The sequence below is a fragment of the Aquarana catesbeiana genome, linkage group LG02 (genome assembly GCF_042186555.1).
Source record: "Aquarana catesbeiana isolate 2022-GZ linkage group LG02, ASM4218655v1, whole genome shotgun sequence".
Taxonomy (NCBI): domain Eukaryota; kingdom Metazoa; phylum Chordata; class Amphibia; order Anura; family Ranidae; genus Aquarana; species Aquarana catesbeiana.
In genome coordinates, this window is record NC_133325.1 from 811,308,619 (window position 1) to 811,596,976 (window position 288,358).

The 288,358-nt window shown below is 46.1% G+C and overlaps 2 protein-coding genes across 2 annotated transcripts; one reads left to right on the forward strand and one right to left on the reverse strand.

Moving 5' to 3' along the window:
- Positions 1–118,502: 118,502 nt before the first annotated feature.
- LOC141130166 (uncharacterized) lies at positions 118,503–227,323 on the forward strand. The gene is made up of 5 exons (XM_073618112.1): positions 118,503–118,587; positions 220,145–220,483; positions 221,764–222,015; positions 225,214–225,441; positions 227,074–227,323. The coding sequence occupies exons 1-5, from the start codon at positions 118,515–118,517 to the stop codon at positions 227,076–227,078; spliced, it is 897 nt and encodes a 298-aa protein (XP_073474213.1). The 5' UTR covers positions 118,503–118,514; the 3' UTR covers positions 227,079–227,323.
- LOC141129515 (ATPase MORC2-like) lies at positions 201,726–210,135 on the reverse strand. The gene is given in 4 exon segments (XM_073617596.1): positions 201,726–202,438; positions 202,441–203,769; positions 209,542–209,802; positions 209,805–210,135. Coding segments are annotated over 4 exon segments (2,115 nt in total). The 5' UTR covers positions 209,980–210,135; the 3' UTR covers positions 201,726–202,088.
- Positions 227,324–288,358: the final 61,035 nt, after the last annotated feature.

Sequence of the window (288,358 nt, forward strand, 5' to 3'; positions counted from 1 at the left end):
TAACACAGGTGAGCAGATGAAGGAATCTCAGGGCTGGTAACACAGGTGAGCAGATGAAGGAATCCCAGGGCTAATAACAGGTGAGCAGATGAAGGGATCTCAGGACTGGTAACACAGGTGAGCAGATGAAGGAATCCCAGGGCTAATAACAGGTGAGCAGATGAAGGGATCTCAGGACTGGTAACACAGGTGAGCAGATGAAGGAATCTCAGGGCTGGTAACACAGGTGAGCAGATGAAGGAATCTCCGGACTGGTAACACAGGTGAGCAGATGAAGGAATCTCTGGACTGGTAACACAGGTGAGCAGATGAAGGAATCTCAGGACTGGTAACACAGGTGAGCAGATGAAGGAATCTCAGGACTGGTAACACAGGTGAGCAGATGAAGGAATCTCAGGGCTGGTCACACAGGTGAGCAGATGAAGGAATCTCAGGGCTGGTCACACAGGTGAGCAGATGAAGGAATCTCAGGGCTGGTCACACAGGTGAGCAGATGAAGGAATCTCAGGGCTGGTCACACAGGTGAGTGGCTGGCATGGAGGGATACTCCACTTGAAGTGTGCTTCTCTGATAGCAATTGGGGAGATACACCCCACACTGGCTGGGTCTTCCATAAAAAGTTGCATGCTATTGGATTCCTGCCCAGCTGCTCCTACAATGGCACTAACAGTGTTGAAGTGTACATCTGGAAGCAGATCACATGCTCAGCCACCTTTGTCTCATCTGGTGGGGTCTCTCTGAGCCCCTGAGGGTGGGAAACAAGAACATCTATCCCCCTCAGATGTGTCCATGGGTCCAGGGGATTGTGGGAACCATTGGGATTGTGAGGAGCCTGCACCTGCCTCTGACCATGGCCAGTCTCTAGAGGGTCAACCCAACTAAATATCCAGTTATTGGAGGAGTCTTCTGGCACAACGGACAGAGATCTCACCAATAGGGTCACTAGGAGATTGGGGGGCTGTCAGAGGGGTTTAATGCGTTAGCATCCAGCAGGCCCCCAATTGTCAGTTATGGGTGGTGTTCCCCATTAACTGCCATCTTTTATGTTATGTGAGTTCACCTCCCCCACCTCCTTCTCCAGGGAATAAAATAAAGCAGATAGTGGGGCTCCCCTTGCACCCCCTTTTTCAGCCCCTTCCCCCCTTTCTCTCTGGCTGATGTTTCAATAAGAGAACAGAGAATCTGTGATCTCCCCTCCTCCATGATCTGTACAGATCCCCCTCCCCCTCCCCAGGACCCCCAACCCGCCGCTGACAATGAAATATTTAAATATGAAAACACGAGCCGATTTCCTGATGTTATGAAGCTCTAAATGTATGAATAATGGAGTGTGCCGAGGGTAACATGTATGTAGACAACATGAATCTCCAGGGAGCGCACATACACACCATAACATGCTCCGGTACAAATGTACACACCATAACACGCTCCGGTACAAATGTACACACCATAACACGCTCCGGTACAAATGTACATACCATAGCACGCTCCGGTACACATGTACACACCATAACACACTGCAGTACACATGTACACACCATAGCACGCTCCGGTACAAATGTACACACCATAACACACTACGGTACAAATGTACACACCATAGCACGCTCCGGTACACATGTACACACCATAACACGCTCCGGTACAAATGTACACACCATAGCACGCTCCGGTACACATGTACACACCATAACACGCTCCGGTACAAATGTACATACCATAGCACGCTCCGGTACACATGTACACACCATAACACGCTCCGGTACAAATGTACACACCATAGCACGCTCCGGTACAAATGTACACACCATAACACACTACGGTACACATGTACACACCATAACACACTGCAGTACACATGTACACACCATAACACACTGCGGTACACATCTACACACCACAACACGGTACACATGTACACACCATAACACGCTACAGTACACATGTACACACCATAACGCGCTACGGTACACACCATAACATGCTCCGGTACAAATGTACACACCATAACACACTGCGGTACACATCTACACACCACAACACGGTACACATGTACACACCATAACACGCTACAGTACACATGTACACACCATAACGCGCTACGGTACACACCATAACATGCTCCGGTACAAATGTACACACCATAACACGCTCCGGTACAAATTTACACACCATAACACGCTCCGGTACACATGTGCACACCATAACACACTGCGGTACACATGTACACACCATAACACACTGCGGTACACATCTACACACCACAAGACACTGCGGTACACATCTACACACCACAACACACTGCGGTACACATCTACACACCACACACATGTACACAGGATCACACTCCAGTACACACATGATGTGAAAATGATGGTGACATCTTTGGCAGCCGGAACACATATTGCAATGTACATAAGCCGGAATCTCTGTCTGTGATCTCTGCAGGATGCGTGTTGTGATGTGTTCTGACGTGTTGTGACGTGTTGTGATGTGTTCTGACGTGTTGTGACGTGCTGAGACGTGTTGTGATGTGTTCTGACGTGTTGTGACGTGCTGAGACGTGTTGTGACGTGCTGAGACGTGTTGTGACGTGCTGTGACGTGTTGTGACGTGTTGTGACGTGTTGAGACGTGTTGTGACGTGTTGAGACGTGTTGTGACGTGTTGAGACGTGTTGAGACGTGTTGAGACGTGTTGAGACGTGTTGTGACGTGTTGAGACGTGTTGTGACGTGTTGAGACGTGTTGTGACGTGCTGAGACGTGTTGTGACGTGCTGTGACGTGTTGTGACGTGTTGTGACGTGTTGAGACGTGTTGTGACGTGTTGAGACGTGTTGTGACGTGTTGAGACGTGTTGAGACGTGTTGTGACGTGTTGAGACGTGTTGTGACGTGTTGAGACGTGTTGAGACGTGTTGAGACGTGTTGAGACGTGTTGTGACGTGTTGAGACGTGTTGTGACGTGTTGAGACGTGTTGTGACGTGTTGAGACGTGTTGAGACGTGTTGTGACGTGTTGAGACGTGTTGTGACGTGTTGTGACGTGTTGTGATGTGTTGAGATGTTTGGAGGGTTACCTGAGAATTGTGTCTCTGAATAGGATAACACAGCAGTACACAGGGAAGTTTCCTGCACACATGTGATCATGTTTGTTTGTGTTTCCGGACACAGTGTCATGTTTGTCCTCCTCAGTTCTGTGACTATGGGGGTACAATACCGTATGATGGGGTATAACCTAATATTATGAAGTGTGATGAGATACGACGTTGTATAGTGCCTGGAAAAAGTATTCATACCCCTTGAAATTTTCCACATTTCTCATATTACAACCAAAAACATAAATGTATTTTATTGGGATTTTATGTGATAGACCAACACAAAGTGTCTCATAATTGTGAAGTGGAAGGAAAATGATAAATGATACAAATAAATATGTGAAAAGTGTGGGGGAGGGGCATTTGTATGGCGCCCCCCGGAGTCAATACTTTGTAGAACCCCCTTTCTCTACAAGTCTTTTTGGGGATGTCTCTACCAGCTTTGCACATCTAGAGAGGACATTTCTGCCCATTCTTCTTTGTAAAATATCTCAAGCTCTGTCAGATTGGATGGAGAGCGTCTGTGAACAGCAATTTTCAAGTCTTGTCACAGATTCTCAATGTGATTTAGGTCTGGACTGTGACTGGGCCATTCTAACACATGAATACGCTTTGATCTAAACCATTCCATTGTAGCTCTGGCTGGATGTTTCGGGTCGTTGTCCTGCTGGAAGGTGAACCTCCGCCCCAGTCTCAAGTCTTTTGTAGACTCTAACAGGTTTTCTTCTAAGATTGTCCTGTATTTGTCTCCATCCATCTTCCCATCAACTCTGACCAGCTTCCCTGTCCCTGCTGAAGAAAACCATCCCCACCACATGATGCTGCCACCACCATGTTTCACGGTGGGGATGGTGTGTTCAGGGTGATGTGCAGTGTTAGTTTTCCCCACACATAGCGTTTTACTTTTAGGCCATAAAGTTGAATTTTGGTCTCCTCTGACCAGATCACCTTCTTCCACATGTTTGCTGTGTCCTCCACATGGCTTCTCACAAACTACAAACAGGACTTCTTATGACTTTCTTTCACCAATGTCTTTCTTCTTGTCACTCTTCCATAAAGGGCAGATTTGTGGAGAACACGACTAATAGTTGTCCTGTGGACAGATTCTCCCACCTGAGCTGTGGATCTCTGCAGCTCCTCCAGAGTTACCATGGACCTCTTGGCTCTTCTCTGATGAATGCTCTCCTTGCCCGGCCGGTCAGTTTAGGTGGACGGCCATGTCTTGGTAGGTTTGCAGTTGTGCCATACTCTTTCCATTTTCCGATGATGGATTGAACAGAGCTCCGTGAGATGTTCAAAGCTTGGGAGATTTTTTTTATAACCTAACCCTGCTTTATACTTCTCCACAACTTTATCCCTGACCTGTCTGGTGTGTTCCTTGGCCTTCATGATGCTGTTTGTTCACTAAGGTTCTCTAACAAACCTCTGAGGGCTTCACAGAACAGCTGTATTTATACCGAGATTAAATGACACACAGGTGGACTCTATTTAATAATTAGGTGACTTCTGAAGGCAATTGGTTCCTCTAGATTTTAGTTAGGGGTATCAGAGTAAAGGAGGCTGAATACAAATCCCCCCCCCACACTTTTCACATATTTATTTGTATCATTTATCATTTTCCTTCCACTTCACAATTATGTGACACTTTGTGTTGGTCTATCACATAAAATTCCAATAAAATACATTTACGTTTTTGGCTGTGGAAAATTTTAAGGGTACGAATACTTTTTCAAGGCACTGTATTATGACGTACGATGTGATAAGATGAGGTATAATAAAAGGTACAATGGTGTATGATGAGGAACAATGACATGAGTTGCGATGAGGTCCAGTGGTGTTCGATGTGATATTATGAGGTATGATATTGTATGATGGTATACGATGGTGTACGATGAGGTATGATGAGGTATGATGGTGTATGATGAGGTACGATGGTGTACGATGAGGTATGATGAGGTACGATGAGGTATGATGAGGTACGATGGTGTATGATGAGGTACGATGGTGTATGGTGAGGTACAATGGTGTATGATGAGGTATGATTGTGTACGATGGTGTATGATGAGGTACGATGAGGTACGATGGTGTATGATGAGGTATGATGGTGTATGATGAGGTACGATGAGGTACGATGGTGTATGATGAGGTACGATGGTGTATGATGAGGTATGATGGTGTATGGTGAGGTACGATGGTGTAGGACAGGATGAGTACAGGTCGGGACGATGTCAGTGTTCTGAGCTCAGCAGTTCAGATCCAGACACGTCTGTGTCGTCAGATGTTGATTGGAGTTCAGCGTCTCCTTCAGGTGACTCACATTGTATGAGGGATGGCTGAGCTCACAGGTGAGGATGAAGTGTTTATATCCAGCTAGAGTCACACGACATCATTGTCTGATCCCAGGGGGTAACACTCTACGCTGTCTGAGGGGATATAACCGGCAATCCCATCCAGGGGCTCAGTCAGAGAGCTCCTCACTCTGCACACAGTACGGCTTCGGGTCAGAGGAGGTCCTCACTGCACACAGTAAGGCCTCAGGTCAGAGAGGTCCTCACTCTGCACACAGTACGGCTTCGGGTCAGAGAGGTCCTCACTCTGAACACAGTATGGCCTCGGGTCAGAGGAGGTCCTCACTCCGCACACAGTACGGCCTCGGGTCAGAGAAGCTTCTCACTCTGCACACAGTACGGCCTCGGGTCAGAGAGGTCCTCACTCTGCACACAGTACAGCCTCGGGTCAGAGAACTCCTCACTCTGCACACAGTACGGCCTCGGGTCAGAGAGGTCCTCGCTCTGCACACAGTATGGCCTCGGGTCAGAGAGGTCCTCACTGCACACAGTACGGCCTCGGGTCAGAGAGGTCCTCGCTCTGCACACAGTACGGCCTCGGGTCAGAGAGGTCCTCGCTCTGCACACAGTACGGCCTTGGGTCAGAGAGGTCCTCGCTCTGCACACAGTACGGCCTCAGGTCAGAGAGGTCCTCGCTCTGCACACAGTACGGCTTCGGGTCAGAGAGCTCCTCGCTCTGCACACACTACGGTCAGAGAACTCCTCGCTCTGCACACAGCACGGCCTCGGGTCAGAGAACTCCTCACTCTGAACACAGTACGGCCTCGGGTCAGAGAACTCCTCACTCTGAACACAGTACGGCCTCAGGTCAGAGAGGTCCACACTCTGCACACAGTACGGCCTCAGGTCAGAGAGGTCCACACTCTGAACACAGTATGGCCTCAGGTCAGAGAACTCCTCACGCTGAACACAGTACGGCCTCGGGTCAGAGAGGTCCTCACTCTGAACACAGTACGGCCTCAGGTCAGAGAGGTCCTCACTCTGAACACAGTACGGCCTCAGGTCAGAGAGGTCCTCGCTCTGCACACAGTACGGCCTCAGGTCAGAGAGGTCCTCGCTCTGCACACAGTACGGCTTCGGGTCAGAGAGCTCCTCGCTCTGCACACACTACGGTCAGAGAACTCCTCGCTCTGCACACAGCACGGCCTCGGGTCAGAGAACTCCTCACTCTGAACACAGTACGGCCTCGGGTCAGAGAACTCCTCACTCTGAACACAGTACGGCCTCAGGTCAGAGAGGTCCACACTCTGCACACAGTACGGCCTCAGGTCAGAGAGGTCCACACTCTGAACACAGTATGGCCTCAGGTCAGAGAACTCCTCACGCTGAACACAGTACGGCCTCAGGTCAGAGAGGTCCTCACTCTGCACACAGTACGGCCTCAGGTCAGAGAACTCCTCACTCTGAACACAGTACGGCCTCGGGTCAGAGAGGTCCTCACTCTGAACACAGTACGGCCTCAGGTCAGAGAGGTCCTCACTCTGCACACAGTATAGCCTCAGGTCAGAGAACTTCTCACTCTGAACACAGTATGGCCTCAGGTCAGAGAGGTCCTCACTCTGCACACAGTACGGCCTCAGGTCAGAGAGGTCCTCACTCTGCACACAGTATAGCCTCAGGTCAGAGAACTTCTCACTCTGAACACAGTATGGCCTCAGGTCAGAGAGGTCCTCACTCTGCACACAGTACGGCCTCGGGTCAGAGAGGTCCTCACTCTGCACACAGTACGGCCTCAGGTCAGAGAACTTCTTGCTCACAATGACTCTGCACGTTGTACGTATTTCTGGTTTATAGATGACAATGCCAAGTCCATCCACTGACCCGCTGTCTGACCGGGGACTCCTCTGGGATCTTAGCTATTGTGTGTTAGTGTCAATAAATAATATATAATCCATTACTCAACCCCCCCACCCCCCACTAAGTGGCCTGCCAGTCCTCCATCTCTGGGGGCATCTAGTCTGGTGTCAGTCTGGATCTGGGCTCGCCAGGGACAGAACCTTCCGGAATATCCCAGCAGAAGGTTTTTGTCTGGTGATAGCAGTGAGAACGTTCTTCTGATTTCCTCATCTGGACGTCTCCCTGGAGGGCGCGGCATTTACACGCTATGTCTCCCCCGTCCCACCGCCGGCCTCCTCCTGTCATATTCCATCATTCAGACATTTTCCAGAACCTCCATAATCAGATCATTCACCATGAAATCTCAGTGCGCCCATTTACCCGCTGTGCATTAATCAGCTTCCAGCGCTGACGTCTCACACAGGTGCCGCCGGTCACACCTTACCGTCAATTCTCAGCCGGATGGTGATTAGGATTGTGTCTACCATTCAAAGTCTCTCATAATAATAGAGGATCGGGAACAATCGAATCACAGAGCACAGATCTTCTAATGGGACTTCTTCGGCCTCGTCTGGTCCATTCATTATTCAGTCTATCTGGAAATTCCAATAAAATCTTCCTGTACAGAATTATTATTCTGGACCCCAATCACACTGTCCATCTATGGTTGGAGATTTGGTCAGGACGAATGGTGTCCTCAATGCTGAGATATACAGACAGATACTTCATCATCCATACCATCAGGGAGGCCCCAAATGTATTCTACAGCAGGACACCCCCCCCCCAAACATCCAGCCAATGTCATGGAGAACTATCTTCAGTGTAAAGAAGGAGTCCTGGAAGTGATGATTTGGCCCCCGCAGAGCCCTGATCTCACCATCATGGAGTCTGTCTGGGATGACATGAAGAGACAGAAGGATTGGAGGCAGCCACAGAAGATCTGTGCATAGTTCTCCAAGATGTACATAGAACATCCTACCTGCCATAGAACAACCTACCTGCCATAGAACAACCTACCTGCCATAGAACATCCTACCTGCCATAGAACAACCTACCTGCCATAGAACATCCTACCTGCCATAGAACAACCTACCTGCCATAGAACATCCTACCTGCCATAGAACAACTTACCTGACATAGAACAACCTACCTGCCATAGAACAACCTACCTGCCATAAAACAACCTACCTGACATAGAACCACCTACCTACCATAGAACAACCTACCTGACATAGAACAACCTACCTGCTACAGAACCACCTACCTGCCACATAACCACCTACCTGCTACAGAAACACCTACCTGCCATAGAACAACCTACCTGCTACAGAACTACCTACCTGCCATAGAACAACCTACCTGCTACAGAACGACCTACCTGCCACAGAACAACCTACCTGCCGAGTTCCTTCACCAACTGTGTGCAAGTCTACCCAGAAGAAGGCAAAGGGGGGGAGGGGTTGGATTTCTCTTCATTTACTTTTCATTTTGTTAATTAATAAAAAATAAACTATTGACACTTCGATGTCTGAAAGACATTTTCATTTACAGCATCACCCCTGCCTAAGAGTTTTGCACAGTACTGTGTACACTATACACTCTATATATACTGTATACATATATACACACACACTATACACAGACCCTCTGTACACATTGGGGGTCGGAACACAGCGTCCTCTGTGATGTCATATGTTGGTGTCACTCCCTCTCTTTGTAGTGGAGATCAGAGGACGGAATGTGAACCGCTCTTTGAAGCTGTCCAGGTGCTGCACGGAGTGCGAATAATTCCAGGTGTGTCCACCCCCCCCCCCCCCCGAGTCACCGAGACCCCCCAACCACATCAAACACCACACCATCCCCCATACATCACACCCAGTGACACCGATACATTGTGTCATATATGATGACACTGCCAAATTCTATCCCACTGTGACATCATTACATCACACATTGTGACATATATATCATATATAGGGTGGTACCCCTACATCATATATAGTGACACCCCTACATTATATATAGTGACACCCCTACATTATATCATACATAGTGACACCCCTACATCATATATAGTGACACCCCTACATTATATATAGTGACACCTCTACATTATATCATACATAGTGACACCCCTACTTTATATATAGTGACACCCCTACATTATATATAGTGACACCCCTACATCATATATAGTGACACCCCTACATTATATATAGTGACACCTCTACATTATATCATACATAGTGACACCCCTACATTATATATAGTGACACCCCTACATTATATATAGTGACACCTCTACATTATATATAGTGACACCTCTACATTATATCATACATAGTGACACCCCTACATTATATATAGTGACACCTCTACATTATATCATACATAGTGACACCTCTACATTATATATAGTGACACCTCTACATTATATCATATATAGTGACACCTCTACATTATATCATACATAGTGACACCTCTACATTATATATAGTGACACCTCTACATTATATCATACATAGTGACACCTCTACATTATATCATACATAGTGACACCCCTACATTATATATAGTGACACCTCTACATTATATCATACATAGTGACACCTCTACATTATATATAGTGACACCTCTACATTATATCATACATAGTGACACCTCTACATTATATATAGTGACACCTCTACATTATATCATACATAGTGACACCTCTACATTATATATAGTGACACCTCTACATTATATCATATATAGTGACACCTCTACATTATATCATACATAGTGACACCTCTACATTATATATAGTGACACCTCTACATTATATCATACATAGTGACACCCCTACATTATATATAGTGACACCTCTACATTATATCATACATAGTGACACCTCTACATTATATATAGTGACACCTCTACATTATATCATATATAGTGACACCTCTACATTATATCATACATAGTGACACCTCTACATTATATATAGTGACACCTCTACATTATATCATACATAGTGACACCTCTACATTATATCATACATAGTGACACCCCTACATTATATATAGTGACACCTCTACATTATATCATACATAGTGACACCTCTACATTATATATAGTGACACCTCTACATTATATCATACATAGTGACACCTCTACATTATATATAGTGACACCTCTACATTATATCATACATAGTGACACCTCTACATTATATATAGTGACACCTCTACATTATATCATATATAGTGACACCTCTACATTATATCATACATAGTGACACCTCTACATTATATATAGTGACACCTCTACATTATATCATACATAGTGACACCCCTACATTATATATAGTGACACCTCTACATTATATCATACATAGTGACACCCCTACATCATATATAGTGACAACCCTACATTATATATATATAGTGACACCTCTACATTATATCATATATAGTGACACCTCTACATTATATCATACATAGTGACACCTCTACATTATATATAGTGACACCTCTACATTATATCATACATAGTGACACCTCTACATCATATATAGTGACACCTCTACATTATATCATATATAGTGACACCTCTACATTATATCATATATAGTGACACCTCTACATTATATCATACATAGTGACACCCCTACATTATATATAGTGACACCTCTACATTATATCATACATAGTGACACCCCTACATTATATATAGTGACACCTCTACATTATATCATACATAGTGACACCTCTACATTATATATAGTGACACCCCTACATTATATATATTGACACCCCTACATTATATATATTGACACCCCTACATTATATATATTGACACCCCTACATTATATCACACATAGTGACAGCCCTACATTATATATATTGACACCTCTACATTATAAGACTTAAGATAACCCCATACACGACATGATCTCTGCAGATTATTTACTCCTCTGCATTGCTGTGTTGGGTGGAAATACTTTGTACTGCTCTCCGGTATATGACTCTGTATAGCGGTGTGCGGCTCAGTGCTGCAGTTTTATCTGCGGATTGTTCTGTAATAACACAGTTATGATGTTTTCCATCATCTCTCCAGAACTAATTACTGCACTGGGGGGGAGGGGGGGTTATTTCCTTTCCTCATAAACACAGACAGAGATTTACAGTAACTTAGAGGTGACTCTGCCCTCTGCCCCATCACAGTGCTCTGCCTCCACCTGGTGGACATCTTCCATTATTACATCCTGCAACATGACACCATCACCAACCTCCTGCCTCTCTTCTCTCATCACAGTGCTCTGCCTCCACCTGGTGGACATCTTCCATTATTACATCCTGCAACATGACACCATCACCAACCTCCCGCCTCTCTTCTCAGTGCTCTGCTTCCACCTTGTGGACATTTTTAGGTATTGCACCCACAATTGATCATTTCCATTAAACATTTCAGTTCTCACACCTACACCGGTGTCGTGGAGTCTTATGGCCCGTACACATGATCCGAATATCGTACGACAGATCGTACGACTTTTTTCGCTTAATTGTCGCAAGTAGAAATTGAATAGGTCCAAGAGCAGCCAATAAACTCAACGGGCATGTGAAGTTTAAAATGTTTATCTACTATCTGGGCTAACAAACGTTTGATGTCAATGATGGAATACGAAATCTGCTGGAATGGCCTTCATAGCCACCTCTGTTGGGAAAAAAATAAAATGTTAGTTTGTTCATAGAATGTTAAATGTACTTTTTTTTGTTTTTGTTTTTATTTTGAAAAACAAAAGGCTACACCACTTGATAGGACCTTTTGGCTGAGGTTCGTTGTTTGGAAATCGGCACGTTACTTATTAGCTCCCAGTTTCGGAGAGGCTGCAGAGCAGAATACCTCTTGCTGCAAAACCGGGAGGTGCTTGGTGCTAAAACTGCACTCAAAGTATTAATTTTTTTTTTTTTTTTTAATGGCATAGATAGAATACATAGCAAAACTGGCTAATGCTGTTTATTCAGAAGAATGGATTAGCTGGATTCTGCACGCTGCTAAACCAAATCCAAATTTTGTGAGTAGTAAAACTGGGGGGGGATTCACTTCAAACTTTTTACTGTCTGGGTCCAAGAGTACTTGACACATCTTGTCCAAAATCCAGGAACTTCTGTTTCTTTCTAATATTTTTCACTGTTTACCTCAAACTCTTCTGTCCATGTCATCCATACCAGTTCTTTTCCTGGACCAAAATGTGATAACTTTTGGTGGCTCCCAGTTCTGTTGCATGGTTAATTGGGAAGCACAAAAAACATTGTTTAAACGTTGTAACTCCTAAAAAGGCCAAAGCCTAAAGTCGATTCATGTAATAAGAGTAATGTCATGGGGTTTTTTTTTTTTTGTCTACAGTTCTTAAATGTCATTCATCTTTGTGCATTTTTTTTTTTCTTGTCTGTTCGTGATGGTTGGTCTGAAACACACATTGTCACCGCCAGACCTGCATGTAACACATTACTCTCCAACTATGAGTCGTATGGAAAATATAATGCGAATTAAAATCTAGAAATAAATTGCGTTTTAAAAGCCAAAAAAAAGAAAAAAAAAAAAGAAATTGAATAGGTAACTAAAATCCCGAAAATTCTCGTAAGATGTCACGTGTTGTAATGTATTTGTATTGTATTTTTGGATGACAACTATACTGACTATACGAAAATCGCACGATCTGGTATCGTACAAGGAAAGTTTTCATGCTTTTCCGGTCGAATAATATCGGATGAACTGTCGTGATCGGCTCTCGAAAGTAGAGTACACACGATCCAAAAGTCATACGATTCTTCCTTGGACGACAGTTTTCGTACAATCTTCGGATCATGTGTACGGGCCATTACTCTGAGCACACACGGAACAGGCAGCTATGAAGGCAGTAGACTAGGCCACCAGAATTGTTGGGAAGTGGCCCAAACAAGTTGATTCTTCCCAGGGTGACCAGCTGCCTTAGGAGAATGGTAAGTCTGGAGCACGGCAGTACGGAGACACTTTGGGACAAAGCAGTGGTCACAAGGTTTATCAGGAGGAGAATGTATCTGAGCAGCAAGAATTTTGTCACCCAAAGGAGAAGTAAGACTGGTGTGAACCGTAGCCAGAATACGATCAGGAGGAATCACAGGAACCGGAACCGACTCCAACTTGGAAGTGAAGGAAAATTGTCCTGACAAGGCATCAGCCCTTACATTCTTAGTACCAGGTAAGAATGAGACAATGTAATTGAAACTTGACAAGAAAAAAGAGCCCATCACACCCTTCTGGGAGAGAGGCGCTTAGCCTCAGACAAGAATGTGAGATTCTTATGGTCAGTAGGAATGAGAACCGGCACAGTGGTACCTTCGAGGAGATGTCTCCATTCTTTCAGGGCTAAAATGATCACTAATAGGCTCTCTGTCACCAATCTCGTAATTGCACTCCGCAGGTGAGGAAATAACTTGGAATTTGATTATCTCATAGTGAAGAGCCCCTACAGCCATGGACAATAGAACCGTCTCATGAGTCACATGGGCAGGCTGTAGAGGTCACCCATCAAGAGCCCCAATGGCAAGTGGAGTGTCATGCAGCTGCAGTGGAATCGAGTGCTTCAATACAAAGGCAACATCAATGAACAGGCCTGCAGCCCCAGAGTTGGTTAGAGCCTGTAACTCGACGGATGACTTAGCCCAAGAAAGGGTGACCGAAACCAGGGGCTTATCCTTCTGGATAACTGGGGAAGAAACAACGCCACCTAAGGTCTGTCCATGACAAGACCTCAAGGTTCAGGTGTTCCCAAGATGGGTAGGACCAGACTTCAAAAAGTGACCAGCCTGGCCACAATAAAGGCACAATCTCAACCTCCTCCTAAGGGTTCTCTCCTCCGCAGAGAGACACGTGAAGCCCAAGTGCATGGGTTCATTTTCACTGACCGACTCGGTACCAGGAGGCATGGAAGGTGAGGGAGGCACAGGTGGGACGGCAAAGCTTGGAGACAAACATACAGGAGGCTCCCGCAAGCACTCCTTAAAAGAGAGTCTTTCTCTGAGTCTGGAGTCAATGAGGATGGCAAATGTGATCAAGCTCTTCAGCTCAGTGGGTATATCTCGGGCTGCTATCTCATCCTTGATGTTATCCGAGAGACCATGAGAGAAGGCCGCCACGAGGGCCTCATTGTTCCAAGCAACCTCTGCTGCCAGAGTACGGAATTCAATGGCGTAGTCGGCAACAGTTCTCGTACTCTGATGGACATGAGGCACTTGGCAGCAGAAGCGGAGCGTGCGGGAAGATCAAATACCCTTTTAAAAGAAGCCACAAACTCAGGGTAGCACAAGACAACAGGTTTTTGCGTCTCCCATAGAGGGTTTGCTTAAAAGAGGGTGAGGCTTAACCTCCTTCACTTTTCTGTATCTATCACCCATCTGATCAATGTTTATAAACAATGTTACTTTGTATCTCTTGTAACCTGAGGGACCATTACCTCTAGCGGTAGAGGTGTTTTAAGGCGATTCACAGTAGATAGGAAGTATATTTGAGGGCATGGCAGCCCATGTTTACTAGAAAAGGCAAAAAACAAAGTAAAAGTCCAACACATAATGTTTCCCACACAGGGGGTTCTCTTCCAACGATATGCACAACCGAAAATACTAGCCCACCTGGCTCTCTATTTAGCAGTACCTCTGTTCTTTATGCTGGTCCTCAGACCATAGGTTCTTCAAAGCCAACAGCTTCTCTCTGGCCTTAGTCCTCAGGCCATTACCTGTCTCTTGCAGACACACACATGTCCTCTCGCTGCCACCTGCAGCCTCTGACTCCTGGAGACCTCCTGTCTCCCTTGGATGGAGATGTCTCCAACTGGGAGCCCCGAGGTCTTCCTATACCTTCATTATAAGGGCTCACCTGAGCACACACCCTGCTGGTCCTCCACAAAACCTCGACACAGGGTTGGAGATTCCGTCCCACCCAAGACACCATGGAATCTCCAAACTACAGATCCCCATCCAGGAATACCAAAAACCCGGAGAAAGCTGAGAAAGCAGTCCAGTCCACATCTATGCTCTGCAGTCCTGAACCGAGCCGATGTGACCCCCCTGTGTCCCCCAAATGACCAACTTCACAGTGACAGCATCTCATACTGTCACATTCTCTATCTCCCATCTGATCAATTTTTATAAACTATGTTACTTTGTATCTCTCTATCTCCTGTCTGATCAATGTTTATAAACAATGTTACTTTGTATCTCTCTATCTCCCATCTGATCAATGTTTATAAACAATGTTACTTTGTATCTCTCTCTATCTCCCGTCTGATCAATGTTTATAAACAATGTTACTTTGTATCTCTGTATCTCCCGTCTGATCAATGTTTATAAACAATGTTACTTTGTATCTCTCTATATCTTGTCTGATCAATGTTTATAAACAATGTTACTTTGTATCTCTCTATCTCCCATCTGATCAATGTTTATAAACAATGTTACTTTGTATCTCTCTCTATCTCCCGTCTGATCAATGTTTATAAACAATGTTACTTTGTATCTCTCTATCTCCCGTCTGATCAATGTTTATAAACAATGCTACTTTGTATCTCTCTATCTCCTGTCTGATCAATGTTTATAAACAATGTCACTTGTATCTCTCTATCTCCCGTCTGATCAATGTTTATAAACAATGTCACTTGTATCTCTCTATCTCCCGTCTGATCAATGTTTATAAACAATGTCACTTGTATCTCTCTATCTCCTGTCTGATCAATGTTTATAAACAATGTTACTTTGTATCTCTGTATCTCCCGTCTGATCAATGTTTATAAACAATGTTACTTTGTATCTCTCTATATCTTGTCTGATCAATGTTTATAAACTATGTTACTTTGTATCTCTATCTCCTGTCTGATCAATGTTTATAAACAATGTTACTTTGTATCTCTCTATCTCCCGTCTGATCAATGTTTATAAACAATGTTACTTTGTATCTCTCTATCTCCCGTCTGATCAATGTTTATAAACAATGTCACTTGTATCTCTCTATCTCCCGTCTGATCAATGTTTATAAACAATGTTACTTTGTATCTCTCTATCTCCTGTCTGATCAATGTTTATAAACAATGTTACTTTGTATCTCTCTATCTCCCATCTGATCAATGTTGACAAAGAATGTTACTTTGTATCTCTCTATCTCCCGGCTGATCAATGTTTATAAACAATGTTACTTTGTATCTCTCTATCTCCTGTCTGATCAATGTTTATAAACTATGTTACTTTGTATCTCTCTATCTCCCATCTGATCAATGTTTAGAAACAATGTTACTTTGTATCTCTCTATCTCCCATCTGATCAATGTTTAGAAACAATGTTACTTTGTATCTCTCTATCTCCCATCTGATCAATGTTTATAAACAATGTTACTTTGTATCTCTCTATCTCCCATCTGATCAATGTTTATAAACAATGTTACTTTGTATCTCTCTATCTCCCTTCTGATCAATGTTTATAAACAATGTTACTTCGTATCTCTCTATCTCCTGTGTGATCAATGTTTATAAACAATGTTACTTCCAGCTATCATTTTGACATGTGGACAATGAAGTGTGTTCACACACACGGGTGTTCCTTGTTATAGTATGTAAACGCTGCACACCTCTGGGACATCTTTGTATACTGAAATGGTAAAACGATATAAACAAGGATCACATATATTTAGATACTTTCTGTTTCTGTAGTGATGATTATGAACGTACATTGAATCTCTCACCATATAAACGTCACCAGCCTCTCCTTCTATACCACTCATCTGTCTCCCCCATCTGGACACTGTCAGGTACTGCACCCAACCATTAGGACACTATAGAGGGAGTTGACTCCGGACATTCAATGATGGAGAAGATCTGAATGTTCCAGAAGATCTCAGGAATGTCTTATAACTTAATATCACAATCTAAGGTCATCAATGTCAAGCTGCAGCTTCTAGAGGGGGGCAGTGTGAGGTCCCCTGAAAACTCCATAGCAGACCCTTAATGTGTGCACACAGCCTGGCTGGCCAGTATGGGGGGGGGGACAAGTCTGCAGCCCCCTTCTAAACAATACCAGGCCACATTCTATCAACATGGGGGGGATGGGTCCCAGTGCACATCACCAAGCCTGATGGTGCTGCTCATCAAATGTGGTGTAGAAGGGAAGACACAGGGATAGTAGAGACATCATTGGCCAAATATGTTCAGTGGTCATAGCTGGGCACAGTGGGCAGTGCCTACTTTTCACATTTATGGCCATTTAAAGTGATTGTAAAAGGCAGAAGGTGCGTTCTATGCATTAAGATAAAAAGCCTTCTGTGTGCCCCTCCCCCCTCAGCCCCCCTAACACTTCGGCCATCCGGGACTCTCCCTCCACATTGGCTGAGACACAGCAGTGGCGCCATTGGCTCCTGCTGTTATCAATCAAACTCACTTAGCCAATGAGGAGAGAGGGGGGGTGGGGGCCGTGTCTGAGTGGCAAGCTGCTTCCTGTGGGGGGCACTCGGCAGGAGGGAGGGGCCAGGAGCACAGAAGAGGGACCCGAGAAGAGGAGGATCGGGACTGCTCTGTGCAAATCCAACTGTACAGAGGAGGTAAGTAGAACATGTTTGTTATTTTAATAGAAAAAAACTAAAGAAGACTTTACAATCACTTTAAGCACTGTGGTGGTGACTGCGGCGGCTGCTAGGGATGCAGTGGATGGCAGCACCCGCTGATCCCCTTTAGGAACCATTCTCAGCAGGAAGCCGTCCTGTATACAAGCAGTGGAAACACCATTCTATATGTGATGCTCAGCTTCCATTGTACAAGGGGCTGAACAGGCAAAGGTTCCGGTGTTCGTCTAATAGCCCTAAATGTCAGATCATCCCTATTAGTGACTATTTGCACAGCCAGTGATTACCTGCACTGGCAACTCTATGGGGGTGCAGTCCGCCCCTGGGTGACACCCGCCAGAGAGGTGACACCATCCCAAGGGTGGCAAAAGCCCTGGCTTCCTTTGGCGTTGCTTTTTTTCCAACCGGAACACCTCCGGCGCCGCGGCTGCGCTTGGCCTGTGTTTCCCTCCTCCTCTCTCACTACTCCACTGCTGTGCCTGTCACTATATCTGATCTCTGCCTGGGCAGCGTGGCTGCCGCTGCACACTGTGTGTCCTCTCCACAGGACTGTCTTTAAGGCAGGGCAAAAGGGGCAGCTGCCCTGGGCCCCATCATTGTTGTGGGGTCCAAAGCAGCTGCCTCATACTTGCAAACTATCCCAGTTTAAATTCACTTATCCCTTGAAGCTTTAGTCCCGTGCTGTGTCCTGATATCTCAGTGTAAAGTTCTGTTGCTGCTGCCCAGCTCTGCCCTATTGCCGTGTACAGATGACTTACCTGCAGACTCTGTGTTTGTATGTAAATAACCGGCATTGATAAGTAAATAGCGGCGGCATTCATATGTAAAAAGCCAGGGACCGCTGTATTGATATGTAAATAGAGGCGGCATTCATATGTATATCATGTCCCCCTGGGGTCATATCCACCATCACCTATACTGAATGCTGCCCACTGGGGAGGTAAAGGGACATGCTTGAAAGTCTTGCCTACAATTGTGGTCATTCAGCCTAACATCAGTCTGTTGTGCAAAGGTAAGCAAATTGTAGGTGGAACCCTTCTTCGAAAGAACATGGGGCCACAGCAACCTGAATTTTGGTGCATGTGAATACGCACATCACAGCCGATGCACGGGGCTGTCATTAACAATTAATGGTCCCCTCACCTCCCCAGTCCATGGTGTGCAGGCAGTGAGGAGATGATGTGCTGTAACCTTTAGCAACCAATCAGTGAGCAGTAATGCTGTGCACTAACCTCTTGCAACCAATCATTGAGCGGTAAGGATAGGGCAGTAACCTCTAGGAACCAATCAGTGAGCAGTAATAATGTGCAGTAACCTCTAGCAACCAATTAGTGAGCGGTATTGATGTACAGTATTCTCTAGCAACCAGTCAACAAGCAGAAGTCATGTGCTATAACCCAGTGGTCATCAACCCCTTCCTCAGGGCCCTCTAACAGGCCAGGTTTACAAGATGACTGAAATACATCACAGGTGATATCATTTGCTGCTCAGTGATTGCCGTATTCTAGTCTGCATCTCCCCCAAGGAAATACATAAAACCTGGCCTGTTAGTGGGTCCTGAGTAGGGATGAGCTTCAAGTTCGAGTCGAACTCATGTTCGACTCGAACATTGGCTGTTCGCAAGTTCGCCAAACAGCGAACAATTTGGGGTGTTCGCGGCAAATTCGAATGCTGCGGAACATCCTTTAAAAGTCTATGGGAGAAATCAAAAGTGCTAATTTTAAAGGCTAATATGCAAGTTATTGTCATAAAAAGTGTTTGGGGACCTGGGTCCTACCCCAGGGGACATGGATCAATGCAAAAAAAAGTTTTAAAAACGGCTGGTATGGATTTTTGGGGGGACCCCACGCCATTTTTTTTTTTTTTTGGCACGGGGTTCCCCTTAAAATCCATACCAGACCTGAAGGGTCTGGTATGGAATTTAGGGGGACCCCCACGTCATTTTTTTTTAAATTTTGGCCGGGGTTCCCCTTAATATCCATACCAGACCTGAAGGGCCTGGTATGGAATTTAGGGGGACCCACACGTCATTTTTTTTTTTAAATTTTGGTTTGGGGTTCCCCTGTGGGGAATTCCCATGCAGTTTTTATCAATGAACTTCTATATGTATTGTCGGCAATGCAATAGCCGCGGGTAGTTTTAAATGGGTTTTTTCCTTCGAAATGTCATTTTGCTGTCAGACTGTTCTAAACACGGGAAACATGCGCCCCTTTACAGGCATACTATAGACACCCCCCAGCTACGAAATTTAAAGGGATATTACACTTTTATTGTTTGACTTAAAGCATTATTAAAATCACTGCTCCTGAAAAAACAGCCGTTTTTAAAACTTTTTTTTGCATTGATCCATGTCCCCTGGGGCAGGACCCAGGTCCCCAAACACTTTTTATGACAATAACTTGCATATAAGCCTTTAAAATTAGCACTTTTGATTATTCATGTTCGTGTCCCATAGACTTTAACGCTGTTCGCGTGTTCGAACGAACTTTTTTCCTGTTCGCATGTTCTGGTGCGAACCGAACAGGGGCTTGTTCGGCTCATCCCTAGTCCTGAGGACAGGGTTGATGACCACTGCTGTAATCCTTTAGAAAATAAACAGTGAGCCATAATTTGTGCTGTAACTAATGATATACTGTAACCTCTAGCAACCAGTCAGTGAGCGGTAATGATACACTGTAACTTCTAGCAACCAGTCAGTGAGCGGTAATGATACACTGTAACCTCCGGAAACCAATCACAATCGCTGCCTGATCTGATTCAGTAAACTGATTTTAAGTCTGGCTGCTATTTATTGTACATCTCAGAGCAGGTGGAGAGTGAAATTGCATGGAAGAGGGGGCCCAAGAAAATGTTTGCCCGGGGTCCAATCAATATTAAAGACGGCCCTGCCTCTCCAGCTGCCACAGGGCCGGATTAAGAGCATCAGTGCTGAGGATTTCAGTGGGCCTTCTTATGGAAATAAATAAAATGAAAACGTGAACAATTTTTTTGTTAGAGCAAATTTAATATTTTAATTACCATCATAGCCTGCAGCATCAGTGCCAGTTTCTGCCATATTAACCCCCAGCATCAGTGCCAGTTTAAAAATAATTACCCTCAGCATAAATGGCAGTTTCCCTAATAAGTGGCAGCATAAGTGCCCATTTACACAATAATAACCCCCAGCATTAGTACCAGTTTCTGCAATCATATCCAACCAGCATCGGTGCCAGTTTAGGAAATAATAACCCCCATCATAAATGGCAGTTTTCATAATAATAACCAAAAACATCAGTGCCAGTTTACGCAATAACAACCCACATCATTGACGTCAGCAGCAGCAATAACAACCATCAACATTAGTGCCAATTTGCGCAATAACAACCCAAAGCATTGGTGTCAGTAGCAGCAATAATAACCCCCAGCATCAGTGCCAGTTTCTGCAAGTATATCCCCCCCAGCATCTGTGCCACTTTAAAAATAATAACACGCAGCATAAATGGCAGTTTTCCATAATAACCACCAGCAACAGTACCAATTTATGCAACCCCCCCCCCCCCCGAGCATCAATAATAACCCCCAGCATCAGTGCCAGTTTCTGCAACAATGATCACCAGCAATGGTGCCAGCTTACATAATAACCCCCAGCATTAATGGCATGTGAACTGGCTGTAATTGTTAACTCATTGGTGGCAGGGGGGTTGGTTAAAGGATAAGTTCATCTTTTGAAAATAAATAAATGCACATCTTTATGCAGTAAAAATGTATGATTTATGATTTATGATTTTTTTTACTAGTAGCCTGGAGAGCATTGCACCCATCATCAGCACATCACAGGTGCCATGCAGGACTCCTGCAGACTTGTCGGTGTATCTGTCTCCCTCATACAGGCGGGTAGATATTCTCCGACAGGAAAAGACAATGAACTGCCTAAAGTGCTCAACATTACCCTGATAGCTCATTGAGAACTACAAGCTGACAGCTGCAAAGACTGTCGGTACTTGTAGTTTCCCATTTACAGAATACTTTAAATGAAAGATGAGGCCGGGCGGGCGGAGCCATGTTTATTTAAAAAAATAGTTTGCTGTGTCGTCCTACTAAATTAAATTGCAAAAAAAAAGAATAAATATTTTCCCCCTACTGGGTATTGTGCCCAACAATGTGGTGCTGTATTGGGCACAATACCCAATAGGGGAAAATATTTTATTATTAGTTTTGTTTTTGTTTTGCACTTCATCAGTATGTCACTTCATTAGTTACCAGCGGTAGGACGACACCGTGAACTGATACAGGAGTGAGTGTTGCATTCACCTATTTAAAAGATATCATTTCCATGTGGGGACACATGTTTGACATGAGCAGCCCCCCCCCCCCCCGGCCCACCACCCATAAATTAACATTCCTTTATATCCAATTATTTCCTCTAACCTAAGTGGTGGTGCACAGGAACTACACTACATATTTCTTAAAATAGTGACAGCGAGTTCAGGGAGAAGATCCTCCGCTTGCTGTCACTAGATCCAGCGGAGAGGGGAGACGCTGCAGTGGGAAGTGGGAATATGTTACATGTTCCCAAAGGTGGACTTCTCCTTTAACCATTTGCCCACCGGGCACTGTCACCCCTCTACCTGCCCAGGCAGAATTTCAGCTTTCAGCGCTGTCACACTTTGAATGACAATTACGCGGTCATGTAACACTGTACACGTAGGACATTTTTATCATTGTTTTACATAAGTATGACCTTTATTTTGATGGTATTTAAACACGGCTGAGATTTTTTATTTCTTGCTAAACATAAAAAAAACTGACATTTTTGAAAAAATAAATGTTTTTCTTAGTTTGATATAACATTTTGCACATAAGTAATTTTCCCTCTTCATTGATGTGCACTGATGATGGTGCACTGATAGGCGGCACTGATAGGCACTAATGAGGCAGCACTGATGGGCACTGATATGCTGCACTGATAAGCTGCACTGATAGGCAGCACTTATGGGCACTGATAAGGTGGCACTGATGAGCTGCACTGATGAGCACTGATAGGGGGCACAGATGAGTTGCACTGATAGGCAGCACTGATGGGCACTGATATGTGGCACTGACACTGATAGGTAGCACTGATGACCTGCATTAATGTGCACTGATAGGCGGCACTTATGGGCACTGATAATGTGGCACTGATGGGCTCTGATAGGTAGCACTGATGGGCACTGATGAGCTGCACTGATGGGTATTGATATGCGGCACTTAAGGGCACTGATAAGGTGGCACTGATGAGGCAGCACTAATATGCGGCACTGATGGGCTGCACTAATAGGGGGCACTGATGGGCTTTACTGATGGGCGCTGATAGGCAGCACTGATGGGCACTGATAGGTGGCACTGGCACTGATAGGTAGCACTGATGACCTGCACTAATGTGCACTGATAGGCGGCACTTATGGGCACTGATAAGGTGGCACTGATGGGCTCTGATAGGCAGCACTGATGGGCTCTGATGAGCTGCACTGATGGGTATTGATATGCGGTACTTAAGGGCACTGATAAGGTGGCACTGATGAGGCAGCACTAATATGCAGCACTGATGGGCTGCACTAATAGGGGGCACTGATGGGCTTTACTGATGGGCGCTGATAGGCGGCACTGATGGGCAGCACTGAGAGGGAGCATTGACAGATGGCACTGATGGGCTGCACTGATAGGCAGCACTGATGGGGATCACCGATAGGGGGCACTGACAGATGGCACTGATGGGCCCTGATGAGGCTGCACTGATGGGTGGCACTGATGAGCTGCACTGATAGCCCCCCCGCCACCCTCCCCAAAATGTATCCCACTTCAGCCAGTACAGTACACAAAAGCATAGCAACTTATCATTTGCCCGACTTCCCTAGCCCCATGCAGAGCTTACTTGCAGTTGCAGTTGTACAGTCAGTGCTACTTCCTCCTCCTTGCTCGCACTCCTTTCCCATCGAGCCTCCCGGGTTGGCCTCTGGATGACGTTTCGCTGGCCGGGACATCAAGCTCCACGTGAAAGGGAAGTGTGTGTGTTGGACTCCAAGGGGAGGAGCTCACTGGTACCATGCCGGAAGAGGCTACGCAGCGCAACATTCTGCAACAAAGGCAATGTATGTAGCGACCGGCTCATTGTCTGTATTGGCACTATAATGCAGCTGTCTGGCATCTGCAAGGCAATGTAGCGGCTGGTAATTGTGTCTAGACTAGTTTATTGGGCCAATATTATGGTAGGGGCCTGGAGCTGCAGCTCCAATAGCCCCTACGTTAATCCAGCCCTGCCCAGGTGTACTGTGTATCTGTAATTAAAAAAGCACACTCCAATGTGTGCATGTGCTGAACATTTAAAAAACGGGGAACGCCGTATTTGCGCTCCACTTGCATTCCAAAAAAGCAGAAGTAATGTGTTACGCTTGATCCCACCCAATGTGTTTCGTCAGTGTGCGTCTGACATTATCAGGGGTCACATGCCTGAACATGTCGCCTCCTATATATATATATATATATATATATATATGTATATATATATATATATATATATATATATATATATATATATATATATATATACACACACACACACACACACACACACACAACTGCTAATCAAGATGATCCAATCCGATTCAATCCTCTCTTATTAATTAAAACGTCACACAGAAAATTACCTTATAATGTATATTGTTCTTAACAAGAAAAATGGGAAACTATATGAACAATTATATGTTTATATTATATATTTAATGCGGAGTCATTAATACCCACATGGGACCTCTAGTGGTCAATACTAAAACTACAGGTAATGTCCGAGGTCCTCTGTTGGGTTTGAGCAGTGATATCTGAATTACAGGTACAGCTACACACATTGTCTTTTAGATCCGGCGATTCCCTACACTATAAGAACAATCATAGCGGCTGTTAAGCTGCTTGATGGTACCTACAGGCAGCGGGAGGGGACGTCCCCCCTCCCGCCGCCCTCGGTGAGTCGGAGAAGGGAACCGCTGGCACCGGATGTTGACGATAGAGATTTCTAGCGGACCGTAAGTCTCTATGGTCGTTCGGAGGCCGGTCACGATGTTATGATGTCACACCTCTTGCATTTGAAAAAAATGCCGCCGCCTTGGCTGGGAAGCCGAGATCGTCTTTTTATTTTTTTTATTTCAAGCTTCCCAGCCTAGAGGTGAGATGTGAGAGCTTAAAGACCCCAGATTTGGATGGATATTAAACTATCTGTATTATAGCCCTTTTCTTTAAACCTACTGACTATTGTGTTCGACTGTTCCACATAGTCTTCTACATTTTGGCAATTGCGTCTGATGCGCATCAATTGCCCTTTAGGTACACCTCTCAACCATCTTGGGTGGTGGCAACTGGCTGTGGTCATGTAGCTATTCCTGTCAGTCTCTTTAATCACTTCCCACCCGCCCACGTCAAATGACGAAGGGACGGTGTGGCTCTCGTTCTGGGTGGGCGTCATATGATGGTGCACCCGAACGGCTGGGCTAGGACACATGGCCATCCCGATCTCTGTAAAGAGCCGCGGCCGCTACTTTTTAACCATGTGATTGGCTGTGTCTAATCACAGCTGGTCACATGTAAACATGGAAATGGCGGTAATCGGTGCTCCTGACCTCACACTGACAGAGCGTGTGGCGAGGAGAGTCGATCAGCGGCATCTCCTCACAGGGGACATCGAGACATGTAATCAGGGCACTGATTACAATAAAGCACCACCAGTGCCAACAATCAGTGCCCACCAGTGCCAGCAATCAGTGCCCACAAGTGCCAACAATCAGCGCCCACAAGTGCCAACAATCAGTGCCCACCAGTGCCAGCAATCAGTGCCCACCAGTGCCAACAATCAGTGCCCACCAGTGCCAACAATCAGTGCCAACAATCAGTGCTCACCAGTGCCAACAATCAGAGCCCACAAGTGCCAACAATCAGTGCCCACAAGTGCCAACAATCAGCGCCCACAAGTGCCAACAATCAGTGCCCACAAGTGCCAACAATCAGTGCCCACTAGTGTCAACAATCAGCGCCCACAAGTGCCAACAATCAGTGCCCACAAGTGCCAACAATCAGCGCCCACCAGTGCCAACAATCAGCGCCCACCAGTGCCAACAATCAGCGCCCACCAGTGCCAACAATCAGTGCCCACAAGTGGCCTACAAAGTAAAAAAAAACACCTATACCTTGTTTCCCACCACTGCGCCTCGGAGTCAACACCAACTTATTTAATGAAAAATATTGATGCAAGTGTCTAACTACAGCTGCCACATTGTAAAAAAATCTGTACCATATAATTTTTATCTATAACGTGTCTAATGTATGTGAATCACACCTGCAATAAAAATAGTGGCGCTTCCTAAAAAAGTAGAGTAAATCAGTCACTGTAAGGGTGTAATCTTTTTTAGGAAGCGCCACTATTTTTATTGCAGGTGTGATTCACATACATTAGACACGTTATAGATAAAAATTATATGGTACAGTGCCCACAAGTGCCAACAATCAGTGCCTATCAATGCCCATCAGTGCCACCCATCACTGCCACCTATCAGTGCCCATAAGTGCCACCTATCAATGCCCATCAGTGCTGCCTCATCAGTGCACATCAGTGAAGGAGAAAAATTACTTATTTACTAAATTTACTGACAAAAAACATTTTTTTCAAAATGTTTGGTATTTTATGCTTTTTTTTTTTTTTTTTTTAAGTAAAACATAAATAAACCCCCCAGAGGTGATTAAATACCAACAAAAACAAAGTTCTATTTGTGTAAAAAAATGATAAAAAAATGTCACATGGGTACAGTGTTTCACAACCGCGCAATTGTCATTCAAGTGTCTCGTACACACGATCGGACTTTCCGACAACAAAACTGGATTTTTGTATGAAGGTTGTTGGCTCCAACTTGTCTTGCATACACACGGTCACACAAATGTTGGCCAACAATTACGGATGCGAGAACGTACAAGACGTACAGCGATCCGATAAAAAGGAAGTTCAATAGTAATGCGTGATTCCGAGCGCGTGTGTTTGTACTTTGGACTTTTGTCCGACGGACTTGTGTACACACGATCAGAAAATCCGACAACAGACATTTGTTGGCGGAAAATTTGAGAACATGCTAGCAAATGTTCAATGGAGCGTACACACGGGTCGGACTTTCCGCCAACAGCCTGACATCGAACATTTGTGTACGGGGCAAAAGTGCGAGAGCGCTGAAAGCTGAAAAATGGCCTGGGCAGGAAGGGGGTGAAAGTGCCCGGTATTGAGGTAGTTAAAAAAGTCTTGGTACTAATGTTACTATATATATATATATATATTAGCTGGGCTGCCCACCCTGACCTGGTCTGAAGGCCAGGAAGGTGGGGGGTGACACCATGTTTTACCACACCCGGTGACACCAACCCTAGTGACACCACTGATTGACTTTCCACGTCTGTTCATTCCAGCTGAAGGAATCTGCATATTCCTGCAAATCACAGGGGTATAATCTACTATGGAACTATAATAGGTCATGTAAATTCACTTTTATTGTTGATGACTTTTCTATCCGTGGTGCGAGTTGTGACCCGCGTCTGTGTATGGTGTGCGGCCGAACAGTCAAGATGAGAGCGAGCGATAGAAACTGCAATCCATGCTGGCTGATTTTTTTTGCCTGAGAAGAGCGGCTTCCATTGAGGGTTCAGTCTCATCATCTTCATATAGTTTGTCTCAAATTGATGTGCAAAAAACTTCCAACCGACGTTATAATTTCAGATCACAAAGTATATTTTATTTATGTCCCAATCTGTATATATGAGCCGTGTGTCAGGGAGAGTGGAAGAGGAGCACCGAGGACATCTAGTGTTTGAAAGGTGGAACTGCAGATACAATAACCTGTTTAGGACAATGCCCCAAAAAATTGATCAGATGGGAGATAGAGAGATACAAAGTAACATTGTTTATAAACATTGATCAGATGGGAGGTAGAGAGATACAAAGTACCATTGTTTATAAACATTGATCAGACGAGAGATAGAAAGATATAAAGTAACATTGTTTATAAACATTGATCAGACAGGAGACAGAGAGATACAAAGTAACATTGTTTATAAACATTGATCATACAGGAGATAGGGAGATACAAAGTAACATTGTTTATAAACATTGATCAGATGGGAGATAGAAAGATATAAAGTAACATTGTTTATAAACATTGATCATACAGGAGAGAGGGAGATACAAAGTAACATTGTTTATAAACATTGATCATATGGGAGATAGAAAGATATAAAGTAACATTGTTTAAAAAAATATTGATCAGATAGCATAGATAGATAGATACAAAGTAACATTGTTTACAAGCATTGATCAGACATGATATGGAGAGATACAAAGTAACATTGTTTATAAACATTGATCAGACAGGAGATAGAGAGATACAAAGTAACATTGTTTATAAACATTGATCAGACAGGAAAGCATATCAGAGAAGAATTTTGAGATTTTAAAGGTGCACAAATACAACAAGAAAATAGAAAAATATACACTTATTTGAAAAGCATTAAAAGCAATATGAGGACATGAAAATGTCAAAAATGATCATACAATACATAAACAGGTGCAAACTGATTGAATCTCTACATGTTTCGCCATACCAATGGCTTCTTCAGGAGAATTAATATCAGGCACTGTACAAATTATCACTCAAAATTGATTTTTTAGAGAAAGACAAAAAATATAACAAATACAAAATATACAACTATACATGATTGAATTTCATATCCTGGGTTGGCAAGAATTGAGCGACAACAAAACTTAGGTCAAATATATTACCTGTGTATTCAAAGAGTAAATTGTAAAAGATTTTGAAGGCTCCAGAGTCATAGGGATGAATCAATTGATGTAACCATAGAGAGAGATATATATGTATAAACAGATTCCCACTAATGGTCCATCTATGGCAGTGGTTCTCAACCTTCCCAGTGCCGTGACCCCTTGATAAAATTCCCCAAGTTGTGGGGACCCCCTAACAGTAAAATTATTTTCATAGCATGGGTTGTCAGCACCCAAAGCAAGACAAGTAATTTGCGCCCCTAACCCACAGATATTTAGCGCTCCCCAAGTCCCTTCCACTCGTACAGTAATAAAACCCCTTTATGGTACATTTTAGGATGTACAACTCTCTTTGTTCTCCTTTCTTCCCCTTTTATCTCTCACTGTCCAAATTTCTTGTTTTTTGTCCCCCATCCCCCTCTCTAGCCATGTTTCTTGTTCTTTCTCTTATTCTTTCTCTCCCTTTTTTCTTTGTTCCTCCCCTTCTTTTCCTCTCCCTTCCATGTATTCTCTATTTTTATTCCTTCTCTTACTCCTTGGTGGGGGGGTGGGGGGAATGGGATGAGTGGCGGTGCTGGTGGGGGGTGGGATCAGTGGCAGTGCTGGTGGGGGAGTTGGGATGAGTGGCAGTGCTGGTGGGGAGTTGGGATGAGTGGCAGTGCTGGTGGGGGGTGGGATAAGTGGCAGTGCTGGTGGGGGGGTGGGATCAGTGGCAGTGCTGGTGGGGGAGTTGGGATGAGTGGCAGTGCTGGTGGGGAGTTGGGATGAGTGGCAGTGCTGGTGGGGAGTTGGGATGAGTGGCAGTGCTGGTGGGGGGTGGGATAAGTGGCAGTGCTGGTGGGGGGGTGGGATCAGTGGCAGTGCTGGTGGGGGGGTGGGATCAGTGGCAGTGCTGGGGGGAGTTCTGATCAGCCAACTTAGGTGCTCTTGATCAAGGTCATCTGCTGATCTGAGAACTGTAGTGGGGACTTGTAATGGCAACTATAATCACAGGTAGTGTTACTCACTGTGTCTCCGGCTTCATGGTGTGTCCGACTTTATGGTGTTTCACAGCAGTGACACCTATGCCGAAATCAAGAGATAGGGTCTCCTCCAGCCCCTCCCACTTCACATTCCTCACCAGTCAGCTGACCTCTAGTCTCTGCCCCCCAGCCATGCCGTGAACTGAATTGGTGGCTGTGAAGAGGCTGAGTGGGCGGCCATGGGCTCCAGGAACAGCCCAGCTGGGCGGCTGCGAAAAGGCTGGGAGAGCGATGTAGGCTTCAGGAACAGCCCAGGATTTGGTGACCCCTGGCAAATCATCATTTGACCCCTGAGGGGGTCCCGACCCCCAGGTTGAGAACCACTGATCTATGGGGAAAGACAAGGGGTAATCAATATCAAGGATAAAGATCCACTAATCCAAAAATAGGGCAAAAAAAAGAGATTTGAGCTACTTATTGGAAATGGTTCAGCAGACAATCCAATTTAAACCCAGCAGAAAGCATTAACTTCCCTCAAAAAAAGGATCAATTAATTGTAAAACCCTCTGATAAAGGGGGAAATATTGTGGTTATGAATATAGAAATATATAAAGCAATGGTTATGGATCTTCTGCTGAACTGCCAATGATACAGACCTATACACTTGGCTCAGGTAAATTGTGCCCAAACTAAATATCAAATCTTGATTTCTCGAGCATTCATCGAGGGTCTGATTGATAAAAAACTTGTGAATTTTTAACAGTAAAAACCCCTAGATTGCCTACATTATCTGCTTTGCCAAAGATACATAAAAATGTGGAATCTCCGCATGGCAGCCCAATTGTATCTGGAAATGGCTACTTAACAGAGCCAGCCAGTAAACTAATAGATAACTACCTACGTCTCCATGTTAAACCCCTGAGTTCATATATTCATGACACAGCGGACCTCTTGAGATCCTTGAATGGTGTCTGTGTTCCCCAGGAAGCATGGTTGGTGGCTATTGATGTAGGGACCCTCTACAACTCGATTCCCCATGATTTGGGGGTTCAAGTTGTGGAGGGATTCATCTCTGAGCGAGGCCCTCGTGCCAGTTCATATAATATGTTTGTTTTGGAGTTGTTACGCTTTGTTTTGACCAATAACATCTTTATTTTTGATTGTTCCCACTACCTCCAGGTAAAGGGTGTGGTGATGGGGACCAAATGTGCCCCATCGTACGCCAATCTGTACCTGGGGGGGTGGGAGCATGAGATTTTTTCCTATGACAAATTTCAAGATTTTTTTGAGAAGGTGCTTATTTGGCGCCGATTTATAGATTATATTTTTATCGTCTGGACAGGAACCAGGCATGAACTCTTTTCTTTTTTGATTAAATTAAAGATAAATCATTATAATTTAAAGTTTACCATGACCTTTGAACAGAATATTATACTTTTTTTTGGATATCACGGTCTATGTTAACCCTCATGGCACAATTGGTTCTTCTTTGTATAGAAAACCATTGGCTGGTAATACAATCTTACATGCCGCAAGCTCCCATCCAAAACCCCTAGTCCAAAGCATATCGCACAGTCAATATCTCAGACTAAAAAGAAATTGTAGCTGTAGTGAGGATTTTGAATCTGAAGCAAGGGCTTTACAGTCTCGTCTTATTGACAGAGGCTATAGCCAATCTTGTTTGAAAAAAGCTTACCATAGAGCAAAATTAAAAGACAGAATCAATTTGATTCACTCTAAGAAATCCAAAAAAGAGGATCATAAGGTGCGGCTAATAACACAATAAGTTCGTCACATCATTCAAAAATATCGGCACCTTTTGGCCACTGATGAGGTGATATCTAAGTATGTGAATTCATATGCTCAGATTACTTACAGAAAGTCCAGATCTTTGAAGGACCAATTGGTCCATAGTCACCTGATGTCCAAAGCGGTAGGGCAATCTCGTAGGGGCATAGCTCCTTGCGGAAGATGCAACTTCTGCAGATTTCTGATGAACTCCGTGGAGCAAGCTCTCCAAAATGGCAATACTTATAAACCAAATTTCTATGCTAACTGCCAGTCGATAGGGGTGGACTACTACATGGAGTGTGAATTTTAAAGCATTCTATGTAGGAAAGACCAAAGGGCCCTTCTTTCACCGAAGGAGGGACCATGTCTCCCTTGTTACAAAGAAGAAAATGGAGACACCAATCAGTAGGCACATAGGACTATATCACTCCTTCCACGCATCAAAGATGAAATTCTTTGCTCTTGAGTATGTGCCTACTCATGAAAGAAGTGGAGATGTGAATAAAATTCTCCTTCAACGTGAGACCAAATGGATTCATTCCCTGGTGGCCACTGTCCATCCGGGTTTGAATGAATCCATCAGCTTTAAGCCTTTTCTATAGGTTAACTAGTTGCTGCCCGCCCACCATAAAATGACAGTGGGGAGGTGCGGCTCTTGTTCTGAGATGACGTCATATGAGGGCGTCCCAGAACGCCTGCTCGGGGGCATGCAGCATGGCGATCGCGGCCTCGCCGTGTTGCTAGGACATGGCGCAACCCGATCTCTGTAAAGAGCCACATCTGCGGCTCTTTAACCATGTGATCAGCTATGTCCAATCACAGCCGGTCACATGTAAACACGGAGATGCCGGTAATCGGCGCTCCTCAGCTCACACTGACAGAGGCATCTCCTCACAGGAGACATCTACACATGTAATCAGGGCACTGATCATCAGTGCCCTGATTACAATAGTGCCACCAGTGTCACAAATTAGTGCCAGCAATGAGTGCCCACCACTGCCAGCAATCAGTGCCCACCACTGCCCACAAGTGCCACCAATCAGTGCCCATTAGTGATGCCAGTCCGTGCTGGCTATCAGTCCCACTTATCAGTGCTGCCCATCACTGCTGTCCAATGCCCAACAGTGTCGCCCATCAGTGCCACCCATCAATGCCCATCAGTGCCCATCTGTACCACCTATCCATGCTGCCTATCAGTACCCACCAGTGCCGCCTATCAGTGCCCACCAGTGCCGCCATTAAGTGCCGCCTATTAGTGCCCATCAGTGCCACCTAACAGCGCCCATCAGTGCCGCCTATCAGTGCTCATCAGTGCCACCTATCAGTGCCACCTATCAGTGCCCATAAGTGTGGCATATTAGTGCCTCCTCATCAGTGCCACCTAATCAGTGCCCATAAGTGTCACCTCATCAATGCCCACTTGTTCAGCCTATCAGTGCCCATCAGTGCCGCCTCATCAGCGCACATCAGTGAAGGAGAAAAATTACTCAATTACAAAAGTTACTGACAGAAACTAAGTTTAAACTAATTATTTTTCACATTTTTTGGTCTTTTTTTTGTAAAAAATAAAAAACCCAGCAGTGATTAAATACCACCAAAAGAAATCTCTGTTTTTGTGAAGAAAATGATAAAAATGTCATATGTGTACAGTGTAGCATGACCGCGTAATTGTCATTCAAAGTGCGACAGCGTTGAAAGCTGAAAAATGGCCTGGGCAGGAAAGTGTAAGTGCCCGGTAGGCAAGTGGTTAAATTCAGCCATTATCTATGAGATTTATTTCTCGCCAATCATATTTGTATAGTAAAAACAATTTTTTTAATTCCAATTTTGTCTGTAACTAATCTGTAACCTGGATTGGCAAGTTTCTTTGATTGCGCCTCATACTTGTATAGGTCATTTACTTTCATTCAGGATCTGATCTAATTAAAGTCAATTTTGGGCCAATGAGTTGTTTTTGTCTATTAATAAATTATGATGTCTTTCTTATTTTGAGACATTTGAATATACAGTTATCTTTTTGTTAAATTGATATATTAGGGATTGGATCTGGATTGGATGACCATATGGACGCCCAGGGCATCATTTTTTATGGTGTCCTCTTCCTTGGACTCCACTAGATGGCGCCATTTGCCAGTTGCCCATTCCGTGATCTCCATCACTTCCTGTGGCTTTTATCATCTTGCGCATGGTTGTGTAGGGCGGCAGTTTAGGTTTCCCCTGATCAGGCCTCCCTTTGGACATTGGTGTCATCATGGCGCTGGCTGCACATTTTTATGTAGGACATCTGACGCGAATAGGACGCCAACTTTGGCATTGTTTACTTTTATTGTCCAATTTCCTTGATGCCCGGCGTTTATAACTTTTGCCATCATTTCCGGTGTGTGATGTCTGGTGTTTTGTTGACGCTCCAGTTTTTTGATTTTTTTCTACGTAATTTCTGGTGTATTCTTGACGCTCTGACATCATTTCCGGTGCATCCTTGATGTAATTTCCGGAGCGACCTTGGCATGTGCACTGGCGCAATAAGGCATCCTCATCCCCCCTTTTGGCGCCAATTTGTCTCCACAGGGGGTGGAGGGGGATATAAAAGATGCCAGTCACAGTCAGTTTTGATGGTACAGGGAGAGAAAATATCGTGGGGTTTCCCTATGGCACTTGCTGCCCGCCATATAGCAAAATGACAGCGGCAAAGTGGTTTCAAGACCCTGACCAGACGTCATATGACGTCTTCAGGATATTAAGTCGCTACCCGCCCCCGGGGGTGCGCATTGCATCGATCGTTGTTGTGGTGTGTCAGTCTGACTCCGATCTAGGTAAAGAGTCTCCGTCAGAGATGTCCAATCACGGCTGATCACGATGTAAACAGGAAGAGCCATTGATCGGCTTTTCCTCACTCGCGTCTGTCAGATGCGAGTAGAGGAGAGCCAATCGGCTGCTATTCTGATGGGGGGGTCTGTGCTGATTGATTATCAGTGCAGCCCCCCCGAGGATGCCCACACTGGACCACCAGGGATGCCACCAGACCACCAGGGATGCCCACCACCAGGTATGCCATCCTTGACCACCAGGGATGCCAATCAGTGCCCACAATGGATGCCAATAAGTTCCCACAATGGACATCACTGATTGGCAGGCATTCTTGTGTGGCACTGATTGGCATCCATCAGTACAATACATTACAGTACATCAGTGCCACCTATCAGTGCCCATCCATGCCCATCCGTGCCACCTATCAGTGCCCATCTGTGCCGCCTATCAGTGCCCATCTGTGCCACCTATCCGTGCCTATCCGTGCGGCCTATCAGTGCCCATCCGTGCGGCCTATCAGTGCCCATCTGTACCGCATATCAGTGCCACCTATCAGTGCCCCATCAGTGCCGCCTATCAGTGCCCATCAGTGCCACCTTATCAGTGCCCGTCAGTGCAGCCCCATCAGTGCCCATCAGTGAAGAAGAAAACTTACTTATTTACAAAGTTTTGTAACTGAAACAAGAAAAAACTTTTTTTTTTCAAAATTTTAGGTCTTTTTTTATTTGTTTAGTAGAAAATAAAAATCCCAGAGGTGATCAAATACCACCAAAATTTAGTTTTAGTACAGAGTTATATGACCGCGCAATTTTCATTCAAAGTGCGACAGTGCTGAAAGCTGAAAATTGGTCTGGGCAGGAGGGGGGTATAAGTGCCGGTATTGAAGTGGTTAAGCTACGTTGGAGGTAATGGTTATTGTCTCTTATCCTTGATTGATGGGAGATTTCTATGTGTTGTTTTAGTTATTTGTTCTTCATTTAAAAGGTGGCCTCTGAATGGTTGGAGCTCTAAGGAAAAAACCCTCTTCATTTATCCTCTCCATTCCCCGCCTGGTTCCTCCACCTATCCGAGAAGGGAATGATGGGAATTATCTAAATCTTTGGAATTTATCATCAAGACTTTTAGCCTCAGGTAGGCTTTTTTTGCCCTATTTTTGGATTAGTGGATCTTTATCCTTGATATTGATTACCCCTTGTTTTTCCCCATAGATGGATCATTAGTGGGCATCTGTTTATACATATATATCTCTCTCTATGGTTCTATGGTTACACCAATTGATCTAAATTGATTCATCCCCTTGACTCTGGAGCCTTCAAAATCTTTTAAAATTTACTCTTTGAATACACAGGTAATATATTTGAAGTATTGTTGTCGCTCAATTCTTACCAACCCAGGATATGAAATTCAATAACGTATAGTTGTATACTTTGTACTTGTTATATTTTTCGTCTTTCTGTAAAAAAATCTTTTTCTATTTTTGACTCTTTAATATCAGGCACTGTACAAATGATCACTAATTCTCCTGAAGAAGCCATTGGTATGGCAAAACATGTAGAGAGTCAGTTTGCACCTGTTTATGTATTGTATGATCATTTTTGACATTTTAATGTCCTCATATTGCTTTTAATATTTTTCAAATAAATGTATATTTTTCTATTTACTTGTTGTATTTGTGCACCTTTAAAATCTCAAAATTCTTCTCTGATATGCTTTGCTTATACAAGGGATGTGATGCTAAATGTTTCCCAGATGCTCAGCAAAAACTTCTCTCCATTGATCAGACAGGAGATAGAGAGATACAAAGTAACATTATTTATAAACATTGATCAGATGGGAGATAGAGAGATACAAAGTAACATTGTTTATAAATATTGATCAGACGGGAGATAGAGAGATACAAAGTAACATTGTTTATAAACATTGATCAGACAGGAGATAGAGAGATACAAAGTAACATTGTTTATAAACATTGATCAGACAGGAGATAGAGAGATACAAAGTAACATTGTTTATAAACATTGATCAGACAGGAGATAGAGAGATACAAAGTAACATTGTTTATAAACATTGATCAGATGGGAGATAGAGAGATACAAAGTAACATTGTTTATAAATATTGATCAGACGGGAGATAGAGAGATACAAAGTAACATTGTTTATAAACATTGATCAGATGGGAGATAGAGAGATACAAAGTAACATTGTTTATAAATATTGATCAGACGGGAGATAGAGAGATACAAAGTAACATTGTTTATAAATATTGATCAGATGGGAGATAGAGAGATACAAAGTAACATTGTTTCATTTAAGTGTAGATAAAATTCATTTGCTTCAATCTGCAGATGCTGTCAGTTAAAAAAAAATGTTTTAACCACTTGCTGACCGTGCTATAGCTGAATGATGGCTACAACGCAGCCAGCTAGTTCTGGGAGACCGTCGTGTGATGGCCTTCCATGATCACACCCACTTCGCACTTGGCATGGGGCACGGAAGGCGCGCTTTGTGTCCGGAGGACACTGCTTATCACAGATTGAGGTAGAGAGCCAATTAGCGGCTCTTTACTATGTGATCAGCTGTGTCCAATCACAGCTGATCACAGATGTAAACAGAAGCTGGTTTTCGGCACTCCTTTCCTCAAGCTGACAGCATGAGGAGAGGAGAGCTGATAACCAGCTTGTATACAATAGACATCTACACTGATAATCAGCACATTGATTAATAGTGTCCTGATTATCAGTGCAGTCCCAGCTATGCCCATTAATGCAGCCTCATCATCCATGCACATCAGTGCCCATTAATACAGCCCCATCATCAGTGTCCATTAATTGAGCCTCATCATCAGTGCCCATCAGTGCCCAATAATGCAGCCTCATCATCAGTGCTCATTAATGCAGTCTCATTATCAGTGTCAATCAGTGCCCATTAATGTAGCCTCATCATCAGTGCCCATCAGTGCCAATCAGTGCCCATTAATGCAGCCTCCTCATCAGTGCTCGTCAGTGCCCATTAATGCAGCCTCATTATCAGTGCCCATAAATGCACCCTCTTTATCAGTGCCTATCAATGCAGCCTCATCTTCAGTGCCCATCAGTGCCAATCGGTGCCCATTAATGCAGCCTCATCATCAGTGCCCATTAATTCAGCCTCATCATCAGTGCACATCAGTGCCCATTAATGCAGCCTTTTTTGTCAGTGCCTATCAATGCAGCCTCATCATCAGTGCCAATCAGTGCCCATTAATGCTGCTCCATCATCAGCACCCATTAATTGAGCCTCATCATCAGTGGCCATCAGTGTCCAATAATGCAGCCTCATCATCAGTGCTCATTAATGCAGTCTCATTATCAGTGCCCATCAGTGCCCAAAAATGCAGCCTCATCTTCAGTGGCCATCAGTGCCCATTAATGCAGCCTTCTCATCAGTGCCTATTAATTCAGCCTCATCATCAGTGCCCATCAGTGCCCATTAATGCAGCCTCATTATCAGTGCCCATGAATGTAGCCTCTTTATCAGTGACTATTAGACATGTGCATTTGTTTTCGTCCGAATTTCAGGTCCGAAAGTGCAGAATCCGAAAAACGAAAGATCCGACATAAACAAATGCTTTATTTTCGTTGTTACAACAGTTCGATATAGATAGGAGATTCGACATGATGATGACAATAACAATCTGTGTCCATTAAACCTGTGGTCGAATGTGCCTAACCTTAACTCTATTAGTCCAAGATTATTCTACATAGAGAGAAAAGATTCGACATAGAGAGAAAAGATTCGTTGTATGGGAGAAAAGATTTGACGTAGGGGAGAAAAGATAGATAAAAATAATGGTGATGATGAATGTTATTGGCTGATTGTAACAAAAGAGGAGGAGCAGTAAAATAACTAGAACTAAGTACACACGTACTTTGGCTTATGGTGTCTGTTGAAAGTTCTAAGAAGATTCGACGGAGCAGGTAAACCATAAGCCTTCAATGACAGATTCAACCTTAATTTGGATTTTCGGACGACTGCAATTTTTAACGAAAAACGAAATAAATAAAAACGAATTTCGGGAGTAACTAAATAAATTTATTTTTCGGACGAAAACGAAATTCCGAAACAAAATATTTCAGTGTGCACATGTCTAGTGCCTATCAATGCAGCCTCATCTTCAGTGCCCATTAGTGCCCATTAATGCAGCCTCATCATCAGTGCTCATTAATGCAGCCTCATCATCAGTGCCCATGAATGCAGCCTCATCATCAGTGCTCATGAATGCAGCCTCATCATCAGTGCCCATTAATGCAGACTCATCATCAGTGCCCATTAATGCAGACTCATCATCAGTGCCCCGCCCCATCCCATCAGCCTTGTCTGGCTCAGCTGGTTGTGCCCAGGCATCTAAAGAGGAGAGCCACCACAGCCAGTTTACACAGAGCAGGCACCGGCGCGGCTGAGTGACACACAAGGTCCCGCCTCCTGGACCAGGTCAGCTCTTATGATGGACGGCTCAGCCGGTCCAGGAGGCGGGACCTCGTGTGTCACTTGGCTGCGCCGGGTAAGCGGGACATGGAGATCCCCGCTCTGTACACTGGCAGTGCACCCCCCCCGACGCCACTGAGCAGCGAGCTGTCACTTGTAGCTCAGAACCTGGGCTTAAATAACAGTGACAGTGAGTCTGGCCAGCCAGGGCCTATTTTATGGTAGGGGCCTGGTGCTGCAGCTCCAATAGCCCCTATGTTATTCTGGCCCTGCACACGATGAACAACTGCCCAAACCAAGTATATACAGAAAGTGGGGAATGCAAACCATAGTCATAACAGAGCCAGGGTCATGCATAGGAGATCAAGCAGAGGGAGCTGGGAACAAGACATGACAGAGAGAGGGTGACAGGAGATGGAGAAAGCAGGTGGGAAGGGATCAGAGTCCAGGAACAGAACGCAGAATGCAGGAACACAGGACTGCAGGTCAGGGGCACATGTAGACAGAACACCAATCAGGAATGAAGAGCATGGGCAGGGCTTCAATACACATCCTGCAACCAGCATCAGGTGATGACTGATTACATGAGATCTTCTGGCTGCTGAGAGACACCCGCTGGTGGACACTGGAACTGCAGCCTAAAGATCTGGGAGCCACAGTGCCACCAGCAGGTAAACCCTTTCCTGACAGCCAGTGGCGTAGTGTGGGGGGTGCGGAAGGGGCCATGGCCCCGGGCGCAACATTTAGGGGGGTGAAATCCCGCGCCAGGCAGTGTGTGTCACTGCCGGCTCCGTTCCCCTAATGTTTACTTCCTGTGTCCCTGAGCTCATTTGCAGCTGGCGCCCTCTGATTAGGTGAATTAGGTCATGTGCGGCAGCGGGGCTGGCCAATCCCTGATAGCGGCGGGGCCGACCAATCCGTGATGGCGGCCGGGCCCGCCAATCCGTGATGGCGGCCGGGCCGGCCAATCCGTGATGGCGGCCGGGCCGGCCAATCCGTGATGGCGGCCGGGCCGGCCAATCCGTGATGGCGGCCGGGCCGGCCAATCCGTGATGGCAGCTGGGCCAGCCAATCCGTGATGGCAGCCGGGCCGGCCAATCCGTGATCACCTTTGCTCCTGACTGGAGTCCACCCCATTGTGAACACCGCTGCTGCCTTCACCTCCTCCAGGCTCCCTCCTCTCCTCCAGACTGATGGAAGCCACAAGCTGCAGGTGAGGGGGTGGATACGGTCTGGGGAGAGAGGGAGCAGCCAGTCAGAGAGATAAGACAAGCAGTTAGATTCAGTATAAATTTAAAAAAATTCTGGTGTCAGGTCAGTATAAGTGCAGTGTAGTGTAGTAATCAGTGTAGTGTAGTGGAAAGTGTAGTATAATGGTCAGTGTAGTGGAAAGTGTAGTATAATGGCTAATATAGTGGACAGTGTAGTAGTCAGTGCAGTGAAGTGGGCAGTGCAGTGCAGTGTAGTGTAGTGTACAGTGTAATGGTCAGTGTAGTGTAGTGGTCAGTGTAGTGGTCAGTGCAGTGGTCAGTGCAGTGGTCAGTGTAGTGGTCAGTGTAGTGTAGTGATCAGTGTAGTGTAGTGGTCTGTGCAGTATAGTGATCAGTGCAGTGGTCAGTGTAGTGAAGTGGACAGTGCAGTGGTCAGTGCAGTGTAGTGGTCAGTATAATGGTCAGTGCAGTGGTCAGTGTAGTGTAGTGGTCAGTGCAGTGGACAGTGTAGTGTAGTGGTCAGTGCAGTGGACAGTGTAGTGTAGTGGTCAGTGTAGTGTAGTGATCAGTGCAGTGGTCAGTGTAGTGTAGTGGTCAGTGTAGTGTAGTGGTCTGTGCAGTATAGTGATCAGTGCAGTGGTCATTGTAGTGAAGTGGACATTGCAGTGGTCAGTGCAGTGTAGTGGTCAGTGTAATGGTCAGTGTAGTGGACAGTGTAATGTAGTGGACAGCGTAGGTCAGTTTAGTGTAGTGGACAGTGTAGGAATCGTATAGTGTAGTGGTCAGGATAGTGGACAGGTAGGTCAGTGTAGTGGCCAGTATAGGAAGCAGGTAGGTTAGTGTAGTGGTCAGGTAGGTCAGTGCAGGAATCAGGTAGGTCAGTGTAGAAATCAGGTAGGTCAGTGCAGTGGTCAGGTAGGTCAGTGTAGAAATCAGGTAGGTAGGTTAGTGTAGTGGTCAGTGCAGTGGACAGTGTAGTGTAGTGGTCAGTGCAGTTTAGTGGCCTGTGCAGTGTAGTGGTCAGTGTAGTGTAGTGGACAGTGTAGAAATCGGGTAGTGTAGTGGTCAGGATAGTGGACAGGTAGGTCAGTGTAGTGGCCAGTATAGGAAGCAGGTAGGTTAGTGTAGTGGTCAGGTAGGTCAGTGCAGGAATCAGGTAGGTCAGTGTAGGAATCAGGTTAGTAGGTTAGTGTAGGTTAGTGTAGTGGTCAGTGTAGGAATCAGGCTGGTCAGTACTATTGTAGGAAGGGAAGGGACTCGGGGAGTGCTAAAAGTCCGCAGGTTAGGGGGTGCAAATTACTTGCCTTGCCCCGGGCACTGACAACCCACGCTACGCCACTGCTGACAGCGGCTGTTTTTTACATTGAGAAGACAATCCCAGAATTCTCTAAACGTAAGTACAAACATTTTGCCAGCATATAAAAAAAAGAACCCAGATGTACCAGTTGGCTGCCACATGGTCTTGGTGCATGCTGATTACAACCCCAGGGTCCTTTTTCTCATTTTAGATGTCATTCACCCTAGCCCCAGAGGTGGCGATCTTAACAAAAGCCTTCTACAAAGGAAATTAAGGTGGATATACCACCTAAATGCAACCGCACCTCCTGGCCTCGATGAGGCCTTCACTTTCCTGCCAGGATTTATTTATGGGGGTTATGAGTTATCCATGTGACTTCATCTGGGTGGCTACCTCCCTTTCCCCCTAATTCTTTGCACCATGCCCCCCCATGCATCCTTTTTATTCATACTCCCCATGGTCCCCTTTCCCCCTCCCCCAGTCTTTCTCCTTCCCATTCCCCCTTTTTGGTTTATCTATTTATGCCATTTTCATGTGTTGTATATTACCACTGTGGTTGCCTTCTATGTATTTTTCTCTATTGTATTGCATTTCTTTGTGACAGGTGGAGCTGCAGTGCACTTTCCCAACTACTGGAGGCTTTGCACAGTGCGTGTCCATGATGTGTTCAGCCCGACATGTAAGGGCTCCCTGTCCTGGGCAGCTCTTCATTTCAGGCAGCAGGGCATTATGCGCATGTGCTTCCATCCCCCTTATGCACCCATGGCTTTCCCTGGCCATGGGTGTTGCCTGGCAACATGTCGAGGGTGCAGTGACATGTGACATCATCCCGCCAATGGGTGGGGTGTCGCCGTGCATCATCGCGCTGAGGGGCCCACACAGGCCAGTGCCCACCCACTCCCCGGGGCTGTCAGGGGCGGGCGCTCTGTGGGTTCTTAGCCCCAATGAGCAGAAGGCAGGTCTCATCACCAGTGGCACCTCCAGCTTTCATATTTAGGGGGGGCACATGGGGGGACAGGGACAAAAATAGGGGGGCAATATAAAATGCAAATATATATATATATATATATATATATATATAGATATATCTATCTATCTATCTATCTATCTATCTATCTATATATATTTTATCTATCCTGGGGCCCTTTACCCCTTTACTACGATCCCACAACGGCCCTTTCACATGTTCTGCAGTGAGCTCCCTTCCTACTGTATTGGGGCCCCCCCAGGGTGACAGAGAACAAGAGATATATGTCACCAGCATACCAAGAAAATATAAGGGTCCAAAGCAGTGGGAGAACTATCAGGGTTGCAAAGGTTGTCTTGCCACCGGGCCCTGGTGTTGTGTCACTGTGGGGTTCCCCAGCTTTCTCTTGCTGTCCTGCCCCTGCTATTGACTGCTCTGGTCTGGCATCTCTTGGAATTTACAGGCTGGTTCTCCTGTCCTAAGGACGGCAGAAATCAGTCTGTTTTTTCAGTAACTGAGAGTCCTGGTGGAGTCCTTCCTGCAACTCGCTCTTCTCCCTGCCAATGAGGATGCAGGGGAAGGAGCAGATCGGGCGGCCGTGGTTGTGTGAGCGCTTGCATTATGCAGTGTCAGCGAGCAGAGGGAGGGGGGAGGAATCACCCGCAGGAGCTGACTGGGGACGTTCTCCCTCTCAATAGAGACTGTGTTACCCCAGCGGTGGCCCGAGTAAGATGCGGCACATCCGATATGAATACAAAACAAAAAGAAATTGCCTTTTTGTAAAAAAAAAAAAAAAAAAAAAAAAAAAATTTTTTTTGGGGGGGGCACATGGCGGGGCCCAGCATAATGTTGGGGGGGTCAGGGCCCCCTCTGGCCCCCCCCTAGGGTCGCCATTGCTCATCACCTGCACCTAATGAGAGCTGATTTTTGCACATTTATATAGATCCCAGCCCCATTCAGTGACTCTCCATTTGGGACTGGGTCTGGATTCATTAAGGATGCTTTTTCACCTCCAGCAGTGCACAGGTTGGCTCCTTCTACCCCATTTTACTTTTTGGAATAGACTATCTTGCTCTCTTCGAGAGTTTACTGACTTTCATTTTTCATTTCTTGTATTTTGGTTGCTAGATGTGCACCACTTGCTTACATTACAATCACTATTACAAGGTCACTTTTGATATATTTTTTTTGTTGTCTCCAGAGTCCCTCCAAATCCTTCACCTCTCCCTCCTGCTTATGTGGTTGCCTGTGGCAACCTGGCTTTTACCTCTCTGGTTGGGCCCCTGTGGATGCACATCTTTGGATCACACGCTTGTACCTCTCTGTGAGTTGGGATATGTTTTACTCCAGCTCCATCTGAAGCCTTGCATGCTACTCTTTACCATATGTAAATGTAGGTTCATTCGGCCTTTTGTACCACTTGCAGCAAATCAGTGGCAGCTGGTGGTAATTTTTTTTTGGGGGGGGACAGCACACAGTCACCCCCCCCCCCCCGATTTTCTCATTCTTTGTCCTTGCTGTTTGCAGCCCTGAACACCAAGTAGTCTAAACTCTTCTTCCTGGCCTATAGCCAGGACTCTGCCGTTACATCACTGACCATACGGCATTGGCCCTGTGCCTGGAAGACTCTTCTTCAGAACTGATTGCGTCCTCCTATGTCCTCATCCTCCAGCAAACTGTTAAAAATTTCTGCATTATTTAATGTTTTTTCCTTTGTAATATAATTATCACTCACAATGTTCTTCGGAGGAGATGAGGTGTTTTTATGTTGGACTTTATATTAGACTGAAGGGTCTGTTTTTTACCTGAATACCATACTACATTTTACTTAATAATAAATTGTGAAAACTTTCTAATAAAAAGACATTTAAATAAAGAACTTATAACCTTCAATTATATTAGAATTTTGAAAGGCATTGTACACTTTCAGATGTGTTTGTTGTATAACTCGATGTAGCAAGGTCTCTGGCTTTGTCCAGTCTAATAAGAACTTTCCAGGCCAAAGATAGCTGACATCCTTCAATATGTAGTGGGTTGTGAGGCATGGTGGGTGCAAGATGGACAAGTTATTGGGCGCCAGATACTTCTTGGATGTAAAAGAGGTTTTATTTCTCTTAACAGTCCTTTTTGTATTTTTGGGGGAAAGAGGGTTAGGGCCAGGACCCCCTTAGGAAGTTGCAAATTCAATTGGCAGACTCTGAGACTTCAATAAGAGAACAGTCGTGCAGGGAAAGGCCCCAGCAAGAAGCCACATTTGCACTTACAGGAATGCTGTATGGTAACAATCTTTAATAGTTCCTAACTCAAACGTATCAGTTCTTTCAGCTTCACTACAACTGCTTCTTGTAGTTCTTCAACACTGAGCTCCCGGTCTCTCACTAGACCCTCTGATTCATTGACTCTAAATCCCTTGAGCTCCTTTGAGGTTTGCGGTGGTATCCCCTCAAGCGTCACTCACGCTTCTCTGCTGGGTCCCTAGCTTGGCACTCCAAATACTTCTCAAGCTTCACCCCCTGCTAACCGGCTTGGTCCTTGACTTGACTCACAAGGCTGCTCTGCAAGCGTCTCCTCCGCTGGTTGGGTCCCTGACTTGATCACCGCTTGAAGTTTCCCGATTCTCCACCGTGCCCGTTCGGTGAGAATATGGTTCCAGTACTTGCTTCAGTTACTCACTGTGGTCCCTGGTAAAGGTGGTTGGTCCCTTAGTGGCGACAGCTTCCCTTCTACCTCTGACCACGACAGGTTCTCTCTGGCTGGCAGAACTGTCACTTTTGGTTGGACTGCAAGCCGCAATCCCAACCCTGTGCTGCCCTCTTACTTCTGGATAGGCCCTCACACAGCATGGCAGCCAGATGCCCCCGGGATAGGCCCAATCTCCAGCCTAGCAGCCCAGAACGTACGACACACGTCCACCCAGACAGCTGGCCAGGTGGCACAGAACCTAGATCACCTGACCTCACCTTAATATTTAGGTTCTCCCAGCAGGCCAAGGGATACAACAAAACCCCTGCCCATTGGCTGAGATACCCCATATACTCATAACCTGACCTTGAGTTGTCCTTCTCATATCTAGTACCACTAAGTACCCGGCCACCTAGTGGTAGAAGAGAAAAGTGCAACAAGGTCAGACTTAGGGAGAAATCAATAGATCTCTATCAATCGACCAAGATAACTACTCTTGGCAAGTAAATTTGTGAGGAGCTCCCTGACTAAATCCCAGGGTGCTACCTCAATATTAGTAAAGTTCTATTCCCTGTGCTGTTCTTGTCAGGAGTCAACAGCAGGAAAGGCCAAATTTGTGTAGCTACACTACAGGAAACTGTGACCAGAGCATTTAATTACAGTGAAATCAAAATCCATCCAAACACCAGCAAACGTAAAGATATAAGTGAACCAAAAACCCAGAGACAAAATACCAGACTAACAACCTAACATAGTAACAGAAAGCCTAACTAGCAACCTAACTATATACAATATATACAAAATGGGAAACACTAAAAAAAAAAGGTGCAGGGAACATATAGGAAGGGGAACCAAAACTGGGATCAGGACAGTAGGAACAAGGCAGCAGGGTTCAGGGTATAGGTACAAGACATTGACTGGCTGCTGAGAGATACCAGCTGGTGAACATCAGAACTACAACCATCCTCTCTGGGAAGCACAGGGCCACCACAGGTGATTCAGGTCCTGACAGTTCCCCACCCTTAAGGAGTGGCCTCTGGGCGCTCCATCGTGCCCCACTGCAGGGGTCTGGAAGCAGACTGGGTACCCCAAGCTGGCTGGGTTCCTTGCTGGTCAGGTCCCCGTGGAGGTGCAATACTAGGAGCTTACATCCCAGCACTGGGATTCTGAAGGTAACCTGAAGGCTTAACACCAGAGTCCTTGGTCCATACAGGTACCCTAATGCCAAGATGTCCCATCACAACCAGACCTTCCCCATCTAGATTGCTAGAAACTGCTCTGTATTTTAACTGCACTCAGGTCTAACCAAGGCATAGGTTACCCAAAGCAGTTCCCCTAATGTACCTGGGATTACACTGATACTGCCTAAGTCAGGACAAGGTTCAAATGGAACTCTGCCCTTCCATAGAAGACCACTACTATTGGGACTATTGTAGCGCCCTCTAGTGTGCTAGATAGGATTAGTTGTTCGTGTAGGCAAATGTTAACTTTGCTGAGAGCCAAGCCTGAGATGTGTAATTTTGGTCAGGGTTACTTTGGTTTAGTGACTCCCCCTGTTCTCTGGAACATCGGATAATGTTCTGGACATAGTGGGTGGAGACTAGGAGGAGCTGCTTGGCTTATTTATGAGCTCCCCAACCAATCACCAGAAAGACTGGAGAAGGGCAGGCCACCTCATAGGTAGACATGAGTCATGCCGGCAGAGAAGTAGGGTGGTAAATGGAGATGGAGTGCTGAGGGGGCTACCGGTGGCCCTTAAGGGTGCCCCCTGGTCTGGGGAGGAGGCCTCAGGCTTGGGAGGAGGAGCTTCTCCTCCTCAGGCTGGAGGAAGAGGAGGAGCTTTATATAGAGACTGTATATAGGAAAAGTTGTCCCTGAAGTTTGTTCTGAGGTCAAGTGGGCATCCCATGGCTTCCTATCCCCGCCAAAGTTTATTAACCTTCAATGAACCACAAAAACAAAGCTCTCACATTTATGTGGGTATCTGGACATCCCAGCCTTGGCACAACAGGAGTATATGGCTGCAAAAAGAATTTGAGACAGGCAACAATAGGGATCTTAAACCAAATAATAATCCAACAGTAATCCATGCAAGCCACATGACAACAATGGAAATTCGGATGCTTCAGACCCATCAGAAGATGGAAGCTTAACCTTGTTAACAGAGTGCAGCTGGACAGCAGGTAGGGAATCTACATTGTCCAGCTGGGCAGCAACCCAGAAATCAACAAAGTTTGGCTGAGCAGTGGCTAGAGAATCAGCAAAGACCAGCTGGGCAGCGGGCAGCAGATAATCACAGGCTGGTTAAGCAGCTGGCAACAGATCACATGCAAGCTTGGCAGAAGACAGCAGATCACCAGAGGAAGGCTTGCAGTGGATCACCAGAGACAGGCTTAGCAGCTGATCACCAGAGGCAGACTTGGCAGCAGATCACCAGAGGCAGGCTTAGCAGCCGATCACCAGAGCCAGGCTTAGCAGCAGATCACCAGAGGCAGGCTTGGCAGCTGATCACCAGAGGCAGGCTTAGCAGCTGATCACCAGAGGCAGGCTTAGCAGCTGATCACCAGAGGCAGGCTTAGCAGCTGATCACCAGAGGCAGGCTTAGCAGCTGATCACCAGAGGCAGGCTTAGCAGCTGATCACCAGAGGCAGGCTTAGCAGCTGATCACCAGAGGCAGGCTTAGCAGCAGATCACCAGAAGCAGTCTTGACAGCAGATCACCAGAGGCAGGCTTGACAGCGGATCACCAGAGGCAGGCTTGACAGCGGATCACCAGAGGCAGGCTTGGCAGCAGATCACCAGAGGCAGGCTTGACAGCAGATCACCAGAGGCAGGCTTAGCAGCTGATCACCAGAGGCAGGCTTGACAGCAGATCACCAGAAGCAGTCTTGATAGCAGATCACCAGAGACAGGCTTGGCAGCAGATCACCAGAGGCAGGCTTGGCAGCAGATCACAAGAGGCAGGCTTGGCAGCAGATCACCAGAGGCAGGCTTGGCAGCAGATCACAAGAGGCAGGCTTGGCAGCAGATCACAAGAGGCAGGCTTGGCAGCAGATCACCAGAGGCAGGCTTGGCAGCAGATCACCAGAAGCAGGCTTGGCAGTAGATCACCAGAGGCAGGCTTAGCAGCTGATCACCAGAGGCAGGCTTGACAGCAGATCACCAGAAGCAGGCTTGATAGCGGATCACCAGAGGCAGGCTTGACAGCGGATCACCAGAGGCAGGCTTGGCAGCAGATCACCAGAGGCAGGCTTGGCAGCAGATCACCAGAGGCAGGCTTGGCAGCAGATCACAAGAGGCAGGCTTGGCAGCAGATCACCAGAAGCAGGCTTGACAGCAGATCACCAGAGGCAGGCTTGACAGCAGATCACCAGAGGCAGGCTTGGCAGCAGATCACCAGAAGCAGGCTTGGCAGCAGATCACCAGAGGCAGGCTTGACAGCGGATCACCAGAGGCAGGCTTGACAGCAGATCACCAGAGGCAGGCTTGGCAGCAGATCACCAGAAGCAGGCTTGGCAGCAGATCACCAGAGGCAGGCTTGACAGCGGATCACCAGAGGCAGGCTTGACAGCAGATCACCAGAAGCAAGCTTGGCTATGGACAGTGGATCACCAGAGGTAGATCTGAATTGATATGAATGAACTGAAACTGGGGATAGTACCTCCGACCAAACTTGGAGAAGAGGCGGAACAAAGTTACAGTTCCCTTGTCTGACAAGGGAAAGCACATCAAAAATGGACAAGCTGAGTATTGTTCAAAGAAAGCAGCTGTATCATCTTCCAGCAACCACACCAAAGACTCAACCTGAGGCATATGAAAGGGAAACATCATGGCCATGAGAGGTAGCAGGCAAAGCTAATTCAGAAAAAAACCTGAACCAGAGGCTGTATTTCTTTAAAAGAAAATCTGTCCCGATGAACTAAGCTATACACTACCTGAATGTATTCCACCAGTCTCTCACTAGTTCAATCCTGCAAAATCTGGTGGCAAAAATCGTACACTGCTTTTTCTACATTTTGTTATGTTACGGCCTTATTCCAAATGGATTAAATTCATTATTTTCTTCAAAATTCTACAAACAATACCCCATAATAGAAAAACGTAAAATGATACTGCGTTACGGAATCCACAAACAGAAAGTGAAAAGGGGATATTAGAGATTGGCAAGTGTGTTTGAAAAAACAAATACAAAATTATAAGTGCCAAACATCTAAACAAATGCAACTACCTGATATATTAAACCTCTGGTTCAGCAAACCACTATTAGCGTTGCACCCCCTAGGGTCAAAAATCAAAAATAACCTATATGCATAAATGGTGTTACACCCTCTGTCGGTGTGTGTGTGTTTGAAGGTGCTGAACTTCAGATAGGGTGTCCAACTATGTGCTACACCCTCTGGAGTCCGCAGACTGAAATCTATGATCCACAATAGAGTGATCTAATCCCTAGTTGGCAAAGTGATAAATGTGGATATCTGCTGTGTCAGAAATCTGGTATGTGAATAAAAATCCAATGTGTCAACAAATAAGTAAACAAAGCCAAAACCTGAAAAATAGAATAAAAAGTATTTATAAATATAATGAAAAATAAAAAATGTGAATGCACAATTCAATATACGTCTCTGTGTTACACTACAGTAAGACCACATTCAAAACCAGAACAAATGATGAAATTGTTGCAAACACTAAGTCATTAGTAAATTAGTCCATACAATAAATAAAGTGACTTGTGCTCAAAAAACATTGTCCAGTGCTTCATCAAAATGTGGTGCTGATTATCCTTTCAAATGACAGTGGTGCCAGGTGATATTATCCGAGTTGATAATGTGATTGCACTCACCAGATGACATTACCCCCCCAGGGGTGTTATGCCTTCAGAGTGTGAGCCACTGTGCAGCTGTGTGGAGTTCTGCTGGGCAATCTGAGAAACATAGTTACATAGTTACATAGTAGGTGAGGTTGAAAAAAGACACAAGTCCATCAAGTCCAACCTATGTGTGTGGTTATGTGTCAGTATTACATTACATATCCCTGTATGTTGTGGTCATTCAGGTGATTATCTAATAGTTTCTTGAAGCTATCAATGCTCCCCACTGAGACCACCGCCTGTGGAAGGGAATTCCACATCCTTGCCGCTCTTACAGTAAAGAACCCTCTACGTAGTTTAAGGTTAAACCTCTTTTCTTCTAATTGTAATGAGTGGCCACGAGTCTTATTAAACTCTCTTCTGCGAAAAAGTTTTATCCCTATTGTGGGGTCACCAGTACAGTATTTGTAAATTGAAATCATATCCCCTCTCAAGCGTCTCTTCTCCAGAGAGAATAAGTTCAGTGCTCGCAACCTTTCCTCATAACTAAGATCCTCCAGACCCTTTATTAGCTTTGTTGCCCTTCTTTGTACTCGCTCCATTTCCAGTACATCCTTCCTGAGGACTGGTGCCTAGAACTGGACAGCATACTCCAGGTGCGGCCGGACCAGAGTCTTGTAGAGCGGGAGAATTATCGTTTTATCTCTGGAGTTGATCCCCTTTTTAATGCCAATATTCTGTTTGCATTATTAGCAGCAGCTTGGCATTGCATGCCATTGCTGAGCCTATCATCTACTAGGACCCCCAGGTCCTTTTCCATCCTAGATTCCCCCAGAGGTTCTCCCCCCAGTCTATAGATTGCATTCATATTTTTGCCACCCAAATGCATTATTTTACATTTTTCTACATTGAACCTCATTTGCCATGTAGTCGCCCACCCCATTAATTTGTTCAGATCTTTTTGCAAGATTTCCACATCCTGCGGAGAAGTTATTGCCCTGCTTAGCTTAGTATCGTCTGCAAATACAGAGATTGAACTGTTTATCCCATCCTCCAGGTCGTTTATGAACAAATTAAATAGGATTGGTCCCAGCACAGAACCCTGGGGAACCCCACTACCCACCCCTGACCATTCTGAGTACTCCCCATTTATCACCACCCTCTGAACACGCCCTTGTAGCCAGTTTTCAATCCATGTACTCACCCTATGGTCCATGCCAACGCACCTTATTTTGTACAGTAAACGTTTATGGGGAACTGTGTCAAATGCTTTTGCAAAATCCAGATACACCACGTCTACGGGCCTTCCTTTATCTAGATGGCAACTCACCTCCTCATAGAAGGTTAATAGATTGGTTTGGCAAGAACGATTCTTCATGAATCCATGCTGATTACTGCTAATGATATCGTTCTTATTACTAAAATCTTGTATATAGTCCCTTATCATCCCCTCCAAGAGTTTACATACTATTGATGTTAGGCTAACTGGTCTGTAATTCCCAGGGATGTATTTTTGGGCCCTTTTTAAATATTGGTGCTACATTGGCTTTTCTCCAATCAGCTGGTACCATTCCAGTCAATAGACTGTCTGTAAAAATTAGGAACAACGGTCTGGCAATCACCTGACTGAGTTCCCTAAGTACCCTCGGATGCAAGCCATCTGGTCCCGGTGATTTATTAATGTTAAGTTTCTCAAGTCTAATTTTAATTCCGTCCTCTGTTAACCATGTAGGTGCTACCTGTGTTGTGTCATGAGGATAAATACTGCAGTTTTGGTTACTGAAGTCCCCCCGATTCACTCGTGAAGACTGAGAAGAATAAATTCAATACCTTCGCCATCTCCCCATCCTTTGTAACCAGATGTCCTTCCTCATTCTTTATGGGGCCAATATGGTCTGTCCTCCCTTTTTTACTGTTTACATACTTAAAGAATTTCTTGGGATTTTTTTTGCTCTCCTCCGCTATGTGTCTTTCATGTTCTATCTTAGCCGTCCTAATTGCACCCTTACATTTCTTATTGCATTCTTTATAAAGTCTGAATGCTGAGGATGATCCCTTAACCTTGTATTTTTTTAAGGCCTTCTCCTTTGCTTTTATATGCATTTTTACATTGGAGTTAAGCCATCCAGGATGTTTGTTCGCTCTTTTAAATTTATTACCCAATGGGATACATTGGCTAATGCCCTTATTTAATATGCTCTTAAAGCAAACCCATCTCTCCTCCGTATTTTTTGTTCCTAATATTTTATCCAAATTTATGCCTTTTAGCAAGGTTTGTAGTTTAGGGAAGTTGGCTCTTTTGAAATTCAGTGTCTTTGTGTTCCCTTCATGTTTCCTATTTGTGTGATTTATACTGAAACGAATTGACCTGTGATCACTGTTACCTAAATTGCCCCGTATTTCCACATCTGTGATCAGGTCTGTATTGTTGGTAATCAGTAGATCTAGTAAGGTTTTATTTCTAGTTGGTGCGTCTACCATCTGACCCATCAAATTGTCCCGCAAGACATTAAGGAACTGGCGAGCCTTAAATGAATGCACGGTTCCCTCCGCCCAGTCTATGTCTGGATAATTAAAATCCCCCATTATGATAACACTTCCCATCCTTGCTGCTACTCCAATTTGTGATAAGAGATCCGTCTCCACTTCCTCCCTCAGGTTAGGGGGCCTATAGCATACTCCCAGTATTATTTTCCCCTTAGCTTCATCCCTTTGGAGCTCTACCCATAAAGATTCCACCTCCTCCCTAGCTCCCTCAGTGGTGTCATCTCTCACATTCACTTGTACATTATTCTTGATATATAGGCATACCCCTCCCCCTTTTTTACCCTCTCTATCCTTGCGGTATAGGGTATACCCTTGAATGTTTGCCAGCCAATCATGAGAGCTGTTGAACCAGGTCTCTGAAATTCCCACAAAATCCAAATCCTCCTCGTACAACAGTATCTCTAGTTCACCCATCTTGTCTGCCATGCTCCTGGCATTGGTGAACATGCCACATAGTTTAGACCGGTCGCATATTGTCCTCGTATTGGGTGTTTCAAGATTGCAACTAGGACTTGCTACTATACTCACCTTGTGTTTTTGTGCTTTGGTTAACCTACCACTAATGCCCCCAATACTACCCTCTGGAATATCTTCCGCGCTGGCTATCACTGTCTCTGGACCCTCCCCCCCATCGCCTAGTTTAAAAACCCCTCTAACTTTTTGGCCATCTTCATTCCCAGCAGATCTGCACCCTCCTCATTTAGGTGCAGTCCGTCCCTTCTATAGTACCGGTTACCGACTGAGAAGTCGGCCCAGTCCTCCAGGAACCCAAACCCCTCCTTACTACACCACCTCTTCAGCCACTTGTTTACTTCCCTAATCTCCCTCTGCCTTTCTGGTGTGGCTCGATGTACCGGTTTTGCTGGCTTTTCCACCGAGATGTCACATAAGGGAAAGAGTAATACCCATAGTGTGATATTGTTTAAAAAAGGCTTTATTTGATAAAAAGTTTAGGAAATATACTCACATTTACAATGTTTTTAACATGCAAGAAGATAAAACAAGAGCCGGCGCTGTGTAAACAACAATCGCCGCTCAGACCGGAAGTGACGCAATGACGCTCTATGCGTTTCATCATTCAAGATGTCATCTGTATTAGTTTTTTCAAACACACTTTGAGACCAACAGACAGAGGGTGTAACACAGTCTATTTAGCACACAAGGTGCAGTATATTCACATGGTGATCTCACACCACTACCTTCCACTTCGCAGTTTATATATTCCCCTCCATCTCTATGTTTCTATAGATTGGTAGAGACAGAGGGTGTAGTACACCCACCACTTTCTGTTTTTGACTACACCATTTATGGGAGGGTCTCCACATTAGGACCCAGCCAACTATCCCTAACATTTTATTTTTATACACATTTAAAGGGAAATAGCGCCACGTCTACATCCCCTTAATCCAATACCCCATAATGACAACGTGAACGAAGTTTGTTTGAAATCTTTGCAAATTTAGTAGAAATGTAAAAGAAAACAAATCCATTGTACATAAGTATTCACAGCCTTTGCCATGACACTCAGAATTGATCTCAGGTGCTTCCTGTTTCCATTGATCATCCCTGAGATGTTTCTACAACTTAATTGGAGTCCACCTGTGGTAAATTCAGTTGATTGAACATGATTTGGAAAGGCACACAACTGTCTATATAAGGTTAACAGTGCATGTCAGAGCCAAGCCATAAAGTCCAAGGATGAGCACAGTGGCCTCCATCATCCATACATGGAAGAACCACCAGGACTCTTCCTAGAGTGGGCTACCCGGCCAAACTGAGCGATCAGGGGAGAAGGGCCTTAGTCAGGGAGGTGTCCAAGAGCCCTATGGTCACTCTGACAGAGCTCCAGCATTTCTCTGTGGAGAGAGGAGAACCTTCCAGAAGAAGAACCATCTCTGCAGCACTCCCCCAATTAGGCCTGTATGGTAGAGTGCCCGTACGGAAGCCACTCCTCAGTAAAAGGCACAGGACAGCCCACCTGGAGTTTGCCAAAAGACACCCGAAGGACTCTCAGATCATGAGGAACACAATTCTCTGGTCTGATGAAACAAAGATTGAACTCTTTGGCCTGAATGGGAAGTGTTGTGTGGGAGGAAACCAGGCACTGCTCATCACCTGGCCAATACCATCCCTACTGTGAAGCATGGTGTTGGCAGCATCATGCTGCTGGGATATTTTTCAGTGGAAGGATCTAGTCAGGATTGAGGGAAAGATGAATGGAGTAATGTACAGAGATATCCTTGATGAAAACCTGCTCCAGAGCACTTTAGACCTCAAACTGGGGTGAAGGTTCATCTTCCAACAGTACAACAACCCAAAGCACACAGCCAAGATAACAAAGGAGTGGCTACAAGATAACTCTGAATGTCCTTGAGTGGCCCAGTCAGAGTCCAGACTTGAACCCGATTGAACATCTCTAGAGAGATCTGAAAATGGCTGTGCACCGACGCTCCCCATACAACTGTTGAGCTTGAGAGGTCCTGCAAAGAAGAATGGGAGAAACTGCCCAAAAATAGGAGTGCCAAGCTTGTAGCATCATAGTCAACAAGACTTGAGGCTGTAATTGGTGCCAAAGGAGCTTCACCAAAGTAATGAGATTTCATGTTGTTTTTGTCCATAAAATTCTGAGGAAATAAACGTCTTGTGGTGAAAAACCTTCTTCCGCTTTGAGTTCTTTATAACTTCCATTCTTCCCACAAAGACCAGACACCAGACCAGACTGCAGCAATGTGTCCCTTCCGTGTCCTTCTCCTTCTCCTGTGTCCCCTCCGTGTCCTTCTCCTGTGGGCTCTTCTCTATCCAGGCACAGGTATGTAAAAACATTATAAAGAGGTGCTAATACAGTATTATTATCAGATAGAATACATATCATAGATACCCCGACTACAGCAATGTGCCCCCTCCATGTCCTCCTCCTGTGGGCTCTTCTATATCCAGGCAGAGGGATAGATAAAACTCTGATTGATGAATGGAGGGGGATGGACGGTGACAATATTATACACAGATGGACAGTTGTATTGGCTCCTGCCAGGTGCTGCTCATCTCTTTAGTAGGAAAGCGTTTACATTTGGAGCTCTACCATCCCATATTCTGAAGTTAGGACTAACAATCCTTCCTTTACATGGCATCCCCTCCATGGGGCTTTTAGCTGGGACTTCAGTCCATGCAGATATATGAAGTCATTGCCATGTGCTCAGTCTTAGTACAGCCTACCTATCTCCGGGCTTGGCCTAGGGGTGGGAATGCTCAAGTGCGGGAAAGGTTTGACTAGGCCTCAAGCCTGGTTTCTATAATGTCATAAATAAATGTCTTCTTGTAAACAAAGTTGTTGCAATAAGAAGGTAACATTGACATAAAGTAAGAGATATGAAGTCATGTCTCCAATGTCATATTTAAAAAAAATAGTGAATAACGTTCACTACTTTTTTTTTTTTAACAAAAAGTACTGAATTTTTCAGGATATATTTGAATACAATGGGGGTCATTTACTATAACTCCAGGAAGTACGGGGAACAAACGTTTGTAAATTCTAAATTGCCGCTAATTAGCGTTTCCGCGTATATACAAATGCCAATTCTTATCAAGTTGTTATATAGCACTGTACTGTAGCCATGATCCATGTATGTGAAAGAAACATTTTTATCAGAGATGTGCTCTTGTTCCCGTGCATCTATTGATTTATATTGCAATTTAGTATTCCTAGTTTTTTTTTTCCTTCTTTTGCTAAGAAATGCAGTTCTGAATGATTATTACATAGTAATGTCTGCTATTATGTAAAGTTACATGTATTAATCATTTAGGTTACCTATTTGTTGTATGTTGTTTTTTTCATGTTTTTGATTTATTATTTATTAATTTAGTTGACTATAAAGCAGTAATTATTTATGTTCATTCTTTAATAATACTACACTATTATGCAGGTCTTGTACTTAGCACAATGGCTTAGTGGTCTGCTTGGATATCTTCACAGCACTCATGCTACGAGTTCAAACAACAGCCAACCTACCATCCACCAGCTGTGTTTATTTTTGCAGTGCACAAGTGAATTAAAATAAACAAAGAAATGTAAACTGCCCTTTAGCTAGTGTGTGGTGTTTGGAATGTCACATCATAATATAATTGAATACTTACATACCATTGCATGCATTTAAAGAGTTAATACAATAAAAACTTTCACATTAAAGTACATTGGCTACTACCTATTTTCAGTATATATATATATATATATATATATATATATATATATATATATATATACATATATTTGTGTTGCTTTGGCTAACTGGCATTCTCCTTTTCCCACCAATGCAATCTTTTAGGATTTTTACCCATGAGTCTTTCAATACCTGAATGTTTGAAGGTAGAGGTGCTAACTGCTAGCCTATTGGGCTGAGCACAATTATACATACAAAATACTTTTACTAGTGTTTGATGTGTTATATACTATACAATAAAGTTTATCAAATGTAAACTGCTTGTTAGCTAGTGTGTGGTGTTTGAAGATTCACACCATAATATTAGTGAATACTTACATACCATTGCAAGCATTTGAAGAGTTAATACAATAATATCAACCACATTAAAGTGTATTGGCTACTTGGCATTCACTGTATGCTGCTTTGGCTAATTGGCTAACAGTCATTCTCCTTTTCTCCACCAATAGTAATCTTTTAGGATTCTTCTGTGGGATTTGAACCCATGAGACTTTCAATACCTGAATTTTTGAAGGTAGAGGTGCTAATTGCTAGCCTATTGGGCTGAGCACAATTATATCTACAAAATACTTTTACTAGTGTTTGATGGTTTATATACCATACAATAAAGTTTATCAAAGGTAAACTGCTTGTTAGCTAGTGTATGGTGTTTTGGAGATTCACACCATAATATTAGTGAAGACTTATTTATTTTTATTTATGGTACTTCTATAGTAACGTCAATTTATGCAGTGCTTTACATATATATTATACACTCACATGGGCCCCTACCCTCAAGGAGCTTACAATCTAAGGTCCCTAACTCACATTCATATACTAGGGCCAATTTAGACAGAAGCCAATTAACCTACCAGCATGTCTTTGGAGTGTGGGAGGAAACCGGAGTACCCGGAGGAAACCCACACAGGCACAGGGAGAACATGCAAACTCCAGGCAGGTAGTGTTGTGGTGTGGTTGGGAATACGAACCAGCGACCCTTTTTACTGCTAGGTAGGGATGAGCTGACCCCCCCCGTTTGGTTCGCACCAGAACATGTGAACAGGAAAAAAGTTTGTTCGAGCACGCGAACACCTTTAAAATCTATGGGGGTCATTTACTATAGCGCCAGGAAGTACTGGGCACTATGGCAAATAATAGCTCCCATTTTAGCCAAATAAAATTTCAACAGGCGAATGTGTGAATGAAAAACTAGCGCTATTAGTGAGAAACACATGTTAGTAAATTCTAAGCCGGCGCTAATTAGCGCTTCCGCGTATATGCAAATGCCAATTCCAACCAAGTTGTTATATAGCACTGCACTGTAACCATGATCCATGTATGTGAAAGAAACATCTTTATGTGAGATGTGCTCTACCTCGTGTGCATCTATTGATGTATGTTGCAATTTGTATTCCTAGTTTTTTCCTTCTTTTGCTAACTAATGCAGTTATGAATGATTATTACATAGTAATGTCTGCTATTGTGTAAAGTTACATGTATTAAACATTTAGGTTACCTATTCGTTGTATGTTGTTTTTTATTTTTTAATTTAGGTGACTATAAAGCGGTAATTATTTATATTCATTCTTTAATCATACTACACTATTCTGCAGGTCTCATACTTAGCACAATGGCTTAGTGGTCTGCTCAGATGTCTCCACAGCACTCACAGTACAAGTTCAAATACCAGCCAACCTACCATCCCCCAGCTGTGTTTATTTTTTCGGTGCACAAGCGAATTAAAATGAACAAACAAAAAAATGTAATGTGCCCATTAGTTAGTGTGTGGTGTTTGGAATTTCACACCATAATAGTATTGAATACTTACATATCATTGCATGCATTTGAAGAGTTAATATAATAGAATCAGCCAAATTTAAAGTGCATTGGCTAATTGGCATTCACCTATTTTCAGCATATGCTGCTTTGGCTAATTGGCTAATAGTCATTTGCTTTTTTTTCACCAATTCAATCTTTTAGTATTTCTCTGTGAGGATTTGAACCCATGAGTTCTTCAAGGTAGAAGTGCTGACCGCTAGCCTATTGGGTGTAGCAAAGTCATACATAGAAAATACATTCACTAGTGTTTGATGTTTCTTCTCCCTGAGCTGTCTCTCCTGCTGCCACCATCTTCTCCCGCTGATGTGTTCTTCAGCGCAACCGATTACCCACTAATAAAAAAAAAAGCCGCTCTTCTTGTAGCGGTCTTCTGTGGCCATCCGATAATGTCACCCGGAGAGTCCGCTCCATGGCTATGTAAGAGACGCCACACAGCGGGTGACAACACAGCGGAGGAAGACCACCATGGAAGATAAGCAGCTTTTTTTATTAGAGGGTAACCAGCGGTGCGGAAGAACACAGCAGATGGAGAAGATGGTGGTGGAAGGAGAGACGGCTCTGGCAGAATACAGCTCAGGGAGAAGATGGAGGAGGGAGAGACAACATCTGGAGAAGACAGCTCGGAGCTATTTTACAATAAAGGACTTGTCAAAAACCGGCTATTGATTTTTTTACATTTCACTGCTTTTTTTTGGTGAATGGGTAGGGGTAAAATGTACCCCAAACCTATTCACATAGGGGGCAGGCTCTGGGAGCCCCCTTGTTAAAGGGGGCTTCCAGATTCTGATAAACCCCCTGCCTGCAGACCGACAACCACCGACCAGGGTTGTCGGGAAGAGGCCCTTGTCCCCATCAACATGGGGAAAAGGTGCTTTGGGGCATTTGGCCTGGTAAGGTTCAGAAGGGGAGGGTGCTCACCTGTCCCCCCCTATCCTGACCTCCAGGCTGCATGCTCAGATAAGGGTCTGGTATGGATTTTGGGGGGCCCCACATCAAATTTATTTTACATTTTGGTGTGGGGTTCCCCTTAAAGTCCATACCGATGGGCCTGGTATGTACTGGGGGGACCCTACGACATTTTTTTCCTTGAATTTTGGAATTCCATACCATAATATTATTGAATAAGTACATACCATTGCATGCATTTGAAGAGTTAAAATATGGAATAAAGCAAGCTGATGTGCATTGGCTAATTATGCTTCTGAGTACAATGCACACTTCCAGGAGGTGATGCTGTCAGTGGGATTTGAATTCATGGCTTGAACTTTTGGGGACAGCAGGGTATACCGCTATGCTACAGAGCTGAGCACATACCTACAGAGAAAATACATTTACTAATGTTTGATTCTATACAATAATGTTTTGCATTTCAGGCATTAATATTATAGTAACAACCATGCTCATGCCGATGTGGCATTGGCTAATAGGCATTTGCCTCTTTTCAGCATATGCTGCTGAGTACAATGCAAGCTTTCAGTAGGTGATACCATCTGTGTGATTTTCAGCCATTTGAGCACAGTGACTTAAGCACCTTTCACACTTGTGCGACCTGAAAGTTGCGAGATTTTAATGCGACTTTAAGCAATGCCTATGTAATCTTGAGGTCTATGGACGCAGGAGTCGCAGGGAAAGACACGCAACTTTCCCACGATTTTGCATCAGCAATTTTGCCGCAATTCCAGGGAATGCCTGTGTAAACTTGAGGTCTATGGACCTCAACTCGCATTAAAGTCAGACCAAAGTAGTACAGGGACTACATTGAAGTCATTGTTACTTGAAGTCGCACAGATATGAATGGTGCACATTGAAAATCATGGGGTATGACTTGTTATACGACTCTGATGTCCAAAGTTGCACAAGTGTGACTCAGCCCGACTTTGTCAGCGATTTCAGAGACATCAGTGCACTTTCCTGCACAGATGTCTAGTGAAATCACATAGGTCCCAACTGTTCTCCTTTAAGAAGGTGTCCTATGCCTACCTACTTTTGCTAATAGGTGTCCCTTATACCCATCTCAAAAAGTTATGAGGTAAGAAATCGCCCCCTGAAGTCGCCCAAAGTAGTGCAGGAACTACTTTTGGGAATCGTTGTGGCGTCGCACCAATTCGGACAGTTCCATTGCCATCAATAGGCGCCGATTTGGCCTACAATTTGACATGTCAATTCAGACCTATGTGAACATGGGTGAAGTTGCATAGATATTAGAGCTGCACGGTTCTGGCCAAAATGAGAATCACAATTTTTTTGCTTGGAATAAAAAGATCACGATTCTCGCGACGTAAAATCTTTCACATTATCCCACAAAAAATTGGGCTAACTTTTCTTTTTTTTTTTTAATTCATTAAAGTAATTTATTCCAAAAAAAATTGCATTTGAAAGGCGCAAATACAGTGTGACATAAAATATTGTAACAACCACCATTTTATTCTCTAGGGTCTCTACTAAAAAAAATATATAATGTTGGGGGTTCTAAGTAATTTTCTTGCAAAAAAAAAAATAATATGATTTTAACCTGAAACCAACAAATGTCAGAAAAATGTTTAGTGTTTAAGTGGTAAAACGTTCCTCACTTACACAGAAGTCTTTTTCATTGACAAATTGTTACAAGGTTTCTAGTTAAGTTCACTGATAAAGAATGTTATAATTCTTGGCAGACTTCCTGTTTTTTCGGCTGTGGCTTCAGAAGAGCAGAGAGAGTTCTTTGCATAGCAAGAATCGTGAAACGCTTTTTTCAAGATCATAAAGGGGAAAAAAATCACGATGACGGTTAATCGTGCAGCTCTAATAAATATGCATGGAAATCAAGGGGGACAACTTTTCATGTGACTCTGAGGTCCAAAGCTCCATGAAAAGTCATCCAAGCGTGAAAGTAACCTAATGCAATTAATTGATAACACCTTTGAATAAGGCCCCATTTGCACTTGTGCGACCTTAAAATTGCACAGCTTTGTCATGACTTGAAGCAATGTCTGTGTAATCTTGTGGTGTATGGACCTCAAATTGCATCAAAGTCAAACCAAGGTAGTGCAGGGACGAATTTGCTACACCTTCAGGATGCACAAGTGACAATAGGGCCAAATTCAAAGGTGTTATCCTTGAATCTCATTCACATGGCTGCGACCTGAAAGTCACACTATTTTGCTGCCACTTTGCTGCTGCAACTTGGCCCCAACTTCTGGGAATGCCTGTGTAATATTGTACCCGATATACCTCAAGTTACACCAAAGTAGTACAGGGACTACTTTGAAGTTGGTGCGACTTAAAGTAGCACAGATATGAATGGTTATCATTGAGAATCATGGGGTACAACTTGTCATGCAACTCAGGAGGTCCAAATTTGCTGGAAAATTCACCCAGCTGTGAAACAAGTCATATATATTTTAATAAAAGGAGCTCTCATTTATACTTGTATAGTCCTTACTGATTTACATCAGCAGAACCAATGCAGGAAGTGATGTGTGCACATGGGACGGAAGCAAATGTGTGGTGATGCCAAACAAATCAATGAACCCCACCCACACCAAATCCAACTACCACATCCACCCCCACATTGATTAAGTACAAGTACATATCCTACACTTACCCGGCCAATGAGCAGCACCTCCTCTCTGCTAAAGAGACCTCGCCATGTCCACCTAGATGGAGATCCTGACCAGCACAGGAACTTCTAGGTGCATACAAGGACTAATTTCCAGGTCAGAAGGTGAAACCACGCTTTTGATTGCAGCTGCGAATATTTGATCTCAACCATGATTAGTATTTTTTATTTTCAGATATGCAAATCTGTATTTCTACATATATTTGAAGGTAAACTTAAGGGAGTTTGATAAGAAATGGTGTCCCTGGGTTAGCAGCAGGTGAATTACAAAGACAAAAGGCCCAGTTTGAGCCCTTGTTCACACTGACAGCAGGAGGAAAGCGTCCAGCTGAACTCACACAATTTCATTCCTGTATGTCAGTCCCGACTGTGGGGGCAACATCAGAGACATCAGTGCAGGTTTCTGCACCAATATCAATACAAATCGCACCAATTAATGTTGTAAAGCGCTGCGTAAACTGTCGGCGCTATATAAATCCTGTATAATAATAATAATTAGATCAGTGCAATTGCCACAGATTTGACAGGTCAAATCACACCAATGTGAACCAGAGCTGACACATACAACACTGCCTATCCACCAGCTGAATTCATTACCTGCCATTCTCCACAGCTGTTAATGATAAAGGTGGAATCTTTATATATAACTTGCAGTTGTGCAGAAGCCTAGGCTTACATTGGAGCGATTGGTCATGCAATTTGAGAGATCAAATCGCATGACTATTGGCAATGGCATTGTTCCAATCGATGCAACTTTTTTTGTGGCACCGCATCAATTTGCTAAAGTAGTTCCTGCACTACTTTTGCCGATTTCAGGTGCGATTTCAATAGACATTTGTGTATGAAGCCACCTAAAATCACGCTGACCTTGCTACTTTGAAATCATGCTGCTTTAAATGAAGTAGCCAATTTCAAAGTAGCATGTGTACCAGGGCAAAGAGATTCATTTTTTGGTGCACAAATACATATTGAAATAAAATATAAGAGATATTGCACTTTCCCAAAACCACCACCCACAAAAACCAAACAGAAAGAAAAGTAGAAGAAAAAAAAAAAAGAAAAAAAACCCCCCACCACAACAAAAGCTCAATAATGTACTTTTATTTTACCAGCAGAAAAAAAAAAATGAAGTTACTTACCGATAACTGTTTTTCTAGGATATCTTCCAGGACGGCACACCTGAGAGATGAGAGGCTCCTCCCTACAGGAAACACAATCAATCGACAGCTGTTTTAAGTCCCCACCCTTCCCCTTGATCCTCAGTTTGTAGAGAAGTAACTCCTGAACCTGGTTCACAAGGGAAATCATTCCTCATAGGTACTCAACTTCTAGTGTTCTACCATTTTCCCTCCTCCAATGGGCGGGAAGTAGGCCTGCCGTCCTGGAAGATATCCTAGAAAAACAGTTATCGGTAAGTAACTGTCAATTTTCTCTAGTCATCTTCCAGGACGGCACACCTGAGAGGATAATCAAGTACCTCAGGCCTAACTTAGGGTGGGACCACTGCAAGACCCTCTTGGCAGACCTTGGTTCTGCAGTGAGTTTTACCTCCACTCCATATGCTTGATGAAGGTATTATAGCTGGATCATGCGGCTGGTCTGCAGGTCTACTCCACTGATGTCCCTGCCTTCTCTGCTTCGGATGCAGGACCTAGGTGGAGTGGGCTCTTAAAGATGGAATCAGAAAACATGTTAAACTTGTAGGTTATCAATGTTGCCTGTCTCACACATCTAACAACCATGGCCTATTGTGCCTGTAGGTGCTACTTAGAACCACTAAAGATTAATCAGAGACCTGTGTTGTAAGACAAGGACACTCATTGATCACTAAGAGGGCCTGTCTTAACACTACCCTGTTCAGGGAATTAAAACTGCAAAAAAAGGTGGGCCCCTAACAGACAACCTTTTTTTTTTTTTTTTTTTTTTTGTTCATTTTTATCTTTACATCAGCAAAGACTAAAGGGAAGCCTACTTAAGGGTAATAGATTAACCGAGGCTTGATCCCTGGGTTTAAGGCATGCCCACTCTGTGGCTTTACTTACGCCTGAGTGCCTACTTCAGGAGAATAAAGTTCATATCTGGAGTATAACACTTATACTGCTACATCTAGTTCTGCTAGAAGGGTGAGATGAAGGCCATGCACCGAGCCGTAACCTATTCGGTCGGGTGGACATCTTTATACTTCATCTTCAGGTCATAATACTCCTCTGAACAGAACTTCCCAAGTTCTTACTAAGTAGGGTGATTCTTTATCGCCTTCCTCCAGTGTCCTATAACCCTACTGGGCTTCAACCCTAGGAAATGGTTCCAGTATCCCTGAATGTAAGGGGCTGAGGCTTTCTGACATGTGACGTCTGCAGCCAGAACTCCAGGCCCCTCCACGGAAAAAAAGAGGGCTGAAATACAAAAGGTGATACATGCATTATTAATATGGTAAATCGCCTTTAGATCTGTCACTGAGTTGACTGTAGCCCAAACCAACAAAAAGGTTTTTCTTACCTCCTGCACTTTAATATAACCACAATGTAAAGGTGGAGTGGGAGGTTGGAGCTTATGACTTCAGATTCCTAGCAGCTGGGCTAATAGGGCCATATAACCTAGTGCACCTGCTGACCAGGAGAGCTTACTCCTGAATCCTTAACCATTGCACAATCCATAAATTGTTCAGTGGTATACCTGGCCTGTAAGGAACTCTTTGTATCTACCAGGTCCCCCCCCCCCTTCGCTCTATTCATCCCTACTAATGTCCCCCAACCGGACATGTAGGGAGAGTCTGGAAACCTACTGTTGTGATAACCACAGTGTCTCTGCTGTAAGAGGGAGCTGTGGCTGGTGGTTTTAGCAGTAGCTTCTGGGCTATTTTGTTATGCAGACCCCAGGTCCTGCACTGCACCACTTAGTAAATACAGGGGGAAGGGGAAGAAATGCCTTACCTACCTCTTTCCCATCTGAGGTGGTTTAGGCACACTCGCTCCTCTGCACCACTTGTCCACCATACAGCATCTCTGATGTAAGAGGGAGCTATAGCTGGTGTTTTTAGCAGAAGCTTCTGGGCTATTTGAATCTAGACCCCAGGGGAGATTATCTCAAATGCCCAGAAACCATCTGGCTGGGATTGGGGATTTTGCAGCTAAATTCCCAAGGTAAAGGAAAGTACTCACCGTTGTAGTCTTCCCCTTTTTCCACAGCCACCGGGCTTGCTTTTCCATCCTTATGGTCCACACGCAAGGAGGATAGCCGCCAAAGTGCCCCCCCAACTGCTGTCCCCATAGGGAGCTGCAAGGTTAGGCTGTGTCCTGCCAGTCAGTATATACCCTTGGGGGGGCAATGCCGTACATTCCTCATTCCATTCTGGAGGTGGTTTAGGCAGACATCCACCGTAGTGAACTGGTGCCTCCTCGAAAGGAGGATGTGGGCGCCTGCTCCTGCTGACTCTCAGCCTTCCCTCCTGGGTAAGAACGCGGGTCGTTCAGGCGGCGCCCTCCCCAGCAGCCCACACGAGCTACCAGGGGCCCAGGAGTCGGGGGGCCTGGAAAGAACTGACAGCCAGCACCCCTGTCTGAACGGACGCCCGGACAGGTAAGGGGGGGAGACAGGAAAAAGGCCCCTGAAGTTCTGGGGACACCACTGTACCCAGGGGCCTTTAGCTCTCAGGGGGGCTCTTCCAGTTTCTGCTGTCCCCCCTGAGGAAAGGATAGGGGAACCCCCCAGGAAGGATAAATATATCCGGCCAGACCCAGAGGCCCATCAGGTACTAACCAGGCCCGACCCTGCTTTGCCTCCGAGATCATACGAGATCGGGCAGGCGGCGCCCTCTTTCACTTTCAGGGTGATGTGGCCGTAGGCCTTCCCCAGGCATTTGGTCCAGCTCCCAGGGGGGACCACCAGCCCCAGGCTTCGGGTCATTTGGAAAAAAACAAATGGTTTCGCTGTGTAGGGAGAAACACAATCAAAAACTGAGGATCAAGGGGAAGGGTGGGGACTTAAAACAGCTGTCGATTGATTGTGTTTCCTGTAGGGAGGAGCCTCTCATCTCTCAGGTGTGCCGTCCTGGAAGATGACTAGAGAAAAAATAAAATTTACATTTACTAGCTTCAAAAAAATTGACAGGATATATGGTGCTACATTTAGCAATGGAATTTTAAGGGCCCTGCTCATAGGAGCTTACAATCTAAAATTAGACAAAACCTTAGAGTGGACACAGCTTTAATTTCAGTGTATAGCGGGCAACACATCACATTATCTGCAAGATTATAGAAACATACTTAACAGTCATTCTTACAAAGCATTCCCACATAATATTACAAAAGACTTATTCAAAACACCCACCACCAGCCCACAATCCACACATACATACATTGATGACCATGTTCTGCTGGAAGCTGCATTTCGGTGTACACGATTAAACGAGATCAAAAAGAGTAGGTCAGCAGATGCTTCCAAACGATGTTTGCACGATCAGACAGGAACAATACACGCACAACATTGACAGCATGGCCACATAAACCCACTTTTGATTGAAAAAATGCACAAGAATTTCATCAAATCCCCCAATGTCATTCCTTCTCCCCCACAAATCACAGCAAAAAACCTGACCTTCTCAGGCCAAACGAACCCCCCTACTGCAGGCCTTTATATAAGTTGGTTGTATTGTTAGCACACTGACACACCCAATAGAAGTACACGCCCGCCAGTATCTTTCAATCTGTCTCTTCATGTATGTCTAAAGTGATTGCACCTGATTAGGGATGAGCCGAACACCCCCCGGTTCGGTTCGCACCAGAACCCGCGAACGGACCGAAAGTTCGCACGAACGTTAGAACCCCATTGACGTCTATGGGACTCGAACGTTCGAAATCAAAAGTGCTCATTTTAAAGGCTAATTTGCATGGTAATGTCCTAAAAAGTGTTTGGGGACCCGGGTCCTGCCCCAGGGGACATGTATCAATGCAAAAAAAACTTTTAAAAACGGCCGTTTTTTCGGGAGCAGTGATTTTAATGATGCTTAAAGTAAAAAAAAAAAAAAAAAAAGTGAAATATTCCTTTAAATATCGTACCTGGGGGGTGTCTATAGTATGCCTGTAAAGTGACGCGTGTTTCCCGTGTTTAGAACAGTCCCTGCACCAAATGTCATTTTTAAAGGAAAAAATCTCATTTAAAACTGCTTGCGGGTTTAATGTAATGTCGGGTCCTGGCAATATGGATTAATATCAGTGAGACAAACGGCATGGGTACCCCCCAGTCCATTACCAGGCCCTTTGGGTCTTGTATGGATATTAAGGGGAACCCCGCACCCAAATTAAAATAAGGAAAGGTGTGGGGCCACCAGGCCCTATATACTCTGAACAGCAGTATACAGGTGGTGCAAACAAGACAGGGACTGTAGGTTTGTTGTTAAGTAGAATCTGTTTGTAATTTTGAACGGGTACATTTTTAATGTGTTTAGCTCCAGCCAAAAAATCTTTTCTAAGCTTTTTGGAAAACATAGGGAAGGGTTATCACCCCTGTGACATTTGTTTTGCTGTCTGTGCTCCTCTTCAGAAGATTTCACCTCACTTTTTGTCCCAATGAAAAATGTTTTTTGAAAATTTGGGTTTTTTGTGGAACAAGGATTGGAAAGCATCAGTGGAAAGGAGAAATGTTTTTCCCATATTAACTCTTACAGGAGAGAATTTCCCTTCCTAGGGGTAGATTTCATCTCACTTCCTGTTGTCTCCTTCCGTTTGCAAGTAGGAGTCGTTTGTAAGTTAGATGTTTGAAAGGACGGCTTGGTCATCCACTCGACCAAGTCTTCCGCATGTTGCAGCTCAACACAGCCAGCTGCCGAAAAAAAGGCCAAGCGTGTCCCATGGCCACGTGCTGATGAGGATGCACCGTCTCCACGACCAGCACTAGACACAGAGCCTGCTTGCCCTCTCTTATTGGCTTGTGACTGTCTGCCTCTCCTTCTTGGCCTTCCAGACATACTAATGGCCTGTAGCTGCACTAAGCTGGGATAGAACACCTGTAATTTTCTTCAGGTAGCTTTATATACTGTAACCAGACAAGCCTGCCTGTCAGTAGGAAGATAACAGGAACGGATCTAGCTGAACACTGTGAGCAGGACGCACTGTACTAAATGTAAATAGTCTAGAAGATAACAGGAACGGATCTAGCTGAACACTGTGAGCAGGACGCACTGCACTAAATGTAAATAGCAGGAACGGATCTAGCTGAACACTGTGAGCAGGACGCACTGCACTAAATGTAAATAGCAGGAACGGATCTAGCTGAACACTGTGAGCAGGACGCACTGCATTAAATGTAAATAGTCTAGATAGAAGATAACAGGAACGGATCTAGCTAAACTGAATACAGTGTATATATATATATGCAACACCTGGGATGCATATATATACACAATACACTGTAAGTGCAGCTAACTGACTGACTGTTCTGCCTAATCTATCTAACTCAAATGAAATGACACTGTCTCTCTCTCTCTCTATCTCTCAGCACACCGGAACACACACTACACAGGGCCGCCGTGCAGGCGGCCTTATATAGTGTGGGGTGTGTACTAAATCCCCTGAGCCATAATTGGCCAAAGCCACCCTGGCTTTGGCCAATTACAGCTCTCTCTACTGACGGCGCTGTGATTGGCCAAGCATGCGGGTCATAGTGCATGCTTGGCCAATCATCAGCCAGCAATGCACTGCGATGCCGCAGTGAATTATGGGCCGTGACGCGCCACACGAATTTAGCGCGAACGGCCCATATCGTTCGCAATTCGGCGAACGGGCGAACAGCCGATGTTCGAGTCGAACATGGGTTCGACTCGAACACGAAGCTCATCCCTACACCTGATGAGTAGGAATACATAATAGGATTTGCAACTCTGTTAGCCCTTGGATATGTGCATCAAATCTCCAACGACAGGACAAAGAACATAGTCCATTTGCATCCACATAAACAAAGCAACAGTTTTCTAAGCATATGTACCTGTGCAGTGTAAACCCTAAAATTTGAAATGTCCAAGTCCCTGGGCATGATTAGTGCTAATAAACATTAACATCAGTCCCTGGCTGCAATGAGCTTCCAATATAAAGTCCAAAATTAACTTTCCTACATTAGAACCTATTTCGACAGGAGACAAATAATATGCCAGCATGTCTTTAGATTGTGGTGAGAAACCCACACAGGGAGAACATATAAACTTCAACACAAGGATTAGCATGTTGGGGAATTGAACCAACATCCCAGGTGCTGTTAGACAGAACTGCTACCCACTTACCCACCAGGCAGCTCCACACATGTTCTCTGCACCTCTGTGGTGTGAACCAGCCCTAAGTCCATAGCCATGCTCAGTGTCACAAGCAATATACAATACATTGGCCTAAGTATTGGGACGCCTGCCTTTAAATGCACATGAACTATAATGGCATCCCAGTGTTAGTATTGGGTTCAAAACTCATTTGGCCCACCCTTTGCAGCTATAACAGCTTCAACTCTTCTTGTCCACAAGGTTTAGGAGGGTGTCTATGGGAATGTTTGACCATTCTTCCAAGTGCATTTGTGAGGTCAGGCACTGATGTTGGACGAGAAGGCCTGACCTACAGTCTCCTCTGTAATTCATCCCCAAGGTGTTCTGTTGTGTTGAAGTCAGGACTCTGTGCAGGCCAGTCAAGTTCCTCCACCCCAAAATCACTCATCCATGTCTTTATGGACCTTGCTTTGTGCACTGATCCAAATGATTTGGTGGAGGGGGGGATTATGGTGGTGGTGGTGGGGGGGATTATGGTGTGGGGTTGTTTTTCAGGGGTTGGGTTTGGCCTCTTAGTTCCAGATAAGGGAACTCTTAAGGCGTCAGCATACCAAGACATTTTGGACAATTTCATGCTCCCAACTTTGTGGGAACAGTTTGGGGAAAGCCCCTTCCTGTTCCAACATGACTGCACACTAGTACACAAAACAAGGTCCGTAAAGACATGGATGAGCAAATTTGGGGTGGAGAAACTTGACTGGCCTGCACAGAGTCCTGGCCTCAACCTGATAGAACACCCTTTGGCTGAATTAGAGTAGAGACTGCGAGTCAGGCCTTCTCATCCAACATCAGTGCCTAGCCTCACAAATGCACTTCTGGAAGAATGGTCAAACATTCCCATAGGCACACTAAACCTTGTGGACAGCCTTCCCAGAAGCTGTTCTAGCTGCAAAGGGTGGGCCAAATCAAATTTTAACCCTACAGACTAAGACTGGGCTGCCATTAAAGTTCATGTGTGTGTAAAGGCAGGCGTCCCAATACTTTTGGATATATAGTGTATCTGGAAAAGACTTACAATGGTGGTGGAACCCTCCTACACATAAATACTACATTTTGACATAGTTATAGGACCTGGGAGATGAGACAACTTCTCAACATGAAGTAACATGGTTGGGATTTGAACCCAGACCCTCAAGGATACTAAGCAGAAGTTCTAACCTCTAAGCCACGGAGCTGCCACATGTGAGACCCTCCTACACATAAATACACATAAATACACATAAATACTGCATTTCTATGGACATACAGGTGATGGAATTACATTACTCAAGAGTTATTCTTCTTGATTTATTCTGTGATATTTGGTGTTTTTTTGTGGGTGAGAGAAGAATATGACCCTCAAATTTTTGGGAATTACATTTTGCTTTCTAAAGTTGGTACATATCACATTTTTTGGGCTCAAATTATGAATATTTGGAAATAATAAAAAGCACAAAAAATTGTGATTCATTTTAAATTTGCATCAGCAATGGTATTGTTTGTGGATTGTAAAGACACCTGTGTGAGTTTGGGGTGAAGATTGTTGTGAGATGGAGAGTAACAAGTGAAAGTGACAGAAAAATCTATTTTACCAAAACATCAAAACATTCCACATTCTAGCATTATTAAAATCAAAATATTTTAAGTAGAAGCAACAATGTTGCAAAGGAAAGTCACAGAAAGAGCAGATTTTAACTCCCAAAAAATGCTCTCTAATTAGCTCTCATTTTGGTATTTACTATAGCTCCGGCTAAAAAAGACACTTGAGTTAAAATGAGAGTTATTTTCAGGTCTGAGCATGCTCAGTTGTGTTGGCACCTAGTTGTCCAAAACGGGGAATTTTTCACTTTTCAGACTTTTAAAGATATTTCAGTGTAGAAATCACTTTTTCACACAGTTTAAAAGCAGATAATCTTTAAATAATATACCACATATTTCAGGACCATTTAGGCAATTATATCATCCTCTAAACATTATTTCCATGTGCAATTCTCTAGGTTTTAGCAGAGTAAGGGTTTGGGCGCTATTTAGTTTCAGGGAGCTATAGTAAATTCGATTTTGGGAGTATTTTCTCACCAGCGCTATAGTGAATACCGTTTTAGTGCGAATTAGCGCTATTAGCGCTATAGTAAATGACCCCCAATATGTGGTTATTTGACTTTTTATATTAGCGCTACACTTTATTTGTAATCTGTTTATGCACATAATTGGCTGTGTTAGCTGCTTGCTTTCCTGGGTAGCGCAGAATTTTTTGTTATATCATGTACTCATATTGCATTTAATATTTTTCAAATAAATTTATATTTTTCTATTTTCTTGTTGTATTTGTGCACCTTTAAAATCTCAAAATTCTTCTCTGATATGCTTTGTTTATACAAGGGATGTGATGCGAAATGTTTCCCAGATGCTCAGCAAAAACTTCTCTTCATTGATCAGAGAGGAGATAGAGCGATACAAAGTAACATTGTTTATAAACATTGATCAGACAGGAGATAGAGCGATACAAAGTAACATTGTTTATAAACATTGATCAGACAGGAGATAGAGAGATACAAAGTAACATTGTTTATAAACATTGATCAGACAGGAGATAGAGCGATACAAAGTAACATTGTTTATAAACATTGATCAGACAGGAGATAGAGAGATACAAAGTAACATTGTTTATAAACATTGATCAGACAGGAGATAGAGAGATACAAAGTAACATTGTTTCATTTAAGTGTAGATAAAATTCATTTGCTTCAATCTGCAGATGCTGTCAGTTAAAAAATGTTTTAACCACTTGCTGACCGTGCTATAGCTGAATGATGGCTACAACGCAGCCAGCTAGTTCTGGGAGACCGTCGTGTCATGGCCTCCCATGATCACACATACTTCGCACTTGACAGAAGGCGCGCTTTGTGTCCGGGACACTGCTCATCACAGATGGAGGTAGAGAGCCAATTAGCAGCTCTTTACTAGTTTTCGGCACTCCTTTCCTCAAGCTGACAGCATGAGGAGAGGAGAGCTGATAACCAGCTTGTATATAATAGACATCTACACTGATAATCAGCACATTGATTAATAGTGTCCTGATTATCAGCGCAGTCCCAGCTATGCCCATTAATGCAGCCTCATCATCAGTACCCATTAATGCAGCCTCATCATCAGTACCCATTAATGCAGCCTTTTTATCAGTGCCTATCAATGCAGCCTCATCATCAGTGCCAATCAGTGCCCAATAATACAGCCCCATCATCAGTGCCCATTAATTGAGCCTCATCATCAGTGCCCATCAGTGCCCAATAATGCAGCCTCATCATCAGTGCTTATTAATGCAGTCTCATTATCAGTGTCAATCAGTGCCCAATAATGCAGCCTCATCATCAGTGCCCCTCAGTGCCAATCAGTGCCCATTAATGCAGCCTCCTCATCAGTGCCTATTAATTCAGCCTCATCATCAGTGCCCATCAGTGCCCATTAATGCAGCCTCATTATCAGTGCCCATAAATGCAGCCTCTTTATCAGTGCCTATCAATGCAGCCTCATCATCAGTGCCAATCAGTGCCCATTAATGCAGCCTCATCATCAATGCCCATTAATTCAGCCCCATCATCAGTGCACATCAGTGCCCATTAATGCAGCCTTTTTTGTCAGTGTCTATCAATGCAGCCTCATCATCAGTGCCCATGAATGCAGCTTCATCATCAGTGCCCATTAATGCAGCCTCATCATCAGTGCCCATCAGTGCTCCACCCCATCCCATCAGCCTTGTCTGGCTCAGCTGGTTGTGCCCAGGCATCTGAAGAGGAGAGCCACCACAGCCAGTTTACACAGAGCAGACACCGGCGCGGCTGAGTGACACACAAGGTCCCGTCTCCTGGACCAGGTCAGCTCCTATGATGGACGGCACAGCCGGTCCAGGAGGCGGGACCTCGTGTGTCACTTGGCTGCGCCGGGTAAGCAGGACATGGAGATCCCCGCTATGTAAACTGGCAGTGCACCCCCCCAACGCCACTGAGCTGCGAGCTATCACTTGTAGCTCAGAAGCTGGGCTTAACCACTTCAATACAGGGCACTTAGACACCTTCCTGCCCAGACCAATTTTCAGCTTTCAGCGCTGTCGCAGTTTGAATGACAATGACGCGGTTATGCTACACTGTGCCCAAACTAAATTTTTATCATTTTGTTCCCACAAATAGAGCTTTCTTTTGGTGGTATTTGATCACCTCTGCGGTTTTTATTTTTTGCTAAACAAATAAAAGAAGACTGAAAATTTTGAAAAAAATAAAAGTTTTGCTTTTGTTTCTGTTAAAATAAATTGTAAATAAGTAAGTTTTCTCTTTCACTGATGGGCACTGATAAGGCGGCACTGGCAGGCACTGATACGGTGGCACCGATGAGGTGGCACCAATGAGCGGGCACTGACGATGGGCACTGATATGCGGCACTGATGGGCACTGGTAGGCGGCACTGACGGGTGGCACTCATATGCAGCACTGATGAGCATTGATAGGCGGCACTGATGGGCACTGATGGGTGGTACTGGGTGGCACTGGTTGGCACTGATGGGCACTGATGGGCGACACTTATGGGCAATGAAAGGCGGCACTGCTGGGCACTGCTAGGCACTGATAGGCGGCACTGATAGGCGGCACTGATAGGCGGCACTGCTGGGCACTGCTGGGCACTGATAGGTGGCACTGCTGGGCACTGATGGGCACTGATACGTGGCACTGATGGGCACTGATACGCGGCACTAAAATGAGGCACTGATGGGCATCCCTGGTGGCACTGGCAGTGGTAGGCATTGCAGTGGGCACTGACTGGCAGCTGCCTGGGCACAGATTGGCAGCTGCCTGGGCACACAGTGTCATTTCCCTGGTGGTCTAGGGGCATACCTGGTGGTCCAGTGTGGATCGCTTCCCTGGTGGTCCTGGGCGGCTTCCCTGGTGGTCCTGGGTAGGATCCGAGGGGGGCTGTACTGAAAAACAATCAGCACAGACCCCCCCTGTCAGGAGAGCAGCCGATCAGCTCTCCTCTACTCGCGTCTGTCAGACGCGAGTGAGGAAAAGCCGATCACCGGTTCTTCCTATTTACATCGTGATCAGCCGTGATTGGACACGGTTGATCACGTGGTAAAGAGTCTCTGTCGGAGACTCTTTACCTAGATTGGTGTTGGAGGGTGTCAGACTGACACCCCGCAACAACGATCGCCGCAATGCGCACCCCCAGGGGCGCGCAGCGGCTCGATATTCCTGATCACGTCATATGACGTCCGATCAGGAATATCAAACCACTTTGCCGCCGTCGTTTTGTAATAGGGCGGGCAGCAAGTGGTTAAATAACAGTGACAGTGAGTCTGGCCAGCCAGGGCCTATTTTATGGTAGGGGCCTGGTGCTGCAGCTCCAATAGCCCCTATGTTATTCCGGCCCTGCACACGATGAACAACTGCACAAACCAAGTATATATAGCAAGCAGGGAACGCAAACCATAGTCATAACAGAGCCAGGGTCATACATAGGAGATCAAGCAGAGGGAGCTGGGAACCAGACAGGACAGAGAGAGGGTGACAGGAGATGGAGAAAGCAGGTGGGAAGGGATCAGGCTGCAGGGTCAGGATCAGGGTCCAGGAACAGAAAGCAGGATGCAGGAACACAGGACTGCAGGTCAGGGGCACATGGAGACAGAACACCAATCAGGAATGAAGAGCATGGGCAGGGCTTAAATACACATCCTGCAACCAGCATCAGGTGATGACTGATTACATGAGATCTTCTTGCTGCTGAGAGACACCCACTGGTGGACACTGGAACTGCAGCCTAAAGATCTGGGAGCCACAGTGCCACCAGCAGGTAAACCCTTTCCTGACAGCGGCTGTTTTTTACATTGAGAAGACAATCCAAGAATTCTCTAAACGTAAGTACAAACATTTTGCCAGCATATAGAAAAAGGACCCGGATGTACCAGTTGGCTGCCACATGGTCTTGGTGCATGCTGATTACAACCCCAGGGTCCTTTTTCTCATTTTGGATGTCATTCACCCTAGCCTCAGAGATGACGATCTTAACAAAAGCCTTCTACAAAGGAAATTAAGGTGGATATACCGCCTAAATGCTACCTCACCTCCTGGCCTCGATGATACCTTCACTTTCCTGCCAGGATTTATTCATGGGGGTTATGAGTTATGAGTTGTCCTGGGCAGCTCTTCTTTTCAGGAAGCAAGGGCTGATGCGCATGTGCTTCCATCCCCCTTATGCAACCACAGCTTTCCCTGGCCGTGGGTGTTGCCTGGCAACATATCGGGGGTGCAGTGACATGTGACGTCATCCTGCCAATGGGTAGGGGCCCACCCAGGCCAGTGCCCACCCACTCCCCAGGGCTGTCAGGGGCGGGCGCTCTGTGGGTTCTTAGCCTAAATGAGCAGAAGGCAGGTCTCATTACCTGCACCTAATGAGAGCTGATTTTTGCACATTTATATAGATCCCAGCCCCATTTAGTGACTCTCCTTTTGGGACTGGGTCCAGATTCATTGAGTTTGCTTTTACACCTCCAGCAGTGCACAGGTTGGCTCCTTCTACCCCATTTTACATTTTGAAATAGATTTTCTTGCTCTCTTTGATAGTTTTCTGACTTTACAATCGTTATTACGAGGTAATTTTTGATAAATTTTTGTTGTTGTCTCCAGATTCCCTCCAAATCCTTCACCTCTCCCTCCCGCTTATGTGGTTGCCTGTGGCAACCTGGCTTTTACCTCTCTGGTTGGGCCCCTGTGGATGCACATCTTTGGATCACACGCTTGTACCTCTCTGTGAGTTGGGATATGCTTTACTCCAGCTCCATCTGAAGCCTTGCATGCTACTCTTTACCATATGTAAATGTAGGTTCATTCGGCCTTTTGTACCACTTGCAGCAAATCAGTGGCAGCTGGTGGTAATTTTTTTTTTGGGGGACAGCACACAGTCACCACCCCCCCCCAATTTTCTCATTCTTTGTCCTTGCTGTTTGCAGCCCTGAACACCAAGTAGTCTAAGCTCTTCTTCCTGGCCTACAGCCAGGACATCACTGACCATACGGCATTGGCCCTGTGCCTGGAAGACTCTTCTTCAGAACTGATTGCGTCCTCCTATGTCCTCATCCTCCAGCAAACTGTTAAAAATTTCTGCATTACTTAATGTTTTTTCCTTTGCAATATAATTATCACTCACAATGTTCTTCGGAGGAGATGAGGTGTTTTTATGTTGGACTTTATATTAGACTGAAGGGTCTGTTTTTTACCTGAATACCATACTACATTTTACTTAATCATAAATTGTGAAAACTTTCTAATAAAAAGACATTTAAATAAAGAACTTATAACCTTCAATTATATTAGAATTTTGAAAGGCATTGTACACTTTCAGATGTGTTTGTTGTATAACTCGATGTAGCAAGGTCTTTGGCTTTGTCCAGTCTAATGAGAACTTTCCAGGCCAAAGAAAGCTGACATCCTTCAATATGTAGTGGGTTGTGAGGCATGGTGGGTGCAAGATGGACAAGTTATTGGGCGCCAGATACTTCTTGGATGTAAAAGAGGTTTTATTTCTCTTAACAGTCCTTTTTGTATTTTTGGGGGAAAGAGGGTTAGGGCCAGGACCCCCTTAGGAAGTTGCAAATTCAATTGGCAGACTCTGAGACTTCAATAAGAGAACAGTCGTGCAGGGAAAGGCCCCAGCAAGAAGCCACATTTGCACTTACAGGAATGCTGTATGGTAACAGTCTTTAATAGTTCCTAACTCAAACGTATCAGTTCTTTCAGCTTCACTACAACTGCTTCTTGTAGTTCTTCAACACTGAGCTCCCAGTCTCCCACTAGACCCTCTGATTTATTGACTCTTAATCCCTTGAGCTCCTTTGAGGTTTGCGGTGGTATCCCCTCAAGCGTCACTCACGCTTCTCTGCTGGGTTCCTAGCTTGGCACTCCAAATACTTCTCAAGCTTCACCCCCTGCTAACCGGCTTGGTCCTTGACTTGACTCACAAGGCTGCTCTGCAAGCGTCTCCTCCGCTGGTTGGGTCCCTGACTTGATCACCACTTGAAGTTTCCCGATTCTCCACCGTTCCCGTTCGGTGAGAATATGGTTCCAGTACTTGCTTCAGTTACTCACTGTGGTCCCTGGTAAAGGTGGGAGGTCCCTTAGTGGCGACAGCTTCCCTTCTACCTCTGACCACGACAGGTTCTCCGGCTGGCAGAACTGTCACTTTTGGTTGGACTGCAAGCCGCAATCCCAACCCTGTGCTGCCCTCTTACTTCTGGATAGGCCCTCACACAGCCTGGCAGCCAGATGCCCCTGGGATAGGCCCAATCTCCAGCCTAGCAGCCCGGAGCGTACGACACACGTCCACCCAGACAGCTGGCCAGGTGGCACAGAACCTAGATCACCTGACCTCACCTGAATATATAGGTTCTCCCAGCAGGCCAAGGGATTCAACAAAACCCCTGCCCATTGGCTGAGATAACCCATATACTCATAACCTGACCTTGAGTTGTCCTTCTAATATCTAGTACCACCAAGTACCCAGCCACCTAGTGGTAGAAGAGAAAAGTGCAACAAGGTCAGACTTAGGGAGAAATCAATAGATCTCTATCAATCGACCAAGATAACTACTCTTGGCAAGTAAATTTGTGAGGAGCTCCCTGACTAAATCCCAGGGTGCTACATCAATATTAGTAAAGTTTAGGGCTGAAACAACTAATCGATTAATCGACAACTAATCGATTATGAAATTAATCGATTACTATTTTCATAATCGATTAATCGGCCAGTAACATAATGGGGTTAAAGCTAAAATTAGCCCTATATAGTACAAAAAGAGCAAATAATCTCTATTTAAAACTTTAAATATTACTTTCACTGTTGCACAGTAAAAACACGATTTCGTTTTTTTTTTTAACGCCATTATGTTACTAAATGTCCTAGGCCTGGCTCCCACCCACATGTTTTTTGGTGCTTTTTGCAGAAATGCACTACAGTTCATTTAACGTTCACATCTATGCTTTTTTCAGCTGCTGTGTATTTGGAAAGGGTCAAGGACCTTTTTCAATGCAAAACGGTGCTTTTTTGGTTCAATATACTTCAATGGAGAAGCTGCAGAAAAGCATGTAATATTACAGTTCTGTTTGAAAATCTGCAAAACAGTCTAGAATTTTTTTTTCTTTAAATAAAAAAATTTGATCTGAGTCCAGATTCAACCACTAATAGTATATAGAGTATATCTCTTCTGTTATTCTCAGAGAGGATTAAAGATTTTACCCCCTAACCATATAGTTGGTTATTTATATTTACCCCTGCGTATTAAGATATTTAGGAATAAATTGCCTTTTTTTAAACTTTACATATTAACTAAATTATACACCACACTTTTTTTAAGGTTATTAACTGATTAATCGATTAATCTAAACAATAATCGGCCAACTAATCGATTTTGAAAATAATCGTTAGTTGCAGCCCTAGTAAAGTTCTATTCCCTGTGCTGTTCTTGTCAGGAGTCAACAGCAGGAAAGGCCAAATTTGTGTAGCTACACTACAGGAAACTGTGACCAGAGCATTTAATTACAGTGAAATCAAAATCCATCCAAACACCAGCAAACGTAAAAGATATAAGTGAACCAAAAACCCAGAGACAAAATACCAGACTAACAACCTAACATAGTAACAGAAAGCCTAACTAGCAACCTAACTATATACAATATATACAAAATGGGGAACACTAAAAAAAAAAGTAAAACCGAAGGTGCAGGGAACATATAGGAAGGGGGAACCAAAACTGGGATCAGGACAGCAGGGTTCAGGGTATAGGTGCAAGACATTGACTGGCTACTGAGAGATACCAGCTGGTGAACATCAGAACTACAACCATCCTCTCTAGGAAGCACAGGGCCACCACAGGTGATTCAGGTCCTGACAGTTCCCCACGCTTAAGGAGTGGCCTCTGGGCGCTCCATCGTGCCCCACTGCAGGGGTCTGGAAGCAGACTGGGTACCCCAAGCTGGCTGGGTTCCTTGCTGGTCAGGTCCCCGTGGAGGTGCAATACTAGGAGCTTACATCCCAGCACTGGGATTCTGAAGGTAACCTGAAGGCTTAACAGCAGAGTCCTTGGTCCATACAGGTACCCTAATGCCAAGATGTCCCATCACAACCGGACCTTCCCCATCTAGATTGCTAGAAACTGCTCTGTATTTTAACTGCACTCAGGTCTAACCAAGGCATAGGTTACCCAAAGCAGGTCCCCTAATGTACCTGGGATTACACTGATACTGCCTAGGTCAGGACAAGGTTCAAATGGAACTCTACCCTTCCATAGAAGACCACTACTATTGGGACTATTGTAGCGCCCTCTAGTGTGCTAGATAGGATTAGTTGTTCATGTAGGCAAATGTTAACTTTGCTGAGAGCCAAGCCTGAGATGTGTAATTTTGGTCAGGGTTACTTTGGTTTAGTGCCTCCCCCTGTTCTCTGGAACATCGGATAATATTCTGGAAATAGTGGGTGGAGACTAGGAGGAGCTGCTTGGCATATTTATGAGGTCCCCAACCAATCACCAGAAAGACTGGAGAAGGGCAGGCCACCTCATAGGTAGACATGAGTCATGCCGGCAGAGAAGTAGGGTCGAAGATGGAGATGGAGTGCTGAGGGGGCTACCGGTGGCCCTTAAGGGTGCCCCCTGGTCTGGGGAGGAGGCCTCAGGCTTGGGGCTTGGGTGCTGGAGGATTCCCCCTTAAACACATGGAGGAGTCCCTTCCTGGAGGCATGGGAGCAAGGAGAGGACAACAGCAACAGGTCAGCATGTCTGGGAGATCTCTAGAGTAAGGCTGGAGGGCTGGTGAGAGGGCAGCTGCAGCCAGGGGGGCTGACAGGGCCTGGAAATGGTGGTGCTGGGATCAGTGGCCACAGGTGGAGTAATGACAGCTGGACACCAAACTTTTTGCTACACAACCAAGGGTCCCTGCCTGTAGTGGGCAATTGCTTTATCTGAGTAACTGTTGAATAATTTATTGTGTTCCAGCTGGGTTCTGTAAGCGAGTGAGTGCTGGAGGAAGAGGAGGAGCTTTATATAGAGACTGTATATAGAAAAAGTTGTCCCTGAAGTTTGTTCTGAGGTCAAGTGGGCATCCCATGGCTTCCCATCCCCGTCAAAGTTTACTAAACTTCAATGAATGACAAAAACAAAGCTGCAGACTGTTCTCTGTCTCTAGAGTGCCTGTGAAAGTTTGGTGTGCCTGGCTGTGCAGGGTGGAAGATCCCAGTTATTTGTGGCCCTTAAGAGAGTGTGCTACACTATTAGGGATGAGCTGAACACCCCCCTGTTCGGTTCGCACCAGAACATGCAAACAGGCAAAAAATTTGTTTGAACACGCGAACACTGTTAAAGTCTATGGGACACGAACATGAATACTCAAAAGTGCTAATTTTAAAGGCTTATATGCAAGTTATTGTCATAAAAAGTGTTTGGGGACCTGGGTCCTGCCCCAGGGGACATGGATCAATGCAAAAAAAAGTTTTAAAAACGGCCGTTTTTTCAGGAGCAGTGATTTTAATAATGCTTAAAGTCAAACAATAAAAGTGTAATATCCCTTTAAATTTCGTACCTGGCTCCTCTTCATCTTTTCCATGTCCCCTGGGGCAGGACCCAGGTCCCCAAACACTTTTTATGACAATAACTTGCATATTAGCCTTTAAAATTAGCACTTTTGATTTCTCCCATAGACTTTTAAAGGGTGTTCCGCGGCATTCAAATTTGCCGCGAACACCCCAAATTGTTCGCTGTTCGGCGAACTGGTGAACAGCCGATGTTCGAGTCAAACATGAGTTCAACTCGAACTCGAAGCTCATCCCTATTGATCACCTCTGCGTTTTTTTATTTTTTGCACTATAAACAAAAAAAGAGCGACAATTTTGAAAAAAAAAAAAAAACGCATTATTTTTTACTTTTTGCTATATTAAATATCCCCCAAAAATATATATAAAAAAATAATTTCTTCCTCAGTTTAGGCCGATACATATTCTTCTAGATATTTTTGGTAAAAAAAAAATAGCAATAAGCGTTTATTGATTGGTTTTGCAAAAGTTATAGCGTCTACAAAATTGGGGATAGATTTATAGCATTTTTATTTTATTTTTTATTTTTTTACTGGTAATGGCGGAGATCTGTGATTTTTATCGTGACTGCGACATTATGGCGGACACATCGGACAATTTTGACACATTTGTGGAACCAGTGGCATTAATACAGCGATCAGTGCGATTAAAAATGCATTGGTTACTTTAAAAATGTCACTGGCAGTGAAGGGGTTAACACTAGGGGGCAATGAAGGGGTTAACTGTGTTCCCTGGGAGGTGATTCTAACTGAAGGGGGAGGGGCTAACTAGAGGAAGTGACGGATCGTGGTTCCTAGCTAATAGGGACACACGATCTGTCACTCCTGTCAGAACAGGGAAGTGCGTGTTTACACACACTCATCTCTGTTCTGTGCCTCCTGGTCACGATCGCTCGTGGCTGGCGGTCATTGCGACCGTCGGCACCCCAGCTGTGCAGCGGGCGTACGCTTGCGTCTGCTCTCTGGACCCCGCAAGCCAACGTACATGTACATGCTTCCGTATTATGGAGTGAGACTGTGAATGATGACTGAGGTTGTCCCCTCCCTGGGCGCAGAAGTGTTTGTGGAAAGTGGTGTCTTCCCTGCTCTGTCAGACATTAAGATCCTCTGTGGAACATTGTAGATTGGAATGCTGATGATGTTGAACTTGGGTCATCCAGAATGGGGGTTACAGGCAGTACAAGAGGAATCTGGCCCAGAAGATGATGGGTGTTAAGGAGACAATGAGGATGATGGGTATAACTGGAGGATGATGGGTATAACTGGAGAAGGACACTGATAGGCCACAAAGTATTGGCCTATTTCACAGCTCTTTAGCCAACTATTTCGTCACACGTCTTGTGACCTCATCATGTGTGCCTCCATCTTTGTGTCTCCCGAAGAACAGCAGTTGGATTTATCTCGATCTTCTGAAGTATTTGTCATAGTCTTATTTTTACAATGTTCATACTTTTTTTTAGTACTTTAATTCCCTCCATCCCCTTTTAGATATTTGGATCTGACCAAAAGGGTTCCTGTAAAAGTCATAAGATGTTTGTACAATCCTATGATAAACCTCTGCTTCATGTTGGGCATTCATGGAGTCCACCTCGTGATCAGAGGCCACCCCATATAATAAGAGTCAGATGTAACTGTTCCTTATTAGAGGGGTTTGAGAAAGTAGCAATGGAAATAAAAGACTGGATACAGAATAGAGGCTACAGGAGCTCTACAATAGAGCAGGTGTATCATTTTTGCCAAGAAAAAAAAAAACAACGGGATAATTTGTTAAAGGATAGAGCTAGAGACTATCACCTATTTAGCACAAAGAAAGAGGACGTACTTGGTCACACACTACAGGATGAAGGCATTCTAGCCACTCGAATTTGAGGGATAGAGAAAACAAAGAAAAAACTGCGCTATGCAGTGAAAAATTTTTTTTTGCACAACAAATCAATATATGCAGTAAACATAAATATATGTGTAGCAATAACTCACGGTGGAGCTGCTGGTTTAAGCGGGCTGTTACTGTCACTTTGTTACCTCTATTTCACCAGAACCGGGTCTAGGGTCCCGTTGAGTTTACCATAACCAATGTAGGCACCGGACACTTGAGTATCTTTTCCAATGCTTTAATAAACAAGCATTAGGGATTGAAAACGTGTAGCTGAATATACTCTCTCTGAGAATCTTTGCCCGCCTGGATAGGTTTCTCTCACCAACCTAGAAGCCAGTACGCAGCACGAACAAAAGTCTCTGCCACAGACTTGATTGGAACAAAACCCATACGATCCTCTGCCACAGAATGTAATGGTTTATGGTGAATAGCAAACACAGCACTAGGACCTTTAAGCCAACCTGACAGTACTATGCGGTAGGGTTACTTCAGGATACGTCCTCCAACTGAATCACCAGGCCCCTCTCCAGACCAGCACTCTGCATGATCCTTCCATGACGGGTCCTCCCCTGGGACCTTCTCAGTTGTCCAGCTTCTTCACATGGGATAGACAGCCCAGGACCATTCCTCTGCCGCTGTGGTAGGCCCCAGACAAGCCTCTGGGACCACCCACATGCTGCAGCGCTGTGGGCCTCCAGATCGGAGGACCACGAGGTAGTACTCTTAGCGCATACCTGTCGGCCAGGAGGGCCAGCAGGTGGACGGAAAACGACCCCTAAACATGGCGTCTGTCCCATAAATACTCTCCCCCAGAATGCAACTCGGAGGACCACCTCCACCGAGTTATCTCCGGGTATAGAGGAGCACTCATACGCTTCAATGTGTTGCCTTTCCAACACTGGTCCATGGTGACAACGACACCCACAGGCACGGTGTGAAATTACATACAACACAGCCGAGCTGGAACAGAGGCAAGTCTGATTATGTATGAACAGATAACTCACTAAATTTACCTATCAGCAGTAGATAAACAAATCTACCAGCGCTACATATGCAATAAACGTGAATTCTGCATCAAATGACATCAAATCATTAGTGTAGTAACAGAGTCCATAGATAATGGAGAAATCAAGAGTCTGGTGAAGAGGTAGAAGGTGTCCCCTGATAATTCTCCGTGAAGATCAAGTGAAAAAGTGAAAGCAAACACACCCCGCACAGTGATCCTCTACCTTTAAATATATGCGCTTACCAGATGGAAAGCACAACAGGCATATCCCAGGATAACATCCAGGTTCAGCAACTTGACAAAGAAACACTCCTCCGGATAACACAAAGGATGGTGTGCATCTCAGGTACATATAAACTGGGTTCCGGTATCCTCCCAGCGATAACCTTCCGCACAACGTAACTCCACCACACAACAGCCCGATATTTAAGGAATAGTAAAATAATCCACATGGGATAAGTCTGAGGAATAGAAGATGGTCATTCCAATCATGGACAGCAACTGAGATCCCCTCCAGAGCACAAGTTCAGAAAGACAGAAGGCAACCAATACTTCACTGCAAGGACTCAAGACTGGGGAGCAAAAGCTCCTGCTTGAACTGTTCCAGTGTAACTGAGAGATACTGGATGTATCAAGCTGTGCTGCTTTTCAACCATGAACTCCTTCAGCATCTTTAACCATGAACTCCTTCAGCATCTTCAACCATGAACTCCTTCAGCATCTTAAACCATGAACTCCTTCAGCATCTTCAACCATGAACTCCTTCAGCATCTTCAACCATGAACTCCTTCAGCATCTTCAACCATGAACTCCTTCAGCATCTTCTACCATGAACTCCTTCAGCATCTTAAACCATGAACTCCTTCAGCATCTTCAACCATGAACTCCTTCAGCATCTTCAACCATGAACTCCTTCAGCATCTTCAACCATGAACTCCTTCAGCATCTTCAACCATGAACTCCTTCAGCATCTTCAACCATGAACTCCTTCAGCATCTTCAACCATGAACTCCTTCAGCATCTTAAACCATGAACTCCTTCAGCATCTTCAACCATGAACTCCTTCAGCATCTTCAACCATGAACTCCTTCAGCATCTTCAACCATGAACTCCTTCAGCATCTTAAACCATGAACTCCTTCAGATGCGTTCCCTGTGCAAGCATCAAATGATCACATAAGCGAACGCAAGTTAATTCATAGGTTTAGCGACTGCAACCCTGTAAAAAATGTCATCATCGTGCTAATGTGTGCCTTTGTCAACCCGACTTAAAAGGGTTGTAAACCCTCGTTTAAAAAAAAATAAATAAAAAAAGTCATACTTACCTCCACTGTGCAGTTCGATTTGCACAGAGTGCCCCCTGATCCTCCTCTTAAAGGGGCCCCCGGCGGCGCTGTTGGCTCCTCCCCACATCAAGTGTCCACGTTGGAGAAGTGCTCTCCTTGGTGGACACACCTGTGCGGGTGTGCTCCCGAGTCCCAGATCACGTAGAATGCAGGACTCGGCCCGCCCCCCATCGTTGGATTTGATTGACAGCAGCGGGAGCCAATGGCTGCGCTGCTATCAATCTATCCAATCAGGACATGAGACACCAGGTAGAGCTGGTGGGGGGGGGCTCGGGGGAGGGGGCTGCAGCACTACAGAAGGTTTTTCACCTTAATGCATAGAATGCAAACCACGAGTGTTCACAACCCCTTTAAAGAAAATTGTATTCATCAGTTTAGGCCGATATATATTCTTATACATATTTTTGGTAAAAAAAGAATCACAACAAGCGTGTATTGATTGGTTTGCGCAAAAGTTATTGCATCTATAAACTATGGGATTTAGGGACTTTCATTTTTTTTTTTTTGGGACTTCGACATTGCGGTAGACAAATCTGACCCACAAATGACACTTTTTGGGGACAAGTGATTATTATATAATACTAAATAATACAAAAAAAAAAGCACTGATCAATGTATAAATGACACTGGCACACTAGGGGGCAATCAAGTAGGGGGGATGGGCTGCCTGGGACACCACAGAGATCACTGGTAAAAGCAGATCTGAGATGTCCCCCACCAGAACGGGGATTCGCCTTGTTTACATAGGCAGATCCCCTTTCTGCCTCTCTGTACCACAACCGCGAGCAGACATCGAGTCCGTCGGACACGGGGGCGGTCTCCCGACATACACCTACGGCGGATCACGCTATCCAGCCACCTTACCGCAGTATGATGACGGCGGGTGGTCGGGAAGAGGTTCATTTAATTAATATGGCTGCTGTGTTTGCATTGAAGCCGATGGGCCGTGATTTTGCGTTGGTCAGTGGAACACCGCATGCTGTTATCCTTCTTTTGTTATTTACTTTATGGACAAAACAGTGATAAACCTATTTTTGACGGCCGGTATATCAGCGCATCCCTGTATACATATGCCAAAAAGTATCATGTACGGGTTCAAGACCTCACCGAAATGAGAAAAACCCTCTGGGACAAAAAGGAGAAAAAAAAAAAAGGCCCCGGGTTTTTTTTATTTTTGTATAATTTTTGTACACTTTAGGAATGTTCACAGTTGCCTTATAAATGTATGAGCCGCTCCCTCCCCTTCTCCGCCCTCCACAACAAATGAAGCTCACTTTGTGTTGCTTGTCTGGAACAATAAAGTTTTACAAGCTATGAATTGTATAGTGTGCCGCCGGCTTCTTTTCATTGCACTTACTGTTAGTCCGGGAGAAGTTCTGTTTTGGTGACTGCTTTGCCACCCGGTCATCCGAAGGAGCGATGCACCACAAAGGCCTTGGAGCAGCAAAAAAGCTCTCCTTTCTTCTCATTATTTATTATATTGTAACATTTTGCTGTTTTTATATATCTTTTGTCATACAAAAGGGAATCATCTGGACCTTCATATTTGCTGCACCCAAAACCAAGGAATATTCATTGCTTTCCATATTGCTATCAGTGTGACAACGTTGTTATTCTAGAAGTCACCATTGTACATAGAGACATTTTACATTCTGCTTTTAAAATGAAATTTACACCAATTTTCTGATATTTGTAATGTTTTAGATGTACACATCTCCCATTGAACGTTTTTTTTTTTTTTTTTGTTCCACAATAAAGTTTATACTAAATATTTAATCGGAGATGTCTGTAAACTACCCAAATCCTCCCACAGACATCTAGGAAAAAATAAGAGGCGCTTTCAAGCAAAAATCAAGTGCGTTAAACACAGTGATGGTGTGACCCCCCTACACGTGTGTATATAAACACTAATTCAAAAGTGGGATCTTTAAACAAATCTAAACAAAATGTATATAAGTGTACATGTACCAGCCAGATAAGTGGTCAAGTGTCTATCAACTAGACATGTGCACTCGTTTTCGTCCGAATGCATTTTCGTCCGAATTTCAGGTATTTTCGTTATCGTTTTAAGAAACGATAACGAAAGTGCAGAGTCCGAAAAACGAAAGATCCGACATAAACAAATGCTTTATTTTCGTTTTCGTTGCTACAACAGTTCGATATAGATAGGAGATTCGACATGATGATGACAATAACAATCTGTGTCCATCAAACCTGTGGTTGAATGTGCCTAATCTTAGCTCTATTAGTCCAAGATTATTCTACATAGAGAGAAAAGATTCAACGTAGAGAGAAAAGATTTGACGTAGAGGAGGAAAGATTCGACGTAGAGAAGGAAAGATTCGACGTAGAGGAGGAAAGATTTGACGTAGAGGAGGAAAGATTCGACGTAGAGGAGGAAAGATTCGACGTAGAGGAGGAAAGATTCGACGTAGAGGAGGAAAGATTCGACGTAGAGGAGGAAAGATTTGACGTAGAGGAGGAAAGATTCGACGTAGAGGAGGAAAGATTCGACGTAGGGGAGGAAAGATTCGACGTAGGGGAGGAAAGATTCGACGTAGGGGAGGAAAGATTCGACGTAGGGGAGGAAAGATTCGACGTAGGGGAGGAAAGATTCGACGTAGGGGAGGAAAGATTCGACGTAGGGGAGGAAAGATTCGACGTAGGGGAGGAAAGATTCGACGTAGGGGAGGAAAGATTCGACGTAGGGGAGGAAAGATTCGACGTAGGGGAGGAAAGATTCGACGTAGGGGAGGAAAGATTCGACGTAGGGGAGGAAAGATTCGACGTAGGGGAGAAAAGATAAATAAAAATAATGATGATGATGAATGTTATTGGCTGATTGTAACCAAAGAGGTGGAGCAGTAAAATAGCTAGAACTAAGTACACACGTACTTTGGCTTATGGTGTCTGTTGAAAGTTCTAAGAAGATTCGACGGAGCAGGTAAAGTATACGGCGTCGTACAGTTTAGCTGCTCCGTCGAATCTTCTTTGAACATTCGACAGACACCATAAGCCTTCAATGACAGATTCGACCTTAATTTGGATTTTTGGACGAATGCAATTTTTAACGAAAAACGAAATAAATAAAAACGAATTTCGGGAGTAACTAAATAAATTTATTTTTCAGACAAAAACGAAATTCCGAAACGCAATATTTCAGTGTGCACATGTCTACTATCAACACAGTGATGGTGCGAACCTCTTAATGTGTATAAAACTTACATACAGTGTATTCTTAGGACATTCATATCTCAATATATATCCAGTGATATAATCTGTACTACCACTTCACACCATGCTGGACATGCAAACAAAACTTTCAAATAAAGTTCAAAAATTGAAAAATAAAAATGAAAATTGAAAAATAAAAAAATTGAAAAATTAAATCAGTCCACAACAAAACGTGACCACACACGTGAGAAAAATGTGTCCAAATAAAGTGATAATAAATCTTGATAAAGGCACAGGTGATGTTGTGTCTCCTCCACCTCTCCTCTCGTGAGCAGTGATTCCACTCCCTCAAGACCTCCACTCACCGACTTGATTTGCCAGCACTCTCATGCAAGGCAATAATCGCTTGTCTACCACACACCAAGGTAGTTGGATTAATCATTGTTCCACAGTGAATGTTTCAAACCCGGTCCACATGAAAAAAATAATATGTGCTCCAATAGTGTAAACCAGTATCACACATTTATTAAAACCACTGCAATCTTCAATCAGTACACTCACATGTAAAATGATAAAATACAGCCAAAGTAAAGTGCAAATCACATCAAACGCAATTCCAGTGAATCCAAATAAAACAAGTGGTCACGGCGGACCCGAGGTGTGCTGGTGCCGAGTTACCAATCTCACCCCTCCCTTGGATGTCCTCCGTCCCTCTGTGTAAACAATGCTCCTCTCCTTCAGTGTGGCTCACAGTCCTGAACGTTACGTCTCACAGCCACGCCCCCGACATGTTTCGTCATAGGTTGACTTATTCATGGGATAGGCTGTGCTCCCTGCCACTCATCCCTTATATGCCCTAGCTAGCTATCGCTCATTGGCCGGCTCGTCGCGCATGCGCACATCTCGGGTCCCCGTTATATGAATTACGCTGAGAGCTCCGGTACAGAGCATAATGGGAATCGGGCATTCTAGCAGTGTGAACTGATGTTTGCAAAGAATCTCTTGTTCCGTGAGGTGTCATGCAGGCACAGCTGACGCTCCAACTGATCGCTGCATGTCACATCACATAGTGAAAGCAGCATTAACACACAGCACAACACAATATTAACCCCTGCAGATGCCGCTCTCACATTACTCCCTGAATGTCTTGTGTTGTTCACACAAATACATGCATCCACATGGTGAGAATCTCCCTATCTAAATACACTGAAAATAATCTACCACTCCTAACCTCTAGGTATGAGCCATCAATATGACCAGATGTTCCCATCTATAGTGGGTATAGATTATATGTGTACACATCTACACTCAAATCTAAAATAAAATAGTTAATATGAAACAGCAAAAAATGTTTAAAATACCTTATCACTAATAAGCATGTTAAATGTATATGAAATGAGACCCCAATTAGTTTATATTCAGAATAAAAATGGGATAAAATCGATATTGATAATAATAAAGTTTATTGAAGAGAGTAACAGAAGTGTCCATACAGTATTTTGAACAAGAATACTGAAAGGAGCATCCATGACATTGTTACAGAAAAGTAATACAGAAACTGTTGTTGAAACAAACATCATGGAGGAAAGGATTGTTAGGTTTGAAAACATACAAACTGGTTATATCATAACAAGGATATTGTATGGAAGACCAACATTGAGGCTTTGTAAGAGAAGTCGTGCGTGTGGAGGAGTTATCATTGTAATTGATTATTGTCTACAGGCGTCAGTAACTGCCACTCTTTCCGAAATGTCAAGTAAAACCTTTTTCCTGTCGCATCATGGCAGCATACACTTTGGGTTGTGACTCCGCCCCTCACAACCTGATAGGACCACATAGCTATAAGTTGTAAAGATGGCCCCCGCCCCAGTATTCTCTTATTTTTCCCCACCTGAAGGACTGAAGATGTCAGAAGCACCCCCTTACCGAATTCGCCCCAGCCAGGTTCTAGCCTCTCCTGGGTGGAAGTCCTTACCTGTACAGCCTCTAAATGAGCTAGATGTAAGGAACCCCACTCTGGTGATCTCTGGGGTATGTTGCGGCTCCAGTATAAGCCTTAAATAGGCTTAGTTGTGTGCAGCGGTCTCCATTACACTTTTCATTCCTTCTGTGTGTGCGGTGCACACTCTCAGGGTGGCCTGGTCGGTTCGCCAGGTTCCAAGATGGTGCCGAGCAGGGCGCGCCGCTACTGAGCATGTGCGGGCGGGTCGTGACCTCGGCGGCCATGGTGGTTCTTTTAAAAGCCTCAATCTGTCATTATATGATGCCTCTGGTTCCTGAAGACACTCTGACTGCTTTATCAGCTTTGTTTTTCCTTCTGGCGTTCCCCCTTGGGGTAAGTGGTTTCTCCTTTCTTCTGGTACCTGTGTTTGGCTGACTGCATGTTTATACCTGCCTATATCTCTGCCAGGTCTATCTGGTACCTGTGTTTGGCTGACTGCATGTTTATACCTGCCTATATCTCTGCCAGGTCTATCACAGTTTCCTTTCCATGGAGACCGCTGCCCCAGCAGATTACCATCAGCCCAATAGGTAAGGGGGGGGGTTTCCATGGTAAGTAGTGAAGATTGAAAAAGAGAGCAGGATCGTACTAATGCTGCCTAATTGGTCAGCCCTACCAGGTCATCAAGGTCGTCAAAATCAAGACGAAGAGAGACCTCTCGCAGGAGAAGCCGCTCCAGCCATAGGCGAAGCCGCTCACGCGGCAGAAGTCGCTCAGCCCACAGAGGAAGCCGTAGGAGGAGTCGTTCCTACTCCAGGCATAGGCGTTCCTATCACAGGAGATCCCCTGCACGTAGACGTCAGTCTCCTGCACATCCCTCCCGGCCGGCAGGGAATGCTTGCTGGGTATGCGGGGCCACAGCCCTACCAGACAGATTAGCCTGCCGCAAATGCATGGACGAAGCCACCAGAGAGAAAGAACTGGTCACTGTAGAGCCTATCGGAGTCCCTGCTATGCATATCTCAACTCCAGACGTGGAGGTTACAGCCCTAAGCACCTCCCCATCCCATCCCAGTACATCTAGGGAACAAGAATTCCTGTCAGATGAGGAAGAACTGGAGGCGGCAGCAGGCTTTGATTTTTCGCTCATAGGCCCCTTTGTGAAATCGGTCAAGGAAGCGATTAACTGGGAAGAACCTGAAGAGGTACAACAGAAACAAAGGAAGTATTTTCCAAATCTCAAGAAAGTACCTGAAGCCTTTCCATTCATAGAGGAACTGGATGAGCTTATTAAAGATGAATGGCAGAATCCAGAGAAGAAAGTTAGTCTCTCTAACAGGCTTACCAAGTTGTATCCTCTAAAAGAACCCAGGGTATCTCCCCTGGTTTCCCCTCCAGTGGTGGATGCCTCTTTGATGCGCCTAGCCAGGCATGTGACGCTTCCCATTGAGGACGCAGTGACGTTCAGGGATGTCCTGGACAGAAAGGTGGATACGGACCTTAAAAGGGCTTACGTTTTCGCAGGGGGTGCCTGCAGACCAGCAGTGGCACTGGCCGCCGTCGGGAAAGCTATTTCCGGGTGGTCTGCAAACACCGCGAAACTCGTGGCTGAAGGCGCAGATCAAGACCAGATCGTTAAAGCCCTACAGGAACTCAGTCTCGCAGGAGACTTTGTGGCGGAAGCCTCGGTGGATACCATTAGGTCCGCTTCAAGATCTATGTTAGCCACGGTAATGGCCAGGAGGGCGTTGTGGCTTAAACCCTGGTCAGCCAACCTGGCCTCAAAGTCCAACTGGTGCAGGATTCCATATGATGGAATTAACCTCTTTGGCGCAAAGCTGGATACAGCAATATCCAAAGTGACAGGTGGGAAGTCTGGTCTTATCCCTTCAGACAGAAGACCAAAACAGCAAAGAGCGCCTCCCTTCAAGCGCAATCTCCCGGAAAGATACAGGGATGCAAAATCTTATAGACCTGGGAAGGAGTACAGGAGAACTTGGAAGAACCCTCAGACGTCCTTCCTCAAGTTCCAAAAAACCAAGACCCCGGCCTCCAATAAACAGAAACCGTTTTGAAGGTATGCCCGCCCAACCAGCGGTAGTGGGTGCCAGGCTCACAAGTTTCAAGTTGGTTTGGCGGGAATTGATAAAAGATCCATGAACAGTATCCACCATCCGGGTCGGGCACAGGTGGTCGTTCAAGAACCGCCCTCCAAGGGGTCATTTCTGCGCAACCAAACTTCCTCCTTCCAGAGAGAAAAGGCTGTCCTTGGTCCAGTATATCCAGGACCTGTTAAGGAAACAAGCAATAGTGGAGGTCGCACCATCTCAAAGAGGTCAAGGTTTCTATTCCCCACTCTTCCTGGTAAGGAAAAAGTCAGGGGACTTTCGTCCCGTCCTGGACCTAAAGAAACTCAACCGGTCAATTCGGGTAGAAACATTCAGGATGGAGAGCCTTCAATCAATTCTCCAGGCGATAAATCGGGGAGACTGGATGCTCTCAATCGATCTTCGAGACGCATACTTACATATCCCGATTCACGCAGAGATTCCTCCGATTTACGATAAACAGCTGGCACTTCCAATTCCGAAGTCTTCCATTTGGAATTTCCACCGCACCCAGGACGTTCACGAAAGTCCTATTGCCCGTGATAGCCCACTTGAGAGAGAGGGGATTAAGAGTCCACCATTACCTGGACGACATCCTGCTTCTCTCGGACAACAAGGAATCTCTCATCCAGCATCAGGGAATCCTGGTCTCCACCTTACAGTCTCTAGGGTGGCTGATAAACTGGGAGAAAAGCAGTATCCATCCCACTCAGAGAATGGTCTTTTTAGGGGCCGAGCTGGACACGAGAGAGAACACGGTGGAGCTTCCAGAGGAGAAGATTCCTCCCCTGATTCAGAAGGTGAAGAAGGCTATCTCGGCCAAGAGGCTACCAGCCAGAACATGCCTCAGTATCCTGGGCTCTTCGGCATCCACCATTCCGATGGTTCAGTGGGCGCAGTGGAACTCGAGGCCTTTCCAGATTTCCTTCCTGTGCCAGTGGAACGGGATTTCAATGTCCCAGTCGATTCACATCCCTCAGGAGGTGAAGCAATCATTGCTGTGGTGGACTCGGCCTCGCAACTTAAGAAGGTGCAAGAACATTATCACCCCTCACCAGGAGACGGTGACCTCAGATGCCAGTCTGCAGGGGTGGGGAGCTCACCATCAACACTTTGCGGCTCAAGGCCGCTGGCCATTCAGGGCACAGGACACAGTGTCAAATGTGTTAGAAATGAGAGCAGCACTCCAGGCGCTCCTGTCCTTCAGCTCCCTCTTGAGAGGAAGACATGTTCTTCTGAGAATGGACAACAAGGTTGCGGTTGCCTATGTCAACAGGCAGGGGGGCACCAGAAGCAGGTCCATGATGCAGGAGGTCCGTCCTGTCCTAGAGTGGGCACAAGTGAACCTGTTAAGCCTAAGGGCAATCTATGTTCCGGGAGTCCAGAATGTGCTGGCCGACTCGCTGAGCAGGAATTTCACCTCCAACCACGAGTGGTCTCTGAACCCACAGGCCTACGCCCTCATATCCCGGACTTGGGGTTTACCAGAGATAGACCTGGCGGCAACCCCAGAGAATGTGAAATGCCAGAGATTCCTATCAAGAATACCATTCCCTTCGGCGGAGGGGATGGATTGTCTCCTGCACCCCTGGAACTTCCATCTGGGATACATCTTCCCTCCAACTCCTCTCATAGCGAGGTATCTCCTGAGACTCAAGGAGTAATCGGAACTGGTGGTGGCAGTGATTCCCTTCTGGCCGAGGAGGCCATGGTTTACCACTCTGATGCAGCTGAATACGGCAGATCCCCTGCCCCTTCCGTTGTCGTCAGACCTACTCTCCCAAGGTCATCTTCTTCACCCGAACCCGGAGAAGCTACATTTGATGGCTTGGAGACTGAAAGGGCTAGTTACCTAGAGCAAGGCTGTTCCCAGAGGGTAGCGGATACCCTTCTCCAGGCCAGGAGGCCTACCACGAATAATACTTACAGGCGAGTCTGGGAGAAGTTTACCGCCTTCGCTCAACAGCAAGGTTGGAACCCATCCTCACCATCGGTGTCACAGGTCCTGGAGTTTCTTCAGTTAGGCCTAGAGAAGGGCCTTAGGTCAAGTACCTTAAAGGTCCAAGTCTCGGCCCTGTCCGCCTTGACAGGAGTCAGATGGGCACAAGATCCCCTTGTGGTTCAGTTCCAAAGGGCCTGTCTAAAGCTGAGGCGCCTAGGAAACCTTCCTTCCCAGTCTGGGACCTCTCAGTTGTACTGGAAGCTTTATCTAAAGAGCCGTTTTTTCCTAATGAGAACATATCCTTATGGGATCTGACGCTGAAAGTCTCATTCCTGATAGCCATAACATCGGCTAAGAGGGTGTCAGAGATGCAAACCTTAATGGCCAGTGATCCATATCTGATTGTATTGCCAGACAGGTTAGTCTTGAAACATTCGGACTGGTTCATCCCCAAGGTATCCTTGTCCTTTCACTTCAACCAGGAGATTAACCTTCCGGCCCTCAGTACTAAACAAGGCGACCCACACCCTCTGGATGTCAAGGGTAATGTCCTGCAGTATCTTTCAGCTACCAGATCCATCAGGAAGACCGAAAGTCTCCTAATCATTCCACATGGATTCAAGAGAGGTCAAGCGGCATCCTCACGCACAATTGCGTCATGGCTGGTGAAGACCATCAAAAAGGCCTACTCACTAAGCAATCATCAAGTACCTGAGGGCTTAAGGGCACACTCCACTAGGGCAGTGGCAACCTCCTTGGCCGGATATTGTCGAGTCAGTTTGCAGAGCGGCCACCTGGTCTTCCAGGAGCACCTTTATGTCCCATTACAAGGTGGATTCCGCCTGCTTATCCACGGTGGATTTCAGAAGATCCGTTATCCAGGCCAATTCTTCTGTTCTTTGTTACATAGTTACATAGTTACATAGTAGGTGAGGTTGAAAAAAGACACAAGTCCATCAAGTCCAACCTATGTGTGTGGTTATGTGTCAGTATTGCATTATATATCTCTGTATGTTGTGGTCATTCAGGTGCTTATCTAATAGTTTCCTGAAGCTATCAATGCTCCCCGCTGAGACCACCGCCTGTGGAAGGGAATTCCACATCCTTGCTGCTCTTACAGTAAAGAACCCTCTACATAGTTTAAGGTTAAACCTCTTTTCTTCTAATTTTAATGAGTGGCCACGAGTCTTGGTAAACTCTCTTCTGCGAAAAAGTTTTATCCCTATTGTGGGGTCACCAGTCCGGTATTTGTAAATTGAAATCATATCCCCTCTCAAGCGTCTCTTCTCCAGAGAGAATAAGTTCAGTGCTCGCAACCTTTCCTCATAACCAAGATCCTCCAGACCCTTTATTAGCTTTGTTGCCCTTCTTTGTACTCGCTCCATTTCCAGTACATCCTTCCTGAGGACTGGTGCCCAGAACTGGACAGCATACTCCAGGTGCGGCCGGACCAGAGTCTTGTAGAGCGGGAGAATTATCGTTTTATCTCTGGAGTTGATCCCCCTTTTAATGCATGCCAATATTCTGTTTGCTTTGTTAACAGCAGCTTGGCATTGCCTGCCATTGCTGAGCCTATCATCTACTAGGACCCCCAGGTCCTTTTCCATCCTAGATTCCCCCAGAGGTTCTCCCCCCAGTCTATAGATTACATTCAGATTTTTGCCACCCAAATGCATTATTTTACATTTTTCTACATTGAACCTCATTTGCCATGTAGTCGCCCACCCCATTAATTTGTTCAGGTCTTTTTGCAAGGTTTCCACTTCCTGCAGAGAAGTTATTGCCCTGCTTAGCTTAGTATCGTCTGCAAATACAGAGATTGAACTGTTTATCCCATCCTCCAGATCGTTTATGAACAAATTAAATAGGATTGGTCCCAGCACAGAACCCTGGGGAACCCCACTACCCACCCCTGACCATTCTGAGTACTCCCCATTTATCACCACCCTCTGAACTCGCCCTTGTAGCCAGTTTTCAATCCATGTACTCACCCTATGGTCCATGCCAACGCACCTTATTTTGTACAGTAAACGTTTATGGGGAACTGTGTCAAATGCTTTTGCAAAATCCAGATACACCACGTCTACGGGCCTTCCTTTATCTAGATGGCAACTCACCTCCTCATAGAAGGTTAATAGATTGGTTTGGCAAGAACGATTCTTCATGAATCCATGCTGATTACTGCTAATGATATCGTTCGTATTACTAAAATCCTGTATATAGTCCCTTATCACCCCCTCCAAGAGTTTACATACTATCGATGTTAGGCTAACTGGTCTGTAATTTCCAGGGATGTATTTTTGGGCCCTTTTTAAATATAGGTGCTACATTGGCTTTTCTCCAATCAGCTGGTACCATTCCAGTCAATAGACTGTCTGTAAAAATTAGGAACAACGGTCTGGCAATCACTTGACTGAGTTCCCTAAGTACCCTCGGATGCAAGCCATCTGGTCCCGGTGATTTATTAATGTTAAGTTTCTCAAGTCTAATTTTAATTCCGTCCTCTGTTAACCATGGAGGTGCTTCCTGTGTTGTGTCATGAGGATAAACACTGCAGTTTTGGTTACTGAAGCCCCCGATTCACTCGTGAAGACTGAGGAGAAGAATAAATTCAATACCTTCGCCATCTCCCCATCCTTTGTAACCAGATGTCCTTCCTCATTCTTTATGGGGCCAATATGGTCTGTCCTCCCTTTTTTACTGTTTACATACTTAAAGAATTTCTTGGGATTTTTTTTGCTCTCCTCCGCTATGTGTCTTCCATGTTCTATCTTAGCCGTCCTAATTGCACCCTTACATTTCTTATTGCATTCTTTATAAAGTCTGAATGCTGAGAATGATCCCTCAACCTTGTATTTTTTGAAGGCCTTCTCCTTTGCTTTTTATATGCATTTTTACATTGGAGTTAAGCCATCCAGGACTTTTGTTCGCTCTTTTAAATTTATTACCCAATGGGATACATTGGCTAATGCCCTTATTTAATATGCTCTTAAAGCAAACCCATCTCTCCTCCGTATTCTTTGTTCCTAATATTTTATCCCAGTTTATGCCTTTTAGCAAGGTTTGTAGTTTAGGGAAGTTGGCTCTTTTGAAATTCAGTGTCTTTGTATTCCCTTTATGTTTCCTATTTGTGTGATTTATACTGAAACTAATTGACCTGTGATCGCTGTTACCTAAATTGCCCCGTATTTCCACATCTGTTATCAGGTCTGTATTGTTGGTAATCAGTAGATCTAGTAATGTTTTATTTCTAGTTGGTGCGTCTACCATCTGACCCATAAAATTGTCCTGCAAGACATTAAGGAACTGGCGAGCCTTAAATGAATGCGCGGTTCCCTCCGCCCAGTCTATGTCTGGATAATTAAAATCCCCCATTATGATAACACTTCCCATCCTTGCTGCTACTCCAATTTGTGATAAGAGATCCGTCTCCACTTCCTCCCTCAGGTTAGGGGGCCTATAGCATACTCCCAGTATTATTTTCCCCTTAGCTTCATCCCTTTGGAGCTCTACCCATAAGGATTCCACCTCCTCTCTAGCTCCCTCAGTGATGTCATCTCTCACATTCACTTGTACATTATTCTTGATATATAGGCATACCCCTCCCCCTTTTTTACTCTTTCTATCCTTGCGGTATAGGGTATACCCTTGAATGTTTGCCAGCCAAGCATGAGAGCTGTTGAACCAGGTCTCTGAAATTCCCACAAAATCCAAATCCTCCAGTATCTCTAGTTCACTTATCTTGTCTGCCATGCTCCTGGCATTGGTGAACATGCCACATAGTTTAGACCGGTCGCATATTGTCCTCGTATTGGGTGTTTCAAGATTGCAACTAGGACTTGCTACTATACTCACCTTGTGTTTTTGTGCTTTGGTTAACCTACCACTAATGCCCCCAATACTACCCTCTGGAATATCTTCCGCGCTGGCTATCACTGTCTCTGGACCCTCCCCCCCATCGCCTAGTTTAAAAACCCCTCTAACTTTTTGGCCATCTTCATTCCCAGCAGATCTGCACCCTCCTCATTTAGGTGCAGTCCGTCCCTTCTATAGTACCGGTTACCAACTGAGAAGTCGGCCCAGTCCTCCAGGAACCCAAACCCCTCCTTACTACACCAGCACTTCAGCCACTTGTTTACTTCCCTAATCTCCCTCTGCCTTTCTGGTGTGGCTCGATGTACCGGTAGTATTCCTGAGAACACTACCTTGGAGGTCCTTTTCCTCAATTTAGCTCCTAAGTCCCTAAAATCGTTCTTTAGGACACTCCATCTGCCTCTGACTTTGTCATTGGTGCCAACGTGCACCATGACAGCCGGGTCTTCCCCAGCCCCTCCCAGTAATCTGTCCACAAGATCCGTGATGTGCCGAACCTGAGCGCTAGGTAGACAACATACTGTTCGGCGCTTCAGGTCTTGGTTACAGATTGCCCTCTCTGTCCTTCTAAGAATTGAGTCCCCTACCACCAGAATCTGTCTTCCCTTTCCCTTTGCTGCCCCCCCACTCTCACTGGAGGAGTTCTTCCCCCGGCAGCTAGGAGAGTCCCTCATCTCCATCAGTGCTGGTCCCTGACTGGTTTCACCAATGTCACTCAAAGTAGCGTACTTATTGGGATGCTCCAGTCCTGGATCGGCCTCTCTGGCACTTCCCCCTCTACCCCTCCTGACTGTCACCCATCTACTCTTTGCTAGTGCCAGCACCTCTTTGTCTCCACCCGCCTCTGTGCTGGCCCCTGCCGGCACCTCTTTGTCTCCACCCTCCTCTGTGCTGGCCCCTGCCAGCACCTGCCGTGTACGTTCCTGGCTCACCTTTAGTATGGAGGGACTTCTCAGTGCTGACAGTTGCTTCCCCAGATTCAGAACCTGGGCTTCCAGGGAAACAATGTGCTTACATTTTGCACAGCAGTATTCGCCCTCGATCGGATGATCAAGGAACGCATACATGCGGCAAGATGTACAAAGAGTCGCCTCTCCATACCCGCCGGGCATCGTACCTATTAAATTTAGTGAGGATTTGGGGTTTTACCCTGTCCAAATTACCTAACAGCTAGCTTCCTGGCACTAATACTCAAGACAATACACAGGTACACAACAAGACAATACACAGGTACACAGGTACACAAGACAATACACAGGTACTCACAGACCTACGTGCAATCGCAGAACAGTCTCAGACCTATGTACACTCGCAATACTCAAGTATACAATACACAATACACAAGTACTAACGATCCACACACACTACTCAGACAACACTCATGTACTCACACTGCACAGGTACTATGACCCCTGTTATAATCTCCTGTTTTAAACTCTGGATTTTAACTCACCACTTAAAAAAGTTCCACTTGGTTTAAGTTCCAGCAATCTCCCAATGAGCAGGCTCAGGATGAGTCCTACACACAGTTATATAGACTGCAGGCACCTGTGAGCAATTACCCCCTCCCCCTAATTTATAGCCTGAAGGAACCAAAGAAGAAAAAAAAAAAAGAAAAAAAAAAGCTATTTAAAAATTGACAGAAAAAGCTAATTGAAAAGCTAAAAGGAAAAGCCCCAAAAATGCTACCCAGTAAACAAAAAGTAAGACTTGTTCACTCTCCCTCTGGTTTTTAACTCACAAACTTAGAAAAGTTCCACTTGGTTTAAGTTCCAGCAATCTCCCAATGAGCAGCAGTTTGAATTCCCACCCAGTCTTTGCGAGTTACTCCCCAAAGTGTATGCTGCCATGATGCGACAGGAAAACGGAAAATTGTATACTCACCTTTCCGTAATTTTCCTTTCCTGTCGTATCTTCATGGCAGCATACAATCTCCCACCCGTCTGAGGTGATATATACGGAGAATACTGGGGCGGGGGCCATCTTTACAACTTATAGCTATGTGGTCCTATCAGGTTGTGAGGGGCGGAGTCACAACCCAAAGTGTATGCTGCCATGAAGATACGACAGGAAAGGAAAATTACGGAAAGGTGAGTATACAATTTTCTGTTTTCTTGAGTGTTGAAGAAAGTTTGGCAGTTGGCAGAAGAGTTATGCATACTCTGTTGGCCATTTTGATAAGGTAATGAGAAGATGAATTCGGTGGAATGGGGGGGGGGGTTGGGAGATATGAGAGGGAACAGTATGGGTAAGAGGGGGATTTAGGGAGGGGGGAGGGGGGAACAGATGGGAATAAGAGAGGAAAAATAGGGGAGGGTGAAGAGAAGTTAGAAGGGAAGGATGGTATGGGGAAGGGGGGGGGCGCTCCTCCTCTCTAAATTTGAGAATCTTAACAAGTTTAGGGGGGGTTAAGTCAATTGACGTTGGGTAATGGAGTATCATGAAGGGAAGTAGGATCAAAATTGTTCAGTAGTTTTAAAGTGTGTCCAGCATGCCCAGGTGGTATTGAATTTTTGAATGCGATCTTGTGATATGTAGATCAATTCTTCCATCTCCTCAAGCCTTGCAACTCTAGTTAACCATTTTCTAATGGTAGGTATATCAGTTGATCGCCAATGTACTGGAATGCAAAGTCTGGCTGCATTGACCATGTGCATGGCTAGAGACTTGTAGTAAGTTTGTTTAGGCAGGGTTAGAGGAAGTATTGGGCCGGGTTATAGTCTGGGGTGTAAGTGGTCACTTGGGTTATTATAGAGTGTATTTTTTCCCAAAAAGGTTGAAGTTCAGAGCACTCCCACCATATGTGAATCATAGAACCCACTTCCCACTTGCATCTCCAACATATATTTGAAATTGTGGGTGTGAATTTGTGCAGGTGGGAAGGGGTTCTGTACCATTTTGTGACTATCTTACAGCCATTTTCTTGAATCGCTACGTTAGGAGATCCCTTGTGTGCATATGTGTTAATGGTTTCCCACTACTCAGCGGTAAAAGTTTTTTGCATGTCCCTACCCCAAGATAGTCGAGTAGGTTCCTTCTGTGGGCGATGGGAATCATCTTGGAGAAAGGGGTATATAAGGGATATTAAATGTCTTTCTGGGGTGGTAAGGGAGTATAGAGCTTCAATGGGTGTGAGTTGTCTTGTCCATGTATCAGTGGGGTCTTTGGGAGTAAAGAAATGTCTCAGCTGTCTATATGACCAGAAGGGGAATGTTTTTGTGTGAGACATTGCCATCAAATGGTCGTAGGAATGGAATTGACCTTTATATAAGAAGTGGTGAGTTAGGACTTCATCGTGTGGCCATTCTTGTGATAGAAATGTATTGGACATACCTGGGGGGAACTCAGGATTTCCTCTCAGGGAAGTCAATGGTCCTGGTTGGGAGGATATGCTGTGGGATGAAATTGCTTTGCGAAAAGCTAACAGTGTGGAATATATATGAGAGGGTGTGTTTTGATAGTATGTGGTCAATGTTTTGGTGAGATCCAGGGGAGAATGTGTAGGGGGTTGCATAAGAAGGAGTCCTCCAACATAACCCAGATCTTCCGCAGTTTGTGCGTCTTCCAGTCGATTATTCTAGTCAAGTGGCAAGCTAGGTAGTATTTGTGGAGGTCCGGTAAGGCTATTCCCCCCTTGGTCTTAGTACTCGTCAACCTTGAGTATTTAATGCGTGGGGTGTTGTTATGCCAGATGAAAGCTGTACAGGCTTTTTTGTAAATTGAGAAAAAGGAGGGGGGCAAGTAGATATAGATCGTCTGCATAAGATAAAGAAGGCGGGGAATAATGATCATTTTTATTAAGGCCGAGCGGTCAAACCACGAAACATTGAGATTAGCCCAGTTCTTCATGTCTGTTTGTATCTTTGAAAGGGTGCGTGAAAAGTTGTGGTCATACAGGTTTGTCAGTCGTCTAGTAATATGGATGCCGAGGTATGTGATAGCTTCTTTTTTTCCATTGGAAGGGGAAGGAGTCTTGGCAATGTAGTGCGTCTTGTGGGGGTAAAGAGATGTTTAAGGCCTGGCACTTGGAATAATTAATTTTGAAATTCGATAGGGTACCGAAGTGTGTGATATCTTTTAGCAGGTTGGGCAAAGATGTTCGAGGTGCTTGCAGTGACAGTAAGATATCGTCCACAAACGCGGCTACTTTATATTCTTTGTTGTTGATAGAGATTCTTTGAATGTCTGAATTTGCTTGAATTTTATTAAGGAGGGGTTCTAATGTTAGGAGAAATATCAAGGGGGATAATGGGCATCCCTGGCGAGTGCCGTTGCTGATAGGGAAGGCGTTTGACAGGAGGCCATTTGCTTTAACCCTTGCCGAAGTGTTAGTATATAAAGCATTGATGTATGTGAACATGTGTAGTGGCAGGCCAATACCTTTTAGTACCTAGCATCTAGTGATAGGAGGAATCCTTTAGATTTCGATGTGGTGAGCCATTGTTGTATGTTCAAAGTGCGTATAGTGTTGTCCCTGGCCTCTCTCCCTGGGACGAAGCCTACTTGGTCATTTGAGATGAGGCCAGGGATAAGGGGTAGTAGCCTGTTTGCCAGCATTTTTGCATAGAGTTTGATATCTGCATTTAGCAACGATATGGGTCTATAATTAGGGGCTTCTAAGGGATCGTTTCCCTCTTTGGGTATGACAGCCACATGTGCTTCTAGCATGTTGCCAGGGGGAGTGAGTGGATTCGACAGGGAGTTGAATGCTGCTACCATCTTGTGTGAGAGAGCGTCTGAAAAGCTTTTGTAGTAGATTAGGGGAAGGCCATCTGGGCCTGGGCTTTTACCTACTTTCGTTTGTTTGATTGCTAGATGAAGTTCCTTGATAGTGAGTGGGAGATCTAAAGCTTCCGCTTGTTGCGTAGTGATAGGTTTGGGGCAATGTTCATTCAGGAAGTCTTTTATTTGGGAAGTTCAGTCGGTCATGTCAGTGGAATCGATAGAGGGTCGAGGAAGGTCGTAAAGTTTAGAGTAGAAGTTTTCGAAATATTTAGCGATGTCTTCATTCTTAGAGAGAAGGGTTCCATGTTTATCTCGGATCTGGTGAATGATCGAAGTAGTTTTAGCAGCTTGAATCGTGCGGGCTAAAAGTCTTCCGCTTTTGCTGCCATGCTCATAAAACACTCTGTCTAAGAATATATTGTCGCCTGGTACATTTTCCTAATTCGTTCATTAGAGAAGAGCGGGCGTATAAAAGGTCCTGTAATGTGTTCTGTGAGGTAGACTGTTTGTGTGCCGCCTCAAGTTTGTTGATCAGTTTGAGTGAAGAGATCTGTTCTTGGTGTGTTTTTTTTGCAATAGTTGCTAGTGCTATAAGTTTCCCCCTATAACACATTTGTGTGCTTCCCAAAGTGTGATGGGTGTAATATCTGGAGTAGAGTTTTCTTGAAATATAAATGAAGTCGGGTATTGATTTGTCTTTGTATTTCTGGGTCTTTTAGGAGGGACGGGTTCAACCTCTAGGTTTTGGACGTGTTTTTAACTTCTGGAAAAGTAAGGGTCATCGTAATGGGGTGATGGTCAGATAAGAACATTGGTTCTATTGTGGCTTGTGAAAGGACAGAGAGATCCGTCTGTGAGAGGAATAGGTAATCTAATCTAGAGTACTTCTGGTGAGGAGAAGAGAAAAAGGTATAGTCCTTATTGGTCAGGAACATGGCACGCCATGTGTCGTGAAGAGTCAAATTTTGTAGTTGAAGTTTAATCTGTCGAAGTGCCCGATATGGAAGCGTGGATGTTCCTGTAGATGAGTCCAGTGTCGGGTTTAGTGGAACATTAAAGTCTCCACCCAAAATTACTATACCTTCTTGGAAGGTGGAAAGGAGGTCACAGATTTCCCTGAAGAATATTACTTGATGTGTATTCGGACAATATATATTCGCAAGTGTGATTGGTTTGGATGCAAATGTGCCCTTAAGAAAAATGTATCTTCCATCATGTTCAATCAGTTAGTTTGAAATCAGCATGTTTTGAGATGAGTATGGAGGCTCCTTTAGTTTTGGAGATTGGATTTGTAGAGTGTAACACTCGTGTATACACATGGTTTGCTAATTTGGGAACAGCATCTGTGCGGAAGTGTGTTTCCTGTAGCATTAGGAAGTGTGCCCTATGTTTCGTTAAAGCAGAGAGGACCTGCGATCTCTTCTCCGGAAGGTTGAGACCTTTCACATTAAGTGAAAGGCATTTTAGTGATAGGTGTTGTGTGATTAATTGTCCTGGCTGCATGATGTATATCTATTTTAGGGGGAGATAGGAAAGGTCAGGTGAGTCAAGTTGGTAAAACTTAGTGGCTTTTATGTGATATGAGGAAAGCAATTCAGCGTTTCTATGGGGAGGGAGAGAGAAGAGCGGCCTCAGGTAATGAAAGGGGTTAAGCAAGTGTAAGGGGGGAATCAAAAGGGAGAGGGAGGAGAAAGAGGATTGGAAAAATATAGGGGGTATCCGAGCCCCGGAGGGAAAGGGGAAGGCAAAAATATGTATGTAGGATGTGGTGGATGTACCTCTGTATTTCCACCGGGGTATTAGTGTGGTCTATTACCAGAGGTGGTTGTAGGCCTGCTCAACCGCCTAGGGGAGGAGGTCTGGATTGCCAGCTCTGGTCCGTGTGGACAGCTGTGTGGGGACAGTAGACTAGGAGGGGATCAAGCCCTATAGCACTGGGGAGGACGAAGAGGATAGTTAGATATAAAAGAGGGGTTTTTGACAGTTATATGAATGAATGATTTTTAAAAAGGTTCGAGGTGAAGGTGTATGGAAATGATTTTAAAGCAATTCTTCAATAAGTGGTATCTTATAGGTTGTATCAAGTCATAGTTAGTACCACGTGTACAATGAACTCAGATGAAAAACATTACAGTAAGTTATTAATGGAGAAAAACAATAGACTTATAATAAGTAGCATTGAACAGTAAGTGATCATTTAAGTAATGATCCAACTTCGCTATGCAGGATCAGGGATGACTAAATCATCATAGACCTTCCCTGTGTCAGACTCTTGACTCTTACCTATCAGTGGGGTTTTGCTGGATTAGTAGCTAGGTAGGTTGGATCTGGATAATTCGGGGGATATTCCCTAAATACTGACGTATTGAAAGAAGCATCCAATGAATAGGTATGGTATCAGCTGGGTCGCGCGATAAACATTTTAGTGTGTTCCCCGTTCCCCAGCAGTAGTATGGAAGGGTACGGGTTCTACGTGGCCGTCATTGGATTGCTAGTTCAGGCCTATAGTGTTTCACACTCTTTAGGGCTCTATCTAGCTACAGAGAATCAGGTTTCGAGGGTCCTAGGTATTTAATCCCATCCCGGGTGAGGGGAGAGTAATTGGTATAATATGTCCCCTGTAGTTAAGGGTTACAGAGTCTGAGCTTGTTAAGGACACAAAGTACGTTTAGCTTCCACATTTCTTTTAAGTGTTACAAGGAAGAGCAAAAATAAAATTAGGTTCTGAAACACGGTACAAAGGGTAGGAAAGATAGTATCAGACTGAGTCATGACACAATTTCTCCTACGGAATAATGTTTGCTACTATAGCAGGTGTGAATGAGTGACAACAGTACCTTGCGAGAAAGTGGATGAACTCCAGATCCAAGTCAAATGTATTGTGACCGAGTAAGACCTGAGTTGCCAAGAGTCTCTGAGGATCCAGTGCTTGAACAAAAATAAAGAAAAAAGGAGAAAAAACAAGCATAACAAATAAACAGATCAAGTCAGAATACGGATCATAACAGTTCGGAGGTAGTCCAACTTACTAATGTAGATTTGAAAGTATAAGAAGGAAAAAATCAGGAGTAGATCATTCTTCCTGGTATCCTCTGCGTGGGGTGATGGCTCCTTCCGCGGAGTGTGAGGGTAGGTCCCTTCTTGATTGGCGGTTCCCAGGTGAGGTGTGATCCAGTCTGCGACGTCTGGAACGTGGGCGTTGGGCTTTGGGTGGTGAACTGTGGGAGACAGGTTTCCACGGATCGGAAGGGAAATAGAATGAATACCATTCCAGTAAGTCCACCAAAGGAATGTCCAATTGCTCGCAAAATATGGGTAGGTCTTCTGGGGTCCGGAGAAGAGCCGTGCATCCTCTGAGATTGGCAGATAAGCAGAAAGGGAATTTCCACTTATATTGGATGTTGCGGTTACGTAATACATCCAGCAGGGGGTGCAGGGAGCGCCTGTTTTGCAAGGTTATCTGGGAGAGGTCCTGGAAAAGTTTAATGTCTGCCCCATTAAATACGATGTGTCCCCGTTCTCTTGCCTTCCTCAATATTTCTTCCTTGAGGGGGAAATTCATTATACAGCAGATAATGTCTCTGGGAGGTTCAGAGTCACGGGGAGGGGGTCTGAGAGTGCGGTGTGCTCGTTCCATTTCAATGGGGGAATCAGCGGGGCGGTCTAGAAGGTTGTTAAATATGGAGCATACTGTCTGTGGGATGGCATTTGGCTCTATACCCTCCAGTACCCCTCGCAGTCTGATGTTATGTCTGCGTCCTCGGTTATCCAAATCTTCTACCTGTCTGTGCAATTCAAATATGTGGGGTAGGTGTAAATCATAGGATTTTTGCACTTGCCTGATGGGTGCAGCCTGTAGCTGGGAGGTTTCTTCCACTCCTATGAGGCGGTCATTCATCGCCTGGATATCAGTCTTTAGATCAGACATAGCTGTCGTCAGGGTGTGTTTAATGTCTAATGCGACATTTTGAAAGTCTCTCTGCAGGTCTAGAAGGTTTGGATAGAGAGTTGCGGGGTCCTCCGTTAGCGATCCCGCTGCTCCGTTAGGCGAGCTCGGGGATGAGGCCTGTGAGGCCTGTGTCTCAATGTGTTGGCCTGCCGGGCGCGTGCGAAACATCTCCGGGATGTTGTTGCTGAGTTGAGTCCCGGTTTCTTTAATGACACGGGGAGTTGAGGTACTCCTGTTGGTTCTGCCCATGATGGTATTGTGCCCGAAAGCCCCTAAAAATAAGCTTTTTCGTCCTCTTTGTGTGGGAGCTCTTGCTTCAGGCAGCCATCTCGGGTCCCGTCCAAGCCACGCTCCCCCATTGAACGTTTTATTCCTCACTTTGTGTCTCTTCTGCCTTAAAATGTATCTAAACTCCCAAAAAATAATATATTGTTGAATACCAATCCTCAGATGTGGTGGCTGCATTTGTTTTTTTTCCAGGCTTTTTTCACCCCTTTTGTTTTCCCTTTGTGATCCTGCCAGAGTAACACACTTCCTGTCCTAGGGTGACAACACTCGCACCTCCGCTGTATCTATGGAAGGTCTACAACCATGCCTGCCGCTGTTCACTTCCATAGTGAATGTGGGTATTAGTGGTTCACAGGGGGGAATATAAGATTGTATTTTAATTGTACAGCACAGGCTGGATATTCATAGATACTGGATTACAGTCTGCTACCTTTTGGGTAATCGGCCACTAGTAAAGCTTTTGGACACACCCCACCATGAGTGTACCCCTATAACCCTACCCCCACTCCATGAGATCTCAGGTTTTGGCTACAGTCCTGTGGTGATGGACCTCTTTCCCTCTATGGAGAAGTTTTTCTGCTTAACTAGCTCTTATTTTCTTTGAATTCTTTAACGCTTCACTGCCTTCTACTATAGTGATAGAAGAATTGCATCTAGATAAGTGCTACATCCATAAAACCAGACCTGGCCCCATGTGGTAGGGCCTAATGAGGCTTCAGACACTGAATACTGCTAGAGTGATCACCTCATCAATGTGTGCAATATGTGTAGTTAACAGCAGGGTGCTATACAGGTCCAAGGCAATGGTCCATCACTGTGGTTCCCAAACCCAGAAGATCCTTGTAGGGGGGGATATGCCTACTATGATGGGCAAAAGCCTAAAGTATACAAGCCAGCGGCTTGTAAAGAAGGTAGGATAGGTTTGTCCTATCATCAGACCATTACTGTAGCCTTACAAGCAAGTATTAGACATAAAGTGGATGAAAACCCTCAGATATACCCAGTAAAGTGAACAGCCCCAGATGATACACAGAGATGAAACAAATCTCCCTGCATAAGTTGTACCTGTTGATCTGCTCTCTATACCTTTCTACACTCTTTGCAAAGTGCAGATTGTGTTAAAAATCTTTCTTCCTCTTTCAGCAGCACATACGGGTGGGTGGCAACAAATGAGATCTGCAAAATACTTGCCATGCCTCTTAGCACATATCTTGGGGTGTTTGCTTTCCAAAAAGGGGTCATTTTTGGGGTGTTTTGTACTCTCTTAGCATTTCAAGGCCACTGAAACTGTGATAGGTAGAGGAAGCGACACAAGAAAAATTCCACTTTTTGAAAGCCTGAAGGTGGTCATTGGATTTTGGGTCCATGTACGTGGCCAAAAAGTCTCTCTCACATGGTATCCTCATACTTGGGAGAAGTAGCAGAATGTATTTTGGGGTGTAATTCCACATATACCCATGGCATGTGTGAGAAATATCTAATTAATTTTGAAAACTTTGTGTAAAAAAAAAAAAGGAAGAATCCAGCTTGTCATAAAGTGAAAGCTGCATAAATTCCAGTATATATCCCATAGCTTGTAGACACTATAACTTTCCCACAAACCAATTAACCGCTTGCCGACCCGCGCACGCTGATTTACGGTGGGAGAATGGCGCTGGTGGGCAAAAGGGCATACAGGCACGTCCCTTTTAAGAAGAGGTGCTGTGGTCTCCGTGACTGCAGTTCCCATGGACTCGATGTCCGCCGGGTGCCCGCGATCGTGTCACGGAGAGGTAGAATGGGGAGATGCTTTTGTAAACAAAGCATTTCCCTGTTCTGTCTAGTGACAGGACAGAGATCACTGCTCTCTGTCATCGAGAGCAGTTATCACTGTCATGTGAGGTGTAGCCCCTCCCCCCACAGTTAGAATCACTCCTTAGGACACACTTAACCCCTTCACCGCCCCCTAGTGGTTAACCCCTTCACTGCCAGTGTCATTTACACAGTAATCAATGCATTTTTATAGCACTGATTGCTGTATAAATGACAATAGTCCCAAAATAATGTCAGAAGTGTCTGTGTCCGCCATAATGTCACAGTGCCATTAAAATTCGCAGATTGCCACCATTACTAATAAAAATTAAAATGCCATAAAACGATTTCCTATTTTGTAGACGTTATAAATTTTGCGCAAACGAATTAATATACGCTTATTGCGATTTTTAATTTTTTTTTACCAAAAATATGTAGAAGAATACATATCGGCCTAAACTGAGGAAAAAAATTGTTTTTTTTATATATTTTGGGGGATATTTATTTAGCAAAAAGTAAAAAAAATTGCATTTTTTTCAAAATTGTCGCTCTTTTTTTGTTTATAGTGCAAAAAAATAAAAACCACAGAAGTGATCAAATACCACCAAAAGAAAGCTCTATTTGTGGGAAAAAAAGAACGTCAATTTTGTTTGGGTGCAACGTCGCACGACCGCGCAATTGTCAGTTAAAGCAACACAGTGCAGAATCGCAAAAAGTGCTCTGGTCAGGAAGGGGGTAAATTCTTCCGGGGCTGAAAGCAGTTAATATACACTTATTGGGATTTGTTTTTCCAAGTCATGTAGCATTTTGGCCTCAATGTATGACGAAATTTGAGTTCATTGGACTTTTTTTTTTATAACAGAAAGTAGAAAATATAATTTTTTTCAAAATCGGTGGTCTCTTTTTGTTTATATAATAAAAAATTGAAACCCAGTGGCGATAAAATACCACCAGAAGAAAGCTCTATTTGTGTAAATAAAATGATATGAATGTCATTTGGGTACAATGTTGCGTGACCGCGTTACCAGTTAAAGTAGCGCAGTGCTGAAAATCAAAAAATGCCCTGGTCATGAAGGGGTAACACCTTTGGACTTCAAGTGGTTAATAAGATATTTATAACACACAGTATGGGCCAACTTATAGATACACCCCAAAATACATTCTACTACTCCTCCCGAGTATGGGGATACCACATGTGTCTGACTATTTTTGCATCCTACCAGCATAATGGGGCCCAAAATTCAAGGAGCACCTTTCATCTTTTAGGGGGCATATATTAGGCATCTCATTTCCTGACTACCTATCATGTGACACTGCCACTGGGTGCCACCATCTTGGATTGGATTTGGCAGCCCCAGACAAAGAGTTGTAACTCAAGTGACCCTCTATAGTATTATTTAGCAGCTATTCAAGGATATGTAAGCAGGTGAGGGGAAGTGGCAGGGGAGCTGGGCCAGCACAGACAGTAATTAGGCACTCCTAGAAAAGGAGAGGGCTATGATGTACAAGGCTCTTCTAGACAATTGACTCTTCCTGCAGAAATCACATTTTCTAGTCGGCTCAGAACCACAATGCAAATTAATACAATTCATTTATGGAAAGGAAAAACACCATATTATAAAATACCCGACTTTTGCTTTGATCCGCAGTCCCTTAAGTTGGTGACAGGGTCTCTTTTTAAACATCTTGTAAGAAAAAGAAAATGTTTAAATGTAAGTTGAATTCCAAAACCATCTGAAGATTATAAAAGGTATAATAATGCTCTCCCCCACCATATAACTCATAAGAGGTGAGTCATGACAAGTCGAAGGTTTGGGGTGTGACCTCCACATAAAAATTAGACTTGGCGTATACTTTACTATAATCCCTTTACACATTTCCACCTGAAACTGGACATTTCATCCCAAATTTATTACAATGATTCCCCATCATTGGTATCAGTGGGAGGAATAGTGCCCCATCATTGGTGTCAGTGGGAGGAATAGTGCCCCATCATTGGTGTCAGTGGGAGGAATAGTGTCCCATCATTGGTGTCAGTGGTAGAAATAGTGCCCCATCATTGGTGTCAGTGGGAGGAATATTGCCCCATCATTGGTGTCAGTGGGAGGAATATTGCCCCATCATTGGTGTCAGTGGAAGGAATAGTGTCCCATCATTGGTATCAGTGGGAGAAATAGTGCCCCATCATTGGTGTCAGTGGGAGGAATATTGCCCCATCATTGGTGTCAGTGGAAGGAATTGTGCCCCATCATTGGTGTCAGTGGAAGGAATAGTGCCCCATCATTGGTATCAGTGGGAGGAATAGTGTCCCATCATTGGTGTCAGTGGAAGGAATAGTGCCCCATCATTGGTGTCAGTGGAAGGAATAGTGCCCCATCATTGGTGTCAGTGGGAGGAATAGTGCCCCATCATTGGTGTCAGTGGGAGGAATGGTGCCCCATCATTGGTGTCAGTGGGAGGAATAGTGCCCCATCATTGGTATCAGTGGGAGGAATAGTGCCCCATCATTGGTATCAGTGGGAGGAATAGTGCCCCATCATTGGTGTCAGTGGGAGGAATAGTGCCCCATCATTGGTGTCAGTGGGAGGAATAGTGCCCCATCATTGATGTCAGTGGGAGGAATAGTGCCCCATCATTGGTATCAGTGGGAGGAATAGTGTCCCATCATTGGTGTCAGTGGAAGGAATAGTGCTCCATCATTGGTGTCAGTGGGAGGAATAGTGCCCCATCATTGGTGTCAGTGGAAGGAATAGTGCCCCATCATTGGTGTCAGTGGGAGGAATAGTGCCCCATCATTGGTATCAGTGGGAGGAATAGTGTCCCATCATTGGTGTCAGTGGAAGGAATAGTGCCCCATCATTGGTGTCAGTGGGAGGAATAGTGCCCCATCATTGGTGTCAGTGGGAGGAATAGTGCCCCATCATTGGTATCAATGGAAGGAATAATGTCCCATCATTGGTGTCAGTGGAAGGAATAGTGCCCCATCATTGGTGTCAGTCAGAGGAATAGTGTCTCATCATTGGTGTCAGTGGGAGGAATAGTGCCCCATCACTGGTGTCAGTGGGATGAATAGTGTCCCATCATTGGTATCAGTGGGAGGAATAGTGCCCCATCACTGGTGTCAGTGGGAGGAATAGTGTCCCATCATTGGTGTCAGTGGGATGAATAGTGCCCCATCATTGGTGTCAGTGGGAGAAATAGTGCCCCATCATTGGTGTCAGTGGGAGGAATAGTGCCCAATCATTGGTGTCAGTGGGAGGAATAGTGCCCCACCCATCATTGGAGCACAGGTGTGTCAGGAGGAAGGTGTCTCTGGAGCTCCTCCAGGTGATCCGTGTGAGAGGGGAGTGGTGAGGAAATCTCTCCCAGCTCTCCTGGCCCCTTTCTGTGGAAGCCATGGAGGCCAGCAGGGCCTCTCCTGCTGGAAGCTCTCAGCCATCTCCTGGGCCATCAGGTGACATGCCTGCCCCTGTACAAACCATGGCTTGTGATCTCTCTGCCCCTGGTGAAGATGAAGGCTCAGAGGCCATCCGGGAGCGAGTGGTGGCCGGGATTAAGGTCCTGAATAGAGAAAGAAACAAGCTCTATAAACTGAGAGCGGAGCTGAAGCGCTTGAGAAGACAGCGTGAGGGCTTGCATAGCCAGAGACGTGGGTCCATGGATCCGGAGATCCAACTGGCCAAGGTCCGGGTGGAACACCAGGAGACCATTGTGGCCATGATGGAAGGCAGAGATGGGCCCTTTAAGGAAAAATTCTGCAATGACAGAAGGTTTGCCAGGATGACAAAAATGGGGGTGGAGGAGGAGACCCCCAGTTCAGACCCCCTGCCCCCTCAGGGAGAGGTAAGCAGCCCCATGCCTTCCCAGGACTCAGGAGGCATGCTCAGGGCCATCCAGGCAATGGAGTCTTCTATGCGGGGTGATCAGTTGGTGTTTCATGAAGAGGACATAACAGATAATGTGCCTGACAAGGTAAAGCCTGTCAAGCCTCATGTGGTGCATAAAACTGTTTTTGTGAACACTGTGACTGATACTGACAATGTGCCCAGTGACAATCAGGCTGCTAGTCCTATGTGTAGCAATGCTGTACCTGCTGATGCTGCAGTGCAGCAAAAAATGCATTTAAAAAATGACATTCCTGCAGAGGAACTACAAGATTCAGCAGAACCAATTAACCTCCCTTTAGCTGAGTCTAAAGTTGTTTGCCCCACAGCTGCTGAGGACTCTACAGCACAGCTTCAGGAGACAGCTGGTATTACATCAGAAACTGTGACTATTCCTGATGGGAATGTGAATGTTTGTGTGACTGATAAAAATCATCCCAGTACAAGTGTGATGGACAGTCCTAACAACTCCATTCCAGCAGATAATAATAATAATAATTGTAATGTACAGACTAATGTGACATCAGTGTGGGGCCTTGGCCCTGATAAACCTACATTTGCTCAGGTGGTACGCTCTGCTCCTGGTAGCTCCGCCCCCAAGAGGGTTTTCCCCCTGCGGCCTACCACTTTGAGCACCCCGGGATCTGGTCTTGGGTCTCTGGCTTCTGCTGGGGGTCCGAGACGAAATATAGTGATTCTTAAATGGGAAGGTGGTGCAATCCCTCCAGCACGGCGTGCAGTGGTGGACATGATTTTGGAGATGGGTTTTGGGGCAATCGATCTGTATGCCCTAATACATGTTGCTGGGAGCCGGGAATGTACTATTAGTTTCACCAGGCCAGAGGGTCTTGACTTGTTCTGGGAGTGATATGAGGCTCGGTGCAGGTCAAGACCCGAATGGGAAGGTCTGGCCCCAGTTGCGGTTTCACAAAGGTCTACAGTGAAAAAAATCACAATTCTTCTCACTAATGAGAGTATTCCTGCTCAAGATTTAGAGGTCTGGTTAAAGAATTATGGCCAAGGACTGCACCGAGATGATCAGGTGCAACCTGTGCCTGCGCCTTGGCCACCCCTATAGCAGATGTCCTGAAGCCTGGCACAATATGGCGAAGGGGTACTAGATGACTTGTCAAGGCTGGACAGGATGGAGGGTGATGCCCCTGGTGTACCGTCCTCCTCTGCAGTGACCGACTCCCTGGTCCTGTTCAGGATCCCTCTCCAGTTCCTGTGGCCACCCCTCCTGTGTCTGTAAGTATTCCTTCTGTATCTGTCTCTGTGTCCCCCCAGCCTACTGTATCCCCTCCTCTTGTGTCAGAACCTTCCAAGTCTGTGCCCCCCGAGTCAGTTCCCCCCCAGGAGTCTACCCCTCCTAAGTCTGACTCAAAGAGAGCACCCCCCCCACCAGGAGTGGTAACATGTACTAAAAAGATTGTTTCTTCCTCTGTAAAGAAGTCTTGTGGAAAGACTTCACAGAAAAAAGTAAGAGACGAGGGCATCTCTGAAGCTGACCTGCAGTACCTGGAGGAGAGAAGGAAGGTTGGGAAGCGGAAGAAGCAGGCGGTGAGGACAGAACGGGCTCCAGTGCCTGTCTCCAACCGTTATAGGTCCTCTAATTGGGATATTTCTTCATCTGGAGCTTCTTCGGAGCGAAGTTCTGATTCCGAAATGGAGTTTGAGGCGGCCTCAAGAAAGAGAGAGGCTTCTGGTGATGAGCAGCAGAGGGGATCTAAGAAGCAATCCACCTATAACCCAAATGGCGGTTCCCCCTCCGTTAAAAGTGTTGACAATAAATGTCGCCAGCATTAAGTCAGTAAGAGCTCGTTCTATGGCCTTATTTTGTTCAGCCAATTAGATGCTGAAATTTTATTTTTGCAAGAGACTAGGCTCACCTCCTTGGCAGATATTCATATGGCCAAGAGAGAGCGGAGGTATGGTCCATCTTTCTGGTCTCTTGCGGCCGAGCCTTACGGCGGTGTGGCGGTGTTGTTTAAAACCGGCATGGTAACTGTCCGGCGGGTTATTGAGGTGGAGATTGGGAGATGTATGGTCTTAGACGTCCTTGTGGGAGGGCAGGACCTGCTCCTAATTAATGTTTATGGGCCGCACACAAAGTGGGACAGGAAATGCCTTTTTACAAGGATCAAGCCATTTCTTTTTACATCCTGGCAAGTGGTCTTTGGAGATGACTTTAATACAGTAACTAGGCCCAAGGACAGGAAGGACTTCAAGGACAGGCTGGGATATGATAGCGTTTTTTTAAATAGTATGGTTAGGGATGCTGGTCTTGTGGATGTGCACATTAAGCACCTCCCGGATGACACTGGGTTCACCTTTCGTCAGAGAAGAATAGATTGTTTTTTTTTTTAAGGAGACCTCTGCTTTCTCACCCCCAGTGGTGCAGGCAGTAGAGTTCTCTGATCACTGTATGCTATCTGTGGTCCTGAATGCTTCAGATGCCACTCAGAGGGGCAAGGGCATCTGGAGATTGAATTCAACTCTACTCAAGGAAGAACATGTTAGACAATCCTTTGAGGAATTCTTTCAGGCACAGGTGACCATCCTGGACTTTTGTAGCAGCAAGGCTGAGTGGTGGGAGCTGACCAAAAAGAGGATCGCTGGATTCTTCAGGGGCCTAGCCAATAGAAAACAGTTTAATAAATACATGACCTACCAACGTTTACGGAGGAAGCTGGATATTCTTGTCTCGAGAGGAGGAGATCCTGGGGCAATCTCCGAAGTGAAACTCCTTCTCAGGAAGTGTCAATATGACCGGCATGCCTCTTTGGTTCTAGAGAGGGACTATGGGAAGTACCACTCGCCTGACCCTTACCAGAACTGCAAACAAGGTGTAGCTGTTAAAACGGTCGTTGGCCTTAAGGACAGTACAGGTTCCTTGACAAAGTCCAGGTCAGGGATTCTGGAGGTCGTGAGGTCCTTTTATGCTGACCTTCTTGGGAGGAAAGAGCTTGACCGTGACAAGATGGAAAGCTTTTTGGACTCTACTCCAGGTCTAAATGATGAAGATGTCCCATTGATGAATTTGACAGAGGAGATCACAGTTGAAGAGGTGATGAGGGCAATTGAACAGCTTGCCATCAAAAAGTCACCTGGACCGGATGGCTTGACGGCTGAGTTTTACAAAGCTTTTAAATCTATTCTGGCCCCATATTTGGTAGAGGTTTTTAACAGTTGCCTTGCTGAGGGGATACTTCCCCCTTCCATGAGGCACTCAGCTGTGATTCTTCTTTCAAAGGGTAAAGATCCTTCGATGATTGAGAATTGGCGCCCCATCAGCCTTCTTAATGTCGATAGAAAGATACTGGCAAAGATCATTTTCTGGCGCCTATCGTCAGTAGCAGAGTCTTTGCTTTCTCGCCATCAGCACTGTTCGGTCCGGGGTAGGTGCACCTTCACAGCAGTTTTAGCTGTCCGGGAGGCCTTGGAGTGGTGCAGGGCTGCAGGCTGGGGAAAGTATTTGCTGACATTGGATCAGGCAAAAGCTTTTGATCGTGTTAACCATGAGTACCTGTGGTTGCTCCTTAGTAAGTACGGTCTGCCGGGTGGTTTTATCGATTGGTTAAAAGTCTTGTATAAGGGGGCAGAAAGCTTTCCTCTTGTTAATGGTTGGTTTGGGCAGTCCTTTGAGGTTGGCTCTGGGCTGCGCCAGGGTTGTCCCCTGAGTCCCCTGCTCTATGTGTTTGCAATCGACCCCTTCATCAGGAGGCTAGAGAGCAGCATGTTGTGTGGGGTGCCAGTGGGGCTCCCGGGTGAGCCGCCTTTGAGGGTTGTTGCCTATGCGGACGATGTGTCGGTGATTGTCACTGGGGCGGATGAAGCAGAGGAGGTGGTCTCTCTGACATCACAGTATTCTGAAGCATCAGGCTCCAAGATCAATCAGGAAAAGACTGAAGTTTTCTGGATGGGAAAGGAAGGTGAGGGTTTTGATCTCCCGGACACCTTTCCAGTGCCCCAGGAAAGAATTAAGATTCTAGGCATTGAATTTGGACCCGGCGATTATGGCCTCAAAAACTGGGAAGGCAGACTGGAAATTGCCAATATTAAGGTGGTCAGCTGGAAGAGATGGAAGTTATCTATGAGGGAAAGGGTTGATCTGATAAAGACTTACCTGATTCCAATCTTCTTGTATGTCAGCTTTGTCTGCATCTTGCCAGTGTCTCTCTATGCTAGGGTCAGTAGTGTGTTCTTCCAGATGTTGTGGGGGAACAGACTGAACCCCATCAAGAGGAATGTCACCTATCTATCCAGGAGGGAGGGTGGCTTAGGTATGGTCAACCCAGTTCTTTTCTTTTCACTGCTTTTTCTCAAGTTTAATATTGGTAATATGCTTGCAGTGGAACCTTCTGGATGGGTAGGCATATTTAGATCTTGGTTTAGGCCTTTTCTACGACTTTGGGAAGAAGGTGGCCAAGTGAAGAATCTCAGGGGTCATCGTGGTCAACTACCAGCCTATGACGCTCCGTGCCTGAAGTTACTACGGCAGTGGCGATTGTCGGCTGAAGATCTCAGATCGGTTCCGAGGAAAGTCCTTATGAGTCGAGTCTTGAGTGAAGTCTTTCATGACCCACTGGCCTTAAGGGATTGCCCAGGCCCAGTTTTGAGGGCAGGGTTAAGACTTAATAATTTGGACAGAGTACCCCCTAAATTCAGGGATCTGGCCTGGTTGTGCTTCCATGGGAGGCTCTATGTTAGGGGCAATTTGAAATTCCGCAGTGGGATGGATCGTAGCTGTCCTCGGGATGAGTGTGCAGGTGAGGAGGAGACTATGGACCATTTTCTGCTTCATTGCCCTTTTAACATAGAGGTGTACAAACAGGTGGGGCGGGCCCTCTGTGTTCCTTTCCTCTCCAGGCTGGGTTATGCTGAGTGGGTGTACGGAGCATTCAATACTGGTGGGGTTTTTTGTTTGGATACACTTTTTTTAGTTAGCCTAGTAGTCCGTTATTTCACTTGGAACGCACAGTGTCAGGTCAGCATTCGGCATAAAATCCTTCCTGTTCAGGTGGTGGTGTATGACATTCTGCATGAGGTGGAGAAGATTCGGGTACTCGAGAGAGACAAGCGGAGTCAGGGGGCTTGGTTAAAGGCGTGAAGGGGTTTCAAGCCTCCCTGACTGCCAGGAGTCTCTTTCCCGGGTGTGGCTGTCTGTCTCTTATCACCCTAGATTATTATTATTTGGATTCATTTTTGATAAATGGCTGCATACATAGGTGATGGGTTGTGCCTCTTAGGTCCTCTCTGCTGCTTTATGTAAATAGTTTTCTAAAAATGTGTTCGTAGTGGATTATATATATATTGTAAACATTCTGAACATGGATGTGTATTCCTTGGATTTCTGTTGAAGTTTTGTTTTTTCTTTTGTATAAAATTGGTTGCTTGATTCTTTTCAATAAAAGATCAATAGTGCCCCATCATTGGTGTCAGTGGGAGGAATAGTGCCCCATCATTGGTGTCAGTGGGAGGAATAGTGTCCCATCATTGGTGTCAAAGGGAGGAATAGTGTCCCATCATTGGTGTCAAAGGGAGGAATAGAGCCCCATCATTGGTGTCAGTGGGAGAAATAGTCAAATTTCTATTGAATCGAGTGTTGTTAGAATTCATCTCAGGGAGAGAAGTGAAATCTTTTTGTAGCTGTTGTATGATGGTGTAAATGTCTTGTCTCTCTATAATTGGCATAGAAAGGGGTAGAGTGATATTCTGCCACCTCTAGGTGTGACTTGTGGTTGTCCTTTAGACTCGTCCCCCAGAAATGACCTAACCACATAGTTTCCTCTCTATACATTCTCTATATGTGTAATTTGCTGCATGAGAGCCCCATTCACCATGAGATCCCAGACTCATCTTCTCCTGCTCTGTGTCCTCCTCCAAGCCTCTTCTGGTGAGTATAGACATTCCGGGCTTTCCTAGGATTCTGAAGGGGTTGTCCAATCTTATATACAGTGGGGACGGAAAGTATTCAGACCCCCTTATATTTTTCACTCTTTGTTACATTGCAGCCATTTGCTAAAATCATTTAAGTTAATTTGTTTCCTCATTAATGTACACACAGCACCCCATATTGACAGAAAAACACAGAATTGTTGTCATTTTTGCAGATTTATTAAAAAAGAAAAACTGAAATATCACATGGTCCTAAGTATTCAGACCTTTTGCTGTGACACTCATATATTTAACTCAGGTGCTGTCCATTTCTTCTGATCATCCTTGAGATGGTTCTACATCTTCATTTGAGTCCAGCTGTGTTTGATTATACTGATTGGACTTGATTAGGAAAGCCACACACCTGTCTATATAAGACCTTACAGCTCACAGTGCATGTCAGAGCAAATGAGAATCATGAGGTCAAAGGAACTGCCTGAAGAGCTTAGAGACAGAATTGTGGCAAGGCACAGATCTGGCCAAGGTTACAAAAAAAATTCTGCTGCACTTAAGGTTCCTAAGAGCACAGTGGCCTCCACAATCCTTAAATGGAAGATGTTTGGGATGACAAGAACCCTTCCTAGAGCTGGCCATCTGGCCAAACTGAGCTATCAGGGGAGAAGAGCCTTGGTGAGAGAGGTAAAGAAGAACTCAAAGATCACTGTGGCTGAGCTCCGGAGATGCAGTCGGGAGATGGGAGAAAGTTGTAGAAAGTCAACCATCACTGCAGCCCTCCACCAGTCGGGGCTTTATGGCAGAGTGGCCCGACGGAAGCCTCTCCTCAGTGCAAGACACATGAAAGCCCGCATGGAGTTTGCTAAAAAACACCTGAAGGACTCCAAGATGGTGAGAAATAAGATTCTCTGGTCTGATGAGACCAAGATAGAACTTTTTGGCCTTAATTCTAATTAATCCCAATTGAGCATCTCTGGACATTAATGTGGAAAAAAATGAACTTAAATGATTTTAGCAAATGGCTGCAATATATCAAAGAGTGAAAAATTTAAGGGGGTCTGAATACTTTCCGTCCCCACTGTACATTGTATACTTTTATTGATCTGGGTTGTATATCACGGCTGTAACCATGGAGAATATTCTATATAACTGAACCAGCCTGGGGAAGTATTTTATAGCAAATAGAAAGTTTGGAGTTTAAATAAACCATCATCATTGGCCAGCGTGTGATGACATCACTCCAAAGGAAACTATCATCATTGGCCAGCACGTGATGACATCACTCCAAAGGCATTTTATTGCAGAGCAGACATTGCAGATTGCTAGCTGTTTGTAAAGCCCCATACACACGATAGGACTTTTTAAAACTTTCCCTTGGATTTTTGTACAAAGGGCGTTGGCCATAAGTTTGTATTGCATACAGACAGCAGGACTTTTTCAGCCAACTTTCACCAAATCACGTGGTTTTTCAGCTCTTTACCACCACCCTTTGGTCAACTTCTTTATTGTTGTCTGATATTGTGTTTATCTCGCCACTTTTATCGGCGAGATTGACACCTTGCGAGCCGGGTTCACACTGGTGTGGGGATCCGACTTGGATCCCCGCCAATGCCAGGCACTGTGTTTGGTATAAATCTTGAGGGGGAACTCCATGCCAAATTTTAAATAAAAAACCGGCATGGGTTCCCCTCCAGGGGCATACCAGGCCCTTAGATCTGGTATGGATTCAAAATCAATACCAGACCCTTATACGAGCACACAGCCCGGCCAGTCAGGAAAGGGGGTGGGGAAGAGCGAGCGCCCCCCCTTCTGAGCCATACCAGGCCGCATGCACTCAACATGGGGGGTGGGTGCTTTGGGGGAGGGGGGTACCCTGCGGGGGAATTCCCTCTCGCACCCCCCGCAGTAGGAAAATGTGTTTTTCCTATTGCAGCCAGCGCGAGAAACATTCTCCCGGCTGCGTACTGTAGTTTGTACAAAAGTCCAATGCTTTTGTGTACACACGATCGGACTTTGCTCCATCGGACTTTTGTTGCCGGAAGTTTGTGCTTTTGCACAGCCAACAAAAGTCCGATGGAAACAGAAAAAGTTTGTCCAATGGAGCGTACACACGATCGGATGTTGCTCCAAAACAGCTAATTTACATGTTTGTTGTCAAAAGTCCGATCGTGTGTACGGACTTTACAATGGAACTTCTGGTCCTCTTTAGAACCAGAGCATCAAACAAAATCTCTGTCCCTGTTCAGACCACAGTCTGGAGTTTGGGATTTGTTTATAGATTGTCATTCCACCAGCCTCTTTTTCTGTGATTTGAAGTTCCTCATCAGTGATATGATCCTGAGATCATTGTGTCCTCTGCTGCAGAAATGGGCCGCTACAGAAACATCCATTTTATTGTTGGTAGTTGTGCATCTATGAAGGTTCCTTCCCTGGAGAAGGGTTTGTCCGGTCTCCCCAATCTATGATGGACCTCTGACAACAAAACTCCTCTTATCCCAACCCTACAAAATGTGTGAAGGGCATTTGGGTGCCATTCATTCATAAAATCATCACCGGAATCATTAATAATTGATTACATTAACACTGAAAGAAAGCACAGAGCATTAGGAGGACAGAAGGAGTAGACATATTTATTGCACAGCTGGGTTGGGGGTCTGATCAGTGATGGGTTGGGTGTAGGATGGGTTGGGGGTCTGATCAGTGATGGGTTGGGTGTAGGATGGGTTGGGGGTCTGATCAGTGATGGGTTGGGTGTAGGATGGGTTGGGGGTCTGATCAGTGATGGGTTGGGTGTAGGATGGGTTGGGGGTCTGATCGGTGATGGGTTGGGTGTAGGATGGGTTGGGGGTCTGATCAGTGATGGGTTGGGTGTAGGATGGGTTGGGGGTCTGATCAGTGATGGGTTGGGGTTGGGTGTAGGATGGGGTGGGGGTCTGATCAGTGATGGGTTGGGTGTAGGATGGGTTGGGGGTCTGATCAGTGATGGGTTGGTTGTAGGATGCTTTGATCTGTTCATAAAAAATTACTAATATTGTTACAATGTATCAGGGCCATCTTAATGAGGGCACACCTGAGCACTGCCCAGGGGCCCCAGCTGCATGGGGGGCCCCTGCACTTTCCCCAAAGAAGCTGCTCCCTGAGCCCACGCTGCCCCATGATGGCACTGAGAGTGATGGATACACAGGGGAGGCAGGCTGGCAGCAGTGCAGAACGATACCTATTATTTCACAGCCAGCAAGGAGGGAAATGGCCGGAGTGCCAGTGATGCTCTGACCCCGGCCCATGCAGCTTGAATGCTCGGGACTCGAAGGCTGTGGGGTAGGCTGTGGATGGTGTCATGGTGAGCCCAGCTGTCCAGCACTGTTTATACCGAAGGGCTTGGAATGCCCGGAGGGATGCTCCCTCCTCCGCCCCTCCTTCTGCCTGCTTGATTGGTATAGATGAGTCCAGTGCTGGAGGTGGGCACATAGCCAAAAGTTTTCATGCACTGTATCTCCACTGGAAACGGGGGTACTACATGGATGGAATAATGGTGCTGGGGGATATCAAGGGTGTATGGGGGGAAAACAATACTGAGGGGGATCTGGGGTGTATAGGGAATAGCAATGCTTGGGGTATCTTGGGTGGCTATAGTGCTAGAGGTATCAGGGATGTAGAGAGGCCACAGTGTAGGGGGTATAAGGGATGTAGTGGGGTCACAATATAAGAGGTATCTTATGGTATATGGTAACAGTGCTGAGGGGAATATCTAGCATGTAGAGGGGTCAGAGTGCTGGAGGGATATCTGTGGTGTAGAGGGGTCAGAGTGCTGGGGGGATATCTGTGGTGTAGAGGGGTCAGAGTGCTGGAGGGATATCTGTGGTGTAGAGGGGTCAGAGTGCTGGGGGGATATCTGTGGTGTAGAGGGGTCAGAGTGCTGGGGGGATATCTGTGGTGTAGAGGGATCACAGTGCGGGGGGATATCTGGGGTGTAGAGGGATCAGAGTGCTGGGGGGATATCTGGGGTGTAGAGGGGTCTGAGTGCTGGGGGTTATTTTTTTGGGGGTTGAGAATCCAGGGGTGTGGAGGTAGTAACAGGATAACAACCAGTGGCGGCCCGTCCATAGGGGTGCCCGGGGGCGCCCCCCCTCCAGGCACTTAAAAAAAAAAAGAAAAAAATGTTAAATGCCCCTTTAAAAAAAAAAAATTGAAAAAAGTTCTTAAGTGCACTGTGTTCGGGCGCCGGGCACAGTGCACTATGGGAAGTGCCACGTCTATGTAATCACAAGATTGCAGATGAGGCGCTTCATTTGCGGGGTTTTAACCCGCCTTGTGGCAGAAAGCAAAATGCTGATCGGCATCTGCCCGGTGCCCATAGTGTATTACTATGGCCGTGTGCTTTGAGTGACAGACTAGTTAGTAGTCTGTCACTTCCAGTTTTCCCTGGGTCAGACCAGTGCGCCCGAGCGGAGGAGCGGACTCCTCCTCTGCCTTCAACTTCAAAGAGAAACAAGTAGTTGAAAATCCACAGGAGGGGGGCAAAGGGGAATGTTTCCACTTCCAAACCGAGACACAGCAACACCAGTGGAGATAATAGAAGCATTGACAATCACACAAGGCTGAGCTCCTTATTTCTACAGGATGGATGGATGGATGGGGGGCTTCACATGGGCTGAGTGTTTAACAAGTGCCGATCGTCAATGCTTCTATTATCTCCACTGGTGTTGCTGTGTCTCGGTTTGGCAGTGTCAGTGGAGTCATTTGTTAAACACACAGCCCATGTTGTGAAGCCTCCCCATCCATCCATCCCACCCAGTGTTCATCCATCCATCCCACCCAGTGTTCATCCATCCATTCATCCATCCCACCCAGTGTCTATCCATCCATCCATCCTGCAGAAATAAGGAGACCAGCCTTGTGTGACTGAATATGCACGGAGATGAGAACAAGATAAGACGTCCTTCCCAGCCAGTGTATGAAAGGAAGGAGGCAGAGGAGGTGTCAGGACAGCTGCCTGTCACTAGCCATGGACTGCAGCCTGCAAGACAGAGCCTCATTAACAGATATGTAAGTCCTCATCACTGATCTGCGTGTGTCCATCTCACCCAGTGTATATCTCTCTCTCCGTCTATCTCTCCCACCCACCCAGTGTCCATCCATCCATCCATCCATCCCACCCAGTGTCTATCCATCCATCCATCCCACCCAGTGTCCATCCATCCATCCCACCCAGTGTCTATCCATCCATCCCACCCAGTGTCCATCCATCCATCCATCCATCCCACCCAGTGTCTATCCATCCATCCCACCCAGTGTCTATCCATCCATCCCACCCAGTGTCTATCCATCCATCCCACCCAGTGTCTATCCATCCATCCCACCCAGTGTCTATCCATCCATCCCACCCAGTGTATATCCATCCCCCCAGTGTCTATCCATCCATCCATCCATCCCACCCAGTGTCTATCCATCCATCCCACCCAGTGTCTATCTATCCATCCCACCCAGTGTCTATCCATCCATCAATCCCACCCAGTGTCTATTCATCCATCCATCCATCCATCCCACCCAGTGTCTATCCATCCAACCCAACCAGTGTCTATCCATCCATCCATCCATCCCACCCGGTGTCTATCCATTCATCCATCCCACCCAGTGTCCATCCATCCCACCCAGTGTCTATCCATCCATCCCACACAGTGTCTATCCATCCATCCCACCCAGTGTCTATCCATCCATCCATCCCACCCAGTGTCTATCCATCCATCCCACCCAGTGTCTATCCATCCATCCATCCCACCCAGTGTCTATCCATCCATCCCACCCAGTGTCTATCCATCCATCCCACCCAATGTCTATCCATCCATCCCACCCAGTGTCTATCCATCCACCCATCCCACCCAGTGTCTATCCATCCATCCCACCCAGTGTCTATCTATCCATCCCACCCAGTGTCTATCCATCCATCAATCCCACCCAGTGTCTATTCATCCATCCATCCATCCATCCCACCCAGTGTCTATCCATCCAACCCAACCAGTGTCTATCCATCCATCCATCCATCCCACCCGGTGTCTATCCATTCATCCATCCCACCCAGTGTCCATCCATCCCACCCAGTGTCTATCCATCCATCCCACTCAGTGTCTATCCATCCATCCCACCCAGTGTCTATCCATCCATCCATCCCACCCAGTGTCTATCCATCCATCCCACCCAGTGTCTATCCATCCATCCATCCCACCCAGTGTCTATCCATCCATCCCACCCAGTGTCTATCCATCCATCCCACCCAATGTCTATCCATCCATCCCACCCAGTGTATATCCATCCATCCCACCCAGTGTCTATCCATCCATCCCACCCAGTGTCTATCCATCCACCCATCCCACCCAGTGTCTATCCATCCATCCCACCCAGTGTCTATCTATCCATCCCACCCAGTGTCTATCCATCCATCAATCCCACCCAGTGTCTATTCATCCATCCATCCATCCATCCCACCCAGTGTCTATCCATCCAACCCAACCAGTGTCTATCCATCCATCCATCCATCCCACCCGGTGTCTATCCATTCATCCATCCCACCCAGTGTCCATCCATCCCACCCAGTGTCTATCCATCCATCCCACTCAGTGTCTATCCATCCATCCATCCAGTGTCTATCCATCCATCCCACCCAGTGTCTATCCATCCATTCATCCATCCCATCCAGTGTCTATCCATCCATCCCACCCAGTGTCTATCCATCCATCTATCCCAGTTCATATCCATCCATCCATCCCACCCGGTGCATATCAATCCATCCCACCCAGTGACTATCCATCCATCCCACCCAGTGTCAATCCATCCATCCATCCCACCCAGTGTCTATCCATCCATCCCACCCAGTGTCTATCCATCCATCCCACCCAGTGTCTATCCACCCATCCATCCAACCCAGTATCTATCCATCCATCCATCCCACCCAGTGTATATCCATCCATCCCACCCAGCGTCTATCCATCCATCCCACCCAGCGTCTATCCATCCATCCATCCCACCCAGTGTATATCCATCCACCCCACCTAGTGTCTATCCATCCATCCCACCCAGTGTCTATCCATCCATCCCATCCAGTGTCTATCCATCCATCCATCTATCCATCCATTCCAGTGTATATCCATCCATCCATCTCACCCAGTGTCTATCCATCCATCCATCCCACCCAGTGTCTATCCATCCATCCCACCCAGTGTATATCCATCCATCCCACCCAGTGTATATCCATCCATCCATCCATCCCACACAGTGTATATCCATCCATCCCACCCAGTGTCAATCCATCCATCCTTCCATCCATCTCACCCAGTGTCTATCCATCCATACCACCCAGTGTCCATCTATTCATCCATCCATCCATCCCACTCAGTGTCTATCCATCCATCCATCCCACCCAGTGTCTGTCCATCCATCCCACCCAGTGTCTATCCATCCATCTCACCCAGTGTCGATCCATCCATCCATCCTTCCATCCATCCCACCCAGTGTATATCCATCCATCCCACCCAGTGTATATCCATGAATCCCACCCAGTGTCCATCCATCCATCCATCACACCCAGTGTCTATCCATCCATCCCACCCAGTGTACATCCATCCATACCACCCAGTGTACATCCATCCATTAATTCATCCAACCCACCCAGTGTCTATCCATCCATCCATCCCACCCAGTGTATATCCATCCATCCATCTCACCCAGTGTCTATCCATCCATCCATCCCACCCAGTGTCCATCCATCCATCCCACCCAGTGTCTATCCATCCATCCATCCAACCCAGTGTATATCCATCCATATCACCCAGTGTCTATCCATCCATCCATCCATCCCACCCAGTGTCTATCCATTCATCCCACCCAGTGTCTATCCATCCATCAATCCCACCCAGTGTCCATCCATCCATCCATCCCACACAGTGTCTATCCATCCATCCCACCCAGTGTAAATCTATCCATCTCACCCAGTGTCTATCCATCAATCCCACCCGGTGTCTATCCATTCATCCATCCCACCCAGTGTCCATCCATCCCACCCAGTGTCTATCCATCCATCCATCCCACCCAGTGTCTATCAATCCCACCCAGTGTATATCCATCCATCCAGTGTCTATCCATCCATCCCACCCAGTGTATATCCATCCATCCATCGATCACACCTAGTGTCTATCCATCCATCTCACCCAGTGTCTATCCATCTATCCATCCATCCCACCCAGCGTCTATCCATCTATCCATCCATTCATCTATCCATCCCAGTGTCTATCCATCCATCCCACCCAGTGTCTATCCATCCATCCATCCCACTCAGTGTAAATCCATCCATCCCACCCAGTGTCTATCCATCCATCCCACCCAGTGTCTATCCATCCATCTCACCCAGTGTCTATCCATCCATCTCACCCAGTGTCTATCCATCCATCCAACCCAGTGCCTATCCATTAATCCCACCCAGTGTCTATCCATCCATCCATCCCAGTGTATATCCATCCATCCATCTCACCCAGTGTCTATCCATCCATCCCACCCAGTGTCCATCCATCCATCCATCCCACCCACTGTCTATCCATCCATCCCACCCAGTGCATATCCATCCATCCCACCCAGTGCATATCCATCCATCCCACCCAGTGCATATCCATCCATCCATCTATACATCCCACCCAGTGTATATCCTTCCATCCCATCCAGTGTATATCCATCCATCCATCCCACCCAGTGTCCATCCATCCATCCCAACCAGTGTCCATCCATCCATCCCAACCAGTGTCTATCCATCCATCCCAACCAGTGTCTATCCATTCATCCATCCCAACCAGTGTCTATCCATCCATCCATCCCACCCAGTGTCTATCCATCCATCCATCCCACCCAGTGTCTACCCATCCATCCCACCCAGTGTCTACCCATCCATCCCACCCAGTGTCTATCCATCCATCCCTCCCAGTGTCTATCCATCCATCTCACCCAGTGTCTATCCATGCATCCATCCATCCCACCCAGTGTATATCCATCCATCCCACCTAGTGTATATCCATCCATCCCACCCAGTGTCTATCCATCCATCTATCCATCCATCACACCCAGTGTCTATCCATCCATCCATACCACCCAGTGTCCATCCATCCATCCAACCCACCCAGTGTCTATCCATCCATCCATCTCACCCAGTGGCCATCCATCCATCCCACCCAGTGTATATCCATCCTTCACACCCAGTGTATATCAATCCATCCCACCCAGTGTCTATCCAGCCATCCATCCATCCATCCCACCCAGTGTCCATCCATCCATCCCACCCCCCAGTGTCTATCCATCAATCCATCAATCCATTCCACCCAGTGTCTATCTATCCATCCATCCCACCCAGTATATATCCATCCATACATCCCAGTGTATATCCATCCATCCCACCCAGTGTCTATCCATCCATCCATCCCACCCAGTATCTATCCATCCATCCCACCCAGTGTCTATCCATCTATCCCACCCAGTGCATATCCATCCATCCCACCCAGTGTATATCCATCCATCCCACCCAGTGTCCATCCATCCATCTATCCATCCCTCCCAGTGTATATCCATCCATCCATCCCATCCCTCCCAGTGTCTATCCATCCATCCCACCCAGTGCATATCCATCCATCCCACCCAGTGCATATCTATCCATCCATCCCACCCAGTGTCTATCCATCCATCCATCTATCCATCCCACCCAGTGTATATCCTTCCATCCCATCCAGTGTATATCCATCCATCCATCCCACCCAGTGTCCATCCATCCATACCAGTGTCCATCCATTCATCCATCCATCCCACCCAGTGTATACCCATCCATCCAACCCAGTGTCTACCCATCCATCCCACCCAGTGTCTACCCATCCATCCATCCCTCCCAGTGTCGATCCATGCATCCATCCATCCATCCCACCCAGTGTATATCCATCCCACCTAGTGTATATCCATCCATCCATCTATCCATCCATCACACCCAGTGTATATCCATCCTTCACACCCAGTGTATATCCATCCATCCCACCCAGTGTCTATCCAGCCATCCATCCATCCCACCCAGTGTCCATCCATCCATCCATCCCACCCAGTGTATATCCATCCCAGTGTATATCCATCCATCCATCCCATCCCACCCAGTGTCCATCCATCCATCCCACCCAGTGTATATCAATCCATCCATCCCACCCAGTGTCTATCCATCCATCCCACCCAGTGTATATCCATCCATCCATCCCACCTAGTGTCCATCCATCCATCCCACCAGTGTCCATCCCACCCAGTGCATATCCATCCATCCCACCCAGTGTCTGTCCATCCATCCCACCAAGTGTTCATCCATCCATCGATCCCACCCAATGTCTATCCATCCATCCCACCCAGTGTCTATCCATCCATCAATCCATCCATCCATCCCACCCAGTGTATATCCATCCATCCAACCCAGTGTCTATCCATCCATCCCACCCAGTGTCTATTCATCCATCCATCCACAAATCCATCCCACCCAGTGTCTATCCATCCATCCATCCCACACAGTGTCTATCCATCCATCCCACCCAGTGCATATCCATCCATCCCACCCAGTGCATATCCATCCATCCATCCACCCATCCATCCCACCCAGTGTATATCTCTCTCTCACCCTCCCCCTGCCTATCCATCCATCCCACCCAGTGTCTATCCATCCATCCCACCCAGTGTCTATCCATCAATCCACCGCACCCAGTGTCTATCCATCCATCCCACCCAGTGTCTATCCATCCATCCATCCATCCCACCCAGTGTATATCCATCCATCCATCCATCCCACCCAGTTTCTATCAATCAATCCCACCCAGTGTCTAACCATTCGTCCCACCCAGTGTATATTCATCCATCCATCCATCCCACCCAGTGCATATCCATCCATACATCCCACCCAGTGTCTATCCATCCATCCATCCATCCCACCCAGTGTCTATCCATCCATCCATCCCACCCAGTGTATATCCATCCATCCATCCATCCCACCCAGTGTCTATCCATCCATCCATCCCACCCAGTGTCTATCCATTAATCACACCCAGTTACTATCCATCCATCCCACCCAGTGTCTATCCATCCATCCATCCCACCCAGTGTCTATCCATCCCCCCAGTGTCTATCCATCCATCCATCGCACCCAATGTATATCCATCCATCCCACCCAGTGTCTATCCATCCCACCCAGTGTCTATCCATCCATCTCACCCAGTGTCTATCCATCAATCTCACCCAGTGTCTATCCATCCATCCCTCCCGGTGTCTATCCATTCATCCATCCCTCCCAGTGTCTATCCATCCATCCCACCCAGTGTCTATCCATCCATCAATCTCACCCAGTGTCTATCCATCCATCCATCCAGTGTCTATCCATCCATCCCACCCAGTGTCTATCCATCCCACCCAGTGTCTATCCATCCATCTCACCCAGTGTCTATCCATCAATCTCACCCAGTGTCTATCCATCCATCCCTCCCGGTGTCTATCCATTCATCCATCCCTCCCAGTGTCTATCCATCCATCCCACCCAGTGTCTATCCATCCATCAATCTCACCCAGTGTCTATCCATCCATCCATCCAGTGTCTATCCATCCATCCCACCCAGTGTCTATCCATTCATGCCACCCAGTGTCTATCCATCCATCCCATCCAGTGTCTATCCATCGATCCCACCCAGTGTATATCCATCCATCCCACCCAGTGTCTATCCATCCATCCATCCCAGTGTATATCCATTCATCCATCTCACCCAGTGTCTATCCATCCATCCCACCCAGTGTATATCCATCCATCCATCCCACCCAGTATCTATCCATCCATCCATCCTACCCAGTGTATATCCATCCATCCATCTCACAAAGTGTATATCCATCCATCCCTTCCAGTGTATATCCATCCAACCCACCCAGTGCATATTCATCCATCCCACCCATTGTCTATCCATCCATCCATCCCACCCAGTGCATATCCATCCATCCCACCCAGTGCATATCCATCCATCCCACCCAGTGACTATCCATCCGTCCCACCCAGTGTCTATCCATCCATCCCACCCAGTGAATATCCATCCATCCCACCCAGTGAATATCCATCCATCCCACCCAGTGACTATCCATCCATCCCACCCAGTGACTATCCATCCATCCCACCAAGTGTATAACCATCCATCCCACCCAGTGTCTATCCATCCATCCATCCCACCCAGTGTCTATCCATTCATCCATCCATCCCACCCAGTGTATATCCATCCATCCCACCCAGTGTATATCCATCCAACCCAGTGTCTACCCATCCATCCCACCCAGTGTCTATCCATCCATCCAACCCACCCAGTGTATATCCATCCATCCCACCCAGTGTATATCCATCCATCTCACCCAGTGTCGATCCATCCATCCCACCCAGTGCATATCCATCCATCAAGTGACTATCCATCCATCCCACCCAGTGTCTATCCATCCATCCCACCCAGTGCATATCAATCCATCCCACGCAGTGACTATCCATCCATCCATCCCACCCAGTGTCTATCCATCCATCCCACCCAGTGTATATCCATCCATCCCACCCAGTGTATATCCATCCCACCCAGTGTCTATCCATTCATCTCACCCAGTGTCGATCCATCCATCCATCCATCCATCCATCCATCCATCCATCCATCCCACCCAGTGTATATCCATCCATCCCACCCAGTGTACATCCATCCAACCCAGTGTCTACCCATCCATCCCACCCAGTGTCTATCCATCCATCCGTCCCACCCAGTGTATATCCATCCCACCCAGTGATCCATCCATCCCACCCAGTGTCCATCCATCCATCTCACCCAGTGTCTATCCATCCATCACACCCAGTGTCTATCTATCCATCCATCCCACCCAGTGTCTATCCATCCATCCATCCATCCCACCAAGTGTATAACCATCCATCCCACCCAGTGTTTATCCATCCATCCATCCATCCCAGCCAGTGTCTATCCATCCATCCCACCCAGTGTCTATCCATTCATCCATCCATCCCACCCAGTGTATATCCATCCATCCCACCCAGTGTATATCCATCCAACCCAGTGTATATCCATCCATCCATCCCATCCCACCCAGTGTCCATCCATCCATCCATCCCAACCAGTGTCTATCAATCCATCCATCCCACCCAGTGTCTATCCATCCATCCCACCCAGTGTATATCCATCCATCCATCCCACCTTTTGTCCATCCATCCCACCAGTGTCCATCCCACCCAGTGCATATCCATCCATCCCACCCAGTGTCTGTCCATCCATCCCACCAAGTGTCTATCCATCCATCCATCCATCCATCCCACCCAGTGTCTATCCATCCATCCGACCCAGTGTCTATCCATCCATCCATCCCACCCAGTGTCTATCCATTCATCCATCCATCCCACCCAGTGTATATCCATCCATCCCACCCAGTGTCTGTCCATCCATCCCACCAAGTGTCTATCCATCCATCCATCCATCCCACCCAGTGTCTATCCATCCATCCCACCCAGTGTCTATCCATCCATCCATCCCACCCAGTGTCTATCCATTCATCCATCCATCCCACCCAGTGTATATCCATCCATCCCACCCAGAGTATATCCATCCAACCCAGTGTCTACCCATCCATCCCACCCAGTGTCTATCCATCCATCCAACCCACCCAGTGTATATCCATCCATCCCACCCAGTGTATATCCATCCATCCAACCCAGTGTCTATCCATCCATCCATCCATCCACAAATCCATCCCACCCAGTGTCTATCCATCCATCCATCCCACACAGTGTCTATCCATCCATCCATCCCACACAGTGTCTATCCATCCATCCCACCCAGTGCATATCCATCCATCCCACCCAGTGTCTATCCATCCATCCCACCCAGTGTATATCTCTCTCTCACCCTCCCCCTGCCTATCCATCCATCCCACCCAGTGTCTATCCATCCATCCCACCCAGTGTCTATCCATCAATCCACCGCACCCAGTGTCTATCCATCCATCCCACCCAGTGTCTATCCATCCATCCATCCCACCCAGTGTATATCCATCCATCCATCCCACCCAGTTTCTATCAATCAATCCCACCCAGTGTCTAACCATTCATCCCACCCAGTGTATATTCATCCATCCATCCGTCCATCCCACCCAGTGCATATCCATCCATACATCCCACCCAGTGTCTATCCATCCATACATCCCACCCAGTGTCTAACCATCCATCCATCCCACCCAGTGTCTATCCATCCATCCATCCCACCCAGTGTATATCCATTAATCCCACCCAGTTACTATCCATCCATCCCACCCAGTGTCTATCCATCCATCCATCCCACCCAGTGTCTATCCATCCCCCCAGTGTCTATCCATCCATCGCACCCAATGTATATCCATCCATCCATCCCACCCAGTGTCTATCCATCCCCCCAGTGTCTATCCATCCATCCATCGCACCCAATGTATATCCATCCATCCCACCCAGTGTCTATCCATCCCACCCAGTGTCTATCTATCCATCCCACCCAGTGTCTATCTATCCATCCCACCCAGTGTCTATCCATCAATCTCACCCAGTGTCTATCCATCAATCTCACCCAGTGTCTATCCATCCATCCCTCCCGGTGTCTATCCATTCATCCATCCCTCCCAGTGTCTATCCATCCATCCCATCCAGTGTCTATCCATCCATCCCACCCAGTGTCTATCCATTCATCCCACCCAGTGTCTATCCATCCATTCATCCCATCCAGTGTCTATCCATCGATCCCACCCAGTGTATATCCATCCATCCATCCCACCCAGTGTCTATCCATCCATCCATCCCAGTGTATATCCATTCATCCATCCCACCCAGTATCTATCCATCCATCCATCCAACCCAGTGGATATCCATCCATCCATCTCACAAAGTGTATATCCATCCATCCCTTCCAGTGTATATCCATCCAACCCACCCAGTGCATATTCATCCATCCCACCCATTGTCTATCCATCCATCCATCCCACCCAGTGTCTATCCATCCATCCCACCCAGTGCATATCCATCCATCCCACCCAGTGCATATCCATCCATCCCACCCAGTGCATATCCATCCATCCCACCCAGTGCCTATCCATCCATCCCACCCAGTGTCTATCCATCCATCCCACCCAGTGCATATCCATCCATCCCACCCAGTGCATATCCATCCATCCATCCATCCCACCAAGTGTATAACCATCCATCCCACCCAGTGTATATCCATCCATCCATCCCAGCCAGTGTCTATCCATCCATCCCACCCAGTGTCTATCCATTCATCCATCCATCCCACCCAGTGTATATCCATCCATCCCACCCAGTGTCGATCCATCCATCCATCCATCCCACCCAGTGTATATCCATCCAACCCAGTGTCTACCCATCCATCCCACCCAGTGTCTATCCATCCATCCGTCCCACCCAGTGTATATCCATCCCACCCAGTGATCCATCCATCCCACCCAGTGTCCATCCATCCATCTCACCCAGTGTCTATCCATCCATCACACCCAGTGTCTATCTATCCATCCATCCCACCCAGTGTCTATCCATTCATCCATCCCACCCAGTGTCTACCCATCCATCCCACCCAGTGTCTATCCATCCATCCATCCATCCCACCAAGTGTATAACCATCCATCCCAGCCAGTGTCTATCCATCCATCCCACCCAGTGTCTATCCATTCATCCATCCATCCCACCCAGTGTATATCCATCCATCCCACCCAGTGTATATCCATCCAACCCAGTGTATATCCATCCATCCATCCCATCCCACCCAGTGTCCATCCATCCATCCCACCCAGTGTCTATCAATCCATCCATCCCACCCAGTGTCTATCCATCCATCCATCCCACCCAGTGTCTACCCATCCATCCCACCCAGTGTCTATCCATCCATCCCTCCCAGTGTCTATCCATCCATCTCACCCAGTGTCTATCCATGCATCCATCCATCCATCCCACCCAGTGTATATCCATCCATCCCACCTAGTGTATATCCATCCATCCCACCCAGTGTCTATCCATCCATCTATCCATCCATCACACCCAGTGTCTATCCATCCATCCATACCACCCAGTGTCCATCCATCCATCCAACCCACCCAGTGTCTATCCATCCATCCATCTCACCCAGTGGCCATCCATCCATCCCACCCAGTGTATATCCATCCATCCCACCCAGTGTCTATCCATCCATCCATCTATCCATCCCACCCAGTGTATATCCTTCCATCCCATCCAGTGTATATCCATCCATCCATCCCACCCAGTGTCCATCCATCCATACCAGTGTCCATCCATTCATCCATCCATCCCACCCAGTGTATACCCATCCATCCAACCCAGTGTCTACCCATCCATCCCACCCAGTGTCTACCCATCCATCCATCCCTCCCAGTGTCGATCCATGCATCCATCCATCCATCCCACCCAGTGTATATCCATCCCACCTAGTGTATATCCATCCATCCATCTATCCATCCATCACACCCAGTGTCTATCCATCCATCCATACCACCCAGTGTCCATCCATCCATCCATCCAACCCACCCAGTGTCTATCCATCCATCCATCCCACCCAGTGGCCATCCATCCATCCCACCCAGTGTATATCCATCCTTCACACCCAGTGTATATCCATCCATCCCACCCAGTGTCTATCCAGCCATCCATCCATCCCACCCAGTGTCCATCCATCCATCCATCCCACCCAGTGTATATCCATCCCAGTGTATATCCATCCATCCATCCCATCCCACCCAGTGTCCATCCATCAATCCCACCCAGTGTATATCAATCCATCCATCCCACCCAGTGTATATCCATCCATCCATCCCACCTAGTGTCCATCCATCCATCCCACCAGTGTCCATCCCACCCAGTGCATATCCATCCATCCCACCCAGTGTCTGTCCATCCATCCCACCAAGTGTTCATCCATCCATCGATCCCACCCAATGTCTATCCATCCATCCCACCCAGTGTCTATCCATCCATCAATCCATCCATCCATCCCACCCAGTGTATATCCATCTATCCAACCCAGTGTCTATCCATCCATCCCACCCAGTGTCTATTCATCCATCCATCCACAAATCCATCCCACCCAGTGTCTATCCATCCATCCATCCCACACAGTGTCTATCCATCCATCCCACCCAGTGCATATCCATCCATCCCACCCAGTGCATATCCATCCATCCATCCACCCATCCATCCCACCCAGTGTATATCTCTCTCTCACCCTCCCCCTGCCTATCCATCCATCCCACCCAGTGTCTATCCATCCATCCCACCCAGTGTCTATCCATCAATCCACCGCACCCAGTGTCTATCCATCCATCCCACCCAGTGTCTATCCATCCATCCATCCATCCCACCCAGTGTATATCCATCCATCCATCCCACCCAGTTTCTATCAATCAATCCCACCCAGTGTCTAACCATTCATCCCACCCAGTGTATATTCATCCATCCATCCATCCCACCCAGTGCATATCCATCCATACATCCCACCCAGTGTCTATCCATCCATCCATCCATCCCACCCAGTGTCTATCCATCCATCCATCCCACCCAGTGTATATCCATCCATCCATCCATCCCACCCAGTGTCTATCCATCCATCCATCCCACCCAGTGTCTATCCATTAATCACACCCAGTTACTATCCATCCATCCCACCCAGTGTCTATCCATCCATCCATCCCACCCAGTGTCTATCCATCCCCCCAGTGTCTATCCATCCATCCATCGCACCCAATGTATATCCATCCATCCCACCCAGTGTCTATCCATCCCACCCAGTGTCTATCCATCCATCTCACCCAGTGTCTATCCATCAATCTCACCCAGTGTCTATCCATCCATCCATCCCAGTGTATATCCATTCATCCATCTCACCCAGTGTCTATCCATCCATCCCACCCAGTGTATATCCATCCATCCATCCCACCCAGTATCTATCCATCCATCCATCCTACCCAGTGTATATCCATCCATCCATCTCACAAAGTGTATATCCATCCATCCCTTCCAGTGTATATCCATCCAACCCACCCAGTGTCTATCCATCCATCCATCCATCCCAGTGTATATCCATTCATCCATCTCACCCAGTGTCTATCCATCCATCCCACCCAGTGTATATCCATCCATCCATCCCACCCAGTATCTATCCATCCATCCATCCATCCTACCCAGTGTATATCAATCCATCCATCTCACAAAGTGTATATCCATCCATCCCTTCCAGTGTATATCCATCCAACCCACCCAGTGCATATTCATCCATCCCACCCATTGTCTATCCATCCATCCATCCCACCCAGTGCATATCCATCCATCCCACCCAGTGCATATCCATCCATCCCACCCAGTGCATATCCATCCATCCCACCCAGTGACTATCCATCCATCCCACCCAGTGAATATCCATCCATCCCACCCAGTGACTATCCATCCATCCCACCCAGTGACTATCCATCCATCCCACCCAGTGACTATCCATCCATCCCACCAAGTGTATAACCATCCATCCCACCCAGTGTCTATCCATCCATCCATCCCACCCAGTGTCTATCCATTCATCCATCCATCCCACCCAGTGTATATCCATCCATCCCACCCAGTGTATATCCATCCATCTCACCCAGTGTCGATCCATCCATCCCACCCAGTGCATATCCATCCATCAAGTGACTATCCATCCATCCCACCCAGTGTCTATCCATCCATCCCACCCAGTGCATATCAATCCATCCCACGCAGTGACTATCCATCCATCCATCCCACCCAGTGTCTATCCATCCATCCCACCCAGTGTATATCCATCCATCCCACCCAGTGTATATCCATCCCACCCAGTGTCTATCCATTCATCTCACCCAGTGTCGATCCATCCATCCATCCATCCCACCCAGTGTATATCCATCCATCCCACCCAGTGTATATCCATCCAACCCAGTGTCTACCCATCCATCCCACCCAGTGTCTATCCATCCATCCGTCCCACCCAGTGTATATCCATCCCACCCAGTGATCCATCCATCCCACCCAGTGTCCATCCATCCATCTCACCCAGTGTCTATCCATCCATCCCACCCAGTGTCTATCCATTTATCCATCCCACCCAGTGTCTACCCATCCATCCCACCCAGTGTCTACCCATCCATCACACCCAGTGTCTATCCATCCATCCATCCATCCCACCAAGTGTATAACCATCCATCCCACCCAGTGTATATCCATCCATCCATCCATCCCAGCCAGTGTCTATCCATCCATCCCACCCAGTGTCTATCCATTCATCCATCCATCCCACCCAGTGTATATCCATCCATCCCACCCAGTGTATATCCATCCAACCCAGTGTATATCCATCCATCCATCCCATCCCACCCAGTGTCCATCCATCCATCCATCCCAACCAATGTCTATCAATCCATCCATCCCACCCAGTGTCTATCCATCCATCCCACCCAGTGTATATCCATCCATCCATCCCACCTTTTGTCCATCCATCCCACCAGTGTCCATCCCACCCAGTGCATATCCATCCATCCCACCCAGTGTCTGTCCATCCATCCCACCAAGTGTCTATCCATCCATCCATCCCACCCAGTGTCTATCCATCCATCCCACCCAGTGTCTATCCATCCATCCATCCCACCCAGTGTCTATCCATTCATCCATCCATCCCACCCAGTGTATATCCATCCATCCCACCCAGTGTCTGTCCATCCATCCCACCAAGTGTCTATCCATACATCCATCCATCCCACCCAGTGTCTATCCATCCATCCCACCCAGTGTCTATCCATCCATCCATCCCACCCAGTGTCTATCCATTCATCCATCCATCCCACCCAGTGTATATCCATCCATCCCACCCAGTGTATATCCATCCAACCCAGTGTCTACCCATCCATCCCACCCAGTGTCTATCCATCCATCCAACCCACCCAGTGTATATCCAGCCATCCCACCCAGTGTATATCCATCCATCCAACCCAGTGTCTATCCATCCATCCATCCATCCACAAATCCATCCCACCCAGTGTCTATCCATCCATCCATCCCACACAGTGTCTATCCATCCATCCATCCCACACAGTGTCTATCCATCCATCCCACCCAGTGCATATCCATCCATCCCACCCAGTGTCTATCCATCCATCCCACCCAGTGTATATCTCTCTCTCACCCTCCCCCTGCCTATCCATCCATCCCACCCAGTGTCTATCCATCCATCCCACCCAGTGTCTATCCATCAATCCACCGCACCCAGTGTCTATCCATCCATCCCACCCAGTGTCTATCCATCCATCCATCCCACCCAGTGTATATCCATCCATCCCACCCAGTTTCTATCAATCAATCCCACCCAGTGTCTAACCATTCATCCCACCCAGTGTATATTCATCCATCCATCCGTCCATCCCACCCAGTGCATATCCATCCATACATCCCACCCAGTGTCTAACCATCCATCCATCCCACCCAGTGTCTATCCATCCATCCATCCCACCCAGTGTATATCCATTAATCCCACCCAGTTACTATCCATCCATCCCACCCAGTGTCTATCCATCCATCCATCCCACCCAGTGTCTATCCATCCCCCCAGTGTCTATCCATCCATCGCACCCAATGTATATCCATCCATCCATCCCACCCAGTGTCTATCCATCCCCCCAGTGTCTATCCATCCATCCATCGCATCCAATGTATATCCATCCATCCCACCCAGTGTCTATCCATCCCACCCAGTGTCTATCTATCCATCCCACCCAGTGTCTATCTATCCATCCCACCCAGTGTCTATCTATCCATCCCACCCAGTGTCTATCCATCAATCTCACCCAGTGTCTATCCATCAATCTCACCCAGTGTCTATCCATCCATCCCTCCCGGTGTCTATCCATTCATCCATCCCTCCCAGTGTCTATCCATCCATCCCACCCAGTGTCTATCCATCCATCAATCTCACCCAGTGTCTATCCATCCATCCATCCAGTGTCTATCCATCCATCCCACCCAGTGTCTATCCATTCATCCCACCCAGTGTCTATCCATCCATTCATCCCATCCAGTGTCTATCCATCGATCCCACCCAGTGTATATCCATCCATCCATCCCACCCAGTGTCTATCCATCCATCCATCCCAGTGTATATCCATTCATCCATCCCACCCAGTATCTATCCATCCATCCATCCAACCCAGTGTATATCCATCCATCCATCTCACAAAGTGTATATCCATCCATCCCTTCCAGTGTATATCCATCCAACCCACCCAGTGCATATTCATCCATCCCACCCATTGTCTATCCATCCATCCATCCCACCCAGTGTCTATCCATCCATCCCACCCAGTGCATATCCATCCATTCCACCCAGTGCATATCCATCCATCCCACCCAGTGACTATCCATCCATCCCACCCAGTGTCTATCCATCCATCCCACCCAGTGCATATCCATCCATCCCACCCAGTGCATATCCATCCATCCATCCATCCCACCAAGTGTATAACCATCCATCCCACCCAGTGTATATCCATCCATCCATCCCAGCCAGTGTCTATCCATCCATCCCACCCAGTGTCTATCCATTCATCCATCCATCCCACCCAGTGTATATCCATCCATCCCACCCAGTGTCGATCCATCCATCCATCCATCCCACCCAGTGTATATCCATCCATCCCACCCAGTGTATATCCATCCAACTCAGTGTCTACCCATCCATCCCACCCAGTGTCTATCCATCCATCCGTCCCACCCAGTGTATATCCATCCCACCCAGTGATCCATCCATCCCACCCAGTGTCCATCCATCCATCTCACCCAGTGTCTATCCATCCATCACACCCAGTGTCTATCTATCCATCCATCCCACCCAGTGTCTATCCATTCATCCATCCCACCCAGTGTCTACCCATCCATCCCACCCAGTGTCTATCCATCCATCCATCCATCCCACCAAGTGTATAACCATCCATCCCAGCCAGTGTCTATCCATCCATCCCACCCAGTGTCTATCCATTCATCCATCCATCCCACCCAGTGTATATCCATCCATCCCACCCAGTGTATATCCATCCAACCCAGTGTATATCCATCCATCCATCCCATCCCACCCAGTGTCCATCCATCCATCCCACCCAGTGTCTATCAATCCATCCATCCCACCCAGTGTATATCCATCCATCCATCCCACCTAGTGTCCATCCATCCATCCCACCAGTGTCCATCCCACCCAGTGCATATCCATCCATCCCACCAAGTGTCTATCCATCCATCCATCCCACCCAGTGTCTATCCATCCATCCCACCCAGTGTCTATCCATCCATCAATCCATCCATCCATCCCACCCAGTGTATATCCATCCATCCAACCCAGTGTCTATCCATCCATCCCACCCAGTGTCTATTCATCCATCCATCCACAAATCCATCCCACCCAGTGTCTATCCATCCATCCATCCCACACAGTGTCTATCCATCCATCCATCCCACACAGTGTCTATCCATCCATCCATCCCACACAGTGTCTATCCATCCATCCATCCCACACAGTGTCTATCCACCCATCCATCCCACCCAGTGTCTATCCATCCATCCCACCCAGTGTATATCTCTCTCTCACCCTCCCCCTGCCTATCCATCCATCCCACCCTGTGTCTATCCATCCATCCCACCCAGTGTCTATCCATCAATCCACCGCACCCAGTGTCTATCCATCCATCCCACCCAGTGTCTATCCATCCATCCATCCCACCCAGTGTATATCCATCCATCCATCCCACCCAGTTTCTATCAATCAATCCCAAACAGTGTCTAACCATTCATCCCACCCAGTGTATATTCATCCATCCATCCGTCCATCCCACCCAGTGCATATCCATCCATACATCCCACCCAGTGTCTATCCATCCATACATCCCACCCAGTGTCTAACCATCCATCCATCCCACCCAGTGTCTATCCATCCATCCATCCCACCCAGTGTCTATCCATTAATCCCACCCAGTTACTATCCATCCATCCCACCCAGTGTCTATCCATCCATCCATCCCACCCAGTGTCTATCCATCCCCCCAGTGTCTATCCATCCATCGCACCCAATGTATATCCATCCATCCATCCCACCCAGTGTCTATCCATCCCCCCAGTTTCTATCCATCCCACCCAGTGTCTATCTATCCATCCCACCCAGTGTCTATCCATCCATTCATCCCACCCAGTGTCTATCCATCCCACCCAGTGTCTATCTATCCATCCCACCCAGTGTCTATCCATCCATCAATCTCACCCAGTGTCTATCCATCAATCTCACCCCGTGTCTATCCATTCATCCATCCCTCCCAGTGTCTATCCATCCATCCCACCCAGTGTCTATCCATCCATCAATCTCACCCAGTGTCTATCCATCCATCCAGTGTCTATCCATCCATCCCACCCAGTGTCTATCCATTCATCCCACCCAGTGTCTATCCATCCATTCATCCATCCCATCCAGTGTCTATCCATCGATCCCACCCAGTGTATATCCATCCATCCATCCCACCCAGTGTCTATCCATCCATCCCACCCAGTGTATATCCATCCATCCATCCCACCCAGTATCTATCCATCCATCCATCCATCCAACCCAGTGTATATCCATCCATCCATCTCACAAAGTGTATATCCATCCATCCCTTCCAGTGTATATCCATCCAACCCACCCAGTGCATATTCATCCATCCCACCCATTGTCTATCCATCCATCCATCCCACCCAGTGTCTATCCATCCATCCCACCCAGTGCATATCCATCCATCCCACCCAGTGCATATCCATCCATCCCACCCAGTGCATATCCATCCATCCCACCCAGTGCATATCCATCCATCCCACCCAGTGTCTATCCATCCATCCCACCCAGTGCATATCCATCCATCCCACCCAGTGCATATCCATCCATCCATCCATCCCACCAAGTGTATAACCATCCATCCCACCCAGTGTATATCCATCCATCCATCCATCCCAGCCAGTGTCTATCCATCCATCCCACCCAGTGTCTATCCATTCATCCCACCCAGTGTCTATCCATCCAACCCACCCAGTGTATATCCATCCATCCCACCCAGTGTCTATCCATCCATCTCACCCAGTGCATATCCATCCATCCCACCCAGTGACTATCCATCCATCCCACCCAGTGACTATCCATCCATCCCACCCAGTGACTATCCATCCATCCCACCCAGTGCATATCAATCCATCCCACGCAGTGACTATCCATCCATCCATCCCACTCAGTGTATATCCATCCATCCCACCCAGTGTTCATCCATCCATCCCAACCAGTGTTCATCCATCCATCCATCCCACCCAGTGTCTATCCATCCATCCCACCCAGTGTCTATCCATCCATCCATCCCACCCAGTGTTCATCCATCCATCCCAACCAGTGTTCATCCATCCATCCATCCCACCCAGTGTCTATCCATCCATCCCACCCAGTGTCTATCTATCCATTCATCCCACCCAGTGTCTATCCATCCATCTCACCCAATGTCGATCCATCCATCCCACCCAGTGCCTATCCATCCAACCCAGTGTCTATCCATCCATCCCACTCAGTGTATATCCATCCATCCCATCCAGTGTCTATCCATCCATCCCAGTGTATATATTCATCTCACCCAGTGTCTATCCATCCATCCCACCCAGTGTCTATCCATCCATCCCACCCAGTGCATATCCATCCATCCCACCCAGTGCATATCCATCCATCCATCCCACCCAGTGTATATCCATCCATCCCACCCAGTGTCTATCCATTCATCTCACCCAGTGTCGATCGATCCATCCATCCATCCATCCATCCCACCCAGTGTATATCCATCCATCCCACCCAGTGTATATCCATCCAACCCAGTGTCTACCCATCCATCCCACCCAGTGTCTATCCATCCATCCGTCCCACCCAGTGTATATCCATCCCACCCAGTGATACATCCATCCCACCCAGTGTCCATCCATCCATCCCACCCAGTGTCTATCCATTCATCCATCCCACCCAGTGTCTACCCATCCATCCCACCCAGTGTCTACCCATCCATACCACCCAGTGTCTATCCATTCATCCATCCCACCCAGTGTATATCCATCCATCCATCTCACCCAGTGTCTATCCATCCATCCCACCCAGTGTCCATCCATCCATTCATCCCAACCAGTGTATATCCATCCATCCCACCCAGTGTATATCCATCCATCCATCCCACCCAGTGTCTATCCATCTATCCATCCCACCTAGTGTCTATCCATCCATCCATCCATCCCACCCAGTGTCTATCCATCAATCCATCCCACCCAGTGTCTTTCCATTCCCCCAGTGTCTATCCATCCATCCATCGCACCCAGTGTATATCCATCCATCCCACCCAGTGTCTATCCATGCATCCCACCCAGTGTCTATCCATTCATCCCACCCAGTATCCATCCATCCATCCATCCCACCCAGTATCTATCCATCCATCCATCCCACATACTATCTATCCATCCATCATCCCACCCAGTGTCCATCCATCCATCTATCCATCCATCCCACCCAGTGTATATCCATCCAATCCATCCCACCCAGTGTCCATCCATCCATCCATCCATCCATCCATCCCACCCAGTGTCTATCCATCCATCCATCCCACCCAGTGTATATCTATCCATCCATCCCACCCAGTGTCTATCCATTCATCCATCCCAGTGTATATCCATCCATCCATCTCACCCAGTGTCTATCCATCCATCCATCCATCCTACCCAGTGTCTATCCATCCATCCCACCAGTGTCCATCCATCCCACCCAGTGCATAGCCATCCATCCCACCCAGTGTCTATCCATCCATCCATCCCACCCATTGTATATCCATCCATCCATCCCACCCAGTGTCTATCCATCCCACCCAGTGTCCATCCATCCATCCATCCCACCCAGTGTATATCCATCCTGCCCACACAGAGCATATCCATCCATCCATCCCACCCAGTGTCTATCCATCCATCCCTCCCACCCAGTGTCTATCCATTAATCCATCCCAGTGTCTATCCATCCATCCATCCCACCCAGTGTCCATCCATCCCACCCAGTGTATATCCATCCATCCCACCCAGTGTCTATCCATCCATCCATCCATCCCACCCAGTGTCCATCCATCCCACCCAGTGTCTATCCATCCATCCATCCATCCATCCCACCCAGTGTCTATCCATCCATCCATCCCACCCAGTGTCCATCCATCCATCCATCCATCCATCCATCCCACCCAGTGTCGATCCATCCATCCCACCCAGTGTCTATCGATCATCCCACCCAATGTATATCCATCCAGTGTCTATCCATCCATCCATCCATCTCAGGGTATATCCATCCATCTCACCCAGTGTCCATCCATCCCAACCAGTGTCTATCCATCCATCCATCCCACCCAGTGTCTATCCATCCATCCCACCCAGTGCATATCCATCCATCCCACCCAGTGTATATCCATCCATCCCACCCAGTGTATATCCATCCATCCATCTATCCATCCATCCCACCCAGTGCATATCCATCCATCCCACCCAGTGTATATCCATCCATCCATCCATCCATCTATCCATCCATCCCACCTAGTGTATATCCATCCATCCCACCCAGTGTCTATCCATCCATCCATCCCACCCAGTGTCTATCCATCCATCCCACCCAGTGTATATCCATCCATCCCACCCAGTGTATATCCATCCATCCATCCCACCCAGTGTCTATCCATCCATCCCACCTAGTGTATATCCATCCATCCCACCCAGTTTATATCCATCCATCCATCCCACCCAGTGTCTATCCATCCATCCCTCCCACCCAGTGTCTATCCATCCATCCCACCCAGTGCATATCCATCCATCCCACCCAGTGCATATCCATCCATCCCACCCAGTGTATATCCATCCATCCATCTATCCATCCATCCCACCCAGTGCATACCCATCCATCCCACCCAGTGTATATCCATCCATCCATCCATCTATCCATCCATCCCACTAGTGTATATCCATCCATCCCACCCAGTGTATATCCATCCATCCATCCCACCCAGTGTCCATCCATCCATCCATCCCACCCAGTGTCTATCCATCCATCCCACCCAGTGTATATCCATCCATCCCACCCAGTGTATATCCATCCATCTGACCCACCCAGTGTCTATCCATCCATCCATCACACCCAGTGTCTATCCATCCATCCATCCAACCCAGTGTATATCCATCCATCCCACCCAGTGTCCATCCATCCATCCCACCCAGTGTGTATCTATCCCACCCAGTGTATATCCATCCATCCCACCCAGTGTATATCCGTCCATCCCACCCAGTGTCTATCCATCCATCCATCCCACCCAGTGTATATCCATCCATCCGACCCAGTGTCTATCCATCCATCCATCCCACCCCCCAGTGTCTATCCATCCATCCATCCCACCCAGTGTCTATCTATCCATCCATCCATCCATCCACCTCACCCAGTGTCCATCCATCCATCCATCCCACCCAGTGTCTATCCATCCATCCATCCATCCCGCCCAGTATCTATCCATCCATCCATCCATCCCACCCAGTATCTATCCATCCATCCATCCCACCCAGTGTATATCCATCCATCATCCCACCCAGTGTCCATCCATCCATCTATCCATCCATCCCACCCAGTGTATATCCATCCATCCCACCCAGTGTATATCCATCCAATCTATCCCACCCAGTGTCCATCCATCCATCCATCCATCCATCCCACCCAGTGTATATCCATCCATCCATCCCACCCAGTATCTATCCATCCATCCCACCCAGTGTATATCCATCCATCCCACCCAGTGTCTATCCATTCATCCATCCATCCCAGTGTATATCCATCCATCCATCTCACCCAGTGTCTATCCATCCATCCATCCATCCATCCTACCCAGTGTCTATCCATCCATCCCACCAGTGTCCATCCATCCAACCCAGTGCATAGCCATCCATCCCACCCAGTGTCTATCCATCCATGCCACCCATTGTATATCCATCCATCCATGCCACCCAGTGTCTATCCATCCCACCCAGTGTCCATCCATCCATCCATCCCACCCAGTGTATATCCATCCCGCCCACACAGAGCATATCCATCCATCCATCCCACCCAGTGTCTATCCATCCATCCCTCCCACCCAGTGTCTATCCATTAATCCATCCCAGTGTCTATCCATCCATCCCACCCAGAGTCCATCCATCCCACCCAGTGTATATCCATCCATCCCACACAGTGTCTATCCATCCATCCCACCCAGTGTCCATCCATCCCACCCAGTGTCTATCCATCCATCCATCCATCCCACCCAGTGTCCATCCATCCCACCCAGTGTCTATCCATCCATCCATCCCACCCAGTGTCTATCCATCCATCCCACCCAGTGTCTATCCATCCATCCCACCCAGTGTCTATCCATCCATCCATCCCACCCCCCAGTGTCTATCCATCCATCCATCCATCCCACCCAGTGTCTATCTATCCATCCATGCATCCCACCAAGTGTCCATCCATCCATCCATCTATCCATCCATCTCACCCAGTGTCCATCCATCCATCCCACCCAGTGTCTATCTATCCATCCATCCATCCATCCATCCCACCCAGCGCATATCCATCCATCCCACCCAGTGTATATCCATCCATCCATCCCACCCAGTGTCTATCCATTCATCCATCCATCCCACCCAGTGTCTATCCATCCATCCATCCCACCCAGTGCATATCCATCCATCCCACCCAGTGTATATCCATCCATCCATCTATCCATCCATCCCACCTAGTGTATATCCATCCATCCCACCCAGTGTATATCCATCCATCCATCCCACCCAGTGTCTATCCATCCATCCCACCCAGTGTATATCCATCCATCCATCCATCCATCTATCCATCCATCCCACCTAGTGTATATCCATCCATCCCACCCAGTTTATATCCATCCATCCATCCCACCCAGTGTCTATCCATCCATCCCTCCCACCCAGTGTCTATCCATCCATCCATCCCACCCAGTGCATATCCATCCATCCCACCCAGTGCATATCCATCCATCCCACCCAGTGTATATCCATCCATCCATCTATCCATCCATCCCACCCAGTGCATACCCATCCATCCCACCCAGTGTATATCCATCCATCCATCCATCTATCCATCCATCCCACTAGTGTATATCCATCCATCCCACCCAGTGTATATCCATCCATCCATCCCACCCAGTGTCCATCCATCCATCCATCCCACCCAGTGTCTATCCATCCATCCCACCCAGTGTATATCCATCCATCCCACCCAGTGTATATCCATCCATCTGACCCAGTGTCTACCCATCCATCCCACCCAGTGTCTACCCATCCATCCCACCCAGTGTCTATCCATCCATCCCACCCAGTGTATATCCATCCATCTGACCCACCCAGTGTCTATCCATCCATCCATCACACCCAGTGTCTATCCATCCATCCATCCAACCCAGTGTATATCCATCCATCCCACCCAGTGTCCATCCATCCATCCCACCCAGTGTGTATCTATCCCACCCAGTGTATATCCATCCATCCCACCCAGTGTATATCCGTCCATCCCACCCAGTGTCTATCCATCCATCCATCCCACCCAGTGTATATCCATCCATCCGACCCAGTGTCTATCCATCCATCCATCCCACCCCCCAGTGTCTATCCATCCATCCATCCCACCCAGTGTCTATCTATCCATCCATCCATCCATCCACCTCACCCAGTGTCCATCCATCCATCCATCCCACCCAGTGTCTATCCATCCATCCATCCATCCATCCCGCCCAGTATCTATCCATCCATCCATCCATCCCACCCAGTATCTATCCATCCATCCATCCCACCCAGTGTATATCCATCCATCATCCCACCCAGTGTCCATCCATCCATCTATCCATCCATCCCACCCAGTGTATATCCATCCATCCCACCCAGTGTATATCCATCCAATCTATCCCACCCAGTGTCCATCCATCCATCCATCCATCCATCCATCCATCCCACCCAGTGTCTATCCATCCATCCCACCCAGTGTATATCCATCCATCCATCCCACCCAGTATCTATCCATCCATCCCACCCAGTGTATATCCATCCATCCCACCCAGTGTCTATCCATTCATCCATCCATCCCAGTGTATATCCATCCATCCATCTCACCCAGTGTCTATCCATCCATCCATCCATCCATCCTACCCAGTGTCTATCCATCCATCCCACCAGTGTCCATCCATCCAACCCAGTGCATAGCCATCCATCCCACCCAGTGTCTATCCATCCATGCCACCCATTGTATATCCATCCATCCATGCCACCCAGTGTCTATCCATCCCACCCAGTGTCCATCCATCCATCCATCCCACCCAGTGTATATCCATCCCGCCCACACAGAGCATATCCATCCATCCATCCCACCCAGTGTCTATCCATCCATCCCTCCCACCCAGTGTCTATCCATTAATCCATCCCAGTGTCTATCCATCCATCCCACCCAGTGTCCATCCATCCCACCCAGTGTATATCCATCCATCCCACACAGTGTCTATCCATCCATCCATCCATCCCACCCAGTGTCCATCCATCCCACCCAGTGTCTATCCATCCATCCATCCATCCCACCCAGTGTCTATCCATCCATCCATCCCACCCAGTGTCTATCCATCCATCCCACCCAGTGTCTATCCATCCATCCCACCCAGTGTCTATCCATCCATCCATCCCACCCCCCAGTGTCTATCCATCCATCCATCCATCCCACCCAGTGTCTATCTATCCATCCATGCATCCCACCAAGTGTCCATCCATCCATCCATCCATCCATCTCACCCAGTGTCCATCCATCCATCCCACCCAGTGTATATCCATCCATCCATCCCACACAGTGTCTATCCATTCATCCATCCATCCCACCCAGTGTATATCCATCCATCCCACCCAGTGTCTATCCATCCATCCATCCCACCCAGTGTCTATCCATCCATCCATCCCACCCAGTGTCTATCCATCCATCCATCCCACCCAGTGTCTATCCATCCATCCATCCCACCCAGTGTCTATCCATCCATCCTTTCATCCCACCAGTGTCCATCCATCCCACCCAGTGCATAGCCATCCATCCCTCCCAGTGTCTATCCATCCATCCCACCCATTGTATATCCATCCATCCATGCCACCCAGTGTCTATCCATCCCACCCAGTGTCCATCCATCCATCCATCCCACCTTGTGTATATCCATCCCACCCACCCAGAGCATATCCATCCATCCATCCATCCCACCCAGTGTCTATCCATTCATCCGTCCCACCCTGTGTCTATCCATCCATCCGTCCCACCCTGTGTCTATCCATTAATCCATCCCAGTGTCTATCCATCCATCCATCCATCCATCCCACCCAGTGTCCATACATCCCACCCAGTGTATATCCATCCATCCATCCATCCATCCATCCATCCATCCATCCATCCCACCCAGTGTCCATCCATCCTACCCAGTGTCTATCCATCCATCCAAACCACTGTCTATCTATCCATCCATCCATCCCACCCAGTGTATATCCATCCATCCCACCCAGTGTCTATCCATCCATCTCACCCAGTGTCTATCCATCCATCTCACCCAGTGTCGATCCATCAATCCATCCATCCCACCCAGTGTCTATCCATCCATCTCACCCAGTGTCGATCCATCCATCCATCCCACCCAGTGTCTATCGATCATCCCACCCAATGTATATCCATCCAGTGTCTATCCATCCATCCATCCATCCCAGGGTATATCCATCCATCTCACCCAGTGTCCATCCATCCATCCATCCCACCCAGTGTCTATCCATCCATCCATCCCACCCAGTGTCTATCCATCCCACCCAGTGCATATCCATCCATCCCACCCAGTGTATATCCATCCATCCATCTATCCATCCATCCCACCCAGTGTCTATCCATCCCACCCAGTGCATATCCATCCATCCCACCCAGTGTATATCCATCCATCCATCTATCCATCCATCCCACCTAGTGTATATCCATCCATCCCACCCATTGTATATCCATCCATCCATCCATCCATCCCACCCAGTGTCCATCCATCCATCCATCCCACCCAGTGTCTATCCATCCCACCCAGTGTCTATCCATCCATCCATCCCACCCAGTGTCTATCCATCCATCCATCCCACCCAGTGTCTATCCATCCATCCATCCCACCCAGTGTCCATCCATCCATCCATCCATCCCACCCAGTGTCGATCCATCCATCCCACCCAGTGTCTATCGATCATCCCACCCAATGTATATCCATCCAGTGTCTATCCATCCATCCATCCATCCCAGGGTATATCCATCCATCTCACCCAGTGTCCATCCATCCATCCATCCCACCCAGTGTCTATCCATCCATCCATCCCACCCAGTGTCTATACATCCATCCCACCCAGTGTCTATACATCCATCCCACCCAGTGTATATCCATCCATCCCACCCAGTGTATATCCATCCATCCATCTATCCATCCATCCCACCCAGTGCATATCCATCCATCCCACCCAGTGTATATCCATCCATCCATCCATCCATCCATCCATCTATCCATCCATCCCACCTAGTGTATATCCATCCATCCCACCCAGTGTATATCCATCCATCCATCCCACCCAGTGTCTATCCATCCATCCCTCACACCCAGTGTCTATCCATCCATCCCACCCAGTGTATATCCATCCATCCATCTATCCATCCATCCCACCTAGTGTATATCCATCCATCCCACCCAGTGTATATCCATCCATCCATCCCACCCAGTGTCTATCCATCCATCCCTCCCACCCAGTGTCTATCCATCCATCCATCCCACCCAGTGTCTATCCATCCATCCCACCCAGTGCATATCCATCCATCCCACCCAGTGCATATCCATCCATCCCACCCAGTGTATATCCATCCATCCATCGATCCATCCATCCCACCCAGTGCATACCCATCCATCCCACCCAGTGTATATCCATCCATCCATCTATCCATCCATCCCACCCAGTGTATATCCATCCATCCATCCCACCCAGTGTCCATCCATCCATCCATCCCACCCAGTGTCTATCCATCCATCCCACCCAGTGTATATCCATCCATCCCACCCAGTGTATATCCATCCATCTGACCCAGTGTCTACCCATCCATCCCACCCAGTGTCTATCCATCCATCCCACCCAGTGTATATCCATCCATCCATCCCACCCAGTGTCTATCTATCCATCCATCACACCCAGTGTCTATCCATCCATCCATCCATCCAACCCAGTGTATATCCATCCATCCCACCCAGTGTCCATCCATCCATCCCACCCAGTGTGTATCCATCCCACCCAGTGTATATCCATCCATCCCACCCAGTGTATATCCGTCCATCCCACCCAGTGTCTATCCATCCATCCATCCCACCCAGTGTATATCCATCCATCCGACCCAGTGTCTATCCATCCATCCATCCCACCCCCCAGTGTCTATCCATCCATCCATCCCACCCAGTGTCTATCTATCCATCCATCCATCCATCCACCTCACCCAGTGTCCATCCATCCATCCATCCCACCCAGTGTCTATCCATCCATCCATCCATCCATCCCGCCCAGTATCTATCCATCCATCCATCCATCCCACCCAGTGTATATCCATCCATCATCCCACCCAGTGTCCATCCATCCATCTATCCATCCATCCCACCCAGTGTATATCCATCCATCCCACCCAGTGTATATCCATCCAATCTATCCCACCCAGTGTTCATCCATCCATCCATCCCACCCAGTGTCTATCCATCCATCCCACCCAGTGTATATCCATCCATCCATCCCACCCAGTATCTATCCATCCATCCCACCCAGTGTATATCCATCCATCCCACCCAGTGTCTATCCATTCATCCATCCATCCCAGTGTATATCCATCCATCCATCTCACCCAGTGTCTATCCATCCATCCATCCATCCATCCTACCCAGTGTCTATCCATCCATCCCACCAGTGTCCATCCATCCAACCCAGTGCATAGCCATCCATCCCACCCAGTGTCTATCCATCCATGCCACCCATTGTATATCCATCCATCCATGCCACCCAGTGTCTATCCATCCCACCCAGTGTCCATCCATCCATCCATCCCACCCAGTGTATATCCATCCCGCCCACACAGAGCATATCCATCCATCCATCCCACCCAGTGTCTATCCATCCATCCCTCCCACCCAGTGTCTATCCATTAATCCATCCCGGTGTCTATCCATCCATCCCACCCAGTGTCCATCCATCCCACCCAGTGTATATCCATCCATCCCACACAGTGTCTATCCATCCATCTATCCCACCCAGTGTCCATCCATCCCACCCAGTGTCTATCCATCCATCCATCCATCCCACCCAGTGTCCATCCATCCCACCCAGTGTCTATCCATCCATCCATCCATCCCACCCAGTGTCTATCCATCCATCCCACCCAGTGTCTATCCATCCATCCCACCCAGTGTCTATCCATCCATCCATCCCACCCCCCAGTGTCTATCCATCCATCCATCCATCCCACCCAGTGTCTATCTATCCATCCATGCATCCCACCAAGTATCCATCCATCCATCCATCCATCCATCCATCTCACCCAGTGTCCATCCATCCATCCCACCCAGTGTCTATCTATCCATCCATCCATCCATCCATCCCACCCAGCGCATATCCATCCATCACACCCAGTGTATATCCATCCATCCATCCCACCCAGTGTCTATCCATTCATCCATCCATCCCAGTGTATATCCATCCATCCATGTCACTCAGTGTCTATCCATCCATCCATCCATCCCACCCAGTGTCTATCCATCCATCCATCCCACCCAGTGTCTATCCATCCATCCATCCCACCCAGTGTCTATCCATCCATCCCACCCATTGTATATCCATCCATCCATGCCACCCAGTGTCTATCCATCCCACCCAGTGTCCATCCATCCATCCATCCCACCTTGTGTATATCCATCCCACCCACCCAGAGCATATCCATCCATCCATCCATCCATCCCACCCAGTGTCTATCCATCCATCCGTCCCACCCTGTGTCTATCCATCCATCCGTCCCACCCTGTGTCTATCCATTAATCCATCCCAGTGTCTATCCATCCATCCATCCATCCCACCCAGTGTCCATACATCCCACCCAGTGTATATCCATCCATCCATCCATCCATCCATCCCACCCAGTGTCCATCCATCCTACCCAGTGTCTATCCATCCATCCATCCCACCCAGTGTCTATCCATCCATCCAAACCACTGTCTATCTATCCATCCATCCATCCCACCCAGTGTATATCCATCCATCCCACCCAGTGTCTATCCATCCATCTCACCCAGTGTCTATCCATCCATCTCACCCAGTGTCGATCCATCAATCCATCCATCCCACCCAGTGTCTATCCATCCATCTCACCCAGTGTCGATCCATCCATCCATCCCACCCAGTGTCTATCGATCATCCCACCCAATGTATATCCATCCAGTGTCTATCCATCCATCCATCCATCCATCCATCCCACCCAGTGTCCATCCATCCCACCCAGTGTCTATCCATCCATCCATCCATCCCACCCAGTGTCCATCCATCCCACCCAGTGTCTATCCATCCATCCATCCAACCCAGTGTCTATCCATCCATCCCACCCAGTGTCTATCCATCCATCCCACCCAGTGTCTATCCATCCATCCATCCCACCCCCCAGTGTCTATCCATCCATCCATCCATCCCACCCAGTGTCTATCTATCCATCCATGCATCCCACCAAGTGTCCATCCATCCATCCATCCATCCATCTCACCCAGTGTCCATCCATCCATCCCACCCAGTGTCTATCTATCCATCCATCCATCCATCCATCCCACCCAGCGCATATCCATCCATCCCACCCAGTGTATATCCATCCATCCATCCCACCCAGTGTCTATCCATTCATCCATCCATCCCAGTGTATATCCATCCATCCATGTCACTCAGTGTCTATCCATCCATCCATCCATCCATCCATCCCACCCAGTGTCTATCCATCCATCCTTTAATCCCACCAGTGTCCATCCATCCCACCCAGTGCATAGCCATCCATCCCTCCCAGTGTCTATCCATCCATCCCACCCATTGTATATCCATCCATCCATGCCACCCAGTGTCTATCCATCCCACCCAGTGTCCATCCATCCATCCCACCTTGTGTATATCCATCCCACCCACCCAGAGCATATCCATCCATCCATCCATCCCACCCAGTGTCTATCCATCCATCCATCCGTCCCACCCTGTGTCTATCCATTAATCCATCCCAGTGTCTATCCATCCATCCATCCATCCCACCCAGTGTCCATACATCCCACCCAGTGTATATCCATCCATCCCACCCAGTGTCTACCCATCCATCCATCCCACCCAGTGTCCATCCATCCCACCCAGTGTCTATCCATCCATCCATCCATCCCACCTAGTGTATATCCATCCATCCCACCCAGTGTCTATCCATCCATCCCACCCAGTGTATATCCATCCCACCCAGTGACTATCCGTCCATCCATCACACCCTATGTATATCCATCCATCCCAACCAGTGTACATCCATCCCAACCAGAGTCCATCCATCCATCCCAACCAGAGTCCATCTATCCATCCATCCCACCCAGTGTCTATCCATCCATCCCACCCAGTGTCTATCCATCCATCCCACCCAGTGTCTATCCATCCATCCATCCATCCCACTCATTGTATATCCATCCATCCCACCTAGTGTATATCCATCCATCCCACCCAGTGTATATCCATCCATCCATCCCACCCAGTGTCCATACATCCATCCATCCCACCCAGTGTCTATCCATCCATCCCACCCAGTGTCTATCCATCCATCCCACCCAGTTTCTATCCATCCATCCCACCCAGTGTATATTCATCCATCCCACCTATTGTATATCCATCCATCTGACCCAGTGTCTACCCATCCATCCCACCCAGTGTCTATCCACCCATCCATCCCACCCAGTGTATATCCATCCATCCCACCCAGTGTCCAACCATCTCACCAATTGTCGATCCATCCATCCATCCATCTCACCAAGTGTCTATCCATCCATCCATCACACCCAGTGTCTATCCATCCATTCATCCAACCCACCCAGTGTATATCCATCCATATATCCCACCCAGTGTATATCCATCCATCCCACCCAGTGTCCATCCATCCATCTATCCATCCCACCCAGTGTGTATCCATCCCACCCAGTGTATATCCATCCATCCCACCCAGTGTATATCCGTCCATCCCACCCAGTGTCTATCCATCCATCCATCCCACCCTGTGTATATCCATCCATCCCACCCAGTGTATATCCATCCATCCCACCCAGTGTCTATCCATCCATCCATCCATCCCACCCAGTGTCTATCCATCCATCCATCCCACCCCCAGTGTCTATCCATCCATCCATCCCACCAAGTGTCCATCCATCCATCCACCTCACCCAGTGTCCATCCATCCATCCATCCATCCCACCCAGTGTCTATCCATCCATCCATCCATCCCACCCAGTATCTATCCATCCATCCATCCCACCCAGTATCTATCCATCCATCCATCCCACCCAGTGTATATCCATCCATCATCCCACCCAGTGTCTATCCATCCATCCCACCCAGTGTATATCCATCCATCCCACCCAGTGTATATCCATCCAATCCATCCCACCCAGTGTCCATCCATCCATCCATCCATCCATTCATCCCACCCAGTGTCTATCCATCCATCCCACCCAGTGTATATCCATCCATCCATCCCACCCAGTGTCTATCCATTCATCCATCCATCCCAGTGTATATCCATCCATCCATCTCACCCAGTGTCCATCCATCCATCCATCCATCCATCCATCCTACCCAGTGTCTATCCATCCATCCCACCAGTGTCCATCCATCCAACCCAGTGCATAGCCATCCATCCCACCTAGTGTCTATCCATCCATCCCACCCATTGTATATCCATCCATCCATGCCACCCAGTGTCTATCCATCCCACCCAGTGTCCATCCATCCATCCATCCATCCCACCCAGTGTATATCCATCCCGCCCACACAGAGCATAACCATCCATCCATCCCTCCCACCCAGTGTCTATCCATTAATCCATCCCAGTGTCTATCCATCCATCCATCCATCCCACCCAGTGTCCATCCATCCCACCCAGTGTCTATCCATCCATCCATCCATCCCACCCAGTGTCTATCCATCCATCCCACCCAGTGTCTATCCATCCATCCATCCCACCCCCCCAGTGTCTATCCATCCATCCATCCATCCCACCCAGTGTCCATCCATCCATCCATCCATCCATCCATCCTACCCAGTGTCTATCCATCCATCCCACCAGTGTCCATCCATCCAACCCAGTGCATAGCCATCCATCCCACCCAGTGTCTATCCATCCATGCCACCCATTGTATATCCATCCATCCATGCCACCCAGTGTCTATCCATCCCACCCAGTGTCCATCCATTCAAATTCATTTTATACGAAATTTGAATTTCGGAACATGGCTTCTGAAGTTTGAATTTCGTATAGAATGAATTCGAATTTGAATAGAAAAAATTAGAACAGAAAATAATAGAAACGTATAGACTATAAAAACTATAGAACAGAATAGAAGAAAATATAATATATATATTATATTTTCTTCTATTCTGTTCTATTGTTTTTCTAGTCTATTCTTTTCTATTATTTTCTATTCTATTCTAATCTTTTACATTCAAATTTGATTTCGGTCTATATGAAATTTGAATTTTGGAAGGTGTTATATTATATATATATATATATATATATATATATATATATATATATATATATATATAATTTTCTATTCTGTTTCATTGTTTTTCTATGCTTTTCTTTTCTATTCCATTCTAAACTTTTCTATTTGAATTTGAATTCATTCTATACGAAATTCGAATTTCGGAAGATGGCTTCTGAAAGTGGAATTTCGTATAGAATGAATTCGAATTTGAATAGAAAAGATTAGAATAGAAAATAATAGATTAGACAAACAATAGAACAGAACAGAATAAAATATAATATATATAATTTATTCTATTCTGTTCTATTGTTTTTCTAGTCTTTTCTCTTCTACTCTATTCTAATCTTTTCTATTCAAATTCGAATTCATTTTATAAGAAATTCAAATTTTGGAAGATGGTTTTATATATATATATTATACATATACACACACATATATATATATATATATATATATATATATATATATATATATATATATATATATATATATATATATATATGTATATATGTGTGTGTGTATATGTATTATATATATATATATGTATTATATATATATATATATATATATATATATATATATATATAAATAACATCTTCCAAAATTCGAATATCATATAGACCGAATTAAAATTTGAATATAAAAGATGAGAATAGAATAGAAAAGAATAGACTAGAAAAACAATAGAACAGAATAGAAGAAAATATATTATATTTTCTTCTATTCTGTTCTATTGTTTTTCTAGTCTATTCTTTTCTATTATTTTCTGTTCTAATCTTTTCTATTCAAATTCGAATTCATTCTATAAGAAATTCAAACTTCAGAAGCCATGTTCCGAAATTCGAATTTCGTATAGAATGAATTTGAATTGAAAAGACTATTATAGAATATAAAATAATAGAAAAGAAAAGCATAAAAAAAAATAGAAGAGAATAATACAAAAAAATTACCGTATTTATCGGCGTATAACACGCACAGGCGTATAACACGCACCCCAAGTTTAGGAGGGAATTTTAAGGAAAAAAAAACTTTTAGGAGGGAAGTCTAAGGGAAAAAAACTTACATTTAAATGCCCATCATTGCAGCCTTGTCAGTGCAGCCTTGTCAGTGCAGCCTTGTCAGTGCAGCCTTGTCAGTGCAGCCTTCCCAGTGTCCATTGCAGCCTTATCCCAGTGCAGCCTTGCCCCAGTGCAGCCTTGCAGCTCGCAGTTTGAAAATCCTGTGATCCCCTGCGATCCTGAGCTTCAAAATCGCCGACCGCGATTTGAAAATGGTGCCGCCGGCGCCAAAATACACAGACCCGGTCCTCGGCTCTTCTTGGCGGCTCTCGTTCACTTTCGGCTCCACTCGTAGTCCCGCCCGGGATGGGCGTGACTGTGAGCGATGCTATCCGAACCTAGCCGAGTACACTCGGCTAGGTTCGGGCGGCGCTCGAGTGAAGCCGAAAGTGGCCGAGAAGAGCCGAGGATCGGCTCTGTGTATTTCGGCGCCATTTTCAAATCGCGGTCGGCGATTTTGAAGATCTGTCAGCTCAGGATCGCAAGGGATCGGCGTATAACACGCATCCATGATTTTCCCCTGATTTTAAGGGGAAAAAAGTGCGTGTTATATGCCGATAAATACGGTATATATATTTATATATATTTTTTTTATTTTTATTTTTTTTCTATGCTGGTCTATTGTTTTTCTATTCTTTTCTATTCTTTTCTATTTTATTCTAATCTTTTCTGTTTGAATGTGAAATCATTCTATACAAAATTTGAATTTCCAAAAATGGTTATACAGAAACAGAATGAAATAGAATGAAATCGAATTCTAATAGAAAAGACTAGAACAGAAAAACAATAGAATAGAAAAAAAAAAAAAAATATATATATATACACACACACATCTTCCGAAATTGGAATTTGGTACAGAATGAATTCAAATAGAAAAGATTAGAATAGAACAGAAAATAATATAAAAGAATAGCATAGAAAAACAATAGAACAGAATAGAAAAAAATATAAAATATTCTATTCTAATCTTTTCTATTCGAATTCATTCTGTACCAGTATTTCGGAAGATGATTTTATTTATTTATATATATATAAAATATTTCTTTCTATTCTGTTCTATTGTTTCTCTATTCTATTCTTTTCGAATTTGATTTCATTCTATTTCTATATAACTATTTTCTGAAATTCGAATTTTGTATAGAATGAATTTGAATTCAAATAGAAAAGATCAGAATATAATAGAAAATAATAGAAAAACAATAGAACAGAATAGAAAAAATATTTTATAAATATATATATATAAAATTAATTTGAATAGAAAAGATTAAAATAGAGTAGAAAGAATAGACTAGAAAAACAATAGAACAGAATAGAATAAGATATAATATATATATTATATTTTATTCTGTTCTGTTCTATTGTTTTTCTAGTCTATTCTTTTCTATTCAAATTCAAATTCATTCTATACGAAATTCGAATTTCAGAAGCCATCTTCTGAAATTCGAATTTCGTATAGAATGAATTCAAATTCGAATAGAAAAGTTTAGAATAGAATAAAAAAGAATAGCATAGAAAAACAATGAAACAGAATAGAAAAAAATATATATATATTATATTTTATTCTCTTCTGTTCTATTGTTTTTCTAGTCTATTCTATTTCTATTCTAATCTTTTCTATTCAAATTCGAATTCATTCTATACGAAATTCTAATTTTAGAAGCCATCTTCCGAAATTCGAATTTCGCATAGAATTAATTCAAATTCGAATAGAAAAGTTTAGAATAGAATAGAAAAGAATAGCATAGAAAAACAATGGAACAGAATAGAAAAAAAATATAATATATATATTTAACCATCTTCCAAAATTGGAATTTGGTACAGAATGAATTCGAATTCAAATAGAAAAGCTTAGAATACAATATATTATATTTTTTTCTATTCTGATCTATTGTTTTTCTATGCTATTCTTTTATACTTTCTATTCTATACGAATTTCAAATTTCGCAAAATGGTTATATATAGTTTACTTTTTCAAATTCAGTTATTGTTTTTTTCGAATTTTATAGTTTTTTTCGAATGTGGTAGAATTTTTTCGAATTTGACAGTTTTTTTCGAATGTGGTAGAATTTTTTCGAATTTGATAGTTTTTTTCGAATGTGGTAGAATTTTTTCGAATTTGACAGTTTTTTTTGAATGTGTTAGAATTTTTTCGAATACGGTCGAATTTTTTCGAATTCGAATACGAAACGAAACGAATTCCGAAAACGAATGTAACGAATGCAACAAATTTAACTAAACAAATTAAGTTAAATAACGAATCGAAATGAAACTAAACTAAATTAATTTTTTCATCCTGCACATGTCTACATCCCACCCAGTGTCTATCCATCCATCCCACCCAGTGTATATCCATCCATCCCACCCAGTGTCTATCCATCCATCCATCTCACCCAGTGTCTATCCATCCATCCATCCCACCCAGTGTATATCCATCCATCCAAACCAGTGTCTATCTATCCATCCATCCATCCCACCCAGTGTCTATCCATCCATCCCACCCAGTGTATATCCATCCATCCCACCCAGTGACTATCCGTCCATCCATCACACCCAGTGTATATCCATCCATCCCAACCAGTGTACATCCATCCCAACCAGTGTCCATCCATCCATCCCACCCAGTGTCTATCCATCCATCCCACCCAGTGTCTATCCATCCATCCATCCATCCCACCCAGTGCCTATCCATCCATCCCACCCAGTGTCCATCCATCCCACCCAGTGTATATCCATCCATCCCATTCAGTGTCTATCCATCCATCTCACCCAGTGTCTATCCATTCATCCATCCATCCATCCATCCATCCATCCCACCCAGTGTCTGTCCATCCATCCCACCCAGTGTCTATTAATCCATCCCACCCAGTGCATATCCATCCATCCCACCCAGTGTCTATCCATCCATCCATCCATCCATCTATCCATTCATCCCACCCAGTGTATATCCATCCATCCCACCCAGTGTATATCCATCCATCCATCCATCCCACCCAGTGTCCATCCATCCATCCCACCCAGTGTCCATCCATCCATCCCACCCAGTGTCTATTCATCCATCCCACCCAGTGTATATCCATCCATCCAACCCAGTGTCTACCCATCCATCCCACCCAGTGTCTATCCATCCATCCCACCCAGTGTCTATCCATCCATCCCACCCAGTGTCTATCCATCCATCCCACCCAGTGTCTATCCATCCATCCATCTCACCCAGTGTCTATCCATCCATCCCACCCAGTGTATATCCATCCATCCCACCCAGTGTCCATCCATCCATCCCACCCCCCAGTGTCTATCCATTCATCCATCCATCCCACCCAGTGTCTATCTATCCATCCATCCATCACACCCAGTGTCTATCCATCCATCCATACCACCCAGTGTCCATCCATCCATCCATCCATCCAACCCACCCAGTGTCTATCCATCCATCCATCCATCCATCCATCCCACCCAGTTTATATCCATCCATCCATCTCACCCAGTGTCTATCCATCCATCCATTCCACCCAGTGTCCATCCATCTATCCCACCCAGTGTATATCCATCCATCCCACCCAGTGTATATCCATCCTTCCATCCCACCCCGTGTCTATCCATCCATCCCACCCCCCAGTGTCTATCCATCCATCCATCCCACCCAGTGTCTATCTATCCATCCATCCATCCATCCCACCCAGTGTATATCCATCCATCCATCCATCCCAGTGTGTATCCATCCATCCATTCATCCATCTCACCCAGTGTCCATCCATCCATCCCACCCAGTGTCTATCCATCCATCCATCCATCCCACCCAGTATCTATCCATCCATCCATCCCACCCAGTGTCTATCCATCCATCCCACCCAGTGCATATCCATCCATCACACCCAGTGTATATCCATCCATCCATCCCACCCAGTGTCCATCCATCTATCCATCCATCCCACCCAGTGTATATCCATCCATCCCACCCAGTGTCTATCCATCCATCCCACCCAGTGTCCATCCATCCATCCATCCCACCCAGTGTCTATCCATCCATCCCACCCAGTGTCTATCCATCCATCCCATCCAGTGTATATCCATCCATCCATCCATCCCACCTAGTGTCTATCCATCCATCCCACCAGTGTCCATCCATCCCACCCAGTGCATATCCATCCATCCCATCCAGTGTCTATCCATCCATCCATCCATCCCACCCAGTGTCTATCCATCCATCCCACCCATTGTATATCCATCCATCCCACCCAGTGTCTATCCATCCAACCGAGTGTCCATCCATCCATCCTGCCCACCCAGTGCATATCCATCCATCCATCCATCCCACCCAGTGTCTATCCATTCATCCATCCCACCAAGTGTATATCCATCCATCCCACCCAGTGTCTATCCATCCATCCATCCCACCCAGTGTCTATCCATCCCACCCAGTGTATATCCATCCATCCATCCCACCCAGTGTCTATCCATCCATTCATCCATCCCACCCAGTGTCTATCCATCCATCCCACCCAGTGTCTATCCATCCATCCATCCCACCCAGTGTATATCCATCCATCCCACCCAGTGTCTATCCATCCATCCATCCATCTCACCCAGTGTCTATCCATCCATCCATTCCACCCAGTGTCTATCCATCCATCCCACCCAGTGTCAATTCATCCCACCCAGTGTATATCCATCCATCCATCCATCCCACCCAGTGTGTATCCATCCATCCAAACCAGTGTCTATCGATCCATCCCACCCAGTGTCTATCCATCCATCCCACCCAGTGTATATCCATCCATCCATCTCACCCAGTGTCTATCCATCCATCCATCCCACCCAGTGTATATCCATCCATCCCACCCAGTGTCTCTCCATCCATCCATCCCACCCAGTGTCTATCCATCCATCCAAACCAGTGTCTATCCATCCATCCCAGTGTATATCCATCCATCCCACCCAGTGCATATCCATACATACATCCATCACACCCAGTGTCTTTCCATCCATCCCACCCAGTGTCTATCCATCCATCCCACCCAGTGTATATCCATCCATCCATCCATCCATCTCACCCAGTGTCTATCCATCCCACCCAGTGTCTATCCATCCATTCATCCATCCCACCCTGTGTCTCTCCATCCATCCCACCCAGTGTCTATCCATACACGCATCCCACCCAGTGTCTATCCATCAATCCCACCCAGTGTCTATCCATCCATTCATCCCACCCAGTGTTTATCCATCCATACATCCCACCCAGTGTCTATCCATCCATCCACCCCACCCAGTGTCTATCCATCCATCCACCCCACCCAGTGTATATCCATCCATCTCACCCAGTGTCTATCCATCCATCCATCCCACCCAGTGTATATCCATCCCACCCAGTGTCTATCCATCCATCCCACCCAGTGTCCATCCATCCATCCCACCCAGTGTATATCCTTCCATCCATCCCACCCAGTGTATATCCATCCATCCATCCCACCCAGTGTCTATCCATCCATCCCACCCAGTGTCTATCCATCCATCCCACCCAGTGTCCATCCATCCCACCCAGTGTCTATCCATCCATCCCACCCAGTGTCTATCCATCCATCCCACCCAGTGTCTATCCATCCATCCCACCCAGTGTCTATCCATCCATCCCGCCCTGTGTATATCCATCCATCCCACCCAGTGTCTATCTATCCACCCCACCCAGTGTCTATTCATCCACCCCACCCAGTGTCTATCCATCCACCCCACCCAGTGTCTATCCATCCATCCATCCCACCCAGTGTATATCCATTCATCTCACCCAGTGTCTATCCATCCATCCATCTCACCCAGTGTATATCCATCCATCCCACCCAGTGTCTATCCATCCATACATCCCACCCAGTGTATATCCATCCATCCACCCCACCCAGTGTCTATCCATTCATCTCACCCAGTGTCTATCCATTCATCTCACCCAGTGTCTATCCATTCATCTCACCCAGTGTCTATCCATCCATCCATCTCACCCAGTGTTTATCCATCCATCCCACCCAGTGTCTATCCATCCATCCATCTCAACCAGTGTCTATCCATCCATCTCACCCAGTGTCCATCCATCCATCCCACCCAGTGTCTATCCATCCCAGTGTCTATCCATCAATCCCACCCAGTGTATATCCATCCATCCATCCCACCCAGTGTCTATCCATCCATCCATCCCACCCAATGTCTATCCATCCATCCATCTCACCCAGTGTCTATCTATCCATCCATCCCACCCAGTGTCTATCCATCCATCCATCCCACCCAGTGTCTATCCATCCATCCATCCCACCCAGTGTCTATCCATCCATCCATCCCACCCAGTGTCTATCCATCCATCCATCCATCCATCCCACCCAGTGTATATCCATCCATCCATCCATCCCACCCAGTGTATATCCATCCATCCCACCCAGTGTCTATCCATCCACCCCACCCAGTGTCTATCCATCCACCCCACCCAGTGTCTATCCATCCATCTCACCCAGTGTCTATCCATCCATCCATCTCACCCAGTGTCTATCCATCCATCCCACCCAGTGTCTATCCATCCATCCATTCATCCATCCCACCCAGTGTCTATCCATCCATACATCCATCCCACCCAGTGTCTATCCATACATCCATTTATCCATCCATCCATCTCACCCAGTGTCTATCCATCCATACATCCATCACACCCAGTGTCTATCCATCCATCCCCCAGTGTATATCCATCCATCCCACCCAGTGTCTATCCATCCATCCCACCCAGTGTCCATCCATTCATTCATCCATCCTTCCATCCCAGCCAGTGTCTATACATCCATCCATCCCAGTGTCTATCCCTCCCTTCCACCCAGTATCTATCCATCCATCCATCCCACCCAGTGTATATCCATCCATCAATCCATCCCACCCAGTGTATATCCATCCATCCCCCAGTGTATATCCATCCATCCCACCCAGTGTCTATCCATCCATCCCACCCAGTGTCCATCCATTCATCCATCAATCCATCCCACTCAGTGTATATCCATCCATCCCACCCAGTGTATATCCATCCATCCCACCCACTGTCTATCCATCCATCTGACTCGGTTAAATTGATGATAGGCAACTCCTATCCTCATATTGATTAGTGGTTTCAAATTAATAATAACTACTGCAGTAGGGAACAGACACAAAAGATACGCTCAGCATCTTTCCAAATTACTGTTCTGCTTTATTATGATGCAATTGAAGGTTTTTATGCACATGATTACGTAGGTATCACATTAATATTACAATTGTAGGTTTATGGTAACAAGGGGCGTTACATAGGCAGGCTAATTCTAATCAGGACTCAAAAGAATGTAAACATGTACTGAAAACATTATTAGTGCTGTGTGCACAGTGAGGGTCGTGTGCAATACATACAAAATACAATACAATTATATACAGAACTTACAAATTTCCATTACAGTCTCTCCTCTTTTGATCAATATTTTGATCACTAACCATTCCTGCTATAACCTTTAACCTCCACACGCTTAGGTGAAGGTAGTTCTGGCCAAAGAGGCAAAAAACTCCATTGTGGAGAAAATAATAGCTGAGCAACTTTTTCATTACAAAATGTCTTTTCATTGTGAAAAACAAATGATTGATAAGACATATTTACAGAGTACTGGCTGTACACTCCTGTGGCCAGAATGGCCTTCTAACTTAATTGTTGGCATGCTGACTTATCAGCATATGTAAACACAGACAGTTCTACATAAAATGGAAAATGTACAAAAGACAAAATATGGCTTCAACATGGCTAAACTACTTTTCAAATATATATATATATCCCTTACAATTAAAGTAATTTAATCAAAAAGTACCCTAGACTTTGATCACAAGAGGGAAACAAATCAAACTCAGAGATTTCTTTAATTTGGTCATTTTTGCAGTGTCTGGTGGGGATCCAGGTGACTTTTTCTTCACGTTTTGCAAAAACTGTACATGAAATAGATGCTGTATTGAGTCTCCAAACTTTTCCTTATATATAAATGTCTCTTAACAATCCGCAAGTCACCTGGCTTTAGTTTTAGATCCTTCCAAACTTTTAGGAACTGGAATTGGGGAGAAAACACATAAATGAGTTTGTCAAAAAACCTTAAAAGATCAGCAACATTCTCTGTGAGATCCGAATGAAGGACTTCAGCTGCTGAGACAAAATATAAGCAAGTGAGTAACACACTCCCAAACCAAATCCCATAGGGAGAGAGTCCAAGATCCCCCTTAGGGGCTTCATAAAATAGAAGAAAACATTCAGGCAAAAGTTTTCTAGTTTCTTACTCTACTTTGTCTGCTACATTGTAGACAGTAGGGGGTGTAAAAATAAAACCTCAAAACTTCTATTAAGGACTCTCCTATAAAAAATGATTTCCTCTGTTACTCTCTGTACTTTCTGGCACTCTGTACTTACAAACTACTTCTGATAACACTTTTTACTGTGGCCTTTGCAGTAGCATTTGCCACTGGACATCCAAAAAAATGTCCATACAGACAAAATGCATACTCGTAAGATCCTAACTTGGGCATCTGGATATATCTTTTTTGTAATCTCTGGGAGGGATGTTCAGCTTTTGGTAACACCTTTGGTAACAGGTAAAACAAGAAGTGGTGTGCTATAAAAACAACTGTGGAGAACCCTGGCTCTATCCCACGCTCATTTAATAAGGCAGCCATAACTGCTTGTGACTGATGACACGGTCCATGTGTCAAGCTGGAGGGAAAAGAGTGGCTGGCAGACATAAATGATCACCTTTTCCAAAGTCCTATTTCATAAGAAGTTGCCCCCTGTGGACCACTTGTTCTTCTCGTTCTGGGGTCCTTAAAGTTGAATTGGAAGGATTCACACATTCTGCTTTGGATTTCAATAAATAAAACAAAAGGATCAACAATCTGTATGATGGACCAGAAAGCATCAAAAACTATAAAACAACTGGCTGCAGGTGGCATCTATCCTAACAGGGTGTGTGGATTTGATGTGATGGGTCTGTTATATTTAAATTTTATTTATTATTACTCTCACATCATGGACCGCACATCAAGTTATTATCAAAAACCTTAAAATTTCATTTTCGTAGAAGAACTTCTTGGCTTTGTTAAATATTATGGCAGCTTTATTCAAAATAACAACCTCATCTTAATCTTTTTTTTCTCTCAATAAGGGCTTATTGTATAAATGTAAAATTACAAAATTGTTATCTTAATCTAAACTAATCTCATTCATTACAATTTCCCCATTAACCTGAATTTCATTTCCAACCAAAGGTTGTCTAAACCAGTTTCAAAATATCTATATTATTAATAAAATTGTTAAACTCATATTAGAAATTAATACTCATTATTACTTAATTTCCCTTTTTTAAATGCAGTGTTTCCACTATCAAAGGATATTCAATTTGTGTAATACACGGTTAAATGTAACCTTCATCTTACCATGTCTGGAAAACAGATTAAAAAATAATTGTGATCACATTGTTTACCATTAGATTCGTTACCACGGCACATGTTTTGTCTAAAAAACTGGAATTGGCATGGTGTCCTTCCAGCTTATCACTGACCTCTCAGGGACATTCTTTCAGGAGAGCACAAAGGAGGGGGTCACATCTGCGTACATGACACACACAAGGGATAGAACTAAAGGTCCCAGCATTCGCACACACATACACCAATATCTCTCTCACTTTCTTTTAACTCTCATTAATATTTTCCTGTCTAAATTCTACTTTCTTTATTTTGTTCAGATATCTTTTATATCTAGCTTCTATGATCAGACGGGCAGCCAGAGTGCTCATCCCATCTTCCCTCTCTGACAACATATAAAGTATTCTGTTTTACCTCTCATTTCTCTGTTTCTGACTCTAATAGTTATAGTGCCTGACTCCAAATTCATCCCACAACTTAACATGAAAATGTCCCTTTCTGTCTAGTGTTAATGTCACCCTTGATCCATCCGGCTCACATAGATAGCTGTTTCTCTAGCTGTTTACTCTGCATGATTCTTAGTCCCTATGGCCTTTGGTAACCCAGTTACCCATTGTGGATCCCTGTCCACTTTAACCATTAATCTAGGGGCTCAGTATAGGCGGAACCGCATCTTTGGTTCATATGTAGCGCTCCTCTTGCGCTGGGCATTTTTTGAGGGTCTCTTACCCTTCATTCCCTTACTTAATTCAATGCCCATAATGACTGGCCAGTCTTCTCTACATATGCCTATACCCTCTTGCCTCTAAACTACTTTATCTAGCAGATTTACTACATATACCTGTGAACAGTACTATTCTTCCCTTTCTTATCTATAACACTCCGATGGACAATAGACAGGGACAACATAACATATAACCACCAATCAATACAGTTCGATTAAGGGAAGTAAAATAGGTACCCTTTGTCCCAAAAATGCCTTACCGATCAGGGAAGTCTGATAACTCAAATGTAAGCAAAAGGCTTACCTCAGCCGGCTGATTATCAGAAATTCCCGGATCGTCTCAAGCTCCTCGTTTCGGATACTCAGGGTCACCTGGAATCCCCTCCTGGCTGGCTCGCCATGCTGACTCGGTTAAATTGATGATAGGCAACTCCTATCCTCATATTGATTAGTGGTTCCAAATTAATAATAACTACTGCAGTAGGGAACAGACACAAAAGATACGCTCAGCATCTTTCCAAATTACTGTTCTGCTTTATTATGATGCAATTGAAGGTTTTTATGCACATGATTACGTAGGTATCACATTAATATTACAATTGTAGGTTTATGGTAACAAGGGGCGTTACATAGGCAGGCTAATTCTAATCAGGACTCGAAAGAATGTAAACATTTACTGAAAACATTATTAGTGCTGTGTGCACAGTGAGGGCAATGTGCAATACATACAAAATACAATACAATTATATACAGAACTTACAAATTTCCATTACACATCCATCCATCCATCCCACCCAGTGTCTATCCATCCATACATCCATCCCACCCAGTGTCTATCCATCCATCCCACCCAGTGTCTATCCATCCATCCATTTATCCATCCATCCATCTCACCCAGTGTCTATCCATCCATCTCACCCAGTGTCTATCCATCCATACATCCATCACACCCAGGGTCTATCCATCCATCCCCCAGTGTATATCCATCCATCCATCCCACCCAGTGTCTATCCATCCATCCCACCCAGTGTCCGTCCATCCATCCATCCATCCCACCTAGTGTCCATCCATCCATCCATCCATCCATCCCACCCAGTGTATATCCATCCATCCCACCCAGTGTATATCCATCCATCCATCCATCCCACCCAGTGTCTATCTATCCCTCCCTCCCAGTATCTATCCCTCCCTTCCACCCAGTGGCTATCCATCCATCCCACCCAGTGTCTATCCATCCATCCATCCATCCCACCAGCATCTATCTATGTGTCCATGTATCTGTCTATTTATCTAACTATCTGTAGGTGCTATTGCGGGCAAGTGACAGGGTGGTGGCTGGGGTTGGTTAGTTGGTTTGAGCACCAGCCGCCACTGATAGCGATAGGGGTAAACCTGGTGTGTGATGGTGGGGGGGGTTGGTTGGGTGGAGTTAGGAATGCTGGATGTATATAAGATGTAGAGGGGTTACAATGTTGGGGTATCTGAGGCTCTGTCAGGCTGGATGGTGCCTCATGATTTTTATTGGCTTCTGTGTCTATATTGTTACAACTGTTCTAAGCTTCATTCTAGCAGATACATTATATGCACAGGACAGATTTGTTACTTTATGTATCCACCTCAATACTGAGCACTTTCTCCCCCTTCCTTCCCAGACAAATTTTCAGCTTTCAGCGCTCTTGCACTTTTAATGACAATCGCACGGTCATGCTACGCTGTACCCAAATGAAATTTTTATCATTTTGTTCACACAAATAGAGCTTTCTTTTGGTGGTATTTATGCATGACGTTTTTTATTTTTTGCGATATAAGCGAAAAAAGAGCGGAAATTTGGAAAAGAAAAAGAAATCCAATAAAATCGAATTTTGTCATAAATTTAAGCCAAAATGTATTCTACTACATGTCTTTGGTAAAAAAAATCCCATTAAGTGTATAATAATTGGTTCTTGTGATCAGGGACAGATGTATGCAGATGATCATGGACATATGTGTGCAGATTACCATAGGGACATGGATTTTACTGGGACATATGTGGGGGACAGGTGTCTTTACTGTGTGGGGACATGTGTTTTGGGGACATGTGTGTTTACTTTGTGTTTTTTACATTATGGTGACACTAGGTTGGTGATCAGTGAGTAAAAAAACAGCTCATATTCACTGATCACCCGCTGGCTGCAGTGATCCGCTCTCCTCTCCTCACCGACATTTTCCGTGTGAGGAGAGCCGATCACCTAGCAACCGGCTCTGTGTTTACATCACATGACGGGTGTGATTCGACATGGCCGTCACGTGATCAGGAGGGCCAATCACAGAGCCTTGCTGCTGATCAGCGATGCGCTGTCTGGGTGACATGAGCGCATCGGGATTGCGCCACTGCGCGGGAATGCTCCTTCTGAGGGACGTTCCTGAACGTCCACTCAGAAGGGGAGAGCGCCCACCCGGCCGTTTATGTGCAGTGGCTGGGTGGGAGGTGGGTATGTAGTATTTTCTCACTGTTTATTTGCTGTACAGAATGATTGTTCGTGTAGTTAATGCGGAGCTCCACCCAAAAATGGGGAAGCTCCGCTTGTCTGCCTTCTACCTACTTGATGTCTGTTTACCTGCACTGTCTGTATTGTAGGGGCCCCAGAGCATTACATTGCCCAGGGGCCCATGATGCGATTAAGACGGCCCTGTAGTGTATTAATGATTAAAACCCACAAACACCAATGATGCCTGTAAATAGAGATGGGCCGAACACCCCTCTGGTTCTCAGCAGAACTCCCGAACAGGTGAAAAGTTCTGCCCCAAACAGCAAACTCCATTGAAGTCTATGAGAGCCGAACGTGAGAAATCAAGAGTCCCCATTTTTAAGGCTTATATGCAAGTAATTGGCCATAAAAAGGGTATGGGGGTCCGGGTCCTGCCCTGGGGGACATGTAGCAATGCAATTTTCTTTTTAAAGTGATTGTTTTTTCAGCAGCAATGATTTTAATGATGCTTAAAGTGCAACAATAAAAATTAAAAATTCCTTTAAATATAGTGCCAGGGGGGTCCCCTTAGTCTGCCTGTAAAGTGGTGCATCTGTACCATGTATAGAGCCTGCTTCAGCAAAACTGACATTTATAAAGAAAATAACAAGTCAAATCACATTCAACTTGACTCGCAATTACAATTGCAGGCACCCAGCTATTGAAAAAATCCATACCAGATCCTTATCCATGTTGATGGTGACAAGGGTCTCTTCCCCACAACCCTGGGCTGTGATTGTGGGGGTCTGCCAAGTGGCCCCACCCTTACCTGCCCCAAAGCACCCACCCCCCATGTTGTGGCCCCCATGTGGCCTGGTATGGTTCAGGGGGGAGCTAACTTGTCCCCCCCTTTCCTGACCTGCCAGGCTGCATTCTTGGATAAGGGCCTGGCATGGACTGGGGGGACCCCATGCTGTTTTTTTACCGGTAAATATTTTTTAAAAATGTAGCTGTCAGTGGGGAAGCCCATTGACAGCTTACAACTCATTGGTGCAGTTGTGCATGTGTCCACGATAGGTGACGTCGTCACGCACAAACATGACAGAAGGTGCGCCAAATGGATGAACAAGGTGGAGATCCACCCACCACACCACCCTCCATGCATTAAAGGGGCACCCAGATTCCAAAGACCAAGTCCTAAGAAAAATGGGGCGTCCCCGTGGGTGCTGGGCAGCCACCGCAAGCAATGATTACATATGTAGCACTGACCCCCTAAAGGGCTGCTGGTAATTGATTGGGCCTGCACTCTGCCTCTCAACCCCAGAAAATGGCCTCTACCCCCTAGGCACAACTGTGTGGTAGTGTGTGTGTAAAGCCCAATGGTTAAGAGCAACACAGCAATAACACAATATACTGAATATTTACCATTACCTAGGTATCCGCTATTCCACCAGCTGTAATGAGTAATAGAGTCTCACACGACTTGTAACTTAACCACACAAACAGTTTACTGGAAACTTGTTCACATATTAGACATAGTGATAATTCTGATATACAGAGTGACAGTAACATCAATCAAGGTGTGCATGTGTGAACCCAAAACTTTGATGGTCACTTGAGAAACATATGCAGACAGGCGACAAGTGGGACTTATGCTCAATATGGTAAAACCTTGACACTGAGCAGTTTCCCACCCCCACCTCAGAGCATACACACACCAAATTAATAATGCAACATCAGGTGTAATACAATAAGGTAATACAATACAGATATTTATCTCGCCTACTCAAGGGCAACGCACTTCTCAATATTGTTAAAGTGGGTCATAATGCTATATAACCATAGGTAAAAATCTCTTGTCATCTTCTTTCTTCAGCTAGCTTATTAGACTGCAGTATTTATAATCCAGATAGTGAAACAAGTAATTGTAGGTTGTATAGTGAGTAATACTTTGATAGTTGTATGCTTGTGGCAAAAGGCAATAAGTATAAGTCCTCCTTAGCGGTGGATGTGTTGTAACATTAACTTATAACACATGGACAGCAGTCCTGCAGTTCCATTGTGTGTGAGCTATGGCTGAATGAGAATACTTCTGTAGGACTACAAATCCCACCAGCCATCTGTAACTTTGCAACGTAGTAACAGTACTCTCTATTGATATGGGCAAGTGCCCGCTCACCACATTAGGTCCAGATGCCTGCAAAGTTCCTCTCCTGGAAGTTCAGTTTGGTTCAATATTTAAACAAACAATAGTGCGCTATAATTAACTTTCTAATACTGTGCACCGGCTCCTAATTAGAGCAGTGATGAACTAGTGATAATTGCATAAATCAAGTGCTATGTGCTATAAAAAGTGCTATGTGATAGAAACAAATAAATATATTAAAAAGTCAGAAATATGCACATAAAAAGATACTATCAATACTCGCTAAGTTCAGTCACCAATAATGGGGGCATACTGCAGCCCTCTATTACAAAAAAGATAGCCAAGATAGTGATAGTCCCAATTTTACAAATGCAAATATAAAGAAAAGGCAAACAGATCCTGGGTGTAGTCAGATTAGAAGCACCATTCCCAGCAAACTATACAGGATAAATGGTGCTCAATTACTTCATCCCGCTCCTTCTCTCCACTCCTCCGATTAAAATAAATCTCACATGGAATAAAAGTAATACATCATTGCGCAATGATCAGCATGAAAAGCATCAAGAGCATCAAAGGCACAAGTAGATCCACTCACATGTACTTCTAAAATACCCAGCGCTTGAGAACATTCGGACGCTTGTAGCAAATTCTTTTCCTCCTACCACATCCAGTTGTTAGGTTCAACTTTTAAATAAGTTGCTTATAGTTTATATTGCTTTGTCTAATTATTGCTTCATATAGGAATTAAGACACAGAGTCAGGTATGTCTGTATCAAAGTTCTGAGCATCCCAAAAAAGGACTGCTCCCTTTACTTCTTTTATAGGCAGTTCCAAAAGCAGTAATCTTATCGGCATTACCAAATGAGGTTAAGGTACAAAGAGTTTCTCATCAGCGAACATGTAATGATTATTCAGCAGTTCCAAATTCCATCTAGATACAGATTGATAGAACAATTGATACGTACATAGGTAAGAAAGGAGCACAAACAATTTAAATAGAACAATTGATACGTACACAGGTAAGAAAAAACAGAAACACTTAAAGTGGAACTCTAAGTCATTATTTCAACCCTATCAATTTCCCCCTTTGACATCATCCTCTCCTTCCCCCTGGGTCCTCATGAATAAGTTCTAGTCAGTTTTTCCCCAGAGTCCTTTCCCTGACCGCGAGTTGTCAGAGGGGTAGAACCCATCCCCCTAGGTATTACCAACATCTTAAAATTCAAGAAGAGGAGTTTTATAGGAGTAGGGTGATGTCAATACACACTTATCAGTATACCCTGTCTATTCTCCTAATTTTCCTATTTATTTTCCTGTATACACATATATTCGTGATTGTAAGTGATATTAATATTAGAATAATAATTACCATTGGACTTAACAACCAGTGAAAGGTATTGGTTGCTGTAGAAGACATTCCACTAAATATATCCCACCAATGTGGTGCAGTATCCTGTTGTATCTGTGAGGAAAGATGTACTAGTCTACCTTTGTCAATAATAATTTGCTACTTTAGGATCATCTATAGCCCATTCGAAAGTTGTTGTTTCCTCTACTTCAAGTACATTAATACCAGGAGTCCATGCATATATTTGTAAAACAACAATCTTCAACAAAAAATCTGTAAGTAGATATTTCATCATGTTGTTTTCTCGGGTTGTTTCTTGCAATGTGATGCGTGTATCCAGGTAGGTTTTCCTTCCAGCTTTACTGAGGTGGCTGTGGTCAAGAGTACTTGGTAAGGACCTTCAAACCTGGGTTCCAATGTCTTTCTGGTGTGTTTCTTCACATATACATAATCCCCTGGTAGCAGAGTATGTGTACCTGTTATTGAATTAGGGTCTGGAAGAGAAGAATACACACTTTTGTGGATCTTAGTTAGACGTTGTTGTAATTGTATCACATATGCAGTCAAACTATCACATTGCAATTGCATACTCTGTGGAAAGTATAAACCCAATCTAGGTGCATTCCCAAAAAGTATCTCATATGGGGATAATCCTGTCTTTCCTGTTGGAGTGTACCTTATAGAGAACAAAGCCAAAGGCAGGCATTCTGGCCAAGGCTTGTTTAACTCTTGCATGGCTTTTTGTATTTTTAACTTTATTGTCCCATTTACTCTCTCCACTGATCCTGAACTCTGTGGGTGGTAAGGGGTGTGAAAACTTTGTTGAACCCCTAACATGGTCATCACATTCTGCATGATTTCTCCTGTAAAGTGTGTCCCCCTATCTGATTCTATGGTTTCAGGAAGACCAAACCTAGGTATTAACTCAGTGATCAGTTTCTTAGCTGTGGCTTTAGCTGTAGCCGATTTTACTGGATAACTTTCGGGCCAACCTGAGAATAAATCGATACACACGAGGACAAATTCAAAAGGGCCGCTCTTAGGCATTTGTATGTAATCAATCTGCAGTCTCTGGAAGGGGTATTGGGCCCGGACCTGGTGTTTACGTGGGGTTTTTACTCTCTGTCCTGGGTTATTCAGGAGACAGATTTGGCAGGCTGCACAGTAGTTTCTTGCAGTGCTACTGAATCCAGGGGCGAGCCATCCTTGGTTCACAATCCTATACATGGAATTGGAACTGACGTGTGTGGGTAGGTGAACTGCCGCTGCCATTGCTGGGTACAGAGAGGCAGGCAGGCATATTTTGCCTCCTTCCCTCCATACATTGTCAAGGTCTGGTGCTGCTCCCATCCTGACCCACTTATCTTTCTCGCTCTCCCCTGCTTGCTCCTGTAATTTACTCAGCTGCTGCCATGTTGGTTCTGGGATACTCACCTCTACCGCTGCTAAGGTCTCAGGGCTTCCTTCCCCTAGAGCTGCCTGTTTTGCAGTCAAATCTGCAAATGCATTTCCTTTTGCCTCAATTGTTTTTGCGCTCGTGTGTGCCGCTATCTTCATAATGGCTACTCGTTTAACCTTTTGAAGATTGTTCAGGACTCTCTTAATCCCTTCTCCATGTTTTACAGGTGTACCTGCTGCTGTCAGATAACCTCTAGCCCTCCATATGTGGCCATAATCGTGCGCTACACCATAAGCGTAGGCAGAGTCAGTGTAAATATTCCCTTCTCGTTCTTTTAAGTATTCTAGGGCTTGTTCTAAAGCTTTTAATTCTGCTTCCTGTGCTGACATGTGGGCTGGTAAGGCCTGTGCTTCAATTACCTGCGTATCAGTCACTACAGCATACCCTGTGTGATATTTACCCTTGTCATCAGCAAACCTACTACCATCTATATACAAGGTGTGCTCAGCATTTAAAATCGGTGTATCTGTAACATGTGGGAATCCCATTGTCTCCTGTTCCATGAGCTGAAAACAATCGTGCTGATCTACTTCTTTAAACAAAAGAGTGTCAGTGTCCTCATTTCTTTTCTCACTAGTACTATTAGTACTATCATTCCCCCTTGCCAAATCAGGTGACTGAAGAGGCAAAAAGGTGGCCAAATTTAAGGTTGTACAGCGCTGAAAAGTAACATTTGGAGGTAAGAGTAAAGTACACTGTAATCTTAATTGCCTAGCCATTGAAATGTGTTTGGGCTGTACCTGAGACAAGATTGCATGTATGTCATGTGTGGTATGCACTACGACTGGATTGTCTAGAACAATCTCTGATGACTTATCTATGATAATTGACACTGCAGCTACCGCCCGTACACAAGACGGTGAACCTCTAGATACTGGATCTAATGCTGCTGAAAATAAGCGACTGGTCTTTGTTTTACATGTGCCTGTGTCAGAACACCTGTGGCGTGTCCAGTGATCTCAGCAATGTACAGATTAAATATCTTGGTGTAATCTGGTATACCAATAGCCGGGGCAGAAATCAACAACTTTTTCAAAGTGATAAACGACTCATAAGCTACTTCTGTAAGCACATACGGTACAATTTTCAAACAATCGTATAATGGCTGCATCAAAGCGCTAGCATGTGGTATCCACTGTCTACAATATGACACGATACCTAAAAACATACGCAATTGTTTGAAATTCCGTGGGGGTAACATTCCCTTTATCACTTGAACCCTCTCCTCAGTGAGATGTCTCGTACCCTGTGATATACAATGTCCCAAAAAGATAACTTTTTCCTGACACACTTGTAACTTTTTCTTATTAACCTTGCAACCTTTTTCTGCCAAAAATCGCAACAAATTAAGGGTGGTGGCCAAACAAGTTTCTTTGTCAGGGCAGCATAACAATAAATCATCCACATATTGTAACAATACACAGGAATCTGGTGGTACCCATTCTCCCAACACCGTTTGCAATGCTTGCGAATACAAGGTAGGTGAATGCGCCATACCCTGAGGTAGGCGTGTCCAGGTTAGTTGCCGATTTTTGATTGAAAATGCGAACCAAAGTTGGCATTCTTCAGCAAGCGGGACGGAAAAGAAAGCATTCGCTAAATCTATAACCGTAAGTACATACTGGTTGATGGTATTTGTGACAGTAATGTATGTGGATTGGGTACTAAAGGTGTCATCGGGGCTAGTATTTTGTTGACCGCTCTAAGGTCTTGGACCATTCTATACTTAACCGGACTACCGGCTACTAATTTCTTTTTAACCGGGTACAAGGGAGTGTTTGCCGGTGATTTTACCTCTTTTAGAACTCCACTTTTTAAGAAGGATTGGACCTGCATTTCTATGGCCGTCTCTTGGGGTGCACTAAGTGGATACTGCTTTTGTTGGGGAAGCACTGCTCCTGGAATCAGCTGTAGGGTAACCGGAGGTATGGGCAAAAGTCCAACATCAGCTGGATGTTATTCCCATAGTTCTCCTGGAACGGACGACAAAATCTGATCTAAGTCTGAAGGAGGTGTGCCGGACAATTCCGATTCCTCCTCTAGGTATTGTATCAGGTTACACATCTCCATGTGTTCTTGATTATCCCCTATAGCTAAGGTGACAGTGCCATCTGGGTGATAGGTAATGTTAGCTCCTATTTTCTGCAAAATGTCAGCTCCTAACAAATTAGTGGGGGCTCCTCTGGATACCAGAAAGCGTGAAAGGAACATGTGGTTTCCTACTTTAACTTTCAGAGGTTTTGTAAGCGGGGCGTCGGCTAAAATGCCATCATATCCAGTTATTAGTAAAGTGTCAGGTGATTTTTGGCCAGGGAGTAGTTCAGAGTCAGAAAGTAACGAGCGTGAAGCTCCTGTATCGACTAAACAAGAGATTTTCTTATTACCAACCGTTATATTTGTCTTAAGCATTGTTGTTTTGGATTTTTCTAAAACCGGGGTGAGTCATGCTCGTGGACCATCTCCCTGCTGCCTGATATGACTATTTTTGTTGTCCCTGGGCTGGTTCCTTCTCTGATTAACTGGAGAATCAACACCTTCCTCTCCTTCATCCCTTATTCTTTTCTTACAGTTGCGTCTGATGTGACCAATCTTGTTACAGTAGTGACAGGTAAGGGGTTTGCGAAAGGAACCTCTACCTTGCTCTTGGGGACCCCCGAGTGCGTTGATAGCATGAGATTTCCTCCCTTTGGTTTCTGCTAAGTCCGCCTCTATGCCTTGCGCTTTTTGTAACAACGTCCCTCTATCTCTAGTTGCCCTCCACTCTGGTGTGCAGGCTTTCAGTCTCTCACTTATCTGTGGAATTAATCCCTCCATAAATTGTCTATTGAAGGCTCGGATTGTGACTGGCAGGGCCAAGTCCAATCCCTCATCTGCCATCATACTTTCCATAGATAAGTAAAATTCCGGTACAGTCTGTCCTGGCATTTGCTTCATGGGTGATATGGACCCCCTCTCCTGTTGTTTTGCCTGACAAAAAGCTTCTAATCTAGCAATAAAAGGGGCCCTTGAGTCTATATGTCTGACATGTCCTGTCTCTAAATTGCCATCCCCATCAACTTGTCCTGCAGGTCTGTGTGGACCTATTTCTGTCATAAACTGGTTAAACAGGGTCAGAGTCATTTTGTGTCTGCATAGATCCTCCCCATCCTGCCAGGTCGCTTCATGTGTATTCATTAACTGTCACAAATCTACAAAAAGCAGCTGGCTTTGCTACCGGGTCTGGGGCGCTCTGTATTAATGCCATAAGGGTGTCTGCCGACCATGGTGCCCAAGTCCTTATTTGCATTCTACGAGTGACAGTAGGCGGGGCATTTGGATGGGCTGCTTGTCCAAATTCTGGATTGTTTACCTGAACAATGCGTGTATCAGTGCGTACGGGAGCTACAGTTTCTGGATGAGGTTTTTGTGCCCCACAATGCACACATTCTACTGCCCATTCTGGGTTTTGTGCTCCACAATCCTGACAAACCCATCCTCTCCCCTCAAGTACAGGATATATCTTGTGTGGTTTGCGTTCTACGTCAGTGTATGGGGATGGGATGGCTGAGCTGGGAGCCTCGACATTTTTTGTTCTTCTATCTTTCATATCCCAACCATCACAATCTGGATTATACTTCCACCCCTCTTCTTTCGCTCTATTTGAGACCTTAATTAAGCATTGAACCTGACGCATCCATTGCTTCTCTAACACCTCTCCTTGTCTGTCCCTTTTTATTTCACTCCATACATCCGGGTCTAAGCCCGCTGCTCCTTTCACCTTAAATTTACGAAGGACATCCTTTAAGTCCTGTGCTTCGGTTTTCCCATAAATGTTCTTAATTATCTGTGGCACCGTATAGTGCGCCACAATTCCCTGACGGGGTTTTGTGTTCCTCTGGCCCATTCTAACAGTCCTGCCTAGGTAGCGTGTGGGACACTTAGTGTACAATATAATGCGGCTACAACATATACAAGAATGAATAATTACTTTATATGCTAGCCCAATAGCAAACCAGCTAAGTTACACTAGTTCCTCGTTGCCTTCCTCCTAGGGTGCTAGAATTCTAGAAACCTCTCCGGAATGAGATTTCTGAAACCGAATTACTTTATATGCTAGCCCAATAATAAATAATTACTTTATATGTTAGCCCAATAACAAACCAGAATGCGGCTACAACATATACAAAAATGCGGCTACAACATATACAAGCATTCCTTTAAGTGGCCAGGTATCCAACTAGATCTCGGGACTTTGTTGAGACCTTATTCCCTCCCCGTATCTGGGAATCCCTCTCATACACTCTTATCCCTGCTTTATGGAGCAGACAGGGCTTATACTCTCAACCCGTCTATGGTTTATGAGTTAGATGTGAGGTTAAGCATAAGCGTCAGACCCCCAAGCTCACAAGCCCTCAGGTTCCCAATCGTGTGAGGTAAGGCGCATTCCGTTGCTTAGTTCGGCAATCCCCTTCTAACTCATACCATCCTTGACAAGGCTCATTCACTTTCTCAACAAGACAGACAAGACAGACAAGACAGACAAGACAGACAAGACAGACAAAACAAACAAATAATTCCAGCAATATAAACTAAAATATCCAGTAATTCTAGACTCACCACTACAGAGGCTGGTGTTTTAAAACCAGGAGAACCGTAACTGACAGAACGGATAGGCACAAATCAGGGGAGCACAGAATATAAGAAAAATAAAGCTTTTTCTTACCTGCGCAGGTTTTTTTTTTTTTTCTGTGGTTCCCGGAATGCCTGTCTTTTTGTTCCGTCAGCCGCGTTCGTCCACCTCTTGTAGTATCATCGGTGAGTCCCTGTTTCGGGCGCCAAAATGTTAGGTTCAACTTTTAAATAAGTTGCTTATAGTTTATATTGCTTTGTCTAATTATTGCTTCATATAGGAATTAAGACACAGAGTCAGGTATGTCTGTATCAAAGTTCTGAGCATCCCAAAAAAGGACTGCTCCCTTTACTTCTTTTATAGGCAGTTCCAAAAGCAGTAATCTTATCGGCATTACCAAATGAGGTTAAGGTACAAAGAGTTTCTCATCAGCGAACATGTAATGATTATTCAGCAGTTCCAAATTCCATCTAGATACAGATTGATAGAACAATTGATACGTACATAGGTAAGAAAGGAGCACAAACAATTTAAATAGAACAATTGATACGTACACAGGTAAGAAAAAACAGAAACACTTAAAGTGGAACTCTAAGTCATTATTTCAACCCTATCACAGTGTACTTCAGACACATCAGATGTCATCACTGGCTCCTCCCGACATGTTGCGTCACATTGCACGTGACTTTATCATTATTTGTAATATCTCAGTTCGGTCCAAGCTGGTGCTGTCACACCGCATTGCTCCTTCTGATGACTGTGATGCCGGAAACTTCAGAAATCCTGGGCTCTCTGGTCCATCCGCATGCTGGTCCAGCTGACTGTGCTCTGGAGCTCCTCAGATGCCGAGCCGATTCCACTCCACGCCTTGTAAGCCACAGTCTGTCAGTCACACACAGACCTCACTGTAGGCAGGCCTTAAATCGCGTCCCAAGGGGCCGGAAACATGCCACACCTGTCCCATATCCTTACCCAGCCGGCTGTTCTGTGGCTTCGGTTTGTGGGTAAGTGAACTGGGCATCATGGGTAGGTAGGTCCCAAACTGAGTTTAACATATGAGTCACTTCCTCATTAAACTACACAGTCCATAATGCATTGCAGCGCTGTTTCAAGCATTGAAGGAAAAAATGTCTTGACTAAGTTGTAACATAAACAAGGACACTAGAGTGAGCCATTCCCTTACTGAAAGCACATGACATACAGTATTTGCATAGTAACTTAGGTGGAAAAAACTCCTGCGCTACATACTCCCCCTACTTTCAATCTTTGGTCCCCAAAATTCAAAATTCGTGACCTGCTACATGTTTTGCCTTTAAGCGGTGACACAGAATTGACAGAGGAGCCTCCCACCAATTATCATATGAAGGGAGACTGTTCTGTTCAGCTGACACCGTGGTGTCTTGTATAGATGTGCCAGGGGGTAAGGTGGGGTTGTCCTCCACTAAATCAACAGTGGAGGAACCAGGCATGTCAGAAGTTCTTCTCGCAGCATGGCAGATCTCTTTGGAGCATTTGCCCAGCTTGTCATAGGTCAGTCTCTTAGGTGGCTGGATAATTCTCTCTGCCATATGTTCCTTGGGTTTTGGGGCTATCTGCACACTGATGTGGTCCTTCTCCACCTCAACCTCTGGTACTTCCATATCACTGGGGGACAAAGAACCCTCAGAGTCTGCTTCCGGCATGGGGTGTGTATAATCTTTGGGATCTTCTGAAGGTCAATTTTGCGGCACAAATTCAGGGGCCTCTGGTCAGAGAATCCCACTGTCACCTCTGTGTGACTGAAAGAATTGGTATCAACCTCTGGCGTGTGAGATGACCATAACCAGCCTATTCCCATCTCTTCTTCCTCACTGCCTTCATCATTTGTAGCAATAGGCCTAGACTGGGACCTAGTCACTGGTTGAGGTCTCTGAGAGGTGGTGAAGGTGGATGGTAAATCCTGCTGAGGGACTGCTTCTGATAGGGGCAGTAGGTGGTTTTGATGCCAAGTCTTTAATGGCCCTGTACATCCTTCTGGCCGAATCTAGTATACTGGCAGTCTGTCCACATACCCTCTGTGAGAAGTTACTGAGGTATGCTCCAGAGATGTACCAAAAGCCAGATCCACTGGTAACCGGGCTTCCCATCCAAACATCAAGCGGTAGGTATGGAGAATATCCTGTGGCATCACTTGTAGTACTGTTGTAAGTGTGCACTATGGCTGCTGTGTGCTTACTCCAGTGTTGTTTCTGCTCAGAAGTTAGAGTTCCCAGCATGTTTAAGAAAGTTTTGTTGAATCTCTCTGGTTGAGGATCTCCCTGAGGATGGTAAGGAGTGGTTCTGGATTTCTGGATGCCCAACAGATCTAAAAGTCTTTTAATGAGACTACTCTCAAAATCTCTTCCTTGGTCTGAGTGGATACGCTGTGGTAGGCCATAATGGACAAAGAATTTTTCTACTAGGATCTTGGCCACCGTAGATGCCTGTTGATCTCTTGTGGGAAATACCTGGGCATAATGGGTGAAATGGTCAGTTACCACCAGGACGTTTCCCTGCCCACTCAGGTCAGACTCCAAGCATAGAAAATCAATGCACATCAGGTTCAATGGTCCTTGACTCTAGGTGGCCCATTGGAGCGGCTCGTTGAGGTAAAGTTTTTCTCTGAATACATCTAAGGCAAGAATGGCAGTAACTCTCGACTTCGGTCCTAATATAGGGTCAATAGAATCTGTCTCTCACAAGTTGGAAAGTCCTTTCGAACCCTAGATGGCCATGATGATCATGTAGAGCGATCAACACCTTCTCTGTATGTTTCTCTGGTAACAACAACTGCCATTTGTCTTCAGAGGGGCCCCTTCGGTGGACCACCCCTTGTTGCAACTACAATTGATCCCACTCTCAGTGTAATAAATGGCCTTCTTTTAATGAGACAGCAAGAAGTAAATCAGGGCGTTTGCTCTCTAGTGCCTTCAATGCCAAACTGCAGAGGGGGTCTTCCAACTGGTCCCTTCGCAGATCCCTTTTTGAAAATTTTGGCAGACCTTCATCTCCGACTTGGGTGATGTTGCAATAGTCTCTGGGACCTCTAGCAGCCGACACTCCAATTTCTTCAGCCCTGACCCCACCTCTTGCTTGCTGTTCTGCCCCTTCACAAAGGGCCCTCACTCTCTCGGGGGTGAGATGGGTCCATTCCTCTGAGGAGTTTTGGGAACAGTGGGGTCTTCTCGACAAAGCATCTGCATCCTTGTTCCCGACCCCCGGTCTATACTTCAAACTGAAGGTAAAACCAGAGAGGGCGGCCAACCATCTATGGCCTGTGGCACCCAGCTTTGCAGTAGTAAGTATATGAGAGGGTTATCTGTTTTGATTATGAACTCTGCGCCATATAGGTAGTCCCTCAGTTTGTCCACTACTGCCCACTTCAAGGCCAGGAATTCGAGCTTGTGAGTGGGGTACTTCCTCTCTGCAGGTGCCAGGCTCCGACTCGCATAAGCCAACCCATCTCGACTGGCGTCTACATGCAGTTCGTAGGGCTTGGTTGGATCTGCATAGGCCAATACTGGAGCAGTTGTAAGGCTCCTCTTCAACTACTTGAAAGCCTCTTCACACCCGAGTGGTCCACTGCTCTTGTATAAACTCTTTTGGGCTTCCTGGGCCCTACTGATGGTTTTACAGGCTTAACTGAATCTGGATCATCATCTTCCTCCTCACTTCTCAATAGCTCATTGAGTGGGCAAGCTATTTTAGCGAAGCCCTGGATGAATCTCCGGTAATACAAGCAGAATCCCAGAAATGACCCAAGCTGGGTCACATTAGTGGGTCTCGGCCAGGAGGTGACAGCCTCCAGTTTCTAAGGATCTGTAGCCACCCCTTCAGCAGACACGATGTGGCCCAGGTAATTGACTGAAGGTTTGTAGTACTGGCACTTTTCCATTGAGAGCTTCAGGCCTTTGTCATAGAGCCTCTTCAGGGCCTTCTCCAGGCGCTCTCCATGCTTCTCCAAAATCTTGCCAAACACGATATCATCATCTAGGTATACCAATACTTCAGTCAGGTTCATGTCCCCCACAGTCTTCTCCATCAATCTCTGGAAGGTGGCTGTGGCGCCAGACAGACCTTGAGGCATGCGGTCAATCTCGAAGAAGCATACTGGGGTAATGAAAGCGGTCTTCTCCCTATCTTCAGGGTGCATGGGGATTTGGTAGTATCCACTTTTCAGGTCCAGCACGCTGAACCACTTTGCCCCCGACAGGCTCTGTAGGGCATCTTCTATCCTGGGTGTGGTATATTGGTCAGGAATGGTCCTTCGGTTCAATGTCCTGTAGTCAATGCACAACCTCAATGATCCATTCTTTTTCCTTACTACCACTATTGGGGAGGCATATGGACTCCGATACTCTCAGATAATTCCTGTTCTCTTCAGCTCAGCCAGCTGTTCTCGCAGGTCCTCCAAGTCCCCCAAAGGAATCCGTCTGACTCTTTCTTGGAAAAGCTTGTCTTCCTCCAGGTGGATCCTGTGTTGGGCACTTTTTGCGCACCCAACGTCGAACTCACTCTTCCAGAATGCATTTCGCCATCTTAGGAGCTGGGTCTTAGCCCTTTCCATCCAGGCGGGTGTGAGAGGAGTATTCTTTGGGCAAAATGCTTCCACAGGGATTTCATCCTTCTCTCCCCTCGTCAACTAACATGGCAAGACTGGGGTAGCCTGGTTTACTTCCCCCAACAGCATCTGAGCTGGCATCTTCACAGGTGAGGCTGTGGTATTGCGAACACTGACTGACTTCTCTATAGTGCCTTAGTTGATATTACCTCTGGAATTATCTCCAACCCCTTATCTTCCTTCTAACTGCCCGCTTCAAGGAAGATGAAAGGGCCTGGTTGTTTCCAGCTAAGCTTGACGGATGCTCTCAAACAAACTACTTCACCTGGCTGTATCAACCTCTCACTTCAGTCCAAGCGCCAGATCTTTCCCACTCCTTCCAGTGGAGCCTTTTGCTCTTGTACAAGGCTCCGATAGGCTTGCCTCAACATAGGGTGCACACTCGTGGTTGAAGTGCCTTGCTCTTGGACTAGAGGTGTTAATCTTCTGACCAGGTCAGTATTGGTTCCGATGATGAGGGAACTTTTGCCAGCCCCTGGTGGGTGGGAACAAACCACTGCCAACGTATCAAAGGTCTCGGCCTTTCCAGCCACGCTGGAGTCAAAGGTCAGCTTGATAGATAAACGTCATAAGGGAAGTTTTGGGTACCCAGGCCCCATATTTCCAGCTCTTCCAACTTCTGTAGTGGCAAGTGTTTGAGATGCTTGTCGTAGAAGTCTCTGTAGAGAAGAGTTACTTGAGCTCCAGTATCCAAAAGGACCTTGGTATAAATTCCCTCTGGATGGAGACGGATGGAGGGTCCCACTAACTAGGAAGGAAACCCGAGGGAGGTGACAGGTTGGGCCTGTTCTGTGATTAGTATCTTGGCCCCTCTCTTGTTGAGGCTCTGATCCGGCTTGAACTGGAATGGAAGGATCGTCCAAATCCTGCCATAATTGGAACTTGATATAGTCACTTCTCAGTCCCGTAGCCATGGACCTTAGGAATTTCTTTTGTATCAGTTCCGTCCCAAAGTCCGAGTCCTCTCCTTGTGAGACAGACAACAAGCGGTCCTTCAACTCGATGGTTCTGAACAAAAAATCCTGAGGAGTTTCTCTATTGCTCTGTGCCATATTTATCAATTGGTGGTACAGTTCAGAAGCACTTTCCTCTTTATAGTAGCTTTTTACTATTCTCCTGAGTTGTACTAGGGTCAGTCCATTCTTCATCTCCAGCATGCCTCTGAGACATAGGCCGGGACTGACCATGTTGATCTGGTGCATCAGGTTTGTGCAGGACAGCTGGTCTTTCTCTTCCTTTTCACATATCCGTAATGTTAAAGTCCTTCCTGACTGGTAGGTTACCTTGGGGAAGTCTCTCTCTGACTGAAACAGGTCCTTGCCTTGGATGACTGTCTCTTGAGCCCTTGTACTTGTTAGCTAGCTCTCTAATCTGCTCCACCATCAGTCTGGAGGTCTCTTGGAACCTCTTTTGTATACCGTGATACTGCTGTCTCAGGTCAGCTAATTGCTGCTCCGGTTGGTGATCTTTCTGGTGGAACTTGGGGGTTTCTTTAACATCCCTCTTCTTGTTCAAAGGGTGTTTGCAGTCGACTGAAACAGAGGCTTCCCTGTAGCTGACTCCATTTGTCTGGAGATGGTGAGGTTTCTTTCCTGCCCCTGGGGGTGTGTTATGCAAAACTTTGTTTTGTTAGCCAGTTGCACACTTGTACCTTTGAAGTTTTCAGGGACCCCCTTTCTCCACTCCAACAGTGCATAAGTGTGAGAGGTCCCATGATCTGGTCTGATGGCAATCACCCATGCCTTCCGGTCTGGGGACAGTGCCTTCACAACTTGACTGACCTGTTCTTCCACCCAGGCTTCTTCTGGGAGTTCAATCGCTACACTCGCCTTCTGCTTCGCACCATTGAACCACAGTGAGGGGGTCCATTCTGGTGCTAATAGGGGTGCCTATAGTATGCCTGTAAAGTGGCGCATGTTTCCCGTGCTTAGAACAGTCCCTGCACAAAATGTCATTTTTAAAGGAAAAAAAAGTCTTTTTAAACTGCTTGCGGGTTTAATGTAATGTCGGGTCCTGGCAATATGGATGAAAATCAGTGAGACAAACGGCATGGGTACCCCCCAGTCCATTACCAGGCCCTTTGGGTCTTGTATGGATATTAAGGGGAACCCTGCACCCAAATTAAAAAAAGGAAAGGTGTGGGGCCACCAGGCCCTGTATACTCTGAACAGCAGTATACAGGCGGTGCAAACAAGACAGGGACTGTAGGTTTGTTGTTAAGTAGAATCTGTAATTTTGAACGGGTACATTTTTAACGTGTTTAGCTCCAGCCAAAAAATCTTTTTTAAGCTTTTTGGAAAACAGAGGGAAGGGTTATCACCCCTGTGACATTTGTTTTGCTGTCTGTGCTCCTCTTCAGAAGATTTCACCTCACTTTTTGTCCCAATGACAAATGTTTTTTGAAAATTTGGGTTTTTTTGTGGAACAAGGATTGGAAAGCATCAGTGGAAAGGAGAAATGTTTTTCCCATATTAACTCTTACAGGAGAGAATTTCCCTTCCTAGGGGTAGATTTCATCTCACTTCCTGTTGTCTCCTTCCGTTTGCAAGTAGGAGTCGTTTGTAAGTTAGATGTTTGAAAGTAGGGGCTTGCCCTATATACTCAGCAGAAATTTGGGCCTTAGGTGTTGTTGTGGCCACAACACAGTAAGCCCTCACAGGGCCCTGCTGTGAAATATTAGATCAAGAATTGTAATTACATGCCCCTGTTGAACAAGGGCAGAAAAATTGGGCCTTTGGTGGTGGTGGTGGTGCTGGTGCCACAACACTGTAAGTCCTCACTCGCTTTTGGTGGGCGCAGAAACGGGCCCTGCTGTGAAATATTAGATCAAGAATTGTAATTACATGCCCCTTGTCAGAGAAGCTCTCCAAGAAGATCGGCTATTGGGCGCTCCGGTGTGCGCCGGTTTGCGCCTGGGCGCGTCGGCATGGGCGCGCGCACGGCCCTTGGCGCCAACCGCCCTATTTAATGTGCTGGAACCTTCTGCTCGGTGCTGTCCGATCTGCAGCTCCCAGTGCCTGAGTTCCTGTTTCCTGTCCACTTCCTGTTTGCCTGTCTGATCTCCTAGTGACCCCGGCTTGTCATCTGCCTGCACCTGACCACGGCTTCCCTTGACTACGTCTCTGCCTGCTCCTCTGTACTACGTTGCCCGCCTGCTGCCAACCCTGCCTGTGACCCGGACTTTGAGCCTGCCTGTTCCTATGTACCTTTCTGACCGTCTGCTGCCAACTCTGCCTGAGACCGGACCTGCCATTTCTGCTCCTGCTCTGCACCAGTCGCTTAGTCCCTTACATCCTAGGACTTCCAGACTATACGCATCAGGATCCTGGGCCTTACCTCCGCAAGTCACCCGCCAGGCTCTCTTACCACTCTGCGCTCCTGTGCCTTCTGTTTATACTACCAGGGGCCGGGAACCAGATACGTACGGGAGGCCTCCCCTGCTATACCGGGTTCGTCAGTCAGGTACATGTAAGTCTGACACCCCTGTTGAACAAGGACAGAAAAATTGGGCCTTTGGTGGTGGTGGTGGTGCTGGTGCCACAACACTGCAAGCCCTCACAGATACTCTATTTGGAACGCAGAAACAAGCCCTGCTGGAAAGTATTGCATCAAAAATTGTAATTACACGCTCCTGTTAAACAGGGGCTGAAAAATTGGGCCTTAGGCACTGGTGGTGGCGCCCAGAACCAAAAATGTTATTACAAGCTATCAGCATGATCATTGAGGAGGAAGAGGATAATTACTCAGGATAGTCACTCAGCATCAGCATAGGTAGTCTTTGAAGGGATCTAAGATTTCAAAAAAAATTATTCGGTTACATCAGCATCAGGTGCTTGGTAGCTGGTGGTGATCCAAGACTGATTCATTTTTATGAAGGTCAGTCGATCGACCGAGTCGGTGGACAGACGCACCGTGTGATTGGTTACAAAGCCTCCAGCAGCACTGAATGTGCGTTCCGAAAGAACGCTGGATGCAGGACAGGCCAGTAGCTCAATTGCATACTGTGAAAGCTCTGGCCAGTGATCCATCCTCAAGACCCAGTAACCCAGAGGATTTTCGGTGGGAAAGGTGTCCAAGTCTGATCTTGCCCCTAGGTATTCCTGCACCATGTAAAACAGATGCTGGCGATGGTTGCTGGAACCGATCATACCTTGGGCTGCGGACCAAAAAATTGTCTGAACGCATCGGTCAGACGGCCACCTTCTACACCGCTCCTTCTTTGACTGACCGAAGCCTCAGCAACACATTGTCCAGAAACAGGAGTTTGTAACCTCCCAGTCTCTGGGAACGCGTTGCACAGACCTTTCTGCAAGGCCTCCCGAAGATGTTTCATCCTCTGCTCCCTCTGCAATGGCAAGATAAAAGGTCTGCAACCTTACCCTTGTAACGTGGATCAAGGAGGGTTGCCAGCCAGTATTGGTCCTTCTCCTTGATACCACGAATACTAGGATCCTTCCGCAGGCTTTGCAGGATCAGGGAGGCCATGCACATAGGTTTGCTGAGGCATTCGGTCCGGAGTCCTCTGGGTCACTAAGGACGACATGGTCCGCAGCCACCTCCTCCCAGCCACGTACAAGTCCATGTGTTTCTTGGGACTGATCCCTTAAAGACTGCTGCTGATGCTGAGTGCCAGGCTCCACCTCCATACTGACACAATCTTCCTCCTCCTCCTCCTCCTCCTCTTCCTGTGTGATCGGCGGGCAGGCAGGAACACTGTCTGGATAAAGGGGGCCTTGAGAGCTAAGGAAGTCCTCCTCTTCCTGCCTCTGTTCTGCCTCAAGTGCCCTGTCTATTCCATGCAGCGTGTGCTCCAACGGGTGGACAAGGGGGACAGTGTCACTGATGCATGCACTGTCACTGCTCACCATCCTCGTGGCCTCCTCAAATGGTGACAGGACAGTGCATGCATCCCTGATCATGGCCCATTGGCGTGGGGAAAAAAAAACAAGCTCCCCTGACCCTGTCCTGGTGCCATAGTCGCACAGGTACTCATTGATGGCCCTCTGCTGCGTGTGCAGCCGCTGCAGCATGGCCAACGTTGAGTTCCACCTGGTGGGCATGTCACAGATTAGGCGGTTCTTGGGCAGGTTAAACTCCTTTTGGAGGTCTGCCAGCCGAGCACTGGCATTATATGACCGGCAGAAATGCACACAGACTTTCCTGGCCTGCCTCAGGACATCCTGTAAGCCCGGGTACCTGCCCAAGAACCGCTGCACCACCAAGTTAAGGACGTGAGCCAAACAGGGCACATGGGTCATTTGTCCCCGTCAGAGGGCAGAGAGGAGGTTGGTGCCATTGTCGCAAACCACCATTCCTGCCTTAAGTTGGCGTGGCGTCAACCACCTCTGAACCTGCCCCTGCAGAGCTGACAGAACCTCTGCCCCAGTGTGGCTCCTGTCCCCCAAGCACACCAGCTCAAGCACCGCATGGCATCTTTTGACCTGCATACTTGCGTAGCCCCTTGAAGGCCTACAGAGCACAGCTGGTTCCGAGGACAAAGCACAGGAAGAGGCCATGGAGGAAGAAGAAGAAGAGGGGGTGGAGGAGGGGGTGGAGGAGAGAGGTGTGTCACAATCATTAGTAGTGGCATCTTGGAGGTGTGGTGGCGGAACAACCTCCAACACTACTGCACCTTGTCCTGCATCCTTCCCAGCTGCCAGCAGAGTCACCCAATGCGCCGTGAAACTTAGGTAATGTCCCTGTCCATGCCTGCTGGACCATGAGTCAGCGGTAATATACATCTTACTGCTGACCACCCTGTCCAGCGAGGCATGGACATTGCTTTCCACATGCCGGTAGAGAGCCGGAATTGCCTTCCGTGAGAAAAAGTGGCGTTTGGGTACCTGCCACTGAGGAACCGCACATTCCACAAACTCATGGAAGGGGGCAGAGTCTACCAACTGAAAAGGCAGCAGTTGAAGTGCTAGCAATTTTGCCAAGCTAGCATTCAACCGCTGGGCATGTAAATAGCTGGGAGCAAACTTCTTTCGGCGGTGCAGCAGCTGGGGCAGGGAAATTTGCCTGGTACAATCTGACGTCGGTGTACCGAAAGCAGATGCCCACAAGTAGTTGGCTGTGACACACCTAATTTTACACCTTCATTCCTCTCAGTGCAGGTCTCAGAGAGGACTGAAGGTATAGTGGGGTTGGAGATCTCAGCTGATGAGGAGCAAGGAGAGGTCCTCTTTGTTCTTTGGTGTGGGTCTTTTGGATACACTTGCCAACGAACTGCATGGCAGGTCAACATATGTCTGGTCAAGCATGTGGTACCCAAGCGGGAGATGTTTTGGCCACGCGAGATACGCTTGAGACATATGTTGCAAATAGCAGTGGTGCGATTTGATGTACTCGTTTCAAAAAAGGCCCACACCAAAGAACTTTTTGAATAACACGCAGAGACTGCAGCGGCCTGCACATGTGGAGCTTTGGGGTGTGATGCAGTCAGTGTGCTGCCCTTAGGCTGGCCCCTGGAGGGCATCCTGCCTCGTTGGTGATGTGTTGCCGCCTCCTCCTCCTCCTCTCTCCTATCAGGCACACACGTTGAGTCAGTGACCTCATCATCCCCTCCCTCCTCATCACTGGAGTAAACCTGGCAGTATGCTGCAGCAGGGGGAGCATGACTGCCAGATTGCTGTCCTTCTTGGTCACCCCCTCTGTCCGTGCTCACGTTACTGCCTTCATCGAGCTCAGTATCATCATCAGAGCCTTCCAAATGCTGGGCATCCTCCTGGAGCATGTACCCAACACTGTGGTCAAACAGTTCGAGGGACTCCTGAGGAGGACATGGTGGGGCTAGGGAAGGAGTCACTGATGACATTGAGCCGAGGGAAGAGGCCGCTGCTTTGCCAGACAAAGTACCCTGAGCATGGGTGAGAGAGGATGAGGAGGATGAGGACGGTTTGGTCATCCACTCGACCAAGTCTTCCGCATGTTGTGGCTCAACACGGCCAGCTGTCGAAAAAAAAGGCCAAGCGCTGATGAGGATGCACCGTCTCCACGACCAGCACTAGACACAGAGCCTGCTTGCCCTCTTTATTGGCTTGTGACTGTCTGCCTCTCCTTCTTGGCCTTCCAGACATACTAATGGCCTGTAGCTGGGACGGAGATAGAGAGATATATAGATATATAGATATATATATATACACACACACACACACACACACACACTGATACTGCAGCTAGCAAAATCAACTGCCTGCCTGTAGTATGAGAACACCATCAACCTTCTACAGGTAGCTTTAGCTGAACACTGTGCAGAGCTTGCAAAAAATTAACTTGTAGCTTTTTTAGCTGCCTGCGGTAGTGATAGGATCAGGAAAACACCACCAACCTTCTACAGGTAGCTTTAGCTGAACACTCGCAAAAAAATAACTTGTAAGTTTAGCTGAACACTGTGAGGACGCACCACACTAACTCTGTGAGCAGGACGCACTACACTAAGCTGTAGCTTTAGATAAACACTGTGCAGGAGGTCTCACTACACTAACTTGTAGTTTTAGCTGAACACTGTGAGCAGGACGCAATACACTAACTTGTAGCTTTAGATGAAAATGGTGCAGAGGTCTCACTACACTAACTTGTAGTTTTAGCTGAACACTGAGCAGGATGCACTACACTAACTTGTAGCTTTAGATGAACACTGTGCAGAGGTCTCACTACACTAACTTGTAGTTTTAGCTGAACACTGAGCAGGATGCACTACACTAACTTGTAGCTTTAGATGAACACTGTGCAGAGGTCTCACTACACTAACTTGTAGTTTTAGCTGAACACTGAGCAGGACGCACTACACTAACTTGTAGCTTTAGATGAACACTATGCAGAGCTCGCAAAAAAATAACTTGTAGGTTTAGCTGAACACTGTGAGGAGGACGCACCACACTAACTTGTAGTTTTAGCTGAACACTGTGAGCAGGACGCACTACACTAACTTGTAGCTTTAGCTGAACACTGTGCAGAGGTCTCACTAACTTGTAGTTTTAGCTGAACACTGTGAGCAGGACGCACTGCACTAACTGTAAATAGTCTAGCTGCCTGACTGTGGTACTAATAGGATCAAAAGAACACCAGCAATTTTCTTCAGGTAGCTGCAAATACTGTAACAAGACAAGCCTGGCTGTCAGTAGGAAGAGAACAGGAACGGATCTAGCTAAACTGAGATAGATACGCAACACCTGGGATGTATATATATATATATATATATATATATATATATATATATATATATATATATATATATATATATATATACACACACACACACAATACACTGTAAGTGCAGCTAACTCACTGACTGCCAGGGTGGCTTTGGCCAATTATGGCTCAGGGGGTTTAGAACACGCCCCACACTACACAGGGCCGCCATGCAGGCGGCCTTATATAGTGTGGGGCGTGTTCTAAACCCCCTGAGCCATAATTGGCCAAAGCCACCCTGGCTTTGGCCAATTACAGCTCTCTCTACCGACGACGCTGTGATTGGCCAAACATGTGGGTCATAGTGCATGCTTGGCCAATCATCAGCCAGCAATGCACTGCGATGCCGCAGTGAATTATGAGCCGTGACACACCACACGAATTTGGCGTGGACGGCCCATAATGTTCCGAATTCGGCAAATGACCGAACAGCCGATGTTCGAGTCGAACACGAAGCTCATCCATATTCCCGTGTTTGGAACAGTCTGACAGCAAAATGACATATCAAAGGAAAAAAAGTGATTTAAACTACTCGCGGCTATTAATGAATTGCCGGTCCGACAATACACATAAAAGTTCATTGATAAAAACGGCATGGGAATTCCCCACCCCGAACCAAAAAAAGAAAAAAATATGACGTAGGGGGTCTCCCTAAATTCCATACCAGGCCCTTCAGGTCTGGTATGGATATTAAGGGGAACCCCAGCCACAATTAAAAAAAAAAAATGGCGTGGGGTCCCCCTCAAAATCTAAACCAGACCCTTCAGGTCTGATATGGATTTTAAGGGGAACCCCGCGCCAAAATAAAAAAAAAAAAAAAACAGCGAGGGGTCCCCCCAAAAATCCATACCAGACCCTTATCCGAGCACGCAACCTGGCAGCCTGCAGGAAAAGAGGGGGGACGAGAGAGAGCCTCCCCCCTCCTGAACCATACCAGGCAACATGCCCTCAACATTGGGAGGGTGCTTTGGGGTAGCCCCCCAAAACACCTTGTCCCCATGTTGATGGGGACAAGGGCCTCATCCCCACAACCCTTGGCCAGTGGTTGCGGGGGTCTGCGGGCGGGGGGCTTATCGGAATCTGGAAGCCCCCTTTAACAAGGGGACCCCCAGATCCCGACAGAAAACTGTCAAAAAGGACAAGAGACAGTTTTTGACAACTCCTTTATTTAAATGCTTCTTCTTTCTTCTATCTTCCTTCGGTTTCTTCCTCCATCTTCTTCTTCTGGTTCTTCCTCCAGCATCTTCCTCCACGGCGTCGGTGTCTTCTTCCCTTCTTCTCCTCAGGCCGCTCCGCATCCATGATGGCATGGAGGAAGGCTCCCGCTGTGTGACGCTTCTCTCTTCATCTTCTTCTCGGGCCGCTCCGCATCCATGATGGCATGGAGGGAGGGAGGCTCCCGCTGTGTGATGCTTCTCCTCTTCTGACGGTTCCTAAATAATGGGGGGAGGAGCCACCAGGTGACCCCGCCCCCTCTGATGCACGGGGACTTGACGGGGACTTCCCTGTGACATCAGAAGGGGGTGGGGCTACGCAACGGGTGACCCCGCCCCCTCTGACGTCACGGGGAATGCCACAAGGAAGTCCCGTCAAGTCCCTGTGTGTCAGAGGGGGGCGGAGTCACTGGGTAACCTCGCCCCCGTTATTTAAGAACCGTCAGAAGAGGAGAAGCATCACAGAGTGGGAGCCTCCCTCCATGCCATCATGAATGCGGAGCAGCCCAAAAAGAAGATGAAGAGAAGAAGATGAAAAGAGAAGCGTCACACGGCGGGAGCCTCCCTCCATGCCATCATGGATGCGGAGCGGCCCGAGGAGAAGGGAAGAAGACACCGACGCCGCCAAGGAAGATGCCAGACAAGAACACCGGAGGAAGAACCAGAGGAAGAAGAAGATGGGAGGAAGAAACCAAAGGAAGATAGAAGAAAGAAGAAAGAAGAAAGAAGAAGCATTTAAATAAAGGAATTGTCAAAAACGGTCTCTTGTCATTTTTAACATTTTTGACAGTTTTTTTGTGCAATGGTAGGGGTACCCCCTTACCATTTCACACAGGGGGAGGGCCGGGATCTGGTGGTCCCCTTGTTAAAGGGGGCTTCCAGATTCCAATAACCCCACCGCCCGCAGACCCCCAAAACCACTGGCCAAGGGTTATGGGGATGAGGCCCTTGTCCTCATCAACCTGGGGACAAGGTGTTTTGGGGGGCTACCCCAAAGCACCCTCCCAATGTTGAGGGCATGTGGCCTGGTACAGTTCAGGAGGGGGGGCCGCTCTCTCGCCCCCCCTTTTCCTGCAGCCTGCCAGGTTGCGTGCTTGGATAAGGGCCTGGTATGGATTTTCAGGGGGACCCCATGCCATTTCTTTTCAAATTTTGGCCGGGGTTCTCCTTAATATCCATACCAGACCTGAAGGGCCTGGTATGGAATTTAGGGGGATCCCCCACATCTTTTTTTTTTAATTTTGGTTTGGGGTTCCCCTGTGGGGAATTCCCATGCCGTTTTTATCAATAAACTTTTATGTGTATTGTTGGACCGGTTATTCATTAATAGCCGCGAGTAGTTTTAAATGAATTTTTTTCCTTTGAAATGTCATTTTGCTGTCAGACTATTCTAAAAACGGAAGACATGCGCCCCTTTACAGGCATACTATAGACACTCCCCAGGTACGAAATTTAAAGGGATATTACACTTTTATTGTTTCACTTTAAGCATTATTAAAATCACTGCTCCACTGCATTTTAAAACTTTTTTTGCATTGATCCATGTCCCCTGGGGCAGGACCCAGGTCCCCAAACACTTTTTTTGACAATAACTTGCATATAAGCCTTTAAAATGAGCACTTTTGATTATTCATGTTTGTGTCCCATAGACTTTAACGGTGTTCACGTGTTCTAACAAATTTTTTGCCTGTTCGCAAGTTCTGGTTGCGAACCGAACAGGGGGGGGTGTTCGGTTCATCCCTACTTGTGGCAAAAGGCAATTAGTATAACTCTTCCTTATTGGTGGATGTGTTGTAACATTAACTTATAACACATGGACAGCAGTCCTGCAGTTCCACTGTGTGTGAGCTATGGCTGAATGAGAATACTTCTGTAGTACTACAAATCCCACCAGCCGTCTGTAACTTTGCAACGCAGCAACAGTACGCTCTATTGATATGGGCAAGTGCCCGCTCACCACACTAGGTCCAGATGCCTGCAAAGTTCCTCTCCTGGAAGTTCAGTCTGGTCCAAGCTGGTGCCGTCACACCGCGTCACTCCTGATGACTGTGATGCCAGAAACTAGAGGAATCCTGGGCTCTCTGGTCCATCCGCATGCTGGTCAAGATGACTGTGCTCTGGAGCTCCTCAGAGGCCAAGCCAATTCCGCTCCATGCCTTATAGGCCGCAGTCTGTCGGTCACACACAGAAGTCACTTTAGGCAGGCTTTGAATCGCGTCCCAAGAGGCCAGAAACATGCCACACCTGTCCCTTTTATATCCTTACCCAGCAAGCTGTTCTGTGGCTTGGGTTTGTGGGTAAGTGAACTGGGCATCATGGATAGGTATGTCCCAAACTCAGTAAAACATATGAGTCACTTCCTCCTTAAACTACACAGTCCATAATGCATTGCAGCGCTGTGTTTCAAGCACTGAAGGAAAAAATGTCTTGACTAAGTTTTAACATAAAAAAAGGACACTAGAGGGAGCCATTCCTTTACTGAAAGCACATCACATACTTGCATAGTAACTTAGGTGGCAAAAACTCCTGCGCTACACATAATTTACAGAATAAATGCCTTAACAACTTCAATACCGGGGACCTTCCCCCCATTCCTGCCCAGGCCAATTTCAGCTTTCAGCGCTGTCACACTTTGAATGACAATTACAAAGTCATGTAACATACAGATTTGGCCACACCTAATGTTTTTGCTATCTCTCTGATGGGTTTGTTTTGTTTTTTCAGCCTAATGATGGCTTGCTTCACTGATAGTGACAGCTGTTTGGATCTCATAGTGAGAGTTGACAGCAACAGATTCCAAATGCAAATAGCACACTTGAAATTAACTCTGGACCTTTTATCTGCTCCTTGTAAATGGGATAACGAGGGAATAACACACACCTGGTCATGGAACAGCTGAGCAGCCAATTGTCCCATTACTTTTGGTCCCTTAAAAAGTGGGAGGCACATATACAAACTGTTGTAATTCCTACACCGTTCACCTGATTTGGATGTAAATACCTCCAAATTAAAGATGGACGTCTGCAGTTAAAGCACATCTTGTTTGTTTCATTTCAAATCCATTGTGGTGGTGTATAGAGCCAAAAAGATTAGAATTGTGTCAATGTCCCAATATTTATGGACCTGACTGTAGTTGCCAACATTAATAAAAAAAAGGACACTTTTTTATCTCAAAAAACTTGCCACCACCCTCATTTATAGCTCGCTATCGCAGTAAGCGGCATTGGAGGGCTACAAACAGATATAAACAAGGACTGGGTAATGCCCAGGTAAAAATTCCAAGCCTACTTACCACCAGCTCGCAGACAACCAAATTAACCTGTCTAACAGTATGCGTTAAAAACAGGGGTTTAGTCCGCATGCATTTGCAAACGCATGCGTAAGCCGCAGAGCCTCGTCACGGCACCCTAATATCTGTGGTCCTAACACTAAAATATGAGTGTCCCCACAGTTTTGAGATCACCTTGGTGTGTGTATTGGTCCTTTGCAGCCATTGTGCTATTTGCTGGGTGTATGGTGTGCTCCTGTACCTTTAAGAAGGGATGGGCTGCCCTTCAGTCCACCTGCTTTCATTTATCCATCAGAATGCATGTGCCTCCACTGTGGGGACACTCATATTTTAGTGTTAGGACCACAGATATCAGGATGCCATGACGAGGCTCTGTGGCTTACGCATGCGTTTGCAAATGCGTGCGGACTAAACCCCTGTTTTTAACGCATATTGTTAGACAGGTTAATTTGGTTGTCTGCGAGCTGGTGGTAAGTAGGCTAGGAATTTTTTCCTGGACATTCCCCAGGCCTTGTTTATAACACTTTTTTATCTGCAGGTGGAGTCTTGCTTTAATTAGGGGGCGGGGCATTCATTTGAAGGCGGGACTTTTTGAGAAAAGGAAAAATTAAAAATGGGCGTGATTTAAGCGAGAATGGGTGTAACAACACCCCGAGTATGAAAGGGGTTAAAGCCATTTAAGACATTTCATTTCCGAACACAAAGGCAGCTACCGAACACTTCAATCAGCCAAACAAGAAACCCATACAAATAATTCTCCCCCAAGTATGAGACAAGGCTCTGTCTTGAGGGTCAAACAGGAATTACTTTTTCTTGAAAGGGATACAAGTCTTATATACAGTAAAAAGAGGAAGTGTATACCTCCTGCTCATATTACTCAGAAAATACATCTGTGACCAGAAACCTAATGAACATGAGCTCATTAACTAATCCCTTTCAGCAGCCTGGTCATTGTTATGATAAATCAGGATTTCACTACAGGTCAGACTTGTTGTCACCAAGCTTCACACAGTAGATGATACAATATCATAAGTTTAAACACAGGATATATTCTCACAACAGTAGGAGCTCCACTAGGAGTCGGCCCATCTCCTACATTGTACAGAAGCCAATGTGATCAGCTCTTTCAATTAACATGTTGAGTTCAGAATCAAACAAGCCAAGAATAGTCTTTACATATATCCTGAGGGATATTGTGTATAAATATTACTGTCCCATTTTAAGTAATCCAATATATATTTTCTCAGTCATGATTTGTAATATGGCATATCCAGGGTCCCCAGAGTCTGTGTGTCTTGGGGGACATGGACCTTAATCTAAAGTAACGCCACCTCAAGAGTCCCCAGGCATACAACTCACAAAGAGCACCGTTCCCCCAAATGCTAGGGCCCATAATCATTAGGCAAGAGGCTAGCATTCAGTCCCCTACAAAAGCCTCTGTACCAACTAGGTCTGTCACAATGGGCATGGCTCAAAGGGGGTGTGGTTAGAGTCTGAGATGAACAAGGGATGGAGAAAGAAAGAAAGACCAGCAGGCCCAGATCCTACACTACAATAAAAATATGTGTATTCCAGAAAGTTTAACAATCAACAGATAAACATACTCCAAACACCTGGTGTTAGCGCTTCAATCATCCAGGCACCATGGTTGTTATGGTATCAACACATTATTTCTATTACTACATTGTAATATAAAATGAAATAGTTTAACTCACCATAATGCAGAATCAGTGGGAGCCCTGAGTTTGTCACTTGTAACATCGACTGCCACCAGATGCCATCAGGTGTCCCCAGCAGAGTCCTTACTTACATCAGGCATTTCCAGCAGAGTCCTTCCTAACATCAGGTGTCCCCAGCAGAGTCCCCTCCTACATCAGGTGTCCTCAGTGGAGTCCCTCCTTACATCAGGTGTCCCCGGCAGTCCCTCCTTACATCAGGTGTCCCCAGTAGAGTCCCCTCTTACATCAGGTGTCCCCAGCAGAGTCCCTCCTTACACCCGGTGTCCCCAGCAGAGTCCCTACTTACATCAGGTGTCCCCAGCAGAGTCCCTCTAACATCAGGTGTCCCCAGCAGAGTCCCTCTAACATCAGGTGTCCCCAGCAGAGTCCCTCTAACATCAGGTGTCCCCAGCAGAGTCCCTCTAACATCAGGTGTCCCCAGCAGAGTCCCTCTAACATCAGGTGTCCCCAGCAGAGACCCTCCTTACACCAGGTGTCCCCAGTGGAGTCCCTCCTTACATCAGATGTCCCCAACAGAGTCCCCTCTTACATCAGGTGTCCCTAGCAGTGTCCCTCCTTACATCAGGTGTCCCCAGCAGAGTCCCTCCTTACATCAAGTGCCCCAACATAGTCCCTCCTTACACCAGGTGTCCCCAGTGGAGTCCCTCCTTACACCAGGTGTTACCCAGCAGTGTCCCTCCTTACATCAGGTGTCCCCAGCAGAGTCCCTCCTTACACCAGGTGTCCACAGCAGAGTCCCTCCTTACACCAGGTGTCCACAGCAGAGTCCCTCCTTACACCAGGTGTCCACAGCAGAGTCCCTCCTTACACCAGGTGTCCACAGCAGAGTCCCTCCTTACACCAGGTGTCCCCAGCAGAGGCCCCCCTTAAACCAGGTATCCCCAGTTACCAGTGGCGTCACTAGGGATGGTGTCATCCAGTGCGAAAATACATGGTGTCACCCCCACCCACTATAGTCCTCCCTCAGTACAGACCCCCTCCTGCAGTACAGATCCCCCCTCACTAAGTGCAGACTCCCTCCCTCAGTACAGATCTGCCTAAGGATAAACCACCCCCTCCTCTATCAGTCCAGACCCCCCTGGTCAAACCACCCCCCATCAGACAACCCACCCTCCTATATGTACAGACCCACCTCCCTCCCCTAATGCACTGGAGGATTCAATGTGCAGCTGCCCAGAGAGTTTCCTGCTCAGACTGTCACTCTCCGGGTGGCACGCTTGTGACAGGACGCAGCCGCAGTGAGAGTGAGACAGAGCAGAGTCTCACTCAGCCGATAGCATGGAGCTGGGAACCAGGGCTCTCCATCACAGGAGACCAGCTCGTGGATACTGAGGGGAAGAACCAAGAGGCGAAGCCCGGGTGGCAATGTAAGTGGCTGCCAATAGACATGGAGCTCCATTTCTATTGGCAGCCACATTCATTGCCACCTGGGCTCCGCCTCTTGTTTCTTCCTCACGTGCTGGACTTCCATAAAATGGCCGTAACGGAGACAGAATTACCCAGTGCCGGCCGCAGACCTCTAGCGGCGGCAACAGCGGGGAAAAAAAAAAAAAAAAAAAAACCATCAGGAAAACGGCATTTCTCGGGAAACGATAAGACTGGGACTAAATCCTGGGAATCAAGTTCTGGCGATGCTGGCCTCATGAGTCTTACATCGTCACTACCTTTCTCCACCCATCGATCACGCGGATTTTGTGTCTCTGGGTACATAGTCAAACTTCACCTTCCAGCGAACACCCCGTTTTCCAGATTCTACAGTAGTCACACACCAGTGTGAACCACTCTTTGTTTACGCGCACTTCCACATGCAAGTCTTTATCTTTCTGTGCAGCTTTAGTTGACACAAGGACATCTGCGTCTTGACTGTCTGTCCACTGCAAAGGTTGCAATGACACATGAGTCAGACATCGAGGCTTTGGCCTTCACCTCTACTTCATTCAGCTCTTTAATTTCCACTACCTTTGATCGTTTTGCTTTCTCAGGTTTAGGTGTTGAGACAATATCTTCTTCATCATCATCCTCATCATTGTTTTCTTCAACTACTATCTGTTGAGAAGTTCTCTTTCTCACACTGGTAATCACAGGGCTTTTACTTCTAACAGGTTTCTTTGCTGGAAGGGACTAAGAAGACTTCAAGTTTGGCAAGAACAATACTGTGGGTTTTGAAGAGCGAGCAGTTTGAAGAAAACTAGGTTTTGATATGGATGGTGAGGCTTTCACAGTTGGTACTATTTTGCTGATGTTCTTAGTAGTGTTGTTAGTTTTAACGGCAGTAATAGGTGGGGGGTGAGCCCTCGATGTGCTGGCTCTTTCACTGTTTAGCACTCGTGAAGATTCTGTTTTCTTTACTGCATTGCTGCTTCGTGGTGATGGAGTTGAAGTTGGTGTAATTTCTTTCAATAGTGCTGGCAGGGGTGGTGATTTTGGTCGTAGCGAACGAGTTGATGGCATAGGCAGCTCTGATGGACGTTGCTAACCTCCAAAGGGAGCTTCTTTAGGTCTGCACTTGAATGCACCGTTGACAATTTCTGTAGTGCTTCCAGCTTCTCTTGCTGATGTTTGATCTTCTCACTGAGATGCTTTTTCTTGTCGTCTTGTGTGATAAATTCTTTCTTAAGGACTCCAACAGGAAGTTTTTGTTTTAACTCTGGAGCTTCACATCTATCCTGTATCCATGTATTAGGATATTCTTTATTCACAGCACTCAGCTGGAATGGCAGCATTCACCACTTTAAACACAGGTCACACTGACTAGTGGTTGGTATCTCCATTGCTCGTCTTCTTTTATACCTTAACTCTGACGATGGAGGTTGTTTCCAGTTTGCCGATATATAACCAAACTCATTCCAGAACTTTGCAATTCCTTTCTCAGTGTTGCCAATGTCTTTCCAATATTGTGCCAAGTGCTCCCCCATGGCTTTCAAAATGTGTTTGTACTCTTTTGCATCTGCAAAGTCCTGTTTGTTGTGTGTAGGTTCCAGGACAAGATAGGGGACATCAGCTACTCCCACTACACCTCCACAGGCCATTCCTATCTCTGAAAGCTGTGGGCCATCTTTCTCATACATTTTAATTAAGCGGCTGCAGTTGTACACAAACATGCCATCCAGCTCCCACTCTTCGATATTCACACCAAATATAAAGTTTAGCTCCTTTGGTTCTTTTAGGACCTTTTGCTTGGCTTCCTTAATTTGTTTCTTGACATCTGCCTCCCGACGGATTGTAATTGCAGCATTCTGCACTTGCCTTAAAGAAACCCTTGATTTCCGAGACAAGTCATCTCCGAGTCGAGACTCCATGGCTCGTGCTTTGCTCTCTGCTTCCCGTGCCTTTTCCTCTGCAATTTTGGCTATATGTTCTGCTTTCTTCACCTCCTGCTCCGCCCGGGTTTTAAGTCGATTTGATGTATATCTGTACGATCTGGGCTTATAAAGGCAACAAGATAGCCGTTTTGTTTGAACTTTGTAGTTATGAATGAAGATTCTCATCCTTGGATCAATATAAAGGACAGCTTCATACGCACAAAACGAATGTCGCTCAGGTTTCATTCCTTCTGGAGGAGTCCCAGCCATCTGAATGTCTTTTGAGTCAGAAACTACATCAAGTTCTGGTTCTCCAGAATCCATTAGCTTTAAGTTAAAAATGATAACAAGTGTACCTGATTCTCCAGTTATCTTTCTAAATTGCTCCATAACGTCCTTCTGAGAGTGAAATGGAGAATACTTGTAAATGAGCTCTGTCTCGATGGCAAATTTCTCCGTACTATCTGTCAAGGGTTCACAAGTCTTTGAATTCCATGTAGGTAGAGTAGGGATGAGCCGAACACCCCCCCCCCCCCCGGTTCGGTTCGCACCAGAACCTGCGAACGGACCGAAAATTTGCACGAACGTTAGAACCCCATTGACATCTATGGAACTCGAACGTTCGAAATCAAAAGTGCTCATTTTAAAGGCTAATTTGCATGGTATTGTCCTAAAAAGCTTTTGGGGACCCGGGTCCTACCCCAGGGGACATGTATCAATGCAAAAAAAAAAACTTTAAAACTGCCATTTTTTCGGGAGCAGTGATTTTAATGATGCTTAAAGTAAAAAAAAAAGTGAAATATTCCTTTAAATATCGTACCTGGGGGGTGTCTATAGTATGCCTGTAAAGTGGCGCGTGTTTCCCGTGTTTAGAACAGTCCCTGCACAAAATGTCATTTTTAAAGGAAAAAATCTCATTTAAAACTGCTTGCGGGCTTAATGTAATGTCGGGTCCTGGCAATATGGATGAAAATCAGTGAGACAAATGGCATGGGTACCCCCCAGTCCATTACCAGGCCCTTTGGGTCTTGTATGGATATTAAGGGGAACCCCGCACCCAAATTAAAATAAGGAAAGGTGTGGTTCCCCCCAGGCCCTATATACTCTGAACAGCAGTATACAGGCGGTGCAAACAAGACAGGGACTGTAGGTTTGTTGTTAAGTAGAATCTGTTTGTAATTTTGAACGGGTACATTTTTAACGTGTTTAGCTCCAGCCAAAAAATCTTTAAGCTTTTTGGAAAACATAGGGAAGGGTTATCACCCCTGTGACATTTGTTTTGCTGTCTGTCCTCCTCTTCAGAAGATTTCACCTCACTTTTTGTCCAAATGAAAAATGTTTTTTGAAAATTTGGGGTCTTTTGTGGAACAAGGATTGGAAAGCATCAGTGGAAAGGAGAAATGTTTTTCCCATATTAACTCTTACAGGAGAGAATTTCCCTTCCTAGGGGTAGATTTCATCTCACTTCCTGTTGTCTCCTTCCGTTTGCAAGTAGGAGTCGTTTGTAAGTTAGATGTTTGAAAGTAGGGGCCTGCCCTATATACTCAGCAGAAATTTGGGCCTTAGGTGTTGTTGTGGCCACAACACTGTAAGCCCTCACAGGGTCCTGCTGTGAAATATTAGATCAAGAATTGTAATTACATGCCCCTGTTGAACAAGGGCAGAAAAATTGGGCCTTTGGTGGTGGTGGTGCCACAACACTGTAAGTCCTCACTCGCTCTTGGTGGGTGCAGAAATGGGCCCTGCTGTCAAATATTAGATCAAGAATTGTAATTACATGCCCCTGTTGAACAGGGGCTGAAAAATTGGGCCTTAGGCACTGGTGCCACAACACTGCAACCCCTCACAGATACTCTAGTTGGAGTGCAGGAACGAGCCCTGCTGCAAAGAATTGCATCAAAAATTGTAATTACACGCCCTGTTAAAAAAGGGCTGAAAAATTGGGCCTTAGGCACTGGTGGCGGAGCCCAGAACCAAAAATGTTCTTACAAGCTATCAGCGTGATCATTGAGGAGGAAGAGGATAATTACTCAGCATAACAGGATAGTCACTCAGCATCAGCATAGGCAGTCTATGAAGGGATCTGACATTTCAAAAAAAATTTTTCGGTTACATCAGCTTCAGGTGCTTGGTAGCTGGTGGTGATCCAAGACTGATTCATTTTTATGAAGGTCAGTCAATCGACCGAGTCGGTGGACGGACGCACCCTGTGATCAGTTACAAAGCCTCCAGCAGCACTGAATGTGCGTTCCAAAAGAACGCTGGATGCAGGACAGGCCAGTAGCTCAATTGCATACTGTGCAAGCTCTGGCCAGTGATCCATCCTCAAGACCCAGTAACCCAGAGGATTTTCGGTGGGAAAGGTGTCCAAGTCTGATCTTGCCCCTAAGTATTCCTGCACCATGCAAAACAGACGCTGGCGATGGTTGCTGGAACCGATCATACCTTGGGGCTGCGGACCAAAAAATTGTCTGAACGCATCGGTCAGACGGCCACCTTCTCCACCGCTCCTTCTTTGACTGATCGAAGCCTCAGCAACACGTTGTCCAGAAACAGGAGTTTGTAACCTCCCAGTCTCTGGGAACGCATTGCATAGACCTTTCTGCAAGGCCTCCCGAAGATGTTTCATCCTCTGCTCCCTCTGCGATGGCAAGATAAGGTCCGCAACCTTACCCTTGTAACGTGGATCAAGGAGGGTTGCCAGCCAGTTTTGGTCCTTCTCCTTGATACCACGAATACGAGGATCCTTCCGCAGGCTTTGCAGGATCAGGGAGGCCATGCAGCGTAGGTTTGCTGAGGCATTCGGTCCGGAGTCCTCTGGGTCACTAAGGACGACATGGTCCGCAGCCACCTCCTCCCAGCCACGCTGATGCTGAGTGCCAGGCTCCACCTCCATACTGACACAATCTTCCTCCTCCTCCTCCTCTTCCTGTGTGATCGGCGGGCACGCAGGAACACTGTCTGGATAAAGGGGGCCCTTTATGCCTCTGTTCTGCCTCAAGTGCCCTGTCCATTATTCCACGCTGCATGTGCTCCAACAGGTGGACAAGGGGGGCAGTGTCACTGATGCATGCACTGTCACTGCTCACCATCCTCGTGGCCTCCTCAAATGGTGACAGGACAGTGCATGCATCCCTGATCATTGCCCACTGGCGTGGGGAAAAAAAAAAAACAAGCTCCCTTGACCCTGTCCTGGTGCCATAGTCGCACACGTACTCATTGATGGCCCTTTGCTGCATGTGCAGCCGCTGCAGCATGGCCAACGTTGAGTTCCCCCTGGTGGGCATGTCACAGATTAGGCGGTTCTTGGGCAGGTTAAACTCCTTTTAGAGGTCCGCCAGCCGAGCACTGGCATTATATGACCGGCGGAAATGCACACAGACTTTCCTGGCCTGCCTCAGGACATCCTGTAAGCCCGGGTACCTGCCCAAGAACCGCTGCACCACCAAGTTAAGGACGTGAGCCAAACAGGGCACATGGGTCATTTGTCCCTGTCGGAGGGCAGAGAGGAGGTTGGTGCCATTGTCGCAAACCACCATTCCTGCCTTAAGTTGGCGTGGCGTCAACCACCTCTAAACCTGCCCCTGCAGAGCTGACAGAACCTCTGCCCCAGTGTGGCTCCTGTCCCCCAAGCACACCAGCTCAAGCACCGCATGGCATCTTTTGGCCTGCGTACTTGCGTAGCCCCTTGAACGGCTACGGAGCACATCTGGTTCCGAGGACAAAGCACAGGAAGAGGCCATGGAGGAAGAAGAAGAGGAAGGGGGTGGAGGAGAGAGGTGTGTCACAATCATTAGCATTTTGGAGGCGTAGTGGCGGAACAACCTCCAACACTACTGCACCTTGTCCTGCATCCTTCCCAGCTGCCAGCAGAGTCACCCAATGCGCCATGAAACTTAGGTAACGTCCCTGTCCATGCCTGCTGGACCATGAGTCAGCAGTAATATGCACTTTACCGCTGACCACCCTGTCCAGCGAGGCATGGACATTGCTTTCCACATGCCGGTAGAGAGCCGGAATCGCCTTCCATGAGAAAAAGTGGCGTTTGGGTACCTGCCAATGAGGAATCGCACATTCCACAAACTCACGGAAGGGGGCAGAGTCTACCAACTGAAAAGGCAGCAGTTGAAGTGCTAGCAATTTTGCCAAGCTAGCATTCAAACCGCTAGGCATGTGGATGGCTGGGAGCAAACTTCTTTCGGTGGTGCAGCAGCTGGGGCAGGGAAATTTCCCTGGTACAATCTGACCTTGGTGTACCAAAAGCAGATTGCCCACAAGTACTTGGCTGTGACACACCTAATTCTACACCTTCATTCCTCTCAGTGCAGGTCTCAGAGAGGACTAAAGGTATAGTGGGGTTGGAGATCTCAGCTGATGAGGAGCAAGGAGAGGTCCTCTTTGTTCTTTGGTGTGGGTCTTTTAGATACGCTTGCCAACGAACTGCATGGCAGGTCAACATATGTCTGGTCAAGCATGTGGTACCCAAGCGGGAGATGTTTTGGCCACGCGAGATATGCTTGAGACATATGTTGCAAATAGCAGTGGTGCGATCTGATGCACTCGTCTCAAAAAAGGCCCACACCAAAGAACTTTTTGAATAATGGGCAGAGACTGCAGCGCCCTGCACATGTGGAGCTTTGGGGTGTGATACAGTCAATGTGCTGCCCTTAGGCTGGCCCCTGGAGGGCATCCTGCCTCATTGGTGATGTGCCTCCTCCTCCTCTCTCCTATCAGGCACCCACGTTGAGTCAGTGACCTCATCATCCCCTCCCTCCTCATCACTGGAGCAAACCTGGCAGTATGCTGCAGCAGGGGGAGCATGACTGCCAGATTGCTGTCCTTCTTGGGCACCCCCTCTGTCCGTGCTCACGTTACTGCCTTCATCGAGCTCAGTATCATCATCAGAGCCTTCCAAACGCTGGGCATCCTCCTGGAGCATGTACCCAACACCGTGGTCAAACAGTTTGAGGGACTCCTCAGGAGGACATGGTGGGGCTAGGGAAGGAGTCACTGATGACATTGAGCCGAGGGAAGAGGCCGCTGCTTTGCCAGACAAAGTACCCTGGGCATGGGTGAGAGAGGATGAGGAGGATGAGGACGGCTTGGTCATCTACTCGACCAAGTCTTCCGCATGTTGCAGCTCAACACAGCCAGCTGCCGAAAAAAAGGCCAAGCGTGTCCCACGGCCACGTGCTGATGAGGATGCACCGTCTCCACGACCAGCACTAGACACAGAGCCTGCTTGCCCTCTCTTATTGGCTTGTGACTGTCTGCCTCTCCTTCTTGGCCTTCCAGACATACTAATGGCCTGTAGCTGCACTAAGCTGGAATAGAGAGAGATAATTATATATATATATATACTGATACTGCAGCTAGCAAAATCAACTGCCTGCCTGTAGTATGAGAACACCACCAACCTTCTACAGGTAGCTTTAGCTGAACACAGTGCAGAGCTCGCAAAAAAATAACTTGTAGATTTAGCTGAGCACTGTGAGCAGGACGCACCGTACTAACTTGTAGGTTTAGCTGAACACTGTGAGGTGGACGCACCACACTAACTGTAAATAGTCTAGCTGCCTGACTGTGGTACTAATAGGATCAAAAGAACACCAGCAATTTTCTTCAGGTAGCTGTAAATACTAACAAGACAAGCCTGCCTGTCAGAAGGAAGATAACAGGAACGGATCTAGCTAAACTGAATACAGTGTGTGTGTGTGTGTGTGTGTGTGTGTGTGTGTGTGTGTGTGTGTGTGTGTGTGTGTGTGTATATATATAGATATATATATATTTTATTCAACACCTGGGATGCTTATATATACACACAATACACTGTAAGTGCAGCTAACTGACTGACTGTTCTGCCTAATCTATCTAACTCAAATCAAGTGACACTGTCTGTCTCTGTCTCTCTCTCTCTCTATCTATGAACGCCGGAACACACACTACACAGGGCCGCCGTGCAGGCGGCCTTATATAGTGTGGGGCGTGTACTAAATCCCCTGAGCCATAATTGGCCAAAGCCTCCTTGGCTTTGGCCAATTACGGCTCTCTGTTCAGATGGCGCTGTGATTGGCCAAGCATGTGGGTCATAGTGCATGCTTGGCCAATCATCAGCCAGCAATGCACTGCGATGCCGCAGTGAATTATGGGCCGTGACGCGCCACACGAATTTGGCGCGAACGGCCCATATCGTTCACAATTCGGCGAACGGGCGAACAGACGATGTTTGAGTCGAACATGGGTTTGACTCGAACACGAAGCTCATCACTAAGGTAGAGGAACAATAACCTCATCAATTCCTTCTTCTTCATGAAATGTACGCGACATAAACAAACATGTCATTGTATTGCCCTTCGTAAAAAGGATGAAATCTTTTCCAATTCTCATAGAGCCAGACCTCCAACCATTTCCATACTGCCCAATTTGAATGGACTCAGGAGTTCTTTTGGCGGACCGGTCGAACTGAATGACACCTGCAGCTTCACTTGGATCCATTCCTGTTCCATCATCAAGAAAACAAAGCATAAACCCCCTCTTAGATCTTCCCTTTGCACTGTGTAAATATCAATTCTTGTAGCATCAGCATCTCTTGCGTTATCAACTAATTCAGCCAAAGCACCAAAAAGGAATTTGTGCGTTGTTGAATTAGTGTGCAGATACTGAAAGGTCAACTGGGCCCGGTTCAAACTGCTATAGTTTGTGAATGCCATGATCCCACTGCTCAGTGCCTATGGGGGCTGAACATAAAAATGAACCTATAGTCGATAATCGAGGCGTCATTCAATGTTGATCTTGGTAGCCCTTGTGTGGGCAGTACAACATGCCTCCAGTTCAGTGCCCAACCACCATCCAACGTCAAGTCATCTAAGTCTTCGGGACGATCAATTGGAAGCTCAAGATTCAATAGTATCTGCTTCGTATTTGTCAAGGCAGCGGGCATATGAAGCACTCGGCTGTATAGAAATGGAGCTGTATCGTCGGCGGTGGTGACTTGGTTGAATAGGTTACTTTTTTTTTCCCCCTATCTTACGTCATCTGTGAGCGAACTATGGAGAAGACATAGTCACCGCTGTCGGTTATGGCACCTGGTTACCTAAGGAGGTGTGTGGCGCAGTTTCAATGCTCACACCTGTGGGTGGTTATGATGGCTGGTCACCTGTGAATGTCCCGGGAAATTCAGGACAGTTGGCAAGTATGGTAACACTGTACCCATATGACGTTTTTAATATTTTTGAACACAAATAGAGTTTTCTTGTGGCGGTATTTAATCACCTCTGGGGTTTTTTTACATTTTTTGCTAAATAAACAAAAAAAAAAAAAAAAAAAAAAAAAAAAAAAAAAAGACTGAAAATTTTGAAAAGAGAACATCTTTTTCTTTGTTTCTGTTGGAAAGTAGACAGTCCAAGGTATTTAGTAAGAGGCATGGCAAGTTTTTTGGAGTTGTCATTTTTTGACACAGTTTTTTGGAAAATGAAGTTTTTTGTAAATTTTTTTTTTAGGATTTTTTTAACACACTGTGACCAGAGTATTGCTCTGTGCACACTGTACTACTCTGGGGAAGTGATCAGGATTTTTTTTTTTTTTTTTTTTTACACATTATGATTGCATATAACAATTAATTTCCTTGCTATAAGCAACCATTTTTACTGAATGAAACTGATTAAATCAGTGAGTATTGTTGTGATTAGCTGTGATTGGCCACAGCTAATCACATGGTACAGATGGGCTATGATTGGCCCTGTCTGTACTATGTGATCACTGTGACCAATCACAGCTAGCAACACAATAGTACACAATGGATGGTATGAAAGGAAGCCATCCATTGTTTACAATTGCCATGTGATCTGCTGTGATTGGTCACAGTGATCACATGGTTCCAACAGTGGGCCGGTACAGTGATCTGTCATTGGCTGAGTCTGGTGGGCACAGCGGATAACAGATCGCACCCACGGCACAGGCTGCAAGGCCACATGGGCGCACGTTCTGGGAGGACATCATATGACATCCATCCGCAATGATGAAAGTGGTTAAGCACTAATATGTAATAATAAAGTAAGTTGCTCCACGATACCAACAACATATTACTCATTATTGTTATGCATTTTATAAACTTTTTTGGCGACATTAACTAAAAAGCTTTAAATTCCTATCAAATATGGAACACATATCATTATGTAAAATCTACAGGCTTGGAAATATCATTTTGTAAATGGATAGAAAACTGGCTAAAAAACAGAATTGAGAGAGTAGTGGTTCATGATTCTTACTCTGAATGATCTAAAGTTATCAGTGGTGTACCTCAAGGTTCAGTGTTATCAGTAGGGATGAGCTTCGAGTTCGAGTCGAACCCATGTTCAACTCGAACATCTCCTGTTCGACCGTTCTATGAATTGCGAACGTTATAGGCCGTTCGCACCAAATTCGAGTGGCGCGTCATGGCTCATAATTCACTGCAGCATCGCAGTGACTTGCTGGCTGATGATTGGCCAAGCATGCACTATGACCCGCATGCTTGGCCAATCACAACACTGTCTGTGCAGAGAGCTGTAATTGGCCAAAGCCAGGGTGGCTTTGGCCAATTATGGCTCAGGGGGTTTAGTACACGCCCCACACTATATAAGGCCGCCTGCATGGCGGCCTTGTGTAGTGTGTTGCGGCGGCAGAGAGATAGAAAGAGACAGTGTCATTTGACTTAAGTTAGAGTAGGCAGGCGAGTCAGTTAGCTGCACTTACAGGGTATTGTGTATACAGCGGGGACAGAAAGTATTCAGACCCCCTTAAATTTTTCACTTTGTTATATTGCAGCCATTTGTTAAAATCAATTAAGTTCATTTTTTTTCCTCATTAATGTACACACAGCACCCCATATTGTACACACAGCACCCCATATTGACAGAAAAACACAGAATTGTTGACATTTTTGCAGATTTATCAAAAAAGAAAAACTGAAACATCACATGGTCCTAAGTATTCAGACCCTTTGCTGGGACACTCATATATTTAACTCAGGTGCTGTCCATTTCTTTTGATCATTCTTGATATGGTTCTACACTTTCATTTGAGTCCAGCTGTGTTTGATTATACTAATTGGACTTGATTAGGAAAACCACACACCTGTCTATATCAGACCTTACAGCTCAAGTGCATGTCAGAGCAAATGAGAATCATGAGGTCAAAGGAACTGCCTGAAGAGCTCAGAGACAGAATTGTGGCAAGGCACAGATCTGGCCAAGGTTACAAAAAAATGTCTGCTACACTTAAGGTTCCTAAGAGCACAGTGGCCTCCATAATCCTTAAATGGAAGACGTTTGGGATGACCAGAACCCTTCCTAGAGCTGGCCGTCTGGCCAAACTGAGCTATCGGGGGAGAAGAGCCTTGGTGAGAGAGGTAAAGAAGAACTCAAAAGATCACTGTGGCTGAGCTCCAGAGATGCAGTCGGGAGATGGGAGAAAGTTGTAGAAAGTCAACCTTTACTGCAGCCCTCCACCAGTCAGGGCTTTATGACAGAGTGGCCCGATGGAAGCCTCTCAGTGTAGGACACATGAAAGCCCGCATGGAGTTTGCTAAAAAACACCTGAAGGACTCCAAGATGGTGAAAAATAAGATTCTCTGGTCTGATGAGACCAAGATAGAACTTTTTGGCCTTAATTCTAAGCGGTATGTGTGGAGAAAACCAGGCACTGCTCATCACCTGTCCAATACAGTCCCAACAGTGAAGCATGGTGGTGGCAGCATCATGCTGTGGGGGTGTTTTTCAGCCACAGGGACAGGACGACTGGTTGCAATCGAGGGAAAGATGAATGCGGCTAAGTACAGGGATATCCTGGACGAAAACCTTCTCCAGAGTGCTCAGGACCTCAGACTGGGCCGAAGGTTTACGTTCCAACAAGACAATGACCCTATAATAAATTGAATTTAATTAACCATTAAATGACTAATGGTGTAAAAGATTCAAACGTGCCTAAAGGGAATAGGATGTCTGGCCTTATGTCAATATACAGTAAGTAACTCTAATATCCTAACCCGAAAAAAAATGAACAAATGCATAGAAAATGTTATGAATAAAAATTCATATGAATATTAAGGTGTATCACACTGAAGGACACAAAAAACAAAAAAACAAACCATATAAAAGTCCAAAGGATGTCAGCAAATAAGAAAATGGAGTCCAAAGATTGTAAAGGATGATCCCACAAATCCAGAGATGTGTTTGGCAGACATCACTTGGAAAACAATTGAAGAAATAGGCAAACCACCACCAGTGATCATAAGGAGGCTTACCAGATGTTGTTGACTTGGAAAGGCTTATGCCACCCAAGTCAAAAAAGGCTTATAACCAGCTGGCTAGGAAGATGTATCTGCTTAAACAGCCACGAAAACTTGATGCAGACGTTCTCGGACACCGGTACATAGGAAATATCCCAATAGGGAGCTCCAAATCGATAATCATAAACCATGCAAGGTAGAATAAAATGCTCGCATAGCGTGATACCGTAGGTGTAAATTATTATATAAACAAAGGGATGAACTCACATGATAACGGTCATCAAAGGCATAGATAGGAAACAAGAGCGGTGTGATGTTTTATTCATAACATTTTCTATGCATTTGTTCACTTTTTTGGGTTAGGATATTAGAGTTACTTACTGTATACCTGTATATTGACATAAGGCCAGACATCCTATTCCCTTTAGGCACGTTTGAATCTTTTACACCATTAGTCATTTAATGGTTAATTTAATTTATTATATTGATGTATAGCGCTACACTTTAACGCTCACATTTATTGCTTTGGTCTATAGCTGTGTTGGCTGCTATTCATACAAACATATTTTTTACACAACGCTGTAATTTTCCCCTTTAAGACACTGACCCTAAACACACAGCTAAAATAACGAAGGAGTGGCTTCACAACAACTCCGTGACTGTTCTAGAATGGCCCCAGCCAGAGCCCTGACTTAAACCCAATTGAACATCTCTGGAGAGACCTAAAAATGGCCGTCCACCAACGTTTACCATCCCCCTGACAGAACTGGAGAGGATCTGCAAGGAAGAATGGCAGAGAATCCCCAAATCCAGGTGTGAAAAACTTGTTGAATCTTTCCCAAAAAGACTCATCAAAAGGGGCTTCTACTAAATACTGAGCAAAGGGTCTGAATACTTAGGACCATGTGATATTTCAGTTTTTCTTTTTTAATAGATCTGAAAAAATGTCAACATTTCTGTGTTTTTCTGTCAATATGGGGTGCTGTGTATACAATATGGGGTGCTGTGTGTACAATATGGGGTGCTGTGTGTACAATATGGGGTGCTGTGTGTACATTAATGAGGAAAAAAATGAACATAAATGATTTTAGCAAATGGCTGCAATATAACAAAGAGTGAAAAATTTAAGGGGGTCTGAATACTTTCCGCCCCCACTCTATATATGCATCCTGGTTGATCTCTCTCTCTCTCTCTCTCTCTCGTGACATTGGGGATTGTTCAGCTCAAGTGGATAGATGCGTTTTGGTGCAGTGAGTCCACATCAGAGAGGCATTTATAGTTAAGGGCCTGGTAGCCCACATTTATTAAAGGAAAAAACAAAACAAAAGTCCATCCAGGAATCCCACACAGGGGTCCAAGCTTCAGCAAGTAAATACAATAGAAAATCCAAATAAAAAAAAAAAATGCTAGCCCACCTGGCTACTCTTCAGCAGTATTGCTGCTATAGGGAACAGGCCCTCAAACAAGCTGCTTGGATGCACACAGTCTTAGGCTCCTTGGTCACACACCGTTTCAAGAGCTTCAATGCACACAGCTTCTGGCTCCTTTGACGCACACAGCTTTACAGCCCTTCAATGCATACAGCTTCTGGCTCCCTGGACGCACACAGCTTTGAAGCCCTTCAACGCACACAGCATCTGGCTCCTTGGACGCACACAGCTTTGAAGCCCTTCAACGCACACAGCATCTATTCTCACACAGAGACACTTACTCTGCTCCAACTTCACCTTCCTCCACACTTTCTGCTCTCACCAATCCCTCGTTATATGGGCTGTGTGCACCTGGGCACACACCCTGCTGGCTGTCCACAAGACCCGGACACAGGGTTGGAGATCCCGTCCCACCCAAGACTCTGAAGGATCTCCAAATTACAGAGCCCCATAAGGAACTAGCAAAACCTGGAGAAAACTGCCAGAGCAGTTTTCTCCATTTCAAATGTACACTCTGTAGCTCTGCACTCAGTCGATATGCAGACTCTGTGTCCACTTTAACCCCATTTTCATAGGGACAGAGCCTTGCTCTGCCACAATATATATATATATATATATATATATATATACTGTATTCAGTTTAGCTAGATCCGTTCCTGTCTTTCTCTTCCTACTGACAAGCTGGCAGGTGTTTTTACAGTATTTACAGCTACCTGAAGAAAATTGGTGGTGTTCTTCTGATCCTACTAGTACCACAGGCAGGCAGCTACAGTATTTACAGTTAGTGTAATGTGTCCTTTGCAGTGTGCACCTAAAGCTACCTGAAGACAATTGCTGGTGTTCTCATACTAATAATACTACAGGCAGGCAGTTGATTCTGCTAGCTGCAGTATCAGTATATATATACATCCCAGCTTTGTGCAGCTACATCTCACTGCAGGCCATTAGTATGTCTGGAAAGCCAACAAGGAGAGGCAGACAGTCACAAGCCAATAAAAAGAGGGCAAGCAGGCTCTGTGTCTAGAGGCAACAGTGCTGGTCATGGAGACGGTGCATCCTCATCAGCACGTGGCTGTGGGACATGCTTGTCCTTTTTTTCGGCAGCTGGCCGTGTTGAGCCGCAACATGCGGAAGACTTGGTAGAGTGGATGACCAAGCCGTCCTCATCCTCCTCATCCTCACTCACCCATGCCCAGGGTACTTTGTCTGGCAAAGCAGCTGCCAATGCAGCCTCTTCCCTCAGCTCAATGGCATCAGTCACTCCTTCCCTAGCCCCACCATGTCCTCTTGAGGAGTCCGCTGAACTGTTTGACCACAGGGTTGGGTACATGCTCCAGGAGGATGCCCAGCTAGAGGAAGGCAGTAACGTGAGCCCAGAGAGAGGGGGTGCCCAAGAAGGACAGCAATATGGCAGTCATGTTCCCCCAGCTGCAGCATACTGCCAAGTTTGCTCCAGTGATGAGGAGGGAGGGGATGATGAGGTCACTGACTCCACATGGGTGCCTGATAGGAGGAGGAGGCATAATTCCAATGAGGAAGGATGCCCTCCAGGGGCCAGCTTAAGGGCAGCACACCGACTGCATCACACCACAGAGCTCCGCATGTGTAGGGCGCTGCTGTCTCTGCGCGTTATTCCAAAAGTTCTTTGGTGTGGGCCTTTTTTAGCGATGAGTGCATCAGATCGCACCGCTGCTATTTGCAACATATGTCTCAAGCGTATCTCGCATGGCCAAAACATCACCTGCTTGGGCACCACATGCTTAACCAGACATATGTCAACCTGCCATGCAGTTTGTTGGCAACCGTACCTAAAAGATCCACACCAAAGAACAAAGCGGACCTCTCCTTGCTCCTAATCAGCTGGGATCTCCAACCCCACTATACCTTCAGTCCTCTCTGAGACCTGCACTGAGAGGAATGAAGGTGTAGAATTAGGTGTGTCACAGCCAAGTACTTGTGGGCAATTTGCTTTCGGTACACCGACGTCAGATTGTACCAGGCAAATTTCCCTGCCCCAGCTGCTGCACCGCCAAAAGAAGTTCGCTCGCAGCCATCCACATGCCTAGCGGTTGAATGCTAGCTTGGCTAAATTGCTAGCACTTCAACTGCTGCCTTTTCAGTTAGAATACTCTGCCCCCTCCCGTGAGTTTGTGGAATGTGCGGTTCCTCAGTGGCAGGTACCCAAATTCCACTTTTTCTCACGGAAAGCGATTCCGGCTCTCTACCGGCATGTGGAAGGCAATGTCTTGGCCTCGCTGGACAGGGCGGTCAGCGGTAAGGTGCATATTACCGCTGACTCATGGTCCAGCAGGCATGGACAGGGACGTTACCTAAGTTTCATGGCGCATTGGGTGACTCTGCTGGCAGCTGGGAAGGATGCAGGACAAGGTGCAGTAGTGTTGGAGGTTGTTCCACCACTACGCCTCCAAAATTCTACTAGTGGTGATTCTGCCACACCTCTCTCTTCCACCCCCTCCTCTTCTTCCTCCATGGCCTCTTCCTGTGCTGATTTGTCCTCGGAACCAGCGGTGCTCCGAAGGCATTCAAGGGACTACTCAAGTACGCAGGCAAAAAGATGCCATGCATTGCTTGAGCTGGTGTGCTTGGGGGACAGGAGCCACACTGGGGCAGAGGTTCTGTCAGCTCTGCAGGGGCAGGTTCAGAGGTGGTTGACGCCACGCCAGCTTAAGCCAGGTATGGTGGTTTGCGACAATGGCACCAACCTCCTCTCCGCCCTCCGGCAAGGACAACTGACCCATGTGCCCTGTTTGGCTTATGTCCTTAACATGGTGGTGCAGCGGTTCTTCGGCAGGTACCCGGGCTTACAGGATGTCCGCAGGTCATATAATGCCAGTGCTTGGCTGGCTGACCTCCAAAAGGAATTTAACCTGCCTAAGAACCGCCTAATCTGTGACATGCCCACCAGGTGGAACTCAATGTTGCCCATGCTGCAGCGGCTGCACACACAGCGGAGGGCCATCAATAAGTACCTATGTGACTTTGATACCAGAACAGGGTCAGGGGACCTTGTTTTTTTTTCCCCATGCCAGTGGGCTATGATCAGGGATGCATGCACTGTCCTGTCACCATTTGAGGAGGCCACAAGGATGGTGAGCAGTGACAGTGCATGCATCAGTGAAACTGTCACTCTTGTCCACCTGTTGGAGCACACGCTGTGTGGAATAATGGACAGGGCACTTGAGGCAGAACAGAGGGAGGAAGAGGAGGACTTCCTTACCTCTCAAGGCCCCCTTATCCAGACAGTGTTCCTGCGTGCCCCGGATCACACAGGAAGAGGACAAGGAGGAGGGGGAGGATTGTGTCAGCATGGAAGTGGAGCCTGGCACTCAGCATCAGCAGCAGCCTTCAAGGGATCATTTACAGTCTGAAGAAACCCACGGACTTGTATGTGGCTGGGAGGAGGTGGCTGCGGATCATTTCGTCCTTAGTGATCCAGAGGACTCTGAACCGAATGCCTCAGCAAACCTACGCTGCATGGCCTTGTTATTATAATTTTTTTTATTAGTAATGGCAGTGATCTGCGATTTTTATTGGGACTGCGACATTGCGGCGGACAGATCGGACACTTTTGACACTTTTTTGGGACCGATGACATTTATACAGCGATCAGAGGTAAAAATAGGCACTGATTACTGTATAAATATCACTGGCAGGGAAGGGGTTAACACCAGGGGGTGATCAAGGGGTTAAGTGTGTCCTAGGGAGTGATTCTAACTCTGGGGGGAGGGGACTGACTGGGGGAGGAGACCGATCGTTGTTCATATTTAGTATGAACAGCAGATCTGTCTCCTCTCTCCTGACAGAACAGAGATCTGTCTGTTTACATTGACAGATTTCCATTCTGTGTCTCTCTCAGGACAGATCGCAGATGTCTGATGGACATCGCAGCCACCAGGCACCATCGTTGTGCCACGGGCGTGTGCACGCCTACTAGTGGTCTACGCCGATTTGTCCAGGAGAGCCAACCTGCCGCAGTATAACTGGGGCGATGGTCCTCTAGTGGTTAAACAAATCCGAAATAACAAAAAAAAAATTTGGATGAAATTCGTATTCAAATAGTTTTCACATTTCCAAATAGAATAAAATAGAATAGAAAACAAAGGAATAGAATAGAAAAAAATAATAGAAAAGAATATAACAGAAAATAAAAAATTAGAATATAATAGCGTAAAACACAACAAAATAGAATAGAAAATAAAAGAACAGAATAGACTAGAATACATTATAAACAAATAGAATAGAATAACATAGAATATAACCATCTTCCAAAGTTTGAATTTCAAATAGAATTTGAATAGAAAATAAAAGAATAGAATAGAAAATAATAGATTAGAAAAAAAATAGAATATTCTATTCTACTCTATTCTTTTCTATTCTATTCGAATTTCAGAATTTTTCTATTTAATACTATTCTTTATTCTATTCTATTCTATTCTATTTTATTCTATTCTATTCTATTTTGTTCATTTATTTTCTATCCTATTTTGTTCTGTTTTACTCTAATATATTCTATTATTTTATTTTCTATTCTATTCCTTTATTTTCTAGTCTATTTTTTTTCTTTGGAAATTGGAAAAGAATTTGAATTTGAAAACTTGAATCAATTTGAATATAAACAAAGCAAATTCTGAAAATGAATTAAATGGATTAAAGAAATCTCACTAAACCAATTTATGTAAATAACGAATGGAAACAAAACAAATGTTTTCGCTCTTCACATGTCTCCCCCCCCAGGCCTCTCCCAGCGTCACGCTGGCATGATAAATAGTGGGAGGAGTCCACCGCCAAGAAATTGGAGCCAAGAACCGCCCCCCACACATGAATCAGCCAAGATGGCGGAAAGCACGCCAGCACAGTGACGCAGAAGAATGACGTCACACATGTGGCCCTCATGTACAGCTATGATGTGCATGAGGACGCCAGCCTGCCCCATCCCCCACACCCAGAGGACGGACAAGGAGGGATAGGGGGCGTGGCCTGGGGCCCATCGCAGCTCCCGGGTACTAGACAACAAACCCCTCCCACTGATCCAGATGTTGGATTTTTTATTCATTAGTCTCATGAGATTCCAGATGGTTCTACATCAATGTGTGTTATATGAGGGGGGAGGGGAGCGTACACTGTGACCTGACTGGGATCTGTATTCTGTCTGTACAGGAAATGTTTGGGAGGAAATATTCACCCGGCCGGGATCTGACCTTCTCATCCCCATCAGATGTCATCTCACCCTCAACCATCCAGATACAGAGAGATGTGACCAGATTTATTGGAGGTATAAAGACCCAATCGGACACATTGACACCATAATATTTATACACAGGGAATGTAGACTGAGTAAATATGAGAAAAAACTCTCCCCCAATACAAGAATATCAGAGGATGGAAGTCTGATCATATCCAATGTGACTCCGGAGAATGACGGGATATACTATGTGTTTATATACAACTCTGCAGGACACCATATACAGAGAGATGATTACGTTGTCCATGTAGAAGGTAAGTCCATCCAACCCCCACCCCCAGTCCTAGCAGTGTCCTCCCCACTCCGTGTCTTTATATACACCGTCCATGTAGAAGGTAAGTCCATCCATCCCCCACCCCCAGTTCTAGCAGTGTCCTCCCCGCTCCGTGTCTTTATATACACCGTCCATGTAGAAGGTAAGTCCATCCAACCCCCACCCCCAGTCCTAGCAGTGTCCTCCCCGCTCTGTGTCTTTATATACATCGTCCATGTAGAAGGTAAGTCCATCCAACCCCCACCCCCAGTCCTAGCAGTGTCCTCCCCGCTCCGTGTCTTTATATACATCGTCCATGTAGAAGGTAAGTCCATCCAACCCCCACCCCCAGTCCTAGCAGTGTCCTCCCTGCTCCGTGTCTTTATATACATCGTCCATGTAGAAGGTAAGTCCACCCAACCCCCACCCCCAGTCCTAGCAGTGTCCTCCCCGCTCCGTGTCTTTATATACACCGTCCATGTAGAAGGTAAGTCCATCCAACCCCCACCCCCAGTCCTAGCAGTGTCCTCCCCGCTCCGTGTCTTTATATACACCGTCCATGTAGAAGGTAAGTCCACCCAACCCCCACCCCCAGTCCTAGCAGTGTCCTCCCCGCTCCGTGTCTTTATATACACCGTCCATGTAGAAGGTAAGTCCATCCAACCCCCACCCCCAGTCCTAGCAGTGTCCTCCCCGTGTCTTTCTATCCATACATTATATAGTAGAAGATCTGGGAGAGACGTATGTACAATGTCCTCTGATTACTGCCCCATCCTCACCATTCCCTGTGGATTCACATCTGCAGTGCTCAGCCCTCCTGAAGTTGCTGTGATCTGAACTGTGCTGTGCCTTCTGCTCGGGGTCACCATGTGGTAGATGTGACCACTGATGGCGGGGTGACAGATCCCCAATGGAGGGCGGAGCTTCTGCCAACATCAACCAATCAGGTTTCACCTCTTAGGAAAGAGTCGTCTCTAATAGGAGTTTCTGTCATATTTCAGGTTGTCAGTAATATAATGAGCTTCTTCAGTAGATTCTAAATGTTTTATCAGTAAATAAAAGTTGTGTGGGGTGACAACCCTGATGGGGGTCACATGACTGAAGAAAATGGGTGTCATGTTAGTGGGGGGATTTAGTGTTGGGGGAGGGGTGCACACAGACACAATCTATCTCCTCCAGTCTCCAGGAAGATGTCTGCACACCTGATTATAGGTAAGGATGGGGGAGGGGCATGCTGTGTATATATTGGATCTGATCAATGGAAATGATTGTCTCTCTCAGTTCCAGTATCGGTTCCGCTCCTCCATGTCTCATGTCCCCAGAATGGCAACGCTGAGATCTCCTGCAGGGTGGAGGAGGGGACCAAGCCGAATATCTGTCTGTCTGTGATTGGAGGATCCCAGGAGAGATATTCCACATCCGCCAATCACATTACAGCCATTGTGGAGTCACCGGGGCCCTGGAACATCACCTGTACTGTGGAGAATGGGGTCAGCCGGTCAGAGGAGAGCAGAGCCGGGGTCACCTGTCCAGGTGAGGAGACATCAGAAGTGGATGGAGAAATGTCTGTAGATGACAATATTCAGGGATTTTCTTCTAAGAGACCAGGTGTAGATACCCCTCCCCCTTCTGAGTCACCCCTTGTCTCCGCCCCCTACCCACCTCCAGGCACCGTCCCTTGGTTCCGCCCCCTACCCACCTCCCAGTACTCCCCATTTTAGAGAATACAGAACCATTCATTTTGGGGTGCCATGTAACTTGTATGAATTATAATTTGTATCCAATCAACAATAGATCCCCAAGTAGCAATGTACCCCTCCCAGCAACAGTAGATTCCCCCCAGCAATAATAGACTCCTCCTCCCAACAATAGAATTCTCATCAACAATAGACTCCCCAGTAACAATAGATCCACCCCTGCAACAATAGACCTTTTACAGCAACAACTGATCTCCCAGCAACAGTAGACCTCTCCCTCACCAGTACATCCCTCCCAGCAACAACAGACCCCCCACAACAAAATACCCCCCAGTAACAATAGACCTCCACCAGCAACAATTGATCTCCTAGCAGCCAGCAACAATACACCTCTACCTCCCAGCAACATAAGACCCCACAGCAACAATAGATCCCCATTAGCAACAATAAACCTCCCAACTACAACAGACCTGCCAGAAACAATACATCCCCCATGACAATAGACCCTCCAGCACACCCCAGCATCCCCTCCATTACACACATTCAGTGCTGGAGGTTCCCGGAACTGCGTTCCCCCTGAATAAAAGTCCTGACAATATATATTTGTCTGCAATCCAGTAAATGAGATTTATATCAATAAAAAGGTCCTTTGTCTCCAATCTGGGAAATAGAACCAACCCCCCCCCCCCTCCCCCCCCATCTCCACTCTTCATTGAAATGATGTTTTCTTTAAGTTTCAGGTCATCAAGTTATCTGTAGAGAAAGTCAATTTATAAATAATCATCTAATTCACCATCTCCATCCATAAAGGAAATTGTATTTAATTGTCTGAAATAAAGCAGTAGAGATCTCTCTCGATATATCAATCCTTTGGGTTCATCATATTCAATAAAGTGTCTCATTAGGTGGATTTACTAAAGAAGTTGAGCATCTTCACTTTGTACAGTTACTTCCACTTATCTTAGTGAATGGGTGTAAGGAAATATCCTGTCTTTTTTTTTCCTTGCACATGATTGGATAATCATTGCAAAATAAATGTTCACTTATCTTTACTTCATTCAATAAGTTAACTTAAAATTCACCTTGTAGAGTGATTATGCTCTACTCCCTTAATAAATCAGCTCCACCATGCCTCCCCCACCATGTCCCCTTTTTTCATGTCCCCTCCACCCGTTTCCCTCACCATATCTCTTCCACAATGTCCTCTCTACTGTGTTTCCTCCATCAGGTCTCCTCCACCATGTCCCCTCCATCTTATCACCTCAACCATGTCCCCTCCAACATATCTCCTCCACAACATCTTCTCCACTGTGTCTGCTCCTTCATGTCTCCTCCACTGTGTTTACTCTATCATGTCTTCTCTACAATGTTCCCTCAATCACGTCTCCTCTACAGTGTCTCCTCCACCTTGTCTCCATCACCACGCCCCTAGACTGTGTCTCCTCCATCATGTCTCCTGCATCATGTCCCCTCCACCGCATATCCTTTACTGCTATGTCTCCTCCAATGTGTCTCCTCCATCATTTCTCCTGCATCATATCCCCTCCACCACATATCCTTTACCACCATGTCTTCTCCACTGTGTCTCCTCCATCATGTCTGCTTCCGCCATGTTCCAGAAATGTGTCTCTTTGCCTTTGTCTCCTCCATCGTGTCTGATCCACCATGTTCACTATCACTATCACTTACCGGACAGGGGTGTCTTAGGTGAGATTTGCTCAGTCTTAAAGGGACAGCCCTGGTACTGACATTACCCCCCTTTTTTGAGGGGGTGCTCCTGCAACCCCAGACTTGGTGTTAAAAATATAACTGCCTTTTAAGTTGGTCAGTGTGACTATCCAAATTCAAATGGTACAGAATCAACAGCAAGGAAGAGCAGGGTCAGAACAAGCTGGGTCATACATAAGTAGATCAGAGAAGATATCAGCTGGGTCAAGCACAAACACACAAAGGTAGGTATGCTACCACAAGCACTGGTGGTGTTTTGACACAGGTGTTTTAAAGGTGAACAGTGATTAGCTGGCCAATCACCATCGCTTCCCAGGCCAGGGCTGTCTCAGGTGAGATTTGTCTAGTCTTAAACTGAGAGCTCAAATCCCGGTACTGAGACTGACTATGTTTTTGTTCAGTATTGTTACCAACTTCTGCCTCTTCCTGACTCTGATTCTTCTCACATCCTGCTGTCTTTCTACACGGCTTTTACCAAACCAGGCTTTTTACCTGGCTCCACCTTCAACTAAACTTGGCATCTCCACAGTGCATTGTCAGCTATACGTCTGATTCATCAGATATCAGCGCTCCCAAGTTCCTGCTCAGTGTCTACACCTTGACACTTGTGCCTTTCCTTCACCCCTGTAGACCCTGTCTCAACATCCAGGGGTTCTCAGATGAGAACTGTACAAGAGACCTTCCTCATCATCTCATGGTCTGCATACAGGTAGGTGACAGTACCATTCAGCCAAATGGAGCCTGAAAGGAGGGCCTTGTCTATGGATGTTCTCTGTCAGCAAATAACAGCAGGTCTTACCCTGATGGCTGGTAACACGTTCCTGACATCTGACATGGAAGGACATAGTGGAGGAGACACAGTTGAGGAACAATGTAGGAGGAGACATGTTGGAGGAGACATCAACGTTTTGAGATGGGAATGAGGGACACCTATTAGCAAAAGTATGTGGCCATAGGACACACCCCCTGCCACACCCCCTTAAAGGAGAATTCTACAAAAAAAATGATTAGTTAAACCCACAAGTGTTTTTTTTATTACCACTACTATTCCTTTATATTGGCTTTTGATATTTACAAATGCAGCAATTTAGAATTTGGATGAAAGGTTTAGCTCTGGGAAATACTTTTTTAAATACATTTTATATACAACTATATAGATCAGACCAAAATGAGGGACAAATGAGAGGGACAGAGGGACATTGCTCCAAATCAGGGACAGTTGGGAGCTATGTATACTTCATTCATTTCTGCTTTTCATTTTTTCTGCTCTTCTAATCTTCCCATAATGTGATTTCTCCTCCTCCAGTCCCCCTCTCTGACATCACTGTGACCTCCTCCTGTCTCCCGGATGGGAGCGCAGTGGCTGAATGTTCGGTGAAAGGATCAGATCCTCGTTATTCCTGGAGTTTGGATGGAAGATCCGTCTCCTCACACAGCCGGGTAACTCTTCCTCCTCCGGTCTCCGGAACCCTCCGCTGTGATGTCACCAATCAGATCAATAATCTAAGTAGATCCATCAACATCTCCTGTGCAGGTGAGTGAGAGAAATGTCTCCAGGCTGAATTTACTACTAAAGATTTTACTGAGAGATAAAATATTCCAGACACAAAGATTACAATCCAGGAAATACATAACATAACAGAACGATCAGCTTCCATCAGATCCTTTTCCCTTCCCATATAGATCCCACCCAGAGGTGTATCATGGATGGGGCCACAGGGTTGGTTTCCCTGAGTGAAGAATTCTTAGAGGGCACAGAGAAGGTGTCCAAGCTGACAGCCAATAATGGGCAGTGGAGGTATCCCCCGCCCCACAGCATGCCCATTGTATACATTCAGTTGTGGGGTGGGCAATGTCTCCAACACCTATGATTTGCTGTCAGCTTTGATATCTTTCAGGCAGGATATCTTGGGTGGTTTTGGACTTGTGTCACCCCTACCTAGGAGGGAACCCTGGACACTGGCAACCAACCCTTCACCACTGACCACACCACAGAACAAGTCCTAATATAAAATACAGTTTTTATGCAGAGGGACAGATAAAAAACTTGAACAGAGACCCAACATTCAGTAGAAGACCTCATACAAGTACATAATGTAAGGAGGACACCAGAATGAGCTGCTTCATAATCTCTTTATAATTGTGAGATGTTCTATTTTTCCCCCAAAAAATCTACCAGGACATTTGTAGATGAAGCCCAATTCCAGCTAAGACTTTTTATAAAATATTATAACAGAGATAAGAAGAGTTAGACCTTCTGGCAGGTTTTTTATTGCTGTCTTGCTCCATATTGGGAGGATTTCCTTTCACTTCCTGTGTGGTCACTATGATAGGAAATGAGGGGAAATCTCCCCAATGAGTAATAAGGAAGACACCAGCAGAGGAGAACTTATTATGAAGATATATTTTTACAGCATTGGCAAAACCAATATTGATCAAGGTATAGACAAACAAACTACAAGTATACTATACTGTCCTAGCAAGTTCCGTGGTGGGGACAGGGAGCTGTCATTTGTGGTGAGCAGTTGTCAGAGGCGGATTGTGTCATCTGTCGGGAGGTTTCTGCTTTCAGCGAGTCAGCGGGCAACATTGTGGATCTGCATTTCTGGAGGGCATTATTAATGAAGGATTTACATTGTGGGATTTTTTTTGAGCTTACTGATTTTTTTAAATAAAGGACATGTCAAAAGTGTCTTTATTTACTATTTTTCATATATTTAAAAAAAAAATACCCAGAGGTTCTCATTCATATAGAGGGGGGCAGTTTTTGGGACCACTTTTTTTTTTTAATAAAGAGGTCTTCCAGATTTAAATGGACCCCCACAACCACTGCACAAGTGTTGTGAGTAAGAGGCCCTTGTCCTCATCAAAGGGAACCCCATGGCAGGGTACCCCCCCATACTGAGATACCAGATATGTCTGGTATGGTACAAGAGGGAGGACGCACACTCTTTCTTCTTCCTGTCCTGACCTGGCAGGCTGCCCTCTCTGATAAGGGTCTTCTATGCACTCTGGTAGGACCTCATGCAGTTTATTTTGTTATTATTTTGTGTAGGCTCCTGCTTGAGATCCATATCATGAGATCCATGTATTTTGAGGAGGACCCTCACACTTTTCTTATATGTGATTGTTCCTTCATTAACACCTCTACCTCTCTCTCTCCTAGGATAAGGGTCTGGTATAGGTGAAGGGAATCCCCGGTCATCTGTTTACAGACTGAAGTATGCAGCCAGGATCTGTCATTTACCAGCAATGTAACCCCTCCCCCCTCACACCTCTTCATCTATGGAGCTGAGCAATTTTTACAATTCTGCTATAAACTTGTTTGTTCAGCAATAATTTTGGCATTACAGAAGATAACAAGGTCATACATATATGTTTAAGGACAAGCCAGGCTTTATTTTCATGATATTGTATTGCAACAATATATATATTTTTTTCAATCCTTAGACAATAAAATGTAACAAAACTGAACATAAGAGACTTTTTCTTGTCTGAGCAGTGTTAGTTGAACCTCCCTGGCGGTATTCCCGAGTGTGGCTCGGGGTGAATATTTAGTACCAAAAGCGGTAACCCCCGAGCCACACTCGGGATCACATCGCAGGATCCAGGCAAAGTTACTTACCTTGTCCCCAGGATCCTGCGATGCCTCCCCCGCTGTGTGTGTGAGCCGTGTCCTCCGCTCGATCTATCACTGTGCCGAGCTCCGTTCCCTGCGATCGTTGTGACACACGAGGACGGAGCACGGCGCCAAATTCAAAAAGTGAAACACACAATACATACAATACACTGGGATCTTATAGATTACATTCCTGGATCACATTATTTCACCTCCCCTTTGTCCCTAGTGGTTTGTCCCGTGTCCTGCATGCAGCTTTATATTATATATACTGTTCTTTCTGCCTGGAAACTGGAGATTGTCCATAGCAACCAAAAACCGTCCCTTTACATCAAAAGTGGTTTTATACCAGCTAGAAAACAGCGATAATAAATTAGAATCATTCGCAGAATTGATCGATCGTGATTTGTGGAGAAATCCGTCATCAAACACTGAAAGTAATGAAAAGTAATGCAGTTGTTACAGCATGTCGGATGTTCCGACTGGAGTAAATGAGTCCATAACAGAGAAAGAAGTTGTAAGTATAGCATAGGTAGTTTTATAAATGAGACTAAATAGTAGGGATGAGCCGAACACCCCCCGGTTCGGTTCGCACCAGAACCTGCGAACGGACCGAAAGTTCGCACGAACGTTAGAACCCCATTGACGTCTATGGGACTCGAACGTTCGAAATCAAAAGTGCTCATTTTAAAGGCTAATTTGCATGGTATTGTCCTAAAAAGGGTTTGGGGACCCGGGTCCTGCCCCAGGGGACATGTATCAACGCAAAAAAACTTTTAAAAACGGCATTTTTTTCGGGAGCAGTGATTTTAATGATGCTTAAAGTAAAAAAAAAAAAAGTGAAATATTCCTTTAAATATCGTACCTGGGGGGTGTCTATAGTATGCCTGTAAAGTGACGCGTGTTTCCCGTGTTTAGAACAGTCCCTGCACCAAATGTCATTTTTAAAGGAAAAAATCTCATTTAACCGCCTGGCATCCGCGCTATAGCCGAATGACGGCTACAGCGCGGACCTACATTCCCGGGAGGACGTCATATGACGTCCTCCCCTGTGCACGCTCCCAGAGCCAATGACAGCTGATCACATGATGTAAACAAAAGATCGGTAATCGTTTTTTTTTTTTACTCACTCTGACAGCGCGAGTAGAAAAAAAAGCCGATCACCGGATCGGATGTGAGGGACATCGGTCCCCAAGTGGAAGAGGCACATCTGCCTCATCAGTGCCCAATAAAAGTGCCACCTAATAGTGCCCACAGTGCCACCTAACAGTGCCCAAAGTGCCACCTAACAGTGCCCACAGTGCCACCTAACAGTGCCCACAAGTACCACCTATCAGTGCCCACAAGTACCACCTATCAGTGCCCACAAGTACCACCTATCAATGCCCACCTGTAGTGCCAATCAGTGCCACCTGCCAGTGCTGCCCATCACTGCCACCCATCAGTGCCCATCACTGCCACCCATCAGTGCCCATCACTGCCGCCTATCAGTGCCCATCACTGCCGCCTCATCAGCGTACATCAATGAAGGAGAAAAATTACCCGTTTAAAATTTTTTAAAACAAAATATAAAAAAATAAACTTTTTAAAAAAAAAAAAAATCAGTTTTTTACATTTTTTTAATAAAAAGTAAAAACCGCAGAGGTGATCAAATACCACCAAAAGAAAGCTCTATTTGTGGTGAAAAAATGATAAAAATTTCATTTGGGTACAGTGTTGTATGACCGCGCAATTGTCATTCAAAGTGCGTCAGCGCCGAAAGCTGAAAATTGGTCTGGATAGGAGGGGGGTTTAAGTGCCCAGTAAGCAAGTGGTTAAAACTGCTTGCGGGTTTAATGTAATGTTGGGTCCTGGCAATATGGATGAAAATCAGTGAGACAAATGGCATGGGTACCCCCCAGTCCATTACCAGGCCCTTTGGGTCTTGTATGGATATTAAGGGGAACCCCACACCCAAATTAAAATAAGGAAAGGTGTGGGGCCACCAGGCCCTATATACTCTAAAGAGCAGTATACAGACGGTGCAAACAAGACAGGGACTGTAGGTTTGTTGTCAAGTAGAATCTGTTTGTAATTTTGAACATTTTTAACGTGTTTAGCTCCAGCCAAAAAATCTTTTCTAAGCTTTTTGGAAAACATAGGGAAGGGTTATCACCCCTGTGACATTTGTTTTGCTGTCTTTCCTCCTCTTCAGAAGATTTCACCTCACTTTTTGTCCCAATGGATTGGAAAGCATCAGTGGAAAGGAGAAATGTTTTTCCCATATTAACTCTTACAGGAGAGAATTTCCCTTCCTAGGGGTAGATTTCATCTCACTTCCTGTTGTCTCCTTTGCAAGTAGGAGTCGTTTGTAAGTTAGTTGTTTAAAAGTAGGGTCCTGCCCTATATACTCAGCAGAAATTTGGGCCTTAGGTGTTGCTGTGGCCACAACACTGTAAGCCCTCACAGGGCCCTGCTGTGAAATATTAGATCAAGAATTGTAATTACATGCCCCTGTTGAACAGGAGCTGAAAAATTAGGCCTTAGGCACTGGTGCTGGTGCCACAACACTGCAACCCCTCACAGACACTCTAGTTGGAACGCAGGAACGAGCCCTGCTGCAAAGTATTGCATCAAAAATTGTAATTACATGCCCCTGTTAAACAGGGGCATGAAAAATGGGCCTTAGGCACTGGTGCCACAACACTGCAACCCCTCACAGACACTCTAGTTGGAACGCAGGAACGAGCCCTGCTGCAAAGTATTGCATCAAAAATTTTAATTACACGCCCCTGTTAAACAGGGGCAGAAAAAATGGGCCTTAGGCACTGGTGCTGGTGCCACAAAACTGCAACCCCTCACAGACACTCTAGTTGGAATGCAGGAATGAGCCCTGCTGCAAAGTATTACATCAAAAATTGTAATTACACGCCCCTGTTAAACAGGGGCTGAAAAATTGTGCCTTAGGCACTGGTGGTGGCGCCCAGAACCAAAAATGTTCTTACAAGCTATCAGCGTGATGATTGAGGAGGAAGAGGATAATTACTCAGGATAGTCACTCAGCATCAGCATAGGCAGTCTTTGAAGGGATCTGAGATTTCAAAAAAAATTATTCGGTTACATCAGCATCAGGTGCTTGGTAGCTGGTGGTGATCCAAGACTGATTCATTTTTATGAAGGTCAGTCGATCGACCGAGTCAGTGGACAGACGCACCCTGTGATCGGTTACCACGCCTCCAGCAGCACTGAATGTGCGTTCCGAAAGAACGCTGGATGCAGGACAGGCCAGTAGCTCAATTGCATACTGTGCAAGCTCTGGCCAGTGATCCATCCTCAAGACTCAGTAACCCAGAGGATTTTCGGTGGGAAAGGTGTCCAAGTCTGATCTTGCCCCTAGGTATTCCTGCACCATGTAAAACAGACGCTGGCGATGGTTGCTGGAACCGATCATACCTTGGGGCTGCGGACCAAAAAATTGTCTGAACGCATCGGTCAGACGACCACCTTCTCCACCGCTCCTTCTTTGACTGACCGAAGCCTCAGCAACACGTTGTCCAGAAACAGGAGTTTGTAACTTCCCAGTCTCTGGGAACGCGTTGCACAGACCTTTCTGCAAGGCCTCCCGAAGATGTTTCATCCTCTGCTCCCTCTGCGATGACAAGATAAGGTCCGCAACCTTACCCTTGTAACGTGGATCAAGGAGGGTTGCCAGCCAGTATTGGTCCTTCTCCTTGATACCACGAATACGAGGGTCCTTACGCAGGCTTTGCAGGATCAGGGAGGCCATGCAGCGTAGGTTTGCTGAGGCATTCGGTCCGGAGTCCTCTGGGTCACTAAGGACGACATGGTCCGCAGCCACCTCCTCCCAGCCACGTACAAGTCCATGTGTTTCTTGGGATTGATCCCTTAAAGACTGCTGCTGATGCTGAGTGCCAGGCTCCACCTCCATACTGACACAATCTTCCTCCTCCTCCTCCTCCTCCTCCTCTTCCTGTGTGATCGGCGGGCATGCAGGAACACTGTCTGGATAAAGGGGGCCTTGAGAGCTAAGGAAGTCCTCCTCTTCCTGCCTCTGTTCTGCCTCAAGTGCCCTGTCCATTATTCCACGCAGCGTGTGCTCCAACAGGTGGACAAGGGGGACAGTGTCACTGATGCATGCACTGTCACTGCTCACCATCCTCGTGGCCTCCTCAAATGGTGACAGGACAGTGCATGCATCCCTGATCATGGCCCACTGGCGTGGGGAAAAAAAAACAAGCTCCCCTGACCCTGTCCTGGTGCCATAGTCGCACAGGTACTCATTGATGGCCCTCTGCTGCGTGTGCAGCCGCTGCAGCATGGCCAACGTTGAGTTCCACCTGGTGGGCATGTCACAGATTAGGCGGTTCTTGGGCAGGTTAAACTCCTTTTGGAGGTCCGTCAGCCGAGCACTGGCATTATATGACTGGCGGAAATGCACACAGACTTTCCTGGCCTGCCTCAGGACATCCTGTAAGCCCGGGTACCTGCCCAAGAACCGCTGCACCACCAAGTTAAGGACGTGAGCCAAACAGGGCACATGGGTCATTTGTCCCTGTCGGAGGGCAGAGAGGAGGTTGGTGCCATTGTCGCAAACCACCATTCCTGCCTTAAGTTGGCGTGGCGTCAACCACCTCTGAACCTGCCCCTGCAGAGCTGACAGAACCTCTGCCCCAGTGTGGCTCCTGTCCCCCAAGCACACCAGCTCAAGCACCGCATGGCATCTTTTGGCCTGCGTACTTGCGTAGCCCCTTGAACGACTACGGAGCACCGCTGGTTCCGAGGAAGAGGCCATGGAGGAAGAAGAAGAGGAGGGGGTGGAGAAGAGACGTGTGTCACAATCATTAGCATTTTGGAGGCGTGGTGGTGGAACAACCTCCAACACTACTGCACCTTGTCCTGCATCCTTCCCAGCTGCCAGCAGAGTCACCCAATGCGCCGTGAAACTTAGGTAACGTCCCTGTCCATGCCTGCTGGACCATGAGTCAGCGGTAATATGCACCTTACCGCTGACCGCCCTGTCCGGCGAGGCATGGACATTGCCTTCCACATGCTGGTAGAGAGCCGGAATCGCCTTCCGTGAGAAAAAGTGGCGTTTGGGTACCTGCCACTGAGGAACCGCACATTCCACGAACTCACAGAAGGGGGCAGAGTCTACCAACTGAAAAGGCAGCAGTTGAAGTGCTAGCAATTTTGCCAAGCTAGCATTCAACCACTGGGCATGTGGATGGCTGGGAGCAAACTTCTTTCGGCGGTGCAGCAGCTGGGGCAGGGAAATTTGCCTGGTACAATCTGACGTCGGTGTACCAAAATCAGATTGCCCACAAGTACTTGGCTGTGACACACCTAATTCTACACCTTCATTCCTCTCAGTGCAGGTCTCAGAGAGGACTGAAGGTCTAGTGGGGTTGGAAATCTCAGCTGATGAGGAGCAAGGAGAGGTCCTCTTTGTTCTTTGGTGTGGGTCTTTTAGATACGCTTGCCAACGAACTGCATGGCAGGTCAACATATCTCTGGTCAAGCATGTGGTACCCAAGCGGGAGATGTTTTGGCCACGCGAGATACGCTTGAGACATATGTTGCAAATAGCAGCGGTGCGATCTGATGCACTCGTCTCAAAAAAGGCCCACACCAAAGAACTTTTTGAATAATGGGCAGAGACTGCAGCGCCCTGCACATGTGGAGCTTTGGGGTGTGATGCAGTCAATGTGCTGCCCTTAGGCTGGCCCCTGGAGGGCATCCTGCCTCGTTGGTGATGTGCCGCCTCCTCCTCCTCCTCCTCTCTCCTATCAGGCACCCACGTTGAGTCAGTGACTTCATCATCCCCTCCCTCCTCATCACTGGAGCAAACCTGGCAGTATGCTGCAGCAGGGGGAGCATGACTGCCAGATTGCTGTCCTTCTTGGGCAACCCCTCTGTCCGTGCTCATGTTACTGCCTTCATCGAGCTCAGTATCATCATCAGAGCCTTCCAAACGCTGGGCATCCTCCTGGAGCATGTACCCAACACTGTGGTCAAACAGTTCGAGGGACTCCTCAGGAGGACATGGTGAGGCTAGGGAAGGAGTCACTGATGACATTGAGCCGAGGGAAGAGGCCGCTGCTTTGCCAGACAAAGTACCCTGGGCATGGGTGAGAGAGGATGAGGAGGATGAGGATGGCTTGGTCATCCACTCGACCAAGTCTTCCGCATGTTGCGGCTCAACATGGCCAGCTGCTGAAAAAAAGGCCAAGCGTGTCCCATGGCCACGTGCTGATGAGGATGCACCGTCTCCACGACCAGCACTAGACACAGAGCCTGCTTGCCCTCTCTTATTGGCTTGTGACTGTCTGCCTCTCCTTCTTGGCCTTCCAGACATACTAATGGCCTGTAGCTGCACTAAGCTGGGATATATATATATATATGTACTGATACTGCAGCTAGCAAAATCAACTGCCTGCCTGTAGTATGAGAACACCACCAACCTTCTACAGGTAGCTTTAGCTGAACACTGTGAGGTGGGCGCACCCCACTAACTTGTAGGTTTAGCTGAACACTGTGAGCAGGACGCACTGCACTAACTGTAAATAGTCTAGCTGCCTGACTGTGGTACTAATAGGATCAAAAGAACACCAGCAATTTTCTTCAGGTAGCTTTATATACTGTAACAAGACAAGCCTGCCTGTCAGTAAGAAGATAACAGAAACGGATCTAGCTGAACACTGTGAGCAGGACGCACCCCACTAGCTTGTAGGTTTAGCTGAACACTGTGAGGTGGACGCACCCCACTAACTTGTAGGTTTAGCTGAACACTGTGAGCAGGACGCACCCCACTAACTTGTAGGTTTAGCAGAACACTGTGAGCAGGACGCACTGCACTAACTGTAAATAGTCTAGCTGCCTGACTGTGGTACTAATAGGATCAAAAGAACACAAGCAATTTTCTTCAGGTAGCTGTATTTACTGTAACAAGACAAGCCTGCCTGTCAGTAAGAAGATAACAGAAATGGATCTAGCTGAACACTGTAAGCAGGACGCACCCCACTAACTTGTAGGTTTAGCAGAACACTGTGAGCAGGACGCTCTGCACTAAATGTAAATAGTCTAGCTGCCTGACTGTGGTACTAATAGGATCAAAAGAACACCAATAATTTTCTTCAAAATACTGTAACAAGACAAGCCTGCCTGTCAGTAAGAAGATAACAGGAACGGATCTAGCTGAACACTGTGAGCAGGACGCACTGCACTAAATGTAAATAGTCTAGAAGATAACAGGAACGGATCTAGCTAAACTGAATACAGTGTATATATATATATGCAACACCTGGGATGCATATATATAGACAATACACTTTAAGTGCAGCTAACTGACTGACTGTCCTGCCTAATCTAGCTAACTCAAATCAAATGACACTGTCTCTCTCTCTCTCTATTTCTCAGCACACCGGAACACACTGCACAGGGTCGCCGTGCAGGCGGCCTTATATAGTGTGGGGCGTGTACTAAATCCCCTGAGCCATAATTGGCCAAAGCCTCCTTGGCTTTGGCCAATTACGGCTCTCTGTTAAGGCGGCGCTGTGATTGGCCAAGCATGCGGGTCATAGTGCATGCTTGGCCAATCATCAGCAAGCAATGCACTGCGATGCCGCAGTGAATTATGGGCCGTGACGCGCCACACGAATTTGGTGCGAACGGCCCATATCGTTCGCAATTCGACGAACGATCGAACAGCCGATGTTCGAGTCGAACATGGGTTCGACTCGAACACGAAGCTCATCCCTACTAAACAGTGGTGGATCATGCTTATTAATGCAAACAAAGAAACAGAGTGGCTCCAGACGGGAGGGGTGAGGAGGGGAGGTGAAGGGTGGGGAGGAGCACCAATCAGCTTAATGAGTTATTATTGCATAGTATGAGTGTGGATAAGAGAATAAAGAAGACAAAGCGAGCTAAGGGGAAGTTGGGAAGTAGTGAGTACATTATAATGATACAGAGCATTTTGGATGTGTAAGCCAGGCAGACCAGTTAAACAAAAATTTTTCCATAGTTAGATTTTTCCTAGCTACTAATTTCTCCATTTCACACTGAAGGTTCAGATCAGTAATTGTATTGGCAATGGAAGGAGAGTCAGTAGATTTCCAGAGTTTGGTAATATTTAGTTTTGCTGCGAGTAGAAGATGCACTATTACTACTCGTGACCTGGTGGAAAATTTTTCAATGCCCAGATGTAATAATGCTAACGAGGGATTAGGAGGCGTTGTTACCTGAGATATGTTAGAGATTATGGTAAATATTTGTTTCCAGAATGAGCTTATAGATCTGCAAAACCATAGGATGTGTTTTAGTGTACCAGTGCTTCCGCATGTTCTCCAGCATGTAGGGGGATGTCCTGGGAAGAATTTGGAGACGGTAGGGTGTAAGATACCATCTATGTATCGTTTTTTGATATGATTCCCAGTGGTTAGAGCAGTGGGAAGCTGAGAAGGTGTGTTTAAAGGCACGTGTCCACATATTGAGGGTAATAGCAATGTTTAGTTCTTCTGACCATTTTGAGAGAGATGGTATTTGGGAGTAGGGCCGATCGTCATTCAGTGCAGAGTACATTGTGGAGATGTTTTGGGTAAGTCGTGTGTGTATAGAAGTTGTGTATCGGTTCAGGTATTTTGGTCATATTGGGAAGTTTAGATGATTGCAGGAAGTGAGAGATCCTCAGGAATGTAAAGGCTTCTATGTGGGGGAGGTTGTTTTCGGTTTGGAGATTCGGGAAAGTTTTCAGGGCACTGTTTGTGTGGTAGAGGTCAGAGATAGTATTAATCTTGTGTTTCTGCCAATTTTGTAGGTTTAGGTTGGGTAGCAGCAACATTAACGATTTGAGAGGGATTGGTATTGTGTGCGACAGGTGACCTGTAGAGGTCGTCTGGGTGAATTTCTTCCATACTGTCAACGAGGCTGTGATTGACGGGGGATCCGTCCTTGTGTTTAGCAGAGAGCCCACTGACGTGAGAAGGAGTACCTCACGTAGGGTGTTTGGTTTGAAGTAAGATGATTCCATGATCGACCAGGACTTATTGGGGTTTGGGTGCCACCAGTAGTAGAGCTAGTCCAGGATGGAAGCGTAGTAATAAGTTTGTATGTGGGGAAGGCCTACCCCTCCTTTTTTATGGTGTCTGGTTAGGATGTAGTGAGCGCATCTGGGTGGTTTGGTTTCCCATATATATCTAGAAAGTTGTTTTTGTATGGATGTGAAGAAGGAGTGGGGTATAGGTAGAATCACTGTGCGAAATAGGTAAAGCAGTTTAGGGAGGATAAGCATTTTAAAGGAGGCAATCCTTCCTAATTTAGAAAGTCCTGTTGTGCGTATTTGGTTTAAAAGTTGTGGAAGTAATTTTTGGAAAGCACGGTAGTTTAGGTCATTGAGTTGAGGAAGAGAGGGGGCTAATTTTATCCCTAAATATGGGATGGATTGTTTTGTCCAAGAATAGGGGAGAGTCCACTCCAGGAGGGATTGTTGACTGCGTGTGAGGTTAAGTGGGAGGATTAGGGACTTAGAGGAGTTAACTTTATAGAAGGAGGCAGAGCTAAATTGAGCAATGATGTCTTGGATTGCTGGCATAGATTGGGCTGGATTTGTGATCAGTAGTATGACATCATCGGCAAAGAGGCTTATTTTGTGTTCCTTGTCGCTGTGTATGATGCCTGAAATGCATTCATCCCCTCTAATCCTTGCTGCTAGTGGTTCCATAAGTAGGGCAAAGACCAGAGGGGAGAGTGGGCAACCCTGGCGGGTGCCTTTGGTAATCGCGAATGGTGTAGACAGGGTTCCGTCTGTTAGCACTCTGGCTGAGGGATTTGAATAAAGTGAGAGTATGGCGGTTTGAAACCTGCCGGTGATTCCAAATTTGGATAGTACTGCTCTTAAAAATCCCCAGTGCACCCTATTGAACGCCTTCTCTGCGTCCAATGATAGTAGCAGAGAAGGCGTTCGTGACTGGGTGACCTGATGAATTAAATTAACGACCCTTCTTGTTGCATCCGGGGCCTGTCTGTCCGGCATAAAGCCTACTTGATCCGGGTGCACCAGAGAAGGAAGACATTAATCTGTATGCCATGACCTTTGCAAATATTTTGACGTCCGTGTTAAGAAGCAAGATCAGTCTGTAATTAGATGTGGAGGTGGGGTCTTTTTCTGGTTTGGGAATAGTAGTGATAATTGAACGTAACATGTCAAGTGGTAGAGAACCAGAGGTGGCGGCAGAGTTGAAGAGGTCAGTTAGGTGGGGGGCAATGGGTTTTGCAAATGTTTTGTAAAATTCGTTGGTGAAGCCATCTTCTCCAGGTGACTTATGGAGAGGTAGAGTGTTGATGGCCTTCAGGACTTCTTTGTCTGAGAAGGGTCGAGAGAGCTCCATAGACTGAGTAGGGGATATAGTCGGGAGATCAATACTAGATAGGAAATTTTGTATGCTTTGGTCTGTAGGTTGAGGGGTAGCTGTGTCACTTGCAAGGTTGTAGAGGGATGAGTAATAGTCGCTAAAGGCGTTAGCTATATCCTGTGGGTTTGTTAATAGTTGTTTGGTGGTGGGATGGTGAAGGGAAGCTATTTTATTTTTAACCCGTTGAGCCTTGACTTGTCTGGCTAGTAAGGCTCCAGCTTTATTTCCTAATGCATAATATTTGGCCTTAGTGAATTTGAGATTGTTTTCAAATCTAAAGAGTAAAAGTGAGCGGAGTTTTTGCCGCTGTTCTGAAAGGTCACTGGCTAGTTGTTGAGATGGAGCAAGTTTATTTTGGTTTTCTAGCCGGGTGATTTGGGAAAGGACCTCGTCAATCTGCTTAGACCTCTGGTTTTTAACATTGCTATGAAGCTTAATTAAAACACCACGCATGTAGGCTTTATACGCTGACCAAAGTACAAACCTATCAATATCTGGTTGATTGTTCGTTTCAAAGTAGGAGCAGTGTTCAGTAGCGATTTTTTGGACAATATTTGGATCAGAGAGGAGTGAAGAGTCAAGTCTCCATATTCTGGTAGTCCTTCGACTACAGTTTCCTACAGTAAGGGAGATGGGTGCATGGTCTGACCATGTGATGGATCCATTGTCAGAGTGTGTCACGTCTTGAAGGGTGAGTTTATCAACAAGGAAGAAGTCAATGCGGGAGTATGAAAGTTGAGAAGAGGAGAAGTAGGAAAAGTCACGTTTGTTACTGTGTTGGCATCTCCATGGATCATAAAGATCATTTGCTTGAAGAAAGGGGTTCAGAGCAGATCGATGGTTTCTAGTCGTGGATGTAGTGTCCAAGCTGGGATCTCCAATTATGTTGAAGTCGCCTCCTATAAGAAGTCTCCCTTTACGAAGTCGTGTTATTTTCTTGTATATTTGGTTGTGGAAGCTCAGTTGTCGTTTGTTCGGTCCATAAATGTTGACCAATGTATAGGTGATTTGGTTTACATCACATATGAGGATCAGAAAGCGGCCGCGGGGGTCCGCGATTGATTGATGCAGTTTGAATTGTAGTGTGTTCTGTATGGCGGTGAGGACTCCACCTTTCTTCTTCTGATCTGAGGCCAAAAAAACCTGATCGAAATTTTTTAGAGTGAATCTGGGAGTTTTGGCAATTGCAAAATGAGTCTCTTGTACTAAAAGTATATCAGCTTTTTGGGTGTTGGCTTCTCTGAGGAGTGTGGATCTCTTCTGTGGGGAGTTTAGGCCCCTGGCATTAATAGAGACAATTTTAAAAGCCATTCTAGAATAGTAAAGACAGGGAGGATCGTCCCCAGATCTGGGTGGTGCTTGGTTGGCGTAGTTCGAGTCGCTAAGCTCACTTGATGTGCCGTGAACGAGATGGGTTGTCTGTTGTTTAAGGGGGTAGCGACCCGGGTTTAGCTAGGTAGAAAGGTGGGTAGAGATTGGCTGGTGCAGGGAATGGGTAGAGGGTCTGTGGTTAAAAAGGGAGAGCCCAGTAACAAAAGAGACCTGGGCTCAATGTGCAGAAACTACTGCAAACAATCAGCAGGGGGGAGAGAACTTTTGTCCAAAACGTGGGACAGGGATCTCTGAACAGGCAGGCAAGTATTGGATAGAGGCATTACAGTTTCCCAGCTATTTAGTGGGTATGTAGAAGGGTACGGATCGTATATGTCAGGGATTTGGAGGGTCTCCTCTGGTCTACATGTGAATTGGAGGGTGATCAGAAGGGCACAGCCGTTCCTCCGGGATGATGTGCCAGTTTCTCAAGAGTGTAAGACCCATAGAGAGGGTACGAACTACATGCGTTTTGTTTTGATGAGTAATGAGTAGTTTAGTAGGGAAACCCCATTTGTAGGGTATCTTATGATTCTGAAGTGCTTTGGTTATAGTCGACAGCTGTCTACGATTTTCCATTGTTGCTTTGGATAAATCAGTATAGAGAAGGATGTTGGCGAAAGGGTCAGGGAGTCTCGCGGTTCGTTTAGCTGCGTGCATGACTTTTTCCTTAACAGTGAAAAAGTGGATGCGTGCTAAAACATCCCTGGGTGTGGAAGCAGGAAGGTGAGATGGCTTTGGTAGTCTATGTGCCCTGTCAATTTCCATATCACGAGCAGATAGGTCAGGCGAAAGGGCACGCATTAGGGATTGCAGAAATTGTACTTGGATCGACTCTGGAATATTACGGAATTTAATATTATTTCCCCTGGAGCGCTCTTCCAGGTCTGCGAGCTTCAGATTAATTATTTGAAGTTCATCTTCATGGTCTGCAAAGCCATCCACTAGCTCATTGTGAGCAGAGAATAAATCTCCCATCTTGGCATCCATTTGTGTTATGGCTTGATCATGCTGATTAACAGTTAGTGAGAGTGAGGAGACAGCAGTTGAAAGATCAGTATATAGTGTTTGTCTTAGTGAGAGCAGCATGTTCTTCATAGTGTTCTCAGATAGTGGCTGATCTGAGGCAGGGAATGTATCTAGCACTGATGATTGTTGTGGAGGAGGGAGAGTGAACAGGCAGGGAGCTGTGACAGGCTGTGTCTGCTATGGCTCATCCGTTCTGAGCCGAGTTTTGGCAGGGCTGGAAGTTGTGGGTGAGTTAGGAGGAGAGCACTCACCCTGTATGCCTGAGGATCGGTGGAGCTCCGGAGTCATTGTGAGGCTCTGATTAAGATGTGATGAGGAGAGCCACTCTGTCATGTCACGGCCGCCGCCGGCGCCATCTTGGCCGCTCGTCAGGTCTGACAAGGCATAATAGTCTGTCAGTTTCCTGGGGAGTGTAGATGATTTTCTCCTCTTCAGCATGTCCGTCCGCTGCGCTGGAGTGTTTGGGCAGCTGATGAATATGTTTCCCCTTCACAGGAGCCGCTAATTAGGTCGCTTTAGCTGGATAAACTGTGGAGCTGTTAATTTAAGCAGCCATCCACACCATAAACAGTTTATTTTTATTTGTTTGCACTTTAACCAGCCGCTGCAGTTATACTGGGTCAGGTTGGCTCTCCTGGGCAAATTGCCGTAGCTGTACGTCAGACGCTTTAAGACCACTAGGGGGAGCGGCACGACGACGGAGCAAATGCGAGTGCCCAGCGGACATCGGGGTCTCTCCTGAGGGAAACAGACACATCCCCGTTCTGTCAGGAGAGAGGAGACAGATCTGTTGTTGTTCATACTAAGTATGAACAACGATCGGTCTCCTCCTTCAGGCAGTCCCCTCCCCCCACAGTTAGAGTCACTGTCAGGGAACACACTTAACCCCTTGATCGCCCCCTAGTGTTATCCCCCTCCCTGCCAGTGACATTAATACAGTAATCAGTGGCTATTTTTAGCTCTGATCGCTATATAAATGTCAATGGTCCCAAAAAAGTGTCAAAATTGTCCGATCTGTCCGCTGCATTGTCGCAGTCCCAATAAAAATCGCAGATCGTCACCTTTACTAGTAAAAAACTTATAATAAAAATGCCATAACACTATCCCCTATTTTGTAGACGCTATAACTTCTGTGCAAACCAATCAATATACGATTTTGCAATTTTTTGTTTCCAAAAAATATGTAGAAGAATACATATCGGCCTAAACTGAGGAAGAACATTTTTTTATATATTTTTTGGGGGAGATATTTATTATAACAAAATGTAAAAAATATTGCTTTTTTCCAAAATTTGTGCTCTTTTTTGTTTATAGCGCACAAAACAAAAACCGCAGAGGTGATCAAATACCACCAAAAGAAATCTGTATTTGTGGGGAAAAAAGGACGTCAATTTTGTTTGAGTACAGTGTCGCACGGCCGCGCAATTGTCAGTTAAAGCGACACAGCGCCGTATCACAACACATGGCCTGGTCATTAAATCGGAGTTCCGCCGAGAAAAAAATAATTAAATGTCAACAGCTAAAAATACTGCAGCTTCTGACTTTTAATATTAGAATCTTACCTGTCCAGGGCACCGGCGATGTCCTCCCCGAAGCCAATCTGTCCCTCGGCTCCAGGGTGCAGACGTCACATCTTCAGTAAGGGGATCGGGAAGTGAAGCCTTGCAGCTTCACAGCCTGGTTCCCTACTGTGCATGCGCGGGACACGCTGCACATCCTCACTGGTTTCTGCTATCTTCTGGGACCTGTGTGTCTCCCAGAAGACAGAGAGGGAGATGGAGGAGGGGCCAGAAATGGCGTAGATCACTGCGGAATATGTGGCAATCCTTAGCCGGAAGTGGGAGCAAATACCTGTATTAGACAGATATCTGCTTCCCCCTGAAAGGTGCCAAAGGTGACATCGGAGGGGAGAAGGAACCGGAAAAGCGGAAGCTCCATTTTTGGGTGGAACTCCACTTTAAGGGGGCAAATCCTTCCGGGGCTTAACCACTTCAGCCCCGGACCATTTGGCAGCTTAATGACCAGAGAACTTTTTACAATTTGGCACTGCGCTGCTTTAACTGGTAATTGCGCGGTCATGCAATGTTGTACCCAAACGAAATTTGCGTCCTTTTCTTTCCCACAAATAGAGATTTCTTTTGATGCTATTTGATTGCCTCTGTGATTTTTATTTTTTGCGATATAAACAGAAAAAGACCGAAAATTTTGAAAAAAAATGATATTTTCTACTTTTTGTTATAAAAAAAATCCAATAAACTCAATTTTAGTCATACATTTAGGCCAAAGTGTATTCAGCCACATGTCTTTGGTAAAAAATGTCAATAAGCGTATATTTATTGGTTTGCGCAAAAGTTATAGCGTCTACAAACTAGGGTACATTTTCTGGAATTTACACAGCTTTTAGTTTATGACTGCCTATCTCAAATCTTGAGGTGCTAAAATGGCAGGGCAGTACAAAACCCCCCCAAATGACCCCATTTTGGAAAGTAGACACCCCAAGGAAATTGCTAAGAGGAATGTTGAGCCCATTGAATATTTTATTTTTTTGTCCCAAGTGATTGAATGATGACAAAAAAAAAAAAAATTTGCACACAGTTGTCACTAAATGATATATTGCTCACACAGGCCATGGGAATATGTGGAATTACACCCCAAAATACATTTTGCTGCTTCTCCTGAGTACGGGGATACCACAGGTGTGGGACTTTTTTGGAGCCTAGCTGCGTATGGGGCCCCGAAAACCAATCACCGCCTTCAGGATTTCTAAGGGTGTAAAATTTTGATTTCACTCCTGATTACCTATCACAGTTTCTAAGGCCATAAGATGCCATGATGGCACAAACCCCCCCAAATGACCCCATTTTGGAAAGTAGATACCCCAAACTATTTGCTGAGAGGCATGGTGAGTATTTTGTAGCTCTCATTTGTTTTTGAAAATGAAGAAAGAAAAGAAAAATGTGTTTTTTTTTCTTTTTTCAATTTTCAAAACTTTGTGACAAAAAGTGAGATCTGCAAAATACTCACTATACCTCACAGCAAATAGCTGACCTGGGCATTCCATGGCCTCCGAAACTGTGATAGGCAGTGAGGAGTGAAATCAAAAATTTACACCCTTAAACCCTGAAGGCGGTGATTGGTTTTTGGGGTTTCAAATGCAGCTAGGCTCCCAAAAAGTCTCACACATGTGGTATCCCCGTACTCAGGAGAAGCAGCAGAATGTATTTTGGGGTGTAATTTCACATATTCCCATGGCATGTTTGAGCAATATATCATTTAGTGACAACTTTGTGCAAAAAAAAATAAAAATTGTCTTTTTCCCACAACTCTTGTCACAATATAAAATATTCCATGGACTCGACATGCCTATCAGCAAATAGCTTGGGGTGTCTACTTTCCAAAATGGGGTCATTTGGGGGGGTTTTGAACTGTCCTGGCATTTTATGCACAACATTTAGCCAATGGACACTATTCTGTACTACTTCTCCTGGATCTCTCTGCTGCCTTTGACACAGTGGACCACCCACTCCTCCTCGAAAAACTCCACTCCTTTGGTCTCCGTGACTGCACTCTTCGCTGGTTCTCATCCTACCTATCCCACCGCTCCTTCAGTGTCACTTACAACTCTACTTCCTCCTCTCCTCTTCCTTTTTCCGTTGGGGTCCCCCAAGGTTCTGTTCTCGGACCTCTCCTTTTCTCAATCTACACCACCTCCTTGGGTCAGTTGATTGCCTCCCACGGCTTTAAATATCATCTCTACGCTGATGACACCCAAATCTATCTCTCCACCCCCCAGCTCTCTCCATCTGTCTCCTCACGCATTACCAACTTATTAGCAGACATATCAGCCTGGATGTCACATCACTTTCTCAAACTCAACCTATCCAAAACCGAGCTCATGATATTTCCTCCCTCAGGTGCCACTTCCCCTGATCTCCCTGTCAAGATCAACGGCTCAACTATCAACCCATCTCCCCACGCCAAGGTCCTAGGTGTAATCCTGGACTCTGAACTAACCTTTCGACCCCACATTCTATCACTATCCAAAGCTTGCCGCCTCTGTCTTCGCAACATCTCCAAGATACGCCCCTTCCTAACCATTGACACCACAAAGCTTCTAATCCACTCCCTGGTCATCTCCCGCCTTGACTACTGCAACTCCCTCCTCATTGGTTTACCTCTAAATAGGCTATCCCCACTTCAGTCCATCATGAACGCTGCGGCCAGGCTCATCCACCACACAAACCGCTCAGCGTCTGCTACACCCCTCTGCCAATCCCTCCATTGGCTGCCACTCAGTCACCGAATTAAATTCAAGATACTAACTATAACTTACAAAGCCATCCACAACTTGGCCCCTAGCTACATCTCTAACCTAGTCACAAAATACCAACCTAATCGTTCTCTTCGCTCCTCCCAAGACCTCCTGCTCTCAAACTCCCTTGTCACCTCATCCCATGCTCGCCTTCAGGACTTCTCCAGAGCCTCCCCCATCCTCTGGAATGCTCTACCCCAATCCGTCCGTTTTTCTCCTACTTTATCCACTTTCAGACGATCCCTGAAAACTCATCTCTTCAGAGAAGCCTATCTGGCCCCCACCTAACAACTGTACATTTATCTTCTCAATCAGCACATCACCCACAGTTATTACCTCTTGTATCTCTTGACCTCCCCTCTTAGATTGTAAGCTCTAAGGAGCAGGGCCCTCTGATTCCTACTGTATCAAATTGTATTGTACTTGTACTGTCTACCCTCAAGTTGTAAAGCGCTACGTAAACTGTTGGCGCTATATAAATACTGTATAATAATAATAATAATAATAATAATTTAGAAGCTTATGTCACACATCACCCACTCTTCTAACCACTAACAAAGCCCTTTCTGACACTTTTTGTTTACATGAAAAAATATTTTTTTTTTTTGCAATAAAATTACTTTGAACCCCCAAACATTATATATTTTTTTAAAGCAAAGGCCCTACAGATTAAAATGGTGGGTGTTTCATTTTTTTTTTCACACAGTATTTGCGCAACGTTTTTTCAAACGCATTTTTTTGGGGAAAAAACACACTTTTTTATTTTATTGCACTAAAACACACTATATTGCCCAAATGTTTGATGAAATAAAAAATATGATCTTAGGCCGAGTACATGGATACCAAACACGACATGCTTTAAAATTGCACACAAACGTGCAGCGACGACAAACTACATACATTTTAAAAGCCTTTACAGGTTACCACTTTGGATTTACAAAGGAGGTCTACTGCTAAAATTACTTCCCTCGATCTGATCTTCACGGTGATACCTCACATGCATGGTGCAATTGCTGTTTACATATGACGCCAGACCGATGCTTGCATTTGCCTTTGCACGAGAGCAGGGGGGACAGGGGTGCTTTTTTTTTTTAATTACTTATTTTGCTTTTTTATTTTATTTTTAAACTGTTCCTTTCATTTTTTTAATCATTTTTTTGTTGTTATCTCAGGGAATGTAAATATCCCCTATGATAGCAATAGGTAGTGACAGGTACTCTTTTTTTGAAAAAAAATTGGGTCTATTAGACCCTAGATCTCTCCTCTGCCCTCAAAGCATCTGACCACACCAAGATCAGTGTGATAAAATGCTTTCCCAATTTCCCAATGGCGCTGTTTACATCCGGCAAAATCTAAGTCATGAAATGCTCGTAGCTTCCGGTTTCTTAGGCCATAGAGATGATTGGAGCCATTCTGGTCTCTGATCAGCTCTATGGTCAGCTGGCTGAATCACCGGCTGCATTCTCAGGTTCCCTGTTGGGACAGGTGAGCCAGAGAAACCATGGAAGACAGTAGGAGGGGGGGACATTCCCTCCCACTGCTTGTAAAAGCCGTCTAGAGGCTAATTAGCCGCTAGGATTGCTTTTACATGAAAGCCGACCGCTGGCTGAAAAGAATGATACCTAAACCTGCAGGCACCATTCTGGTATAACCACTCAAAGTCCAGCAACATACCAGTACGTTGCTGGTCCTTGTTGGGCATATATTGTAATCTTTTTTTTTCATGCAGCCTGTGGGCTGAACCATTAGAATACCCCCCTTTAGGGATGAGCTTCGTGTTCGAGTCGAACCCATGTTCGACTCGAACATCGGCTGTTCGATCGTTCGCCGAATTGCGAACGTTATGGGCCGTTCGCGCTAAATTCGTGTGGCGCGTCACGGCCCATAATTCACTGCGGCATCGCAGTGCATTGCTGGCTGATGATTGGCCAAGCATGCACTATGACCCGCATGCTTGGCCAATCACAGCGCTGTCAGTAGAGAGAGCTGTAATTGGCAAAAGCCAGGGTGGCTTTGGCCAATTACGGCTCAGGGCATTTAGTACACACCCCACACTATATAAGGCCGCCTGCACGGCGGCCCTGTGTAGTGTGTGTTCCGGTGTGCTGAGAGATAGAGAGAGAGAGAGACAGTGTCATTTGATTTGAGTTAGATAGATTAGGCAGAACAGTCAGTCAGTTAGCTGCACTTACAGTGTATTGTGTATATATATGCATCCCAGGTGTTGCATATATATATATACACTGTATTCAGTTTAGCTAGATCCGTTCCTGTTATCTTCTATCTAGACTATTTACATTTAATGCAGTGCGTCCTGCTCACAGTGTTCAGCTAGATCCGTTCCTGTTATCTTCTAGACTATTTACATTTAGTGCAGTGCGTCCTGCTCACAGTGTTCAGCTAGATCCGTTCCTGCTATTTACATTTAGTGCAGTGCGTCCTGCTCACAGTGTTCAGCTAGATCCGTTCCTGTTAAATTCCTACTGACCGGCAGGCTTGTCTGGTTACAGTATATAAAGCTACCTGAAGAAAATTACAGGTGTTCTATTTGATCCTATTAGTACCACGGTCAGGCAGCTAGACTATTTACATTTAGTACAGTGCGTCCTGCTCACAGTGTTCAGCTAGATCCGTTCCTGTTATCTTCCTACTGACAGGCAGGCTTGTCTGGTTACAGTATATAAAGCTACCTGAAGAAAATTACAGGTGTTCTATTTGATCCTATTAGTACCACGGTCAGGCAGCTAGACTATTTACATTTAGTACAGTGCGTCCTGCTCACAGTGTACAGCTAGATCCGTTCCTGTTATCTTCCTACTGACAGGCAGGCTTGTCTGGTTACAGTATATAAAGCTACCTGAAGAAAATTACAGGTGTTCTATTTGATCCTATTAGTACCACGGTCAGGCAGCTAGACTATTTACATTTAGTACAGTGCGTCCTGCTCACAGTGTACAGCTAGATCCGTTCCTGTTATCTTCCTACTGACAGGCAGGCTTGTCTGGTTACAGTATATAAAGCTACCTGAAGAAAATTACAGGTGTTCTATTTGATCCTATTAGTACCACGGTCAGGCAGCTAGACTATTTACATTTAGTACAGTGCGTCCTGCTCACAGTGTTCAGCTAGATCCGTTCCTGTTATCTTCCTACTGACAGGCAGGCTTGTCTGGTTACAGTATATAAAGCTACTTGAAGAAAATTACAGGTGTTCTATCCCAGCTTAGTGCAGCTACAGGCCATTAGTATGTCTGGAAGGCCAAGAAGGAGAGGCAGACAGTCACAAGCCAATAAGAGAGGGCAAGCAGGCTCTGTGTCTAGTGCTGGTCGTGGAGACGGTGCATCCTCATCAGCACGTGGCCATGGGACACGCTTGGCCTTTTTTTCGGCAGCTGGCCATGTTGAGCCGCAACATGCGGAAGACTTGGTCGAGTGGATGACCAAGCCGTCCTCATCCTCCTCATCCTCTCTCACCCATGCCCAGGGTGCTTTGTCTGGCAAAGCAGCGGCCTCTTCCCTCAGCTCAATGTCATCAGTGACTCCTTCCCTAGCTCCACCATGTCCTCATGAGGATTCCCTCGAACTGTTTGACCACAGTGTTGGGTACATGCTCCAGGAGGATGCCCAGCGTTTGGAAGGCTCTGATGACGATACTGAGCTCGATGAAGGCAGTAACATGAGCGCGGACAGAGGGGGTGCCCAAGAAGGACAGCAATCTGGCAGTCATGCTCCCCCTGCTGCAGCATACTGCCAGGTTTGCTCCAGTGATGAGGAGGGAGGGGATGATGAGGTCACTGACTCAACGTGGGTGCCTGATAGGAGAGAGGAGGAGGAGGAGGAGGAGGAGGAGGAGGAGGCGGCAGCACATCACCAACGAGGCAGGATGCCCTCCAGGGGCCAGCCTAAGGGCAACACATTGACTGCATCACACCCCAAAGCTCCACATGTGCAGGGCGCTGCAGTCTCTGCGCGTTATTCAAAAAGTTCTTTGGTGTGGGCCTTTTTTGAGACGAGTGCATCAGATCGCACCGCTGCTATTTGCAACATATGTCTCAAGCGTATCTCGCGTGGCCAAAATATCTCCCGCTTGGGTACCACATGCTTGACCAGACATATGTTGACCTGCCATGCAGTTCGTTGGCAAGCGTATCTAAAAGACCCACACCAAAGAACAAAGAGGATCTCTCCTTGCTCCTCATCAGCTGAGATTTCCAACCCCACTAGACCTTCAGTCCTCTCTGAGACCTGCAGTGAGAGGAATGAAGGTGTAGAATTAGGTGTGTCACAGCCAAGTACTTGTGGGCAATCTGCTTTTGGTACACCGACGTCAGATTGTACCAGGCAAATTTCCCTGCCCCAGCTGCTGCACCGCCGAAAGAAGTTTGCTCCCAGCCATCCACATGCCCAGCGGTTGAATGCTAGCTTGGCAAAATTGCTAGCACTTCAACTGCTGCCTTTTCAGTTGGTAGACTCTGCCCCCTTCCGTGAGTTTGTGGAATGTGCGGTTCCTCAGTGGCAGGTACCCAAACGCCACTTTTTCTCACGGAAGGCGATTCCGGCTCTCTACCGGCATGTGGAAGGCAATGTCCATGCCTCGCTGGACAGGGCGGTCAGCGGTAAGGTGCATATTACCGCTGACTCATGGTCCAGCAGGCATGGACAGGGACGTTACCTAAGTTTCACGGCGCATTGGGTGACTCTGCTGGCAGCTGGGAAGGATGCAGGACAAGGTGCAGTAGTGTTGGAGGTTGTTCTGCCACCACGCCTCCAAAATGCTGATTGTGACACACCTCTCTCCTCCACCCCCTCCTCTTCTTCTTCCTCCATGGCCTCTTCCTCGGAACCAGCGGTGCTCCGTAGGCGTTCAAGGGGCTACGCAAGTACGCAGGCCAAAAGATGCCATGCGGTGCTTGAGCTGGTGTGCTTGGGGGACAGGAGCCACACTGGGGCAGAGGTTCTGTCAGCTCTGCAGGGGCAGGTTCAGAGGTGGTTGACGCCACGCCAACTTAAGGCAGGAATGGTGGTTTGCGACAATGGCACCAACCTCCTCTCTGCCCTCCGACAGGGACAAATGACCCATGTGCCCTGTTTGGCTCACGTCCTTAACTTGGTGGTGCAGCGGTTCTTGGGCAGGTACCCGGGCTTACAGGATGTCCTGAGGCAGGCCAGGAAAGTCTGTGTGCATTTCCGCCGGTCATATAATGCCAGTGCTCGGCTGACGGACCTCCAAAAGGAGTTTAACCTGCCCAAGAACCGCCTAATCTGTGACATGCCCACCAGGTGGAACTCAACGTTGGCCATGCTGCAGCGGCTGCACACGCAGCAGAGGGCCATCAATGAGTACCTGTGCGACTATGGCACCAGGACAGGGTCAGGGGAGCTTGGTTTTTTTTCCCCACGCCAGTGGGCCATGATCAGGGATGCATGCACTGTCCTGTCACCATTCGAGGAGGCCACGAGGATGGTGAGCAGTGACAGTGCATGCATCAGTGACACTGTCCCCCTTGTCCACCTGTTGGAGCACACGCTGCGTGGAATAATGGACAGGGCACTTGAGGCAGAACAGAGGCAGGAAGAGGAGGACTTCCTTAGCTCTCAAGGCCCCCTTTATCCAGACAGTGTTCCTGCGTGCCCGCCGATCACACAGGAAGAGGACGAGGAGGAAGAGGAGGAGGAGGAAGATTGTGTCAGTATGGAGGTGGAGCCTGGCACTCAGCATCAGCAGCAGTCTTTAAGGGATCAGTCCCAAGAAACACATGGACTTGTACGTGGCTGGGAGGAGGTGGCTGCGGACCATGTCGTTCTTAGTGACCCAGAGGACTCCGGACCGAATGCCTCAGCAAACCTACGCTGCATGGCCTCCCTGATCCTGCAAAGCCTGCGTAAGGATCCTCGTATTCGTGGTATCAAGGAGAAGGACCAATACTGGCTGGCAACCCTCCTTGATCCACGTTACAAGGGTAAGGTTGCGGACCTTATCTTGCCATCGCAGAGGGAGCAGAGGATGAAACATCTTCGGGAGGCCTTGCAGAAAGGTCTGTGCAACGCGTTCCCAGAGACTGGGAGGTTACAAACTCCTGTTTCTGGACAACGTGTTGCTGAGGCTTCGGTCAGTCAAAGAAGGAGCGGTGGAGAAGGTGGCCGTCTGACCGATGCGTTCAGACAATTTTTTGGTCCGCAGCCCCAAGGTATGATCGGTTCCAGCAACCATCGCCAACGTCTGTTTTACATGGTGCAGGAATACCTAGGGGCAAGATCAGACTTGGACACCTTTCCCACCGAAAATCCTCTGGGTTACTGGGTCTTGAGGATGGATCACTGGCCAGAGCTTGCACAGTATGCAATTGAGCTACTGGCCTGTCCTGCATCCAGCGTTCTTTCGGAACGCACATTCAGTGCTGCTGGAGGCGTGGTAACCGATCACAGGGTGCGTCTGTCCACCGACTCGGTCGATCGGCTGACCTTCATAAAAATGAATGAGTCTTGGATCACCACCAGCTACCAAGCACCTGATGCTGATGTAACCGAATAATTTTTTTTGAAATCTCAGATCCCTTCAAAGACTGCCTATGCTGATGCTGAGTGACTATCCCTGAGTAATTATCCTCTTCCTCCTCAATCATCACGCTGATAGCTTGTAAGAACATTTTTGGTTCTGGGCGCCACCACCAGTGCCTAAGGCACAATTTTTCAGCCCCTGTTTAACAGGGGCGTGTAATTACAATTTTTGATGTAATACTTTGCAGCAGGGCTCGTTCCTGCATTCCAACTAGAGTGTCTGTGAGGGGTTGCAGTGTTGTGGCACCAGCACCAGTGCCTAGGGCCCAATTTTTCTGCCCCTGTCTAACAGGGGCGTGTAATTACAATTTTTGATGCAATACTTTGCAGCAGGGCTCGTTCCTGCGTTCCAACTAGAGTGTCTGTGAGGGGTTGCAGTGTTGTGGCACCAGCACCAGTGCCTAAGGCCCAATTTTTCTGCCCCTGTCTAACAGGGGCGTGTAATTACAATTTTTGATGCAATACTTTGCAGCAGGGCTCGTTCCTGCGTTCCAACTAGAGTGTCTGTGAGGGGTTGCAGTGTTGTGGCACCAGCACCAGTGCCTAAGGCCCAATTTTTCTGCCCCTGTCTAACAGGGGCGTGTAATTACAATTTTTGAAGCAATAATTTGCAGCAGGGCTCGTTCCTGCGTTCCAACTAGAGTGTCTGTGAGGGGTTGCAGTGTTGTGGCACCAGCACCAGTGCCTAAGGCCTAATTTTTCAGCTCCTGTTCAACAGGGGCATGTAATTACAATTCTTGATCTAATATTTCACAGCAGGGCCCTGTGAGGGCTTACAGTGTTGTGGCCACAGCAACACCTAAGGCCCAAATTTCTGCTGAGTATATAGGGCAGGACCCTACTTTCAAACATCTAACTTACAAACGACTCCTACTTGCAAACGGAAGGAGACAACAGGAAGTGAGATGAAATCTACCCCTAGGAAGGGAAATTCTCTCCTGTAAGAGTTAATATGGGAAAACAATTTCTCCTTTCCACTGATGCTTTCCAATCCTTGTTCCACAAAAAAACCCAAATTTTCAAAAAACATTTTTCATTGGGACAAAAAAGTGAGGTGAAATCTTCTGAAGAGGAGGAAAGACAGCAAAACAAATGTCACAGGGGTGATAACCCTTCCCTATGTTTTCCAAAAAGCTTAGAAAAGATTTTTTGGCTGGAGCTAAACACGTTAAAAATGTTCAAAATTACAAACAGATTCTACTTAACAACAAACCTACAGTCCCTGTCTTGTTTGCACCGCCTGTATACTGCTGTTCAGAGTATATAGGGCCTGGTGGCCCCACACCTTTCCTTATTTTAATTTGGGTGCGGGGTTCCCCTTAATATCCATACAAGACCCAAAGGGCCTGGTAATGGACTGGGGGGTACCCATGCCGTTTGTCTCACTGATTTTCATCCATATTGCCATGACCCGACATGACATTAAACCCGCAAGCAGTTTTAAATGAGATTTTTTCCTTTAAAAATGACATTTGGTGCAGGGACTGTTCTAAACATGGGAAACACGCGTCACTTTACAGGCATACTATAGACACCCCCCAGGTACGATATTTAAAGGAATATTTCACTTTTTTTTTTTTACTTTAAGCATCATTAAAATCACTGCTCCCGAAAAAACGGCCGTTTTTAAAAGTTTTTTTGGCATTGATACATGTCCCCTGGGGTAGGACCCGGGTCCCCAAACCCTTTTTAGGACAATACCATGCAAATTAGCCTTTAAAATGAGCACTTTTGATTTCGAACGTTCGAGTCCCATAGACGTCAATGGGGTTCTAACGTTCGTGCGAACTTTCGGTCCGTTCGCGGGTTCTGGTGCGAACCGAACCGGGGGGTGTTCGGCTCATCCCTACCCCCCTTCATCCACCCACTTCTAATGATGGGCATACATGCACCATTTTGTTTTTAACTGTGGTGGTGAGATCACCTCCTACAGCGCTAGAGCCATGGCTTTATGTATCGTGGGAGCAAACGCTGTTGCTGTCAAGATAAATAAATCCGCGCTGCAGCCGAATGGCATACCTGCTAAGAAAATGATGGTTAACAATAAAACAAAGTAACATTACAGTATAACAGTAAGACTTACCATACCTGCAAAGCAAATAAAAAAAAACAGTATAAAATAAAAAAAATTTTAACGCAATCTGTGCCTAAAATATATATATATGGCAAAGCATGGGGGCATCTCCCCAAAAGTTAGGAGCAAATGGCTCCTCTGCCCCTGCTGCCCCCATGCTTCCGCATATATGCTCTTTTTTAACTGTGGTGGTGAAATCACCTCCTACAGCGCTGGAGTCACGGCTTTATGTATCGTGGGAGCAAACGTTGTTGCTGTCAAGATAAATAAATCCGTGCTGCAGCTGAATGGCGTACCTGAAAACAAAAAAAATGGTTAACAATAAAACACAGTAAACATTAAAGTATAAAAAAATTACATACCTAAAAAGCAAACATGATAAAACATAATAACAATAAAACATTGCAGAATAGAATATAGTAAAAAAAGAGCAGAACAATAGAGAGAGAATAGAGAGAGAGAGAACAATAAAACAACAACTATTTTTGTTTTTTTTATTTTATATTTTTTTGTGTTTTACCTTTTTTTTTACACTTTTTTTGTAACAGTTGTAACTGTAACAGTCCCAGGTTCAGGGCTCTCAAAATGCGATGACATCTTGGGAGACCCTGTGAAAGTGTGTCCTAGTCTGTGCAGTGCTGTACCCTATGCTAATACTCAACTAGTGTATGATAGCATTCAAAACATTCACCAATGCAAAGACCAGGATTGTCAGGACAGGAGGGACAATAATACCGGGTGTCACGCCTATATCTGCACTTTCTGCAGACACAACATCTTCTTTGGGGCGCTCGTTGGGTAGGGGTACTCGGGAGGACATATGGAAAATGCCTCTCATGCAGCCGGCTTATGCATTTGGATAGGGAAGGTGAGGTGGAGCACCGTCTGGATACAGAAGGGCTCTGATGATCTCTTCCTGGAATTTAAGGAAGGATCCAGTCCGTCCTGAAGCTCTGTATAGCACATGAGCATTCAGCAAAGCCAATTGAAATAAATAAACAGACGCTTTTTTATACCAGCGTCTGGCCTTACGGGCAACTAGATACGGCGCCAACAACTGGTCGTTGAGGTCCACCCCTCCCATATTGTGGTTATATTCGTGGACACAGAGGGGTTTCTCCACAACACTGGTCGCCGTAGGAATTTGGACCGTTGTGTCTGTATGAAGGGAGGTAAGAACAAAAACATTCTTATTATCCCTCCACTTTATAGTGAGCAAGTTATTACACTTCAAGCAGGCTCTCTCCCCCAGCCTAAGATGGGAATCTACAAGCCGCTAGGCAAAGCCCCAGCGATTAGATTGCAAGGTCCCACATGCTCCAATCTGAAGATCAAACAAGTGACTAAAAAGTGGCACGCTTGTGTAATAATTGTCCACATACAAGTGGTACCCTTTTCCGAGTAAGGGTGACAGCAAGACCCACACAATCTTGCTAGCCCTCCGTATATAATCTGGGCAGTTTGCAAGACCCTTCAGGTCTGGTATGGATTTTAAGGGGAACCCGCGCCAAAATTTTATTAAAAAATGACGTGGGGTCCCCCCAAAAATCCATACCAGACCCTTATCTGAGCGCGCAACCTGGCAGGCCATAGGAAAAGAGAGGGGTGAGAGAGCGCCCCCCCTCCTGAACCGTACAAGGCCACATGCCCTCAACATTGGGAGGGTGCTTTGGGGTAGCCCCCCAAAAAACCTTGTCCCCTTATTGATGGGGACAAGGGCCTCATCCCCACAACCCTTGCCCGGTGGTTGTGGGGGTCTGCGGGCAGGGGGCTTATCAGAATCTGGAAGCCCCCTTTAACAAGGGGACCCCAAGATCCCAGGCCTCCCCCCTGTGTGAAATGGTAAGGGGGTACAAAAGTTCCCCTACCATTTCACAAAAAAACTGTCAAAAATGTTAAAAATGACAAGAGACAGTTTTTGACAATTCCTTTATTTAAATGCTTCTTCTTTCTTCTATCTTCTTTCTTCTATCCTCTATCTTCTATCTTCCTTCGGTTTCTTCCTCCATCTTCTTCTTCTGGTTCCCCCTCTTTTCCTGCGGCCTGCCAGGTTGCATGCTCAGATAAGGGTCTGGTGTGGATTTTTGGGGGGACCCCACGCCATTTTTTAAAAAATTTTAGCGCAGGGTTCTCCTTAAAATCCATACCAGACCTGAAGGGTCTGGTAGAGATTTTGAGGGGGACCCCACGCCATTTAAAAAAAAAAATTTGGCCAGGGTTCCCCTTAATATCCATACCAGACCTGAAGGGCCTGGTATGAAATTTAGGGGGACCCCCCACGTCATTTTTTTTTTTAATTTAGGTTCGGGGTTCCCCTGTGGGGAATTCCCATGCCATTTTTTATCAATGAACTTTTATGTGTATTGTCGGACCGACAATTCATTAATAGCCACGAGTAGTTTTAAATGACTTTTTTTCTTCGAAATGTCATTTTGCTGTCAGACTGTTCTAAACTTGGGAAACATGCGCCCCTTTACAGGCATACTATAGACACGCCCCAGGTACGAAATTTAAAGGAATATTACACTTTTATTGTTTCACTTGAAGCATTATTAGAATCACTGCTCTCGAAAAAACGGCCGTTTTAAAAACTCTTTTTTGCATTGTTCCATGTCCCCTGGGGCAGGACCGAGGTCCCCAAACTTTTTATGACAATAACTTGCATATAAGCCTTTAAAATGAGCATTTTTGATTATTCATGTTCGAGTTCCATAGACTTTAATGGTGTTCGCGTGTTCGAACAAATTTTTGCCTGTTCGCATGTTCTGGTGCGAACCGAACAGGGGGGTGTTCGGCTCATCCCTAGTCACCACGTGTTACTGCAGTGCTGGTTTGACTACGACCAGGGTGTACTAGGCCGCTTGTGCTTGCCAGTTCACCAGAAGGATGAGCGGCACTAGTACTTCTCGGCTTCATACGAGGGACCTGCGGTTCTTGCACCTTAACGACAGAAGAAGAAGATCGGGGTCTTGTACGCCTGACCTTGGCAGGGACCACAACTCCGTCGTCAGAGCTATCTGTTATGGAGCCGCTGTTGTCTACAGGATCGTATTCTAAACCTGAATCTGACAGATGAGTGACTTCCTCTTCACTATCTGTCATGCTCAGAAACGTGTAGGCCTCTTCACTAGTGTACCTTCAATTTGCCATTTTGGGCTCTAAATTTACTGGTACAGTAGTGAGACTCACAGATAAAAAAGCTCCTGACTGTCAGCAACTGTATCACACGTTACAAAAAAAAAACTGTTACCGATCGCAAGGATCAGGCCTGACTCTGCGAACGCTGCAATTATGTGTTTAGTGTTTTGTAAGTGACAGTGATCAATTGATACTACACTTGGGTGGGCTGGGCTAGGCTGGGCAGAGGGGCAAAAAGTAGGTGCTAGCAGGTATCTGGGCTGATCCCGCTAGCGCTGCATTTTTGGGAACCCTAAACTGCTGGGGACGCTAGTATAGATCTGATCAGATCAGATATCAATCTGTTCAGACACTATACTACTAAGGGAGGTGTATGCTGCGTGCGTGGGTGTTAGCGGTACTGGCGCTAAACTGATGCTGCCTGGGGCAACGCATACCCTATCTGACCCTAAAACCTAACTGATATCACCCACCGGGCGATCAGGGAGTTAAACCTTTATTGGGTAATAAACGGCGGGTATAAAAAACAAACTAACTAACCAGCGTCACCCGTAACACTTATACGGTGATCACTGGTGAAAGGGTAAACTAGGGGGCAATCAGGGGGTTAAAACCTTTATTAGGTAGTATATGGGGGTACCTGACGCTATTAAAAGCTGACGGTGAACCTAAATACTTACCTGGCTAACTAGCGTCACCCGTGGCGGCGATCAGAAAAAAGATCGCTTAGTGACACTGGCGACAGGGGATGAAAGGGTTAACTGGGGGGTGATCAAGGGGTTAAACCTTTATTAGGGGGGTTAGGGGTGTACCCTAGACCTAAAGGGGCCTACCACTAACAGCCCTAACACTTATAACAGTCACAAATGACACCAATGCAGTGATCAGTAAAAAAATAAAAACTGCTATTGGTGTCACAGTGACAGGGGGTGCAGGGGGGGTGATCGGGGGGAGTTTATGTGACTATGTGTACTAGTGTTAGTGTAGTGTTGGTGAAAACTCACATTGATGTCTTCTCTCCTCGGGCGCCGGAACAAAAAGGCTGCACGAGGCGAGATAACATCACTTCCTCTGCTTCTGTTTACATTTCAGAAGCAGAGGAAGCTTCTCATTCATCTGGAGCGATCGCGAGGGGGTGGCCATGAATCGGTGGCCTCCCCCTCAGCACGGATCGCTCCTGGAACCATGCCGACCGCCAAGGGCACCGGGGGGGGGCGCGATCGTGCCCCCGCCCGCAGGAAGAGTATAAAATACCCATATGTTACTCTGCCTGCCCATGCCATTCTGCTGCAGTATATGTGCATGAGGCGGTTGGCAAGTGGTTAATCTAAATCACACTATATCTCCATCCACGCCAACAACACTACACAGGGCCGCTGTGTAGGCAGCTTTATATAGTGTGGGGCTTGGACTTAGTCCCCCTGAGCCATGATTGGCCAAAGGCACTCTTCCTTTGGCCAATTATGATTCTCCTAGCAGAGGGTACTGGGATTGGCCAAATCATACAGGTGAGGTGCGTGCTTTGGCCAATCATCATACAGCAATGCACTGCGATCTCGCAGTGCATTATGGGGCGTTCCGCAGGCGCTCGAATTTTCCGCAAACGCCCCATAATGTTCGTCTTCCACAAACAGGCGAACACCCGATGTTCGAGTCCCTAGTTAACAGGAGCGCGTACAGTCATAGCTTGAAATTGGAGGAAGGAGGTAGATCCCTCAATCGGGGAATGGATGTGTGAGATGAGCGAGATGCAGTCTCTGGAGATGATGATAAAGTCAGAAGCAGGTCTTAGAGAACAAACCTTAAAGACATGGCAACAATGGGAGGAGTTCAGAACCTACGCAAGATTATCAAATTATTTTTATGCCCCTGTTGATGACTACGAAATGCATAGGGCTAGCGTTTTCAGCTTCCCACATTGCTATTTTTACCCTATTTGTGATCACTTTTAATCTTGTATGGTATTTTTCCAATAAATCCCATTTTTGACCTACACCATGTGGAGCTTCCTTTTTTCTTCCTCCATGGCTCCATGTTGAATCGCCCTCTGGATCACCCCACTCTATAATCGGAGGACGTGTGTGCTAGTGGTCCAACTTCAATCTGCAACCACCATCTTCCATCGGTGTTCGCGACCCACAGGACCCCGTCCAGTTCGTCATCACGGGAGTGTATCCCTATGCCTGTTTGACGCATTGCTTTACGGTATTTGCGTCCTACACATCTAGTAAGAGTATCCACTTACTTCTATTTAACATTTGTTTACCTTGACATCTGCTGTCTCCTCTCCATCTGAGGTTCCATACATCTTCCAGGGCCTACCGGTGCTCCCCCATTGGAGAAGATACTCTTTTACCTTACAATATATGGACTTCTACTTTTTGCTGTTCCATATTTCACTATTGACACTTTGATTTTTCTTGCTGGTCTTTACAGCTGTTTTTCACATTTATATGTTGGTTTTTATTTTGTATGTGTCTTTTCTAGTACACCATTTATATATTACAATATACATTTCCCACATGCATACATAATACATGTTGGATGCTTTTAGCACTGCACTTTGTATGTTTAAATTTTCAGTGGACTTGGTTTGTCTGTGTATCAGCTGGTTTGGTGTTTTTTACTTTTAGGTTTAGCGCAGCATTTTGCTATTTATATACCGCGGTGTAGGCAGCCTTATATAGTGTGGGGCTTGGACTTAGTCCCCCTGAGCCATGATTAGCCAAAGGCACCCTGCCTTTGGCCAATTATGACTCTCTTAGCAGAGGGTGCTGGGATTGGCCAAAGCATGCAGGTGAGGTGCGTGCTTTGGCCAATCATCATACAGCAAAGCACTGTGATTTTGCAGTGCATTATGGGGCATTCCGCGGGTGCACGAATTTCCCGCGAATGACTCATAATATTCATTCTTCCATGAACAGGCGAACATCCGATGTTCAAGTCGAACTTATGTTCGACCTGAACATCGAACTCATCCCTAGTTAACAGCAGCGCGTACAGTCATAGCTCGAAATTGGAGGAAGGAGGTAGATTCCTTAATCGGGGAATGGATGTGTGAGATGAGCGAGATGCAGTCTCTGGAGATGATGATAAAGTCAGAAGCAGGCCTTAGAGAACAAACCATAAAGACATGGCAACAATGGGAGGAGTTCAGAACCTACGCAAGATTATCAAATTATATGTAGAGCAATAATGTAGGGTTTTACTTTTTACTTTTTTTGGTAGGGTTATGTGGGTTAATGTTTTTTTTTTAGCTTGTATGAGTCTGGAAAAACAATTTTGGGATCTTGGATGGATACATATTGGTTGAGAAAATAAAAGACACAAATATAGACTACATAAAGGATATAGAATTATAAATGAATATATGTTTTGGTAATGGTTTATGGGTGTCTTTATCAGATTTCCAAAATTGTTTTCTTTTCTTATGTTTTGTGTAAAATGGAAAAATGAAAAAAATAAAGATTATAAAAAAAGTAAGCGATAAATTGATTCTGGAAAGTTACTATCAGTTTAGCTGGAAAGCCTCATTTGTATTGGACATTATGGTTTTGAAGGACTGCGGTGACTTGTGCGAATTCTCTGCGCTTTTGAGTTGTAGCAGCAGAGATATCCGTATACAAGGAGACTAGGGATGAGCTTCGTGTTCGATTCAAACCCATGTTCGACTCGAACATTGTCTGTTCGATCGTTCGCCAAATTGGGAACGATATGGGCCGTTCGTGCCAAATTCGAGTGGCGCGTCACGGCCCATAATTCACTGCGGCATCGCAGCGCATTGCTGGCTGATGATTGGCCAAGCATGCACTATGACCCGCATGCTTGGCCAATCACAGCACCATCTGTACAGAGAGCCATAATTGGCCAAAGCCAGGGTGGCTTTGGGCAATTATGGCTCAGGGGGTTTAGTACACACCCCACACTATCCGCCTGCACGGCGGCCCTATGTAGTGTGTTCCAGCATTGAGAGACAGAGACAGAGAGACAGTGTCATTTGATTTAATTTAGATAGATTAGGCAGGACAGCCAGTCAGTTAGCTGCACTTACAGTGTATTGTGTATATATATGCATCCCAGGTGTTGTGTGTATATATATATATATATATATATATATATATATATATATATATATATATATATATATATATATATATATATATATACACTGTATTCAGTTTAGCTAGATCCGTTCCTGTTATTATCTTCCTACTGACAGGCAGGCAGGTGTTGTTACATTTGCAGAAAATTGCTGGTGTTCTTCTGATCCTATTAGTCCTATTAGCTACAGTATTTACAGTTAGTGTAGTGCGTCCTCTGCACAGTGTGCACCTAAAGCTACCAGTAGATTGGTGGTGTTTTTCTGATCCTATCACAACCGCAGGCAGCTACATTATTTTTTAGTGTAGTGTGACCTCTGCACAGTGTTCAGTTAAAGTTACAAGTTAGTATAGTGCGACCTCTGCACAGTGTTCAGCTAAAGCTACAAGTTAGTGTAGTGCGACCTCTGCACAGTGTTCAGCTAAAGCTACCTGTAGAAGGTTGGTGGTGTTTTCTTGATCCTATCACTACCACAGGCAGCTACATTATTTACACTTTAGTGTATTGCGACCTCTGTACAGTGTTCAACTAAAGCTACCTGTAGAAGGTTGGTGGTGTTTTCCTGATCCTATCACTACCGCAGGCAGCTACATTATTTACACGTTAGTGTAGTGCGACCTCTGCACAGTGTTCAGCTAAAGCTACCTGTAGAAGGTTGGTGTTGTTTTCCTGATCCTATCACCACCGCAGGCAGCTACATTATTTACACGTTAGTGTAGTGCGACCTCTACACAGTGTTCAGCTAAAGATACCTGTAGAAGGTTGGTGGTGTTTTCCTGATCCTATCACTACCGCAGGCAGCTACATTATTTAAACATTTGTGTAGTGCGTCCTCTGCACAGTGTTCAGCTAAAGCTACAAGTTAGTGTAGTGCGACCTCTGCACAGTGTTCAGCTAAAGCTACGGGTAGAAGATTGGTGGTGTTCTCATACTAATAATACTACAGACAGTTGATTTTGCTAGCTGCAGTATCAATATATATATATATATATATATATATATATATATATATATATATATATATCCCAGCTTAGTGCAGCTACATCTCACTGCAGGCCATTAGTATGTCTGGAAGGCCAACAAAGAGAGGCAGACAGTCACAAGCCAATAGAAGAGGGCAAGCAGGCTCTGTGTCCAGAGGCAACAGTGCTGGTCGTGGACACGGTGCATCCTCATCAGCACGTGGCCGTGGGACACGCTTGGCCTTTTTTTCGGCAGCTGGCCGTGTTGAGCCGCAACATGCGGAAGACTTGATTGAGTGGATGACCAAGCCGTCCTCATCCTCCTCATCCTCTCTCACCCATGCTCAGGGTACTTTGTCTGGCAAAGCAGCTACCAACGCGGCCTCCTCCCTTGGCTCAATGGCATCAATGACTCCTTCCCTAGCCCCACCATGTCCTCCTGAGTAGTCCCTTGAACTGTTTGACCACAGTGTTGGGTACATGCTCCAGGAGGATGCCCAGCATTTAGAAGGCTCTGATAATGATACTGAGCTAAATGAAGGCAGTAACATGAGCACGGACAGAGGGGGGGCCCAAGAAGGACAGAAATCTGGCAGTCATGTTCTCCCTGCTGCAGCATACTGCCAGGTTTGCTCCAGTGATGAGGAGGGAGGGGATGATGAGGTCACTGACGCAATGTGGGTGCCTGATAGAAGAGAGGAGGAGGAGGAGGCACATCACCGATGAGGCAGGATGCCCTTCAGGGGTCAGCCTAAGGGCAGCACACTGACTGCATCACACCTCAGAGTTCTGCATGTGCAGGGCACTGCTGTCTCTGCGCGTTATTCCAAAAGTTCTTTGGTGTGGGCCTTTTTTGAGACGAGTGCATCAGATGGCACCGCTGCTATTTGCAACATATGTCTCAAGCGTATCTTGCGTGGCCAAAACATCTCCCGCTTGGGCACCACATGCTTGACCAGACATATGTTGACCGGCCATGCAGTTCGTTGGCAAGCATACCTAAAAGACCCACACCAAAAAACAAAGAGGACCTCTCCTTACTCCTCATCAGCTGGGATCTCCAACCCCACTATACCTTCAGTCCTCTCTGAGACCTGCACTGAGAGGAATGAAGGGGTAGAATTAAGTGTGTCACAGCCAAGTACTTGCGGGCAATCTGCTATCGGTACACCGACATCAGATTGTACCAGGCAAATTACCCTGCCCCAGCTGCTGCACCGCCAAAAGAAGTTCGCTCCCAGCCATCAACATGCCTAGCTGAATGCTAGCTTGGCAAAATTGCTAGCACTTAAACTGCTACCTTTTCAGTTGGTAGACTTTGCCCCCTTCCATGAGTTTGTGGAATGTGCGGTTCCTCAGTGGCAGGTTCCCAAACGCCACTTTTCTCACGGAAGCCGATTCCGGCTCTCTACCGGCATGTGGAAGGCAATGTCTTGGCCTCACTGGAAAGGGCGGACAGCAGTAAGGTGCATATTACCGCTGACTCATGGTCCAGCAGGCATGGACAGGGACGTTACCTAAGTTTCACGGCACATTGGGTGACTCTGCTGGCAGCTGGGAAGGATGCAGGACAAGGTGCAGTAGTGTTGGAGGTTGTTCCATTACCAAGCCTCCAAAATGCCACTACTAGTGATTCTGACACACATCTCTCCTCCACCCCCTCCTCTTCTTCTTCCTCCATGGCCTCTTCCTGTGCTTTGTCATCGGAACCAGCGGTGCTCCGTAGGCGTTCAAGGGGCTACGCAAGTACGCAGGCCAAAAGATGCCATGTGGGGCTTGAGCTGGTGTGCTTGGGGGAGAGGAGCTACACTGGGGCAGAGGTTCTGTCAGCTCTGCAGGGGCAGGTTCAGAGGTGGTTGATGCCACGCCAACTTAAGGCAGGTATGGTTGTTTTCGACAATGGCACCAACCTCCTCTCCGCCCTCTGACAGGGACAGATGACTCATGTGCCCTGTTTGGCTCATGTCCTTAACTTGGTGGTGCAACGGTTCTTGGGCAGGTACCCGGGCTTACAGGATGTCCTGAGGCAGGCCAGGAAAGTCTGTGTGCATTTCCACCGGTCATATAATGCCAGTGCTCGGCTGGCAGACCTCCAAAAGGAATTTAACCTGCCCAAGAACCGCCTAATCTGTGACATGCTCACCAGGTGGAACTCAATGTTGGCCATGCTGCAGTGGCTGCACACGCAGCAGAGGGCCATCAATGAGTACCTGTGTGACTATGGCACCAGGACTGGGTCAGGGGAGCTTGTTTTTTTTTCCCCACGCCAGTGGGCCATGATCAGGGATGCATGCACTGTCCTGTCACCATTTGAGGAGGCCATGAGGATGGTGAACAGTGACAGTGCATGCATCAGTGACACTGTCCCCCTTGTCCACCTGTTGGAGCACACGCTGCGTGGAATAATGGACAGGGCACTTGAGGCAGAACAGAGGCAGGAAGAGGAGGACTTCCTTGGCTCACAAGGCCCCCTTTATCCAGACCGTGTTCCTGCATGCCCGCAGGAAGAATAGGAGGAGGAGGAGGATTGTGTCAGTATGGAGGTGGAGCCTGGCACTTAGCATCAGCAGCAGTCTTTAAGGGATCATTTACAGTCCCAAGAAACACATGGACTTGTACGTGGCTGGGAGAAGGTGGCTGTGGATCATGTCGTCCTTAGTGACCCAGAGGACTCTGGACCGAATGCCTCAGCTAACCTACGCTGCATGGCCTCCCTGATACTGCAAAGCCTGCGGAAGGATCCTCGTATCAAGGAGAAGGAACAATACTGGCTGGCAACCCTCCTTGATCCACTTTACAAGGGTAAGGTTGCGGACCTTATCTTGCCATCGCAGAGGGAGCAGAGGATGAAACATCTTCAGGAGGCCTTGCAGAAAGGTCTGTGCAACGCGTTCCCAGAGACTGGGAGGTTACAAACTCCTGTTTCTGGACAACGTGTTGCTGAGGCTTCGGTCAGTCAAAGAAGGAGCGGTGGAGAAGGTGGCCGTCTGACCGATGTGTTCAGACAATTTTTTAGTCCGCAGCCTCAACGTATGATCTTTTCCAACAACCATCAACAGCGTCTGTTTTACATGGTGCAGGAATGCCTAGGGGCAAGATCTGACTTGGACACCTTTCCCACCGAAAATCCTCTGGGTTACTGGTTCTTGAGGATGGATCACTGGCCAGAGCTTGCACAGTATGCAATTGAGCTACTGGCCTGTCCTGCATCCAGCGTTCTTTCAGAACGCACATTCAGTGCTGCTGGAGGCTTTGTAACCGATCACAGGGTGTGTCTGTCCACCGACTCGGTTGATCGACTGACCTTCATAAAAATGAATCAGTCTTGGATCACCACCAGCTACCAAGCACCTGAAGCTGATGTAACCGAAATTTTTTTTTTGAAATGTCAGATCCCTTCAAAGACTGCCTATGCTGATGCTGAGTGACTATCCTGTTATGCTAAGTAATTATCCTCTTCCTCCTCAATGATCACGCTGATAGCTTGTAAGAACATTTTTGGTTCTGGGCTCCGCCACCAGTGCCTAAGGCCCAATTTTTCAGCCCTTTTTTAACAGGGCGTGTAATTACAATTTTTGATGCAATTCTTTGCAGCAGGGCTAGTTCCTGCACTCCAACTAGAGTATCTGTGAGGGGTTGCAGTGTTGTGGCACCAACACCAGTGCCTAAGGCCTAATTTTTCAGCCCCTGTTCAACAGGGACATGTAATTAGAATTCTTCATCTAATATTTCACAGCAGGGTCCGTTTCTGCGCCAACCAAGAGTAACTGTGAGGACTTATGCCCCGTACACACGGTCGGACATTGATCGGAAATTCCGACAACAAAATCCTAGGATTTTTTCCGACGGATGTTGGCTCAAACTTGTCTTGCATACACACGGTCACACAAAGTTGTCGGAAAATCCGATCATTCTGAACGCGGTGACGTAAAACACGTATGTCGGGACTATAAACGGGGCAGTAGCCAATAGCTTTCCTCTCTTTATTTATTCTGAGCATGCGTGGCACTTTGTGCGTCGGATTTGTGTACACACGATCTGAAATTTCGACAACGGATTTTGTTGTCGGAAAATTTTATAGCCTGCTCTCAAACTTTGTGTGTCGGAAAATCCGATGGAAAATGTGTGATGGAGCCTACACATGGTCGGAATTTCCAACAACAAGGTCCTATCACACATTTTCCGTCGGAAAATCCGACCGGGTGTACGGGGCATTACAGTGTTGTGGCACCAGCACCACCACCACCACCACCACCAAAGGCCCAATTTTTCTGCCCCTGTTCAACAGGGGCATGTAATTACAATTCGTGATCTAATACTTCACAGCAGGGCCCTGTGAGGGCTTACAGTGTTGTGGCCACAACAACACCTAAGACCCAAATTTCTGCTGAGTATATAGGCAGGCCCCTACTTTCAAACATCCAACTTACAAATGACTCCTACTTGCAAACAGAAGGAGACAACAGGAAGTGAGATCAAATCTACCCCTAGGAAGGGAAATTCTCTCCTGTAAGAGTTAATATGGGAAAAAAATTTCTCCTTTCCACTGATGCTTTCCAATCCTTGTTTCACTAAAAACCCCAAATTTTCAAAAAACATTTGTCATTGGGACAAAAAGTGAGGTGAAATCTTCTGAAGAGGAGCACAGACAGCAAAACAAATGTCACAGGGGTGATAACCCTTCCCTATGTTTTCCAAAAAGCTTAAAATAGATTTTTTGTCTGGAGCTTAACACGTTAAAAATGCACCAGTTCAAAATTACAAACAGATTCTACTTAACAACAAACCTACAGTCCCTGTCTTGTTTGCACCACCTGTATACTGCTGTTCAGAGTACAGAGCCTGTATACTGCTGTTCAGAGTATATAGGGCCTGGGGGCCAACACCTTTCCTTTTTTAATTTGGGTGTGGGGTTCCCCTTAATATCCATACAAGATCCAAAGGGCCTGGTAATGGACTGGGGGGTACCCATGCCGTTTGTCTCACTGATTTTCATCCATATTGCCAGGACCAGACATTATATTAAAGCCGCAAGCAGTTTTAAATGACTTTTATTCCTTTAAAAATGTCATTTTGTGCAGGGACTGTTCTAAGCATGGGAAACACGCGCCACTTTACAGGCATACTATAGACACCCTCCAGGTACGATATTTAAAGGAATATTTCACTTTTTTTTTACTTAAAGCATCATTAAAATCACTGCTCCCGAAAAAACAGCCGTTTTTAAAAGTTTTTTTTCCATTGATACTGGGGCAGGACCCGGGTCCCCAAACCCTTTTTAGGACAATACCATGCAAATTAGCCTTTAAAATGAGCACTTTTGATTTTGAACGTTCGAGTCCCATAAATGTCAATGGGGTTCTAATGTTCGTGCGAATTTTCATTCGCAGGTTCTGGTGCAAACCGAACCGGGGGGTGTTCGGCTCATCCCTAAAGGAGACTAAGGAGTACTACTCAGGTAATGAGGAGATGGAACGGGCTTTCCTCATTATACGTTCCTTAATTGGAAAAAAGTGAATGCACGCCAGTACGTCTCGTGGGACAGATGCAGGCAGATGGTTGGGTTTGGCGATTCTGTGTGCACGGTCAATGGTCATGTCAGCTTGACTTAGCTGAGGGAGGAGCAGGAGGAATAGCTGGTGTAGGTAAGTAATTAGTTATGGAGGTTTAATGGTTTCTGGTATGGCCATAAATTTGATATTATTCCTCCTGGAGCGATCCTCTAAATCAGCCACTTTCACTTGGAGGAATCGGATTTCTTCAGTGTGATGGTCATAGGCGTCCGCCATTTCTTTATAAACTGAGGTATGTTTTGTCACCACTACCATGTCAGTCGTGCATTCCTCTACCCGATCATTTCTTTTGTGTAAGGTAGAAATAGAGGAGCACAGTTCATTACGAAAGTCTCTTTGCAGAGAGAGCAGAATGAACTTTAGTTTGTGCTCAGATGATGGCTGGTCACTGTCAGGGAGGGCTGCTAGGGAATCTGAGTGATTTTCCTCAGGGTTTGTGCATGTCTGGACATCCCAGTGCTGCTTCTTAAGCAGAGGTTCCTTAGCAGGGGAAAGTGCTGGGGACAGTGCAGCCTGCTTACCTCTATCTGAAGGTGATTTCCGGGGAGAGGCAGGCTCTGATGTGAGACTTTCCATGGGCTCATAATTGTCTGCAGATCCCTGCATGACGCCTGTGTCCTGTGAGGAATCATAAGCCGCCGCGCCATCTTTGGATGATTGCATGGCTGGCTGTGGGAAATAGTTGGTGAGGCGGCACAGCTTGTGGAAGCTGAGGTATTTCTTCTTGGACATACCTTCCAGTCGCTGAGGATGAGAGCATCTCTCTGGTGTTTTAGGTAGAGAGAGCTGCTGCTGGTAAGTGCTGGGAGCCACTGTTTGTCCCGGGACCGAGCAAAGCTGGGTGGTTAAACAGCCATCTTGCTCCATGGCCAGCCACGCCAGCCCGGAAGGAGTACATTTTTATTGGCTGGTGGTCCCCTCCTGTAGAGATCAACCAAAGCCTAGGACTCCGATCACACAATTGGCCCCTTTAGGATCTTGCAATAAAAGTTTCTGCAGCAAAGATATTTCAGGATTACTGGGACATTTTTATTACTTTAATGGTTTGGGGTGGACGGGGTATTGGGGAAATCATATTTCATTATAGTGCCATGTTACAGATCTCCCCATCTCTGTGTCTCTTAGTTCCGGTATCAGATCCAGTCCTGGATGTGAGGTGTCTCCAGAATGGCAGTGCTGAGATCTCCTGCTGGGTGGAGAAGGGGACTGACCCCTCCATCTACCTGACTGTGAGTGGAGAATTGGAGGTATATAATGTCACCAGCTCAGAGCGGACAGACCATGTCACTGTGCATTCTGTGTCACTGCCCGATTCCTGGAATATTAGATGTTCAGCAAAGAACATAGTATAGTCACTCCTTCCCTAGCCCCACCATCATGCCCTGAGGAGTCCCCCGAACTGTTCGACCACAGTATAGAGTACATGCTGCAGGAGGATTTGCAGTGTTTTGAAGGCTCTGATGATGGTACCCAGGTTCAGGATGAAGGCAGTAACGTAAGCCCAGAGAGAGGGGGTGGACAAGAAGGACAAGAAACTGGCAATCATGTTCCCCCAGCTTCAGCATACTGCTAGGTTTGCTCCAGTGGCGAGGAGGGAGGGGCTGATGAGGTCACTGACTCTACAAGAGTTCCAGATAGAAGAGAGGAGAAGGAGGAGGAGGCACATCTCCAACAAGGCAGGATGCCCTCCAGGGGCCAGCTTAAGGGCAGCCAACTGACTGCATCACACCGCAGAGCTCCGCATGTGCAGAGCGCTGCTGACTCTGCACGTTTTTCTAAAAGTTCTTTGGTGTAGGCCTTTTTTGAGACATGTGCAGCAGATCGCACCGTTGCTGCAACATATGTCTGAAGCGTATCAAGCGTGTCCAAAACAGCACCCGCTTTGGCACCACATACTATGTTGAACGCCCATGCAGTCCATTGGCAAGTGTACTTAAAAGACCCACACCAAAGAACAAGGCGGACCTCTCCTTGCTCCTCATCAACTGGGATCTCCAACCCCACTATACCTTCAGTCCTCTCAGAAACATGCACTGAGAGGAATGAAGGTGTAGAATTAGGTGTCCCAGGCACTTCCGGGCAATCTGCTATCGCTACACCAACATCCGATTGTAGCAGGCAAATTTCCCTACCCCAGTTGCTAAACAGCGAAAGAAATTCGGTCTCAGCCATCCACAAGCTCAGCGGCTGAATGCTAGTTTCGCTAAATTGCTAGTACTCCAACTGCTGCCTTTTCAGCTGGTAGACTCTGCCCCCTTTTGAGAATTTGTGGAATGTGTGGTACCTCAGTGGCAGGTTCCCAAACGTCAATTTTTTTCTCGAAAGGCCATTCCGGCTCTCTACCGACATGTGGAAGGCAATGCCTTGGCCTCGTTGGACAGGGCGGTCAGTGGTAAGGTGCATATTACCGCTGACTCATGGTCCAGCAGGCATGGACAGGGATATTACCTTTCTTTCACAGAGCACTGGGTAACCCTGCTGGCAGCTGGAAAGGATGCAGGATAGGGTGCAATATTGTTGGAGCTTGTTCCGCCAAGCACTCAGGCAAATAGATGCCATGCGGTGCTTGAGTTGGTCTGCTTAGGGGACAGGGGCCACACTGGGGCAGAGATTCTGGTAGCTCTGCAGGGGCAGGCTCAGAGGTGGTTGAGGCCAGCTTAAGCCAGGAATTGTGGTTTGCGACAATGGCATCAACCTCCTCTCTGTCCTTCAACAGGGACACTTCCCCCATGTTCCCTGTTTGGCTCACGTCCTTACTTTGGTGGTGCAGCGGTTCTTGTGCAGGTACCCGGGCTTACAGGATGTCCTGAGGCAGGCCAGGAAAGTCTGTGGGCATTTCCATTGGTCGGCTGAACTCCAAAAGGAATGCAACCTGCCCAAGAACCATCTCATCTGTGACATGCCCACCAGGTGGAACTCAACGTTGTAAAATAAATAATAGATGCACAACCAAAAAAAAGTCCAATGTGTATAAAAAACACACAAAAAAGTACCGACAGAAATGGGTACATCCCAACTGACAGTGGCCATCAAACCAATTGGCTTAAAGCTATACCCCGAAGGCAATTTCAATGCATTAGACGTAATTGTTCACGTATTGAGGACTTTGAGTCCCAGGCAAATGTTTTGAAAAATCGTTTTCTGGAGAAGGGATACAAATCACTACAGTTGGACCAAGAAGTGCGAGAAGTTGCCCTTTTGGACAGACAAAACTTACTGGTCCCTAAAGCCAAAAATACAGATGGCAATAAAAGGGATGTTGAATGGTACTTTTTGACTACCTTTTCTTCACATTTTTGGTGGGTAAACAGAACGATACAAAAATATTGGAAGATTTTGAAGAGTGATAAAATATTGGGACCTCAGTTCCACGAACGACCTAAGGTCCTCTATTGTAAAAATAAGACCCTTAAAGACCTAGTGGCTCCTAGTGTTGTAGACCCTCCCCCAAGGGTTAGTTTGTTTGGCAACCTCAAGGGTTTCTTCCCGTGTAGGAAGTGCTCGGTGTGTGCATCTTCCAAAACCATTAGAGCTTCCACATTTTCATCATATGTTTCCTCTAGGACCTATTCCATCCCTGAGTTCATTACCTGTGGGACTATAGGCGTGGTTTATTTGCTTTGGTGCCCGTGCGGTGATCCCATTGCGCTGGTTCTCGGTGACAGGGTACTCTACATCTCACGCTGGCTCGCTCATCGGGAAAGGAAAACTGTTTTTTCCTTTCGAGATGAGTGACAGGCATTGCTGACAGGTGTCTGGTATAAATCATGAGGGGAACGCCGCACCAAATTTTAAATAAAAAACCGGCATGGGTTCCCCTCCAGGGGCATACCAGGCCCTTAGGTCTGGTATGGATTTTAAGGGGAAGCCCCTACGCCGAAAAAACGGTGTGGGGGTCCTCCCCAATATCCATACCAGACCCTTATCCGAGCACGCAGCCCGGCCGGTCAGGAAAGGGGGTGGGGTCGAGCGAGCGCCCCCCCTCCTGAACCATACCAGGGCGCATGCCCTCAACATGGGGGGTGGGCGCTTTGAGGCAGGGTGTGCCCTATGGCCCCCCCACCCCAAAGCACGTTGTCCCCATGTTGATGAGGACAAGGGCCTCTTCCTGACAACCCTGGCCGTTGGTTGTCGGGGTCTGCGGGCAGAGTCGGAATCCGGGAGCACCCTTTAATAAGGGGGTCCCCAGATCCCGGCCCCCCATCCTATGTGAATGCGTATGGGGTCATCACCTGGTGACCACGCCCCATGCCTATATGTCTTCGCGCACCTCGCACACAGCATTACAGCGGGAGACACCGTTGTGTCAACATCGGAAGAAGAGAAGGGGGAACAAGATGATGGAGAAGACTGGGCCACCGCTAGCAAAAGAGCGGCAAAAGAGCAGAAGATAGCGGAGGAGCCTGGCAGCAGAACCGGAGAGTGGGAGAAGAACCGGACACCGGGAGAAGAGGCCGGAGAGCGGGAGAAGAACCAGACACCGGGAGAAGAGGCCGGAGAGAGAGCGGAGTCGGAAGAAGACCCCCGAAGTTGGAAGAAGCCCCCCGGAGCTGCCTAATAAATTACTTTAAAAACCCATTTAGTGTGTTTTTTTTTATAGATACTTTTCCCCCCAGGTGAATGGGTAGGGGTACGATGTACCCCATACTCATTCACATAGGGTGGGGGGCCGGGATCTGGGGACTCCCTTATTATATCTTATATCTGGGGGCTCGCAGGTGTCAAATCTCGCCGATAACAGCGGCGAGATTGACACAATATCTCGGTCACCTACTGTACATATGATGATGGGCGATTGGGCCCATTATTGTTTGGTTAGACATCCCATCCTCTTCCCTTACCTTTTCGTCCTACCTAACCCCCCCCCATTTTTTGAGTTGATAGGGGTGTTCATATTTATTCATATTTTCATTATATTGATACCTGTATTTTAATAATGTATGGTACCATTTTTTGTTAGCATTTGAGGCTTTTTTTTTTCCTAGTCTTGGTAACTGAGGAATGACCCAATTGATATTGCCTTGTTGTTTAACAAAACAATATTTTAACATTTTAAACTTATTCTTTTATTAATTTCTGATTTATGAATTAAATATTTAATTTTTTAATTTATTTTGTATTCATTTATATTAATTTTTAATTATTATATACACTGCATAATTATTCAGCTTTTTATGTATTTAAAGAAATTATTACTGACATATAGTTTTTATGATTATGATTGTATTTTAGAGGCAGATATGTTCTGATATTGCAGGAACACCTCCCCTTTCTTGTAAAAGTGATAGGCATGTCACTTGAAGGTAGGTGGTTTGCTGCTTCTCTCACACTGGAAATTGGTTGGGGGCATCTTCTGATTCAATTTCCGGTGTCACGTTCCTGATGATGTATATATGCATCAAGGTGTTCGACTTCTTATCCTAGCCTCCTTTCACTGTCGATGCCTATTACGGAGAAATGCAGCATCAGGCGGAGCTAGAGGATTAGACATCACTGTGCATCAGCCAGCTGGCGTGAGCCACGGCTGTGTTTTCTCGCTCTGTAGGACCTGCCTTTTATTGCATGTCAGCGTTGCAGTGTTACAATAAAGGAAATCCTTTTTAAAATGTACTGCACCATGAAGCCCTCCTTTTTGTTTCTATGATCCACCTCTTGGAAGCCCCTATCCCTACTCGCTATACGCGGGTCCCATGGAACATATCGGAGTCTTGAGTGATCTGTGGAGGAGAGGATCCGGATGGACGTTTGAAACTGCCGCCCCTGACTGAGTGTTCCCTCCTGTCTGTGCCCATTAGACCTCTGTAACAGAGGTCCTACGGTTCTGGTAAGTGGCCATCTGGCCTTTTTTTGGCTATCGTGTGGGACTATATTCAGAAGAGGATGTATTGGGGCTTTCCACTTGAATAATCTATGCCTAATGGACTGTACCTAAAGCACTATGGACTTTTCCTGTTAGCATAGTTTTTTCCCTTTAATTCAGGTTAATGTGTGTATGCTGATGGACTTTTTATATTCAATTTGATACTCATTTAATTTTGTTTGTTTCTTTCTCTCCTTAAGTTGAGTCCCAAGGGGCACAGATTGCACTTTTTTGTGTGTTTTTTTATACACATTGGCCTTTTTTTTGGTTGCGCATCTATTATTTATTTTACATATATTTCTAAAACTGAATATTCCAGTTTTTTTCCCAGATTGCAGCACCATCACATACTTTTTAAGATTTATTGCATACTACCTGTTGGAGCACACGCTGCGTGGAATAATGGACAGGGCACTTAAGGCAGAACAGAGGGAGGAAGAGGAGGACTTCCTTACCTCTCAAGGCCCCCTTTATCCAGACAGTATTCCTGCAGGCCCGCCTATCACACAGGAAGAGGAGGAGGAGGATTGTGTCAGCATGGAGGTAGAGCCTGGCACTCAGCATCAGCAGCAGTCTTCAAGGGATCGTTTTCAGGCCCCAGAAACCCATGGACTTGTACGTGGCTGGGAGGAGGTGGCTGCGGATAATGTCGTCCTTAGTGACCCAGAGGACTCCTGAACGAATGCCTCAGCAAACCTATGCTGCATGGTCTCCCTGATCCTCCAAAGCCTGCGAAAGGACCCTCGGATTTGTGGTATCAAGGAGAAGGATCAGTACTGGCTGGCTTGATCCATGTTACAAGGGTAAGGTGGTGGAAATTATCCAGCCATCGCAGAGGGAGCAGAGGATGAAACATCTTCGGGAGGCCTTGCAGAAAGGTTTGTGCAATGCGTTTTCAGAGCCTGGGAGGTTACAATTTCCTGGTCCTCCTGGACAACGTGTTGCTGAGGCTTCAGTCAGTCACAGAAGGAGTGGTGGAGAAGGTAGCTGTCTGACTGATGCATTCATACAATTTTTTAGTCCGCAGCCCCAAGGTCTGATGAGTTCCAGCAACCATCGCCAGCGTCTGTTGTACATGGTGCAGGAATACCTAGGGGCAAGATTAGACTTGGAGACCTTTCCAACCGAAAATCCTCTGGGTTACTGGGTCTTGAGGATGGATCACTGGCCAGAGCTTGCACAGTATGCAATTTAGCTACTGGCCTGTCCTGCATCCAGCGTTCTTTCAGAACGCACATTCAGTGCCGCTGGAGGCTTTGTACCGACCACAGGGTGCGCCTGTCTACAGACTTGGTTGATCGGCTCACCTTCATAAAAAGGAATCAGTCTTGAATCACCAGCTAACAAGCGCCTGATGCTGATGTAACCGATTAATTTTTTTATGAATGTGGGATCCCTTGAAGACTGACTATGCTGATGCTGAGTGACTATCCTGTTATGCTGAGTGACTATTCTATTCCTCCTCAATGTTCATGTTGATAGCTTTTAAGAACATTTTTGGTTCTGGGCACCACCTGTTTAACAGGGGTGTGTAATTACAATTTTTGCTGTAATATTTAACAGTAGGGCTCGTTTCTCCGCTCAACAAGAGTATCTGTGAGGGGTTGCAGTTTTGTGGCACCACCACTGCCTAAGACCTAATTTTTCTGCCCCTGTTTAAAAAGGGGCGTGTAATTACAATTTTTGATCTATTATTTCACAGCAGGGCCTGTTCCTGGGCCCACCAAGTGTAAATGTGAGGGCTTGCAGTGTTGTGACACCACCACCACACCACCACCAAAGGCCCAATTTTTCAGCCCCTGTTCAACAGAGGCATGTAATTACAATTCTGTATTGTGTACTGTGTACACAACCAGAACAGTAGTAGCAACTGTACTATGGCTGAACTGTATTGTGTACACCACCAGAATAGTAGTAGCAACTGTACTATGATTGAACTGTATTGTGTACTGTATACACCACCATAACAGTAGTAGCACCAAGTGTAAATGTGAGGGCTTGCAGTGTTGTGACACCACCACCACACCACCATCAAAGGCCCAATTTTTCAGCCCCTGTTCAACAGAGGCATGTAATTACAATTCTGTATTGTGTACTGTGTACATCACCAGAACAGTAGTAGCAACTGTACTACGGCTGAACTGTATTGTGTACACCACCAGAATAGTAGTAGCAACTGTACTATGACTGAACTGTATTGTGTACTGTATACACCACCATAACAGTAGTAGCGACTGCAGTACGGCTGCACTGTATTGCGTACTGTGTACACCACCAGAACAGTAGTAGCAACTGTACTACAGCTGCACTGTATTGTGTACTGTGTACACCACCAGAACAGTAGTAGCAACTGTACTACAGCTGCACTGTATTGTGTACTGTGTACACCACCAGAAAAGTAGTAGCAACTGCACTACGGCTGCACTGTATTGTGTATTGTGTACACCACCAGAACAGTAGTAGGAACTGTACTACGGCTGCACTGTATTGTGTCCTGTATACACCACCAGAAAAGTAGTAGTAACTGCACTATGGCTGCACTGTTTTGTGTACTGTGTACACCACCAGAACAGTAGTAGCAACTGCACTATGACTGCACTGTATTGTGTACTGTGTACACCACCAGAACAGTAGTAGCAACTGTATTATGGCTGAACTATATTGTGTACTGTGTACACCACCAGAAAAGTAGTAGCAAATATACTACAGCTGAACTGTATTGTGTACTGTATACACCACCAGAACAGTAGTAGCAACTGTACTACAGCTGCACTGTATTGTGTACTGTGTACACCACAAGAAAAGTAATAGCAACTGCACTACAACTGCACTGTATTGTGTACTGTATACACCACCAGAAAAGTAATAGCAACTGCACTACGGCTGCACTGTATTGTGTACGGTGTACACCACCAGAAAGGTAGTAGGAACTGCAATACGGTTGCACTGTAGTGTGTACTGTGTGCACCATAAGAAAAGTAGTAGCAACTGCACTACGGCTGAACTGTATTGTGAACACCACCAGAACAGTAGTAGCAACTAGGGATGAGCCGAACACCCCCCGGTGCCCTGTTTTCCCTGAACTTTCAATACAGCTGTATTGAAAGTTCAGGCAAAAAAGCCTGATGCATGGGAGCTGCTTTACCTGCTGCTTTACCTGCCAAAGAAAGCGTCTTTGGCACTACATCTTCCGAATTGGCGCCCTGTTGTTGCTGAGTAGTCGCCCAGGAAGCAGGTTGGCAATATTCTCTACAGAGTCTCTCAGGGGACATCCCTCGAAGTTCATCTCACATCTCCCTCTACTAAGCCTGTTTTGACCCCCCTGAGTAAGGGCGGTCGCAGGCTATCTGGTAAGCCTTCATTACTTTATCACCAGGTGGTGGGCAGCACTGGCGGTGGATTATTGATCCAGAACTCCGCATGGCATAACCTTTGGACTTCACTCACATTATACTTCAGAACTTTTTTCACTATATTTGCATTCACTGTACTTGCTTTTTTTTCACTTATGGACTTTTGATTGAATGTTTTTTTTTCATTAGTCATCATCATTAGTTGTCATTTATTATTATTATTTAATTTTTATTTTTCAACACTACTTTTCACAATACTTTTCACTTATGATATTTGTCCAGCGCTGCACTGCTCTCTTTAGAAACAAAGAGGCTCTGACCAGAAGTAGTAAACAAGAAAGGTATGCCACATCCCATGATATAGAAAAAAGAACAATAGGTTCCCCTGGGGTGGGATTTTAGAGGCATTACCGCAAAAAAAGCATAAATGATAAAAAAGATATTTTTATTACAAAGTGCAAAAACATAACACACAATACACCAAAGTAAAAATGATTAACAAACATAAGTGATACATATAAAGAATTGCATCAGGAATAACATGTATGTGACAAAAGATATCACACAAGGCAACAAAAACAGACCAATGATATAGGATGAGGTAGGTCTCACTGAACCGACGCGTTTCGGAAAGTCCTTCGTCAAGGTTTGACAAGTGAGAATTATCATCCAATGCAAATGTTGTAAAGACATTCAAAGCAAACAATCAGCTCTGCTGTGGTATCCCAGGCCACGTGCATATCCCAAAGATCCAATAATGGGTGGGCAGAATGCTATAAAAGGTTCGTATAAGGAGTACCGTGCCCCTAGATGCTGAAAAAAACGCTACGTCCAAGTTTAGGCGCAGCGCCTGTGCGTGGGCTGGGGTCCAAATGGATCTTCGGACCTGGAAACTAGAGCCGAAGGAGACACCTACAAGGTATAGCGTAGGGGGGAGGAGGAGGGCTCACAAAACACCATGCTGGCTATCGGGCTGACACTAATGTAAAGACCTATGGCAGCCAAGAGCGCAGCGTGAGTGCATCATCCACCTCCAATCTCCGATCTGTGATCGGAGGTGGATGATGCACTCATGCTGCGCTCTTGGCTGCCATAGGTCTTTATTGGATCTTTGGGATATGCACGTGGCCTGGGATACCACAGCAGAGCTGATTGTTTGCTTTGAATGTCTTTACAACATTTGCATTGGATGATAATTCTCACTTGTCAAACCTTGACGAAGGACTTTCCGAAACGCGTCGGTTCAGTGAGACCTACCTCATCCTATATCATTGGTCTGTTTTTGTTGCCTTGTGTGATATCTTTTGTCACATACATGTTATTCCTGATGCAATTGTTTATATGTATCACTTATGTTTGTTAATCATTTTTACTTTGGTGTATTGTGTGTTATGTTTTTGCACTTTGTAATAAAAATATCTTTTTTATCATTTATGCTTTTTTTGCGGTAATGCCTCTAAAATCCCACCCCAGGGGAACCTATTGTTCTTCTCACTGCTCTCTTTATGTCTATTTCTTGTGCCCTCGTATTGGGGTTATAGTGTCCAGCAGCAGGACCCCCTTCACGGTTACTTCATCATTAATTATTTTTTATATATACACTTTTTGATCACCTAGCACAATTCTTTTTCTTTATAAGCTTTTTGGAAAACCTAGGGAAGGGTTATCACCCCTGTGACATTTGTTTTGCTGTCTGTGCTCCTCTTCAGAAGATTTCACCTCACTTTTTGTGCCAATGACAAATGTTTTTTGAAAATTTGGGGTTTTATGTGAAACAAGGATTGGTGATAAAGCATCAGTGGAAAGGAGAAAAGTTGTTTCCATATTAACTCTTACAGGAGAGAATTTCCCTTCCTAGGGGTAGATTTCATCTCACTTCCTGTTGTCTCCTTCCGTTTGCAAGTAGGAGTCGTTTGTAAGTTAGTTGTTTGAAAGTAGGGTCCTGCCCTATATACTCAGCAGAAATTTGGGCCTTAGGTGTTGTTGTGGCCACAACACTGTAAGCCCTCACAGGGCCCTGCTGTGAAATATTAGATCAAGAATTGTAATTACATTCCCCTGTTGAACAGGGGCAGAAAAATTGGGCCTTTGGTGGTGGTGCTGGTGCCACAACACTGTAAGTCCTCACAGATACTCTTGGTGGGCGCAGAAACGGGCCCTGCTGTGAAATATTAGATCAAGAATTGTAATTACATGCCCCTGTTGAACAGGGGCAGAAAAATTGGGCCTTTGGTGGTGGTGGTGGTGCCACAACACTGGAACCCCTCACAGATACTCTAGGTGGAGCGCAGGAACTAGCCCTGCTGCAAAGAATTGCATCAAAAATTGTAATTACACGCCCCTGTTAAACAGGGCCTGAAAAATTGGGCCTTAGGCACTGGTGCTGGTGCCACAACACTGCAACACCTCACAGATACTCTAGTTGGAGCGCAGGAACTAGCCCTGCTGCAAAAAATTGCATCAAAAATTGTAATTGGCTGAAAAATTGGGCCTTAGGCACTGGTGCTGGTGCCACAACACTGCAACACCTCACAGATACTCTAGTTGGAGCTCAGGAACTAGAACTGCTGCAAAGAATTGCATCAATAATTGTAATTACACGCCCCTGTTAAACAGGGGCTGAAAAATTGGGCCTTAGGCACTGGTGCTGGTGCCACAACACTGCAACCCCTCACAGATACTTTAGTTGGAGTGCAGGAACTAGCCCTGCTGCAAAGAATTGCATGAAAATTTGTAATTACATGCCCCTGTTAAACGGGGCTGGAAAATTGGACCTTAGGCACTGGTGGCGGGACTGGCGGCGCCCAGAACCAAAAATGTTCTTACAAGCTATCATCATGATCATTGAGGAGGAAGAGGATAATTACTCAGTATAACAGGATAGTCACTCAGCATCAGCATAGGCAGTCTTTGAAGGGATCTGACATTTCAAAAAAATGTATTCGGTTACATCAGCATCAGGTGCTTGGTAGCTGGTGGTGATCCAAGACTGATTCACTTTTATGAAGGTCAGTCGATCGAACGAGTCGGTGGACAGACGCACCCTGTGATTGGTTACAAAGCCTCCAGCAGCACTGAATGTGTGTTCCGAAAGAACGCTGTACGCTGGCGATGGTTGCTGGAACCGATCATACCTTGGGGCTGTGGACTAAAAAATTGTCTGAACGCATCGGTCAGACGGCCACCTTCTCCACCGCTCCTTCTGTGACTGACCGAAGCCTCAGCAACACGTTGTCCAGAAACAGGAGTTTGTAACCTCCCAGTCTCTGGGAACACGTTGCACAGACCTTTCTGCAAGGCCTCCCGCAGATGTTTCATCTTCTGCTCCCTCTGCGACAGCAAGATAAGGTCCGCAACCTTACCCAGCCACGTACAAGTCCATGGGTTTCTTGGGACTGTAAATGATCCCTTAAAGACTGCTGCTGATGCTGAGTGCCAGGCTCCATCTCCATACTGACACAATCCTCCTCCTCCTCGTCCTCTTCCTGTGTGATCGGCGGGCACGCAGGAACACTGTCTGGATAAAGGGGGCCTTGAGAGTTAATGAAGTCCTCCTCTTCCTGCCTCTGTTCTGCCTCAAGTGCCCTGTCCATTATTCCATGCAGCATGTGCTCCAACAGGTGGACAAGGGGGACAGTGTCACTGATGCATGCACTGTCACTGCTCACCATCCTTGTGGCCTCCTCAAATGGTGACAGGACAGAGCATGCATCCCTGATCATGGCCCACTGGTGTGGGGGGAAAAAAAACAAGCTCCCCTGACCCTGTCCTGGTGCCATAGTTGCACAGGTACTCATTGATGGCCCTCTGCTGCGTGTGCAGCCACTGCAGCATGGCCAACGTTGAGTTCCACCTGGTGGGCATGTCACAGATTAGGTGGTTCTTGGGCAGGTTAAATTCCTTTTGGAGGTCTGCCAACCGAGCACTGGCATTATATGACCGGCGGAAATGCACACAGACTTTCCTGGCCTGCCTCAGGACATCCTGTAAGCCTGGGTACCTGCCCAAGAACCGCTGCACCAAGTTAAGGACGTGAGCCAAACAGGGCACCACCAACCTTCTACAGATAGCTTTAGCTGAACACTGTGCAGAGGTCGCACTACACTAACGTTAAAATAATGTAGCTGCCTGTGGTAGTGATAGGATCAGGAAAACACCACCAACCTTCTACAGGTAGCTTTAGCTGAACACTGTGCAGAGGTCGCACTAGACTAACGTGTAAATAATGTAGCTGCCTGCGGTAGTGATAGGATCAGGAAAACACCACCAACCTTCTACAGATAGCTTTAGCTGAACACTGTGCAGAGGACGCACTGCACTAACTTGTAGCTTTAGCTGAACACTGTGCAGAGGTCACACTACACTAACTTGTAGCTTTAGCTGAACATTGTGAGGAGGACGCACTACACTAACTTGTAGCTTTAGCTGAACACTGTGAGGAGGACGCACTGCACTAACTTGTAGCTTTAGCTGAACACTGTGCAGAGGTCGCACTACACTAACTTGTAACTTTAGCTGAACATTGTGAGGAGGACGCACTACACTAACTTGTAGCTTTAGCTGAACACTGTGAGGAGGACGCACTACACTAACTTGTAGCTTTAGCTGAACACTGTGCAGAGGTCACACTACACTAACTTGTAGCTTTAGCTGAACACTGTGAGGAGGACACACTACACTAACTTGTAGCTTTAGCTGAACACTATGAGGAGGACGCACTACACTAACTTGTAGCTTTAACTGAACACTGTGCAGAGGTCACACTACATTAACTTGTAGCTTTAGATGAACACTGTTCAGAGGACGAACTACACTAACTTGTAGATTTAGCTGAACACTGTTCAGAGGATGCACTAAACTAACTTGTAGCTTTAGCTGAACACTGTGCAGAGGTCTCACTACACTAACTTGTAGCTTTAGCTGAACACTGTGAGGAGGACACACTACACTAACTTGTAGCTTTAGCTGAACACTGTGAGGAGGACGCACTATACTAACTTGTAGCTTTAGCTTAACACTGTGCAGAGGTCGCACTACACTAACTTGTAGCTTTAGCTGAACACTGTGAGGAGGACGCACTACACTAACTTGTAGCTTTAGCTGAACACTGTGCAGAGGTCGCACTACACTAACTTGTAGCTTTAGCTGAACACTGTGAGGAGGACGCACTACACTAACTTGTAGCTTTAGCTGAACACTGTGCAGAGGTCGCACTACACTAACTTGTAGCTTTAGCTGAACACTGTGAGGAGGACGCACTACACTAACTTGTAGCTTTAGCTGAACACTGAGGAGGACGCACTACACTAACTTGTAGCTTTAGTTTAACACTGTGCACTACACTAACTTGTAGCTTTAGCTGAACACTGTAAGGAGGACGCACTACACTAACTGTAAATAGTCTAGCTGCCTGACTGTGGTACTAATAGGATCAGAAGAACACCAGCAATTTTCTTCAGGTAGCTGTAAATACTGTAACAAGACAAACCTGCCTGTCAGTAGGAGGATAATAACAGGAACGGATCTAGCTAAACTGAATATAGTGTATATATATATATATATATATATATATATATATATATATATATACATACAACACCTGGGATGCATATATATACACAATACACTGTAAGTGCAGCTAACTCACTGACTGTCCTGCCTAATCTATCTAACTTAAATCAAATGACACTGTCTATCTGTCTCTATCTCTCAACGCCGGAACACACTACACAGGGCTGCTGTGCAGGCGGCCTTATATAGTGTGGGGCGTGTACTAAACCCCCTGAGCCATAATTGGCCAAAGCCACCCTGGCTTTGGCCAATTACAGCTCTCTCTACAGACGGCACTGTGATGGCCAATCAGCCAGCAATGCACTGCGATGCCGCAGTGAATTATGGGCCATGACCTGCCATATGAATTTGGCGCGAACGGCCCATATCGTTCGCAATTCGGCGGACGGGCGAACAGACGATGTTCGAGTCGAACATGGGTTCGACTCGAACACGAAGCTCATCCCTAGTAGCAACTGCACTATCGCTGAACTGTATTGTGTACTGTGTACACCACCAGAACAATAGTAACAACTGCAGGGTTTCTTTAGCCAATCATGGCTCAGGGGGACTCAGACCATGCCCTACACTATATAAGGCTGCTTACACAGCGCCCTTATAGTGTGTTATAGTGGACAGAGATAGAGAGTTTAAACTAGATTAGGCAGGCAGGTTAGTTAGTGGCAGTGTATTTGATATATATATATATATTATGCATTCAGCGTAGCCTATATATGCAGTGTACAGTATATAATACAGTGTAGTGCGGTGTTAAAAAAAATACCCATCAAGTCCAGAAGGCCACCAAGGAGAGGCAGACAGACGCTCACAGGCCACTAAAAGAGGTCAAGCAGCCTCTGAAATAATATTTAACAGCAGGGACTGTTCCTGCACCCAACAAGAGTAACTGTGAGGGTTTACCGTGTTCTGCCACCACCAACACCTAAGGCTCAATTTTTCAGCAGAGTATATAATGCAGTCCGTATAGTATTTATACTGCAGTTCAGAGTATATAGTGCCCTCGGTGTAGTGTATATATAATACAGTGCAGAGTATATAGTGCAGTGTGTATAGTATATATACTGCAGTTCAGAGTATATAGTGCAGTCAGTATAGTTTATATACTGCAGTTCAGAGTATATAGTGCAGTCTGTATAGTGTATATATACTGCAGTTCAGAGTATATAGTGTCCTCAGTGTAGTATATATAATACAGTGCAGGGTATATAGTGCAGTGTACAATATATAATATAGTGTATTGAAGTGGTTAAGGGGAGCCCTATAACAGAATTAAGAAAAAAATGGCACAGATTCCCCCCGTCCATACCAGGACCTTTGGGTCTGGTATGGATTTTGGGGGGACCCCCACGCCATTTAAAAAAATGGCATGGCGTTCCCCTTAATATCCAAACCAGACCTGAAGGGCCTGGTATGGACTGGAAGGGAGGGGAGAATCCACTCTGTTTTTTTTAATGATTCTTTTATGTATGTCGCTGGGATCTGGCAATACATTACAGCCGTGAGCAATTTTAAATGACATTTTTTTCCTTTAGAAATGTAATTTCGCTGCAGTACTTTTCTAAACATGGGAAAAATGTGCTATTTTACAGGCAGACTAAGGGGGCCCCCCAGGCATGATATTTAAAGGAATATTTCATTTTTATTGTTTCACTTTAAGCATTCTAAAAATCACTGCTCCTGAAAAAACGGCCTTTTTAAAAACTTTTTTGCATACATGTCCCCTGGGGAAGGACCCGGGTCCCCAAACACTTTTTATGGCAATAACTTGCATATAAACCTTTAAAATGAGCACTTGGATTTTTCACGTTCGTGTCCCATAGACTTTAATGGTGTTCGCACAATTTTTTTTTTGTCTGTTCGCAAGTTCTGGTGTGAACCAAAGTGGGGGGTGTTTGGCTCATCCCTACTGCACATTTAAAAGAAGTGATCCAGTGGGCCATTATTGAGAAAGAATGTTCTACCTACTTACTTGACTGTTCTTGTCTGTGGTCATGTGGACCCCCTGCAGCTGACCACATGATCCAGAAACATGGAAAAATTATCTTCCACGTGATGGTGAAGGATAGCGATAGCCTTACGGGTTGGAAAACTGCCCCTGTGGTAAAACAAAAGCCACAAATGGATGGAAAAGGGCAATATCCACCAGCTGAAATGGCAGAAGCTGTAAAGTTAAGTCAGCAATTTTACCAAGCTGGTATTGAGATGATGGGTATGAGCTTAGCTAGAGGTGTACTTTTCCTTTTGTTTTAGTAGCTGGGACATAGAAACCTGCCTGCTCAAAGCTGGAGATGGCAGGGCATTGATGGCTGAATCTGAGCATGGTTGTAGCCTACACTTGCCCCCACCCTTCATATACTATTACTTAGCCCCCCCCCAAAAAAAGTGCTGAAGTAGCAGAAGATTAGAGTGATTCTTTTACTCTCTATTACTAGTCTTTGTAAATTGCAATCAGAACAAAATTTGGATACTTTACTCATCTCTCTTATCCTATTATAAATTGTGGCCTCCTCAGGTCAGTCAAAGCTCTTCATGTTTCTTAATGATTGTCAGAAAGGTGGGAGGATTATCAGGGTGGTATACCAATGAGTCCTAGTTGAAGGAAATGAGATGGAAAGGAAGTGAAAATGAAGCAGAAGTTGGTATTATTGGTATAAGAATATTTTATTGATAATAAACAAAAAAACAATATGTATGTTAATCAATAATAAAGATCTACTGTATCTTCCAAGGTGGTTGTCAGATAAAAAGCAACAAAAGCTGCATTTAAAAAATAATATATTGTATATAGAAAGTAAAAAAGCAACTGTTGAATAATACGACTAAGCACAAGTAAAAGCAGAAAACATTCAGATACAGCCACCAATGGTCACCAATCCTTCAAGTCACTTGTCAACTTTGAGCCAAAGACTTAAGCTGGTCCTAGATGGCCCAAATTTCAACCAATGCCTGCTGAATCAGCTGAAATTGTAGAAGTTGGTGGCCCTGAAAGTTTCACCAGTTGGAGTTTCTTTACATACTGTGTGCTTTGTTCTCATACAATTTCCAGGCTGACAATCTGGGGAGATGTTTCAATTCCTGTCATTATAGTAAGTTGGTTCCATTTCCATCTTCATCTGATCCCTTCTCCTTGTCCTCCTCACACTCCCATTCTTCTCATTCTTCATCTTCCTCAGGTCATTGACTATAAAGATGAGGAGAACAGTGTAGAGGACAAAGACCGCAATGGGTGACAGAAGGTAACTCCAATCTGACCACAACCCAGACCGACTTTCTCCTAAATGGAGATAATGGGATACAATGAGAGAGTTGTACAGAATAGTAAATATATATGAAATCCAGTCAGATCTTCAGGAAAGCACAAAATATTATAGGGCTGCACCATCTTTAATGCATCTTTTAGGGTGTGCCCCCCAAATCTTTATTGGTATAACAGGACAGTCACACTGGTAACAGGGCAGAGATTCTGGTTGTCTTGATAAGGACATAGCCGGCCATTTAATAACTCGTCCAGTAAACATTGAGGATAGAAGAAGGTCAGATTATCATCACACAATGACAGCGGGCTGAGTGAGGACATGACTATGTGAGAGAGTCGCCAGCCATTGTTCTATGTTTAACCAGTTGGCTCCGAGCGGCTACATATTTGCATGCAAATGCACCAGCAGTGCTGTGCTGAAAGCGCGTACCGTGTGCGCTCCTGGTACAGCAACTGGCGGCCACGGAAAGTTACCAATGGCTCCTTGCAACTGGGACTCTTCCGATCATGTGGCCGCCATGATAGCCAATCACAGTGGTCACAAGGCCAAAAGCCCCAACCCCGCCTACCGGAATAGGAAACCCCTTAAAGGGCCAGCGGTAGCTGGCACCAAGGGGTTAAACCTTATAAACCATAGCAGGGTCCCACATATGGCATGGTGGGTTATATTTTAGTGGGTTTGCTGATACCATGTTATGGTCTTTCCTTTAGTTTTCTATGTAAGGTGTTTTTGACTATATGGCTGGGTTAATTGTATAGAATTATTTTTAGATAAGTGATATGTTTTTGTTTCTCAGTGGCAGTCTGTCGAGCTGTGCTTTCATATTTCTTTTGGATCACACAATTTTGTAGATACCGGAGACACCAGAGTAAAAAGCATAATTGGTGGCCCCTTTATTTTCAGTTATGTGAGCTAAAGATGACTAGAATCCCCAGCCATGTAAACACAGGAGGCGGGGATAAAAAACATTCTCACCATGGGAGGGTGCCTTGTCAGCAGGGACAACCCTAGCAAAGCACCTTGTCAACATGTTAATGAGGACAACAGTCTCTTCCCTGGCTTAGTGGTTGTGGAGGTCTGCAGTAGGGATGGGCTATCTGTTCGAGTGGAATATGAGTTAGATTCGAATGTTGGCTGTTCGCCCGTTCGCCAAACAGCGAACAATTTGGGGTGTTTGCGGCAAATTTGAAAAGCCACGGAACATCCTTTAAAAGTCTATAGGAGAAATCTAAAGTGCTAATTTTAAAGGTTAATATGCAAGTTATTGTGTTTGGTCCCCAGGGGACATGGATCAATGCAAAAAAATTTTTTAAAAACGCCCGTTTTTTCGGGAGCAGTGATTTTAATAATGCTTAAAGTGGAAGAATATAAGTGAAATATTCCTTTAAATTTCGTAGCTGGGGGGTGTCTATAGTATGCCTGTAAAGTAGCGCATGTTTCCCATGTTTATAATGGTCCGAGAGCAAAATGAAATTTTTAAAGGAAAAAAAAGTCATTTAAAAGTGCTAGCGCTAGTGCCGGCTATTAATGAATTGTCGGTCCCGACAATACACATAAAAGTCATTGAAAGTCATTGAAAAATTTTTAAAAAATGCGTGGGGGTCCCCCAAAATTCCATTACCAGGCCCTTCAGGTCTGGTATGGATTTTAAGGGGAACCCCGTGCCAAAATTTTAAAAAAATGGCGTAGGGTTCCCCCAAAAATCCACACCAGACCCTTATCCAAGCACACAACCTGGCAGGGCGCAGGAAAAGAGGGGGGGACGAGAGAGCGCCCCCCCTCCTGAACCATACCAGGCCACATGCCCTCAACATGGGGAGGATGTCCCCATTTTGATGGGGACATGGGCCTCATCCCCACAACCCTTGCCTGGTGGTTGTGGGGGTCTGCGGGCAGGGGGCTTATCGGAATCTGGAAGCCCCCTTTAACAAAGGGAACACCCAGATCCTGCCCCCCTATGTGAATTGGTAAGGGGTACATTGTACCCCTAACATTTCACAAAAAGAAAGTGTCAAAATGTTAAACCACAGGAGACGGCTTGGGACAATTTCTTTATTAAAAATAAAAATAAGAAATAGAAAATAATAATTCCAGCGATGTAATCCAATAAATCGATGCTCCTACTCCAGCGATGTAATCCAATTCTCAATCTCCAGCGATGGATAATCTCCAGTAGGGATGAGCTTCAAGTTCGAGTTGAACATGAGAACATCGGCTGTTCGTCAGTTTGCTGAACAGCGAACAATTTGGGGTGTTCACGGCAAATTCGAAAGCCGCAGAACACCCTTTAAAAGTCTATGGGAGAAATCAAAAGTGCTAATTTTAAAGGCTAATTTGCATGGTATTGTCATAAAAAGTGTTTGGGGACCCGGGTCCTGCCCCTGACCCTTCAGGTCTGGTATGGATTTTAAGGGGAACCCCGCGCCAAGATTAAAAAAAAATTGGTGTGGGGTCCCCCAAAAATCCATACCAGACCCTTATCCGAGCACGCAACCTGCCAGGCCGCAGGAAAAGAGGGGGGGACTAGAGAGCGCCCCCCCTCCTGAACCGTACCAGGCCACATGCCTGTAGTGATCGGGTATATTAATATATAGTGGGTATGATAATTAATATTTAGGTATTATTATAATGATGATGTAAGTACTCTTCCGCAGCAACCCAATTCTTCCAGAGAGATGCACTTTATTGACTTCCAACACAGAACAAAGTCCAAAGTCCACAGATGACAAAGAAATCCGACAGAGGAAATATAATTCAGAAACCCATCTCCTAGGTCTGTGTCTTCCCAGCCATACACAGACAAGCCTCACCTCATACACAGACAAGCCTCACTTACTTACCTATAGACTGAATGCCGTGTTATATTCACTAAATATTGAATGGCTGAGCACTTTGATTGGCCGTTTCAATTTAGGACTTTGATTAGCTTTAGTCTTTCAAACAGACAACAACCCCCAGCCGTGAACAGCCGTGAACCACCCCAATTTGCACTCCCGCATATCAACATCAACAAGTCCCCTTTAGATATGTGTAATTATATTAACAGATACCACCTGAATACCCTTTGAGATGTTCAAATAGACTTGCATAAGATTAACACATCAAAGAGTCTTCAGCTGTTAAAATTCAGTTGGACAAATCAACCATTCTGTCATTGTCATTCTGGATTGGTCAACATTGACTGCATGTGTACATACACACAACAATGTCCCACATAAATCGGTGAACATATTACAACATATACAGCACGCAACCTGCCAGGCCA

Bases quoted from the DNA above. Each gene is read 5' to 3' on its own strand.
- LOC141130166 (XM_073618112.1), top strand. From the start codon at position 118,515: ATGAGAGCCCCATTCACCATGAGATCCCAGACTCATCTTCTCCTGCTC. The intron at 118,588-220,144 runs GTGAGTATAGAC...CTGTCTGTACAG, and splicing joins CCTCCTCCAAGCCTCTTCTG to GAAATGTTTGGGAGGAAATA. The intron at 222,016-225,213 runs GTGAGGAGACAT...CTCCTCCTCCAG, and splicing joins AGCCGGGGTCACCTGTCCAG to TCCCCCTCTCTGACATCACT.